This window comes from Homo sapiens, chromosome 8 (assembly GCF_000001405.40).
Source record: "Homo sapiens chromosome 8, GRCh38.p14 Primary Assembly".
NCBI lineage: Eukaryota > Metazoa > Chordata > Mammalia > Primates > Hominidae > Homo > Homo sapiens.
This window is the reverse complement of record NC_000008.11, coordinates 122,741,115-122,987,248: the sequence shown is the minus strand read 5'-3', so window position 1 is coordinate 122,987,248 and position 246,134 is coordinate 122,741,115. Positions and strand designations below refer to the sequence as shown.

The window sequence follows — 246,134 nt, the reverse complement described above, 5'->3', positions numbered from 1 at the left end:
TCAATGAGGACATTTTCCTACACAACTCCAGTGCCATCAACACACCTAATAGTTAATAATAATTTCCTAATATTATCTAAGATTCATCTGTATTCAAATTTCTCCATTGACCTCCAAATGTCCAACTGTCTTTTTTTTTGTTTTTGTTTTTTGAGATGCAGTCTCTCTCTGTCGCCCAGGCTGAAGTGCAGTGGTGCGATCTCAGCTCACTGCGACCTCCACTTCCTAGGTTCAAGCTATTCTCCTGCGTCAGCCTTCTGAATAACTGGGACTACAGGCGCGTGCCACCATGCCTGGCTAAATTTTTGTATTTTTAGTAGAGATGAGGATTCACCATGTTGGCCAGGCTGGTCTTGAACTCCTGACCTTAGGCTTCCTGCCTGCCTTGGCCTCTCAGAGTGCTGGGTTTACAGGCGTGAGCCACTGTATCCGGCCTCTAAATGTCTTTTACAATTACAATTGGTCTGTTCAAACCAGGATCCATTCAAGACCACATATCACTCTTGGTTTTTATATAAGAAAAATCTTAAATTTATGTACTACTCTTGGTTGCTAACTTTATGTGAGTTATATAAATCCTTGTTTTATTTATATCCTTCCAGTCAAAATTTCCTTCTTTCCCACCTCTAATATTTATCAAGAGCCTTATGATGTGTTAGATGTTGAAGATATAAATATAAATAAGTTAAGATCTTTACCTTATGTCACATGGATGAATAACTATAAAACAGTGTGTGAGAATTCTGCCAGAGACAGAGACTGGGCATTCCATCACCTTTTTCAACTTTCTTCAAGTGATGAGGAGAAGAAATTGAAAAATTGGTTTAGGGAGGCAGTTGAATTAAGCAATCACATAAAGCAAAGTTTTACAGGTCATGATGTGGATTTCAAATTCCTTTAGTCTCCTGGTCCTTCATTCTTAGGAGTAAACCGGAGTTGATCTTTAAAGTCATTTGATACCCGCGTTGTTTAAAGTCTGTTTTTATTCCTCTTCAAGCCTCCTTGAAAGGCTGTCTCCAGCCCATGCCTCCCATTCCCACTCAGCCTTCCATGACCACAAACATGAAAGAAAGACTCCTACAAAGGAAGACTATCCACTCTCCTGGACTGGAAGTGTTTGAAGAAATCCTCAGGGGATATAACACCCGGGGCACATATGCCAATATGTCGGCCCGTTTTGAACGTATGTGCTCCCCTGTGCTGTTACCAATGTTGTAATTAGTTCTGAGCCATGACAACCACTTGATGAGTGGCTAGAATATTGTGGTTAAATGTCTGGGCTTTGGTTTCAGAGAAATCTGAAACCAATCAGTTTCAATCCTGGCTCTGACACTTACTAGATATGTGTCTTTGGGCAGATTCCTGAATCCAGTCTTGAAGAGTGCTGAAGTCCAAACTTTGTTCGTCTGATGTGGAAAATTATGCAGTTTCCCAAGGCAGGGGATCAAAGTTTTAAAGTTCTATGGGAGTGCGTCCTTCCTGGAGCCCTAGCCATTCTTACACAATATGCTGATGATCTGGCACACAAGGGGGGCAGAAGCACCATGTAAAACTTCCTCTGGAACACACATGGATTTAAAAATCCCTTGGAGAGAAATGTATCCTGCTAAGGCCAACCCAGCTCTCAGCCTGGTTCTCATGTTGACCCTGGAAGGTTCACCCACCTCTGTTGGGTGGAGATGGCGTCCTGGGAGCCTAGAAGACTGTCCAGGCACAGAGCAAGGGCAGCTGTCTTTCCAGAGCAGGTGGAAACTTAAATGACCCCAAACAAAGCGTGTGTGTGTGTGTGTGTGTGTGTGTGTGTGTGTGTGTGTGTGTTGAAACAGATGGCATTGTGGATGTAGCTTGTCTGAGGAGAGATACAGAGTGGTATGTTCTGGGTTTGGAGAAATATTCCTCCACAGCCTACTTTTCAGTTTTCCATTCTGTTGTACATTGCTTTTTAATTAAACACTGTTTATGGACACAGATGCTTCTTCAAAGTTCCCCAGGGGGGCTTGCTGACAATCTTTGCTCAAAAGATTTAGTGCTATTGCCCAGAAGCTTACTTAACTCCCTGCTGTCCTAAAAACTCCCCCAAAGGCTTTGGTTGAGGATAAAGGGAGGAAACTGAAGCCTGGATACTTTGCAGAGGTGTGTTGGTCCAGGCTCCTACACAGGAGAGTCTCGGAGTCAGAACGAACTGTTCATGGTCATCTGGTCTAAACCCTCTCATTTTTCAAATGAGGAAACTGAGACTCAATGAGGGGAAGTGACTGATTTGTCCAGAGTCATGGAACCCATGAATGGTAAAACAGAGGCCAGAATTCAGAGCCCATGAATCCTGGGGTGGCCTTACCATGGATAGTTCATGGGATGATGGAAAGTCACATGTCCTCTACTGTTTAACTGTGTTTCTGACTACTCCAGGGTTCAGAAGAATTTCTACCAGACAGAGGACAGTATGGGCAAAAGTGGGGATGATTATGGGCCATGGAAATGGGTGATGAGGTGTATCCTATTGATAGCAGGATATGTTTTCAGCTGGTTTTCCAGTTGCATTTCACGTGTACTGCGATGACTTTCTTGTGTAGCACTATTGAAGCTGTGACCCCCGTGATCCAGTCCTAGAAGCAGTTATAGAGGCACAGTTCAAATAAGCCAAAACTTCATTAAAAGAGAATTTATTTTTTTCCCTCATCTTTCTGAAAGGACATTCAACGGGCTTCCATGTTTAATCCATGGCATGTCTTCATCCTCTTTGGATTCTTGCCGGGTTTTCTCATATCCCGCACTCTGAAGGACTTTATTAACCAAAACTTTGAAGAATTATTTCTTTTGCCAGCAGCCCCAGTGACTTCTACTTCCTGAACATCCTCTCTTTTCTCTCTCCATTTTTTATTAGGTAGATTGATTAACCTTTTTCTCAGTGTCCTTCTACTTCTCATCCCACCTCTCTGGTGCTGTCCTTCTTTGCTTACTCTGACTCTGCACTCCAAAAATCCAGGCAGTGCTATGTTGGTGAGATGGGGGAGAAAGGGGAATCGGGCTGTCAGTGAGAGGTTCTCTTGGGCAGGTGAGGTGAAGGGAGGAAGTTTATGAACATTAATCTATTTTATCCTATCATGGGTATTTTCCCACAAGTTATTTTTTTTTTCAAATACCTTACTATCATTCCCTAGTCTAATTAAACTCCTAGTATTGCTGGTACAGATGTATGTATACAACTCACGATTGAATGTATGCTTGCTTTAAATGTTAGCGTACAAAGACAAAGACCTGGTCCTTGGCTCATATGGTGGACAGACACACAGACAATCATAATTGCCACACCAGCAGTGTTTAGTTGAAACAGGGAAAGAACAGGGCCTTAGAAGACTTCTCCAATGGGGAGGGGTATGTGTATTGCTACTAAAAGAGAGAGGGAAGGGACGCTGGAGAGATGAAAACTGATGTTCAGCACACCTTCTGACCAGGAGGATCCTCACAGAGAGAGAAGATTAAACAACTAAACCCATATATGATTAGAACTAAATAAATCCTATCAGTGGTAATTGCTCCAGGAATTCAGAGGAACAGAGTTCCCTGAGAGCCAGTTGGAATATATATGTCTTTCTTAAATCTAGTTTCTCTGTCACCCCGTATTCACCTTTATTTGGTCTGGTAGAACTGGAAGAATTAGGTAGAATTTAGGCAAGAAAAGGGGAAGGCATGAGCATTCTAAGAAGAGAAACTGCATCAACCTAAGGGATGTTCGTTGATAAATGAGCAGACCAGTGAGAAGGAGAGGTTGAGTAAGGAGGAGCTGGAGAATAAATTTGGAGAGAAGAATCCGATTCCAAGGTTTGTGACACAAACTTAGCTATGGGAAGCAAAGTCCAAGTTAAAGAACCTCAAATGTATGTTTTTTCACTTTACATCTTTTTTTTTAAATGATATTTTACTTATTTTGAGAAATCTCAGGCCGAACACGGTGGCTCACGCCTGTAATCCCAGCACTTTGGGAGGTCGAGGAGGGCGGATCACTTGAGGTCAGGAGTTTGAGACCAGCCTGGCCAACATGGTGAAACCCTGTCTCTACTAAAAATACAAAAAAAATTAGCCAGGCGTGGTGGTGTGTGTCTATAGTCCCAGCTACTCAGGAGGCTGAGACAGGAGAATCGCTTGAACCTGGGAGGTGGAGGTTGCAGTGAGCCGAGATCATGCCACTGGGCAACAGAGCGAGACTCCATCTCAAAACAAAACAAAACAAAACAAAACAAAACAAACAAAAAAAGAGAAATCTCAAATCACTTTCTGATTTCCCATCATAAAAACTCATAGCATAATTCTTTGGCTATTTTTCAGGTTCTTTCCAAGTAGATAAGCACTTCTGTTTTTTTCTTACCAGATTTGAGTCAGGGTGACTTGATTGTTTTCCAAAACTCGTTGCTCAAAATTGATGGTTTCTTCTTTTGTTACACATTATAGACTGCTTGTTGGATTCCTATTATTTAAAATTCTGAAATTGTATATACCCTTATTTATACTTCTTGTGCCTTCCTCTGATTTATCCACTTGTCAAACTCATCCCTCAAACATAGATCAAATTTCCTTGTGTAGGCAATGTATATGCCTGACTTATCTTACCATGGCAGTTAGTATAGGGATAAATGAATGCATGTATGAGAGAAAGGATTTATATCTATCTAGCCCAGGGATGGCAGATAGATTTGTGTTAATTATGAGTGCATCTGATTGCATGTGTTAAACAAATTCACTGAGTGATGGGTTAAACAAATAGGGGTTTACTTTTCTCACATATCAAGAAGTTTGGAAACAGGAAGCTGCAGCACTTGGTCATGGACTCTAAAGTCAAAAAGAACTCAGTCTCGAGATCACAAAATGCATACAAGACAAGAAAAAGTAAAGAAGGAGAGTAGCACCAACTATTCAGTGGCCTTCTGGTGATGTCTCACTAACTACACCTAGCTGAAAGGGAAGCTGGGAAACTGAGTTTCTCACCTGGGCATGGGTATGCTACTGTCTGCTATAGTTTGGTTTGTTTGACCCCTCCAAATCTCATGTTTAAATGTGATCCCTAATGTTGGAGGTGGGGCCTAATGGGAGATGTTTTGGTCATGGAGGTGGACTCGCCATTAATGGCTTGGTGCTATCTCTGTGGTGAGTTCTGGCTCTATTAGTTCCTCTGAGAGCTGGTTAAAGAGCTGACATCCCTCCCCACTTTACTTCCTCTCTCTTCATGTGATCTCTGCACAGTCAGCTCCCCTTCACTTTTTACCATGAGTGGAAGCAACCTGAGACCCCCACCAGAAGCCAAGCAAATGGTAGCACCACGTTTCTTGTACAGTCTACAGAACCATGAGCCAAATAAACCTCTTTTCTTTATAAATTACCCAGCCTCAACTATTCCTTTATAGCAGCACAAGTAGATGAAGACACTGCCTGAGGAATATCTTGGTTCTGTTGGCAAGGAAGGATAGGGGGATGGATATTAGTTGGGCAACCAATGGCATCCATCACATATTTCATCTCATGTTCCAAGGTTAATAGATTTGTGGTGGAGCATTGTGTTAAGTATCATGAAGACCTGACCAAGTCCAGCAGGCGAAGGTAGTTTGATTGATCATTAATATCTGCTGTGGGTGTGGAGTGGGGTATGACGGCAAGCTTAGTGTGCATTTGGCATCTTTTGTCCATCCCTTGTCCCTTCAAGCCAGGCTTTCTGCATCTTCCCTTGTTAGTTTTTCTAAACCCTGTTCACACCTTTATAAAAATCCTTTTTAATAAACCACTCCCAGTTTACCCATTGTAAGTGTTCAATTTCTTTCCTGCAAGGATCCAGATTAAGGCAGTCTGTAGTGCTTTGGGGGCTTGTTATGGATGAAGGTTTCAGAATTACTGGTGAACATTTTGGTCTCCCTCTGATTTTAAGTTTCTCAAAGTCAAGATCAGGATGCCTCCTACACTCTACAGGATACTCAACTTGCAGCATGTCATGGGATGTGCTCATGAAGTGTTTTTTATTCATTTTTATCGATCAACCCCCTTCCCCTGCCCAGGGCAATGATAATTTTTCTGCTGTGCTTTATACGTATGTCCAGCTGTGAGATGTTGGAGACAGGAGCTTTCAGCGATTAGAAGGAGGGAGCTGACATCTTTCCTGGTTCTCTCTGGGTTGCATTGTGACAGGTCAGTGAGAGCTATCCTTTCCAAGCACTGTTGGTTGGAAGTGGCTGTGCACCAGGTGGCCTAGAAGGACAAGTGTGTCATCAGCTGGTGGACCATGCTCTTTCTGCCCTGTTCTTCCTCTGCCTCCCTGTTCCCAGGCCCTAGGGTCTACCCTCTGCAGACAGGCCAGTGATGTATTATTAGACTTGCCACCCATCCCTTAGTGTGCTGGAGGAGGTTGGGGAGGAGCCATTTAGTGTCTTCAGAGCTGGGTTTCTTCAACTTTACTGAACATACGAATCATCTGGGGATCCTGTCAAATTACAGAATCTGATTCAACAGGTCTGGCATAGGGGCCAAAGATACTGCATTTCTAACAAGCTCCCGGTGATACCTATGCTGCTGATTCAGGAGCACATTTGAATGGCAAGGACTAAGAACCGCACCATCCAATACTGAAGCCACTAGCCAACATGGCTATTTACAATTGCTGTCTTTCCTTTCATTTTTATCTCATAATTTCATTAACCCACCAGAACTCTTTGAGTTTCTGGTGACAGAAACCCAACTCAAAAGATTTGAAGCTTAAGCTAAAAAGGAAAATATGTTGGTTTTTATGAAACTGGAAAGACAAGGAGTTGGCCTTAGGAATGGCAGGCTCCAGGGATTCACATGATTATCAACATTGTCATCACCACTGCCGTCATCACCGCCACCATCATCATCCCTTGCTCCATCCTTTATTGCTCCCTTGCCTCTTGAGTTTGTGGCCCCATTCTCTCTACTTAAGGACTGGCTTCCTCTCCCTGGCAGGGGCTTTGGCCACTGGTGGTTCCAAGCTAACATGATTGCACTTACCATCTAAATGGGAAAGGAAGCTCTTCCTCCCAGTATCTGACTTGGTGCTGTTTGGGTCTTATGCGTGGTACTGTACCTGTCCCTGAATAGGGTACTAGAGTGCCGTGGGTCACTGCTGTAGATCGGAGAGTGGGTCACCATGATGGGAAGCCCCAAGAATGAGATGAGTGGAGGGAGATATGAGTACATCCTCAAGGAAGAGAAGGAGTTCAAGAGGTATAGGGCAGACAGAAGCAGCAGCAGATGGTCGCTCCACCCCACCACTCTCTTCCACCTCACCAAGAATCCTGCCCCTCTATTCCCCCTAAGAACCTCCTTCCTAGTTTCTGCCACTCTTTAATCATTTCCAGTGGAGGAAGATATCTTGACATATTTTGCTGGGTGTTTAAAAGAGCACACCCATCTTCCCATTGTATTTTCATCCCCATCAATTATCAAGGCTTTCTCTTTGGGTCCTTCAAGCATTTGATAGCATCTCATACCATCTTGCTCGAAAGATTTATTTAAATTGCCTTGGAGTGGCAAGCTTAAGCACAAGGGTGGTAAATGGCAGGAGGGGAAGGCAGCCACCTGTCAAGGGAGAGAGTGTTGGAAATGTTCATTAATGGGAGGGAGGACAAGACAGTATGTGGGTGATGAGGTCTGGGGAAGGTTCAGGTGCTGGGGGCACAGGCAGGGAAGGCAGTGCAGGCAGGAACTGGGAGATGAGTTAGCCACAGCAACTTTAACTTTTTTTAAAGAAAAGTGCAGGTTGGAATTTTGGAATGTTTGTGGGTTAGGGAAGAGTTTGGGGGTAGAGGGTGCTAAAGACAGCGTTGGCTACATATGGCAAAGTCTCCAATGCCAGAAGCACATGTCTGGAATATCATTTCCTAGACCTGGATCCGACTTCCTCCTGGCTGCCCTTCTCACACAAACTTCCTATCCAGGGATGGAAAGGCACAGGTATCACACTGCTTGGGTTGATGTCACTCCCTGCATAGAGCGGTGGGAGGGGAATGGACATTTGTAGAGCTCTTATTGTGTGTTGAGTATTTTGCTCCCATGCACTCAGTTAAACCTCACACCAAACCTATTACGTGAGTATAATCATCTCCAGGTCTCAGATGAGGAACCAGGGCTCCAACAAAAGCTAAGTAACTCCCACAAGATCACCTAACTGGTCAGCAGTAGAGCTGTGATTCAAACTCAGGCTGTTTGACTGCAGAGCTGGCAGTCTTCATCCATCCATCCATCATCCGTCTATTCATAATCTATCCATCATCTACCCATCTATTATCCATCCATTCACCCATCCATCCATTAACAAATATTTATGGAGCATCTACTTTGTGCCAGATGCAGTGCTAGGCACAGGGGATACAGTGAGGAAACAAGATAGATACAGTCCTTACTCTCATGGAGCTTGCAATATAGTGGGATGAAGAAGGCAAAAAACAAACAGATACATGACGATATGTTGTGAAAAGCAAGACGGAAGATAATGAAGCATGGTTAGAGAAAAGCATGAAGGGTAGGCAGGGTCAGGGCTAGAGTGAGGCACATGAGGCACCTAGGATGAGAAATCTTGGCAGGCACCCACTTTCAGGCTTCTGCAAGTGCAGGGTTTGTCACCTGCATGACCTTTCTGCCTTAAACTTTGCACCCTTAGGTGCGTTCCTTGACTCACCCTAGTCCTACCTCTGCAGACAGGGGGTCACGGAGGGCAGGTGACACTTGAGCAGAGATCATAACAGAGAGATCAGGTGCTCTTAGAATGGACCAGGTGGAGTGTGGCATCTGGAGTGTGAGCTTTGAGAGGGACTGAGAAGAGTTCATTAGGGAGAAGACATCCTTGCATCCTGCCTATGCCACAGACTGGAGGAGTGCAGGGGACTGAGAAAGAATGAGGAAGTGGTGAGGGAGGTCTGAGGATAGACGTTGATGGAAGGTATCTCCAAGGCAACTGGAGCTCACAGTCAATGGCTGCTGCAGGATTGCAAGGCTTCTAGTCAAGGACAAGAACTCTCCAACAACACAAATGTGCTAGATGCTGATATTCATAAAAAGGGGGAGGGAGTCTGTCCAATCCCTATAATTTTAATTTGGGTCAATCCATCCATGCATTATGCACCCAGGAATAACAATGGCAACCCTGAGAATTTAATAGATACGAGGAACTATTCTAAATGCTTTCCCTATACTGACTCATGGTACCTGCCACGATATGAATAGACACAATCATTATCTCATTTTACAGGTGAGTGAACTGAGACACAGAGCGAATAAGTGACTTGCCCAAGGTCATACAGCTAGTAAGTGGCAGAGCTGAGATTTGACCTCAGGCAGCGTGACTCGAGCCTGTGCACTTAGTTGCCTTACCTTCTGCTTCTTGATGTCACTGGAACTCAAGAGGAATAAAGACATACCTGGGCCCACTTCGCTCATGGCAGAAGGCTGAAACTCACCTGTTGTCATCCTTTTGACTCAATGTGGACTTGGGGCCCTTTGCTCAAGACCTCTTTCTTTGTCTCCCATTTCTCATCTAGTGGGTCTGACACTCCAAATAAGCCCTCTTTAGATGTGATCTTGCACTCACCTGCCAGTCCTTCCATTCTATCTACTCCAGGACCCTCTCCTCTGTGATTCAGCCCCTGCAGCCCCTGAGAGCACCAGTCAGGGAGACTGAGGCTTCAAGACTATATTGATCATGATTTTTGGTTTTAAGTTCCAAAAACCCTAGTAAACCAGCTGAAAACATAAATAGTTCATTCTGGGCTCATGTAACTGGGGAGGGTGGAGGTAAACTTGACCTGAGATTGCTCTATCCTTGATATCCACTCTCCCCTTCTTCCTTTCAGATACAGAGCCCCTTCTCTGTTGGTTCTTGGCCACCTATCCAGAGCCTACATCCCCAACTTTCTTTCCATTGAGGTGTCACCATGTCTAGGTTTTGGCCAATAGGATAGGAACTGAAGTGACCAGTTTCTGTTTCATGACCTTAAAACTGAAGTTCTTGCTCTCCTGTTTCTCAAGGGCTGGAATGTAGAAGTGGACTTTTGGCCACGTGGATGAGGAATTGAAGCAGTCAGTTCTGATCTAGAGATGGAAGGCGCCTGCTGAGGACAGCAGGGCTGCTTGGCACCCTGGGTCCCTGAATGGCTCTGTGGAGCACTGCCTGATGGCCCACCCTGGACTGTTGCCTGAGACAGAAATAAACTTTTATCTTGTTTCAAACACTGCATTTTGGTGTTTCCTTGTTCAAGCAACTTATCTACTATGCCATATTCCAACAACTGTAATACTAGCAAATATTTGCTTTTCTCACTGAGTTTTTATGTTTTGTAGAGAGACATCCTCCCCATGGCAGAGAAAATAGCTGCAGTCAGCCCCAGGCCCACATCTTTCTTTTTTTTTGAGATGGAGTCTCACTCTGTTGCCCAGGTTGGAGTGCAGTGGCGCGATCTTGGCTCACTGCAAGCTCCACCTCCCGTGTTCACACCATTCTCCTGCCTCAGCCTCCTGAGTAGCTGGGACTAAGGTGCCCGCCACCCCGCCCAGCTAATTTTGTATTTGTGTTTTTTAGTAGAGACGGGGTTTCACCATGTTAGCCAGGATGGTCTTGATCTCCTGACCTTGTGATCCACCCGTCTCAGCCTCCCAAAGTGTTGGGATTACAGGCATGAGCCACTGCACCTGGCCTGGCCCACATCTTCTTAATTTAGCTACCTAAGCAGAAAGAATGAGCTTTTTTTCTCTTTACAGCCATCTCTCAAGAAGAGGCTTGGTTGGCCCTGCTTGACCCACATGCCATCACTAGGGCCAGGGGACGGGAACTATGATTGGCTAGGCTTGGATCATGTTGCTTGAGCAGGTCTGTCAATAGTCACAGCACAGCCTCATGGAATGGGGAGGGCAGTTCCCATAGAAAAGAGGCTGCTTTTACCAGAAGCAGCAGGTAAGGGACACATAATAGGCAAAATTAGTAGGCTCCCATGACAACCGCTTAGTATCTGCATGTTCTTGGGCTTGTTACAAAACCTAAGCCTCAGTTTCCTCATTTGCAAAATGGGGGCACCTATCTCACAGGGTTGTAAAGATAAAATAAGAAAATGTATGTAAGGCACTCAGCGCAAAGCCCAACCCATAATAAGTGCTCAATAAAAAAGATAGCTATGATTTTTACTTTTATTTATTTATTTTTGAGATGGAGTCTTGCTCTGTTGCCCAGGCTGAAGTGCAGTGGAGTGATCTTGGGTCACTGCAACCTCCACCTCCTGGGTTCAAGTGATTCTTGTGCCTCAGCCCCAGTAGCTGGGATTATAGGCACATACCACCACACCCAACTAATTTTTGTATTTTTAGTAGAGACAGGGTTTCACCATGTTGGTTAGCCTGGTCTCGAACTCCTGGCCTCAAGTGATCCGCCCGCCTCGGCCTCCCAAATTGCTGGGATTACAGGTGTGAGCCACTGTACCTGGCCTATTTTTATTTTTGAATCGCTGTCTACATTCAACTTTGCTGAGTGGTAAAGAGAATTAGCGGAATTTTGGAGAGGTGTAAAGTTATGGAAAATCTATGGCCCCTGCTCTCAGCTTGGGGGAATCGACAAGCTGACCAAATGAATCCGAGAGCTGTGTGGTGAGGGCTATGTGCAGAGAGGGTGTCATGGGAGCCCACAGGATGGGGGACTGAGGGAATCCCCCAGAGAAGGCCAGGCCCTTTTGAATCTTGAATTTTTCAGTGTTTCCTGTATTTTGGGAAGTGGGTCTTTCCCGTTATCTGTAGAATAAACACATGCTAAGTTTAGATAAACTGGCCAAAAGTCTGTAAGTTCCCGTAAAAATGAACCATCTAGACCAGAGGTTCCCAAGGTGAGGAACTTGTTAGCAATGCACATTCTCGGTTCCCACCCCAGACATGCCGATCAGACAGTCTAACCAACCTTCCAGGTGATGCTGGTGCCCACTCATGTTTGAGAACCACTGGTCTAGACGAGTGTCAGGTGTGAAGAGTGAGGGACTCTTTAAACCTCACCAGGGCAGAGATACTTAAAAGCCACCTTCTCAGAGAAATGGCAGTGCCCCAGCTACCACTCGCCAGCAGCCCAGGGAGGGGGAGCGACTTAGCTCAGGTCATCCAAGGGCGAGCCTGTGCACAGAGGGGCTTCTCATTCCCACTCTGAAGCTCTTCTCTTGACTATTTTATGAATCTATTTGTGAGACCCGGGAGAAGGAAGGGCCTATACCTTCCTTCTCTGTGTCGATGAGATCTGCTGAAGATTCCTACAACACTTACATCCAGTTTTTTTTCGGTGGGGGGAGGGAGGGGACAAAGTTTCACTCTCGCTGCCCAGGCTGGAGTGCAGTGGCGCCATCTTGGCTCACCGCAACCTCCGCCTCCTAGGTTCAAGCGATTCTCCAGCCTCCTGAGTAGCTGGGACTACAGGTGCACACCACCACACTCAGCTAATCTTTGTATTTTTAGTAGAAATGGGGTTTCACTATGTTGGCCAGGCTGGTCTTGAACTCCTGACCTCAGGTGATCCACCCGCCTTGGCCTCCCAAAGTGCTGGGATTACAGCGTGAGCCACTGCGCTGGGCCTACGTCCCATTTTTAAAGTCCAGTTTGCGATGTCAGATCCCTCCAGGATGGAAAATGAATTTGAAACGGGAGGTATCCAAGTCAGAACCCTTACACCAAGCCCTCGGGAGCCAGACGACAATAAAGAAGGCGAAGTAGAGGAAAAGGTTATAAAAATGTTTAGTCTTTGCTTTATTGAGTTACAACAAATGAGCAACAAGTTAGAAAAATTGGTTTTATTCAAACTTCCTAGCGTTTGACTTGTGCGGTGTACTCAAATGGGGGGCAGTGTGGGACGGGGAGGGATTGCAACCAGAGTTCATACTGCAACACGTACACCAGATATGTCTCTTGGTTTTCCTTCTTTTAAAAGTTAGGACTAACTGAAAAAGTGCACTCAGGTATCTAAAATTGTCCCAAAACAAACACACACACAAACAAAAAAAATCAATTCATGGTGAGGCTTTGAGCTAAAATCTTGTCAAATACCACACCGAGAAAAGGCAGTGAAGAAGAGAAATGAAAACCAAAGCCATTCACCTCTGTACCCTCCAGATAGGAAGATCTTATTGTTGTTGTTTTAATGTCACAATAGTACTGATCATGCTAACAGAGGCGGGAGCCTCTTCTGCTGGTATTTAGAAAGGTGCTTAAAGAAGTCAGCCACCTGCTACCCAGTTCTCCCAGGGCTGGCTGGGCACAGCCTGGCCCAAGAGGCCGAGCAGTTGAGAAGCCAGATCCCCTCTTGGCAGTTCAGAAAGCCTTGTGTGGGGCTAAGGCAGGGACCCCCAAAAAGGCAGCCAGGGGAAGAACTGGAAAGGAATTTGATTTGGAAGATCTGCCGTCTGTCACCTCTCTCCAAGTTGAGACAGGGGCCTGGATTTCAGCCCTTCCTGCCGAGAAATCTCCCAAATTTCAACCTACCTTTAAAAATAAAGTCTCCCTACTTAAAATCCAGTAGATATCATGGCACTAATGCTAACACCCCTTTCCCCAAATTAATAAAACAAAAATAAAAAAAAGAAAAAGAGAAAAGAGAAAAGCAAGGTGGTTAGCCCTCCCTCCTGAAAAAAACCTTACAATGGTAGTGCTGGAAAAGGAAGTTGCCCTTGATTAAAAAGGTAACAAAATTCCCACATTGTACAAATCGGTTCCAGTATAGCAAGAGGTGAGGGCTAGGGCAGAGGAGCAAACTATGTACAAGGACCCATTGAAAACGCAGTAGTAGGACTTTGGCACTATGAACAATTCCCACCGGTCCTCTGGGAGGTGCGTCTGAGAGTCGCTGGACTTCCCGCACCCTCCAGGCACACGCGAGCTAAGTAGTTCCACTTGGAGTCACTGGCAAGGGTGGCCCATGGCTGGGGAGAGACCATCTCTTCTTTCTTCAAAGACGGAGCGTCCCGTTGATCAGCACAGCAGTTCTAACAGACTTCCCTAGAAGACACAAAACCACAGAGTCAAGATGTCAGGCAAATGACCATTGTTCCCTGGGGGGAAGGCATCATGGTTTGCTTCTTCCTGGCTCTCCTGGGTTGGGGTGGGGGCCTTCCAAAGTCATCCTGGGGCTTGGAAGAGAGACACATGCCCTTCATGTACGGGGCCTGTTGTAAAGAAACGAGTGTGTTTTCTGAGCACAGTCCGCCATAATAGGAAAAGCCTCCAGAATCAGGCCTTTGAAAACAGAGTGACTTTCTGGGCAAGTGAAGGTGGTGGCCTGTGATTCTTTTCATCCTTACAAGACCCTTTTATTATTCCTAGAAAGTCAACCAGTCCCAGTGGCTCCTAAAAGGCCCTGGAGTCAGACAAATCTGGATTTGGGTCCTAACTTCTCCCCTTAGTGGCTGCAGGGCTGTACCTATAGGACTTGATCACTCTAGGGCTTAGTTTTTGCTTCTGTATAACAGGGATGACACTAGCACCCACCTTAGAAAGTTGCTGCGATGATGCCATGCGTTGATGTACACAACAGTATTTGGACTAGTGCCTGGCACATGGTAAGTATTGTAGATACTTCTGCTGTTTTTATTAGATGGAGCCTTTTCCAAACGTGGTAGGATATAGAAGAGTGATAAGATGAGGCATTGTAAATGTGTTTTTATTTAATGTTTATATGAATTCTAAGAGGTGTAAATATTATTATTATTCTTATTTTACAGTTGAGGAAACTGAACATATAGGGGCCTAATAAGTTTCCCAAGATCACACAGCTAGTAAGTGGCAGAGCCAAGATTCAAACCCAGGTAATCTCTAGAGTCCGTGCACTTAATAAACAGAATTATTAAGAATCAGTAGGAAGAAATGTTTAATTCTTATACCCTTGGAAGTAATGAAAATAGTCCAAGGACCTTATTATAGGTGGAATGGTGTCCCCCCAAAAGTATATATTGAAGTCCTGATTCTCAGTACTTCAGAATGTTACCCTATTAGAAATGCCTTTAGAGAGGTAACACAGTTAAATCAAGTGAGAATGAGGCCATCAGGGTGGACTCTAATCCAACATGACTAGTGTCCTTACAGAAGGGGGAAATTTGGACACAGAGACAGATGTGCATAGAGGGAAGATGTGAAGACTCACACACAGGGAAGAGACCATGCGATGATTGAGGCAGATATTGGGCTGATGCATCCACAAGCTAAGGAATGCAAAAGACTGTCGGCAGACACCAGAAGCTGGGAGATGGGCACAGAACAGACTCCTGCACAGCCTTCAGAAGGAAGCAACCATCACAGACTCCCTGATTTTTGTCTTCTGGCCTGCAGAACTGTGAAACAATAAACTTCTATTGTTTTGAGCCATCCAGTTTGCAATACTTTGTGGTAGGTAGAGGAAATGGGGGCAGGTCTCCATCATTACTTTTGTCTCCTCCCAAGATCTAGAGATCCTGGGAAAGGGATCCAAGCAAGGCTCAGGTCTCTAGAGGACACAGCCAGTATTCCATGACAGGCTAGAAGTTTTTCAGATCTGTAGGTTCTCGGAGCCACTGGCCTTTTCTTTGCCTCCCTCCTGGTAAGGCTGTTTGGCTGAGAAAGCCCTGAGAAGGAATTTTTTTTTTTTTTTTTTTTTGTACAGGGGCCAACAGCAAGGAGAGTGGACTTCTCAGCCAGAGGCATCAGCTGATCATCGATAATGCCATTCATGCCTAACATCTGGATGTTAAACGCACCCACATTCCCTAGATGCTCCTGGGAGTAAGATTGAATATTGGAGTTAAGAAACCAATTTATAAAAGAAAAGTCTGCAGATAAAACCAGATTCCAGGGGTGACCTTAGAATCTGGACTACCTAAAAGTCATCCAGCCAGAGTCACCAAGTTGTAAACACTGCAGGGATCCTTATAGGTGATGTTGTCAAGATCACTCATTTCACCAGGAAAAAAAAAAAAAAAAGGAAGCTCAGGAGGAAAAGTGCTTTCTCTTAGGCCAGGACCTGCTCAGTGGCATGGTCAAAAACAAGAATGATCATGACTCTCCCTCCAACAGTGAGAGTAGCTAGTTTCTCACACCAGGCCCCATGCTAAGTGGTAATACGGCTCATCTCATCTACTCCTTACAGTGACTGGCAGGTGATTGGCAGACCCACTTCATAGCGAAGAAATGGAGGCTTAGAGAGATTAAATGTTGTGCTTAACATTAGGTAACCAGTGAGTGGTGAAGCCCGACTCCACCTTGGCCAGTCCAACTTCAGAGCCTCCTGATTCTTAATTGCTCCTCCCTGTACCTATTTTGGGTCCAGGTCATGCACAGCCTCTCCATGCACAGAGCTAGGTAGCAATTGAAGAGAGCATGGTGGCTTCAAAGGTAGGGGGCTGGGGCACCCAGTGAGGACCACGAGCCTTATTGCTGATCCCAGGCAGAGCCACATGCACTCCCTGGGTTGGCACAGTAGCCCACGGCCAGCCTCTGCCGGTGCTTTCCAAGAAACAGGGTTTTCCCCAGCAAATGGGGACTTCCACCACCTTTGGGAGGGAGGCTGCCACTGATTGGATGTCCCCCTGAACACTTCCAGATCCTAGGAGACAAGGCCCAAGGCGGGAAGACAGCTACCGATGTTCTTTCTCCCAACCCGGCTAAAGAACGTTGGGTCAGCACAGGACTGCAGGATGGGGTGGAAAGAGCTGTGGAGTTGGAGAAAGCTGGGATCCAGGATCTGCCACTTCCTGGCTACGTGCTGAGGTTGGTTACTTAACCTCCCAGAGTCTCACTTCCATTGCACAGAGCCCACGGGCTGCTGGCAGGGTTACAGACAGGGTGCAAAGCAAGCAGGCTGACCCCCCCATCCGCTCCCTGTGGAGTCTGGCCCATGCAGCATACTCAACAGGCATTTGTCAATGAATGGAAAATGGAAAGTGAGCATAGTGCTGTCAGAGGAGTGGCTGTGACCCAAGGGTGGTGACAAAGTCCACATTTCAGGATTGCTGTTCTATAGAGCATTGCAGTGCTTTGGGCTGTGTGGCTCTTGCTAACTCCCCTGGGCTTCTCTCAGAGTCCTATTACCTGGTCAGAGACAGTCACCCAGCAAAGGGCCAGTGCCTCATCCTAGAGTACCTCTCAGAGCCCTGGAGGATGCTGCAAGGCCATCGGACAGGCATTTCCTTATGGCCTCTGGGACATTTCTACCACGTGATGTCCAGGCTCTCGGTGAACACGTCCCAGGACAGGAACCCACTGCCTCCCACCCTCCCTTTCTGTCTTGGGGAAAACCTGGAATGTTAAGAAGTACTAATTCTTTAGCAAAATCTGCTTCTCTGTTACTTTCCTCATTGGAGAAACAAAAACATTAGAATTGTTTTCCCATGTGACAGCTTTCTGTTTCTGTCTCTCTTTAATTTTCCCAGGAGAACTTTCTCTAGGGCCCTAGGGACTTGGGAGTGAGTAACACTGCACTCCAGGAGAAAGGAAAACAAACACTGAGAGAGTGATTGATTATCTCTCCATAACATTTTTTTTGAGAGGTGTAGCAAGGTTTATTGCTCATTTGCCGAGTGCCTGTTATCTGCTAAACATTTTGTTCCATTGTCATCTGGCTTCTATTTTTGATACGGACAAACCTGTCAGTTTAACTGTAGTTTCTCTGTAGGCAACGTCTTTTCTTTCTGGTTGCATTTTTTCCCTCTTTGCCCTAGCTTTATTGACGTATAACTCGTTTGCAGAAAGCCGCACATAATGGATGTAATTTAGTGAGTTTGGGCATATGCATACACTCATGTTACTGTCACTACAATCCAGTAACAAACATAAAGTTTGCTTGTGTCTATTTTTGGGGGGGGCAGTGGGGAGGTAAGGATATAACATGAGATCTGCCCTCTGAACACATTTTGAAGTAAATATCTTCCTATTAACTACAGGCACTATGTTGTACAACATACCTCCAGAAGTTACTCATCTGTATAACTGCAACTTTACACCCATTGTATGAAAATTCCCCACATCCCCCTGCCCCATCCCCTGGTCAACATCACTCCACTGTCTATTTCTGTACTGCTCCATAATATTTCTCTCTCTCTCTTTTTTTTTTGAGACAGAGTCTTGCTCTGTCACCCAGGCTGGAGTGCAGTGGCATGATCTTGGCTCACTGCAATCCCCACCTCCTGGGCTCAAGCAATTCTCATGCCTCAGCCTCCCGAATGGCTGGAACTACAGGTGTGTGCCACCACACCCGGCTCTAATTTTTGTATTTTTAGTACAGGTGGGATTTCACTATGTTCGCCAGGCTGGTCTCGAACTCTTGGCCTCAAGTGATCCACCTGGCTTTGCCTCCCAAAATGCTGAGATTACATGCGTGAGCCACTGTGTCTGGTCTGCTTCATAATATTTCTTTTTCTTTTTTTTTTTTTCCAAGATGGAGTCTTGCTCTTGCTGCCCAGGCTGGAGTTCACTGGTGCAATCTCAGCTCACTGCAACCTCTGCCTCCCAGGTTCAAGTGATTCTCCTGCCTCAGCCTCCCAAGTAGCTGGGATTATAGGCGCTCACTACCATGCCTGGCTAATTTTTGTATTTTTAGTAGAGATGAGGTTTCACCATGTTGGCCAGGCTGGTCTTGAACTTGTGACCTCAGGTAACCCACCCGCCTTGGCCTCCCAAAGTGCTGCGATTACAGGCATGAGCCACCGTGCCTGGCCTGCCTCATAATATTTGAGTTCAAACTTTCATTTCTTTTATTGAGGGTAGGGGGCACAGTCTGATTTTTAACTAGAATTTAAAAAGGGGAAATGTGTTGGACTGGAGGAAGATTAAGCAACTTCCCAGTGGATGACAAAAACTCCGTGCCATCCCAAATTGTCTGTACACCAGGCTTGAGTCAGTTTTGGCCACATCCCGCCAAAGCTCTCCTTCCCTGCGTGGTTTGAAGGGCCTCTAGGGTTGGGGAACTTGCTGAGACCCACAGGCCAGGTATATATTCCTCAAGCTGCTTGCAGGGAGGCTCAGAGACAGTAGGAATGCCTTTCCTGCTCCTGGCCTATCAGTGCATATTGGCCAGGGGAATTTAATAGAACCAGAGCAAATGGAATTGTATTTTAAACTCACTGGGCAGATTCCCCAAAGTGCTTACATGTGTGGGTGTAGGGGTGGATTTGAATTCCAGCTCCACCACTTTTTACCTCAAAGACTTGCACGAGCTACCTTTCTGCACCGCCTTCTCATCAGCCCTAAATAAAGAAACTAACATGAAGCCCTGCCCAAGGAGAGTCTGAGCTCAGACTCGCCTAACCCTGCCCCCACCTGATGGTTTGTCTCTACCTGCCCTGGTAGCTGAAGAAAAAAGACATAATCTTTTGGAAGTTCTGTGGTCCTGTCCATTGCCTAAGAAACCCGAGTACTCATCCTGGCCAATGTAGGGCAGAATTATATCCCCTTCTACTACTGCAGCTGGCGCTTTCCTGAAAGCACCACCTCCCGGCTGGAGGCCAACCAACTCAAGCCATTACAGCAACTCATAACAGAACAACCTTGCTTCAAAGGAGCAAACAACAGCTAATGCCACTGCCTGCAACATCCTGGCTAACCAGAGGTCCTGAGTCTGTCCATGTGGCAATTTTACTGCTGGTGTAACCAGCATTTGAGAAAACCACTGCACTAAACAAAACTACAACCAAGGACTCCCAGAGTCCACTTCACTCCCATGCCACCTCCACTGGAGCAGGTGCTGGTATCCAAGACTGGGAGACCTGAAGATGGATCATATCACAGGACTCTTTACAGACATTCCCCAGCACCAGCCTGGAGCCCAGCAGCCCCACTGGGTGGCTAGACCCAGAAGGGCAATAATTACCACTGCAGTCTGGCTCTCAGGAAGCCCCATCCCTAGAGAAAGGGGGAGAGCAACACATCAAGGGATCACCCCATGGGACAAAAGAACCTGAACAGCAGCCCTTGAGTTCCAGATGTTTCCACTGAAACAGTCTACCTAAATGAGAAGGAAACAGAAAAGTAATTCTGGTAATATGATAAAACAAGGTTCTAAAACACTCCCATAAGATCACACTGGCTCTCTAGCAACGGACTCAAACCAAGATGAAATCTGAATTGCCAGAAAAAGAATTCAGAAGGTTCATTATTCAGCTACTCAAGGAGGCACCAGGAAAAGGTGAAAACCAATTTAAAGACATTGAAACAACAATACAGGATATGGATGAAGTCTCTAGAGAAACAGATATCATAAAGAAAAGACAGTCACAACTTCTGGAAATGAAAGACACATTTAGAGAAATGCAAAATACACTGGAAAGTTTTAACAACAGGATCAAACAAGTAGAAGAAATAGCTTTAGAGCTTGAAGACAAGGCTTTTGAATTAACCCAACTTGACAGAGACAAAAACTAATTAAAAAAAATGAACAAAGCCTCCAAGAAATTTGGGATTACGTGAAATGACCAAACATGAGAATAATGGTGCTTCTGAGGAAGAAGAGAAATCTTAAAGTCTAGAAAATTTATTTGAGGGAATAATCAAGGAAAACTTCCCTGGTCTTGCTAGAGATCTAGATATCCAAATACAAAAAGCTCAAAGAACACCCAGGAAATTGATCACAAAAAGATCATCACCTAGGCACATGGTCATCAGGTTATCTAAAGTCAAGATGAAGGAAAGAATCTTAAGACCTGTGAGGCAAAAGCATCAGGTAACCTATAAAGGAAAACCTATCAGATTCACAGCAGATTTCTCAGTAGAAACCCTGCAAGCCAGAAGTGACTGGGATCCCATCTTTAGCCTCCTTAAACAAAATAATTACCAGTCAAGAATTTTGTATCCAGTGAAACTAAGTTTGATAAATGAAGGAGATATAAAGTCTTTTTCAGACAAACAAATACTGAGAGAATTCACCACTACCAAAGCAGTGCTACAAGAAATGCTAAAAGGAGTCCTAAACCTTAAAACAAAACCCCAAAATACACTAAAATAGAACCTTCTTAAAGCATAAATCTCATTGGACCTATGAAACAGTAACACAGTGAAAAAAAAACCAAGGTATTCATGCAACAACTAGAATGTGAATAGAACAGTACCTCACATCTCAATGCTAACACTGAATGTAAATGGCCTAAAGGCTCCGTTTAAAATATACTGAATTGCAGAATGGATAAAAATCTACCAACCAAGTATCTGCTGTCTTCAAGAGACTCACCTAACACATAAGGATTCACATAAACTTAAGGTAAAGGAGTGGAAAAAGATATTCCATGCAAATGGAAACCAAAAGTGGGCAGGACTAGCTATTCTTATAGCAGACAAAACAGACTTTAAAGCAACAACAGTTAAAAAAGACAAAGAGGGACATTATATAATGATAAAAGAAGTAGTTCAATACAAAAATATTACAATCCTAAATGTATGTGCACATAGTACTAGAGCTCCCAAATTTATAAAACAATTACTACTAGACCTAAGAAATGAGATAGACAGCAACTCAATAATAGTGGGGACTTCAACACTACACTGACAGCACTAGACAGGTCATCAAGATGGAAAGCCAACAAAGAAACAACAGACGCAAACTACACCGTAGAACAAATGGGCTTAACAGATATTTTCCGAATGTTCTACTCAACAACTGCAGAATATACATTATTTTCATCAGCACATGGAACATTCTCCAAGACAGACCATATGATAGGCCACAAAACAAGTCTTAATAAATTTAAGAAAATTGAAATTATATCAAGTACTCTCTCAGACTACAGTGGAATAACATTGGAAATTAACTCCGAAAGGAACAGTCAAAATTATACAAATACGTGGAAGTTAAATGATACGCTCTTGAATGATCCTTGGGTCAACAATGAAATCAAGATGGAAATTAAAAAATTATTTGAACTGAACAATAATAGTGATGCAACTGATCAAAACCTCTGGGATACAGCAAAAGCAGTGCCAAGAGGAAAGTTCATAGCATTAAGTGTCTACAATCAAAAAGTCTAAGAGCACAAATAAACAGCCTAAACTCACACCTCAAGAAACTAGAGAAACAAGAACAAACCAAACCCAAACCCAGCAGAAGAAAAGAAATAACAAAGATTAGAGCAGAACCAAATGAAATTAAAAGAAAAAAACAACTCAAAAGATAAATGAAACAAAAAGCTGGTTCTTTGAAAAGATAAACAAAATTGATAGACCACTTGTGAGATTAACCAAAAAAAAAAAAAACAGAAGAGAGAAGATCCAAATAAACTCAATTAGAAACAAAATAGGAGATATTACAACCAATACCATAGAAATACAAAAGATATTCAAGGTTTCTATGAACACCTTTATGAGCATAAACTAGAAAACCTAGAGGAGATAAATAATCCTGGAAATATACAACCTTCCTAGATTAAACCCAGAAGAAACAGAAACTCTTAACAGACAAATAACAAGTAGCAAGACTGAAAGAGTAATAAAAAAATTGCCAACAAAAAAAAGTCCAGGACCAGGTGGATTCACAGCTGAATTCTATCAGACATTCAAAAAAAAGAATTGATACCAATCCTACTGAAACTATTGCAAAAGATAAAAAAGGAATCCTCCCTAAATCCTTCTACGAAGCCAGTATCACCTAATACCAAAATCAGGAAAGGATGTAACAAAAGAAAAATAAAACTACAGACCAATATCCCTGATGGACATAGATGCAAAAATCCTTAACAAAATACTAGCTAACTGAATTCAAAAGCATACCAAAGAGATAATCCACCATGATCAAGCGGGTTTTATACCAGGGATGCAGGGCTGGTTTAACATACACAAGTCAAATGTGATACACCACATTAAAAAAAAGTGAAAACAAAAATCATATGATCATCTCAATAGATGCAGAAAAAGCATTTGACAAAATCCAGCATCCCTATATGATTAAAACCCTCAGCAAAATTGGCATAGAAGGGACACACCTTGAGGTAATAAAAGCCATCTATGACAAACCCACAGCCAACATTACATTAAATGGGGAAAAGTTGAAAGTAGTTCCCCTGAAAACCGGAACAAGACAAAGATGTCCACTTTCCCCACTTTTATTCAACACAATACCAGAAGTCCTAGCCAGAGCAATCAGACAAGAGAAAGAAATAAAGGGCATACAAGTTAAGGAAGTCAGACTGTTGCTGTTTGCTGACTATGTTGATTATATACCTAGAAAACCCTAAAGACTCATCCAAAAAGCTCCTAGATCTGATAAATGAATTCAGTGTTTCAGAATACAAAATCAATGTACACAAATCAGTGGCACTACCATACACCAATAGCAACCAAGCTGAGAGTCAAATCAAGAACTCAACTATTTTTATAACAGGTGCAAAAAAACAAACAAACAAAGAAACAACAACAAAAAAAACCCAACTTAGGAATATACCTAACAAAAGAAGTGAAAGATCTCTACAAGGAAAATTATAAAACACAGCTGAAATAAACCATAGATGACACAAACAAATGGAAACACATCCCATGCTCATGGATGGGTAGAATTAATATTGTGAAAATGACCATACTACCAAAAGCAATCTATAAATTCAATGCAATTCCCACCAAAATACCATCATCATTCTTCATAGAACTAGAAAAAACAATCTTAAAAGTCATATGAAACCAAAAAAGAGCCCGTATAGCCAAAAGCAAGACTAAGCAAAAAGAACAAATCTGGGGGCATCACATTACCTTACTTCAAACTATATTACAAGGCTATAGTTACCAAAACAGCATAGTACTGGTATAAAAACAGGCACATAGACCAATGGAACAGGATAGAGAAAATATATATAAAGCCAGATACTTACAGCCAATTGATCTTTGACAAAGCAAACAAAAACATAAAGTGGGGAAAGGACACCCTATTCAATAAATGGTGCTGGGATAATTGGCTAGCCTCATGTAGAAGAATGAAACTGGGTCCACATCTCTCACCTTATACAAAAATCAACTCAAGATGAATAAAAGACTTAAATCTAAGACGTGAAGTCATAAAAATTCTCCAAGATAACATCAGAAAAACTCTTCTAGACATTGGCCTAGGCAAAGAGTTCATGACCAAGAACCCAAAAGCAAATGCAGCAAAAACAAAGATAAATAGATGGGACTTAATTAAACTAAAAAGCTTCTGCACAGAAAAAGAAATAATCAGCAGAGTAAACAGACAACCCACAGAGTGGGAGAAAATATTCACAAACTACGCATCTGACAAAGGACTAATATCCAGAATCTACAAGGAACTCAAACAAATCACCAAGAAAAAACAATCCCGCATAAAGTGGGCTAAAGACATGAATAGACAATTCTCAAAAGAAGATATATGAATGGCCAAAAAAAACATGAAAAAAATGCTCAACATCACTCATTATCAGGGAAATGCAAATCAAAATCATAATGCAATACTACCTAACTCCTGCAAGAATGGCCATAATTAAATAACCAAAAAATAATAGATGTTGGCATGGATGTGATAAAAAGGGAACACTTTTACAATGCTGGTGGAAATGTAAACTAGTACAACCACTATGAAAAACAGTATGGAGAGTCCTTAAAGAACTAAAAGTAGAACTACCATTTGATCCAGCAATCCCACTACTGGGTACCTACCCAGAGACAAAGAAGTCATTATATGAAGAAGACACTTGCACACGCATGTTTATAGCAGCAAAATTCACAGTTGCAAAAATATGTAACGAGCCTAGATGCCCATCAACCAACAAGTGGATAAAGAAAATGTGGTATGTATATACCATGGAATACTACTCAGCCATAAAAAGGAATGAAATAATGGCATTCACAGCAACCTGGATGGAGTTGGAGACCATTATTCTAAGTGAAGTAACTCAGGAATGGAAAACCAAACATCATATGTTCTCACTCACAAGTGGGAGCTAAGCTATGAGGAAGCAAAGGCATAAGAATGACATAATAGACTCTGGGGACTTCAGGGGAAGGATGAGAGGGGGGTCAGGGATAAAAGAGCACACATTGGGTGCAGTGTACACTGCTCGGGTGATAGGTGCACCGAAAGCTCAGAAATCACACCTAAAGAACTTATCCATGTAACCCAACACCACATGTTCCCCCAAAACTATTAAAATAGTTTGGAGTGTGACTGTGAGAATGAGATGAGTCAGCACATGCACAGTGCCTGAGCAGGCCTGGAACAGTGAGTGCTCAGCAGTGCTACCCTGTGTCACAGCCCCAGACACCCCCAGCCCAACCCCTCCTGAGATGCAATTAACACCCACTGGCATGAACATGTGGGGCCCCAACAGAAAAGGTCAACTTGGAAAGGCAAGAAGCAGGGGGCCAAGTTCTTCTCCATATAGAGAGCAGTAAGCAAGTTGAGATGCAGTATCTATTGGTACTAATGCTAGAACCCTGCTCTAGGGGTGATATTGTTAGGCTTTGTGTCCCCACCCAAATCTCATCTTGAATTGTAATCCCCATAATCCCCATGTGTCAAGGGAGAGACCAGGTGGAGGTAATTGAATCATGGGGGTGGTTTCCCCCAAGCTGTTCTCCTGATAGTGAGTGAGTTCTCATGAGATCTGATGGTTTTATAAGGGGCTCTTCCCTCTTTCCTCAGCACTTCTTCCTGCCACCTTGTGAAGAAGGTGCCTTGCTTCCCCTTCGCCTTCCGCCATGATCGTAAGTTTCCTGAGGCCTCCCCAGCCATGCTGAACTGTGAGTCAATTAAACCTCTTTCCTTTATAAATTACCTAGTCTTGGGCAGTTCTTTATAGCAGTATGAAAACAGCCTAATACAAGGGGCTTTCATTTATATTATCTCACTTAATCCTGACAAATACAGACAACTGTTTGTAAGCATTATGAACAGAATTATATCCCCCCTAAATTCATATGTTGAAGCCGTAATCTCTAAGGTGACTGTATTTGGAGATAGTGCCTTTAAGGAGGTAACTAAGGGTGGGGTAATTAAGTCCTAATCTCATAGGACTGGTGTCCTTACAAGAAAAAGAAGAGACACCAGCCATGTGAACACACAGAGCAAAGACTATGTGAGGACACAGTGAGAAGGTGGGTGTTGGCAAGCTACGAAGAGAGGCCTCACCAGAAACTAACCCTGCTGGTGTCCTGAGCTTGAACATCTAGTCTCCAGAACTGTGAGAAAATAAATTTCTGTTGTTTAAGTGACCCAGCCTGTGACATTCTGTTCTGGCAGCCTTAGCTGACTAATACAGTAAGTATTAAGGTTATAGAAAGAATAAAGTAAAATGTATAGGCATGTGGGTGCTCTAGAATTTTCCACCATCCAGCCTCCATTTTCCACTAGGGCAGATGGGTCTGAATGCCCAGGACATTTGCAAGTTGGTTTTCCTTTTGCTCCTTCCTTGAGTAGCTCAGAGGGCATCAAACTTTCTCTAGGGTTATGGACAATGAACCATGTCATCTCCTTTACTGGTGAGACAGAGGAATTTCAAGGGAAATTTTGATTATATGTGAGTCCACCTAACGCTCTGGCTTTTAACCTCTGCACTTCTGTGAAGTGTGAACCCAGGCAAGTCATGCCCACCATGGCCACCTTTCAGTTCCCCTTGAGTATGTTGTTTCTTCTGTCTGGAATATTCTTCCCCTCCTCTCTGCCCAGCATGCTCCTGCATGTTGGTCTAACCCTTTGGTTTTCAATCCATCCATTACTTCTTCTTCTTATTTACTTATTTATTATTATTTTTGAGATGGAGTCTTGCTCTGTGCCCCAAGTTGGAGTGCTGTTGTGCGATCTCGGCTCACTGTAACCTCCACCTCCTGGGTTCAAGCGATTCTCCTGCCTCAGCCCCACAAGTGGCAGGGACTACAGGCATGCACCACTATACCAAGCTAATTTTTGTATTTGTAGTAGAGACAGGGTTTCACCATGTTGGCCAGGTTTGTGCGAAGTCCTGACCTCAGGTGATCTGTGTGACTCAGCCTCCCAAAGTGCTGGGATTACAGGTATGAGCCACTGTGCCTGGCCCCATTACCTCTTTAGGGAGTGTCCCCTAAACCTTAAATCTGCTATTTAAACCCTCAAATTCCCATATTCTATACTCTAACGGCACCAAAGAACATGTCAGTGTAGCAACTTTCATTTTTGTTTGATTAAAGATTGGTTAAAACTTCATTTCCCATTAGACCAAGGGCTCCATGAGGGCAGGGACATGCTGGGCACACTGCCTTCCAGAGCCCGGCACACTGCAGACATTCCACAAATACTTGATGGATGAATGAACCAAATCACTTATTAGGAATGTCTCTGGGCTAGTGACTTCATCTCCCTGGGACCTACATCCTTCCTCTGAAAATGAGGGGGCTGGATTTCATGGTGGCTAAGCCTCCACAAGTCACCCAAAGCACAGTGAGAATTCCTAGGGTGAGAAGCTCCAGAATTAAGTAAGTGGAAGTGGTATCAGTTAACTCCCTGTTAGGCATGAGGGAAGTCAGACTAACGGGCAGTCCCTGAGAAGCATCACCAGTAAATATCTGGTGACAGATTCTCCAACAGGCCTTTCTCTTGAGCTTTTCATACACAGGAAGCAAACTGTATCCAATCCCTCTCCTCTCGCTGCTGTCAACCATTGGAGCTAATGAGTGATGGGAAAAAAATGAGGACAAGCAAAAGGATTGAAATACCAGATCCCAACTATCTTTTAAAATTCTCTGGTTCGTTCAATAAACCGTTATTCAGCATCTGCTCTGAATCTAAACTAGGGATTCAGAGATTAATGATATATGGTCCCTGCCGGTAAGGGTCTGGTACAGGAGAGAGGGAAACAGTCGACAACAATATTTTCATTCATTCACTCATTAATTAATTAGTTAATTAATTCGTTCGTTCATTCATTCATTCAAATATCTGCATTTGGACAGCTAATCTGAACAGAGTGTGAGGGCATACCTCTTCTGGATCTTAAATTGTAACCAGAATGCAATGCTTAGCAGCCTTAAAAATTTTAACCAAGCCGAACCATGGAAAATACCTTTCTGACATTTCACAATTTTTTCCTCTTCTCCAAAGTCATCCCTAATCATCAGGAGTTGGAAACTGTTGACAGAAATCAGGAGGCAGCGAAGGTGGTGGCTGGAGCTTTGGAGTCAATTTTAGACACTGGCTGAGTGAACTCTGGCAGGTTCCTGAGCCTCAGAATTCTTTGTTTAAAATAAATGGGAAGGTGGCTTGCACATGTAGGTTGGTGGGAAGGTTCTGAATCAGACAACATGTTGGAAAAGCCACCTCTCCCCCTCCTAGCTCCTCTGGTTTCTGTGTGCACTACTCTCATGAAACAGGTGTTTCTATGTCCATTTCTCACCTTTATTAACTGAGATTAGGTAGGGGCTGTGTCTTGGACATTCTGGCAAATCTACACAGACTAGCACAGGGCCTAGCACAAAGAGGGCTCTCTAAAGTTCTTGCTGAATGAATACATTGTGGATTAGTTTCCACTCCCACACAAAATCAAGAAATGACCACACTCTGTTTGTTCTGGGCTATGCTGGTGGTGCCACTGTTGGAGAGGGCAGGGCCATAGTGGCTGGGGTCAGGCACTGGCCTGACAGTTGAGAGGTGGCCTCCAAGGTCTTCCAGCTGTTGGCTGAGGAACATAAGGCAAGTTACTCATTTTCTCTGGCCCTCAGTTTTGCCCTCTATAAAATGGGGACAAGGCTGTACCTACCTCACAGGGTGGGCATGAAGTTGAAGTGACTTAGTAGACGTGCTTAGAAGGCAGCTGAGCACACAGTGGGTGTCAATTAATGGGAACCCTCACTAGCAATAGTAACGGAATATTCCATTTGACCAAACATCAAGGCTGATGTCTGACAATGTCTTGCTCAAGTACGTTGACTCATTTTTCTGAAAAAATAAGTCTAATTTTCAGCCTTTTCCTAGGACAGGTCCCTCAATGGAATGGCTCAAACATTGTTCAGACACAGGGACTGAATCAAGACAACACAATTCAAAGGCTGGGAAGTATTCCTTATCTTTGTGTCTAACCTCAGGGCCGAGGTGAGCCTGGACTGAGTCAAATGCTGTCCTAAGCTTTGCAGAGGTTAGAGAGATTTGGTTGCAGGAGATGCTTAACGCCTACAGAGGAAATCTAGTCCTAGAGCCAGCTCTCAGCTGCTTGCTCAAGTTCCTCCCCCTTCACCCTCTTGTGCATCACATAACACTTTTTATAAAGTCAAAACCATGAATTATTTCAGGATTATTATGTGTCATAACTGAACTGAACTGCAGGTTCCTAAATAAATAAGTATTTAAATAGGGACATCACTGAATATTTATGAATTCAAGAGACTCATGTGTTTGGTTCATGAAAACTGTGAAGCAATTTGGAGAGATTTTTTTTCCCTTTAAATTGAAAGATTCCTTTAAGGAGTGCCTCTGTCCAGGATGTGGGAGAACTTTCAATGCCACCCCTAGTGCAGAAGGCAGCCCCTTTCTCAATACCATGGAACTCCAATGGTGGGGCGCGGTGGCTCCTGCCTGTCATCCCAGCACTTTGGGAGGCTGAGGCAGATGGATCACCTGAGGTCAGGAGTTTGAGACCAGCATGGCCAACATGGTGAAACCCCACCTCTACTAAAAAAAATAGAAAAATTAGCTGGGTATGGTGGCACGTGCCTGTAGTTCCAGCTACTTGGAAGGCTGAGGCAGGAGAATCGCTTGAACCTGGGAGGCGGAGGTTGGGGTGAGTTGAGATGGCACCACTGTACTCCAGCCTGGGCCACAGAGGAAGACTCCATCTCAAAACAAAACAAAACAAAACAAAACAATGGACCTCCAAAATATCAGGGAGCCATCAGAGATATCTGATGTTGCCACACGTGGAACAGATCTTAGCATCCTGTTTAGGGATGTTTTCTAGCTCACAGGTGGGGCATTTACCATAATTAAACATAAAGTGGGGTTCCTGCATGTTTTTTTTTTTTTTTTTTGTGAACACAGCTAGTCCCTGTCCTGAGAACGGGGGTATACTAGAAATGGAGAATTTCTGTCAGAAATAATGAGGTAAAGATGGCAGGAGGAAGAGTGAGGACTCTGGAGACAAACTCATGTGTTGGCTGGGTGAATGTGGGTAAGTTCTTTGGTTTCTGAGTCTGTTTCTGGGTTTATAGAGAAGCTACCTCCCTAGGAGAATTAAGTAAGACCATGTATAGTCAGAGAACCTACCTCGACCTCTGCTATTCAGGCGACCTTCGTTCATCATTCCATCCTTCCTCCCCAAAGGTTTTCTGTATGGTTTTAACATTCCCTCCCTCATTACTGTCTTCTTTGGGCCACTGGGGCATCAGGCAGGATAACATCCCACCCCCATGTGCATTTTCAACTGGTGGTGGTGGTATTAGCTTGGGAGAGAAGAGATGGGGACCGGGGCCTCTGGAGAACCGCCGCCCCTAGACAACCTCCCACTCAGCCATGGGGACTGGAAGTGCCATCTGAGCTTACCTTGGGATACAGAGACACTAAGCATCTTTCTATTCAAATTCAGCAAACATAACTCGTTCAGAATAGCTTGTCTGTTATGGAAAACCATTGAGTTTGCTTTCAGTTTGCCTCCTCTTATCCTTTACCGAACCCAAACTCTACCTTTTGGCTATGCCCAACCTCTTTTGGTTTCTCACCAGTGGCATTCCTTTTCTTGTCTCTGGACTTTGGCCTGTGCTGCTTCTTCCATGTGGACCCCTCTTTCCCTTGTCTGTGCACTTGGCTAACTCCTTCTCATCCCCTGAGTCAGATGTCCCTTCCTCCAAGAAGCTCCCTAACCCCCTACCTAGGTGTTCCTCCTCTGAGCCCTGACCCAGAGCCGTGCCCTTCCCCATCGTAACACATATCACACTGATGAGTAAAGGAAAATGCGATTTCCTCTCTCCTTGGCCTGCCCGAGCTCCACAGTGAATGGGTACTGTGTTGTCTGTCTCTCTCATGGCACTGTTTCTAGCTCCTGGAGTAGCAGCAGGCATACAGTAGGTGCTCAGAAGGTACTGTTGAATGGAACTGAACCCTATTGTCCTCTCTGGGGTGGGAGGAAAAAGCAACCATGTAGACACGTGTCATGGATGGGAAAAGATCAAGGATAGAAGATGGGAGGTCGGGCGTGGTGGCTCACGCCTGTAATCCCAGCACTTTGGGAGGCCAAGGTGGGTGGATCATCTGAGGTCAGGAGTTTGAGATCAGCCTGGCCAACACGGCAAAACCCCGTCTCTACTAAAAATATGAAAATTAGCCGGGTGGGGTGGCGCATGCCTGTAATCCCAGCTACTCGGGAGGCTGATGCAGGAGAACTGCTTGAACCCAAGAGGTGGAGGTTGCAGTGAGTTGAGATCGTGCCATTGCATTCCAGCCTGGGCAACAGAGTGAGACTCTGTCTCAAAAAAAAAAAAAAAAAAAAAAATCACTCCCTCATTTTAATGAGGGAGGTATGGGCTAGACTGGTAGGTTCTTCTAAGGTGGGAGAATGGCCAGAGGTGGCCAGGTAGAGGTGGGAAGTTGCTGTCATTGTGACCTCAGTACACTTCTATCCCCTTCCTTTCACTCACGCCCTCCCCTTTGGGTTGTGCCCACACCCTTGACACACAGGCATTTCCTCCTGCAAGTGGGAGGAGAAAGGAGAATGGAACATGATGGCATTCTGGGATTGGCTGCTCGTTAAAGTGCTCTTTTAATAGCGGATGGAACTGGCTAAAACAAGGTTTCTAGAGAATTTCATTTATTTGTCAGCTGCCTCATTTTATTAGTGAATCAATGAGTTAATGAGCGACGTGGTCAGCCAAAGTTGTCCAAGTTCATTAAGACAGAGGTGTGGTAATTTCCAGGGCTGCCTTTGGGACCTTATCAATCATTCTGGAGGTTCTTACCTTTATTTTATATTTTGTAAAGATAACTTGGGAGGCCCATTCCGTGGTATTTTAAGTGACCTCTGGAGAAGCCTACCTGGGCAAATCGTGCATCTTCCTCCTTGTAATATTTGCTTTCCCTCCCACCAGCCCTCCCCCTGCCACTGCCCCCATTTCTCAACTCACCACCAAGCTGCTGTGCTTCAGGCCTCGATTTGCACTGACCTCTTAGGAAGCAGAATACCAAGGGCTTCAGTGGCATGTCCCATTATGGGGATGACATGGCCATTAGTAACCATGGAAACCGCCCTGCCACCCCCCCCCCCCCGGCTTATGTGACTCTACAGGCCTAATTTACACCCGGCTCTTCCAGATTTGAAGGGGTTATGGGGACCCAAGCACAGTGGCACCTTCCTTTTGCCCTGACAAGGCAAATATCAAGCACTTTCAAAGCCTTTTCAGATTAGAAGAAATAAGCTCAGGTCTTTGATTCAGTAAACTTGGATATGTATTCTTAAAAAATCCAAAAAGAAAAGGGGGGAAAAAAAAAAAGAAACAACCTCTTCATGTTTGGTGTTTTTACAGCAACAAACACAAAACACACAGAGGGAGGATGTGTTTTCTAACAGTCAAAACTAACCTTCAGAATGGACAGGCCTGAAGGCTGGAGCCCAAACAGGCCACAGCCAGCGGTGCTGCCCCCTGGGCACAGCCTTACAAATGAGGACGTAGGTTCCATCAGCCCCCATTTTTCTTCTTTTTTCAAAGAACCTTTACAAATAACTCATCAGCCGGGCTCAGTGGCTCATGCCTGTAATCCCAGCACTTTGGGAGGCAGATGCAAAGGAATTCCTTGAGTCCAGGAGTTTGAGACCAGCCTGGGCAACAAAGTGAGACCCCGTCTCTACCAAAATATTAAAATATTAGTTGGGTGTGGTGGCAGATGCCTGAAGTCCCAGCTACTTGATAAGCTGAGGGGGGAGGATCGCTTGGGCCCAGGAGTTTGAGGCTACAATGACCTATGATCGAGCCACTGCACTGCAGCCTGGGTGGCAGAGCAAGACTCTGTCACTAAAAACAAAACAAAACAAAACACCAAAACCAAAACCAGACCCTTCCACTACAAGAATAAGTATGTGAGGTAATGCATACGGGAATCAGCTTAACTGAGCCATCCCACTAGGTAAACATATTTCAAAACATCATATTGTATGTGATCAATATACATCATTCTTATTTGTTAATTACAAGAAAAAGACGCCACCATCTGTGTCAACATCTCTGTACCCTACAATCTATATTAACCCTGGCAACGAAAAGAAAGCAAGCTGCGTTCTCCCCTGCTGCCTGGGTGAGCAGGTGGAATTACCTGTCTAGGCCTGGCCAGCCTCTGCAGGGACGCAGTCGGAGTCTGATTCAGCCAGTTCCGACACACCTTCTGCCGCAGCCTGACTCCAGCTATCTGATCTATCTGAGATCGCATCCTCCTCCCCGACCGTCACCTCCACGTAATCCACAACGCTCGACTCCTCGTTCTCGTCGCTACCCTGGCCGTCCCGGCTGCTGCCCTCTGACCGGTCTGAGGTGGCCTCTGAGGGCTTTGCTGGCAAACAGTCTTTTGCTGGCTCGCTGCCTACTTTTACCCTGGTCACCAACTTCTCCAAGTCCTCTTCGCAGAGCTTTTTGGGGTCCTTGTAATATTGTGGAACCACATCACCCCCGTTCTTTGGGCTCTCGGCCATGGGTTTTGTTGCTTTCCTTGCTACGGCATCGTAGCCGTGATCATCTGCCATGGGCTGGTGCTGGTACTGCTCCATCCACTTCACGGTTCCCGTTTTCAGCAAGCATCTGTTCTCCTTGAACCAACGCACAATCTCAGTTCGGACCAGGCCAGTCTTGGCCGCTAACTGGTCGTACTCCTGGGGAGTAGGCCACTGGGTTCTTGCAAACGTGCTCCTCAGGAGATGAACCTGTTCTTGACTTTTTGCAATTGCTGGCGAAGGGCTGGGCAGAGAACTTGTTAACTGGGCACCGGAGAGCTGGTCGAGTCGAGACAGAGCACCATTGGGGGCTCCCACATCTTGGCCTTTTTTGCCAGACCCCATGGAATCCAAGACAGCTTGTTCCATGCTGTCTCGAAGCTTCCGCCTCTCCGAGAACCAGGAGTCGATCTCTCTCCTGCTCAGCTTGGTCTCCACCCTTAGCCGATCCAGTTCTGCTTGGGTAGGAAAAGAACTTTTCAAAAAGCTGTCTTCCAAGATTTTAACCTGACCCTGTGTTTTCTCTTTGAACTTCTGGGGGGCAAAGTCTGGGTACGCATGATACGTGCGACCGTGTCGGGAGGCCGCGATGGCCAACTGGTCTTTGGCAAGGGATTCGCTGGTGATGTGGACGATGCCCCTTTGACACCGATATCGGTGGTCACTGAACCACTTCTTGATCTCGCTCCTGGCAAGGCCAGTCACCTCGATGAGCCGGTAAACCTCGGCATCGTCAGGGAACTGGCTCTGGAGAAAGCTGGCCTTGAGATGTGCTATCTGCTCCTTTGTCTTCTTGCGGTCACTGGCTGGTGTGAGCGGGGGGTTGGCCACCTTGGGTGGGGGCTCTGGCACCTGAGCGATGTGTGGACGCTTGGGTTCGGGGGCAGCTTGGGGAGTCACCAAGGGTCTCTTCTGGCCATGGTTGGTGACTCCTGCCACGGCAAGTGTGATGGGGGAGCAAGAGACGGTTGTTGACCCGCTGGTCACCTGAGTCAGCACCAGGCTAGTCTGGCCGAGGATCTGGCACGGTAGAGCCGTCTGGAGGATGGGCTGCGTCACCTTTGTGGGGGCCAACTGGGCGGGCAGCACAGTGATGGTCGGGGGTACTGACTGGATGGTGCCGTTGAACATCTTCTTCCGGGCCTCCTCCACCTCTTCTGGGGACCAGCTGATGCCATGCTTTAAGCGCTGGGTGGCAAACCAGATTCTGATGTGCTCCTCTGGGTGTTTGGAGGCAGCTGTCAGCCAGGACAACTCAGCCTGGGTCGGGTAAGGAAACTTGTTGAAAGAGTTGATCATCGTGGCATTTGTATCCAGGGCAGAGTTGTATTTGGTAGTATTTAGTGGGACAGGGACCTTGGGCACAAGGTTGATATTTGGTGGCAGCTGTACAGAAGGCATGACGTGTCCTAATGTGTCTTGGAGGAGCTCCACCCCGCCGAGTCTCGAGAGGATCTCAGCTGTGTCTGTCACCAGGCGGGCGGTCCCTTCCACGTGGTTCTCGGGGGTGATCTCCTCGGGCTTCTTGGGCACCTTCTTGGCATCCGCTTTTGGTTTTCCAGGCTTCATGATGGGGGTTTTACTCACCGAGATCCCAGAATCACTGTCACCAGTTCCAGGGCCACTGGTGGTGATGGACACGACATGGTTGGTGGTTTCGATGGACTGTTCCAAGACAGTTTGATTATTGCGTTTAATTAACTTCAGCTTGAAGTTGGCCTCCCCGGGATGGAACTTGGAGTTGTGGTCGGATAGGGAGTCGTACTTTTTGGTTGTGAAGTTACATTCTGCACACACGTAGAGGGGGTTGAGAATCACGTTGGGATGCTGCATGTCGACATGCTCCGTGAACTCGTTCAGGTTTTGCGTGGAGTAGGGGCAGTATTTGCACTCATAACCACCTTGGAGTTTTTTGGACTGGCTTTCCCCCATAGATTTCACCTCTATCACTTCGTTTTCTTTGGAAGAGTTTTCAAGTTCTGCTGCCCAACTGTCCTTGGCCACGTCAGGCTGTGGTGTGCCGATTCCTTTCTCTTTGGCCCTGTCTACTTCCTCGGGCACATCTTGTTCTACTACTTGTGATGTCCGAACCATGCATGGAGTTGTAGATTTTCGTTTGCTAGCCATGCTGCCTGTCTGTGTGCAATGGCTTATTTTTGGAGGGGGATAAGGAGGGGGCGGTGAGATTCTTGGAACGAATAAGGTGAAAGGCTTTTGGCTTTATTCCCCCTCAAATGGCTTTGGCTTTCCTTGTGTGCTGAAGTCTACTGTTTGAGTTTTCAGAATGATTTCAGCACAGAAAATTGGAATGGCACCAACCACTAAACACACCAGGAAGCATCATATCTGTGGACAAGAACAAAGACAGGGTCAGTGTCTCTTCACAACGCAAAAGAAACTGGCACTTCTTTATGAGTTTTCCCATGACCCAGCCCAACAGGCACCCAAATCGAACATCTATGGATGCACAGACGGCGTGAAAGTGCTTAGAAACACGAAAAATCACATTCTTCTTCTCTTCCTTTTTTTGGAAGGAGGTGAAAACAGGCCCAAACCAAACAAACATGGATGAGGGTCACCATTTCATGTTTGGAGACAAAGGAATACAGGAAAGGTAGACAGGTCCTAAAATCCTCTGAAGCGGTGAGAGGGAGTCGCAGATGGTGTGCTTGCAAGCCACTTTTAGATATGGTACCTCGGAAGCGAGATGTGTCCCCAGGGGTTGGCAAGTGAAATTTACTCAGGCGCTAGAAAACAGATATGAACATTTTGCTTATCATAAAAGCAAAATCATGATAGAAAATCCAGAAAATGCAGAAAAGTATAAAAGAAAAAAAAAGCAATCACCCCCCCAATATTGCAGTTTTATAGTTCATCTCACTTAAACAGTTTCCCATTTCCATAAATAGTGAGCAAAATAATGATTTTAAAAATCATTATTTCATCACGTGATGAAATCATCACGTGTGGTATATCCCTATAATGCATGTTAGTACATTGTAGGGATAGACCACACATGATACGTTCAGCCATTGGACTTTTTTAAAATTTTATTTTAAGTTCTGGGATACATGTGCAGAATGTGCAGGTTTGTTACATAGGTATGCATGTGCCATGGTGGTTTGCTGCACCCATCAACCCGTCATCTAGGTTTTAAGCCCTGCATTCATTAGGTATTTGTCCGAATGCTCTCCCTCTCCTTGTCCCCCATCCCCCAACAGGCCCCGGTGTGTGACGTTCCCCTCCCTGTGTCCATGTGTTTTCATTGTTCAACTCCCACTTATGAGTGAGAACATGTGGTGTTTGGTTTTCTGTTCCTGTGTTAGTTTGCTGAGAATGATGGCTTCCAGCTTCATCCATGTCCCTGCAAAGGACATAAACTCATTCTTTTTTTTACAGCAATTGGACTTTTGTTGGAAATTTATTTCGTTTTTGGCTCTTATCAACAAAACTGCAGTGAATACCCTTAATCCTTATTTTTGATAACTACCTTTGGATGGATGCCTAGAAGTGGTTCTCTTGACCCATATGTATGGCAGAGTTTTGGCCTCAACTGGCCTTTTCTTTGGTAGTGTATGAGAGGGCTTGACTTACAATCCAGCCTATACAGCTGGATCCAGCCTATTTACAGTAGTAAATACTACTCACAATCCAGCCTATTTAACAGTAGTAAAATACTACTGTTAAAAAGCCTTGCTGATTAGATAGGGAAAAACAGTTTTTTGGATTTTTGTTTGTTTCTGAGACAGGGTCTGGCTCTGTCACCCAGGTTGCAGTGCAGTGGCACAATTCTAGCTCACTGCAGCCTCTATCTCCTGGGCTTAAGCAATCCTCCATCTCCTGGGCTCAAGTAATCCTCCTGCCTCAGCCTCCTGAGCAGCTGGAACTACAGGCACACACCACCATGCCCAGCTAATCATTTAATTTTTATTTTTAGTAGAGACAGGGTTTTGCCATGTTGTCCAGGGGTTTTGCCATGTTGTCCAGGCTGGTCTCCAACACCTGGGCTCAAGTTATCCACGTGCTGCTGTCTCCCAAAGTGCTGGGATCATGGGTGTGAGCCATGCCTGGCCAAGAAGACTGTTTTAATATGCTTGTATGCTTTTCTTGATTGACAATAAGGTTGGATTGTTTTCAAAGATTTGCCCACTATTTATATTCTTTTATGAATTGTCTGCTTATGTCATTTTTATTTAGACATTCAGTGGTTTTTATTATGAATTTGCAAGAATTCTCTTTACATAAATAATACTAATGCTTTACTAAGTTTGTTGCAAAACTTTTCCCAGTCTATCATTTTCCTTTTTTTCTTTTCAGATAGAGTTTTGCTCTTGTGGCCCAGGCTGGAGTATAACGGCGCGGTCTTGGCTTACCGCAATCTCTGCCTCCCAGGTTCAAACGATTCTCCTGCCTCAGCCTCCTGCATAGTTGGATTACAGGCATGCGCCACCACGCCAGGCTAATTTTGTATTTTTAGTAGAGATGGGGTTTCTCCATGTTGGTCAGGCTGGGCTCAAACTCCTAACCTCAGGTGATCTGCCTGCCTTGGCCTCCCAAAGTGCTGGGATTACAGGTTTGAGCCACTGCGTCTGGCCCTATCACTTACCTTTTAGTTGTGCATATTATATATTTTTTAACGTTTAACATGTAGAAATTTTAATTTTTAGCTAATAGATTTACCAATTTTTTTCTCTTGTAGCCTCTTTCATTGTGATTTTATATTTAGAAAGTGATTCCCTGTCTTGATAGCTGAAATATATTAATCTACATTTTCTTAAGAATATTTTAACCTTATTTTTTGCATTTAACTCATCTGGTATTGAATTTATCTTGGGTTAAGCTGTAAGACACAATTCTAACCATTTTTCTTCAGAGTTACCAACCATCTCAGCAGCATGCATTATTATTTTCTAACTAATTTTTGAGAAACCTCCTTTATCATACACAAACTTTATATCTACTAGGGTTGGTTCTGGGTTATCTAATCTGTGTATCGATCTAGCTGTTGAGTACTGCACTTATGCCTTGCTTCTAAAAGAACTTTTGTATGTTTAGAGTACATTTTTATATCTAGTAGAGTTCTCCTCATTACTCTTTCTTTTCGCAAAACAGTTCTTGGTTATTTTGATAATCTAGTCTCATGAATCAATATCACCTGTGAAATAAAATTCTATTAGAATTTTGATTGGAACTGCATTAAACAAATGATGATTTGGAAGTACAGGAACAATTTGCTTATTAGGTTAACAGAACCCAGAACCGAGAATAGAGAGCTGATGGGCTAAAGGAGGTGGGAGACATGTTTTGAAGCAAAGATCCCCGACTTCCAGGAAAAGGAAGGAAAGGGAAGGGAAGGCAGGAGATGGCATATCATCTCTGGCCTCTCCCATGGGCCTGGGTTTGAGTCCCACTGAAGAGAGGGCATAAAGGCCAAAGCGAAGAACTTATTTTCACAAACAACTCTGAGAGTCTAGGCCCACGCCCACCTGCTTAGGGGCTCGGTGACACACTTGGCCAGGGCTGGGGAAAGGGCCATTCCCCGGCTAGTGAACCCAGAACCTGGCCCCTCGAAGATGAAAGCACTGGCATGTGTAGGCTGGTCAAATTCATCAGCAGTGGGGTGGAGAGGACAGGGGCAAACCAGAGAAGAGGGCAGCCGTTTCTTTTTATTGACCATGCCCAAACCGCCACCTCCAGCCTCCGCCTGCCATGATCTTCAGAGTCTTGATCTCACCTCTCAAATACTTTTCACGCCTCCAGAGTTCATCTCCAGCAATGGCACCACCAAGACCTGGCAGGCTCCGGCCCCGGCTCCCCTCTCCCGCCGCCCTTCACACTCCAGTGGCTCTGTCAGGACCTCACTCCCCTCACAGCACCTCTGCCAGAACATCCCACCCCGAGAACCGCCTGGTTTTTAGGTCTCCATTGAAAAGTCAGCCTCCCACAGAGAGGCTTTTGCTGACAGCTGCCCCTCTGCAAAACAATGCCTCCTTAGCACTCTCTATTTCCTCACCCTGCGTGGCTTTCTGCACAGCACTCTTCAACAGCTGACATCATACTTCGATGTTTTGTGGTTAAAAGAGGAGCAAGTGTCTATCCACTTGTTTATCATTTGTATCTCTGTGCAGAACCATTCTGCCCAATATGGTAGCCACTGGCCACATGTGGCCTTTTGAGTTTAGTTAAAATTAAATAGGATTAAAAATTCAGTACCACAGTCATACTAGCCACATTCCCAGTGCTCAAGAAGCAATTGTGGCTGGTGGCTATTGTCTAATACAATGAAGGACATTTCTATCATAGGAAGTCCTATTGGACAGCACCATTCAAGAACAGAAACTCCATCAAGGCAGAAAGGTTTTTTTTTTTTTTAGAGATGGGGTCTTGCTCTGTTGCCCAGGCTGGAGTGCAATGGCACGATCTCAGCTCACTGCAACCTCTGCCTCCCAGTTCAAGCAATTTTCCTGCCTTAGCCTCCCAAGAAGTTGGGACCACACGCATAAGCCACCATGCCTGACTAATTTTTTTTTTTTTTTTTTTTTTTTGCAAAGACAGGATTTCACCCTGTTGCCCAGGCTGGTCTCGAACTCCTGGGCTCAAGCCATCCACTTGCCTCTGTCTCCCAAAGTGCTGGGATTACAGGTGTGAGCCACCACACCCAGCATCACAAATTAACTGTAGGGAGGCTATCTCTTGGGAACTGCAGCTCAGTGATGAGGTATGCTAAAATCTCCTGTGAATGCTCAGTAGTGTGTGTGTGTGCATGCGTGTGCACACGTGTGAACATGTGTGTTGGGGTTACATGAGTGGAAGAACTCTGTAAGGGAAGGGAGACTCTACAATTCTGTGGGGAGTACTATTAACACAGCAGAATGTGGCTAAATTCTAAATTTGCACCCATTGGCCAAAGGGCTTGGGACATTTGAGTTAAATTTTTCAAAAGAGAGGAGGAAAGACACTTTCCTCCTGCAGAAAAAAGACATCAGGCAGGAGTAGACCCAGGGGAGGAAATACCTTTTTTTACCGAAACTTCCCATATCCCGCATTATTTAAATCTGTTAACAAGTGAGCCCCCGAAATGAGGTGAATAGTGGTAAAATGGCCTGGAAGCTTCTCAGTGTTCCAAAAATTGTGGTTCAAAATAAAAGCATCTTCTAAAACTCATTCAGCAACCAGGAATCCAAACCAAAGCAGATGAAAAAGAAGAAAAGAGGAAGGAAGAAAAGAAAGAAGGAGGAGAGCTCAGAAAACACAGAGCCTTTTGAGAATCTATTAGGGTTCTCTTGGTGGATCTGCAAGAAATATGGCCTTTAGAAGGATGATCCTGGCACCAGGGATTGGGTGTCTAAAGGATAGTAGCATGTTGGTATCTGTCATTTTGAAAGCCCGTGAACCACCAGCAAGGTGAGGACCAGCACCATGAAGTCTGGTACTTGCAGTTTTGAGCAAAGTCTTCGGGTCTGATATGCCTGGGTCAAAGTTGGCAAAAATAAAAAATAAGTGAATGAATGAATACACAAAATACATGTTAAGAATAAACTCTAACACAGTCCCTTCCATAGCGAGTGGTGCGTGTCCCAGCAGACCTGTTGCAAGTCGTGGTTCTTGCCCTGGGCCAGTGTCTCAGCGGGTCTGAACTGGGCACAGTCACATCCTGTGCCAACCTGAAAACACTTAAAGGGAGCAGGGAGTTCTCCCTTGGGCTGCACCATCCAGGGCCCAGCAGTGGGGAGACTCCAGCCAGTCATCACACCATCCCCTGTCTGACGAGACCGGGCGCATTCAGGGTGGTATGGCTGTAGACAGACCATCCCTTATCTGGAGCAAGAAACATCCCTGCCCTCAGGAGGTTGCCTGAACAAGTCAGAACTAAGCAAACTTGTTTAAGATTCTGGTTCCCAAGAGAAGGGAGGGGAGGTAAGACAGCTATTCTCTGTGTTGCCCCTCTCTGTCTGAAGTCCTGCTCCTCGTGGGATAACTAAGAGTGTGACAAGTGCATGTTACATGGAAACGATCCTGGAGCTCCAAATACACCCTTGCTGCCTTTACATGTTTTTGATCTCGACTCAGTTTTCCTTTTATCCACTGCAGCATTTGCTATGCCCCTCAAAGAAACCCTAACCATAATGAGACCATAACAATGCCTTGGAATAAATTGCCTCGGAATACATGCCTTTTTTTTTTTTTTTTTTTTTTTTTTTGCAGAGACAGGGTTTATATAAAAGAGAAATGATCAGTCTACATAGACAATGACAAAAAGGCCATTTCTGGTGTCTGTGCAAGGCTCTTCCCTTCGCCACAAGGTGCTTCTTCCATCATTACCCTCCCTGTTGCAAGTGGAATGCAACTCAATTAGACCCTTGCTTACTGAGTATGAGTATGAGCCAGAACCCTGTGGACAGCTGGGGGTGCACAGATGAAGACACCACAGCTCTGTCCTCAAGGAGTTCGTAGCTGGTACATTAGTTCGCTAGGGCTGCCATGACAAAATGCCACAGACTGGGTGGCTTTAGACAACAGGAATTTATTCTCTCACAGTTTTGCGGGCTGGAAGTCTGAGATCAAGGTGCCAGCAGGGTTGGGTTCTTCAGGTGCCTCTCTCCTTAGCTTGGAGATGACCGTCTTCCTCCTGTGTCTTTCTGAGGTCTTCCCTCTGTGGGAGTCTGTTTCCTAAACTCCTCTTGTTATAATGACATCAGTTATATTGGATTAGGGCCCACCCTCATGACCTCATGTAACCTTGGAGTTAGGGTAATTAATTACCTTAATTACCTATCTCCAAATACAGTCACATTCGGAGGCATAGGGGGTTAGGACCTCAACATATGGATTTTAGGGGAGCATAATGCATCCTACAACTGTTGGGCAGGGCACTGCCATCTAGACACCCTTCAATGGCACACAAAGTGATTGGTTCCTGCAGTCGACAAACACTGACAGAGCACCTAGTGGTGCCAGATGCTGTTCTAGTTGCCGAAGATACAGCGGTGGATGGACAGAAATTGCGGCTCGTGGAGAGCTCACCATGGAGGAGAGTAAGGCAGGGAACACATTAAAAGTGTAGAGCGGGGCCACTTGAGGTTTTAAGCAGTGTGGTCAGCGACTTCCTTTTTGAGAAGGTGACAGTGGAACGTGTGGATGTTGCAAATACAAGAAGGAGAAAGAGTTTACGAAACAGAGAGGAGGCTATACTTAATTTTGTAGGGCAGGGTTGGGGGAGGGTAGATAAAGGCTTTCCAGGGGAGGCAACTTTCCTCTTCTTAGAAATAAAATGGTAATAGCTACTATTAATGCAAATTCTCCATGCTTTCTTGGTGAGTCTTCACAACAACTCTGCAAAGCAGCTGTGACTACCCTCAATCTGCAGATGAAAGAACCAAGACCAGAGAGGGTAAATGTCTCACCTAAGGTCACACAGCTAGTTCATGGCAGAGCTGGGATTTGACCAGTCTGTCCAAACCCTGTGTTCTTGGCACACCACCACACAGTCTCTCCTGGATAAGCAGGGCTTCAAAGGGGGAGTAGAATTCTGGGAGGTAGAGGAAAGTGAGAGTGACTCCTATCAAAGGAACCTAGTCTTCCCAGGCAGAGCAGACAGCATGAGCAAGTCAGAAGGCAAGAAAACATTTGAGGAATGACAAGGACTGGGGGTAAGGGGCAGGGGTGTGAGGGCAGAGGTAGAGAGGAGGCTGAACAACTTAGGTTGGGGCTAGATGGCGAAGAGCCTGGAATGCCACGCCAGGGAGTTGGGATTTTGGTCTGCAGGCAAGGGAGGGTCAAAGCCTTTTGGGCAGGGTCCTGGAAACAGAGGGGTCTTGGATTCAAGGTGTGGGGTGGGGCTGGCGGGAAAAGAGGCACATCAATGAAGAACAAACCCTCAAACCAGACAGCTAAACAATAATCTCAGCTAACCCCAAATTAAACAGTCAAGGCCCAGGCTGCTGAGAGATATCCTTCCCACCCACCTCCAAGTTTCTCCTTTAAGTAGATGCTGGGAGCTCTTCACTTTTCATCTGGAACTTTCGCCCGTTGGGTTTGGCCTCTCTTCCCTACCATGGAATGGCTGAACAATTGGGGTTTGAATGTGACAGCTGATTCTCCCTTAATCAATTCCCCAACAATAATGACAGCCAACATTCACCAAAGCCTTAGTGTATGCCAAGTGCTAAGTTTCACTTCTCAGAAACCCTACGTGGACACTAAGGCTCAGAGAGGTTAAGGAGCTTGGTCAAGGTCACACAGCCTGGAGCAGTAAAACTGGGATACGAACTTTACGTGTAGACCTAGGGATTGTGTTAAAATACAGATGCTGATTCAGTGTGTCTGGCGTAGGGCCTATGACTGTGCATTTTATTTTTTATTTTTATTTTTTTTTTGAGATGGAGTTTCCCTCTTTTGCCCAGGCTGGAGTGCAGTGGTGCGATCTTGGCTCACCGCAACCTCCACACTCCGGGCTCAAACGATTCTCCTGCCTCAGCCTCCTGAGTAGCTGGGATTATAAGCATGTGCCACCACGCCTGGCTAATTTTTGTACTTTTAGTAAAGATGGGGTTTCGCCATGTTGGCCAGGCTGGTCTCGAACTCCTGACCTCAGGTGATCCACCCACCTCAGCCTCCCAAAATGCTGGGATTACAGGCATGAGCCACCGTGCCTGGCCATGACTGTGCATTCCTAACAGGCTCCCAGGTGAGGATGCTACTACGCAGGTGCAGCAAGCTTTAAGGTACAGGGCTCTGTAAGGCTCCCCAAGAAGCACTCTCCTCTGCATCCTTTGTTCTTTTTCCTTACCACCGTCAGTTCCAGAGACAGGTGGTGGCATTTCCTGACCTTTCCCTACAAGTGGCCTGCAGCCCCTGGGAGAAGGAAAAAATGGATCAAACTGCCAGAGCAGCCCCTGGAAACTTCTCAAGGTGGCTGGCTCACAGTCTGGCTGTCAGGATGGTACATGGCTCCGCTCTTGACCTCTCTAGGGATGCATCTGGGGGAGGTGAGGAGTCAGACTGCAGAGGCCTCCTGCAGTGGAGGATCTCAAGCCCTCGGGGGTTCAGAGGCCAGAGGGAGCTGCAGAGCCGGGATCCCAGGGGTCTACCCAGAGGGCAGCAGTGCTCTGAGCCCAGGGAATGCTCAAGAGCTGCTCGCTCTCAGGGAATCACACCTCCGGGCTTTGACAGGGATGCCACGTCTCATCGCAGAGCTTTTCACTAGGGCTGTCAGGAGAAATAACAGGGCTGTCTGGGAGCTTTCAAAGGAAGCATCTTGACAAGACATCAAAACCAAAAAGGATGCTTTTAGCTTTGTGGGGTCTTCTGACAGGGCTGTTAACAGATTCTGCCTCAGTTCATCAAGGGTAGATCTTTTTTGAGGGGGTGGGAGCAGGAATTGCTCCTTTGTGTTTTAAAATCACAACATGACACCCCCCGAGAAGGCATTCTCCTGGGTAGATATGTTGTGGCAATGGTGACGGGTGGGGGCAGGGCAGGAGGAATTAGATGCTGCAAAGCAGAAGGCCTGGGCTTTACTCTGAGCTCCAGCAACCCAGCTCTCTTCTCATCTGTTTCCATCCTTGCCTCCATTTTTCTCTTCTGTTAAACAGAATTGCCTTTGAAAGGTCACTGGTGACTGAGAGTTAATTCCTGAGTTTTCTGATTTTTCTCCATTTTATCTTAATCCAAATTTGAATTTTGGAGTTGGGCTTATAATGTGGCTCCCAAACCATCACACGTCACCTGGAGTGCTTTGTAAAAATACCAATTCATGAACCTCAGTCCAGAGTTACTACACCCAAGCCTCCAGGTGCAGAGCCTGGGAATGTATATTTTTAATCAGAAGTCACGCAACTGCGGCACAGCCTTGTTTGCTACCTTTGGAATCAAGACATCACTTGGCTTCTTCTAATTCAGAACTGGTTGGGCTGAAACACACTGTCCCATGAAGACACAGAGATGTTCACAGCTACATTTTTTTTTTTTTTTTGCTGCAACTAAAACTACAAACAGCCAAAGCTCCCTGCCATGCCGAAGAGTAGAATAACTGTATTAATACTCCCAAAGGGAATGACAGACAATTTGGAGGACGAGGTAGAAACGGGGGAAGAACTGTACAAAATTATAATCCTGGAAAAGAAAGGAAAACAGAATGCTGGCTGCTTGATAACATAGCATAAAACATCTTTATAAACACGATCCACAGAAACAGAGTTGGTGATTTGGGAAAGTTGAGACGTAAGAAGCAATTTCCTGTTATCTGTGTTTGTGATTTAACCTTTTGTATTGCTTAGTTGCTCAAACGGACACATTTTTAAAAAGAAAAGAAGGGGTTTGTTGACCAAGGAAACCTGATAGTACTAAAATGTTGTTTACATGCACAATCTTTTACAATTGTATTCTATTTAGAGACAGGTTCTCACTCTGTCACTCAGGTTGGAGTGGAGTGGCATGATCATAGCTCACTGCAACCTCAACTCCTGGGTTCAAGTGATCCTCCCACCTCAGCCTCCTGAGTAGCTGGGACTACAGGCACATGCCACCATGCCCAGCTTCTTAAAACAATCTTTTTTTTTTTTTTTTTTAATAGAGATAGGGGTCTCATTATATTACCCAGCCTGGTTTTGAACTCCTGAGCTCAAGTGATCCCCCTGCCTCAGCCTCCCAAGGTGCTGGGATTAAAGGTGGGAGCCACCATACCTGGTTTACATGCACAATCTCTATTATTCCCAGAACACCAACTGATGGCTGTGATCTCCATTTTACAGATGAGGAAACTGAGGCTCAGAGAGGTTCGATGGCTTGCTGAAGAGGGTAGAACCTAGATAATCCTGGCTCCATGCCTGCTGCTTGATCCCTATGACACACAGTTGTTCATTGTTAACAATTCTATTTCCTGATACTGTGTCTATAAATTAGATTTCTCACAAATTCCAAGTGGCCTTGCCCCTCTGGGAGTGTTCAAAGGAGGAAGATTTTAATTGAATTGTGATGTCTTTTTCAACATGCTGCTCTGAGAAGCTCTTGTTAGGAAGAAAGCTGACATGATCCTTTCTAACCAAAAAAGCTTCATGAGTGGCCCATGGAAGTTTGAAGTGAGGTCTGTGGCTGCTTCACGCCGCCTGCTGTGTGAGCATCACCACACATTTGGGTGACACGGGGCCCTGAGAGGAGGCTGGGTGTCCTGCCAGAGGTGGGATGGGGTGGTGGCTTCAGACAGGGCAGTCAGAACTCAGGGGCAGAGGAAGCCACTGATGCCTGAGAAGGTAGACCGGGTCTGGACCCATGTGAACCGGGAGCCCCGAATTTACTCATTTACTCCAAACCAATGAATTCCAAAGCTCAGACCCTTCCTACCCTTCAATAGGTAAAGCCTTGGCCTCCAGGGGCCTTGTTCTCCATCAGTGCTCAGCATTAGTGCTCACCAGGTCAGTAGAAGTGGGGCACAGGCTGAAGCCAGCACCCCCAGTTTGAATCCTGGCTTCATTACTTACTAGGAGTCCACTTTTCTCTGGCCACAGCCTTAGTGCCCATCTCACAACCCCCAAACCCACATGCAAGCCAGAGAATACCAAATGCTGCATGTTAATTCACCATGGCTAACCTCAGTTCCTGCAGCTGTAAAATAGGGTGAACCTTCACCTGCAGAACTGGCCCGAATGAGGACCTTTGACACTGATGTGTTCTGGGACTAATCACAGGATAACTTTGATTAGTAAGCTAGCGTGAGTGGTGAGGGGATTGGCAAACTGATGTTCAGAAGGACTGCTCCACCCCTCCTCCCCATCAGACCCCGTTTTCCTCTACAGCGCCTTTCAGTGGCCAGGCACTGTATCAGGTGCTGCGTACTTCTGCTAGCTCATCTCACCTGGTCATGCCGCTCTGAGATTTTTTTCTTACTCATCTTTTGTTCCTACCTCTTAAATTTCCTGTGTAACTGTTCCAATATGAATTTCCCAACTTCGCCTCTCTGTTTTAGTAGATTTTGCCCTGTATCTTGCTGAGATGCAGCTCACCTTTTCCATCTCCAAGCATCTCTTTGCTTTCCAGTTGGTTAGGAGGAGGTAGTTGGTCTCCCTGTTAAAAGGCTAATCCCTCCACCAGGCCTCCAGCTCAGCACTCATGGGTTCTGTCAACTCCTGTCTCCCTCCACTGGGTCCCCTTCCCTTTGGGTTACAAACACCTCAGGTTGCTGTTTCCATAAAAAGGCAAACAAAGCAAAGCAAAGCAAACATGAAAAGCAAGGCTAAATCTCTCATGACGGCTCGATTCCACCACCATCTACACATCATTATATCAGATCCTTCATCCTATGGCAGAGGTGAAGAGCTCAGTCAGGCTCCTGAGTGGGAGACGTGCCTTCGAGGTCTGGTTCCACGCCACGGGTGAGAGACCCTGGACATGTTCCACCAATCCTTTGAAGCCTCAGCCTTTCCATTTGTAACATGGGGATGAAAATGGTAGCCACATCAAAGGGCAGCTGAGAGTATCCAGTGAGCTAATTTGAGTATATTTGGTTCTGTGCCTGATCCTTGATGAGCTTGGAGCTCACAACAGAGGGTACCTGTTGTTAAAATGATTTTACCATCAAAATTCTCAAAGGAAGTTTATGATTACACCTGCTCACCGCTTCTCTTACTGCATGCTTCACCCCTCACCTCTGTGGATTCTGCCCTCCCAGCTCTGTTGACAATTTTATCTTAAACTGCCAAATATATCCCCCATCACTGACTCTGCAGTGCCATCCTCAAAACACCTCTACTGGCTGCTGCTTCTTGATCTCGATTCTTCTTCTTCTCCTTCTTTTTCTTTTTTTTTGACAGAGTCTTGCTCTGTTGCCCAGGCTGGAGTGCAGTGGTGTGATTTCAGCTCACTGTAGCCTTGGCCTCCTCGGCTCAAGCAATTTTCATGCCTCAGCCTCCCGAGTAGCTTGGACAACAGGTACATCCCCCCATGCCTAGCTACTTTTTTTGTATTTTAGTAGAGACAGTGTTTCACCATGTTGCCCAGGCTGGTGTTAAATTCTCAAACTCAGGCAATCTGCCTGCCTCAGCCTCCCAAAGTGCTGGGATTACAGGTGTGAGCCACTGTGCCCGGCCCCTCAGCTTCCTCTTCTGTTTTTCTGTTCTCAGTAGGTGCCTCGCCATGCCCTTGGCTCTTCTCATCCGTCTCCTCTCCATCCTTCTTGGTGAACTCATCCATCCCAAAGATCTGAGCTCGTCCTTGCAGATATCTACCAAACCAACATTCCTAGCCCTGGCCCTTCCACTCCAGAGCCCCAGACTTTCCTTCCCAGCTGCAGGTGGCTGGCAAGAAGACAGGAGGGACTAGATGGATTCATAACTGGACAAAGGCTGGAGTGGCCACTCTCCACTGAAAGCTTAACAAAGTCAGAATAATTCATGAAAACCAGGAAACATAAACTGGGCATGGTGGCTCATGCCTGTAATCCCGGCACTTTGGGAGGCCGAGGTGGGCGGATCACGAGGTCAGGAGATCGAGACCAGCCAGGCCAACATGATGAAACCCTGTCTCTACTAAAAATGAAAAATTAGCTGGACATGGTGGCACACACCTGTAGTCCCAGCTACTTGGGAGGCTGAGGCAGAAGAATCTCTTGAACCCGGGAGGCGGAGGTTGCAGTGAGCCGGGATCTCGCCACTGCACTCCAGCCTGGTGACAGAGCCAGACTCCGTCTCAAAAAAAAAAAAAAAAAAAAACCAAAAAGAAAACCAGGAAACATAATACATGAATAAAAAAAATAGATGATCCGGCTGGGCGCGGTGGCTCATGCCTGTAATCCCAGCACTTTGGGAGGCTGAGGCGGGTGGATTGCTTGAGTTCAGGAGGAGCTCGAGACTGGCCTAGCCAACATGGTGAAACGCTGTCTCTACTAAAATTACAAAAATTAGCCAGGTGTGGTAGTGGGCACCGTAATCCCAGCTACTCAGGAGGCTGAGGCGGGAGAATTGCTTGAGCCCGGGAGGCAGAGGTTGCAGTAAGCCGAGACAGCGCCACAGCACTCCAGCCTGGGTGACAGAGTGAGACTGAGTCTAAAAAAAAAAAAAAGATAATAGACGATCCAATTTCACTTGGAGAACAAGGTCTACTCACTTATCCCCACCAGGAGAACTTGGCAGCAGCTGAGCTGGATGATTTTTGGAGTCTCTTCCAAGTGCATGCCGTGTGCATCTATGATCACCACTGGGGGAAGGAGTGGGGGTTCTCACATAGACCTCAGATTTAACATATCTAGAATCAAGTTCACCTGCTTGCCAAACCTGATCTTTCTGTAATGTTCCTTATTCCAAACAAATGCACCAGCATCGACTCAGTCATTCAGGCTGGAAACCGGGATAGCACTGGTTCTTCCACTTCTTCCCCATCCTGGAGTCTGCTATGCCCCAGGCCTTCCTGACTCTGCTTCCATGAGGTCTCCTAATTCTTCATTGCTCTGCCCCAGGTCCTCCTCGGGGCTTTCCTCCACAACTGCAGTGAGTGCTGCACCTGGCCTGAGCCCTGGGCCTCCCCGGTTGGATGCAGGCATTGCCTACCTAGTGCCCTTTTCCTCCTCTTCTGGCAATGGCCATCCAGTTTTTCTAGAGAAAGACCCCTACCCATGCCTGGCCCAGGTGGAACCTCTGGCACTGCACATGTGACTTGGTCCTGCCCAGTGAGAACATCACTGTCTCCAGGAACAGTGAGTGATTAAGGAACAGCCTGATCCAAGTACAGCAGTCAGAATTAGTGGGATTCCATTCTGGGGCTTTTATTGGAACCCTTGGGAGAACGAATGTGCTCCTTTCTGGTGGAGTTGCTGAGGGCACTGGATAGAAGCCAAGAGGCACCAGTGGCTATCTCGCCACGACGGAGGAGAGCATGCCTGGGCGCTGAGCTGAAGGCTGAGTTGAGAGATGCAGAGAACCAGTCCTGATGATGTCCCACTGAATTCCACTGTGTCCCAGTCCAACAGACTCACAGATTTTTCCACAGTGTCAATTTGTTTAAACCAGTTTGATGGGGTTTTCTGTCACTTGTAACTGAAAACATCCCGACAGACAGAGTTTCAGGCCAGCCTCCTCGCTGCCACCATTCCTTTCTAAAACAGCAGTTCTCAGCCTTTTCCTGCCACGACAGCATGGTTGCTGGGATGCCTATTTGTAACATTCTCTCAGGGTTACCTGTCATTCTTGGGTTGGTTCTAACCCCACACCATTCCCTCTTCCTTAAGAATCTCAGGACATGAGTGGGATTGCATTTTAACAGGAATAACCTTGCCAATCAAGAAAAGTAAGCCACTCACAAACTTCAAGGCTTTATTTTTAGCCGCAGATTGCTTGCTGCCCCATACCTCGCAACTGATGCCATGGCTGAACATCATGTTTCTAAACACGAATCTGATCACGTCATCCCTGTCTTCAACACCTCCCTGCAAAAACTGGGAGTGAACTGTGAGAGGCACTCATCGCCAGCAATCTGCATCTTACCACTCTGTTCCCTTCTTCAAACATTCCTGGTGTTTTAAAAGGGATCTACAGCAGATCTATCGTTGTTTTTTTCTTTTCGGACATAGAAATATAAACATAGCTCAGGCATTCACTCGTTCATTTGTCCATTCATTCATTCATTCTTGAATGCCTGCTATGTGCCAGACACTGCCTTAGATACTCAGGGAATAAGGTATAAGATTCTTGCCTTCAAGGAGTCTACCATCTAGGAGGGGAGACAGAAAGTAACCAGAAAACAAAGAACTTAGAGTGGTAAGTGCTATGCAGAGAGGTTTTCAAAATGATGTGATGGTGACTAAAGAGTGACTCTCGGCCGGGCGTGGTGGCTCACACCTGTAATCCCAGCACTTTGGGAGGCTGAGGTGGGCGGATCACGAGGTCAGGAGATCGAGACAATCCTGGCTAACATGGTGAAACCCCGTCTCTACTAAAAATACAAATAATTAGCTGGGCATGGTGGTGGGTGCCTGGAGTCCCAGCTACTTGGGAGGCTGAGGCAGGAGAATGGCATGAACTTGGGAGGCGGAGCTTGCAGTGAGCCGAGATTGCACCACTGCACTCCAGCCTGGGTGACAGAGTGAGACTCCGTCTCAAAAAAAAAAAAAAAAAGTTACTCTCAATGGTATAATCAGGGAAAGCCTGTCTGAGGAGAGGGTATCTCAGCTGAGATCTACATGTGAGGAACAGCCTTGACACACTCATGAGTGTCAGTGAAAACGGGGAGGCTCACTGACGACCCGTGACAATTTTATGTTCATTGCAAATAATTTTCAAATTATTCAGTTATTATTAAAAATTCATATTCTCCCCAAAGATACTTTTTTGAAAGGTCTTAAAAAGCTCCACTGAAATGTACTTTTCCCTTTTCAGCATGAAAACAAAGCTCCTCAGTGGTTTTATAATGGAAATAAGTTTTTCTTTCTCTTACTTAAGACAATTCAGGAATAGATAAATATGAGATAAGAGCTTCAAATAGATAAAAAAAAAAGACACAGAGAGAGGAAAAAAAGTCATCTGTGAGTCCAGATCAAATATTAGAAGAAATTTTAATCCCAAATAATAGTTTTTATAAAGTGGATAAAAAAAACTATATAGCACACGGCTTTTTGAAGTAGTCAAAATGATGCACTGTCTTGACAGCTTATAAAAAGAACTTTGAGGCTGGGCCGGTGGCTCACGCCTGTAATCCCAGAACTTTGGGAGGCCAAGGAGGGTGGATTACCTGAGGTCAGGAGTTCAAGACTAGCCTGGCCAATGTGCTGAAACCTCATCTCTACTAAAAATACAAAATTAGCCAGGCATGGTGGTGCATGCCTGCAATCCCAGGTACTTGGGAGGCTGAGACAGGAGAATTGCTTGAACACGGGAGGCAGAGGTTGCAGTGAGCTAAGATTGTGCCATTGCACCCAGCCTGGGCAACAAAAGCGAAACTTCATCAGAAAGAAAGAAAGAAACGAAGGAGGGAAGGAAGGCAGGAAGGAAGGAAGGTAATAAAGAAGGAAGGAAGGAAGGAAGGAAGGAAAGAAGGAAGGAAGGAAGGAAGGAACTTTGCACCCAAATGCCATGAAGGGAGAAGCTAATGGAGAAAAGCCAGAATCAAGAAGGTCCATAGGGCACTGGAGTGGGAAGACTTTTAGAGGTAACCTGCGCTATTCATTAGTCAAGGTCAACCACAAGATTTGGGGAGGAACAGAATATAATTATGGTGAGAGGAGCTTCACCACTGTTACAAGGCGTTTGTGGCCTGCCTGGGCAGGTGAGTGAAGTGTCTTCCAGAGGTGGTGGCTGTCTGTTCTCAATGTCAAGGTCAGGATATTTTGAACTGAACTGATTCTTGAGAAGTCAGTTGAGTGGGTAAGTCCATTAGCTTTAGAATCAGTACAGAACGGTTTGAATTGCAGCTGTATCCGACACTTCCAGTTGTAGGAGGTTGGCAAGATACATGGCTTCTAGATTTGGTTTATTTATAATAAATAAATTTATCTGGAGCTAATGACCACCTCATAGGGGTGTGAGGATTAAATGGTACAATGCTTGTGAAGACTCCATCATAATGCCAGGTACCTGCAAACGTGCAATAAATGGTAGCAATGTTTATGATGACTTGAGGGCAGCCCCAATAGATGATTAATTAATTAATGTAGACAAAGTCTCACTATGTTGCTCAGGCTCGTCTTGAACTCCTGAGCTCAAGTGATCCTCCCACCTTGGCTTCCCAAAGTGCTGGGATTACAGACGTGGGCCATTGTGCCCAGACCTAGATGTATTGTAAAGCTGAAATTAGTGTGTAAGAAAGAGTATGATAATGAGGCTAATTTGATCCATTTGAGGAGATTGAGGTAACTCATGACTCTACACCCTGAGCCAGGAAAGTCAGGAAATTGTCTTTGTATGTGTATCTACCTAAGTTTCAAATCATAAACCGATCACATTGTAACACCTTTAATCTCCCTCTTTCTCTGAGCAATAATCTTGTTTTATTTTTTTTTAAAGCAATAAGATTAAGACATATTTTGAAGCATAGCGGCTTTCTTATTTTTTCTGTTAATTCCTGATGTTATAATCTTCTCCCAGGCAAAGTATTCTTTCTCCGTGTGGAAAGAATCGTAACAGCTGCCACCATGTACAAGCACACACACCTACACGCCCACAAACACGGAAAACCAGGGCTTAGAGAAGAGTGATGTGTTTCTGAAAGCAGAAAAAAAAATCTTGCTAAGACAGAAAGAAGAAACAATCATGGTTTTATGTGTCACATACATAAATAAATAAGGCACTATCAAATGTTTAAGATAAGCCTGCTCTGATTTACAATCCATCAAATTCTGCTATCAAAACATTTAGAGAGGCTGCGAGACTACAGGGATTTATAATATCGACAATTCTTGGTGTAACCTTTTCATTTCCTTCCTTGTGGGTGATTCGTGCACACTCCATCTTCCTGGAGCTGGGAGAGGAATGAGATTTCTCTGCTCCCCAGGCACAGATCAGGGCGAGACAGGGCTTTTCAGCAGTTCTTAGATTCTGTCTGTCAGATCTTTCTCCATTCTACCCTCCATCCCCGCCTCCAGGCCACCCTTTGCAGCTTTCCCTTGAACGCCTTTCATCTCTACCTCGAAGAGACTTCCCTTTATCTCAAAGCCTTGGATAAATGGTGAAGGTTTACTCTTATTCTCTGATAGAATGTCCTCCACAAAGCCATTCACTGAAGCCAGTTAAATCCCAGACAAAAACCACTCAGATTCAAACCACACCGAGAGGCTGTGTTTCGGCATCTCTTTACACAGGACCCAGGGTGTGGTAGGCTGAAAAATGGTCCTCAAAGATATCCAGGTCCTAATTCCTGGAATCTGGGAATCTTACTTTGTACGGCAAAGGGATTTGGATGACGTGAAAAGGGAATTTGACAGTGTGATTAAGGATCTTGAGATGGAGAGATTATCCTGGATTCCCCAAGTGGGACCTAAATGTAACCACAAGTATCCTTATGAGAGGGAGACAGGAGGTTTCTTTTTGAGATGGAGTTTCACTCTTGTCACACAGGCTGGAGTACAATGGCGCGATCTCAGCTCACTGCAACCTTCGCCTCCTGGGTTCAAGCGATTCTGGAGGCAGGAGTTTTGACTACGAAGGAGAAGGCAATGTGATTATGGAAGCAGACATTGGTGTGATGTGCTTTGAAGATGGAGAAGGAACACAGGTGGACACCAGAGGCCGGAGAAGGCAAGGAAACAGATTCTCCCTGAAGCCTCCAGAAGGAGCCGGCCCGCCAATACCTTGACTTTAGCTCAGTGCATCTGATTTTTGACATCTGACCTCCAGAAATTAAAGAGAATAAACTTGTGGTGCTTTAGGCCACTAAGTTTGTGGTAATTTCTAACAGCAGCCATTGGAAACTAATACAGTGGGCAAGCTGAGCTTGGTTTGCAGCCTGTGCCATTCATCTCACTCCACTCCACCTCTTAGGAAGCTCCTCCAGCAGCCCTGGAGAAGCTGAGCTGCTCTTTCTTGGGAATGGGCAGTGAGCTAGAACTCTCAGCCCTGACCCATAAGATTCACAAGGCCAAGATCTGCTGTTGTCTTCAGTTTCCACAAAATTGCCACAGTTAGGATGATGACTGCCTCTGCTCCACATTTGAAAATGCTAGTCTTTAGAGAGTCACGCACCAGCTCGTACTGTCTGTGCCACCTCCAAATCAGGTCTACGGTTCATCTAGCGCTCTCATTTTCCACTATGACCACCCCGATCCAAGGCACCATCATCTCTCATCTAGGCCTCCTGCCTGGTTTCTCTTGGGCCCCCACTCATTTCCTTCTCCCATTCATTAATGCTCCAGAAAGATATTTTAAAATCAGAAATCATGTCTGCTTAAATATCCTGGTGCTCAGGCCACATCCTAGACCAGTTACATCAGAATCTTGGGGTAGGGCCAGGTATTGGTAGGTTTTGAAGTTCCCTAGGTGATCTTGATGGGCAGCTGGGGTGAGAACCTCCTGAAGACTCTGATGCTGCAGCGCGTAATGACTGGGTACATATGTGACTTACATCCTCGGCTACACACCCCTGTATAGAACCTCTGCTTTGGGAGGTGAAAGATCTTACTTTGAAGCTGCTGGAGCTAAATCTGTCTTTAAGCTGAACTAATAAATATTTTTCTTTTTATTTCCTAGGGCTGTATTGAGGATCAGATGACATAAGGCGTGCAACATTATCTACCTGCTCTCTCCTCTCTCTCTCTCTTCTTTCCGTCCTGTCTTCAGTCTTATAAGAGATGAATGTCTTGTGGCAGGTTCTTCTGCAGGCCCAAGGCTAATAGGGAGAAACATGAGGCCTACCGCACAAACTCTGGCCCTTCTCACGCAGGCAGCAGTGTACGAGCCCTGCATAATACTCGTGGCTCCTGGAGGCGCCAGGCGTGGAGCCTCATGCACGACTGTGTCCTAACACAACAAAACAGCTTCAGTCAGGCAGGGTGAAGGCCAGGGAAATTATGGCTGCAAGTCTGGACCTGATGGTGTTCAGCTCCACTCATTTTATAAGGATCAGAGAGGTATCAAGGCCCATGCAAAGGTACATAGGCTGGGGGGTTATTGGCAGGTGACCTTTGACAGCCTAGTGGAAGACGTGCCCTATCTGGACCTGGAACAGCCCTCAGGCCAGGGAGGCCTCCCATGATAACACCAGGACCAGCTTTGGGCCGAAAAAGGGATGGTTCTGGTTGACCTTCCTGGTGTGACATCTTGGTGGATGGACCAACAACTGCTGGGTGCCAGTGTGCCAGCCGGTCCCCCTACTTCCCATGGGTCTGACAATATTCCCAGCACCCCCGTCCTCCATCTTTTAGATGGTCTCTCAGGCTGAACACAGTGGCTCACACCTGTATTCCCAGCACTTTGGGAGACCGAGGCAGTCAGATCACCTGAGGTCAGGAGTTCGAGGCCAACCTGGCCAACATGGTGAAACCCCATCTCTACTGAAAAAAATAAAAAAAAAAAAAAAACAAAAATTAGCCAGGCGTGGTGGCTGGTGCCTGTAACCCCATCTATTTGGGTGACAGAGCAAGACTCCGTCTCAAAAAAAAAAAAAAATTCTCTCAGGACACGTGTGGGATGCACCAAAAGGTGGGAAGAGAAGGTCCTTTGTAGGATCACCTTCACCACGGAGGCAAAATTCTTACCAAGTCTGTCCCATGTGGAAGGGTTCTAAAAAGGCATGATTTTTAATTTACACTTCAGAAAGAACCTGTGGGGGCTGTCCATTCTTCCGCAATCCCTCTTTCACATTTCTAAGCAATTCTGTAAAGTGTTGCTTTTTTGTAGAAAGTCACCAGGCTGCTTGTTCCTTTTTGCCAATAGTCCTTTCCATCACCTCTGCACCAGTAATGACCGCGGTGATGCTGCTGATGGTAATAAGTATCCCTTGGGTCTTGAGTGTGCATTGCAGCCCACAAAACATTTCTACATGCATCCTCTTGCAGGAGCTTCTTAGCCCTGAGGAGGCAGAGCAGGAAATGCTAGGACCTCTATTTTCCCCTGAGGCTGCTGAGGCTGAAGAGAGGTTTCTTCAGTGATCTGTCTCAGAGCCTTCATTACACCCGCTCTGTGCTGTTACCTTCTGGGTTTTAGAAGCAGGTAACGGGAAGACTGTTACCTTCCTGTTGTACAAACAAGAGCTACAGCATGGAGCCGGCCTGCTGAATTAAGATGGGGACCAAAACTAGATCCTTCTTTGGCCCCTGTGGCTCCCCATTAGGTGCAAGAACACATTAGTCAATTTCAAAAGCTATGTAGCAGCCATAGCTTCCCATAGCGCCATAGAGTTGGATTTATACTGGTAACCTGTGTACTCCATAGATTTTGAGACTGAGTGTGAGCTACGGGTATATAAGAACAAGAAACAAAATAATGCTCAGTGGAGTTTTTCAGACACGAAAACCATGTCTTTGAGATTTGCTTTAGCCTTTTCCAGGGGAATTCCCAACAACTGTCTTTTTTTTTTTTTTTTAAGACATGGTCTCGCTGTCACCCAGGCTGGAGCACAGTTGCACAATCTTGGCTCACTGCAACCTCTGCTTCCTGGAGTCAAGCTTTTCTCATGCCTCAGCCTCTCGAGTAGCTGGCATTACAGGTGTGCACCACCATGCTTGGCTAATTTTTGTATGTTTAGTAGACACAGGGTTTTACCATGTTGGTCAGCCAGGTCTCGAACTCCTGACCTCAAGTGATCTGCCCGCCTTGGCCTCCCAAAGTGCTGGGATCCAACTGTCAGTCCTAATGTTCCAAGATGTAATGACCCTGGGTAAGGAAGCTTGGCCAAAATATAAAGATATGAAGAAGCAAAACCCTACACACAAATGAGAAGTGGGGTTACTTCTTGGCTGATGGAATGAGCAAGTCTGATCAAGGAGCTCTGGCTGATCAAAGCAGGCAAACAGGGAAAGAAATGAAAAAGTAAGTGCGCCTGGTGTTACACGGGTGGTGTTAGAAAAACGTTATAACAACTAGCTTGTTTGAGGGAAAGTGCATTTCAGAAGTAAAAGAAAATCTCAGTTTTCTCATCTGTATCATGGAAATAATAGAAACTAACACAAGATTGCTGTGGAATCAAATAATATTGATTGAAGAAAAGTGCACAACACAACTTGGTATATAGGAAATATTCAATAATGTTAACCAATAAGATAATAATGATAGTAATTGTAACAACCACAGTAAAAATAATAGGATGTCCTATCTTTATGGAAAACTCACCTTGTCCCAAGTCAAGATGATCACCTGGCTTCCTCATTTCCTTTCCCACACCTGAGGGGGCACCAAGCTCTGTCACTCAGGTTGGCAAACACAAGAGTCATCTTGGATACCCCCGTTGGCCCAGGGTGTGAGGCCTTAGCTCATGAGTTGGTTTCTCTCCTATAATCTGAATCCATGCTCTGTTGTCATTTGTTCGTAACATTCCAGATGGCTCCACACTAGTCCCAGCCATCCTGACAGCTTGCCTATATTACGGGAATCGAATGACTTTCCTTCCTTCCCAAGTCTCTTTATCCCAATTTGCCCTGTGCCTGCCGCCAGGCAAATCTCCCCTAAATCTCTGATCTTACCCATCTCTTCTTTCAGTAATAATCCATGCTGGTTCCCCATTTTCATTGAATTCTATCCCAACTCATCTCCCAAGACATAATTCCAAGGTACCCCCCAAACCTCACACACTCTTCTCCCTGAACATTCTGCCCCCTAAGCCACAGGATCTTTGAATGTCCCCTACTTCTCCTTGCCAAATATTTTCTGATGATTTGCCAGACAGACCCCTGGTGTAGGCACTGGGGACACAGTAGTGAACAAAACAATCCAGTTTCCCCGATAAGCCAATATTCTCAAAAGCAAGGTTGTCGGGTTCTTATCCACTCATTAGTAGTTCCTCTATTCATTTAACAGATATTTGAGCAGCCACTAAGTGCCACCTTCTGTCCTGGTGGGAGTGGGGGAGATAAATGAGATGGAGGAGATGGAGCCTGGCTTAGGGCTGTCCTCTTGGAGCTTAAGTCTAGTGGAGAAAAAGAAAACAGAAGTACTGATAGTGCAAGCGTCCTAGGGCCAATTTTAGGGGTAGTATGGGACTTTACGAAAGCGGGGAGAGGAGAGGGGAAGCAGGACCTCAGTAGTGTTTATCCTGAGGGCAATGGAGAGTGGTGCAACTTGATGTGTATTTCAGAAGCCACCAAGTTAAATCCCCCTGTGCCTGGTGTTCCCAAGCTTGCCTCCAGTACTCTTTCTGGATTCCTGTGAGTTTGATTTCTAACGCAATGGGATCTTGATCTGCCAATATGGTTTGGCTCTGTCCCCACCCAAATCTCATCTTGAATTGTAGCTCCCATAATTCCCACATTGTGTCATGGGAGGGACCCAGCGGGAGGTAACTGAATCACAGGGGTGGGTCTTTCCTGTTCTATTCTTGTGATAGTGAATGAGTCTCATGAGATCTGATGGTTTTATAAAGGGGAGTTCCCCTGCACAAGCTTTCTTGCCTGCCGCCATGTAAGATGTCCCTTGCTCTTTCGCCATGATTGTGAGGTCTCCCCAGCCATGTGGAACTGTGAGTCAACTAAACCTCTTTCCTTTATAAATTACCCAGTTTTGGGTATTTTTTTTTTAAGATGGAATCTCACTCTGTTGCCCAGGCTGGAGTGCAGTGGCACGATCTTAGCTCACTGCAACCTCTGCCTCCCGGGTTCAAGTGATTCTCCTGCCTCGGCCTCCCAAGTATCTGGGATTATAGGCATATGCCACCATGCCTGGCTAATTTTTGTATTTTTAGTAGAGACGGCGTTTCACCATGTTGGCCAGGCTGGTCTCGAATGCCTGACCTCAAGTGATCTGCCTGCATCAACCTCCCAAAGGGCTGGGATTACAGGCATGAGTCACTGTGCCTGGCCTGGGGTATATCTTTATTAGCAGCATGAGAACAGACTAATACAACACTATTTATTGATTCATTCGCTATGTCACTGGCTTACCCAGTCCCAGGTGCTGTACTAGCTTGTGAGGCTACAAAGAAAACACATAATCCCTGTGATGGGCAGCATTGTGGTCCTCCAAAAGATACCCAGGTCCTAACCCCTGGAACCTGTGAATGCTATCTTATATGCCAAAAAAAGATGTTATCTTATACTGCAGATGTGATGAAGTTAAGGATCTTGAGGTGGGGAGATCATTCTGGATGATCTGGGTGGGCCCTAAACGCCATCCTCAGTGTCATTCTAAGAGAGAGGCAGAGGGAGATTCCAGACAGAAGAGCAGAAGGCCACGTGACAGCAGCAGGGGGAAGCGGAGTCAGAGAGAAGATGCTACACACTAGCACTGAAGATAGAGGAAGGTGCTGTGAGCCAAGGAATGCAGGGAATGTAGCCCTAGATGCTGGAAAGGCAAGGAAACAGATGTTCACCCAGAGCTTCCAAGTGAGTGTGGCCCCTGCTGATGCCTATGCCTCGTAAGGAGTTCCCTAGGACCAGCCGAACGAGGAAGAAAACACACTGGGTCCTGGCTTCCAGATGGTTCATATCTGCACTCGCCACCTGACAGCGAACAACTGCAACTACAGCACAGCGATGGGCCGTGGAACTATCTGGTCTTCCCACGTTCCCCATCGTCCTGAAGCGGCTGGCTTGACAGAACGGTGAAATGGCCTTTTAAAGGCTCAGTTACAGCAGTCACAGGAAAGTATTACAATCCCTATACTCAGAGAGTTTACTACCTAGTGCAGGACATAGCCTTTAATTAAGGAACCACACAAATTAATGGCAAACTGACAGCAGCCAGACAGCCTGCCTTTACACGGGAAGACATTTCTCCAGGCAGGGCCCTCAACCCTTGTTCCGCACCGGCATCAACAGAGGAGCTTTTAAATACCCCAGTGCTCAGGCCTCACCCCATACCAATTAAGACAGTTTCTCTGTAGGTAGGGCCCAGGCATTTATATATATTTTTAAAGCTATTGGACAGTTCCAGGGAGCAGCCCAGCTTAAGCAGCACTGGTTTCAGGCTGGCCACTTCCCAGGAGATCTGAGCTGGGGCGCATGCGTGTGGCTTCTGTGAAGGACACTAATAGGAGAGGTTATTCCCATTCAGTTCCTCTGTTAGGTGGGTTTGTAAATCTGGGCTGTCATCTCACTTAAGCCGTCACCAGAAAGTCCATTTCTGTGTGTGCCCCCCCACTCTGTCCCATGTCCTCTTCTCCACTTGCAGTCACAATGGCCTCCCAATCACCCTTCCACTCTGTCCCTGTGATCTGCTGAAACACACCACTCCCTTCTCTTAACCGTTCCCTGGCTCCCTAGCATTCCTGAAATATTGTCCAAGTTCCTCCATGTCGTCTTCAAAGCCCTGCTTAGAGAGCCTGGGCTTCTGATTCACCCAGTGTGTGTCAGCTATTTCGGAACCTGCTCTGCCCTCCTCCACCTCTAGGCTTTGCTCGAGCTGTTCTCTCTGCCTGAACCAGCCCTCTCTCCAAAATCTTCCTATCAAAGGCCAACCTCTTGCGTATCTTCAAAGCCTTGCTTATATCCCTCCTCCTACAAGAGTGTGTCTGGATTCCCTCTGTCAGATTGTTTACTCCCTCCTCTACTCAAAGAGAACACGGTTTGAACTTGTTACTCTGTAACATCTATTAGAGTTACCTGTGTGGGTATTTCTCGCCCCTAGTGGGTCAAGAGCTCATTTTGGGCAAGAACCTGGTGCTGTTCATCACTGTGTTTTCCATAGCACTAAGAACTGGGGCCTGCTCAGCAGGTGCTCAGTTAGCAGTTACGGAAGATCAATCACACACCATCACGTCCTCCTCTACGCTGCCTATCTCTTGACGTCTAGTGCAATTTGCACAAGACACTACTAAGAACCTCACTTGGCAATTGTTTGATTTCAAGGGGAACAATCAACTAGTAATTCATGCCACAACTGTGTAACAAGTTCCATCCAAATCAGTTTAACTTACTCCAAAGTTATCTTGGGGTGAAGATACAAATCTCAAATGCTGAGAAGTCAGGCTGATGCTGGGACTGCTTTTGTATAGCCAACTAGTAAGCTTTTCAGTGGGGTCCCCCTTTTCCTCTCTAGGAGTTCTTCTAACAGCTGACAGCAGAGTAAGGTATGTAGTCGCTCCTGTATTTTTCTTAATAGCAAGATGTCACTGACTCAACTTCAAAGGAGGAGGAGAGACCTGTGAATTCTCCCATATTATTAGCAGCAGAAGTAACTACAGCAATAACTGCAAACCTCAACACAACTGAGACCGCGACTCAGATACCCTCAAATACCTGGCCACTTAAAGATCAGAAGCTACAATACATGGGGTATGGTGGACCATTTTTTCTCTGTCTGGTCACCAGATATTCACCGATGGGCCAATCGGTTCATTCAATCATTCATTCAGTAAAGTATGTACTGAGGGCCTAATATACACTAGCATTGTTCTGGGCACTGAGACTATTGCCCTCTGGATCTTCTATTCTAGAAGACCCCTTGCTCTGACCCAGGCCTGGGTTATGACCTGTGGAGATCAAGAGAGACTGGAAGTGAGATTGTGCGAGGCCAGGCTTTGGCCCCAGTCCATCTCTGCTCACCACCTTTAATGGATTGAATTTTGTCCCCCTAAAAAGATATGTCAAAGTCTTAACCCCTAGTACCTTAGATTTTGAGTCTATTTGGAAATAGGGTCTTTACAGAGGTAATCAAGTTAACATGAGGTCACTGGCATGAGCCCAAATACAATATGACTAGTGTCTTTATGAAAAGGGGAAACTCGGGTGCAGAGGCAGACAGGCACTGAGGGAAGATGATGTGAAGAGCCACTGAGAGAAGATGGCCGTATGCAAGCCAAGGAAGCCTGAGGTGCCCAGCAGCTAGGAGATGGGTCTGGAACAGATCTTCCCCTAGAGGCTTCAGAGGGAGCACGGCCCTGTTGACCTCAGCGTTGGAGTTCTAGCCTCCAGAACTAGAAGACAATGAATCTCTCCCAAGCTACCCAGTTTGTGGTGCTTTGTTACAGCAGTCCTAGGAAACTGATACACCACGCAAAGCAGGAATCTTTCTTTCCAGGTAATCACGGCCTGGACAACCTGCTGGGGAAGGCCCACCTAACTGATTCTGCCAATTTTGACAATGTGGACCCATCTTTCATCAGGACAGAGCACAATGACTTGGGATGGAAATGCCTTATATTTTAGCAAATTTGATGTATAAATGCTTGGAATTTACACTTGAGAAGCTGAGGGGTGGTGGTTATCGACAGGAATCTGTCAGAGAGCATACCCATGGAGCATTTATAATTGGGAGCCATTCCAGAATTCTGGTTTGCATACAACTCTTTAAAAAGCCAGCTACCCTGAAATGTACACTATCTGAGCTCTGCCTTTGCCTGTGATGAGTGATGTTGGTCCTGCCTCTTAGTTCTGCTCTCAGTCTCCACCATCGGCTTCTCAGATTTTCCTTCCAGGACCAGCAGGCAGGTGGGTGTGGTGACTTTGTGGCAGACACTGTGGCAGATTAAAGGTGGTTGCAAATTGTGTGACACTTTTTTCATTGAGAGATGGGGTCCATGTTCCCATCCCTACCTCCCTTGAATCTGTGCTGACCTGTGACTGCTTTGACCAGTATAATATGGTGGAAGTGAATCTATGACAGTTCTGGACATATTTAAGAACCTACGACAGTTTAAGAGGACATGCAGTTTCCACTTCTTTCCTCTTGGAGGAGTCAGAAGTTTGACTACTTTGAGGCCACCATGCTGTGAGGAAGCTCAGCCTACCCAAGCAGGGAGACAGACGCTCAGCCAGTCTCCAGCTGCTCTAGGCCCATCTCACTTGAGGCCCCCAGGCCTCCTGGAGTACAGACAAGCCATAACTGCTACAGTCTGTCTAAACTTCTCACTCACAGAACTGTGAGATATAATAATCGTAAACTTCTGTCTGCAACTCCTGGTTTTGCTGTGGTTTGCTGTGCAGCAATAGTTCACCAGAACAGAGGCCGACCCAAGATATCAACCAGGAATGTGAGAAGATTCCCTCTATCTAGACTTTGACACTGACAAGTAATTTTAGGAAGACATGAAGGATGCTGAGGAAGGTCTCAGGTTGAGGTGGAGTCCACACCTGATAGGGCCACCTGGTTGGCTCTGTCAGCTGGAAGACAGAGGCTGAACTGCCCCCTTTGCAGTCCCCAGCAGCCCACCGGGCAGATGGAAAATGTGACTAGAAGGGAAAAGAATCTCTATTACACAATATTACTAACAGCTCTATGCTGGCCACTCTGCTAGGTGGTTCATGTGTTACTGTTAAACTTTACAACCCCTTGACAGTAAGTGTTTCATGCATATGGAAACTGGAAGCTCAGAGATGTTGAGCAATACACCCAAGTACCATAGCCAATGCAAGGCAAAGCTGGGATTCAAACCCAGGCTCTAAAGCTGTGCTTCTTGAAGGGACCCAAAAAGGTCAAAGTTGGGGTGATCTGACACAGGAAATGGAGGAGAAGGAACAGGAGGAAGGTCCTAAAACAAAGTGGAGCCTAGTTATTCAAAGGTCCCCCAGGTCATGGCTGCCACATGATCCATTTGGCAAACATTGAAGGTTCCAGCCACCAGCCCTGAGACCTAACAGTTTCTCAGAGTCTCACAGGAGCAATGGCTATGAAAATGCTCTGCTATGAGTTTTCTGCAGGGCAGAGGGACTGACTCTGTCCGAGCCCTTCCCTAACATCTGCTGATTTTGTAAGTGGATATATTTAGTGGTGGAACAGTTTTTCTTCCAGTTTCATAACACTTAAAAAAAATCCCGCTTGTCCTATTTTTTTCTTTTTTTCCTTTTCTTTTTTTTTTTTTCATGAACTCACAAGTGATGTTGCCATTCTTTCCATAGCAACACACTAGGATACGGACTCTGCTTTGCTGGGAGAAGTCTAAGAAAGACCCAGGAGGAGGGATAAGAAGGTGTTGGTGGGGGTGGGGAAAACAGTTCTAAAACTTCAGCACCCAAAATGAATGCAGGAGCTGCCTGAGTCATTTTAGCACAAAGAGCTACAAGTGTCATCCCAGCTCCTCTCCTGTCCTCGAGGGATTCCTTCTTCATCAAGAGGCACAGCTTCTAGAGGCCCCTGTGTATTTGTTTCCAGCCTATCATTTGTTCTTCCTGAAGTGCTCTTTTTCTTCAATTCTCTTTTAATCCTTTTGATGACATAGGGAAGCAGCTTCAACTAGGTGACATCTGTTTTTAACAGTTTGGGTTAACATCGACTCATCTCTTTTTTTTGCCCCTGAGCTTTACTGAGGTATACTTCACAAGAAAAATTGTATATATTTTAGGTGTACAACTTGTTTTGATATAGGTATACATTGTGAAGCACTCACCACAATTGAGTTGATATATCTATCACCTCACATAGTTGCCATTTTCTCCTTCCTTCCTCCCTCCCTCCCTCCCTTCCTCACTTTCTCTCTCTCTCTCTCTCTTTCTTGATGGGGTCTCCCTGTGTTGCTCAGCCTGGTCTCAAAATCCTGGGCTCCAGCAATCCTCCCACCTTGGCCTCCCAAAGTGTTGGGATTACAGGCGTGAATCACCACGCCCACGCTTCTTTTTTGTGGCGAGAGCACTTAAGATCTGCGGATCCAAACCCCCAGGGGAGGGGCAGCAGCGGTGGTGGGGATGGGAAAGAAGAGAAAACAGCCGGAGTGCTCATCCCTGTGGTCAGCACTTGGGCACAAATCATCTCCTTCAAGCCGGGCACGGTAGGTCATGCCTGTAATCCTAGCACTTTGGGAGGCCGAGGTGGGTGGGTCACCTGAGGTCAGGAGTTCAAGAACAGCCTGGCCAACATGGTGAAACCCCATCTCTACTAAAAATACAAAAAAATTAGCCAGGTGTGGTTGTGGGTGCCTGTAATCTCATCTACTCAGGAGGCTGAGGCAGGAGAATCACTTGAACCTGGGAGGCAGAGGTTGCAGAGTGAGCAGAGATCACGCCAACGCACTCCAGCCTGGGCGACAGAGTGAGACTCCTCCATCTCAAAAAAACAAAAACAAAAACAAAACCAAAAAAAAACATGTCCTTCCATCCTCACAATGGCCCTATAAGATGAACATTCTTATCTCCACTTGCTTGAGGAAACTCAATCTGAAACCGAGAATCCAGAAGGTGCCACATACGAGCAAGGGATCTAAAAGCACAAAGCAGGACGCAAACGTAGGTGCTGTGCATTGTGGTGTGGTACTGTCCAGCCCGCCCATATGGAGCTCAGCCCCTTCGGCCTGAAAGCAGAAGAGCCAGCACCTCCTCTCGTGGGTGACTTGTGCTCATCACATCGATCCTGCCCTTGTGCTTCCCAATGCAGCTCTCTACCTCTCATTTCTATTCTCTGAGAGGCTGCGGCTGTGAACTGGAGGGCACGTGGCCTGCCGGGTGGCAGGTAGTCATTAAAAAACAATGCTTCTGAAGAGTATATAACCTCATGTGGACACATGCCTCCAATGCTAAGTGAAAACTGAAGCTACACCACACCGCATGAGTCCATTTATGTGTCATCCAGAGAAGGCAAATCATACAGACAAATCCATTGCTTTCCAGGGTCTGAAGGTGGGCGTTGAGTTTTTGGGGTGATAGAACAGTTCTATATCTTGATGTTGGTAGTGGTTATTCAACAGCATGGGTGTGTCAAAACTCATAGAATTGTACACTAAAAGTGTAATTTCATTGTATGTAAATTATATCTTAATTTAAAAAGGCAGTTGGTACCAAAGGTATCAAAAGAAAAAAAAAAGCAGAAAAATGCAGCTACACACAAGTATATACAACAGGATTCAATTTGAATTTTTTTTTTGTTTGTTTTTGAGACAGAGTTTCACTCTTGTTGCTCAGGCTGGAGTGCAACGGCACGATCTCGGCTCACTGCAACCTCCGCCTCCCAGGTTCAAGCGATTCTCCTGCCTCAGTCTCTCAAGTAGCTGGAATTATAGGCATGTACTACCACACCTGGCTAATTTTTGTAGTTTTAGTAGAGACGGAGTTTTGCCATGTTGACCATGCTGGTCTTGAACTCCTGACCTCAGATGACCCGCCTGCCTCAGCCTCCCAAAGTGCTGGGATTACAGGTGTGAGCCACTGCGCCCAGCCTCAATTCAAATTTCTGTAAAAACATGCAAATTGTAAGAATATGCAGATACTGTTAATGTCAGCTATCTATGGGTGTAGGAATTACCCATGATTTTTATTTTCTGCGTGATATATTTTCAACAATTTCTACGGTAACCTGGATTATTCTCTTTAGAATCAGAAAAGTGGTTTTATTTTGTTTTCAGAGAGCAAGCATGGTGGCACAGTTTTGAAGTGAAGCTCCATTTCTCAGAAGCTGTGTGACCTCGGGCAGGCCACATACTTTTGGGCCCTGTATCTTCATCTGCAAAACGGGATGCTACCATTCACCTCTGACGGTTGTCATGATTCAATGAGACAATAGATGCAGAAGTACTTTATACATTTGCAGATACAGCTTGACTAGTAATTACCACAGCCCTGTCATCTTTGAAAATTTCCTTTATATCTTAATCCATTGGTTTGCAAGAGTGGTACCATCACACATTTGTGCTGGTAACAGCTTGAAGCTAGCACATGATTGATTAAAAAACAAGCAAACAAAAGGAGTACTTAGTATGTAGTGAGTACGCAATAAATACATGAGGAATGAATGACGGTCACGCTCCCCACCATGTGTTGGAGCAGAAAAAATAGACTGAGAACCACTCCCTTCCCCAGACGTTGCAATCAAACAAATCTTCAAAACTGTCTGTCATCTACTGTGCACCGATTATGAATCCAGCACATGGCTACAGCTAATGTACATAAGAAAAAACTTAAGCTGCACACCTCAAGGAGCTAACCATTGAAGGAGGAAGAGATGAGTAAGAGATGCAAAATGAAAGTGAAAGAAGAACTGGATGAAGCGAGAGATTAGCAAGTGCTGTGCTGATGGTGGGGTTGGGGAGGAAGGCTTGCCTGGCTAAGTGAGACTACCGCTGAGCCTCAAAGGCCAGGAAGCAACAGATGTTACAAAATGAGAGTGGAGGAAGCATATTCCAGGTGGGAGAACAGTTTGGGACAGGGGTTGGCAAACTATGGCCTGTCTCCTGTTTTTGTAAATAAAGTTTTTTTTTTTTTTTTTGAGGTGGAGTCTTGCTCGGTCACCAGTCTGGAGTGTAGTGGCGTGATCTCGGCTCACTGCAACCTCCATCTCCCAGGTTCAAGCAATTCTCCTGCCTCAGCCTCCTGAGTAGCTGGGACTACAGGTGCATGCTGCCACCATGCCCAGCTCATTTTTGTATTTTTAGTAGAGATGGGGTTTCACCATTTTGGCCAGGATGGTCTTGATCTCCTGACCTTGTGATCCACATGCCTCGGCCTCCCAAAGTGCTGGGATTACAGGTGTGAGCCACCGCGCCCGGACGTAAAGAAAGTTTTATTGAGACACAGCCATGCCCATGAATGCTTTCATGCTTCAACAGCAGAATTAAGTAGTTGCCACAAAGACCTGGCCTGCACAGCCTAAAATATGTCTTGGCCAAGAAGTCTGAATCAACCATGGTCTCCTCCAAAGACGAGGTGAGAAGTGCAACAGAAGTGGGATGAGGGGCAAGGCAAAGGCGAGATGGGTAAGGCACTGAGGGTGGTGGCTGTGGCAAGGAGGCAGACACCCTGGGACTTGGAAGCCAGGATTAAAGTTCTCGTTTTCTGGGAAGCAAAACAGCTTTGCCCAATTTGCTGGGGAGGCAGAGGTTCTGGGGATCTGGATTTCGTCCTCAAGGCCTATTGCAGTGCCTGGCACACATGGGTGCCTAATAAAAATGTTGAACGATTGGAATGACAAAGGCGGTCGGGACACAGTCTCTGACTTGGAACAGTGTAATTCCTGTGTCTCAGTTTTTTCATCTGTCACATGGGATTGGTACTTAGTTCACATGACTGTGAGGATTAAATAAGTTTAATAAGAGGCACTTAGAATGGTGCCTGGGTCAAAGTGAGAGCTCAGTAAAGATTAGCCATTAGTCTTATTACTACAATCTAGATGAGCCCAGACAAGAGTAGCAGAGTCTTGAGGGCTATGAAAGGTAAGAAAAGAGTGGAATCATTTCTATCAAGAGGATCCAGAAAGCCTTCAGAGTAGAGGTGAGGTCTGCAGTGTGTTGAGAAGAATCCTGATGGCCTTACTAGGAGAACCTATGCTGTGATTGACTGGTGATGTCTGCTGTGGGTGAGGAATGCACAGTGGTGGTGTGTGTGCCTCTGTAGCCTATATTCTGTTTGTTTTAGGATCCAGACATGTCACGGCACATTTGGAATTTTGGCAACACAGGCTTGATAGTGATTTTTTAAATTCCAAGGCCCAAGGGGTTTTGGGGGAAGTAACTCATCCTTAGGAAGGCACATACCCTGACTTAAGAAGACCATGTTAGTCATCAGACAGAAATGCAGTTCTGACTGCGGCCTTATGCCTGATCTTCATCAGGTCATCCTTTGGCCTAGGTTTCAAAGATCTATGTCTGATTTCAAGAGGATGGGACAAGTATAATTGGACAGGGTTGTCTCAATAAAAATCACTGTGTGAGGCAGCACTGCTAGGGCTCCATGGTAGAAAGTAACATGGGGTGGGGAGAGATGAGGGTTTGGGGAGAGGGATTCTCATGGTTGCAGAATCCACTGTGGGCTTGGGTGTGGTGGGGATGGAGGACATTGTGGTGGGTCAGGGGTTCTGGCAGATCATAATGTAGATGCTGTGTGGTCTCATGGGGACAGGGCCAGGACTCCCAACTCTGGCAGGGGCAGGAAATGGTTTCTCGGTGCCTTTTTAGAGTGAAGAACACCTGCAATGCTCCCTGAGGACTCCCAGAAATAGTTAGGGGGCTGACTGTGATCCGCTTGGAGGCCACGCCACAGTAGGTGGAGACAAAACCTCCTGCACAGTGACCCAACTTGGAGCCCAAGGCTGGGAGCCCTGAGAAACGCAGGTCATAATTATAACACTGCGTGGGATGAATGCGCTGGATGACAGGGAGGACGTCACTGGCTGCCTGGTGGGGGGGACTGGGGACAGAGGTGCTGGAGGGTTTCACAGAGATAAGAGTTGAGCCAGGCACAGTTGTGAATGTGGGTCTTGAAAATCAGGAGAAATGCATGAGCAAAAGAACAGAGGCATGAAAAGGAAGGCTGGGTCAGGGAAGGGTGTGGATTTGGGGTGGATGGAGGTCAGGAGACAGTGGCAGGAGACGAAGCCAGAAGGGGTGGGGAGTGTGGAGACAGATCTGGAAGGGATGTGGATGTTAGGAGCAGACACAAAGTCCTGGCTCTGGAAGAAAAGGTTAAACGATAGGATGGATGGAAGGAAGGAATTAGGATTTAGGAGAGAAGAGACGCTCCTTTTTCTTTCACTGAGAACAATATGGGAAGGAAACTACTTGGGCTTTTAAAGAAAAGGAAACCTGAAGAGCAAGACGGTGAGCAAGTACAGCAAAGAACTGAGGGTGTGTGTGTACACATACACATAAAGCAAAAGTGCAAGAGATGTGTTACGTTCTCAGTCTCGAGCCTCAAAAAAGTACCTCTAGGTAGAAAAAAAGAAAAAGAAAAAGAAAAAGAAAGGCACCGAAGCCCCTCTCCACTGGATTGAAGTGAAAGGCACAAAGCAAAGGGGATGATCAGAGCGTTCCCAGGATGCAATGCAACTTCCTCCAGGCGCCAAGGGGAAGGGCCCCTCTTAACCTGGTCCTCTGTGCTCCCTTCTCAGCCTCGATGGCTCAAAAGGATGCGGCTGGAAGATGTGCAGGCCGGGTCACCCTGCCCAGCAGGGATGCAGCCAGGAATGAGCCTCCTCTTCTTGTTCTCGCCTCGTTGCCAGTCTTTGGAGCCTTGCTGGGAAGGAGGAAATCCGGGCCAAAGCTGAGATGAAAGCGTCTGTAATCTCATAAAAGAGCCAGGCGGATGCTCTGAAAGGCACGGAGGAGCCAACACCTGCCATTTGCACTTCAAGGCAGGCCGTTGAAACCCACTGAGGCAAGAGGCCCATCTGCCCTTCCCCCAGGTGCCTGGACTTGGGTGAGAGATGGCCCGGGAACTAGAGTCTGCTGGCTCTGTGTTCCTTGGGCTGCAGGAAGGGGGAGGAAGACAGCCACCAAAGCCCTGGGCCTGGAATGCGCCTTTAGGAAGAGCTGGAGAGCTAAAGCACCATCACCCTCTTTCCTTGCCTGCAAAACATTATTTATCACTTTCTTTGGTCTTCAGACCACTGTGCGGTGGGGAAGAGTTCCCAGCACCACAAACAAATCCTTTCCCATTGCCATCACAAAATAAGACTCCACCAGAAATGAGCAAAGAACAAGTCTGTTGCAAATGAGACACGCAACATGGAGCCTTTTCTGCTTTTTCTTGCTCTCCTGAGAAATTTCACAATGCTGCTAGAACCCAAAGCCTGGATGTGGTCCTATTAATCACCCATAACTGAAGGAGGAAATGTTTTCTTGCAGCGTGAAGCCAAGGAATCAAAAGCAGAAAGAGATGAACGATTTTCCACATGAAATCCCCAAAGGATCAGGACAGGACCTCTAACAAATTTCTTACTATTTATTTACTATTTCCCATAAATGATCTAGAAGAGGTACTCAGAGAGATCTCCCAGTTTAAAGGGAACACACTGTCCATTGGGGTTGTGAGACACCAAGATGGTGGGAGAGTCCACAGGCAGCAGAGTTAAGTGGGAGGGAGCAGCTGCAGGATGGGATAAAGGGACATCCACTCTTATAGCATGACAGGGCCATGTTCATAAGATCTCAGGCCCTTCTATCCATTCTAACTCTGGGAAGGCATCCACATGGTAAAGGCCTTTGAAGGGGCATCAGGAGCCTCAGATACTCCTTCTAGTGTTGTCACTCACAGCTGTATGGCCCCTTCCTGCTCTGGGTCTTCACTGCATTACCTGTAAAGCTCAGGGATTGGATGGGATGATCTCTCAGGTCCCTCAGCTCCAGCCCCCTAGAACTCCAAGATGATAACAGCTATCCCAAGAAAGGAGAGTGCACCATTGCTGCTGAAAGTCACCAGGAGGGGTGGAGGGCCACAGCATGCCTTGTAATGGCTGTAGGAACTAGACGTAACAGATGCAGCCTAGACTGAGGTTTGGTGATGGCAAAGAAGGAAGGCAAGATGCTCCCATTTGGGAATAACATTAAAATATTGAATGCAGCAGGAACAATCTTAAAGAGTGAGACATGCCACCCCAAGCAGTTTAAACCTCTAGGAACGACTCAATTACAGATACAGACCCTGAACATCAGAAAAGTCCAAGAAGGAGATGAAAAAGCTCAGATAACAAAGTAATAAAGAGAAAAGCACGTTTCCAGGAACTGATGGAAGTGTCTGAATGAGCGCATGAGATTTATTAGCAAATAGAAGTCCACTGTTGAATAAAGAAAGAAAATTGGTTGCGAGTTTTAATTAGTTTGGGTTTTGATAAGTGGCGAATCTGGGAAGTGGTAAAATGCCAAGTGATGGGCCTGAAGGGGCAGGTCTTGGGAACCAGGGACAGGGCGAGCATTTTGTTCTGGCAGCACCGGGTAATGAGATTGAAACTAGGCCAGGGCTGAAATGGGGCCTGGAGGCGTGGCTGAGAAATAACCGAAAGGGCCCTTGTGCTTTGTCAGTCGAAGGCAAATGCCATCTGCTCTGGCTCCTGCCCACTGTGCCCCTTTCTCCCCCCACTTCACCATTTGTGGTTACGGTGACCTGGGCTTATGGGACTCAAGTGCCTTCAGTGCTTCTCTGTCCCTTCTGGCTTAGTACACATGGCCATCTCCACTCAGGCTGCCTGGCAGAGCATGGGCTGCCAGGATCAGGCAGCAGGATGAGAGCAGCTGCTCCCTAGCATAGCTTGCTGGCTTGCCTGCTTCCTTCTACAGACTTCTCTGAGCACCTCCCCAGTGCCAAGGACTGTGCTAGGTACTTGGAATATGACGACAGGCGATCTTTTCTCTTGGGGTTCCAGGAGGAGGGAGGTAGATAAAAACTCAGACAGAGATGAGACAATGGCTTAAGTTCTGTGAACAAAGGGAGTGGAAAATTACTAGAGAAGAGAGCATATAGAGTCTATGGGGGTGGAGATCAGAAAAGGCTTGCCCCAGGAGCTAGCTGCTCTCATGAAGGCCATTGTTATAGGATGGATTCACCCATGACTTGGTGGCTTGGGCTATGGGTACACATCCCCCTCTCTATCAACAATTGATGGTGTCATAACCCTTCCTTTGTCATAAGAGAGGACCAAGTAAGGGGGTCACTGGCTCAGGAAAGAGCCATAAGTAACGTGAAACATGTGCTCTGTGGTCAAGGAGGGTGTCATATTTAAACTCCATTGCTGATGGTGCCCAAACTTCTAAATGAGCCCCTGAATCCCCTGAGTTTAGGGTTGCTCAAGACAGAAGGCCTCAGCCTTTGTTCTTTGCCTGTCCCTGTCATGAGGAGCAACACAAATGCTGGAGAACTTCCCTACTGCCCCATTCCACAGGCCTCAGAGGGAGAGTCCCACCTGCCAATAAGTTTACCAGGCTCGACTAAGGCCATGGCATGTGATCATGGCTTCTTTCCTTCCAAACATGGCTAGGTTCAAGGTTGGCAGGCTCCTTGGAAGAAATTATTTTTAGGGGCATGGAAGCTGCTGAGGAGTAGAGTGGTTAGGCTTTGGAGTAGGGTAAAATTGAGTTGAAATCTGGGTTCCTACCATGCGAAAACCTGTACATAAGTGTTCATAGCAGCACTATTTATGATAGTCGAAAAGTGGAAATGTTCATTAACAGATGCATGGCTAAACTAAATGTGGTCTTACCCATACAATGGAATCTTCTTTGGCATCAAAAAAGAATGAAGTATTGATGATACATGCTTACAACATGTATAAACCTTAAAACCACTACGCTAAGTGAAATAAGCCAGTCATGAAAGACCACTTATTCTATGATTCCCTTCATATGAAGTCTATAGAGGCAGAAATAGATGAGTGGTCGCCTAGAGCTGACTGGAGGCAGGGCAGTTTGGAGGGAACAAACTAGTAACTGCCAATGGGTATAGGGTTTCTTTTTGGGGTGATAAGAATGTTCTAAAATTATGGTGATGGTCGCATGACTCTGAATATATTAAAAACCACTGAACGGTAAACCTTCAATGGATGAATTATATGGTATGTGAATTATGCCCCAATAAAGCTGTTTTTCTTTTTCTTAAATCTAAATTCCTACCTCTTCTTGGTTGCTCCTAGGGTTACCACAGCAAAGAACCCTTTGCTTTGCCCCTCAGTGTATTCTGAGTACCTGGGACATAGTAGGTGCTTAAGTATTTGCTAACAAATCAGTATGTGGCCTTGAGAAAGCCACTTAGGTTCTTTAAGCCTCAGTTTTAGCATCTGTAAAATGGAGATTAAAATGCCTTCTGCAAAGGGCTGCTGATTAGGAGACCAGGCATTTAAGGTGCTCGGCAGGGTCTCAGAATATAAGTGCTGTCTAAAGGGCAGTTTTCTGGATGTGTGGCTCAGTGCCATAGACGAGGCTTCTGAAGGAGGATCTGTGCTACTAGGGGTTCTGTTCCTTAGTCACCCACCTCCCACCTCCCACCTCCTATTACATGTCCATCTTGGAGGGAATGGCCAAGGCGTCACATAGAGCAGCCTACATGATGCCATTGGTGGGGCTGTGAGGAGCTGCTTTGAAAGGCCATGCTCGTGCTGCCCAGAGCACCCAGTGCCCAGGCCAGCCTGTGGCTGGTGGACATGACAGATGGTATTTTCTTTTTGTCTGGAGAGGCATTGAAAAGGCTCTCCCAGGCCGTTTCTGCCACTGCCCTTCAGGGTTGACTCTCTCTCTGAGTCTGTGCTATGTGTTAGCAGCAACACACTGGAAAAGCATGACATTGGCAAAACATCCAGTGGGGTAAGGGTCAAGGTTATGACCACTGGAAGCCCCGCCACCATCTTCATGAACCCAGTTTGCAAAAATGTGGGGAAAGTCTTTCAGGCCACCAGAAACTTAGAACCCTGAGTGCCTGTCTCTTTCTCCTTTTCTTATCTGGGCCCCCAGAGCCTTAGCCAGGGATTCCAGGGGGCAGCTGCTCAAGCGCGTGTGTCCCCTCCAGGCCTCAGAGCCTTAGGGGAGCCATTCCCCGCCTCTAAAAGGTGGCTCACTCCCACCCTCCAGCCCACCCCAAAGCTTACCTGCAACCCCTCTCATCTCTCAGGAGTCAGCTGAAATGTACCATCTTCATGGAAGCCTGCTCTGATCATTCCAGATGAGGGTAAGTCCCACCACATAGGCTCGTAGCTCTGTGTGTTTTTCCTGCCATGGTCTATTTATGATTATTTGCTTAGGCCTGTCTCCCCCACTATCCTGTGAGTGCTATGAGGATGAAACCTCGGTCCTTCTTGTACACTGCTGTGTCCCCAGGGCTCAGCACATAGCTTGGCACAGAGGAGACCCTCAATAAACATTTGTTTAGGAAAATAGTCCCACTAATATTTCTTTGTCTCTTCCCTTTATGCTTCCACTCTGGCTGGTGGCAGCTCTTCCCTTCCCATGAAACCAGGGTCTCTGTGCCTCTCTTTGTAGAGCAGTCTCCCCTCCTGCCCCGGCCCCAGGTGGAAAGTAGAGGGGAGGAGAGAAGGGGAAGCAGGGGGCAGGCACACTTGATGATGGGGGAAGAGGGTGTGAAGGCCTCTGCAGGACAGGGAGGGGCTGAGAAGACAGGAGGCTGCCTGCTGGCCCCACGCAACTCCACCCACTTCACTTTCACTCCCACCCCCACCCTCATCTTGGCAAAGCCCCCTTCCACCCCCGGGAACCACCAGGGAAGACGAACAGCTATAAAGTGGCAGAGATCCTACCAGTGGCCCAACAGGACTACGGGGCTGCCCTGCTGGTTTTCAGAGGTTTCTGAGACCCACAGTGAGAAGTATGTTTTATGAGGCCATCCTGCGTGTGTGTAGACCGATGTACAAACCCCCAAGTGGACAAAGTCATACTTGCTTTCACTATGCAGGGTGTATTACAACACCTCCTATTGTTTTCTATTCCAGTTTGAAACCACTTCTTGTCATGACTTATAACAGGAACATGTAGCCGATACAGTGGGCAGGAGTGATGTTCTGGAAGGGGCCCCATGCCTGGGGTTTAATGCTTTGTGGTCACCATCTTGAAATTCTTAATCGTTTTTTGTTTGAATTTGTGCTTCGTAAGTGAGGTCTTGACGGGATGCATGGCCCCACTTCCTGGGTTCTGGGCCACTGATCCCATTCCCTTGCCCCTGGTTAGTGTCAGTGGCTGTATTCCTCACCCCCCACCCCCCACCCCCCAGCAGGGGCCTGCACACTGGCTGGGGAAGGGTCTCGATTGGGCAAGCCTCCAGGGTGAGGGTTGGTCCGTACTGCCCCACCAGTAACCCCGTGCCTGAGGGAGTATGACATTAAAGTACGCATAAAAAATGCCACAACAAGCTGAGAGACTGCCAAAGAAAGGAAGAAGCCTTTTGCCTGCCTTTTGAACAGGGGTCCTGCATCTTCATTTTGCACTGAGCCCCACACATCATGCAGCCAGCCCTGCCTGCTAAACCGATTTCACAACTCACGGATACATCATGACTGGCAGTTTGAGAAACACTGCATTAGCCAGCAGGATGTTGCAGCTGACAAAAATGCAAACCTCCATCAGGTGAACTTAAGCTTCCATCACAATTCTACAATGAATTGGCTGTGTTTTGGGGCATGTCACTGAACTCTCAAGTCCTGTGTCCTCATCTGCAAAACCAAGATAATGCCGAGACCTACTTTTAGAGTCATAGTGGGGACTGAATAAGGTAATGCGATGTGCCCGGGGCAGTGCCCTGAATCTAAGAAAGTCATTATGATTATTACTAGGTCCCTCTAGTCTTTTGTCCAGCTCTGATTTTTTTTTTTTCCCTACTTTGATTTCTCGGAGGAAGAGATTCCTGAGCTGGGCTCTGAGAAGCAAGCAGAGGTTTACTGGGTGGACAAGAGAGGGAAGGAGGATGTCTGAGTAGACAGAACAGCAGAGGCTCAGGGGCATGGTGTGTTTAAGGGAAGTGAGAGCAAATCTTTTCTGAGAGGCTGCCCTTCCAGTGAGAGGTAAGCTGGTGGGAGGGGCAACTGGGCAACCTGGGCTCCTGGGGCAGCCAATGAAGGCAGGGTTTTAGGCGGGCAAGAAGCATGGGGAGACCCCTGCCTTCCAGGATTGCCCTGGCTGCAGGCTGCAAGATGGATGGGAGGGAGTGAAGCCCAAGACTTCCGGAAGAGGCCAGGTGTGAGATGCAGCCCACAGGACAGCAGCAGTGGGGATGGAGTGCAGAAGATCAGGATCACTCCGGAGGCTGGAGTGAATGTGGAAGCCAGTGTGAATACCACGCCCTGGCACCTCCCAGGTTTCTGCTTGAGTGAGAGAGAATCAGGAGGAACAGGTTGTGGGGGGGAGAGGAGGAGGAGGGGATTATCTGTCCAGCCCCAAGGCGAGTGAATAAGAGTGTTGGGTGTTTTGTCTATTTTTAGGAACCTCCAGGGATGCAAACTCTAAAAATTAAAGAGCAACGAGTATTCACAAAGTTGTCCCCTAACGCCTGCCCCACTTTTTTTTTTTTTTCTTTTTGAGACAGATTCTTGCTCTGTCACCCAGGCTGGAGTGCAGTGGCACGATCTTTATTCACTGCAACCTCCACCTCCTGGGTTCAAGCCATTCTCCTGCCTCAGCCTCCTTAGTAGCTGGGACTACAGGCATGCACCACCATGCCTGGCTAATTTTTTGTATTTTTAGTAGAGACGGGGGTTTCACCCTGTGGGCCAAGCTGGTCTTGAACTCCTGACCTCAAGTGATCCACCCACCTCGATCTCCCAAACTGCTGGGATTACAGGCATGAGCCAACGCGCCTGGCCCACTTTTTAAAACCAAAGCTAACTCTTCTTAGCTACTACACCCAAATCAGATGATCTTTATTTAAGCCACCATGTGTTTGAGTTCTAACCTCCATTGTCTCAGTGCCTCACCACAGATTTCTGGAACCTGGTAGAAGTTCTAAATTATAGAACAAGTTAGAACTAACTGGTGGTGATGGAAGGGAGGAAATCACAAGGGAAACTTGAAAAGGTAATGTATCCACCAGCCCCTGGGGCAGGGCAAGTTTCCAGCTGCCCATGGAGCTCAGGTAGCCTGGGAAGTGTGCTCAGAGCCGAAGCCAACATCTACTTTTGAAAAAGAACCACCTTCTTTTTTGGAAGGTGCAAGCAAGTCTTCCCTTTGCCTTCTCACTTCATCATTCTTACCCTAGCCACAGTCGTTCACTGGCAAGTGTTTTTTCAGTACGCTGAAAAATTAATTGTGGAGCCTGTCTCTGATGCCTGGATGCTGAGTGGGCATGAGAAAGATATTTGTTACAGTTTCAGGTCAAACTAAAGGGGAGACAGTGATAACAAGGGTTTTCTATGCTATGGAAACAAGGACCACTATAGGCTCGGATGAGGTTAAGCAACTTGATGATCAACCACCACCGTGGTCCATGTAAAACAAGGACTTTAGGCCAGGCACAGTGGCTCATGCCTGTAATCCCAGCATTTTGGGAGGCCGAGGTGGGTGGAACATCTGAGGTCAGGAGTTCCAGACCAGCCTGGCCAACATGGTGAAACCCCGTCTCTACTAAAAATAAAAAATAAAAAACAAATTGGCCAGGCATGGTGGCACACGCCTGTAATCCCAGCTACTTGTAAGGCTGAGGCAGGAGAATCTCTTGAACTCGGGAGGCGGAGGTTGCAGTGAGCTGAGATCACACATTGCACTCCAGTTTGGGCAACAAGAACGAAACTCCATTTCAAAACAAACAAACAAACAAACCAAGGACTTTACAGTTGACACAATGCTCCAACTCTCACCCTTCCATTTGTGCTCACAACAGCCTTGTGAGATTTTGGGTTGGGCGGGGCGAGGATTGTCATTCCAATTTCATCCACGGAGAACACACAGCCCTGTGAACTGACTTAGAGGCACAGGGCAAGGATGTACGCAGGTCTTCTGTCTTTTGCTGGTTACCCTCTCATTATATTATGTTATCCAAGGCAAACCTCTAAACTGTCTGGAGATCACATATTTGGAAAATGCAGCAATAGGCATTGGAATCAGTTCAGTTCAGATTAACAAAAAAACCCCTACTGTAGTGCCTAACATGAACCTGGTGCTGGGCTGGGAGTGGCCTAAAGACACTAATATCACTACCACTTCTGAGAGATCCAGGTACTTGGTGCATCTTTGATCTCATTTAATCCTCACAATGCTCTGATGAGGCAGTGTCATTAGCCATTTTATAGATGGGAAAACATCCTCTGACCTAACTCAGGAGCTCTGGACATTCAAACAGAGGCTAGGGCAGCACTGACTTCATGCTGATTGGGCACTTTGGAAGCAGCTTTACCAGTTTCATTTGTCCAATACCTCTGGGAGGTTTCTCATTTTGAATGTGAAGGGAAAATATTTTGGGCCCCCCAAATCACTAAGGAAAACTCAAGCTGGAAACTGCTTAGGGCAAACCTGCCTCCCATTCTATTCAAAGTCACCCCTCCGCTCACTGAGATAGATGCATATCTGATTGCCTCCTTTGGAAAGGCTAATCAGAGACTCAAAAGGATGTAACCATTTGTGTCTCACCTATCTGTGGCCTGGATGCTCCCTCCCGCTTGGAGTCTTCCTGCCCTTGCTTCAAGATGTCCCGCCTTTCTAGACCGAACCAATGTACTTCTTACATATGCTGATTGATGTCTCATGTCTCCCTAAAATGTATAAAATCAAGCTGTGCCCCAACCACCTTAGGCACATGTCATCAGGACTTCCTGAGGCTGTCAAAAGGTTGAGGAAAGTTTTGCCTCAACCTTGGCAAAATTAACTTTCTAAATTAACAGAACTCAGATTTTCTAGGTTCACATGAGGAAACTAAGGCTCAGGTGGGTTTATGCAACTTGATGATTGACCACTGCGATCGAATAGGCCTTTCTGCTCTGTCACCTTTAAGTCGAAACCACTTAAATTTTTTAATTTCACAAGCTGCATATGACTTTTATGAAAATTATAGCCGAGTATGGCGGCTCATGCCTGTAATCCCAGCACTTTGGGAGGCTGAGGTGGGCAGATCACTTGAGGTGAGGAGTTCAAGACCAGCCTGGCCAACATGGTGAAACCCTGTCTCTACTAAAAATACAAAAATTACCCGGGCGTGGTGGTGTGCGCCTGTAATCCCAGCTACTCAGGAGGCTGAGGCAGTAGAATCACTTAAACCCTGGAGGAGGAAGTTGCAGTGAGCTGAGATAGCCCTACTGTACTCCAGCCTGGGTGACAGAGCAAGACTCTGTCTCAAAAAAAAAAAAAAAAAAAAAAGGAAATTATGTGATACAGAAGTGTTTAAAGTAAAAGTATCTCCCATCTCTGCTTCTCTATTTCCAATCCCCAGAAGTAACTGCTTTTAACAGTTTAATGTATAAGCTTTTCCCATGCATAAACACACCTACATATGCAGTTTATTTTTCACAAAGGGATGGCACTAGATGCATTATTCATGACTTGCTTTATTCACTCAACCATGTGTCGCAGCTACGATTCCCCATCAACACATACAGAGTTGCTTATCCTCTTGAACAGATTTCATTGTCTCAATGTAGCATAAGCCATTCCCCTACTGATGGACTCACAGGTTATCTCCGATTTCTCATAGATTCGTACCAAATGTCATTTTAAATGTAATAGATCCTTGAGATGTAAACTCTCATAAACATCAGCTATTACTTTTAGCCTTATTTTATAGTTTTGTTTAATTGACAGCCTCAATTCAATTTCTATAGCAAATATTCATTTCAAAAAAATAGCTATTAGAGTTAAGTATGTCTCAATCTTTGACCATTATGAAAACAAATTATTTTCCATAGTTTGGGGTTTATAATAATTGCTTAATCCAATATTGAAATTGGGTTTAGATAGGTACTTTTGAACTGATTGATATTACTTTTCCACATTTTCTAACTCATTCCCTAATTGAGGCTCTGTTCTTGCAGGAAACTACATGGCATAAAGTAAATAAAACTATCTAAGAGAAGCTGTGCAAATGTAGCTTGATATAAAAAAGGGAGGAAGCTGGGTGGCCTAGCATTTCTGTTCTAGCTCAAATGATTTTATTCTATTAGGTTAGTGCAAAAGCAATCGCAGTTTTTGCCTTACTTTCAATGGCAAAAATACAATCATGTTTGCGCCAACCCAATACTAATTCAAAGGACAAGAATTCTAGTGTATCATCTACATATTGTATTCTCTCATTACATCCCTAAGCCACTTTTCTGTCATGGGCATGACCAAGTCATTCCTCTCTTCCTTCTCATAGGCTTCTTGAGACTCAGACTGTTTTCCTTTTTCAAAATTCTCATCCTCTGCTTTTGTTTTGGCAACAGAATAGGAAACAGCCTCATATTCTTCTTTCCTTCCTGATGTTCTAAGAATCCTTCTATCATTTCCTTTCTGTTTAGAGAATTTTCTTAGCCATTGTTTTATAGCAGAGCTGTTGGCTAAAAATCCTCTTAGCTTTGCTTCATCTGATAATGTCTTGACTACCCCTTCATTCCTGAAATATAGTTTTTGATGGATATAGGATTCTGGGTTGACAGTTTTTAAAAAAAATGTTGTGCCATTTCCTTCTGGCCTTCATGGTTTCTGATTAGAAATCTGGTGCTGTGCATACTGCATTTCTCATTAGTGGCTGTTTCTGTCTCAGTGATTTTAAAGGCTGTCTTTGGTTTTCAAACATTTGAGTATGATGTGTCTTATTGTAAATTTATTTGGATTCATCCTGTATGGGGTTCACCCAGCTTCTTGAATCTGTAGGTTTATGGCAAATTTGGAAAGTTTTAAGCCATTATTTCTTCGAGTGGTTCTTGTTTTTCCAGTCTATTTTCTCTCTGTTGTTCAGACTGGGTTATTTCTAATATTCTATCTTGAAGTTCACTGATTCTTTCCTCTGGCCCACTGGCTCTGATGTTGAGGTCATCCAGTGAGTTTTTAATTTCAGTTACTGTATTTTTCAATTCTAAAATTTCCATATGGTTATGTCGTTTATTTGCTGAGAATTTCTATTTTTTATTGTTTGAAGCATGTTTATATTTGCTTATTGAAACATTTTTATGATGGCTGCTTTATAATCTGTAAAATTTTAACTTCTGTAGCATCTCAGTTTTATCATCTATTGTCTTTAATCGTTCATTTTGAGATCTTCCTTGTTCTTGGTATGAGTGATTTTGAAAACTGAAACCTGGTTATAAGATTTTGGATCTTATCTAAACTTTCTGTTTTAGCTAGCTTTCTCTGACACTGCTCCAACATGGGTAGGGGGTTTATGCCACCTCATTATTACTAAGTAGGGGTCCAGGTTCTCCATTTGGCCTTGACACTTGAGGGGGAGCCTTCTCATTACTGTGCAGTGATGGGAGTTCCAGCTCCTGACAAGGCCTCCATTGATACCTCTCTCTGACTGGGAGGAGTCAGGAGTGTCTTGCTACGGCTCCCACACGATCTTAACTGACACTAAGGGAGTGGATAAGGCCAGGTTACCATTTCGTGGGGTCATGAAAGTCTACTCCCCACTTGGCCTTCTCTGACACCACCCTGCTGTAAAGAAGGGGGAGACTGGGGAGGCTTGCTATAACGTGGTGAGGGTGGAATTCTAGGCTCTGCATTTGGCTTTTGCTGGTGGAGCAGGGGCTGGACCACAGTTTTTTCTGTGACCTTTGGCTACAGCAGAGCAGTTACTGTCTAAAAGTTTTTGGCTTTGCCAGGCTGCCCCTTTCCTGATTCTTTGGCTAGAGACAGCAGACTTTTTTGGGGGGGCTTTTGTTGGGAGGGTTCTGGGCCCCTTAGCATTTGTGGTTGATGGCCTCTTCAGCTCTAAGTCTAGGATATATAAGGCAAAACGAACCAAGCCAAACAAAGAAAAGAAACAAAAACCCAGAGAACTCACCACCACGTCATTCCTGGGGCTATGAGGTCCCTAGTTAGTCTGCCTTCTTCCTTCCACTTTTCAGGGTCTTATGCTTGTTTTATAAATAATGCCCAAGGTTTTTAGTTGTACTCAGTGGGAGAAATAGAGAAAATGTGTTTACTCCATTTTCTTGGAAGTGGTGGTTCATCAATATTAGCAATATTCATTCCCCTCTCTTTCCAGTCCTACTGAAGCCCCATTTCTAACCATTCCCATTTTCTCTCTATCCCTGTATACATCTATCTACCTGCCCCGTGTCAACACCAGTTTCATCTTTCTAGTCTTGGAGGAAAGCCAACATCAGGAGATACCAGAACAACACGCCACTCCCCTTTCAAAGTCTTTTATGAATCTACACTGTCTGTAGACCAAAGCCCAAACTTGTTAGCCTAGCAATGGACACTTCAGAGTTCTAGCCTCTGTGTTCTTTTCACCCAGAGGTCCCTTTCATTTGTAGGCAGATGCTTATTTTCTGCCTGACATGTCTGCTCCCCGCTCACTCCATCCCTGCACACAAGACCCATTTCTCAATGCCCACGTTCTCCAATAATACCTTCCAGCTGAAATGGACACCCAGTTCAGGATTTGGTCCTTTTACTGGTAATTACTGAAGGTCAGTTAGATTTATTTTAAACTCATTAAAGGACTGGGTCATGCTTGATACTTCTTTGTCTCACAGCATACAGGAGCACCTGATAAATACTCTTTTGGAAAGAATAACTAAAGGCCCCTGCCTGTCAGTGTGAATCTCTTGGCAGAACTCTGAGAATTAAACAGAAATCCAGTGCCAAGAAGATAAGATTAGCTATGGGCAAAGTTATCTTAAACACCAGTAAGAAAGAAGCAGGAGAGTAGGCAGAATTTGGAGAATCTAATCAAAGTTATAAATATATCTAAAAAAGGAATAAGTTTAGAAGAGGACTAGGAGAAGCAGTCACCCAGCTAGGAGGAGTGTCCTGACTTGGGGAAAGGCCCATGGGTCCTAGAGATGGAAAGAGCCCCACTCTGGTAATGGATGCCCAGTTTGAGGCCCTGTGCACATGAGTCTCACCAGCTCCCGAGTGGATTCTGTGCTCACCCAGGAGGCCTTGGGAATCCAGCTTCCCATTACCATCTCTGTACAGTTAGGGAACTGACCCAAAGATGCAACTGTTTGGGCTCATGGCAGACTTGTTTTTCATTTCAAATAGACAGGCCTCTGGTATGAGTTTGGTTGGTTGGCATAAAGCTATTTACAATAGCAATAACAATAATTAAACATTATTCAGTACTATGTATCAGACTGGGCTAGGCATTTCCTAGATCATCTCATTTTATCATCCTATGGGGTAAATACTATGATCATCCCATCTCATGGATGAAGGACTTGAAGCTCAAAGAGATTACATTGCTTACCCAAGCTCAGAAGAGGCAGAGCTGGGATTTGAACCCAAGTCTCCTGACTCAAGGTCTGATTTTCAGCACTGGACTTTGTAAGATAGCCCTTTCTATGTGCCAGTCATTGTCCTCAGGTCCTTATGTATATAAATTTGTACAACTCTCCAAGCAACTCCTTGAGGTAGGTACTATTTCCATCCCCAATGTACAGCTGAGGAAACAGGCACAGAGAGGTCATGCAACTTGCTCAAAGTCACACAGCTGTTTTTGAACCCAGGATTTGAACCCAGGCAATGTCACTAAAAACCATTATGTCATGCTGTCTCTTTTGGGGCACTTGCCTGACTTTTTCTAATAGATCTCAGCCTCTTGAGGGAGAAGACTCAATCTTACTCATTTTTGTATCCTCAACAGCTTCTGCAGTACCTAGCACAGAGTAAGGCTGTAATACATGTTGGTTCAGTTGAATGGTCCCCTAGGAGGAGGACCCATTAGCCACCTGATCTGTTCCAGTTACTTTCCGATTCCATGAAGACAAATGTGCAAGCTCATCTAAAGTAGGTTTATGCTAGGCTGCAGGCTACTTATTCTGTTTTACTAACTTCATAAAACATTCTTTTTTTTTTTCACGTAGCATAGGACTGGGGCTTCTGAAAAAAAGGCAGAATACAAATTCAAGGGCTACAGTGCTATGAATAATTTCTACTGGAGCATATTTTTCACATCTGGAGACTTGAGTTTTCAAAGTTAATCCAGCTTAGCCTAGTGGTTCTCAATGTTGGGTGATTTTTTTTCCCCCTTACAAGGGATATTTGGCAATGTCTGGAGATATTTTTGATTGTCACAAGATGGGGGTTGGGATATGAGTGCTACTAGTATCTAGGAGGTGGAGGCCAGGGACACTTCTAAACATTGTACAATGCAAGGATAATCTATCATGACAAAGAACTAACCGGCCCCAAATGTCAGTAATGTTGAGGCTGAGAGATCTGGATTGGCCAAGCAGCCCCCAGATCTGCACGTACAAGTGGTTTTAAAGAGGAAGCATTGCCCAACAATTAAATTAGGTTTTATGAGATTTGATTCCCAGAGAACAAAGATCACCAGGGGAAAAATGAAAGTGAGCATTCCATGCCAAAGAACCATCTTAGTTTGGGAGCACATTCTGAAACAGTGCTTTGAGAAGTAAGGTCTTAGAACCTCCTCCTAGAAACCCAGCTTGGGAGCTTATTAAAATGCAGATTTCTGGGCCTCACCTCAAAACCACTGAAGCAGATTCTCTTGGGGAGAGTAGGAGGGATCTGCATTTTTAGGACACCCCCAGGTGATCCAGATGCACAATGACATTTTCTTCCAGAAGCAGGGGAGGTAGGTTGGGTAGTGGTAGACAGACCATATGCATAGTGGTTTTTAAAAAGTTAACTAAAAATTCTCACATTCTAGCATGATTTCTTCAACTTCCATCATTTATACAGCACCATTATGAGTTGCGCTCTAGACAAATACCACGTGTATTACTCTTTGCTTAATAATTTAAAAAAATCAAATCACTTTGTAAATTCTAACGTATTTCTAAGCAACAATACCCAATAAATCATAGTTGTATTTATTGGGTATCAGCTAATTATATTTTTTCTTCATACTCCTGAGAATATATTACCATGAGAATAAAAAGTATCTGCCCACGCCACACAAAATTGATATGCAACACATGGGAAGCAGGATATTATGGCAAAGCAACTGCAGTGTGCCAGGAGAGTGCTACTAATGGTAAGTGCAAGCTCTGTAAGGCAGACATACATGGCTTTGCATTTGAATCTCACAGCTTCTTGTTCAGGAATGGATGGCAATCCTGCTGCTTCCTGGAGGAGGAATAATATAGTTAGCAAATGCTCACATGCTTGAGCATACTCAGTGGTACTATGTGACCTCATTGACAGCCCCACCAACTCCCATTTATGAACTTTGGAAAACAACCATCTTAAATCTAGCACCAGGACAAAATTAAGGGCCAACGTATATTGAATGTCACTGAGCCTCAGATATCAGAACCCACGTGTGAGGAGCAGAAGTCACTGCAACTAGAAACTGGTTTCCATTTGCCATGGTTTAGATATTTGACCCCTCCAAACCTCATGTTGAAATCTGATCCCTGGGGTTGGAGGAGGGGCCTAGGGGGAGGTGTTTGGGTCATGGGGTCAGATCTTTCATAAATAGATTAATGTCCTCCCTCGTGGGCGAGTCTCACTCTATTAATTCTCAAAAAGCTGGTTGTTAAACAGAACCTGGCATCTCCCTGACTCTCTTGCTTTCTCCCTCACCATGTGATCTCTGCCCACAACATGAGTCTTCCCTTGGCCTTCACCATGAGTGTAAGTAGCCTGAGGTCCACACCAGAAGCAGATGCTGGCACCACGCTTCTTGTACAGCCTGCAGAACTGTGAGCAAATAAACCTCTTTTCTTTATAAATTACCTAACCTCAGATACTCCTTTATAGCAACACAAAATGGACTAAGCCACCATTATCATCCTCCTGTTCCCAGAGTGCCCTATATAGGTTGGGGATGGGGAGTATTAATAGAGGGAGAAGCGTGATAAAATGAAAGCTACAAAAAAATTAATGCCTCTGCTGAAAATCAGGATAAATGTGAGCAGTTCATCTTTCCATTTACATCCTTTCCCAAAACGCCTAAACTCAACATAATGTGAGTTTTAACTGGGCTCTGCACACAGCCCACCTTGCTACAAAGCCAGTGAGGAAAGCAGTAGCATGAGATTATGAGCATGCTTGTATTAGCTAACACCACTTTATTTTTGGCTTTTCCCTCCAATTTGCATTAAACTGCCTGCATAATTTCCACCTCAGGTGAAACCTCTCTGTATTAGTTGTTTCCTACTTGAAATACATTGATTTTCCATGTAAGACAGGAGATCAGCAAGTGAGATGTGAGGTGTGACTGTGGAATTGGGTTAGGAGGAGGGTAAGACACAATACCCTTAGACTCAGGTAAGACAAATGCAGCAAAAAACTCATGACGGCATTTCTCTTTGGGGTAAAGATCTGGGAAAGGGGGTGTATTGAGTGTAGCCATCAATGGATACACCTTTTTCTATTGCCTCAAAGGGCTTGTTATTTAAAATATTTCTCTTTTTGTGCAATTGTAAATCAATCCCGTTTGGCTCCAACTGAAAAGATAGTATGAGGTCTGAGCTTCGACCACTAATATGCATTTATTGAGCACCTACTATGAGCCACGCAGGATCTGTGTTGAGAACAAAGCCCTGCTCTGACTGAGTAGGAGTGGGGAAGAAAGGCAGATAAAATACATGTCTGGGAGAGGAAATGTTCCCAGTGCTGTGAAGAAAAATTAAGTGGGAGAGCTAGAGAGGGTGTAAGAGGATCTTTGTAGGAGTTAGAGGGGGTTGTAGCTCTGAGGAGGGAGATTAGAAAAAAAATAGAAAATGCATTCCAGCCCTCAGGAAACTTGGAATTTCACGAGTACCTGTATGAGGCCTTGGATTTACAGTGTCCAGCTCAGTGCCTTGGGCCAGGAGGGATTTAATACACATTTGCTGCATAGGTGTTCCATGGCTGTTGACTGAATCCCTAACCCTAGACCAGGACTTCTAAAAGTTGTGAGAAGCTCCAGTGAGTGAGTATTGGGCAAGTCTGTGCAAAACCACTGCTACAACCAGAAGAACAAGGCCGGGAGTGGGTTCTGCTGAATAACAGCAGGAGCCCACAGGTGAAGTGGGGAAGGGCAGACTTGGGGGCTGGCCTGCCTGGGCATGCATCCCAGCACGCCACTCTCCAGCAGAGTGACCTCAGCAACTGGCTTAGCATCTCTGCACCTCAGTTTCCCTATCTATTAAATGGTTATGATAATGGAATCTATCTCAGAGGATTATTGTGAAGCTTTAATGAGTTAACACAGGTAAGTGCTTAGAGCAATTCTGGTCACAAAGAGTGCTTAATAAGTATCAGCTGCTAGTGTTTTTCTGTGGCCGAGACATATTAGGATCACTAGCTCCTATTTGGACTTGAAGCAAAATAATCCTAAAATGTGGAGCTTGTGATGGATGAAGGGGAGACGGGAAGACAATTAGAAGTGGGGGAACTAGGCTTAGTTCTGCCTCTGACTTTGGAAATTTAGGCATGCAAACTTCACTCCTTTTTTTCATTTCTTTAAACAGAGTTGAATATGTACCTATTAAGTGGTTGTCAGATCCTTTTCTGAAAATGGATAGTTAATGATACCACCACTATCAGGATGAACAGCAATTTCCCACTGATGAATCGCACCACCACCACCTCTACCACCATCATCACCGTCAACTTTCCCTGAGGCTTTTCTACTCTTTCCTCATCCCCAATTTCTTTCCGGTGATTTAACAAAATGACAAGAGCTTTGGAACAAAGAAGACCCCACTCAATAACTTCATAGCTGTGTGACCCTGGGCAAGTCACTTCACCTCTATGAGGTTAAGTTTCCTCATCTGTTAGATGGGTTTTTTGTAAAAACTACAAGGCACCTAGGCAAGGATTGTCACATGTGTGGAGATCTGAATAAATGGTGGCTTATTTTCACGGTGTGGACAAATCAGTCAGCATACCTTGCTGATTTCCATTTTAATGTCCTGAAGTGTTTCATTCACTCGAATGGAGCGGACCACCATGATTTCTCTTCATGAATTTTGGTTTCCCAGTTGAACAATACTGCTTGAGGCCTCTAAGCCAAAAATGTGGGCTTTCAGCGATCTAGGCCACCACATCTGGCAAGAAGAACAAAGCTGTCCTGACACGCTGGGTGGGGATTTGTCCCTGTGTGACCCTCTTAGCCCCACTTCCAACCATCTGGTTACCCAGAGAGTTGACTGGGCATGAGGCAAGAGGCAAGAGGCTTTGCCATGAACCAGCTTAAGGAAATAGAAACTCTCATTCTTTTTTTTTTTTTGTCAGGAAAACATGAAAAATCACATCATATGTGAGGCAATACTCTGGGATGCTAACCTAGTCTTTAGTGTTCCTGTTTCCTTTGATAATCTACTTCAGTAAATGGAAACTAAATTGCTCCATTAAATTTCTAAACACTACATTAAGAAGATAAACAGACAAAACAAAAACCTCTCAGTCTGCAAGGGATAAATCCAAAACCAAACAGTGGGACACAATGTTCTCCAGAAACAATTAGACTTGACTTTCACACCAAAAAAAATGTAATCATCAGTGATGTCTTAGAATTGCAGGGTTTTGAATGAAACTTAAGAATGAAACTATGGTGCTCAAAAGCACTAACTCATGGTGGTTACTGTTATCCCCCAAAGATCATTTCATTCTGGTAACCCAATGAGGTAGGTACTATTTTTCTTTCCATTTAATAGGTGACAAAACTGAGGCACAGTGAGGTTAGTAACATAACTAGCAAGTGTGAGACACCGGAATTTTAACATGGTTCATAGCTACCATGCTGTTTTGCCTCTCATGATCTGGAAGTGACTCCAGTGCTCAGTGCCAGGGGAAGCCCAGGCTCCTATTTGAGCAGGCTCCCAAGACACCAAGGGTCTATCAAGTTGCCAAGGAAAAACTCATTCAGGCTCAGGACATCAGTTTCTAAAGTGCATTCCCATACCCTAGGTATCTGGAAATCCATCATAACCTTAAGTATTAATAGTATATTTATCCCCATTTCACGGCCACAGGAACTAAGGCTGTTGAAAGTTAAACAACTTTTCTGAGTTTGGACACATCATCTACATTTCTCATCTAATTCCCAGACACTGTTCTTTCCCTGATGACATATATCCAAGTTTAAGCACAACCAAGCAAGGGTTGAGAAAGCTTCAGACATTTACAAAGCTCCCTTCATACCTAGTACTGTGCTTAGACCAGGAACACAGGGAGGTAGAGGGCAGCAGAGCAGGGACTGGCTTCAGAGCCAGACAGGTGGCTATGTGACTTAATGTGTCTGAACCCTGGTATCCTAGTCTATTAAATGGTATAACAGCAGCTTCTAGTATGTAAGTTCCTTGTCAGGAGAAAAACTGTTTTGCTCATGGCTGGAGCCTTAGCATGTTGCATCATATTGAACATGTAATAGATGCTCAATAAATATATTTTTAAGAATAAATAAATGTAAATGAAAATTACTTCACAGTGTTTCTGTAGAGATTTTATAAGATATGGTATACACAATGCATAACATAGAACTGACGCTCAAAAATGCCAGTTACTTCCATCATTGTGTCATAGGCTTTTATGTTCATTATCCTGCTGCATCATCCCAAGAATTCCATGAAATACGTATTGCTTTGCTCATTTTTCTGCAGGAGCAAACTGGAGAAGAGGGCAGGGAGTAAAATAATTCCTAGAGAAGAGCTCATCCCTTTTAAAAACAATATGCCCTTAAGAAAAAAAAAAAAAAGAGTCCTAGTAAGGAACTATAGGAAGGTCTAGAGTCAGCCCAGGGAGAACAGAAGAGCAATGGGACTTGGGACTTTGGATCTAGACTGTTGGTTCCTTTGGCCTCTTTTAGTCCTCCACCTCTGAGGCATTCCAGCTTCAGGCAGGATGGACTCCCCACCTCTGCATTTGCCATCAGCCCCTCCTGTCAGCAGAGAGCTCCTAGCTGAGACAGAGTGCCCAGCTGTGCTATTATCAACAATAATGGTAATCCTAATGAATTGCAGGCTGATGAATCACTGATTGCAAGAAAGAAAAAAAATAAGAGTGAGCTGATTGAAACTCTTAATAAAGCTTATTCTTTGGGAAGGGTCTGGGTTGGCAGGTGGGAGGGCTGGGGGTACTAGAATCTAATGGGAGATTTTTTGCATGGTTCTGATGGTTCAATAGCAGAATATGCCTCTCTTCTATGCTTATCTTGGCGAGAGCTTTTTTTTTTTTTTTCCCCACACCATATCCAAATTGCCTGGGTCTTAGACTGCAGATGTCTAAAGAGCAAGGATGACATCTACCTTGTTGTCCTGCATCTTAACACAGCATCTAGAATATAATGGGTGTGAAAATATCTGGTCCACTTCCATGACACCAGGATGCTAGCTAGGTAGCAGTGAGAAGAACAATGAAACAACAAAAAGAGCAGAAAAAAGTGCCACAGGGTGAGAGCACAGAGACTTGTTTATGAATTCCAATTTTAAAAGGGCTTATAGAAATTCATTGCTAAAACTTCAGCCATGCAAAGCCAATTATGCTGGAAATAATCCTAGTGGTCACACGTTCTTCCTGTGCCATGCAGTAGCATCTCCTGGCAGCTCATCTGAAGAGAAGCCAGCTTGCCTTAAGCCAGTAACACCCACTTGGTGTTCCTTTCTCAGAAAGTGCATTTCTCCACTGGCAAAAGTGTCACCTAATTTAATTGCAAATGCCCTTGCCAATGCTCACACCTCCCCTATGATGTGATTACTATTGGCTCTTCAATTTTCTACCACCCGTGTGCCCCCTTTAAAGAAGGGAGAGAGCAAGAGGAAAACAAATGTCAACATTAATTGCAATTTAATACAGTTCACTGGAGATGACCCTGGGGAGAGGGATGAGGGAAATCAATTCTGGTGATTGAAAAACAATATGAGAATTACAAGAGGCTACAGCTGAAATCTGGAATAGAGAGAAAAAATGCCTCTGCATTTTCTGCCTGGGGGTCAGTCAGACTGTTACTGATTCAATGTACTGTGATTCAAACATTTCTTGAGAACATGCTGTGTGTCAGTCACTATACCAGACACTGAGGGGGACAGAGATGTCCAAGACATAACCTGTTTCCTCATGTGGGCTTCTCTGTGAGTGGGTGAAGGGTGGGGGTCAAGATACTAAGATGGATTTTTTTTAAATTTTTTATTGTACTTTAAGTTTTAGGGTACATGTGCACAATGTACAGGTTTGTTACATATATATACATGTGCCATGTTGGTGTGCTGCAACCATTAACTCGTCATTTAACATTAGGTATATCTCCTAATGCTATCCCTCCCCGCTCCCCGCACCCCATAACAGGCTCTGGTGTATGATGTTCCCTTTCCTGTGTCCATGTGTTCTCATTGTTCAATTCCCACCTGTGAGTGAGAACATGCAGTGTTTGGTTTTTTGTCCTTGTGATAGTTTGCTGAGAATGATGGTTTCCAGCTTCATCCATGTCCCTACAAAGGACATGAACTCATAAGATGGATTTTTTTAAATGACAAAGCAGAATCAGAAAAATGGCTAAAGAGAGGATGAATGGCTGCCTTCTTTTCCATGCATGGTGTCACCTTATAAAGGATGTGAAAATGTCAGGCAGGGCAGCTGGATCTTTATTTCATGGTTTCATACAGAGTGACCTGGCCAGAAGCCCTTGGGAAACTGGGTGGTACAGGGTAATTTATTCTAGCACCTTCAAAGGAGAAAAGGCCAGTGTCCTCCCTTCTCAACTGGCATTGCCTAGCACCTAGTGCATAACCGCCACAGCCCAAGCATCAGCCTGCCTGGCATCCCCTGCCCCCAGAAGGGCCATGCCACTGTCTCCACAAAAACCTGCAGCCTAGGCCACTAAAGCACTTGTAGGCACTTCTTACACTGATTACAGCCAAAGAAATCACATGGAGACTACACTGCTGCATCCACCTACCACCAAAGCCAAAGCACCTACCCAGCCAACGCTATAGGACACATCTACAGGAAAAAGTCTTTGCCTATGAATATAAAATTGGAAGAGGCAACTGTCCCACCAGATGCACAGATATCAATATAGGGACACAGAAATAAGAAAAAACAAGGAAACACAACACCTTTAAAGGAAAACAATAATTTTCCAGTAACAGATCCCAAAGAAGAGGAAATCTACAAAATGTCTGAAGAGAAATACAAAATAATGATCTTAAAGAAATTCAGCAAGATACAAAGAATACAGATAGACAATTCAGTGAAATCAGGAAAATAATTCATGATCTCAATGAGAAAGTCAACAAAGAGATATAAAAAGAGCCAAACAGAAATCTTGGGGCTAAAGGATTCAATGAAGAAAGTAAAAATTACAATTGAAAGCCTCAACAATAGACTAGATCAAGTAGAAAAAAGAATTTCTAAACTTAAAACAGGTCTTTGAAATAACCCAGTCAAACTTTTCGTTTTTTTAAAAAATAAAGAATAAAAAAAGTATGAAAAAAGCCTACAGGGCCTATAGGATACTATAAAGTGAAATATTCACAGTATAGGGTTCCAGAGGGAGAAGAGATGGAAAAAGGCACAGAAAACCTATTTAATGAAATAATAGATGAAAACTTCCCAAGTCTTGGGAGAGATTTAGACATCCAGATCTAGGAATTTCAAAGGTTCTCTAGTACATTCAGCCTAACAGGTACTTTCAGAGGCACACTATAGTCAAACTGTCAAATGTCAAAGACAAAGAATTATAAAAAAGCATCAACTCACATATAAGAGAATTCGCATTAGACTAACACCATATTTTTCAGCCAAAACCTCACAGAGCAGGAGAGAATGAGATTATGTAATCAAAGTGCTGAAAGAAAAAAAACAAAACAAAAACCAACTACTCAAGAATATCATAGCCAGCAAAGCTATCCTTCAGAAATAAAGGAGAAATAAAGTTTTCCCCAGATAAGCAAAAAATGAGGGAAATCATCATCACTAGACTGGCCTTATAAGACATGCTTGGGCTGGGCATGGTGGCTCATGCCTGTAATCCCAGCACTTTGGGAGACTAAGGCAGGCAGATCATAAGGTCTGAAGTTTGATACCAGTCTGGCCAACATAGTGAAACCCCATCTCTACTAAAAATACAAAAAATTAGCCAAATGTGGTGGTGTACACCTGTAATCCCAGCTACTCGGGAGGCTGAGGCAGGAGAATCACATGAACCTGGGAGACAGAGGTTGCAGTGAGCCAAGATTGTGCCTTTGCACTCCAGCCCAGGCGACAGTGCGAGACTCTGTCTCAAAAAAATAAATAAATAAAAAATAAAAAAAGACATGCTTAATGGAGTCCTATATCTAGAAGCAAAAGGATGATTAACTACCACGATGAAAACACACAAAAGTGTAAAAGTCACTGGTAAAGCAGATACACAAATGAGAAAGAGAAAGGAATCAAACCTTAAACTACAAAACCACAAAGATAAACAATAAGAGAGGAAGAAAGGAACAAAAAAATTACAAAACAACCAGAAAACAGTTAACAAAATGATGGGAGTCAGACCTCACTTATCAATAATAACCTTGAATGTAAATGGATTAAAATTTCCAATTTAAAAAAATACACTGGCTTAATGAGTTAAACACAAGACCCAACTATATGCTGCCTATAAGAAACTCACTTACTTTGTAAAGACGCACATAGACAGAAAATAGAGGACTAGAAAAAGATATTCCATGCAAACAGAATCTGAAACAAGCAGCAGTAGCTATACTTATATTAGATAAAATAGACTTTAAGCCAAAAAGTAAAAAAAGAGACAAAGAAGGTCATTATATAGTGATAAATGGATCAATTCAGCAAAGTGATACAATGATTGTAAATATATATGCACTCAGCACAGGAACACCCGGATATAAAAAGCATACATTGCTAGACCTAAAGGGAGAGAGAGAGACCCCAATATAATAATAGCTGAGGACTGCAACACCACACTGTCAGCATTGGACAGACCATCTAGGCAGAAAATCACCAAACCAGTATCCTATTTAAACTACACTATAGACTAAATAGACCTAGCGGACATTTACGGAACATTTCATCCAACAGCTGCAGAATACACTTTCTTTTCATTAGCACATGGAACATTCTCCAGGATAGACCATACATTAGGCCACAAAACAACTCTCGATAAGTTTAAAAATCAAAATCATATCAAGTATGTTCTCACACCACAATGGAATAAAACTAGAAATCAACCACAAAAACTTTGGAAACTGAACAAATACATGGAAATTAAACTACATGTTCCTAAATGACCACTGGTTCAATGAAGAGGTTAAGAAAGAAATTGACACATTTCTTGAGCCAAATGAAAACATAAACACAACATACCAAAACCTATGGGATACAGCAAAAGCAGTACTAGGAGGGAAGTTTACAGCAATAAACACCTACATCTAAAAAGTAGAACAATTTCAAATAAACAATCTAATGATACACCTCAAGGATCTAGAAAATCAAGAACAAATCAAACCCAAAATTAGTAGAAGGAAAGAAATAATAAAGATCAGAGCAGAAATAAACAAAACAGAGATTAGAAAACAATACAAAAGATGAAAAGTTGGCTTTTTGCAAAGGTAAACAAAATCAACAAACCATTAGCTAGACTAAAAGACACTACACACACACACACACACACACACACACACACACACACACACACACACACACACAATCTACCAAGATTGAACCAGGAAGAAATAGAAAACTTGAATAGATCAATAATGAAGATTAAATCAAAAATAAAAAGTCTCCCAACAAAGAAAAGCCTAGGACCAATGGTTTCATTGCTGAATTCTACAAAACTGTTAAAGAAGAACTAACACCAATTCTTCTCAAACTAGTCCAAAAAATTAAAGCAGAGAGAATTCTTCTAAACTCATTCTATGAGGCCAGCATTACCCTGATACCAAAACCAGACAAGGATACAACAACAAGAAAACTACAGGCCAATATACCTGGTGAACATGGATGCAAAAATTCTCAACAAAATACAAGCATATGATTTGCATATGGGAAAGGAGGATGTAAAATCATCAGTGTTTGAAGATGACATGATCTTATCATATAGAAAAAGCTAGGCTCCACTAAAAAACTCTTAGAAATGACAAATGAATTTAGTAAAGTTGAAGGATGCAAAATCAACATATAAAATAAAAAGTAGTGTTTCCATATACCAATAACGAACTGGCTGAAAAAGAACTCAAGAAGCAATTCCATTTACAATAGCTACAAGAATAAAATACCTAGGAATAAATTTAACCAAGGATGTGAAAGATCTGTACAATGAAAACAATAGAACACTAATGAAAGAAATTGAAGAAGACATACACAACAAAGGAAAGAGATTTCATATTCATGGATTAGAAGAATTAGTATTGTTAAAATGACCATACTATATAAAGACATCTACAGATTCAATTCAACCTCTTTCAAAATACCAATGACACTCTTCACAGAAATAGAAAAAAATCCTAAAATTCATATGGAATCACAAAAGACCCCATGTAGCAAAAGCAATCCTAAAGCAAAAAGAACAAAACTGGAGATAACACACTACTTGACTTCAAAATATGCCACAAAGCTATAGTTAACAAAACAGTATGGTATGGGCATTATAAAAGACATATAGACCAATGAAACAGAATACAGAACCCAGAAATAAATCCATGTATTTATAGCCAGCTTATTTTCGACAAAGGCACCAAGAACCTACATCAGGAAAATGATAGTCTCTTCAATAAATGGCGCTGGGAAAACTGAATATCCACGCACAGAAGAATGAAACTAGATCCCTATCTCTCACTGTATATAAAAATCAACTCAAAGTGGATTTAAGATACAAATGTAAGACCCCAAACTATAAAACTACTAGAAAAAATCAGAGGAGAAATGTTTCAGGATTGGTCTAGCCAAAAAGTTTATGGATAAGACCTCAAAAGCACAGACATCAAAAGCAAAACAAGCAGGATTATATCAAACTAAAAAGTTTCTGCATAGTAAAGGAAACCATCAGAGTGAAGTAACAGCCTTCAGAATGGGAGGAAATACAGTCCTCTCATGGTATATGCAGGTGATTGATTCCAGGATCCCCCCATCCCCCAACCTCCATCATCTATACCAAAATCTGCATATATTTGAGTCCTGCAAACCCTACTATATGAAAAGTTGGCCCTTGGAATATGCAGGTTTTGCATCCTGTGAATACTGTATTTTCTGTTTTTATTTGGTTGAAAGAAAAATCCGTGAATAGGTAGACCCACACAGTTCAAACCCGTGTTGTTCAAGGGTCAACTATGTTTGCAAACTATTCATCCAACAAGGGATTTATATTGAGCATATACAAGAAATTCAACAGCAAAAAATAAAAATCCAATTAAAAAATGGGCAGTTGATCTGAATCAACATTTCACAAAAGAAGATATTCATATGGCCAAGAAGTATATGGAAAAAATGCTCAACATCGTGAATCATTAGGGAAATGCAAATCGAAACCATAATGAGAAATCACCTCACCCTAGTTAGAATGGCTATTATCAAAAAGACAAAAAATAACAAATGCTGGTGAGGATGCAGGGAAATGGGAACCCTTGTACACTGTTGGTAGGAATGTAAATTAGTACAGCCTCTATGGAAAATAGTATAGAAGTTCCTCAAAAAGCTAAAAATAGAACTACCATATAATCTAGCAATCCCACTACTGGGTATATATCCAAAGGAAACAAAATCAGTATGTTGAAGAGATATCTGCACTCCCATGTTTATTGCAGCACTATTCACAATAGCTGAGATATGAAATCAAACTAAATGTCCATCAACAGATAAAGAAAAAAATGTGTATCAAAAATACTATTCAGTCGTGAAAAAGAATGAAATCTTGTCATTTGTAGCAACATGGATGAAACTGGGAACATTATGTTAAGTGAAATAAGTCAGACACAGAAAGATAAATACTGCATGTTTTTGTTCATATGTGGGAGCTAATAAAGTTCATCTCATACAAGTAGAGAGTAGAAGAGTGGTTACTATAGGTTGGGAAGGGTAGAAAAGAGGGGATAGGGAGAGGCTGGTAAATGGAGACAAAATCATAGCTAGATAGGAGGACTAAGTTCTAGTGTTCTACAGCACTGTAGAGTGATTACCGTTAACAATAATTCTTTGTGGCTGTGCGCGGTGGCTCACGCCTATAATCCCAGCACTTTGGGAGGCCGAGGAGGGCAGATTACCTGAGGTCAGGAGTTCGAGACCAGACTGACCAACATGGTGAAACCCTGTCTCTATTAAGAATACAAAAATTAGCCAGATGTGGCAGCGTATACCTGTAATCCCAGCTACTCAGGAGACTGAGGCAGGAGAATCGTTTTGAACCCGGGAGGCGGAGGTTGCAGTGAGCCAAGATCGCACCACTGCACTCCAGCCTGGGCAATGGGAGTGAAACTCCATCGCCAAAAAAACAAAAAAACAAAAAACAAAGAAACCCCAATAATTGTTTGTATATTTTTGAATAGCTAGCAGAGAGGATTTTGAATCTTCCTAACGGAAAGAAATGTACATGTTTGAAGTGATGAATATGCTAATTACCCTGACTTGATTCTTACATATTGTATACATATATAGAAATATCACTCTGTGCCCCATAAATATGTACAATAATTATGTGTCCATTAAAATAATTTTAAAAAAAGAAAAACAAAAAAAAAAATCAAGGGCCGTTTCTGTGTTTCTGGACTCTGAACTCTGCAGGCTCTGTCTGCATTTTCAGAGGCAGAGGCAGCTCTGTGGATCCCGAGTTGCTTGGCCCCACTGAAGAATGAGATGACTGCTGCCTGGTCCTCTTAGTCCCTTTTAAAAAGGGAATACCCCTGGAGAAGGGGTAGAGAGGGGGCTCCTGCTGTGTGGCTTGGAACCCTCGGAACAACCTGGGGTGAGAGAAGTAATCCAGGACCACCCACGGCAGGAGGCTGGCTGCAGTACAGCTCTCCGACTGGCCAGAGCCCAACGCAAACACTGGTCAGCCTGGGTCATGCTGCACACTGTCCCCTGATGAGCCCTGGCCGGCAAGCGCGGCAGAGGGTGGCAACACCAACAGGAAGAGACTCAGACATGGGGGTGGTGGGGGCGGCGCGAGGGTGGGAGAAGCAAGACAGGGACCACCTGGAAAAACCTTTCTCAGCCCAAGGCCCAGGACTGCAATTCCAGGCAGCTCCAGGCCACACGGCTCCTTGCCCTTTTCCGGGGGCTCCTTCTACTACCTCCGGTTTTCCATTTTCTTTTCTTTGCTTTGGTTATTTCTAATTTTTAGCACACTTTTGCAATGAAAAGTAATTGCAAAAACCGCTTTACCTTTGCACCAACATATCTATGTTATGTACATATACACTTGTATATATGTATATATATTTTTTCATTTTTGATGTTTCTTTTTTTGAAATGGAGTCTCGCTCTGTCACCCAGGCTGGAGTGCAGTGGCGCAATCTCGGCTCACTGCAACCTCTGCCTCCCAGGTTCAAGCTATTCTCTTGCCTCAGCCTCCCAAGTAGCTGGGATTACAGGCGCCTGCCACCACACCCGGCTACTTTTTTTTTTGTATTTTTAGAAGGATGGGGTTTTACCATGTTGGCCAGGCTGGTCTTGAACTCCTGACCTCAAGTGATCCACCCACCTCGGCCTCCCAAAGCGCTGGGATTACAGGCGTGAGCCACCACGCCCGGCTGAAGTTTATTTCTTTTCACCCACACTCATGAATCACCACTCCATCTCCATCTGTGTCACACACTCACACGTGCTCACATCCCCACACTCCCACTCATGCACTTCACACCCACTTCCACACTCCTAACTCACTCATGTACACACACACACACACACACACACACACACACACACACACACACGGTGGCAGAGCACCGTGTCAGGTACATAAGCCCTGCAGTCAATTAGATCTGATTCAAATTCTGCCTCTGATGCTCTGTGACCCTGGGCACATGCCTTAACCTATCTGAGCCTCCATTTCCTTGTCTTATAAAATAAAGATACTAATAGGGCCTTGCTTGTAGGGCAGTGGTGTGGACCAAATACAAAAGGCTCAAATATTTGTCTGCTTGGACCTCAGGAAGTGCTCATTAGGGAACAGCTGTTCCTTCCTCTTAGTTCTTCTGTTATATCCTCTCCAGCAATAATTTCTATTATGTGTTTGTCTCTTTGGAAGTACTCAGTTAAGTGTTCACTATTATGATTACAATAATTTTGTTAATTCTGTTATATCACATTGCTTAACTTTAAACAAAAATTAATACGCTTTGATTTTTAGAGTGGTTTTAGGTCTACAGAAAAAAATAGACACGAAGTACAGAGGGGTTCCGTATAATCCCTCTCCCCTTCTTTTCCTGGTTTCCTTTATTATGAATATCCGGCATGGTGGGGTACGTTTGTTACAAGTGATGAACCAATATGAATACATTATTATTAACTTAAGTCCATGGTTTACATGAGCGTTCACCCCTGTGCTGTCCAGTTCTATGGGTTTTGACAAATGCATAGTGTCCTGTATCTACCATGACAGTATCACATAGAAGTTTCACCGCCCTAAAAATCTTTTGTGCTGTCTATTCATACCTCCCCCTGAACTCCTGGCAACACTGATCTTTTTACTGTCTGCATATTTTTGCCTGTGCCAGAATGTTATATAGTTAGAATCATACAGTATCTAGCCTTTTTAGATTGGCTTCTTTCACTTAGCAATATGCATTGAAGGTTTCTCCGTGTCTTTTCTTGGCTTGATAGCTCATTTCTTTTTATGGCTGAATAACACCCCACTGGATGGATGTATCACAGTTTGTTTATCCATTCACCTACTGAAGGGCATTCTGGTTGTTTCTAATTTTTAGCACATATTACCTAACTTGTATTGGCATTTTGGTATAATTTTCTCTTTTTTTTCCTGAATTGGCAGCCTTTCAAACACCCTGACCCATATATATGTGTACTCAATTCTTCATGAATGCCTCCCAAACATATAGAGGAAGAAAGGTCTGGATCAGGCTTAGACACTAGCAGAGCCCACTAGGCCACACAGCCAGGGCTACAGACTATGGGCTTTTGCAGGAGGCTTCAAAAGAATTACCTATTCCTCCAATGTTGAATGTTTATGATATTCTCAAGGGTCTCTCAACCTTGGCAGAACTGATATTTTGGGCCAGATAACTCTTAGTTGGGGGGTCTGTCATGTGTGGTGTAGAAGGCTTAGTGCATGCTAAAATCCTTCACCCACTAGATGCCACTAGCAACGCTGCCTCAAATTGTGACAAAAAAAGATGTCTCTAGACGTTGCCCAATGTCCCCTTGGAGGTAAAATTGATTCCTCACTGTCACCCAACCCACTACTGAGAACCACTGTTAAATATTTTGTTATTGTCAGTGCTGTTATGATGAGAACTTTCCATGCCACCCAAAAACTCCAAGAAAACTCCTACGCTCTAGGAGGGCCTTTTCTTTACAAGGCAGAGTGAAGGTGTCCACCGTCCCGATGGCTCCCTGCATTTCACTCTTGCTGGATGAGTTTGCTTTGATCACAACCAAATGCTGATGCATGCAGACTGGCCTCTGGCTGGTCCCTCAGAAGATGACAAATGCAACATCTTGATGAGTTTAAGCTTTTACTGACTTGCCAAAGATCATTCTGCTAGCTGAGGTCAGGCCTGTCTCCTGACTGCAATCCAGTGACTTCCATGAGCCAGAAAGGTCTCGCCAGTGAAGTTCTGACAGGCCACAACTGGCTCTTCCAGTCGACCTGGTTTACTCATCAGCAGCTCCTGTTGGCTCTTCCTGAAAAATATATCCTGGATCTGACTGTGTCTCACCAGCCCTGCTTGTCTAACCCTGGTCCAAGCCATCGTCACCTCTTGCCTGGCCTTCTGCTTTGACCTTAGTTCTCCAACAATCCATCTTTTTACACTGACCCAGCACAATATCTAAAAAATGTAAATCAGATCACATCACTCCCCGGCTCCAATGGCTTCCCATTTTTTTGAAATTCCAAAGCCCCATGGATGAGTTCTGCAGTGTTGTTACCACCTTGTTTATGGCGCTTGCCTCCATCTTCTGAAGGGGTGTTCTTAAGTAGAATTGTGAAGGACTGGAAGCTGGATGTGTAAGGCTCCTGAAAGGGCAGGTCTGGACCGGGCTCACATGCTCCCACAGGTCTGCTTGGCCCACTGCACCCTGCATTTCCACCACATGTTCCTGATTCTACCAGTTTCCTCCATCACCCCTCCTCCTCGGTGAAGACCAGGCTTCCATGGCCAGCGGACGCCCACGATACTTGCGGGAGTTGCTGCAGCTTTTGCACTCAGGTTCTACCTGATTGACCCAAGAGCTCTGGCTCCTGAATGTGAAGGCAAGGTAGTGCTGGTGGGGGGGATTTGTGACACCAGCAAGAGGCACAAAATGGAAGAGCTGACAAATTCCTCCCTCTTTCCACCCCAATGAACTTTCTTCTGAGACACAGCACTGTCAGTTCTGCTGTAATGCTTGAAAAATCTGTTCCAATGTGACTGACAAATTAGAAAACAAGTTGAATATACCATGAATCTTGCATTTGCTTGTGCCCAGCTTTATCAGTGAGAAACAGTAGGTGAGCACAGAAAACTTTATCCGACTGAACGGAGCCATATAGGAAAACAGTCATGCCCCACATAACAGCACTTCAGTCAATGACAGACCACGTGTACTGTGGTGGTCTCCTACAATTAGGATACTGTATTTTGACTGTACTTTTAAAATATTTAGATATGTTTAGACACACAAATAGTTATCATTGTGTTACAGTTGCCTGCAGTGTTTAGTACAGTAACATGCTGTACAGGTCTATAGCCTAGGAGCAATAGGCTCTACCGCCCAGCCTAGGTGTGTAGTTGGCTATACCATCTAGGTTTGTGTGAGTTCACTCTATGAGGTTCACAAATGACAAAATGGCCTAATAATGCATTTCTTAGAGCGTATTCCCGTCATTACATGGCACATGACTACACACAAAATACACACATGCATTTATCTCAAATGTCTGCCAGCTACCTCAATTTACGTCATGCATTAAGAGCCAAACCCGTCCACACCTGGTGTTACAACTTTCATCTGATTTCAACTACTTTCCACAACTTCACAGAAACTCACAAGCTGAAACCCTTCTGACATTTGGTTCCACCAACAAACGGGTCTTTCTTTCTGCAAGGTAAAGTACCACATTGACTGTACTATTTGTGTATTTCTAAACCATATGTGACATGTAAAACTATGCTACTGCTTTTATTATCTCTTTTTTTTTCCAGTGTTGAGTCCCTAACAACATTTTCCCCATAAGCCCTGTGATTTGTAAAGTGCAATTCTGCATAGTGTGGTGGTTTGGGGGAACACATATGTTGCATTATGGTATAAGTGTGTTCCATATTGCCACTCCAAAGAATCCCATGTGTCAGAGCAACTGGCTAGAGTTTCTCAAGAAGTGATGGGTCAGCTCAGTAATGCATTTGCAGCCTTTGTTTTCTCTCTCTTGCTTCCCTTCTCCCTTACTCTTGCTGCTGTCTGGGATTACACATTCTTCCGCCCACCTCCATCTCCTCCATCCCATCAGGTGTTATGAGTGTGGTGTCAGCCTCTGTTCCCTGAGCCAGGGAACCCGGGCTCAGGTCGAGCATTGCACACATAGGGAACAGCAAATGCAAAACCATAAGGTGGAACCAGGCTTGGTGTATCTGAAGAACAAGAGAAAGCCTGCATGGTTGCTGCACGGCAGATGAGGGGATGTGGGAAGAAACGAGGGTGGGGAGGAAGGGAAGGGCGAGATCTTGGGGGGTTTGGATCACCAGAGAAAAGAGTCTGGACATCAGGCCAAATGCAATGAGAAGCTCTCAGGTGGTTACAATCTCTGGGAGTGATGTGATTTTTTGTTTGTTTGTTTGTTTTTTGGGGACAGAGTCTCACTCTGCCACCCAGGCTGGAGTATAGTGGTGCCATCTCAGCTCACTGCAACCTCCACCTGTCAGGTTCAAGCGATTCTCCTACCTCAGCCTCCTGAGTAGCTGGGATTACAGGTGTGCACCACCACACCTGGGTAATTTTTGTATTTTTAGTAGAGATGGGGTTTCATCATGTTGGCTAGGCTGGTCTCGAACTCCTGGCCTCAAGTGATCCTCCCACCTCAGCCTCCCAAAGTGTTGGGATTACAGGCATGAGCCACTGTGCCCAGCCTCTTGGTTTGTATTTTTAAAAGATAACCCTGGCTGGGGTGTGATGGAAAGATTGCAAGCAGCAAGGCTGGGAGTGAGCAGACCACTCAGGCGGGGTGGCTGAGGAGCGCTCAGGAAGTGGTCAGCACTGCTGTTGTTTCTGGGAATTTGGGAGGGAAGGGAGAAAGTCTAGGGGACCCAAAGTCCAATTCTGTATATTTCGTTATTGTCCAATTTGGGGTGGGTCATGATTCTTTAGAGAGAGGAAGAAAAAACTTGCAAAAAATTCATGAAGATTCTTGAGAGTAGAGGCAAAGAACCACATTCACGGTGGTTGCAGAAGGGCAAAGCTTATCTACTGGCTTGGGAAATAAGAGAGCTGTCTCTCTCTCTCTCTCTCTCTCTCTGTGTGTGTGTGTTTGAAGAACAATGCAAGTAGAGGCTATTGTTTCCATTCAGGAACAATAACCACAACATGATAAACTGCAGTGCAAAGCTTGCCTAAGTTTGAAATGTGGCCAAAAAAAGAGGGGGAGATTAATCACACAGGGAGGGCTGGTATCTCAGGGGCAGATTAAGACAAGGAGCTGGCAATTTTGAGTCTGATTAGAAACTCCTAAAATCAGAACTTCCAGTTAGGGACTATACTTAAAGCAGCCCTCTTTTTCGAGGAGGGGGGACATGGGAGCAGGGAGAGAGGTTGATTTAAGTTAATTAAACCTAGTGCTTAATTAAGTGTTCTTGGAAACAAACTGTATCCTTCTTCCATGGTTAATGCAAATCTGGGTGCACAGTGCCACTAAATTTGCCGGTTGAAAGTTTTAAGGAAATGGGGGTTTCCAAATGAATGCAGGTACTTTTGGATAGTGAGAGTCGCGCAGTGGCTTGATTTAGGGATGGAACAGAAGCCCCTTCTCAGAAAGTCAAGTAGCTTGGAAAAGCAGAAAGGGTATGGATCTTGGAATCAGGGAAGCTGGCTTCTAGTCCCTACGTGGCCTGTCACCTGCAGGGTGGCCTTGGGCAAGTCATCTATTCCAATGGACCCGTAAATGTTGTCATCATGAGATGCCTTTTGCGGTTTCACCCCCATGCCCCAAACTAAATTTATCAAATTCTACTTCATCTCTACCTATGATTAAAATGCACACATTAATGTTAAATAGGTAATATTTACCAAACGGTTCCTATGTTTACTCCAGATATTGTTCTAAGCGCAACAATATGGATTAACACATTTAATTCTCAAAACAACTCTGAGAGGTAAATACAATTATCCCCATTTTACAGAGGATAAAATGGAGGCACAGAGAAGTCAATAACTTGGCCCAAAGTCTCACAGATGGTAAATGGTGGGCCACAAATATGAACCTAAGATTTTGATCAAAGGCAAAGAAACAGAGCTTTAATTAGTATCAGACTTTACCTCCTTAGTTTGGTTATCTGTAAAATACAGACTCTCATCTTCACTATGACCTCCCTCCAGGAGTTAAAAGGCTCCAATGTCAAGGTGCTTAGAGGGGTTTTATAGGTACTGATGCCTCAGGATGAGGGAGGAGGGCCCGAGTGCTCCCGCACGGATCCTGCAGCCACGCTCACATTCCCAGCAAATGATCTGTCAGCAATATCACATCCGCATCAGGCACTCAGTCACGTAGGTCAATGGGCGTTAATCAAGTGTTGGGACTTGGAGAGATGATGCCACTGCTTTCTCAGTCACTCAGGTTTACTGCACTGAAACCCTGGGTGGGTTTCTTTTCTCCTGTGGTTTCTTGGGACATGAAATCAGGGTTCTCTAACTTGACTTCCTATTGTCAAAGTGATCGGGCGATTGGGCAGCATCTGTTTTAGCTGCTCTTTAGGGTAATGTCCAGGGTGTTACCTGGACTTCCACTGTGGCATGTTCTCACTCATGAGCATCTCTCACTCTCTCTATTTTTTTTTTTTTTTGAGGTGGAGTCTCACTCTGTTGCCCAAGCTGGAGTGTAGTGGCATGATCTTGGCTCACTGCAACCTCAGCCTCCTGGGTTCAAGTGATTTTCCTGCCTCTGCCTCCTGAATAGCTGGGATTACAGGTGTGCACAACTGTGCCTGGCTAATTTTTGTATTTTTAGTAGAAATGGGATTTCACCATGTTGCCCAGGCTGGTCTCGAACTCCTGACCTCAGGTGATCTACCTGTCTTGGCCTCCTGAAGTGTTGGGATTACAGGCATGAACCACTGTGCCCAGCCCCTCATGAGCATCTCTATCTCAAGGTTCCAAAGGGACAAGGGTAGGGAGTATTTCCAGTGTTCTTGCTGGGCCTTTTCACAGGAAAGAGGGGAGAGGGCAGAGTGCACAGGGTCTGGACCAGACAGCTTGCCTCTGAGTCCCAGCCCCACCATGGTGGGTCCTCTGGGAGTCACTCCGTGTCACCAGCCTCAGGTTCCTACCTATAAAAATGAGATAACAGCTGGGTGCAGTGGCTCATGCCTGTAATCCCAGCACTTTGGGAGGCTGAGGCGGGTGAATCCCCTGAGGTCACAAGTTTGAGACCAGCCTGGCCAACATGGTGAAACCCCATCTCTACGAAAAATACAAAAAAATTAGCCAGGTTTGGTGGCGGCACCTGTAATCCCAGGTACTCGGGAGGCTGAGGTAGACGAATCACTTGAACCCGGGAGGTGGAGGTTGCAGTGAGCTGAGATTGCACCACTGTACTCTAGCCTGGACAACAGAGCGAGGCTCCATCTAAAAAAAAAAAAAAAAAAAGGTAACAATAGAACCTCTCTCAGTGTTGGTTTAAGGATTAAATGAGAGAGTTCTAGGTACATTCTGAACCACAGGGCAGCACTCAAGAATCCTAGTCCTTAAATTTAGTCCTCATAACAACACTATCATGAAGGCAAGATGTTCTCCAGAAGCTCAGAAAGGGCAAGTGATATATCCAAGGCCACATGTTGGCAGGAAACAGAATTAGGATTTGAACACAGTCTTAAGAGTGTGTGGGAACGTGGCCCGAGGGCTGAGTTAGAGATTGGTGGTGGCAGAGGTAGAAATAGGGCTGGGGTAACATCTGCCTTTGCCACTCTGAGAAAGTCACATAACTGGGCCTCACTTACTTCATCTGTGAAATGGGAATAATGCTAGTCCTTGTTGTGGAAGATATCAAGTATGAAATAAACTCAAAGTATTGAGTTATATGAAAAAAATGACGCAGAATTAAAAAAAAAAAAAACCAGCCCGGTGCAGTGGCTCATACCTATAATCCCAGCACTTTGGGAGGCCAAGGTGGGTGGATCACGAGGTCAAGAGATTGAGACCATCCTGGCCAACATGGTGAAACCCCATCTCTACTAAAAATACAAAAGTTAGCTGGGCGTGGTGGCATGTGTCTGTTATCCTAGCTACTCGGGAGGCTGAGGCAGGAGAATCGCTTGAACCTGGGAGGCAGAGGTTGCAGTGAGCCAAGATCGTGCCACTGCACTCCAGCCTGGTGACAGAGCGAGACTCTGTCTCAAAAAAAACCCAAAACAAAACAAGACAAAAAAAACCCTTAGGCCTTTCTTTCATTTGACCTCCATTTCTAGGCAGACTGCCTTTCAGGAATCCTTGAGTAACAGATTCTGCCGAGAGGCACGAGGCTAACCTTGAGTTCCGAGGCAGTGCTGTGCTGCCCTGCAGGGAAACAGCTTAGGAGAAGCAACACATCCAACCCTGGCACTACGAAGAGTGCAGTAGGTCCCCATTCCTCTAATGATGGGTTCTATTAGTCTCTGTGGACACTTTGGGTCAGGGATCAGGTGTGGGGTGGAAGACACAGATACTGACTTAAATGCCCCAATGTCAAGGTCTCACTTTGAGGTCAAGTTCACCTCATGGTTCTTAGAGCAGAAGAAATTATATGAATATCTCAAGCACATCTTTGAGGACTCCTCCATGTGGCTTGAAGGTTTCATCAAGCAGACTTCTAGAAACAAGTTACTGGTTGTAATAACAGTCCCAGTGCTTTACTGTTCCCTGTATTCCTGCCTTTTGACATGTCACCTTGTAGAGTCCCCACACTCCCTGCACCTCCTACAGGGACTCTCAGCCATGTCACTTGCTTTGGTTCATTGGATAAGGATGTGATGCAAGCCAAGACCTGAAAAAGCTCTTGTACCTTTCTGCAAAAGCACCCTCGCTCCTCTGCCACTCCCATGAAATCATGCCTGGGTGAGACTGCTGGAGGATGAATGATGTGCGAAGCTTTGTCAACTCACCCCTGTCATCCCAGTAGAGGTCATCTTAGATCAGCCAGCATCCAGAAAACCCCCTAAGATATGGCTGACTCCAGCTGAGATTAGCAGGACCCCCTCACTGACCTAGGTATGTGAGCAGGCCCAACCCAAACTGAGATCAACTGAACCCTGTAGACTTTCATGCTAAATAAGTGTTTCTTCTTGTTCACCACTGAGGTTTGTGGGCAGTTGTCATGAAGCACTATTGTGGCAATAAATAGCTGATATACATACACACACAAACACACACATGTATTTTTAAATGTAACATACCATGGCTTTGATTGTATTTTGCTACACTGTTCAAGCCTTCCTTTCTTTGCCTCTATCTTTGCTTTTGGAGGTACTGGCAAGAAATGTTTTTATTTTATACACACACACACACACACACAGAACTTTTACCGACATTCTCATATTAGTCCACCCAGTGAAATCCTGATAGGAGGGAACAGAAATCTCTACAAGCTTTGCTCTCCCCCTTATGTCTCACTCTTCCTCTTCCAATCTATTTATTTTAAATAAAAATCCAACGTATATTTTAAATAAATAGGTCATATTTGTTTAAGACAAGCTCCCACTTGGTACCAAGAATCTGCCTATTGTAGAGTCAATCAAACCAGATCGTGCTTCCTTCTCCAAATGCAGTCCATAGTTCCCCTCCTCCAGGTCTTAGCTCCCCCAAGTCCTCCTTCTTAGAATTCCTCTTCCACTTTCCAGTCCCATCCTCTCAGTCCATGAAAATGCATCAGCCTTCAAGTCACCTGCAGCCACTTCCCCGGGACAGGCCTCCCCAGCGAGGTTCCCGTGTTCCTGGAGTACCACCATTTGTGTGCTTTTTGTGATACTGTAGTTCGTGTTTTGATGAGGCAGCAAATCCAGATGAAGCTGGATTCAAATCCCCTCTTCCCAGCCTCAGGACCTAGGACAAGTTCCGCAAACCCACAGAGCCTCAGTTTCCTCATTTGCAAGGTGAGGATAACAATGATGACATAGTACCTATCTCACAGGGTTGCCTATGAAGATTAAATGATGTAGTACAACTCCAACACTTCACATAGTGCCTGGGATGGAGTAAGCACTTACTACATGTTAGCCATTATTATAATTGTATGCATGGTACCATGGGAACTTGCAGTCCTAGCTAGCATTTATTTACTGCTTACCATGTGCCCACTGTTTTAAGTATTTTAAGTACTGTTCTAGTGCTTCTTATGTGTTTATTTCATTTTAAACCTCATGGCAATGGTTAAGGTAGATAGTGTTATTATCCCCAATTTGTGGATGAGAAAATTGAGGCACAGAGAGGTTAAGTAAGTTACCCAAGGTCACACAGCTAATAGGTCACCCACTGCCATTGCCATCCTCTCTCCACTTTACTATAGTTATTCACTCATCTTTGCCATTGGGGATCTCGGATGTGTCCTTAATTTTTGCTTTCAAGTGCTTAGCACAGTGCCTGGCACATAAACCCACCAACATACTGATGGAGGTTACCATAGAGTAGCCTGTATGTCCTTCGTCTTTTCTCTCTTGACATTCACCCCCATTGAGGGCAGAGGCTTGGGTCCCCCAATCCCTGCAACTGCTTGTTGCTGAATTGACTGGGTGGGACAGATGGCTCCTTGCAGAGGAAAGATGGGCTTCTTCTCACCCTGGTGCACACAGGCAAGGGCTCTCTACACTCAGTCTTACAATCCAACTCGATTCAAGACGGGAAGCAAACAAGGCTTTCAGCAGCCTCAGGCGAGCAGGGGTGAAATTAGCCGATCGGTGTACAAAGGAGTGTTTAATAATGCTATCACGCTACCCCGTCCTCGTGGAGCCGTTGTGACATTCTGCATTAAAAAAGTGACAACCCTCAATTGCTGCTTGTAACCAAGGCCTGGCATCACGTTGGCTCCCAGCCTCCAGAACACTTGCATTTTCTGGCAACAAATGGCATCCAGGGATCAGGGGAAACTGATGGCTTCATGCAAAAATGTCCTGGCGGACCCTCTAAGCCCTTTGTAGTTCAGCTGCTCTTCTGCTCGTCTGTCAGGAGCATAATTTTCATTTAATATTAAGGAGCTGTTTGTTAAAATAATATTGTCATGGTAACGGGGTAAGGGGAGGGGGTGCTGAAATAGTCTGGTGCTGCCCGAATTGCAGCATATTAATCAAGTACTTGGTACTATTTAATGAGCTTCCCTCTGTGCTTCCTGGCAACAATGAATTTGGAGGACCCAGGCACTTGGGGTTTGCCCCAGTTGTCAGTGTCGAAGATGTGGGCTCTTATGAGTTCCTGGTGCTGTGTTGTGATGGATGGAGGGAGGGAGGGAGGGATCAAGGGAGGGGTGAATGGATGGGATGGATGGATGAGTGAGTAGGTGGGTGGAGGGATGGAGGGATGGGTGGGTGGATGGGTAGGTGGATGGATGGATGGGTGGGTGGAGGGATGGATGGATGAATGGGATGGATGGATGGATGCCAAAACCCAAATTATAGATGTCTGTGTCAGAGCTGTTTTGAAAGCTCTTCTATTTTTCAGTTGCCCTTTTACAGTGGAAATGAATTTTGTCAGAGAATTAGGGAAAAGGGGTCAGGGAAGAAAACAAGGGAAGGCAAAGATTTATCTTGCCTGAAGGGAGAGCTGATGGCAATGATAGGGAGGCAATGTAGAAAAATTCAGAGTCAGGCTGCCTACGTTCCAATCCTGGTTCTGTCCCATCTCACTGTGTAACCACGGGCGGGGGACCCGCACCCCCAGGCAGCTTCTGTTTCCACATGTGTAAAAGGGGGCTCATAGTCATGCTTATCGCAGAGGATTGTTGAGGAGATTAAAGCAGATTATGCTCAGTAAATTCCAACTACCACGTCTACTACTACCGCACCTGCTGTTGCTACCGGCGCTGCTGCTGTTGCTACAAATCTTATGAAAGTCACCACTGTGGGAAGGCCCCAAGGTGCTTTCATGACCCAAAGGTCCAATTGAGTCCTGATCATCTAGTACAGCACCCAACCCCAGGTGTGGTTGACACTACTGCCTGTGTTCTTTCTGAGGTCAGCAAACTTTTTCAGTCAAGGGCCAGACAGTAAATATCTTAGGCTTTGTGGGCCACATGCAACCTCGGTTGCATATTGTTCTTCTTTGTTTTGTTTGTTTTTTACAACCCTTTAAAAATACAATACCATTCTTAGCCCACAGGCCACACAGAGCCAGGCATAGTTAGCTGGTCCCTGCCCTGCTGCCTTCTGAGAAAAGACAAGAGAAAAGGAAGGCAAAGTAAAAGGATATATATATATATATATATATATATATATATATATATATATATATATATATATATATATATATAACAGAGTTTTCCTTCCTCTAAAAGCAGGTTGAAGACAAGCATAAAAAAGAGAAATCTGGATCCAGGAATTTGTTTGACTTTAAAAATAAAAATAAAACCAGCCATGGTGATTCACTATAGCCTTGTCTGCTCATTTTACAGTCAAGGAAAGGGAGGCATACAGAGGTGGGGTGACCTGCCCAAGGTCACGTTGCTAGTAAGGGATAGAGCTGGGACATAAACCCAGGTGGTCTGGCACCTGAGAACGTCCCCACTGCCCCATGCCCTGCTGCTGATGTAGAAAAGTATCTCCATTTTCTTCTATTCTGAATCTCCTGACACCCTCTATCAGCTGACTGTCTAGAAGCTCAGACTTTATGGTCTGGCAGAACTATGATCTACTGTTTACTGGGTCTGTGGATATTATCTTGGAGATAACTGACTTTTAGGTGCCTCTGTTTTCTCAGTGGTAAAATGGGGATGTTTACTGTACCTCTTGATGGTTATGGAGATTCAATGGCCGGGCATGGTGGCTCACTCCTGTAATCCCAGCACTTTGGGAGGCCGAGGTAGGCGGATCACTTGAGGTCAGCAGTTCGAGACCAGCCTGGCCATCGTGGTGAAACCCCATCTCTACTAAAAATACAAAATTAGCTGGGCGTGGTGGTGCATGCCTGTAATCCCAGTTACTCAGGAAGCTGAGGCAGGAGAATTGCTTGAACCCCAGGAGGCGGAAGTTGCAGTAAGCTGAGATTGTGCACTCCAGCTGAGATTGGCACTCCAGTCTGGGTGCCAAGAGCAAAACTCTTGTCAAGGACTTAGCAAATGGTATTGAGTGAGTGCTGGATGAATATTAGAACTGATGATTGTAACAATGCTGTGGTAGGCAGAGTAATGGACCCCCAAAGATGCCTGTGCCCTAATCCCTGGAACCTGTGAATATTTTATGTTAAATGGCAAAGAGGAATGAATATTGCAGATGGAGGTAGTCAGTGATCTCAACGCATGGTTCACAGGCAGTCACAGATTCAACTCCTTGTCTACTCTTTCCCCCTTCTCAGAACTGCACTTGACTAGTCTAAAACAGACAAGATTGCAGATGGAATTAAGGTTGCTAATCATCTGACCTTAGGATAAACAGATTATTCTGGATTATCAGGGTAGGCACAAGGTAATCATAAGAGTCCTTTAAAGATGTAGGAAGCCAATGAACGTCAGAGTCTGAGAAACTGCATGTTCTCATGTTCTGCAGCATAAGAAAAACTCAAGCATCCATTGCTGGCTTTGAAGATGGAAGGGGGCCCTGAGCTAAGCAATTCGGGAGGCCTCTAGAAGCTGGGAAGCAAGAAGATGGATTCTCCCTGAGAGCTTCCAGGAAGGAGTACACTTTGTCAATACTTTGTTTGTCACCTTCAGCTCAGTGAGACCCATTTCGGACTATGACCTCTAGTACCATAAGATAATAAACTGGTGTTAAGCCTAAGTTTGTGGGAATATGTTATAGCAGCCATTAGATCAAATACATTGTTGTCTGCAATATAAACCAGAGAACTCACCAGAGTGGGAGCATCACCTGAAGCAAAGATGGCGTCCTGCACCGGCCGCAGGACGAGGGGCCCTTCTCTGCATGCCCGCTCTGATGCTGCTCAACCAGTGACCATCTACTGAGTGCTGCACAGGGGCCAAGTACGGACAGGCACCAGCTCAGGGGCTGCAGGGGAGTGGAGAGAAGTGGAAGCATACAGAGGATACTGCCCAAGCCCCCGGGGGAGATGACACTTCTGCACGTGGGGTTAGCATGCTACAGAGGGGGACCCGCATGTGGAATATCACTTCTGTGGAAATATTCCACTGCCTAGCCTTCACTCTCACATGTGTTCTGGGCCACAAAGGCCAGCTCCAGGTTCAGTGCTCCCCACTGAGTCTGCTCTGAGAATTACCGCCACGGTCACTCCTTTTTCTTAACGACTAGGCTTTTAAGGCAGTGCAGGACTTACATATGGTAATTTGGCTTTGGTTTATTCCCTCTCCCCAATTTCCTCACCACCCATTCTTGGTCCATGTGGTCCCACAATGCCCGGTGGGAGTGCGTGACACAGGCCTGGCCAGTTGGCACCGTGCACCCTTTGGCTCCAGCAGTTGGCTTGGGGATAGACAGGTGACCTGAGTTTCTCAATTCCAGGGCATTTGCTGGGAGCACTGTGGAAGCACAGCCTTCTTTCTACGGGGGTTGCTGAGAAAAGCTGCTGGCTGTCGGTGGGGGAAACCTGTCTGAGTAAATCCCACACAGAAGAAAGCTGAGCCGAGAGATGGAGAGACACGACGCCTGCAGACATTGCTTAGATCCAGCTGGGCGCAAAGCCAGGCCAGCTCAGACTTTTCAATTACACGAACGAACCGCCTTTTTGTTTTACACTTATGTCAATTTGAATTGGATTTCCATCTTGTAACCAAAAGTCTGACTAATATAATCAAATACCAACTTAAGTATTGGTATCTACGAGTTATAGGTGTTTTCATTTCCTTGGCCAAGAAACTTTGAGCTCTGAAATATCACGGAACGGGGGGTTAGGCCAGGGCACTTAGGGCAAAGTTTTAGCTGGACTATAGAGAAGGATGAAGTGGCCTCTCTCACTTCTTTCTTCATCTCTTTGGTTTAGCTTAGCCACACTGAGTCCACTCCTAATAGTGGAGGAAGAGGCAAAGGAAGCCTCTTATGCTATTGAATGGGGCCTGGTTGGAACTTGCCCCTGAATCTGTAGATGGACCAAATGCCTACAACAGGGTTTTCATATCTAGTCCATGAGGGCAAAGTGAATTTCATACGAGTGGCACATGGGGCAGTTGTAGCTCTGTGAACTGATGGAGCTACCGCTTTGGATCCTGCATCTTAAATGCTGATGCTGCCTCAGGGTTCTGTCTTCAGCCCAGCAGTCTTCTATCTCTGAGCTGTCCCTGAGTGAGTTCAGTCACCCCATAGGTTCACCTGTCACCTCCATCAGCTGTCTGTGCATCTTTTTTCTTCGCCTGCAGACCTGAAGGATGCGGCACATTCCCATTGGTCATGGTGATACCTGCCTATGCTGATTTTTCATAGGACAGCAGGACTGCAGGGGCCAGGGTCAGGGTTATAGTGCAGTTGGGTAGGATGATACGCTTTGAAAAGAACCCGGGTGATGCCCATTTCTTCCTCCTTAGGAACACATCTATAGGTTGGTAATCACCAGCCTGTATGTACTATTGATTCCCAATACATCTATCCCTTCCTGAGCTTGTTTCTGTGCTCCAGGCCCATGTTGGACATCTCTAGGATGATAAACACTAATCCTAAAATCAGTTTCAATGCTAGTACTAATGTAATGGAAACTCACACTTAGGAGCACTCCCTCTGTACCAGACATAGTTTTTTTTTTTTTTTTTTTGCCCTGAGAAAGGAATTTATTTATTATATGTAAAGGGTTTATATATATATATATATACTTTAAGTTCTAGGGTACATGTGCACAACGTGCAGGTTTGTTACATATGTATACATGTGCCATATTGGTGTGCTGTACCCATTAACTCGTCATTTACATTAGGTATATCTCCTAATGCTATCCCTCCCCCCTCCCCCCACCCCACAACAGGCCCCGGTGTGTGATGTTCCCCTTCCTGTGTCCATGTGCTCTCATTGTTCAATTCCCACCTATGAATGAGAACATGCAGTGTTTGGTTTTTTGTCCTTGCGATAGTTTGCTGAGAATGATGGTTTCCAGCTTCATCCATGTCCCTACAAAGGACATGAACTCATCATTTTTTATGGCTGCTTAGTATTCCATGGTGTATATGTGCCACGTTTTCTTAATCCAGTCTATCATTGATGGACATTTGGGTTGGTTCCAAGTACCAGACATAGTTCTTAACACTGTACATGTGCTGATCCTAAAAGCCTTCTCAGGTAGGTAATAATCACTACACAATCCTCATTATGCAGATAAGGAAACTGAGGCTCAGGAAAGTTAAACGATCTCTCCAAGGTTACACAGCTAGCACTTGGCTGGGCCAGGATGTGAATTGAAGCCACGTGGACTCCTGAGCCTACCTGTTAACTGCTACTCCATGCTGCTCCCCGTCCTGCCCGCTCCACCGGTTCATCAAATGCAACGCTTCCAGAGCCTTCAACACCACCTGCCACTTTTTCTGCTTTTGTCCACTACTTGGTTAACAAGATCAGTCTCTTAGATTCTCAAGCCAGGAACCTGAGGCTCACTCTGGACCTGTCCTTTCTCACTTTCTATCTTCACATGCAGTCCATTCTTTCTCTGAATTGGTGCTCTGGAGTGAGTTCCCCACTCCATTTCTGCTGTGACTGCTCAGTTGAGAGGGTCACTCCTTCTCTCTGGGGCCATCGGAACAGCCACCATCTCCTCACTGCTTCCTTGTCTTTGACTTCTCCTACCTGCAGTGCCATCTGCACTCTGACCAGTTCATCTTTCTCTTTCTTTTTTTTTTTTTTTTTTTTTTTTTTTTGAGACAGAGACTTGCTCTGTCACCCAGGCTGGAGTGCAGTGGTACGATCTTGGCTCACTGCAACCTCTGCTTCCTGAGTTCAAGCAATTCTCATGTCTCAGCCTCTCAAGTAGCTGGGATTACAGGCACCTGTCACTACGCCCAGCTATTTTTTTTTTATTTTTAATTTTTAGTGGAGATGGGGTTTCACCTTGTTGGCCAGGCTGGTCTTGAACTCCTGACCTCAGATGATCCACCCCCCTTGGCCTCCCAAAGTGCTGGGATTACAGGCGTGAGCTACCGTGCCTGGCACCAGCTCACCTTTCTAAGCCCAAGGTTGCATCATATCACTCCCTTGGTTAAAAACCTCTGAAAGCCGCTCATTGCTCCCTGCAAACAGCTCCATCCTGAGCACGGCACCTGAGAGCCTCTGCAGTCTGCCTCATTGACCTTGCCCATCTCAATTGCCATGTGCTCCCCCATGAGGCTCTACCTGCTCCAGCAACCTCAGACTCCCCAAAGCCTCCAAATGTCCAAGCTTTGTCCACCTCTGCCACCTCTGCCCAGGTTTCCCCTCCTTCAGGGTCTAATTGAAAGCCTCCCTGAACCCACAGGCAGAATGAAAGACTTTGAATCTGTGGGTAGGAAACTTACCATCTTGCTGAGGTGAATCCAGTAATCAATGACATACTGACTTCTGTGTTCATTTACTTATTAATTTTGTTTTTACTAACACTTTTACTCTGTGGTGGACACTACCCCAAGCACCTTCCACAGACTCATTTAGTCATCCTAACTACCCTATGAGGGAACCCATTTTATAGATGAGGAAGGCACAGCACATGGAAGTTAGATAACTCATCCAGAATCACAGAACTAGCAAAGGTGGAGCTGAGATTCTAACTGAGGAGCAGTCTGGCTCCAAAGTGCACACTCTCGATGGCTCTGCAATATTGCCTCACATTGGATGTGTCAACTGTAAGATCCACGGATGCTCAGAGAGGAGACCAGAGCCTCAGAGGAGGCTGCAGGACCTGCATGGAGTTCTGATGCCCCTGCCTGGGCCTCCCGGCGACAGCTCCCTGAGGGAGCCTGTGTTGGCCATGCACTCTCATCTCAAGGCCTTCTCTCCAGCCCCACGGTGTCCCCCAGCTCCATCCTCAGGCGGGAAGAGTCTGAGGCTGGATAAGAATGAAGAGAGGTACTTGGGAAGCTGAGGCAGGAGAATCGTTTGAATCCAGGAGGCGGAGGTTGCAGTGAGCCGAGATCGCAGCACTGCACTCCAGCCTGGGCGACAAAAGCGAAACTTTGTCTCAAAAAACAAAAAAAAAAAACAAAAAAGGATGAGGAGAGGGATACACCACAGGGCAGCCACACTACGGAGAATGGGAGGGTGGGATAGGATTATATTCCTCCTTCTGCCCTGCGCATGGAGCCTTGGAAGACCACTGGCCACCCTTTCTCCTGGGAAGGAGGCAGGTAGCTCCTCAGGTAAGGGCAGAGCACAGGCTGTGGAGAAGTTCTGCTCTAGGCCTCAGGGGAGAGGACAAGAGAGAAGAGGAGGGTTGTGCAGCCCAGCTCACCAGGTTGCAGGCCAGAGAGGACTGGAGGCTGATGCTCAGGGTGGCTAGAATAAAGGTGCACTTGTCTGTTGTCTGCCTTAGAGCCCCAGCTCTCACTCAATAACCCAGGAGTCCTAATGAGTCTCGGCTTCTGTGATCAGGGGTGCTGCTCCTCCAGCCATGCAGGTCCCTCTCCCTGCTTCGCATAGATTTCATTAGTCTTGATTTTTCTTCTTTTCCAATATAGGGTCTCACTGTTGCCCAGGCTGAAGTGCAGTGGTGTGATCGTAGCTCAGGGCAACCTTGATCTTCTTGTCTCATGCAATCCTCCTGCCTCAGCCTCTTGACCATAGGTGAGCCCCGCCATGTCTGGCTATTTTTTTTTTTTTTTTTTTTTTTGACGGAGTCTTGCTCTGCCACCCAGGCTGGAGTGCAGTGGCGCGATCTCGGCTCACTGTAAGCTCCGCCTCCCGGGTTCTCGCCATTCTCCTGCCTCAGCCTCCCAAGTAGCTGGGACTACAGGTGCCTGCCACCATGCCCGGCTAATTTTTTGTATTTTTAGTAGAGACGGGGTTTCACCGTGTTTGTCTGGCTATTTTTTAAAGCATATTTTGTAGAGACAGGGTCTCCCTATGCTGCCCAGGCTGGTCTCAAACTCTTGGGTTCAGGTGATCTTCCCGCCTCAGCCTCCCAAAGTGCTGAGATTATAGGTGTGAGCCTCTGTGCCCGGCCTTGATTTTTCTTTTTTTAAGTGTTAACTTAATCTTTCTCCTGAAGATTCTCAGAGACTAAAGATGAAAGAAGATTTTCATTGCAAACTTCTTACCCGTTATTAACAAGTAAAGCCCATCCTTCTGACACATGGTTGGTGTCAGTTTGGCATTAGATCACCCTTCCTGTCCTGAATCTCCCGACAATGGAATTCAGGTGTGGACACTTGCTGTGTTGAAGGAAAGATGTGGAATAGCCGAATCACCGTATGACTCAGTCTGTACTAGAGAAACCCGCTAAAAGGCTCAATCGTGTCACAAAGACATTCGTCCACATGCATGTCAGGACCCTTGGAGCTATTCCACCCAGAAGACCAGAGCAGAGGAACTCAGGCTGAAGAATTAAGTGGACATTTCCCACTGAAGGATCATCAGCAATAAAAAGGAAGAGCCTCTGAAAAACTAACAGGAGTCATTTGAAAAGTATGATGCTATTTTAAAAAATCTATCTGTAACATCATTTCTTGAACATATTGCAAGAAAAAAGCTATGCTTTCAGTGTGAAGATAGATGGGAGGTGGTACGGGGGAAAAGAAATAGCATTTCTTGACCATCTTTTGTGAGCGAGTTTGCACGCTACGTCTCTTCCACATTTTATCTCATTTACTCTCCCAAATAACCCTGTGAGATGTATTATTTCCCCATTTTACAGATCAGGAAACTCAGGGGAAACCTAGTTCTGAACTATTTTGTCTCATTTTCTGCATATAACTCTGGAAAAACAGCTTATTCCCAGCTAGTACAAAGTTTCTCTAATTCAAATTCCCTGGCAATTTGAAATAGAAGCAAAGCTGCCCATTGAATGATTTTCTATTCAAAAAACACACTGCTTCTGTTAGAGTTTCAGTGGTATTTATTCCTAAGCATGCAAAGAGAGTAAATGGCTTAAAAGTACAGGTCAGGTGCATTCAGCCATGTGGTCAGACCTGCTAAGCACAGGTCCTGTGGCTCCTCCGTTAGCACCAGTTGGTGAGCTGGGCTGAGCTGAGTCTGTGGACTGAATGGTAAGAAGGCTCAACTGCCTGCAGGAAACACCCTGGGCTGAAGACTTTTCACTCACTTGGGTTGCTCCTAAAGTGGTCCAGATTAATGAGGTTTGACTACTCCTTGTCCCTCTGATATAAAACAAGATTGCTGATATAAGACCACAAAGTAGGATGCAGGAAGGTAGACTTAGAAATTGTTTTGTCTAGGGGCTGGGTGCAGTAGCTCATGCCTGTAACCCCAGCACCTTGGGAGGCTGAGGTGGGCGGATCACTTGAGGTCCAGGGGTTCGAGACCCGCCTGGCCAACATGGTGAAACCCTGTCTCTACTAAAAATACAAAAAAAAAAAAAAATAGCTGGCATGGTGGCAGGCACCTGTAATCCCAGCTACTTGGGAAGCTGAGGCAAGAGAATTGTTCAAGCCCAGGAGATGGAGGTTGCAGTGAGCTGCGATCGTGCCACCGCACTCCAGCCTGGGTGGCAGAGCGAGACTCTGTCTCAAAAATAAAAAATAAAAAATAAAGAAATTATTTTGTCTAGAGATGCCAAAAAGTGGCAGGAATGCTACAGTTCTTCTTGCCTCCTCAGCAGACATCAGTAATCCACTGCAGCATACTCTTTCCTGGATATGCCTCGACACACTTCTCAGCATAGTGCCCCTGGCAGCCATGACCAATTGATCCCCTCATGCCATCTGTCTTCCCACCCAAATTGGAAGTGAGGCTGTGGCCACCTGGCAGATGTCAGGGGGGTTGATGGGAAAAGGAATCTAGAATAGTTTTAGATCCCCTAGGCACAGGCGCTGTGTTTGTGTCATATACAATTTTGGCTTACATTACAATCCTGCTATCCACTAAGGTCTGGGTGAGATGGGGTGAGGGAGCCAAAGGCAGGGCACTAAGCAAGCTCATTCTGTAACTCCAGGTCTACCACTCACGTAAGAAATGTAAACCTGACAAGTGTTTCAGGCGAATGCAATTTTTATCTGAAATATGCTCCAAATCCTGGGGTGGGGGGGAGTGCCTTTTGCAAAGTGAATCATCACTATGGGAATCTGGCGACACGCTGTTTGTCTTCCAGCCATGGAGACAGCCAGACCTCACTGGGGAAGGAACAGGGAACTGTGTGGCTTGAGACCACACTACCTAAGCTGGGGTCCTAAATGATTCTCCATCTGTATCAATGGAATATTTCTTTTGTGCTGGTGTTTCTCAGTCTTCACGACTACTTCCCGGAGGGAAGGAGGATAGTAAGGGTGTCCCCATTCACTGGGAAAAAGGGGTGTTCTGAGAGGTCACACCACTCTCCAGGAGGCCCACAGCTAGGAATAAATAGCAGGGCCACCTCCGCTTTCAACCAGGAGGGACCAGAGGGAGCCAGGAGGAAAAACAGTGCCACCTTGACAGCCTTCCACAGCATCTCCAGCTTAGAGGATGTGCTAACCGGTGGGGATTGCTTCCTTGACCCTGCCCTGCAGCTATGCCAGGGCTTCTGACTCCCAGCCCAGTGCTCTGTCCTCCAACCTACACTACTTTTTCCTGTCCCATCATTGGGCCTTAACCTGGGTTCATGTCTCACATCCAGAATAAGAATAAGGATTAATATTTATTGAGCACTTACTATATCCCAGCAGCTTCATGTGAATTAACTCATTAAATTGAACTATCACTATCTCTATCTTAGGAGGAGACTGATGCTTGAGGCCCCACAGCTAGTGGAAGGGCTGGGATGGGAATCCGGCATTCTGACTCCAGGGACCATGCTCTGAACCACAGACATTGCCTCCCTGGGCTGCCTCCTCATCACTATATTTGACAATCATTTACTGAGCACCTACTACGTGCCAGGTTCTATGAATGCAAGCACACAGTACCTGTCCTCAAAGCTCAAGTCCTGCTTAAAGACTTGCCAAGTCGGCCGGGCGTGGTGGCTCACGCCTGTAATCCCAGCACTTTGGAAGGCTGAGGCGGGCGGATCATGAGGTCAGGAGATCGAGACCATCCTGGCTAACATGGTGAAACCCCATCTCTACTAAAAATACAAAAAATTAGCTGGGCGTGGTGGTGGGCACCTGTAGTCCCAGCTACTCGGGAGGCTGAGGCAGGAGAATGGCATGAACCTGGGAGGCGGAACTTGCAGTGAGCAGAGATCGTGCCACTGCACTCCAGCCTGGGCGACAGAGTGAGACTCTGTCTCCAAAAAAAAAAAAAAGACTTGCCAAGTCACAGTTCAGTCCTCTCCTCTCCCTCCTTTCCCCAGCCCCTGACAGCAAACAGGGCTCAGCTGAATATACAGCCTGTGCACAACCACTGTCAAACTCGATTCTCATCCAGGCTGTCAGTTTCTTAAAGAAAAACACCGTCTCTGGCCTCCCACAGAGCCCTGCCCTCAGGGGCCCTTGGTAAATATTTACTGTTGCAGCTGACCCAGACCCCAGGGGAAGAAGACCCAGTTACAAAGCACAAAGGAACCCGTGTGCTCATTATTCAGACCCTCCCAAGCGCAATGGGTGTCCCTCCTGCGTAACTTCCCCATTTGTGTCTGGAGTGCAATTTTTCTCACGCTCAGTGGGCCAGGTTTTGGCCACTGGAGTATGTGATACTGCCCCTGCCCAAGAGCCCACGATTCCAGGTGAAGCTGAAGCCAAGCCACCTGCCTGGACCACACCCGCTTTTGCCTTCTCTGGGGCCCTGGGGAGTGGGGGGGTGGGTGAGTCTTGCCACCTGTTCCCCCATGCCTTTTCCTCTTGTCTATGTGGTCTGGATCTTGGGCCGAGTCCCTTGATGACATGACTAGCCAGTAACTCTTTTGGTGGTTCTGGCATGAGATAGGCTCCCCAGAGCCTCTGAGCAAAACTCTCATTATGCTTTGAGAGTTGCCCCCTGGACCACATACAGCAGGTGTTTGGGCTCATGTCTATGATATGTGCATTGTCTGGCATTAGCTCAGGTACAGCCAGCCAATGGGCAACAACGTAGGAGAGACATGAGGGTCATTTCATCTGGTGGCTTCCAAACAGTTTTACAGGAGAACCTGCACCTAAAACGGAGGCAATGCTGAGCATTTGCAGGCACGAGTTCAAAAGCTTCCTTCATTCAGACTTTCCCTACACTACCTCCCTCCTCCCACTGCCTGTCCCTCACAGCATTCTAGATCACCAGGGAACAGGGTCTGTAAAACATTGCACTCTCCCCTTCGACGTGTCCCACAGACATTTCTCCAACCTCTGCTTGAATTCTGCCAGCAACAGGGAACTCACTCTACTTCCCAAGTTTCCTATTGCACTCTTGCATAGCTCTTCTGTTAGGAATGTTTCCTTAGGTGGAGTCAACAGCTGCCCACCTCTGCCCTGCTCATGACAGTTTTTCAAATGTGCAAAGGTGGCTTTCCTGCCTCACTTTAGCACTGTCTCCTCGGGGCCATGGTTTCCTAAATGGTGTGAGCCAGATAGCTCCCTCTCTGTTCTAAGAATATCTCCCTAGCCCTGGCTAGAGGTTTACTGGAAACACTTCTGAGCACATGCCCTCTGGATGGTGAGTCTGGGCTGCTATCATCAGAGCAGAGGGAGGACAGTCCAGCTACCTGCAGGCTCCAGTGCTCCTGGGGAGGGATTGGCAGGAACCCAGTGGATTCCAAGGGACTCACACCTAGATTCTGGGCCCTGTGCTGTTTCCAGGCACACGTGCATGGAAATACAGTTTCAGAGCTGCCAGAGCTCAGCTGCCCCTGCCCCTCCCATCCCTCTCCTTTCCCTTGTTGAAATCCAGCCTAGGCCCCACACTGCCAAACGCGACGGTACTCACCGGTCCCGTGTTGCTCACATCCTGGGAATCTTTTTATTCCAAAAGCAGTCGGTACATCCAGACCTACAGGGGACAGAAACTCAGTATCAAAAGCAGGGCAGAGCAATTGGGTGTCCATCTCTTTTCTAGCAGGATGGAGTCAATGGGGGACTGGGATGGAGGTGGGGAAGATGAATGAGAAGGAAATGGTGAGGACTGAGCCGCTCATTAAACCAACCTCAAAATCTCTGGGCTTTGTGGCGATTCTGAGAAAGAAAAAAAGAAAAAAAAAAAAAAAGACCCTAGCCCTGGATGAGTCAGCAGCTTGTGGAAAAGCAGGCTTTCTAGAAGAGCGAAATGAAAGGCAAAATCGGCGGATGTAGGGGTGCGGGAGGCCTCTCTTTAACCTCAGTCAGAGTCCCCTTGAGTCTTCCTGGCAGCGGCCCTTCATGGTTGCATTTTGGTGAGGGCGAAGGGGGAAAGCTCTGTGCTCAGGCCTCAAGTCGAAAAGATACTGCAGTCCTTAAAACAAAAGCCCCCAAAGCGTATTTATATCCTGGGAGACTCCTGCCAAGCGAACCCCGTGTGCTTTGAAAATTCCTCGGGAGAGCTGTAGCCGCAAGAAAAAGGCATGTGCCCGGTTCTGAGGATGTGTTCACAGCACGGCAAGTTGGGGCCTGAGCCCTAGAGGTTTAACCACGCAGGGCAGAGGCCACCTGCGGCGCACATGTGCACGGAGCAGCCACCGAGCCAGGGAGCTGCCGCGGAGGGCACACCGTTCTCACTCCCCACGCCCAGCCCGCCTTGAAAGCCAAACTTGTTTTTTCTTGTTTCCCTGAGAATTCTGAGGTGGGCAGAGCTTTCTCTTTTCATCCATTCCTGTTTTCAAAGGAGAACCTTTTGGCTGGGGGAAAGAAAACTTTCAGGTGGCAGATCTGTTGACTGAGTACTTACCACGCGCCAGGCCCCTCGCACACCTGACCTGGGGTATTACTATTCAAGGGTGCAATCGTACCGGCTGGGAGCTTGCTGCACACACAGAGTCCCAGGCCCCACCAAGCCCTACGGTATGGGAGCAGCCTGTATTTTAACAAGACCTTCAGGTGATTCCTGGGCAGGTTAAAAGTTTGCAAAGCGCTGGTGTATCATTCTCTTAATCACGGAAGGAAGGAAGTTGCAGCCCATTCTCCACGTGGGGAAACCGGCTCCAAAAATGACAACTTGCCACCATGGCTGTGGACCTGGTGAGTGGTCGGGCTGATCCAAAGCCACGTTCACGTGGTTCCAAAGCCTGTGTTGCCTTCCACTGCACTATCTGGGGGAAGGTGCAGTCAGACCTGGCTTTGTGGGAGTGGCTGAGGGAGGGGTCCTAGCCACGGGTGGTGGGTGACTGGAGTCCTGGAAGTGAGTGGTGGCCTCGGGTATCGGGCAGAGCACTCCGGGAGGGAGGCACTGAATACTGGCCACAGGCTTCCCTCCTCCTCAGTTTTGTCAAAGGCCAGCAAAATTCCCCAGTTGAAGGTTCTGGGCCTCCTTCCTGAAGGGGAATTCGAGCTTCTGCAGTTAATCCCAGTGATTAATTTATTTTGATTCCAGTAAGTTGAGCGCTTTTGTCCACTGCCCTTTAGAACTAACCATCCGGCGGGAGGAGGCGCCCCAGGAGACAAGCTAACCTGAGCATTCCAGGCACTGACCTGCGAGAAGAACAATACTCTCCAAAGTCCTTCATAGCTTAGAAAGAGCTTTTTATCCACCAGCTAATCAGCTCCTTACTTTTTAAGGGGCATGTCACTAGCTCTATTTTGCAGTTGGGAAAACAGAGAGGTTAATTGACTTTCCTGAGGTCACACAGTTATCACACAGGCTGGGGTGACTATCCTCTGACTCCAAGCCCAGAGGTACAACCAGTATAGTCTAGCTGCTCCTGATGAGGAGGGGGACATCACAGCATAGATTTACGATACTCTAAATTAGCATCTCCCAACTCCATATGCTCTTGCTCCACACTCTGCTTGTAAGGTGAATTTACTAAATAGACTCACAGACCAAGAGGAAAACAGTCCACAACCCATGCAGGGTGCATGACCAGTACTTTTCTCAATGTAAACTAGACAACTGGCATTCTTGACTTATCAGTGAGTCATTATGTTATATCAGACATCATTCGTTCTACTGCACTTGCTTCCATAAGACAGTTCAGCTAAGTTAAGATATACAGTGGAATGATGTCCATAAAATGTGGAAGTAGTATTGGCTCTTAGGCAAATGTTCCCAGCACATTAATGTTTTGCTTCACCAAGTAAAAGCAGCTGGATGCAAAGATCCCTGACACAGCTGAGTGTAGTAAGCCACAGATGACTCCATGCTGTCCATGACACCCGCTCACTCCACGTTCTTCCTCTTGGCTCAGTGTGGCCATGTGCTGTCTTAGAAGAGTTTGTTGCTCACTTCTCCCTGATATTTGTGCAAAGGCCATGTTAGACCACTCCTCTCTGATAGTGCTTTTTTTTTTTTTTTTTTTTTTTGAGACGAAGTCTTGCTCTGTCTCCAGGCTGGAGTGCATGCAGTGGCATGATCTCGGCTCACTGCAACCTCCGCCTCCTGGGTTCAAGCAATTTTCCTGCTTCAGCCTCCCGAGTAGCTGGGACTACAGGCATGCACTGCCATGCCCGGCTAATTTTTGTATTTTTAGTAGAGATCGGGTTTCACCATGTTGACCAGGATGGCCTCGATCTCTGACCTCATGATCCACTTGCCTCAGCCTCCCAAAGTGCTGGGATTACAGGTGTGAGCCACCACGCCCGACCCTCTCTGATATATTTCAGCAAAGCCTGCAACTGCTCTTGTACCTGTAACTTCTGATGAAGATCTGTCCGCTCCTGCCTCCATAACTCGGCTGCCTCAAACTTTCTCTAGCCACTTGCCTTCAAGTTCCCCTTTTGGTTTGTAAAATATAGCCCTATGGTTACTCAGGTCCTAAAGTTACTAATGTATTTTTAATTCAAAATTTAGCATGCCATTTTAACTGTGCTATAATCATCACTAGGATTGTGGTTTGTTAAAGAGTTGCATGAATTGTGAATTGTGTGCTGCAATCTTATTGTCTCCCAAATCTCTGTGATTTTTGAATTTTTCAGAATGCAAGGATTTACAGAAATGCATATATCATTTAATAGCAGAAATGCTTGCATAATGCAAGTTACATTCTAGGTACTGATATGGTTAGGCTTTCTGTCCCCACCCAAATCTCATCTTGAATTGTAATCTCCACAATCCCCATGTGTCAAGGGAGAGACCAGGTGGAGGTAATTGAATCATGAGCGTGGTTTTCCCCATGCTGTTCTCATGATAGTGAGTGAGTTCTCACGAGATCTGATGGTTTTATAAGGAGCTCTTCCCCCTTCGCTCACTGCGTCTCCTTCCTGCTGCCTTGTGAAGAAGGTGCCTTGCTTCCCCTTCCACCATGATTGTAAATTTCCTGAGGCCTCCCCAGCCATGCTGAACTGTGAGTCAATTAAACCTCTTTCCTTTATAAATGACCCAGTCTTAGGCAGTTCTTTATAGCAGTGTGAAAATGGACTGATACAGGTACTAATGTCAATATAGAACTTAAATATACATATAGTTATTAGACATTGAACATGTTAATATTAAATGTTGAGCATATTAAATATCTAACAATAATTCATTGGGTACCCATATATATCTGATTCTGTGCTATGCACCAGATAGACATAAATAAATAAAACCCAGTCCCTACCATTAAGAAACTCATGGCATAAAAAAGGGGAAAGACAAATAATAGACTGAGTGGGAGAAGGTACAATGTATAAAGAAGGGGTGCAAGACAGGGACAGCTAACAGGCTCCTCACCTGTGTCAGGGCAAAGACCACGCTCCCCACCCCATGGCCTCTGTAGCTCTGTGAGGCTGGTGCCTGCTCATCTCTCCCCACTCCCCTCCCCTCCTTCAATCCCCCCACTGTTCCTGGCTCACTGCCTTCTTCTCCTTTCTTGAACCCATCATGCTCCACAGCCACATAGCCACGCTAGTCCCTCTCTCAAATGATCTGCCTCACTCTTACCCTAATTAATGCCGCCTTCCCCTCCAGGATTGAGGGAGGTGATACATATAAAGTGCTTAGAAGAGTGTGAGCAGGTGTTAGCTGTTCTTGTTATTGACAATACCCATTATTATCCTCAACTGACTAGGCAGCAACTGGAGTACACAAGGGCAGAGTGACTTGGCTGGGGCTGCACAGTGAATTATTCTCAGAGCTGGGACTCTCACTTAATCAGTTCTGTTTTCTCCATTTATCCTTGAACCCAGTACTGCACCATCACCCCGCTAGACCCCAGGAGATACTAAGCAGCATGCTGGAAGGAGCGCTAGTCTTGCAGGGCCAAGTCTGGTCCCGTTTCTCTCTCACACGTGTTCTGTGTCCTTATGCCAATCACTTCTCTTCCGGGACCTTGGTTTCCTCCTCAGCTGGGCAGGGCTCTAACCAGAGCTGCCTCCTTGGGTTGTGGAGGGGAATCCAAGGCCACAGTGCATGCCGAGTGGAGCCTTCTGTTCCTGCACGTGGAAGGCAGTGGCTCTCATTAGGAGTTAACCTGAATTGGGCTGGGCGTGGTGGCTCATGCCTGTAATCCCAGCACTTTGGGAGGCCAAGGTGGGCAGATTACCTGAGGTCAGGAGTTTGAGACCAGCCTGGCCAACATGGTGAAATCCTGTCTCTACTAAAAATACAAAAATTAGCTGGGTATAGTGGCACATGCCTGTAATCCCAGCTACTGGGGAGGCTGAGGCAGGAGAATTGCTTGAGCCTGGGAGATGGAGGTTGCAGTGAGCCAAGATCGTGCCACTGCACTCCAGCCTAGCCAACAGAGTGAGATTCTGTCTCAAAAAAAAAAAAAAAAAAAAGAAAGAAAGAAAAAAAAAGGAGTTAACCTGAATCACAGGGCTTTTTAGTGCCCTCTGAGCTCCACAGGCACACACATTTCCAACCTTACTGGCTCAGGACTCCTTTTGCCAGAAATTACTGGTCATATGGAGAAAATCACAATAAGGAAAAATAAGCCAGTGGCATTTTCCCCATGAGTCCCCGCATATTCCCTTTTGGCCTAGTTTAAGCCTGTGCCAGGCACCAGAAGGGGGCGAACCAGGGAAGCAACTTTAAAGGCCTGTAGAAGAGAAATGCCCTCCCCGAGGGTCACTCCCTCTTACGAAGTTTATCCCATTCCACTTCTTATTCAGCAAACATTTAGCAGACGAGTAAGAAGCTCCAGGTCTAGTAAAAAGGCCATGATGTCCTAAGGTGATAGCATCAAACTGAGGGAGAGGCGTGAGTGCAGCCAGGGAGCACACGAGAGAGACAGAGAAGCCAACCCTGGCTGGAGCCAGCCCAGACCAGAAATAAGAGCAAGGTCAAGCTCAAAAAAGGTGGAAAGCTACAAGCGGCTTCCGTGGGGCCCGAGCTCGGCCCTCACTCCACAAGCCAGAAGTGCAGTCTTCAGTGACCTGTCTTTGTTCCAGGCAATATTTCACCTTGGTCCCTAACAGTAGCCTTTCACTCAGAAGGGCAGAAAATGCTGGTCATATGGAATAAAACGCATATGTCATTTGCTCATCTGCAAAATTGCTCACATAACAGCCACCACTTCCGGAGCACATGGCTCTGTTCCAGGAGGCCCTGGGGTGGGTCTTAAGCCTTATCTCCCTTTTTTACAGCAACTGTGAAGTGCAGGCATTCACATACCCATTCTACAGATGGTAAACCTGAACCTGCGAGATTAAAAAAGTTGCCCAGAGTCATAAGAGTAGAAAGTTCAACATGGAGGTTTGAACTCAGGCCTGACTGAATCATCATTCCATTTCTTCCCCACAATGACTCTTCAATGTTGGCTATGTAACTGGAGTTGTGGAAAACTGGGCCATCTCTCCCTCCAGCCACAACCTAACTTCAACTGAGATTCCCCAAGAGTACAGAAGAGCCTGTGTTCCCAGCTGCCCTGGGGTGTGTAGATGCAGCTTGATATCTTGGACATTTACGAGAATACTGAATTCAACTCTAGAATTGACCCATATTTGTTTCAAAATATTTCTCCCTCAAAGTTGTCAAGTACAATTTGACAACTGACACTCTAGGAAGATGTATGTGTCTGGCATTGGGAAGGGCAGCATCTATTTTTTTTTTTTTTTCTGTTTGTGACAGTGTCACTTGCCAAGGGCAGCATCTATTTTGCTCACTGATGTCTCTTCATTCTTTCAACAACTCTTTATGGGGCTTTGACTAGGGGCCAGGCTATGGGGAGATTAGGTGAACCCTGGCCTTAGAGTCAGGCTAGAGTTAAAGACTTCAATGACATTATTGCGCTAACTCAAGCACTGTGCAATGTGGCAAGATTGCACAGAGAGGCATAGGAGGATAAAGCAGATTGCAGCGAGACCTGGAGGACAGGCAGCGCACACCAGGCAGGGAGAGGAAGAAAAGCTGAATGAGCGGCGAAGGGCATGTGTGGGCTGTGGCGGGAGGGGCACGGTGGACCCCAGAGACTGGCAGCTGTCAGGGTGGCTGGAGCCGAGAAGGCCAGAGAAAGAGCAGAGCCAGATCTTCCCAGGGTTTGGAGTCCTTTCAAGAAGTTCTGCCTTTACCTGTGTGTGTTGGGAAGCCACTGAAGAGTTGGATTCTGTGTCTGCGGTTCCTGGAACATGGTGGCCCTCAAAAGTATTTATAAGATGGAAAGATGTGTCCTTTTCACCTCCGGGCCCCTTTCAGATCCCCCAGCAATCTGAGAAGCACCACCAGGCACCCTGCGATCTTTAGAAGGGCCACCATAGGGCGATCTGATTCGTTGAGGGAAACATTCTCCCAGGTACCTGGCCTGTGCTCCTCCTGCCAGGCCTCAGGGAACTCTGGCTCCAACACGGCTGCTGGCAGATGTGAGAGAGATGAATACACCTTTGATTACGGCTCCTGTTTCTGAGAGAAATACACAGCTCCCTTAAGATTGGGAGTCTATGAAAGTGAGCCCTCACAGAAGAGATATGAGTGAACTGGAAAACAGAAGCCCTTTGGGTGGGTGGTGGTTTCCTTCTTTAAAATAAACAACAGTAAGGAGATCAACCTGGGGGAACTGGGTTCTCCATAATCCCTAAAAGGCAAGTGTCAGAAAGTGGCTGAGGACACCGGTCTCCCAGAAAGCTGTGCCTGGTTAGGATCTGCAGACATCATCTTTGACAATGGGTGTGTCTGCCTCCCTCCTTGGTATGGAAACTCCACTCCGAGGAACAATAATTTGAAACCACTTTCTTTAGCATAGGGAGATAGCATATTCTTGGTTAGAGACTGACAGACTCAGTTTAGAATGCAATTTCTACCACACAAGAGCTTTGAGTCCAGAAACAAAATACTTGATCTTCTCTGACCCTCAGTTTTGTCATCCATAAAATGGAATATGATGGAGACTAAATAATATTATAAAAGTGACGTGCTGTGATTTGAACCCAAGCCTGTCTGAATCAAACTGTTTCATTTCCCCCCATATAGCCTCTTGAACTTGGGATATGTTCCCTGCTCATGGGGTACATCTAGGTGCTTAATAGATGCCAGTTCAGCTTCCCTGCTTTTACACATCTCTTATTTCCTGACCTTGTTTAGCAAAAATCTGAGTATTCAAGAGGTATGAGATTAAACTCATGTAATTTGGATCTTCCTGTGTACAACATGGTAGCTGGGAATACAGAAGGAGAAGGCAGCTAGCTGTGTTTTCTCCCAATTCTATCTTGTTTCAAACCCTTTATTAAATGTTTTAAATATTACTTGCCTTCTGGGTCTAAATAAAATTTCCAGAGGTTTCCACTTTATACTCATAAATGATTCTCGCTAAACTTCTTTTTTTAAAGAAAAAAATGTGTGTGTGAGCGCATAAATGTACTGACTCATAGCTGGAAAAACTCTCTCTCCCTAACACATTCCAAATTTGTCAAGTCACATGAATTGAGTAAGAGCACTTAATGTGGCCACGAGCCCCAAACTGGCGCGCAGTTAAGACAGGGATTTGGAAGTCCATCTCTCCCTTCCCTGCCCCCTTGCTCCAAGAAAGAGTGTAGCTAGGGGCACACTCTGACCCGGCCAGTGCCTATGTGAGGCAGTTGCAGAAAATGCAAGGATGGGAAGGGCTTGGCAGCTAGCTAAAGCCAAACTTGAAATGCAAGGTGGTATAATATATTTTCAAAAAATCACATACAAACTTGTATGTAGAATTGCAAAAATGTTACAACTTCACTTATGGAGTCAACTTTATGCTGGCCTCTATTAAACACGTCATTTACATGCATCACCCATTTAATCCAGAGCCACCCAGTTAGCCAAGCACTATGATTATCCCTGTTTTACAAATGAGGAAATGGAGGCAGTAAAGTGTTAAATAACTTGACTAAGGTCCCACAGTGCACAGAGGCCAGAGCTAAGATTCCACCCAGTCTGACCCTGGAATGTATGGATGCTTATATACCTTACTGTTTATTCTGAATGAAGATAACATTTATTCCGGAAATATGTATCCAACACTTAGAATACTGTATCAGGTGTTGAAGCAGAGGCTAGTGGTAGACATCGGAAAATGGAGGCTATTTGGCTACTGCTTTCAATGAGCTTGAAATCATGTAGAGGAGCTATGATGTACACACAAGTATTTAAAAGTAAGTAAAAACGCCCACAGGGGGACTATACAGTGTCATGGGTGGGAGGGCTTATTAAGATGATGTCTCTTATGGGGTGCCTTGGAAGGGCAGCCTGGTTGGAGGTGCCATGGGAGCTGGATTGAAAGATGCATAGGATTCAAACAGGAGGTAGCTAGAGGATGTCTTGCCTGCTTAATGACAGTGAGTTCACTCAGGTGGCCAGTGCCTCGGGACTTGCCATCTTAGTTCTGATTCAAGACTAACTCTTGGCATGGCTGACCTTCATGTCCCACAGGTGAGGAGCACAGTCAGGGTGGAAGGAGGGAAAGAGGCGTCGAGGGACTGGAAGGCTGGGGAGAAGAGGCAGGACATGGGAGCAAGGTGGAGGGCTGCAGATCTGGCCAGAGTGGGAGCTCCAGTCCCACCACCAACTAGGTTGGCTCTGAGCAAGTCCCCTGCTCCTGGGCCTCAGTTTCTCCTATCTACAAGGAGGGAAATAAAGGAAGTGCCTGAATGCTCCCACTGGGTGGAACCCTGGAGCACTCCCAATTTATCCCATCATGTTGTAGATGATGGAACCAAGGGCCAGAAAAGCTGCATTCGTACAAGTCCTTGGATTTGAATCCAAGTGTGGGGTGAGGACTCAGGGTTCCACATCACAGTGCAGACCTTTTCCCCACTCCTCAAGAGGTATGTGGCCCTGCATTGGAAGTCCAGGAGACACCAGGCATGCTGTGAGAGGAGGGGAGACCAAGGGCCACCTAGCACGCCTCAGCTGGTCCAGTAGCCACTCCCAGTCCTCAGGGGCCCGGGAGGCTCGGCCTGACCATGTAGATCACTGACTATGTAGAGAGGTATACCATTCACTGAGGCGCTCTCAGGAGCCTCAGGCTGGTGGCCCGTGGTTCAAATCCATGCCACAAAGACGTTTTGTTGTGCTGGAGTGATGTGTTAAAAAAAGAGTCATCAGATGCCCTTAGGTGGGGCAGACGTTCCCTGTTCCTCACTGTTCAACATTCCAAGGAGTATGGGCTGTGTTAGGTGTCTGTAACTTTGTTGGAGAGTGGTGCAGGTGCCCTGGGAGGGGTGACAGTGGGGTGGGGAAAAGGGCATGGGGAGATAGTGGGTGGGAGGAGGTTGCATGGAGAAGGCGGTGTTTGTCCTCGTCCATGAAGAATGGGTGGAAATTGCCAGCCAGAGAAGGGTGGGAGAGTATGAATTCCAAGGAGGGGAGCGGAGGGGTGAGGTCCAGAGCAAGGGCACGGCTGAAAGGAGCAGCCTGGCTGAGCGTGGCTGAGACGAGGGAAGGTGGAGCCAACTCGAGGGGCAGGGCAGTGGCTGCAGGGGTGCATGCACACCACACTGAGGAATTTGGACATTGTCTTACATGACCGGGAGTTCCAGAAGGTTTTATCCAGGGAGGGGACCCTCTGTGCTAACACATTCAGATGCTGGATTCGCATTTCCTAGCTATGTGATGTCTGCATGTGTTGGCTGGGGCTGTGTGGCCTAAAGCACCTCACCTCATCTGTACAATGGGCATCATAACACTGTGTATCTCAAAGGAGAGTTGTGGGGATCAGAAGGAAATACGATGTGAAAAGCCCCCAGAAAAATTCCTGGCACATAGAATGCTCCCAATCATGGAGAGTATCATGATGATGAGTCTTTATAACTCACCTAGTGATGGCACCAGTGTGGCAGGTAGCTGAGAGTGATCAAAGGCTGTATTTGTTAAAATCAGTAAAGTACAAAAAAACCCTGGGATAGGACCCAGGAAGCACTTGTGGGAGGCAGGAAGAGGTAAATGTGACTGGAAGATCAGTTTTCTCAACCTTTTTCTCCATTTCCTTGTCTATAAAATGGGAATATCCTTGGCTCTGCACACAGGATTTCTGTGTGAATTAAATAAGAGATATGAGGCTGTTTTAAAGTTAGAAACACCAGGTGACCATAAGGGCTTCATTTTCCTTTGCCCACACAGAGTGAATGAGGGGACACATGCACCCGGGGCTCTTATTTTTTACAAACCACCGAGGCAAGAAAAGTAGCAAATGATAGCATGGCAAGATGCAAGCAAGAACCAGACAGAAAGGAAGCCCATAGCTTAGCCCTTCTTTGTAATATTCTCGGCTCTGCCCCGTCTCGTCCCATTCTCTTACTCTCCTTTTGCATTCACGCCCATGACTCAAAACTCCTCCCAGATTCTCGGTCTCAAAAGCATGGATTTTTTCGAGCTGGAAACTATGACAGAGTACATTCCCTGAAATTTACAGATAAAGAAGCTGAGAGTCACAATAGGGAATCAGTTTGGTTAGGAACTGTCCCCAGGAAAGACTGCCTGAGTTCACATCCTGGGCCTGCCGATGATTAGCTGTGTCACTTTGGCTAAGTGATTTAACATCTCTGTGTCTCGGTGACTACTATTACACGGTGTTAGTAAGAGTATTTACTTCCAAGAGTGGTTTGGGGAATTAAATGAGTTAATAAGTGTAAAGCACTTTGAATGTGCCTTGCACCTTCTAGGATTCAGAAATAAGAGTCACTATTATTTAAAGCCGCAAGGTATTTTAGTGATAGAGCTGGGAATAAATGAATCTTGACTCAGATGAATGCTCTCTGCACACCCTCCATACTGAAATATTTGATTCTAATCAGTATGCCATGTTTATTAAAGGCAGAGAAGTAAACTGATTTGTTTTTGGAATAATGGACACATTCACGCACCTGTATGCCCCATTTCTAGAGCATTCCGGGCCATCAAAGTCTGACAGTCACTGAACGATGCTTTGCAGACACCTTTCTTACCACCTCAAGTCGTATCATCCAGGAGGCAGCAAAAATAGTACTCAAAATTTAAAAAATTAAACAGGAAGGAGAACCAAATCAATTCGGAGGGATCTGCTCAGACGTTGCAAGCACGGCCGCTGTCCTTCTGGTACTTTCACGCAATGCGTTTCCATTTCCAAATGTCTTTCACTTACAGTCTTTCATTTCTGCCTCATGACAGATGGTGATTCAGAGAGTGGGTTCTGGAGTAAGACGAGTTGGTTCAGATCCTGCTGCTAACACTGACTTAGTTGGGTAGCCAGGGAACATTTATTTACTCTTTCTGAGCCCCCAAGCCCCGGGCAAATAAGGATATTACAGTACTGACCTCATAGGCTGCTGGGAGATATGAGGTCATGCATACAAAGCCAGTTCCTGGCCCAGAATAATGCCCTCATCCAGGAAATGTTGATGATGTGGCTCACATGTGCCAGGTACTGAGGATCCTGGAGGAATCAAAACAAAGTCCTTCACCTCATGGAGCTTGGGTGTAATGGGGAAAGCAGACAATCTGACCTTGCACTAAATGTTTTGAAGAAAAACCAGAATAAAGGGATGGAGATTGATGGGGTGCTGTTTGAGCTATGATTGTCAGGGAAGGGCCTCCTGCAGGGGGTATCTTTTAAGCAGGACCACAGCTTCATAATCACCACAGTCATCATCACCATCATCATAGCCAACTTTCATTGAGAGACTTCCCAAACTTAACACGTCTAAAATTAACTCTTGACTCTTTCCCAGTTTTCCACAGCTTAGTAAATAGTACCTCTGTTAACCCCAATGAACAGGCCAACATCCTACAAATTATCCACCTTTCTTCTTTTTCTCTCACACTTCATTTTATCCATAAATCTTGGCCGTTCTGTCTGCAAAATAGATCTCCAGCCTAATCACAGCCTTCCAGGACCCCCGTCTCGCACCCCCCAGGCATCCTTCACGTTTTGGTGGGTGTGAATGGCACCCTTGGAGTTCCATGCGAAACATGTGAGCAGCTAGTGCAGTGAGGGAGAAGACCACAATGATAGCTGGGAAAAGAGTGTTCTAGGCTGAGAACACAGCCAGCGCAAATGCCAAAACAGGTGGCCTGTGTCCCAGGGCGAGCCCCAGGTCCAGGGGCTGCAGCACAGTGACAGAGGGGCAGGTGAGGATGTGGGGCCTCAGGGGCTACTGGGAGGACTTGGCTTTTGCTCTGAGTGAGATAGGGGAATGAGTGGAGGCCTGGGGCAGAGGAGAAACAAAATCTGACCCATGTTTTTAAAAAGTAGCTCCAAGGAGAGTAGACAGTCACGGGTATGTGCAGGACATGAGGGGGTGTTGGGGGGCAAGAGATGAAGGTGAGAGGACAGCCAACAGCTACTGCAGTGATCCATGTGGGAGGTAGTGGTGGCATTTTTTTTTTTTTTTTTTTGAGACAGAGTCTCGCTTTCTTGCCCAGGCTGGAGTGCAGTGGTGCAATCTCGGCTCACTGCAACCTCTGCCTCCTAGGCTCAAGCGATTCTTCTGCCTCAGCCTCCCGAGTAGCTGGGATTACAGGTGTGCACCACCATGCCTGGCTAATTTTTTTGTACTTTTCATAGATACAGGGTTTCGCCATGTTGGCCAGGCTGGTCTCGAACTCCTGACCTCAGGTGATCTGCCCGTCTTGGCCTCCTAAAGTGCTGGGATTACAGGCATGAGCCACTGCGCCCGGCCGGTAGTGGTGTCTTGAATGGGGGACAGTGGTAGAGGCAGTGAGAAGCAGCATCACTGACGTAGCTGCTCACGTGTGTCCTATATAAATCCAGGAGCGTCACTCACACCCATCAAAACATGAAGGGCACCTGAGGGGGGGTGCGACACGGGGCTCTTGCGAGGATGTGGTTGGGTTGGAGATCTATTTTGGAGACAGAACAGCCAAGATTTATGGATGGAATGAAGTGTGAGAGAAAAAGAAGAAATGTGGATAATTTGCAGGATGTTGGCCTGTGCATTGGGGTTAATAGAGGTACTATTTACTGAGCTATTGAAGACTGGGAAAGAGTCAAGAGTTAATTTTAGACGTGTTAAGTTTGGGAAGCCTCTCAATGAAAGTTGGCTATGATGATGGTGATGATGATCGTAGTAATTATAAAATTGTGGCTCAGTACAGATTATGAAAAGAACAAACGTTTGCTCTGTGCGGGGCATGAGACACATTAGCTCATGTAAACTCCATAACATGGTAGGCACCGATATCATCCTCATTTGATAGATGAGTGTAATGGGTTGATCGTGGCTCCCCAAAGGATATGTCCATGTCCTAGTCCTCAGAACCCATGAATGCGAGCTTATTTGAAAAGAATCTTTGTAGATGTAATTAAGTTAAGGATCTCAAGATAAGATCATCTTGGATTATCCTGATGGGCCCTAAATCCAATGGCAAGTGTCCACCTGAGACATCCAGAGGAGAAACCACAGAACAGGAGAAGGTGACGTGAAGACAGAGGCAGAGATGGGAGAAATGCAGCCACAAGGAATGCCAGCAGCACCCGAAGCCAGAAGAGGCAAAAAAAAGATGTTCCCTAGAGCCTTCAGAGGGAATAGGGCTTTGCATGCACTTGATTCCAGACTCTCAGCCTCCAGAACTGTGACAGAATAAATTTCTATTGCTTTAACCCACCCAGTTTGTACTAATTTGTCCCAGCAACCCCAGGAAACTAATACAATGAGGAAGACCAGGCATAGAGAGGTAAGCAACTTGCCCAAAGCCACACAGCAAGTGAGTAGCAGAGCTGGGAATGTCTAGCTCCGGAGCCACTCACCCACAGGTAGGCAGCATCAACTTCACATCTCCAATGGGGAAACGGAGACTCAGAGCCACAAGGAACAGAGCTGGTGAATGGCAGTGCCAGGCTCTCTTGGGCCTCCAACAGGGAGGCCAGAGGCCCACCCCACTATCGATTCTCACCTTCCCACCTTGAAAAACCCAGAAAGGTCCCTGCCTGGCCATCCCATGTTTCTTGGTAGCCACCAGTGGATTCAGGGCTTTGCTGAGAATTCTATCCAACCTGGCGGTTTTAGTTCACAGGCAAGCAGCCGCGAAGAGACCCTAGTGGGTAGCAGCCTCGGTAAACAGGTTTCAGTGGCACCTCAGCACTCATCACAATCACTCAGGACTGCGTAGAGTCTGGATTCCGAAACAGCCTCCTCTTTCCATGATACCCATGCTGAAAATCTCTTGGCTTCAGCCCCACCCTGGCCATGAGGACCGAGATCGGAGGAATGCCAGGGGCAGGGCACGCTGCCGGCCTCAGAACCGCTGCCAGCCAACTAGAAATTGCTCTCTGAAGAAACAGCGATTGTCCATTCCCTCTCCCACCAATGCCCGGGAAAATATTTTACTGGATGAAAAGCAAATATGGGAATCCAGGCAAAACATCCTCCCTGACCCCCTGCCTGGTCAAATCTTCATTATTTGAACAGAGATGGACAGTGGGACCTGCAAACAAGGCCTGTGAATGGGACCCAAACGTCTTCCCACACAAAACCGACTTCTCAGAACCCTTAATGAGGGGTGGTCAGTTAATCTGGGGAGTGGTGGGGGGCTGAGAATAGGGGATGGGGGAAGTGTTCCGTTTATAAAGAATAAAATAATTAAATTCAGGTCAGTGGAGGGAGCCACTGGGCTGAAACTAATTTGCAGGCCATGGGGGAGAGCAAGAAGCAAAGGAATGAGCGTTGTGGCTGACTCTGGCTGCCTTCTTCGCCTTCTTCAGTGACAACTGAAAAGAGGTGTTGTGGCCTGGGGGCTGCCTCCAAAAAGAGACCGTCTCTGGTTCGGAGACCCTTCTCTCTTTCAGGCGCACACACACACAGAGACGCAACAACACACTCGCTGTCTCTCAAACCCACACTTTGGCTATGAGATGATGAGGTTTCACCGCTATACTCACTCATTCATTCCTCAAAATATATTTTGAGGGCAAAATGTAAACATGCTCACTCAACTGAGCCGACCAAAGGAGAGCCATTGTTTGAAAGAGCTCCCTGCGGCGGACTTTCTACCTTTATTTACCTCAGTGATGTGGCCCTTGTCCAAGATGAGTTTGGAAGGCCATGTTTGGAGCCATCTTCAGAGTTGTACTATGATGTGAAGAGTAAAGCTCGGTTCATTACTGTCTAAGGGCCTCCTGTGCTGCCTGTCTCCCCTCAACTGTTTCTGAAGGGAAGTCACACTCCTGGTTCCTCAGGCGTGACTGCAGCCACCTTCAGAGGGCGGAGACTGGTCAACACCAGAGAGGAGAGTGTGGTGCTGGGTGCTGGTGGTGAGGTACTCTCAGGCGTTCCAGGAACTTGGGATGCCCTGGGCCCTGGCGCCAGCTTTGGAATAAAGGGCATGTTCCCCAAGGGGACAGTCATCATGAGCACATCCCCCATGTGCGAAGGTGGGTTCTGGTGATGACCACCTTTGTTGTTTTTTAGAAGCCAGCTGTACAGTGTGTCAGGGCACCTGCTCTGGGCTTGGCACTGGGCCTGGCACATAGGGATGGAGAGTGACAAGGTACAAGGCAAGGCCTCTGTTGCCAAGACCCACCCTTGAGGAGGGACCTGGACTCAATGACATGACGTGCCTGTCATCAGGGCCCGGGGTGCTCCCAATTGGAGAAACCTGTTGGAGAAGGTCACTGGGTGGAGGACTGGAAGGTGACAGGCAGAGGGAAGGCCACCTGGGGCAGGAGGCAGGGCGGGGAGGACAGGGTAGAGTGGTCCTGGACAGTGGGCTCAACCCCCCTCAGTGGGGAGGCAGACTTGACGGGAGAAGTGCAGAGATTTCTGGCTGGGGGAGAGGTGGGGAAGCTCACACAGAGGACGGAAGAATTTCACAAGGACCCAGCCCTGGCAGGAGGCTTCCTGTGCAAATGTAAGTCCCTTTGGAACATAGATTCCTTCTGAGGGTGGCATCTGGGAACACAACTTGAAATTGATTCCACTACTGAGCGTGGGGACATCACAGCCTCATCATGCCTCAGTTTCTCTATCTGGAGGCTAATCGCAATAACAACAACATCAGCTAACATTCATATTGCAGGCCCTGTTCTGAGTACCTTATCCAGCTCAACTCTTTTAATGTTTTAATGCTATTATTGTAGTTCACATGCTCGTGGCTGCTACGTTCCTTGGCCTCTCAAATAGAGCTAAACACACCATTTATCTTACCTTAGATTTTCATGAGGCTAAAATCATGGAATGTATATAAGAGAGGTCTTTTAACGGAATGACACTCTACAAATGCCTATTGTTGGTGTTGATCTTATAATTCTATAGGTTGGTGCAAAAGTAATTGCAGTTTTGCCATTACTTTCAATGGCAAAAGCTGCAGTTACTTTTGCACTAACTTAGGCTTCATCCTTTCAGAAGCCATCATAGGACAAAGGTTATTTAAGGCCTGAGTAACAACATTTAAAAAAAAAAGAGAATCACTTTCAAACATGAGCAGAGGAAAGATCCCATGGAGACTGGCAAAAAAAAAAAAAAAAAAATACACAAAGTCTGAAACATTAGAAGGTAGGACATCGGGGGTTTTTGTTTGTTTCTTGTATCAGACCCAACATTCTGAGAAGGGTCATTACTTGCTCCCTGGTTCCCTGGTGGCAGAAGGAATACAGGGCTTCTCAGAGCCAGCGGCAGCATTCTAGCTCACTCAGTTCACAGAAAGCATTTAGTCAATGCCCAGGAGCAAGAGAATAAGACCTGCTCTCCGCCAGAGAAGGACGCATGTTTGGGGAACCTGACTCTTTGCAAAAGTGCGTGCCTAGGTCACTGTAACCTGACAAGTTTGCAAGGATCCCCTAACTCCCCTCCCCACAACCTCCAACAGGTTCCTCCTGAAGATGTCCTAAATCAACCACCCAGCAACCCACAGGGAAACCATGCCTCCTCCCCTCTCTGCCAACATCTACATCCAATCCTCAGTAAGGCTGTCTTTAGATGCTCTACGTATCTCTGAATCTGTCTACTTTACCTCCACGGGCACTGCCCTCATCTCTTACTGGAACTTCCAAAGCAGCCTCACAAGTGGCCTCCCTGTCTCCACTTTTGCCTTCTCCACTCTGGGCAGTGATCTAAAAATGTGGATCAGGTCGCAGCGCTCTCCCGCTTAAACTTTTGAAGGCTTTCCACTGAACCCTAAACAAAATCCAAATTGCTCTACCAAGTCCTCCAGGCCCTATGTGTTGTGGCTCTTTCCTGTCTTTTCTGACTCAGCATCTACCACTGTTCTCCGGATGCTGGTCCTGCCACTTGGCTGAAACTCGGTTTCCTTACCTGTGAAATGGGCAGAGTAATGTCTACCTTCTAGGCTGGCTGTGGGGCCACCAGGAGTGGGGACATAAAAAGCACTTTGTAGACTGCAAAGTGCAGCACCTTTAACTTTTACCCCACTTATAATTGGGCTTTTGTGTTCACACTCTTGTTTCCATGCCTTCTAGTTCCATTTCATCTGTACATCTTATTGTTTGTAATTTTATATGCTTTTCAGATATAAGGATATTTATATACACAAGGTATTATTGGAGACCACGTGACAACATCTCAGTATTCCAGAGATAACAGCCCAGCTAGAGTGTGCTTAAAACCTGGACAATATTAGTTCTTTCCTGGGTAGAAAACCAGAATTTTAATTATGCAGTCAGATTGTTAGAAGCCTAGTGAGATCTCATTAAAATTATAAACAAGTTAATTTTCTTATGAAAATGACAATAATGTGATCTTCAATATCATCTCCAACATTTTCAATAGCGGCAGTTAACATTTATTAACCTTACTTTGTGCCAACCCTTGTATTTCAGCACTTTTTAGGCTTTACCTTTGCTAATCCTCACGACAACATTAGGAAGTATTATTATTGTCCAGATGAGGAAGCTGAAGTTCAGAGACATTAAGTAATTTGCCCAAGGTCACAGTGCTGGTGAGAAATAAAATTCCAATTCTCTTTGTCTGTCTGTGTTTGTAGCCCATGTTCTTTGGTTCTGCCCTATGTGTGTTTGGGCACAGGGAGACCAGGAATGTGTTTATTTGTGGAAAATCATAGGGATGATACGGTTGGGCAGGGGGTATTAGGCAACTGTAAGGCCACCAAGCCCCACACATGCAAGCTAGTTTGGGCAGTAGATTCTCTTCAGCGTTTTCCTTTACTACTTCATGTCTTATGTTCTAACTTGCAAAGTTGAATGATGCCCAGTAGGTTTCCTTGCAGTCAGTGCAAAAGAGTGTGATTCTCTCCTGTAAAGAGCAGTCATTGCCTTTCTGCTATTTAAACCAAAAAGTGTGTGTGTGAGACAGACAGACAGACACAGAGAGAGAGAGAGAAAGAGAGAGAGAGACTCAGTGAGAAATAGTAGTCATAAAGTGCTCTGTTTTAGAAGCTGATGGGGGTGCTCTGTCTAGAAAGATTCCCAGAAGTCTTCCCTCACCCTGACCTCCTTCTACCTCCCTCGTCACTTCACTCATCTGTGACCTCCAGCAAGTTACCTCCTCTCTCCGGACCCCAGTTCTCTCATTAGTAAACCAGAACCTCTAGATTCCCAGAGTTCTTTCCAGATCCCAGACTGCAGGGATACTTTTATATCCATGATCTCTTTTGCCTTCACAATCTCTCTTGGGAGAAGAGCAGGTCAGATTCGCAATGCGAAGCTCAGAGAAGGTGGCATGGTTAATAAGTGGACCCTGGACTAGCGTCGTCAAGTTTCAACACCAATTGCAATGTCAGCTGATTCTTCCGAGCTGCCAGCTGCCTTCGAGGGTGTGGATGGAGCCTGTCTAAGACCTATGTGTCTACCCTTTCAAAACCAAAAGAATTAGCACTCTGAAGCCTCTGAGCATCTCCAAGCTCTGCGTGGAGGCCTTTGGCCACCCCAAGAGATCAATTCCTGCAGGGCAGTTCCCTTTTTCCTTCCCGCCTCCTGGCTTCCTTGTCCTTGCATAGGGAGGAACACAGGCAGACGTGGTAGGAGATGCCCCAAGAAAGGCATAGGTGGCTTGAAGGACTTCCTGAGGTCCTTGCGGATGTAAAATTAACTGCAGAAAATCAGAAGCATGATGTGTGTGTGTGTGTGTGTGTGTGTGTGTGTGAAGGGTGAGAACAAAAAGCGAAGTGTAGAAAAAGCTCTCACAGCCACCTGTATTTCCTCTCTAATTACTGTGTTTTATACTTCTTTACAAATCTATCAGCTTCCTATTATACACCAGACAAATCTTTAGAAATTAGGGAGAAAGAAGCTCCCTGACTAAGACCCACCAGCTGGAAGTGTTTCAGTCATGACATAAGCTCCTTCACGTCTAGCTGGTGAACATTCTCTGCGATCCGGTGCCAACAGTTCTTTCCCAAGGTCCTTACAGCCAAACAGAACATCAGCCAGCCCAGAACCGAGGCAGAAACCCACTAAAGTGGGGTCTCCCCAGATCCGGCAGCAGTTCACCGTTTCCACCCAAATGGCTCAGAATGCTATAGATGCAACAATCCCTGTTTACACGAGGGGTCCCTTAAAAGTGAGCACTCAGCAGTGCTGTCTCACGGTGGGGGCCAAAGGCCACTACCAGTAGGATACAATTTGTGGGGAACTAATGAAAGGCTCCTCTAACCAGAAAGTCCTGGGTAATGACCCCTGTCTGAACCTGGTTTGAAATTCCCATAATAGAGCCACTCATGGCTCGGATGACAAGGAGAGGCCTAGTGAGCTAAAGAAAATAGCCCACGTTTTGCTCTAGAAAGTCCTGATCACATTTGTAACAAGTATACTCTTAGATGATGACTTAATCTCATTGATCCTTGATTTTTGAATCACCAAGCTCCGTAAAATAATGAGAAATACTGATTTAGGACATCTAACACAGAGTCTGGCATGTAACAGATCTGAGTAAATAGCAGTTGTTGCTGTAATTATCTCAATCATTTCGAGGGTCTCTGTTTAAAAAGTTACCATGCTGTCAGGGATGCTCCACTGCAACCATGGCCCACGAGTAAAGGTTCCTTTGATGGTTTGCTAGTTGGGCTCTCAGAAAATGAGCTGGGGCAATGGTTCTCCAAGTGTCACGCCTGCATCACCTGGGAATTTGTTAGAAATGCAGGTTTGGGGGCCTCACCTGCCCCAACCTGTTGAATCAGAGATTCTGGGGGTGAGGCCCAGCCATTTCACATGCTCCCAGGTGATTCAGTGCCCACTGAGTTTGAGAACCCCAAAGCGCAGGCAAAGACTGCCAAATCTGGCTGATCATCAGAACTTCTGGGAGTGTTCAGGGGAGAAAAGTCTTGGGCCTTGACTCTCAGGGATTTGGAGGCTTTAGGTTCTGGGGTGAACCCCGGGAGACAGCTTGTTTTTTTTTTGAGATGGAGTCTCGCTCTGTCACCCAGGCTGGAGTGCAGTGGTGCAATCTCGGCTCACTTGCCAGCTCCGCCTCCCGGGTTCACACCATTCTCCTGCCTCAGCCTCCCGAGTAGCTGGGACTACAGGTGCCTGCCACCATGCCCCTGGCTATTTTTTTGTGTTTTTAGTAGAGATGGGGTTTCACTGTGTTAGCCAGGATGGTCTCGATCTCCTGACCTCCTGATCTGCCCGCCTAGGCCTCCCAAAGTGCTGGGATTACAGGCGTGAGCCACCAAGCCCAGCCAGGAGTCAGCTTTTTAACAAGCTCCCTGATGTTCCCACTGAACTAGCGGTTCAGTTTGTTGGGAGAATTTGCTCCTGGAAAGAACTCAGGGATGGATGTGGTAGGAAGTAGGCTGGGGAAGCAGGCCTGGTAGGACTGGGGGCCCTGAGAGAAGAAGGTGCTGAAGACCAATGTTCTCAATCCCAGGCCTATAGATTTATGAGATGAATTTCCTACAACCTTCTCATTTTCCAACTAGGGAAACCGAGTCCCACATAAAGAGACATGACTGTCCTAAGTCCATGCAACTCATGCCTGGAAGAGCTGGAACTTGAGCTATAGGTCTCGCTTCCAAAGCCAGTGCCCTTCTCACTGTGCCCCAGGAGCTCGTGCTCATTTGTTTGTTCCTTCTTCGTGTCTCTAAGAGTGGGCTCTACAGTCAAGCACTATGTCTGCGCACATTTCCCCAGAGCTGACCATAAGGGAGAGAGCTAGGGAGGACTTGGAGTCTTCATATCTCATACTGAGACTTCATATCTCAGTACAAGTTTAGGTTGTCACTGGGTAGCTAAGCCACTGAGTTACCATCTAAGGGCTTCAGTTTCCTCATCTGTAAAATGGGGGATAACATCTGATCTCACACAGACGCTTAGCGGCTCAAATACAATCACATACATGAAGAGGCTTTCCGAGCTGTCAATCAGCTCCACAAAAGCAGGGGCTTGGGAGGAAAGGGAGGCTTCATCACCATGTCTAGCCAGAACCACTCTCTCTAGCTGGAGGGCTGAAACACCCTCAAAGCAATCAGAGAACAATTAAGCATTCAGCTGCCTGCTAAATGTGAACTCACACTGTGCCTCTCTGCTCAGGCTGCCCCTCTGCCTGGATTGCCCCCCAACCCCCGACCCTCCAAGTGCCCTGTATGTACAAGAACTCTGTGTAGTTCACGGTCTGTTCCTGACTCCCTACTGTGAGGCAGGAGGTGGGTTTTGCAACCCCAAAATGTCTGGCACCTGCAAGGTGTGCTCAGGAAGTGGTGGATAGGGAGATCTCTAGGCCTTAGAGAAGGCCTTTCAGGTGGCTAAATGCTTCAGGGAATTCTTATGATGCGCCACTGGATTGAATACAGGAAAGACACGGGCTTTAAACCAGGCGGAAGTCACCGGCTGACTTCCCGCTATCCCCAGGCCTCTAGCGCCTTTGTCATCTGCTCCACCGTTTGAGAGTTCTCATTAGGGCTAGTGGTTTCCTGCAGGGAAGTGTCAGGGGAAGACAGGCAGGGAGGAAGGGGAAGCAGGAACCAGCAACGCTCCACCTGGCAGCAGTACGTAATGCTGCTGCTAAAACGAAAGAAAGACAAGAACCAAGGGCCAGGTAAACAGTCAATGCTCAGTGTTCGAAACAAGAGTTTTCATGTATCTGGCTGATTCTCCTGCTTCTCTGTGTTTTCCGGGTGTGGAGGATGAACGGAGGCATGCAGAGGAAACATGGCACCATGGTGCAAAGAGCTGTTGGCAGGTGAACAGGAGATTCGGGCTTTTCCTCCCACTCTGCCCTGACAAGCTGAGTGACCTTGAGCAAGTCACACTGGATTTCAGGGTCTTGCTCTTTAAAATGGGTACTGACAATGGGGAGAGGTTTAATTGTTCTCTAAAGGATAAAGCAAACAACACAGAAAAGGAAGTAATGGCCACAGGTCCAGCAAAGCAAAATAAGTTTAAGCTGACACTGTTCTGGCCAGGGTCCTTCCATGAAAACCCAACAGTAATGACAATGACAGTGACGATGGTGACTACTCTTATTTATTGAGTATGCACTGAGCATGAGGCATGGGACAAGTACTTTCTGTGCTTGTAATGAATTTTCTGTGCAATGTAATGACAAGTGTAATGTAAGCCACTTTTAACGTAAAGCACTTTTTCTATGCAATGTAATGACAAGCACTCATCACAATGGTTAATCTTCACAACGGCCCTTTAAGGTAGATACTATCATTATTCCCATTTTGCAGTTGGGCAAATTGATGCACAGAGAAGTTAAACCTGGGATCAGGGACTGGCGAGTGGGAGAGCTAGGATTTGAACCTAGGGTGTCTGATTCCAGAACCTACCTTCTTTCCCACGACACTCTACCAAACTTGGAAGTCTGTATTTCCACAGTTAGGAAAGAGTAACTGTGGGAAGAGTAAAGGACTTAGGCAATTACAATAATTAATCATTTTCTAAACAGAAGACTCAGTCTGGAAAGACCACACTTGGAGCATGCACAAATTCAAAATCTACTAAATTATTCCTAGTGCAGGAAGCACGTCTCAGGAAGTTGGTTTAAACAAAGGTAGAATAGGTGCCCTGGAGCTAGCCTGGCACTTAGAGTCAGACAATCTGGATTCTAGTCCAGTGGCCCCATGTACCAGCCTCTTCTGCTGGGGTCAGGGAGCCACTTCAGAGCCCATTTTCTCACCCTTCAGGCAGTGAAGTGCCAGAATATATATTTCTCAACCTTCAGGCAGTGACCTCTCCACTCACAGATCTAGCTCAGAATAGAGGGTCCCATCAATGTCCACCTTCTCCACAACACAAAGTTTAAAAGATTCTGTCTCTCATACATTAATTATCTATTAACAAAATAACCAGGCATATGTATAACTGCTGGAGTTTCTGAACAAAACGAGGTAACCATTGTTATCCAATTGCAGCCCGAAGCAAAAACAAAACCAAACCCCCCACGATCCCATGCCACCCCGTGCCACCATATCCTGGGGACTGTACAACTTGCAGTGATTTCTGGAAATACTCCCTGTATTGTGGACTTTTAGGAAAACACTGGCCTAAACTGTTCCTAAGGCCTCTTCCAATACCAAGTTCTATAGTTCTACAAAATTATGTCCATAAGTGTGCTTTGCTAATTGCAAACATATCATTGAGGTTCTTATTTTGTTCCCTTAATGCTGGAAAGGTAAAAAACAGGGAGGACCCCTTGGAGTCCAAAGGAGGTCATCTGAGGATACGAGCCGGGCAGGCCTCTGCCACTTCACACCGAGGGTGGAAAACACATGGAAGTCACTGGGCCCGAGAGGCTGTACCAGCTAAAAATATAAACAAGTGGAAGAAGGGTTTAGATGAACTCATGGGTGAGTGAATGATGGGGTGAGGGAAGTTGGAAATGTTCAGATTTTGTCCATTGCTTGTGCAACCTGCTCTGTTCTCTGTTAGCAATAGAATACTTGGCTGAATGGAGTGCGGATGGGCCCACAGAGAGCAATGCCACATTCTAGTGTGTGCCCAAGATAAAAAAAGAAGGAAGGGAAAAAAAAAGTAATGAGGGTATAGTGGGGTTCCCTGCTCCAACATATAACTTCTATAATCATACACGAAAAACCCTTTGGAATACATGTAGAAATGAAAGAAAGAAAAATAATAATTTCTGATTTGATCTCTAAAGATCTCAACTTTGTTAACATTTTGCTGTAATTTCATCATGCATTATGTGTTTTTCTTAAATAAAAACTATATATACAGTATGAATCCTGCATTTTTCATTTAACATTTACCACTTTAAAAAAATCACATTGGCCAGGCATGGTGGCTCACGCTTGTAATTCCAGCACTCTGGGAGGGCAAGGCGGGCAGATCATGCGGTCAGGAGTTCCAGACCAGCCTGGCCAACAGGTGAAACCCCGTCTCTACTAAAAATACAAAAATTAGCTGGGTGTAGTGGCACGTGCTTGTAGTCCCAGCTACTCGGGAGGCTGAGGCAGGAATGAATCGCTTGAACCTGGGAGATGGAAGTTGCAGTGAGCCGAGATCGAGCCACTGCACTCCAGCCTGGGTGACAGAGTGAACTCTGTCTCAAAAAAAAAAAAAAAAAAAAATCACATTACTAAATACTGTAGACTTCATATATGATCGAAAGGTTTCTACCACGTATTTAACCATTTATTTATTTAATTGTTTAATTATCGTACTATTCACCTCTTGTTGAACCTTGTTTTCTTTTCCCAGTTTTCTGCTGTATAAACACGCTGGGACTGACATGCCTCGTTACTTCTTTTTGGAGAAATAACAATAAATCTCCAAATCTCAGAGTAGAACATGTAATGAGTTTCTCTTACATAGACAAAGGGCATGTGAGGGATGGGCACACGAGGAATATTCGCCAGGGTGTCTGTGGTGACTTGATGTAATACCATTTTTAAACGTTCCTTGATACCCAGGAAGTGCCCCTGGCACCCCACTGTGCTGTGCTTTCTGCTCTCTTCCCACAGCTATTTGTTTTTGTAGAAGATTCTTCCCTTGCTCTGCAAACTGAGAGCACTTGGAGAGCTACAGAGATGTGCAGCCACTGGGCTAAAGCACACCCAGACGGGGCTCTTATTAGAAATGCAAATCTCCTCTCTGCTGACAAATCCCAAACACAAAGCTCAACGGGCTCTTCCACCCTCCTCTCCCCTAAGCGGGTGGCCTCTGTCTTCCATGTTACCTGAATGAGCTGAAAGGGAGTTGGCTGGGTTGTGGATCAGTAATCTGAGAAGGAAAGGGTCTGTCTGAAATGGAATTGTCTCCCCAGTGTTTCCATTTTACCCAATAAGAGGAAGTCAGTCTCTTTCTTCTCAGCCTTAACTCTACTAAAAGCCATTAAGCACCGACAAAGACAGGAGACATTATCTGTTGGCAAGTGTGAATGCTGCATTCTGTACCTCCAGCAGGGATGGAAATTGAGCTGTTTACTTGGTGGCCACCCCAAGGGACTGAAATGAAGCTCTAATGTGACAGCATTTCTGAAATGCCAGTTTTAAATCCCAAATTCTCACCCTCTATTCCCCACCTGTAAAACGCACTAGGAATTTGCACTATTAGCACTATTAATTTAGCCGAATTACACCCTGACTAGATCTGACCACCAGATGCAAATGAAGTCACCAGTAGGTGACCACAGTAACCTGGGTCTGGTTTTGGAAAGGAGGGTGGGTGTTTGAAACCTGTAGGGGTAGTGGCAGGACCAGCTTATGGAATAACTTTCCTTATTACAAGTGACTTCCAGGATGGGGCTCACGATTAGAGATGGGGGTCTGGAACCCATTGCTCAGATGGGGTTTCCTTTGATGGTCAGTAATACAGTTACTGGAAAGGGGTCCAGATCTAGATCCCAAGAGAGGGTTCTTGGATCCTGCACAAGAAAGAATTCAGGGCGAGTCCATAAAGTGAAAGCAAGTTTATTAAGAAAGTAAAGGAATAAAATAATGGCTACTCCATAGGGGTTGCCCATTTTTATGGTTATTTCTTGATGATATGCTAAACAAGGGGTGGATTCTTCATGCCTCCCCTTTTTAGACCATATAGGGTACCTTCCTGACGTTGCCATGGTGTTTGTAAACTGTCATGATGCTGGTGGGAGTGTAGCAGTGAGGATGACCAGAGGGTCACTCTGGTCAAAATCTTGATTTTCGTGGGTTTGGGCCAGCTTATTTACTGCAAGCTGTTTTATCTGCAAGGTCTTTATGACCTGTATCTTGTGCGGACCTCCTACCTCATCCTGTGCCTTAGAATGCCCTAATTGTCTGGAAATGCAGCCCAGTAGTGTAAGATTCTCCCTGGGGCCTGAAAGCTTAAGGGGATGAATAACTCCTCCCTTCTCAGGCCCAGTACCAAGGCGCAAGCCTTGCGCCAGCAGTGTGGGCCAGCAAAATAGCAGAAGCAGGAAGAAAGCCGGCCGGAAGACACCTACCCTGGCTGGAAGACACGTACCCGTGAAGATCAAGAAAGAGGCCATCCAGGTACAACGTAGCAGTTACGTCAGACTAGGACACTTCCTGTTTACAGGAGACTATAAAATCTTTGCCCTGTCCTCACTTGGTGCTGATGCCATTTTAGGCCTCAGCCCGCCTGCACCCAGGAACTCATTAAAACAGCATGTTGCTCCACACCGCCTCGTGTTGTCTGTTGGTTCGAACGCGCGCTCTCCGGGTTCGAACCGATACAAGAACCTTAAGTCAGGTGCCAAAACCGGGGAGGGGCTCAGGTCTGCATCCCCTGTGGACCTACCCCTCCACCCCGGAGAGCAAGCCACAGCAGCCGGACAAAGGAAGCTCCTCAGCCTCCAGTTGCCTCTCTGTGCATGCACATCGGTCACTGATCTCGCCTACTGGTAAGTTTTCCCGGGAGCCCTGTTAACAGGGGAAAATCCACATGGCCTCTCTTGATTTCTCTGGTCCAAAAATCCAACGTTGGTCCAAGAAGGTTCCGGTGTGTGTCAGGCACTTGCTGATCATCTGGCCTTAGGGGGGTGCCTCTAAGCCATTAGATCCTGTTCTGGGAACGAAAATGGCAGCAGTGACAATTGCTCCTTTTATTGTCCCCCTCTTGCTGTCCAGGATGTTCTCCTCTTCCTTGTTCTCTCAGCCTACCCTCTGTTGTGGGAAATTCCCAGTCTTCCACTCCAAAGGACAGCCCTCTAGGCTGCCTCATAAAAAAAAACCCTAAAAACCTTAGGCCTCAGGCAAGATATCTGCCCTAAGTGCTGTGTCTTTTTCGCAATTCAGTCTGGCCACAATACGAATTAAATAATGGGTCCAAATGGCCCGCAAATGAAACATTCAACTTTACAATTTTAACTGACTTAAGCAATTATTGCTGACAACTGAAGAAATGAGAAGTTCCTTATGTCCAGGCCTTTTTATTCTCAAATCACAACCCAACCTCTGCAATTCTTTCTTACCTGTTCAAATCCTTCTCCATTCTTGCCACCCTGATCGCCTTTCTCTTCCCGACCCTACCTCTTTTTCCTCATTAAATCCAGCAGACTGCTGTCCACCCCTCCCAGCCCTTACCTCTTCCTCTCAACCATCTTCTTTAACCCCTGCAAGCCTCCTCGTTGTCTTCTCAGCTGCCATCTTCCCAGTCGCCATCTTCTCAGTAAGCAGTATCCACTTCTTTTCCTACACCGTCCCCTACTCAGGACAATTCTAGTATTGCCTGTACCCATTCTCCTCCCCCACCGCCCTCTCCTGAGGCTTGTAAACCCATCCCACCACCTTACGCCCCTATCCTCCACTGCTTATCAACTCAACCACCCTTCCCCCTTCAAACCCTCAGCAGAAACCACTTCCAGCTTCTTCCTTCTCTCCTGCCCTTACTCGCTCGGGCGCCATCTTTGGCCCATGCCCCGCCCTTACTTCAGCGCCGGTGCTAGAATACCCCCTTCAGAAAGTAGTAGAAAATGAAGGTATTGTTAGAGTTCATGTTTCCTTCTGCCTCACTGATCTCTCTCAAATTAACAAAAGATTCGGTTCATTTCCAGAAGATGCTACCTCTTATATTAGAAAATTTCAGTACCTCACCCAGTCTTATGAACTGACCCGGCATGACCTCTAGGTTATCCTCTCTTCCACCCTCACCCCAGAAGACCAAGACCGTATCTGGACTGTAGCTCAGGCACATGCTGATACCATTCATCACCAAGCTCCTGCCCAGCCTACTGGTGCGGAGGCAGTCCCCAACCAGGACCCCCACTGGGATTATCAAGACAGGGCCTCTGGATGCCACCGTTGAAACCACATAATTGTGTGTCTCCTTGCAGGACTCAAAAAGGGTGCCCATAAAGCGGTAAACTATGAAAAACTTTCAGAAATCACCCAAGGTCCTAATGAAAACCCAGCCCTTTTTCTCTCTCATTTAACTGAAGCCATTAAAAAATATACCAACCTAGACCCAGCTAGCCCAGAAGGAACCACTATCTTAAACCTTCGGTTCATCTCCCAATCCACCACCGATATTCGGCACAAGCTTCAGAAGCTTGATGACGGCCCTCAAACCCCACAATGAGACCTTCTAAATTTAGCCTTCAAAGTCTTTAACAATCGTGATGAGGAAAGTAAAAGGCAAAAACAGGCAGAGTTTCGAATGCTTACCTCTGCCATCAGGGGCCCTGCAGGCCCACGGGGCCATAGCTCCACACGGAAGCCTCCTAGCAATCCACCTCCACCTGGCGCCTGTTTCAAGTGCGGCAATGAAGGTCACAGGTCCAGACAATGCCCAAACCCAGGTAAGCGCACCAGGCCGTGCCCCCTCTGCGGAGGACCCCACTGGAAGTCGGACTATGAGCAGCCCCAGCAAGGACCGCCCCCATCCCTTCCGGAGCCGGCCAAAACCTCCTACTTGGATCTCATCGGCCCTGCCGCTGAAGACTGAGGGTGCCCTGGAACAGACGCCCTGGCAACTACCATCACTTCATCCAAGCCAAGGGTAACCCTGATGGTGGCAGGTGGGCCGGTATGTTATTTTTGAATTAATACCGGGCAACCTACTCTGCTTTACCTAATTTTTCAGGACCCACCCAGTCCTCCCAAGTCTCCGTTGTGGGAATTGAGGGACAAGTCTCCAAACCCTGAGCCAGCCCTCCACTTTTCTGCTCCCTGCACACCTTTTCCTTCACTCACTCTTTTTTTTTTTTGAGACGGAGTCTTGCTCTGTCGCCCAGGCTGGAGTGCAGTGGCGCGATCTCAGCTCACTGCAAGCTCCGCCTCCCGGGTTCACGCCATTCTCCTGCCTCAGCCTCCCGAGTAGCTGGGACTACAGGCGCCCACCACCACGCCCGGCTAATTTTTTGTATTTTTTAGTAGAGATGAGGTTTCACCGTGTTAGCCAGGATGGTCTCGATCTCCTGACCTCGTGATCCACCCGCCTCGGCCTCCCACAGTGCTGGGATTACAGGCGTGAGCCACCGCGCCCGGCCCGCTCACTCTTTCTTAGTCCTGCCCTCATGCCCAACTCCGCTCCTAGGCAGAGACATCCTTTCAAAACGCCACACTACTCTCCACATCCACATTCCCCATAGTACCCAACGCATCAACCCAGACTCCTCTGGGCCATCTAACTTTCTTCTACTCCTCCAACCTCCCACCTTAAAACATGCAACTTCTCCTTATCCGCCGCCCGTAGTTAACTCCGCAGTTTAGGATACTTCCACACCTTCAGTCACAGAACACCACACCCCCGTCCGCATTACTGTTAAAGAGCCCACCCAGTTCCTATCACAGAAGCAGTATCCCATTCCTCAGCAGCTCTCATAGGCCTAAAGCCTATCATTTCTCACCTCCTCACCAGTCGCCTACTCCGCCCAACAAACTCCCCTTTTAACACACCAATTCTACCTGTTAAAAAGCCACATGGAACTTAATGCTTAGTCCAGGACCCCAGGCTCATTAACCAAGCTGTACTCCCGGTATGTCCAGCAGTTCCTAACCCATATACTTTACTTTTCACGATTCCCTCCAATACCACTCATTTTTCTGTTCTAAACCTTAAACAATGCCTTTTTCACAATTCCTTTACACTCGAATTCCCAAAACCTCTTTGCCTTTATGTGGGAAAATCCTGACACCCACATTTCACGTCGGCTCACCTGGTGTGTACTACCTCAAGGTTTCAGAGACAGCCCCCACCTCTTCGTACAGGCCCTTGCTTGCGACCTTTTTACCTTATCCCTAAAACCGTCCACTCTCCTTCAATGTGTTAATGATCTGCTCCTGTGTAGCCCCTCTCAAAGGGACTGCAACGCCCATACTATCTCTTTTAAACTTCTTGGCAGAACGGGAGTATTAGGTCTCCCCTAAGAAAGCACAAATATGCACCTCCTCGGTCACCTATCTAGGCCTAGCTCTTACCCTGCAAACCCGAGGGCTCACAACCGACCGCATATCCCTCCTCCAGTCCCTCCCGCCTCCGCAAACTAAGCAAGAAATTCTCTCTTTTCTAGGACTAGCAGGATATTTTAGGCTCTGGGTTCCCTCCTTCGCTCTACTTGCCAAACCGTTATACTAAGCTGCTAAAGGCCCTCTCCATAAGACTTCAAACCCTGCACAGCCTATTCCCCAACCTTTCTGTCTGCTCCAGAAGGCTCTCACCTCAGCCCCCGTGCTCACTCTCTCAGACTTCACCAAATCTTTCTCCCTCTATACCGACGAACGGCGTGGAGTTGTACTGGTGTTCTAACCCAGTCTAAGGGACCCACCCTCCAGGTTGTTGCCTACCTCTCCAAACAGCTTGAAGCCACAGTTCTCAGACGGCCTGCCTGCCTCTGAGCATTGGCGGCAGCTGCTGTCCTCACCCTTGAAAGCCTAAAACTATCTCTCCAAGCCAAACTAACAGTTTATTCAACCCATAACATCAAAGACAAGCTAGCTCACCGCAGTGTACTAAGTCTCATCTCTGCCCCACGGCTCCTCCAACTGTATGCTCTATTCGTAGAAACTCCCCACATCACCGTCTAACCATCTCCCATCTAAACCCGGCCACGCTCTTACCTGAAGCTGCAACTGCCCAAGACCCTACACATTTCTGTGTAAACACTGTTCAAACCTTCCTTATACCTTTTCCAAACCTAACAGACCAACCCCTTCCAGATGCCTCCTTTACTTGGTTTTGAATGGCAGCTCCTTCCTACATCAAGGACACCAGAATGCTGGCTATGCTGTAGTGTCACCACCCCACATGCACACTATTGAAGCCAATCTCCTCCCGCTAGGCACCACCTCCCAAGAAGCTGAACTCATCGCCCTCACTCGAGCTCTCACTCTAGCAGCAGGACAACAGATCAACATATATTCAAATTCTCATTATGTGTTCCACATAGTGCACTCACACTCATCCATCTGGAAAGAACGGGGTATCCTAACTGCAAAAAACACTCCTGCCATAAATGGCTCTCTCATCAACAAGCTCCTTAAAGCTGCCAGGCTCCCGCAAAAAGTTGCCATCATTCATTGCAGGGGCCACCAAACCCCAGACAATCCTATATTGGCTGGAAATGTGCTAGCAGATCAGGTAGCCAAACAAGTGGCCCTACAACCCGTGCAAGGCCAGTTTCTGTCCCTGTCCTTGTTCTCTCCGCTTTACTCCTCAGAAGAAAAGGAGGACTTCCGAGCCCAAAACCTTCAAAAGCAAGGACCATGGTATGTCAAAGAAGGGCGCTTCGTTCTTCTTCACTCTCAAAGCCTTCCTCACCTCCAAAGCCTCCACAAGTCTTTCCATGTTGGTTACAAACCTCTCCTGTAACGTCTCCGCCCTAGCCTCACTTGTCCTCACCTTTCCAGCCATGTTTGATAAATTACCCAGTCCTGCTCTATCTGCCACTCAGTGTCATCCCAGGGCTCCCTCTGGCCGCCGCCTTTTCCTACCCACCAAGCCCGAGGCCAGGTACCTGGGCAAGATTGGCAGGTAGACTTCGCTCACATGCCGCCCGATAAACGGCTCTGCTATCTTCTAGTCTTTGTCTGTACTTTCTCCAGATAAGTAGAAGCATTCCCGACAACTTCAGAAGCTGCAAATATTGTCACACAAACTCTTATGCATATAATTCCCTGTTTTGGACTCCTAACATCCATCCACTCTGGTAACGGGCCCGCCTTCATCAGCTAAATTACCCAAGGCGACTCTACATCCTTAAGAATAAAGTAAGTTCTCCACACACCCTACAGGCCTCAATCGTTAGGCAAAGTTGAAAAAATTAACCCTGTCCTTAAAGCCCAACTCACCAAGCTGGCTCTAGAAACCCGCCAGTTGTGGACAAAACATCTCCCTTTTGCCCTCATGAAACTGTGCAACACCAAAAGCACCCTCTTTTTATAGTCCCTTTAAAATCATGTATGGCCAAACTTTTGTCTTAGGGCCTCCATCCTTACCAGACTCTGAGCCACGCAGTAATTACCTCCCCTCCTTAATCCAGACACGGTGTTTCATTCATAAAGCAGCAGATGAGGCCATGCTTCTCCCTGTCGACACCTCCTTGTCCTCTCAACATAACTGTCTTGCAGGCACAGACATATTTCCAGACAATGCAGGCGATGCTCCTGCTACAACGACATGGTGAATACCAACCCATCTCTCAAGAATACCTAAAAATTAAGGTTTTCTTTTTCCAACGTGCCCACACCACCCCCTATGTCCCGCCTGAAGTAGTTATTAAGAAAGTTGTCCCTTTTCCCTTTTCTATAACCAAATAGACAGGAATGTAAGATTCTCCCCGGGGCCTGAAAGCTTAAGGGGATGAATAACTCCTCCCTTCTCAGGCCCAGTCCCAAGGTGCAAGGCTACTTGTGCCAGCAGTGTGCGCCAGCAAAATAGCAGAAGCAGGAAGAAGGCCAGCTGGAAGACACGTACCCCTGAAGATCAAGAAACAGGCCATCTGGGTACAACGTAGCAGTTACATCAGACTAGGACACTTCCTGTTTACAGGACACTATAAATCCTTTGCCCCGTCCTCACTTGGTGCTGACGCCATTTTAGGCCTCAGCCCGTGTGCACCCAGGCTCTCATTAAAACAGCAAGTTGCTCCACACCGCCTCCTGTTGTCTGTCGGCACACGCTCAGGGTTTGAACTGATACAAGAACCTTACAAGTAGGTCTCAGCCTCATTTTACCCAGCCTCCATTCAAGATGGAGTTGCTCTGGTTCAAATAGCTCTGACAATATTGAAAACTTAACATGCTTCCGTCCCTCAATGTGGCACATTCAGACTCTCCCTAGTGTCAAACCCACTTCTTCATCACCAACAGGGCTCCACTTCACAATCTGCCTATGCCATTCCTTCCACCAGTTGAGGGAAGGCCATTGCTACTTGTAAATGTCTCTCCAAACTCACCTTATATGTGCAGAAAGCTTGTCAAGATGAATTCTGGCTGGGGTCATTTATTTTATATCCTTTTGGCACTCTGAAAATTCAGAACACTCAACTCTTACAGCTATAGCTTTTCAACTGTTGTCACAGAAACTTGCTTGTGTATTTGGTCTCTACCCTGTTCCTCAGCACTTGAAGGTGGGACCAATCTTTCATGTGTGGTTCCTAACAGTGCTCAAATAGAAATATGTTTTTCCCCAACTCTTACAATGAGGTGGGAGAGTTTTCATATTGTTCTTATTCTCATTTTCTCCCTGATTTGTATGGATGTAGGTACGTCCATGTCATTATAAAGAGAATATAAGCACATTAAATAAACTTTGAAAAGTAAAGAAAAAACTAGCATAGTTCATTACCCAACTCTAAGCATTGTTATAAGTTCTTGAAGCTTCTGTGACAGTAAAAGTTAACAAGCCTTGTTTGATGCAACTTTTGCAGAGTTGAACAAATGATTTTGGATTTGCAGATTTGAAGTTGGAATGTACCATAAGATAGCCTTGGTAGTTTAGTTTAGCTGTGATTAAGAAAACACATCCTTCCTAGGTTGATGAATCCTGGCTCAGCCATTTACCAGCGGTGTGGCTTTAGGCAAGCTGCTTGATCTGTCCATCTTTGGGCATATCTGTATGCCTTCAGAAAATGTTATTCCACTACACATATGTTACATATAGTCCTCATTTTACATAATGTCCCATGCAAGCAGCTACCCTTACTATTACAGAGTCTTCATAACCTAACTTCAAATTGTTCTATAATATTCTATTTAATAAATGGCTCAGAGTTAAGTAAATGTTTTCTTTTTGGTGAAATGTAGTGTTTTAATAACTGAAAAAAAGATCAATTTCTTCAATTTGTAGTGGATAAATAAATGAATTATTATCTGCCATCTCCTGGGTACTCTGTGTAAAATAAAATAAAATAAAATAAAAACCTACAACACCCTGGGTAGAGCCCAAACCGGTTGTACTTCATTTATATTCCCAATGAGAACAACCTAGAATGAGCCTTCCAAGAACCCCTTTGCAGGCACGATCCATCAGCCCTGCGAAGCGTGGGAACACACCTGCGATTAAATGAACCACTCATTCCCTCAGAGCAGTCCCTTCTCAGTGCCCATGGCCACCAGGGCTGCCGCCAGCACATCCCCCACAGCCCATGGCCCCGCCTAGTTATTACACAGAGCATGAGGAGCTCTCTGGTCAACAAGGTATGTCACAAGGACAGCGTCTCCTGCCATGGGTTTAGCTGCACACTGGTAGATGCATTCGTGGGCCGCAGCTCTCCCTGTCTTCCTGGGTTTTGGTTTCTCTTCTGTTACTCTTATCCACATAGTGACCACGTAATGACCCTTATGCTCAGCCAGCATAAGAATGCACCCTCCCTCCAGTCTCCTGGTGTGTGAGTGAGATCCTCTTCCTCCATATCACTAACACACACACGCACATGCACTGTACAGATACTTTCTCTATCTTCAGCTCCTGAAGAAACAGGAATTTTTGTTTCATTCCTCTCCTAAGCCCTAGGTCTGTGCTTCTGTCCACTCCACAGGGGTGCTTTTGTTCCATATACGCTGCACTCGCCTCTGCTCTCCTGGCCAGTGCTGTCTAGGTGCCCTTAGGTCTCTCCTGCGAGCCAGCTTTTCTCTTTTATTTATTTATTTAGAGACAGGGTCTCACTGTCGCCCAGGCTGGAGTGCAGTGGAGAGATCATGGCTCACTCCAACCTCAACCTTCTGGGCTCAAGTGATCCTCCCATCTCAGCCTCCCGAGTAGCTGGGACTACAGTTGTGCACCAACATGTCCAACTAATTTTTAAATTTTTTTGTAGAGGCAGGGTCTCGCCATGTTGCCCATGCTGGTCTTGAACTCCTGGGCTCAAAGGGATCCTCCTGCCTTGGCCTCCCAAAGTGTTGGGCTTACAGCCATGAGCCACTGCATCCAGCTCTTCTCTATTTCATCTTGTCTCTGTATTTAATATTAGGTTGGTGCAAATGTAATTGTGGTTTTTTCACTGCAACTACTTTTGCACCAACCTAAATACTTTAAAGAGGGCTGCCGACCTTGAGAATCCCATTTCTTAATTATTTATGTACAGATTCTCTCCTTTTTCACCCCCTAAAGATTCTGATTCTGAAGTCAGATTCTCTTTTTTTCCCCTAAAGATTCTGATTCTGAAGTCAGACAGATCTGGGTAACCTTGGGTCTGTTACTTAATTTTTTGAGCCTCAGTTTTCTCATCTGTAAAACAGGGCTCTATTAGTACCAACTTTCTTCACAGAGTTGTTGCAACAATTAAGTGATCTAATACATGTCCTGCACTTGGCACAGTGCTTGGCACTGAGAAAGCACACAAATGTTAGCAAGTATTACTATTGTTATCATCATTAATTATATTAATGAATAACAATCCTCGGTAGTTAAAAAAAAGCTTACGTAGGCTGGGTGTGGTGGCTTACACCTGTAATCCCAGCACTTTGGGAAGCCAAAGCAGGCAGATCACCTGAGTCCAAGAGTTTGAGACCAGCCTGCACAACATGGCGAAACCCTGTTTCTACAGGGGAGAAAACAAACAAATAAATCCCCAAAATTAGCTAGGCATGGTGGCGCAAACTTGTAGTCACAGCTACTTGGGTGGCTGAGGTGGGAGGATCAATTGAGCCTGGATTCGAAGGTTGCAGTGAGCCGAGATAGAGCCACTGCCCTCCAGCCTGGGAGCGAGATCCTGCCTGAAAATAAAATAAAAATAAAAATGCCTAAGGTGCCTTCAGAGCTTGTCATTTTCTAAATTCATCCATCCTAGGCTTTCTCACCTCCGCCTAGGAACCCTGTTCAACCTAAAACTCTTAACTCTTGGTTAATTTTTCTTTTCCATGGACTTATAAAATTAACAAACCTATATTAAGAGTCAGAAGACTCTGAATTCTACTCTCACAGAAGAGTAAAAATGGCTGTGACCCTGCACATGTAACAGTCTCTCTGGGTTCTCTCTCTCTTGCCTGAAAAATGAAGAAGTTGGATCTGAACACATTTTTCCGAACACATTCTAGAAGCTTCCACCTTTCCAAAGACAATCGCCCCTTACACACAGACCTTTTGGCTAGAGCAGTGCCGTGCGCTGTGAACAAGCACACTCCCTAGCACCGCCCCTAAGCTGCACCTCTGTTAGCTCCGTGTCAGGATTTGGATGGTGTCTACACTGCCCGGCGCTTCAGCAACCTCAAAGGGCTGACCCAGACCCTTTCATAAAAAGAAGATTCTAATTGGTATAAATCTCAGCTCTGTAAGGAAGGAAAATGAACTGCAAGCTCTGCTGAAAAACTAGGACAAGGTTCTCTTTAGCAAGTCTGCAGGTACTGTTCTGACAATCACTGGGTATCATGAGCCTTAAAATATGCCCCCGCCTGGTACAGTGTCTCCTGATTAAGCTGGCTGCCAGGCTGAGGGCATGGCAGGCAGAAATGGCAAATTTCAAAACCACACAATTACTAGTAGTTTGGGAAAAACCGTTGGGAACACCATGCCAATCATTTAATTCATTTTCCAAGCCCTTTTTAAATGCAAAATATGCTAATATGTTGTTGGAGTGTCCAGCATGGAACCTGCTAAACCCAGGGCTGGTGGGAATGGAGCAAGGCGAGAATAATGGCCCATTTTCCCTCTAGTGAAGAAAATAGGGCTGATGCCACTAGGCTCAAGTGTTTCTTTGTACTCCCTTCAGCTGCAGAAGGTGTGATCACCCTTAGAGTCACAGATTCGGGAATAATGGGCTTCTTTTCTGAGCAGAGCCCAAGTCCTGCCCCTGGTAAGTGAGATGTATCCTTGAGTTGTCTGTTAACTCCTCCTGGAGAGCAGGGGATAATGAAGGAGGAAATAAAGAGAGGGGGAGAGGGGAATTTATGGCTTGATGGAATACATTAATTTAGGTCCAAAGGGGTTGGTGCAGCGTGGTTTCTGACAAATGACATTGTCCTGCTTTTTGTAGCCCTCCATTTCACTTACCTGCATATGGAGAAGGATAAATTACAGACCAGGAGTCTCTCTTTGAGGTTGCAGGTGAATCAGCTTCTTTACCAAATATTATAGCCATTTTGCCAAAAACCATGCACTTCTTGTTGGTAAGAAGGGAACTTAGAGGTCATGGACTCTGAGCCCCTGGTTGACAGAGGCATATCTTCATATGTCAGGAGACTAAAAACATGGACTAAAATATGGTGGCCAGGATCTCTCTTGACCTCAGAGAGGCCTGATCCCATGGCAGAGCTCGAAAACTAGGACTTGGAGGGAGGCGGTTTAAGATCATTGAACAAGAACAGGGATGGGGTGTAGGAAGACAGCTCAGCCAAGGCAGCCAGAACAACCCACATGCTTACCAAGTACCAGAGATGTGCCAGTGGTTGAGTATAACGACCATGCCCCGGCCATAAGGGAGTCATGACCCAGCCAGGCAGCCAGGCACTAAGCCAGCTATAAAGCAATGTGACAAGTACTGTGACAATGGGGCACAGAAGGTGTGGGGGTCATCAGGGGAGAATGTGCATGTGCAAGAGGATATACCAACAGGCAGATGGTGTGACTGGAGGTGCAGCAGGCAGAATAGTGCCATCACCCTCAAAAGATGTCCACATTCCAATCTCCAGAACTTGCAGTTATGTTCCCTCACATGGCAGAAAGGACTCTGCAGATGCGATTAGGTTCAGGATCTTGAGATGGGGAGATTATCCTGGCTTAACCAGGTAGGCTCAATGTGATCACAAGGGTCTTTATGAATGAAGGAGCCAGGCAGGAGAGTCAATGTTGGAATGATGCGGCTGGAGAAAGACTCAACTGACCACTGCTGGCTTTGAAGATGGACGGGGGCTGTTAAGTCAAAGAACATGGGCAGCCTCTGGAAACTGGAAAAGGCAAGAAAATGATTCTCCTCCAGAGCCTCCAGAAGGAACAGCCCTGCCAACACTCTAATTTTAGCTCAGTGAGGTCCACTTTGGACTTTCAAACTCCAGAACTGTCAAATAACAAATTTCTGTTGTTTTCTATCATCAGTTTTTGGTCATTTGTTACAGCAGCCATAGAAAACTAATACAGGAGGACAATCAGACCAAGAGATGGGGGACCCAGGGGACCGGCCCTATATTGGTACCAGTGATCCTCTTGGACCCTCTGTTTCTTTCTCCGAAAAACATAAGCACTGGGCTGGATGATATCTAAGGTACATTCCAGTTCTGACACTTTGTATTTTGATGGAAGAGGGGAACAGGCACTGTACAATGGCTGACAACTTGTTGCGAGGGTTGACAGAGAACAGCACGTCCCCGAGCATGTTCGGTAGAATTTCAGTTCTATGGGCTGTGGGTGAGGGTTCATTGGACAATATCTCTCCATGCAGCAAATCACTACTGAGCATTTCCTAGGCCCTGTTTGTTCTAGGCACTTAGAGTCAGTGGTGCATGGGACAGGCTCTGTCCTCTGTCCTCATGGAGCTGAGATCAGCGAGTGAGCCAATGCACAGGTGAACTTATAAGTACACAAGTACACAAGCTAATTTCTGCCAGTCATTAATGCCATAAAGAAAATGCATCCTAGTGATGAGAAAGAGCAGGTTTCCACAGGGTGGACAAGGCCGGCCTCCCAGGGTCAGCTTTGACTCAGGACTAAGTGATGAGATGAGACAGGCATGAAAGAAAAGGGGAAAGAAGTCTGAAAAAATATTGAGCTCAACAAAATTAAACAGAATTATATATGGAGGAGTTCTGAGGGTTTGAATGTCTGAATTGATTCATGTGTTCATTCGACACAGTGTTTTATTAAGTTAGACAGTGTTCTAGGTGCCAGGGATACAGTCTTCAACAAAACAGACAAGTGCCCTACAGCATGGAGCTTCACTACTGTGTGGAAGACAGACAACGCAAAAGTCAACAGGTAAATATGAAATCAGGAGGTAAAAGTACTCTGAAGAAGAACTGAGCAGGATGAGTGGATAGAAGGTGTCAACAGCAGCCGTAACTGGTCTGGGAAGACCCCTCAGAGCTGTCCATATCTGAGCAGAGATCTAATATGCATTAGATCAGTATGCATTTCCCAAACTGAAATGACAAGGGAACCTCTTTGTCACAGAGCATCTTGCAGGACTGCTTCTGAGAACCTGCTTTGAGAAAGTGGGCATGGAGACAGTCGGAGTAGAAAGTGGGATCTTCAGAGTCCCAAGACCTGGGTGCTCATGTTAGAATGGGGACTCTGAATCTCATAAATGCAAAGTAAGACCTTTCATGTAGGAGTCTTATCACCCACCCCCAACTGGGAGGTCTCTGCTTCGACTTCAGGGTTGGAAAAGCACTGCACATACTCTCCCCAGCTGCCCTGGATTCACGCTGATTCTGCAGGGTTCATGAAGATGGAGAGTACATTTAACCCATGGTTAGACGAGATGGCCTTTGCAGGCCTGAGCAGATGCTAGTTTTTCACATGTCAGAGAGAGCTGAGTATAAGAACAGGAATCCTTCTTCTAGGATGTTACTTGTTGTAAAGAACATGTTATTCATTTTAAAGTGTGGCCAAGAGACAATGATCAAGGTCCCCAATTCCAGGGACCTTTGCCCAAGATTTCCTTCTGTCTTGATAAAGGAATAAATAAATTTGGCACCCAAAGACCAGACACAGGATCTGGGACCCAGACCAGGACACACGCTGTATTCATGGGAAGGACACATCCTGAGAGGGTTACTAACATTCTCCCCAAGGAGCTCATAGGGAATTTTACAGAAAACATACCACCTGTCCCTGCAACGTCCTTTCCTGTCTAGAGGAGGCTGTCTGGACTTTCTCACAGCTGAAATCGGATGAGGTACATTATGTATTCAAGTCCTATTGCAGCAAGCCTTCCAGCCTGCCACACTGAGCCACCACCTGCCCAGCTCCAGCAGAAACGCCTCTCTCGGGAGCAGTCTCCACTCACCATCCGCCGGGCTCCGCGCCCACCGGAGGACCACTCCGATAGCCCAGGCACAGGCCTTACCTGGCAGGTGGTGATGTCGCTGGCTTCCCACATTCACCCGGCAAGAAGTCAATGCAGAGACAGATGGGAAGAGTCTACCCAGAGAGCTGTCATCTTTTCCGGACCTCTGCTTCCCAGGAGTGGGGAGATGAGCACTGGACCAAACCCAGGAGCAGTCCCTCTGCTTGGGAGGCTCTCGTCACCTTCTTTTCACCAGTCATCTTTTCAGCTCAGTTACCACTTCCTCCGGGAAGCTGTCTCCATCAGGGTAAATCCTGCCATTTGCAGTTTTTATAGCACATCAGGCCTCCTTTTACGAGCATGCCTCCTATGAGATGGCTTCAAGTCTGAGGTCTGCTACTCGCTGGTCCTTGAGCAAATCCCACTGTTCCCTGGGCCTCAGTTTTGAAGGAAGGGGGTTGATAAAATGCTCTCTCAGGTCCCTTTTGGTTCCAACCTCTGGGATTTCCCTTCCCAAAACAAGAGCCGCCATCACAGCAGCAACCCAAGTGGAGGTCTTGACCTTCAGAAAATCCCCTTCACTCGCTGGGCCTTCGTTCACTTAGCACTAAAATCGTGGGGTAAGTTATGATACTGGTTTCCAAGCATTTTAAGGCATGAAATTCATTTTTTCAAAATGCAATCTAATACCTAATAGCAGTAAGAGTAGAGCTGCTTTGCTTGACATAGGAGCCAGGGTCTGGAAGTCCCCTTACTGTTGGGCCTCCGAGGCATCCTCTCTCAATAGGGCTCCTAGAAGCACACTTTTAAAGTCACACTAGGCTGGGCACGGTGGCTCATACCTGTAATCCCAGCACTTTGGGAGACCAAGGAGGGTGGATCACCTGAAGTTAGGAGTTCAAGACCAGCCTGGCCAACCTGGGGAAACTCTGTCTCTACTAAAAATACAAAAATTAGCCAGGCGTGGTGGCACATGCCTGTAATCCCAGCTACTCGGGAGGCTGAGGCATGAGAATCACTTGAAACCAGGAGTTGGAGGTTGCAGTGAGCCGAGATCGCGCCACCGCACTCCAGCCTGGGTGAGACTGAGACTCTGTCTCTAAATAAATAAATAAATAAATAAATAAATAAATAAAGTCATGCCTGTAGCATCACTGTGTGTCAAGTTCTAATGTCTACCCGCTCTCACCTCACATCTCTGTGTTGCCTGCATCCTATGGGGTCCAGGGATCTTCTTTTGAGAAGTGTCCAAAAGATAACAAAGGCATGAGTGCTCCTTTTTTTTTTTTTTTAAGTGTTTGATTTCAAATGAGGCTCCAAAGGATGTAAGATATGAGATTTATCAAGGCAGGAGGAGAGAAGCCAATAAATTACCCTATTTGCAAATCATTGCTATGGAAGCCAAAGCCCCAACTGTTAAAACAAAGGAGATAAGCCCTTACTATAGCTTAGCCTGCTCACAGAGGAGGCACAGATGCCCACGGAGCTGGCCCAGCCCCCAACAAGCCCCTAGGCACCTCCATTGTATCCCATCCCAGCGCCCAGCAGAACTCTAGTTCCCGTCCATGCAGGGCTGGGCAGCAAGTCAGGAAGCCTGGCAGCTGGTTCCCAGGAGTTGCCAGCAGATCCAAGGACACAAAGAGGGACTCCTGGTCCCTGCAGAACCAGCGCACCCCTCCTCCAGAATCTAGAATTCGCGAGAACATTGCCCACCCCTCACTGCTACCCAGATGTGAACGGCTGTGTGGCTTTCCATGGCGAGGGCTGCACACTCCTTCCTTTCTTTATTTCTGACTCCTCCTGAATCATCACCCTCTGCTGGGTGAGCACAATGTGCAGAGGTTTTAGGGGCTGGGGAAACATCCCTGCTGCTTCCATGTCAGGGAGACATAAAAACACACTAAGAAACCTTTTGGCAGGAGGCTCAAGGCACGGGCCTGTGTGGGCACCTGGCCGTTGGCTTTGATTTGGAAGCCAGGGTGGCTGACCTTTCGGAACCAGAGAGACACCTTTAATATTCGGAGACAGCTGATTTTTATTCTTATTATTTTTAAAGGCTCTAAAGCACCCATAAAACCATCTCGTGGAGTTGAAGCTTCCTTTAGTTTTCCTTCCATTCTTATTCAGCTTATAAAAATGCATAAAATCAGGAGTCATTCTGCCACCCCAAATGCATCCCTCTCTCAGCCCCGTCGTCTGGTGACTATTCTCCGTATCAATCCCAAGACAGCAGCTGAGCTTCCTGCACAATCCGGCATCTCCCCCATCCCCCGCTCCCGCTCCCTTGTCCTGTTCAGTCCTCTTGAATTTTAACTGTCAACTCTCCAGTGACAGACACAGCAAGCTTGAAGGGGAGGGAGGCGGGTGCTATTTATAATTCGGCGGCGTTCACCCTCAGAACACGGCCATTTTTTCCAGGCCGCCTGCCAGAGGCCCACATTCCCCAGGCTCTATATATGGGCTTCTCCACAGGCCCCTGTGGCCATCTCCTCGCCTCTGAGGGGCCCAAGGCAGCCTGGCCAGTCAGAAAGGCAGGGCCAGCTCTGCTCCTCCCTGGCCTGCGAGGAGGCCACAGCCAGCCCCACAGCCTGGACTTCCTCTGGGACAGAGGACAAGAGTCAGGGACCCTGGGGGTACTGATCTGACAGGGACTGGAGAGCAGCCGGCTTTTCCCCCTGGGTTTGAGTAAGAATGGCAAGGAAAAAAAAATGTATTCTTGCTATCAAACATTAGATCACCCCTTCTTTTTGCCAAGTGGTTTTCAATTGTTTCCATCGTGATGTGACTGAGGTCCATGGCAGTCTCGCCAACCCCTGAGAGCTCTGAAAGCTGGATTTATGGACGCCTTTAGCTAGGCAGATGGGAGGGGAGGCCTGGGGAGGGTGGGCAGCCCAGCCAAGGCGAGGGTGTGGGGCTTTGGCCAAGCAGATATTTTCTGCAGGCTCTCAGCTTTGATTAGCATATATTAAGGATACGGGAGAGAAAGGTGTCCGGCCTCTTGTGGGTATTTGGATGTAACCACTTCACTGCCTTCTGGAAGCCAAGCCTGGAGGCAAAGGAAGGGCCTGACCCAGTGGAGTGCCCAGTCTGGGCTCTCGTCAACTTTGTCCTTTCTATGCCGATGCCTGTGGGGCCAGGCTGAGGCCAAAAATGAGCTGGGGTCCCCATGGAGCAGGACACCCCCTCCAATTTCATGCGGGCAATTCTACTTTGGTTTCTTGGATAGTGCCTGGAAAACCTCCTTAGGAACTGACTGCAGTGGAAGCAGATGTGTCCCAGTCTGGCCACTTGAACATCAGGAACACTCTTGTTCCCAGGTAATCTTTTTCTCCTCCTTTCAAACCAAGTTCAAGTCCTTCTTCTAAAAAGCCTTCTATGGCCATCTTTGTATCTCCTCCTGAGGATGGAGAGCATCTACTGTGAGCACGCATGCTGGGAATAACGGTCTGGACTGCTGGCATGCTTACTCTATGCCATGCATTTAGCATGGAGCATCTCATAAGGCTCTGGTGGGAGAGTGCCATTCTGTAGGTGAGGAAACAGAGGTGCAGAGTGGTCAGGCAGCCTGCTCAAGGTGACCTCGTGGGTAGGTGGCAGATCCCGGTCTCACTCCCAGCCTTCCCACTGCAGGCACTGGCTCTTCTCAGTTGCCTGGGGTCTTCATTGTTACTTTGGGTCTAACCACTGTCTTCTCATGCACTGGCCTCCCATCTGGCCTTCAAGAAGGCCTTCAGCTCCTTGCAGATGGAGGCTGAGTCTTAATGCCTTCTCTCTTCGTTCTCTTCTCCCCTGAGCATCTAGAACAAACTAGACCCACAAAAAATCTTCACTCTTGCTGTGGTCCTATGGCTAAGGACGCGGTCTATCTGCGAGCTTGCTGCTGCCTGAGATGGGTTCCTGATTCTCTCCTTTGGCTCCATGGCCTCTGCATACCCCTGAGCAGCCACCATCCTCTATCTGTGGAGGTCCCAACCATCCCTACAGTTACTGGTTTGCCTGTGACAAATATGGGACTGGCACTTCAGCAGGGAAAAGCAGCAGCAGGAGTTGATCAATTCCTAAGCAACGAAGATCCTGTTTTCATGCAAACGTCCTCGGCATTAAAACAAAAACAAATTCCTCACGGGGCGCGTCCTGGATGCCAAGTTTCATCGTAAGACACATTTTTAAAGCAAGGTTTTGTGCCTGTGTGAGAGACTAACAGGGAATGTGGGAGAGCCCCAGGCCAAGTGCTGTCTCCATATAGATACGCCCTCATTTAGGCCTCATGGCCACCCCTCAAGCTAGCCACAGACAGAGCCTAATCTGAGGGGCGAGAAACTAGGCAGAGAGGGAGGAGGGAGCGGGTCCAGCATCGATCAGCTCTCAAATGGCAGCAAAGGGAGGTGACCGGGTCTGATTGAGACTACGCTGTGTCCAACACAGACATGGGGATGAAACATGGTCATATTCGCCTTGCAGACACGAGGGGTATGAATGTGAAGATTTCAGATGACTATAGGCAAAATGGTTGTTTTTTTTTTTTTAATTTTCCTTAGTGTGCTTTTCTCAACCCCAAATAAAGAGAAGGATGTTGCCTGGGCGCCAACTCTCTCTTTACAAAAACCCAGTCCGACTGTAAATCTGGATGAAATGTTAGAATTGACCCAATGCCCTGCAGCATTTGACGCTTACAGAGTGCTCAGGAGAGTCCCTGACTCACTTGGCTCTAAACATAGTCCTGGATTCCTTGCCTCCGAAGCCAAGAGCAAATAAAAAGGGGGTGATGATGAGAAATCTTATGAGGCAAGCCAGGACCTTTAGGTTGAATGATAACAAGTGCCCTGAGCTTTGAAGAGGTGGGAACACTGAGGGCTGAGCAATCTGGGAAGGCCTCCTGGAGGAGGGAGACATGCTGATTCCACTCAAGGATCTCATAATAGACAGCTTTGGCCTGATCCTAGAGGAGTGGGGTGCCCACCAACACCAGCATCACCAGGCCATTGCCAGGGTCACCAGGCCTGCCCAGCAGTTACAGGAAAGTGTCCACAGGCCATCTAGCCTCCAGCTGGCTCCTGTAGCTTTGTCTTGTAGGATAATGGGTGTCCAAAGGCAGCACAATGATGGGTCAGGGGCAGGGCCACACAGTTCACTTCTGGCAAGAGGCAGTAATCACAGAACTGTGGTATTTTAGTGTGCAGGATCATCTGGCACTGTCCCCTTACTGCTGATGCCTTGCCCAAGGTTCATAGTGCAGCCAAGACTTCAGTTCAAACCTTTTTCTTCCTGGCCCTCTGAAACCCTCTTTGCAGCCCCCTTTTCCCATGCTGAGGAGGTAGTGTGCCCAGCAGTGCCTTGTGGGCCTGGGGTTGGGCAATACAGAGAGCATAACATCTGGTTGCAGCCTCTTCAAGTTGGCCTGGTAAGCTCCCCAATGCATTCCTCTTCCTAGTGCCTCATACGGCAACTGATCCTGAGTGGGCAAAGGTCTGGTGCTGGGCACAGTGAGTGGGCAGGTGGGGCAGGATAAAAGGGCCTGTAAAGGGGACTTGTGGGAGCTAAGAGTGATAAGAATCGCTAAGGAGGGTGTGGAAAGCACGCGGGCATTGTGTGCAGAAGACCTGGACTGGAATCTAACACTGTGAGTACTCCCCAGGATCCGTGTTCCTCTCTTTAGCCCAGGCATGCAGTTACATTACATTTTCCAACCTTCCTTGCAGTTAGCTACGATCACGTGACTGCATTCTGGCCAGTGGAATGTGTGTGGAAGTGATGTGGGCCAATTCCAGGCCTGGCCTATAAAAATCCCCCACTTTTTGTTCTCTTTCTCCATCCACCATCTGCATGGAGAGCTCCCAGCACTAGAGGGAGAAAAAGCCACCAGAGGGAAGGAGCCTGGGTCCCTGAATCACTGTGTAGACTACCTGCCAAACATACACCCTGAATTGTTATGGCAATAACAAATAAACTCCTAATGTGTTAAGCCATTTAAATTCTGGGGTTGTTACAGCTGTTAGCCCAGTCTGACTAACATAGCCTCTTAAGAGGCTTTGGATAAGTTTCCTAGCCTCCCTGAGCTTCAGTTTCCTCATCTCTAAAATGATAATTGGAAAAACCTTTCTGAAAATGACTGAGCTAATATTTGTAAAGGCTGCATATGACTTTTGTAAGCCCTAGGCACTTTCGTTTTGTAGGTGCCTTCCTCTATTAAAAAAAAAAGAATAACTAAATAAAAATGAGGCTTTACAACTGTATCAGTATAAAGATGGACATAAGACAGATTCATTATTGAGAATCACTTGAACCCAGGAGGCGGAGGTTGCAGTGAGCCAAGATTGCTCCACTGCACTCCAGCCTGGCGACAGAGCAAGACTCTGTCTCAAAAAAAAAAAAAAAAAAGATAGATTCATTATTATGTTTATTATTACAGGCATACTTTGGAGCTATTGAGACTTCAGTTCCAGACCACTGCAATAAAGCAAGTATCACAATAAAGTGAGTCACATGAATTTTTTGATTTCCTAGTGCAGTAAGTTATGTTTACACTGTACTATAGTCTAATAAGCAACAGCAGTACACATAAAAAAAATGCACACCCTTCATTTGAAATACTTCACTGTTAAAAAATGCTAATAATCATCTGCCCCTTTAGCCTTTTGATGGTGGAAGGTCTTGCCTTATTGGTGATGGTTGCTAACTGATCAGAGTGGTGGTTGCTGAAGGCTGGAGTGGCTATGGCAATCTCCCTTTTTTTTTTTTTTTTTTTGAGACGGAGTCTTGCTCTGTCGCCCAGGCTGGAGTGTGGTGGCGTGATCTTGGCTCACTGCAACCTCCGCCTCCTGGGTTCAAGTGATTTTCCTGCCTCAGCCTCCCTAGTAGCTGGGACTGCAGGTGTGCGCCACCACACCTGGCTAATTTTTGTATTTTCAGTAGAGACGAGGTTTCACCAGGCTGGTCTTGAACACCTAACCTCAGGTGTTCCGTCCACCTCAGCTTCCTGAAGCGCTGGGATTACAGGGCATGAGCCACCACGCCCGGCCGGCAATTTTTAAAAATAAGACAACAACAAAGTTTGCTGCATCGATTGACTCTTTAACAAAAGCTTTCTCTGTAGCATGCGATGCTGTTTGATAGCATCTTACCCACAGTAGAACTTCTTTCAAAATTGGAGTCAATCCTCTTAAACCCTGCGGCAGCTTTATCAACTAAGTTTAAGTCATAGTCTAAATCCTTTGTTGTCATTTCAATAATGTTCACAGCATCTTCACCAGGAGTGGATTCCATCTCAAGAAACCACTTTCTTTGCTTATTCATAAGAAGCAAATCTTCATTTGTTCAACTTTATCATGAGATTGCAGCAGTTCATTCACATCTTCAGGCTCCACTTCTAATTCTAGTTCTCTTGCTATAAAACACAGTTATCTGTGAAGCGTGATACAGTGAAGTGCAATAAAATGAGGTATGCCTGTATTTATTATTTTTATATTTGATTTTATATTCATTATTCTTATATTCACTTTTTTCCTTCTGATTTTAAGAGCAATAAAAATGAGCATTTTCTGGGCCCATCAAAGTATCACAGACTCTAGGCACTGTGCCTATTGTACCTAACGGAGAAGCCGACCCTGCCCACTGCAGTGCCTGGCCCGTGGTACGTACAATAAATGGGAACTATTAAGATTTGTATAAAAATAATAACAGAAAGACAGGTCTGAAACAGCAACAAATGATTATGAACCCCTTTCATATACCTCATTTCCTCCAACCCTCACATCCACTGTTAAGATGCTCATCATCTATATTTTCTGATGGAAAAACGAGACTCAAGGAGATTAAGTTGTGGGCTCAAGAAAGGCAGGAACATCTAACACTCAGTGCCTATGTTGGGCACAATGCTCCACACCTGTCTTACTTTATCACTGCTAATTTTCCCAGACCTAGGATGAGGTAGGGATTATGTTTTTATCCCCATTTATGATTAAAAAAACAAACCGATGCCAGGGACCAGTGGCTGAGCTGAGAACTAAACCCACTTCTACTGGGTACCCCAACTAATGCTAACTCTACCACCTGGTCTTTCCATTTATCAATAGCTGTGTCAGGAGAATTGAGAGATGGCAGTGTCTACAGAGGGTGCCAGACACCCCAATACCTCCTTTCATGAGCTAGAGAAGAACCTGCTCAGGGCTGAAATCCAAACACATCATGCCAGATTAAACTTGTGCTTTCTCATTCTCCACCCAAATGTACTCCTTGGAAGGTTTAATTATAGTGACTTCTATTTTCTTGTAAATAATCACATCTGTCATAACTGATCTAACTAATCCAAGGCTCCAAGTTGGCAGTCTTGGTGGCCTGAGCCAATGTGTCAATTATGCCAAGTAGGCTGTGAGCAAAAGTTGCGTGAAATGGAAGAGAGAAAAATAATCACAGTCATATAGATGGTGAGGACCAATATGTGCTTTTTCACAACAGTAATATCAACATGAACTCCTAAATGTGGCCAGTGGGTGTCAACCCTTCAGCAATCCAACAGTGAAACAGATGCAGCCAGCCAGTTCCCGGAGAATAAAAACAATCTTTTTAGTAGAGAGCCAATCCTAGCAACTGGCTTACTTAATATTTTTTGAGTCTAAGTAGATACCCCAGGAAGCTGCCTTGGCTCTTTATGCATGTGGGCTTTCATGATCTGTTGCCTCTGGGAGTTGCAAAGGCTATATTCAGAGTGCAGCTGTTCAGCCAGTGTAGATTAGTAGTGCGAACTTTGGGTCTGGATTGGGGTTCCAGTCTTCTCTCTCTGTGAAATTTATCAGTAGTATGACTAAGCAAATCATTTAGGCTTCACCAATTCATCTCAGCTTTCTCATCTATAAAATGGGGACAAGAATGTCTACCACCCAGAATCCTTGGAGGACTGAATGATGTAATGACCGTATGTGATAGTCTGTTGGAGAGAATAAGCACTACATAAATGCCAGTCATCATCATAATTAGCAGATTAGCATATACAGGTTAAGCATCCCTAATAAAAAATCTGACATTCAAAATGCTTTAAAATCCAAAACTTTTGAGCCCTGACATGATGCTCAAAGGAAATCCTGAGTGGAGCATTCCATTTTTTGGATCTTTGCATTAGAAATGCTCAACAGGGATGTATTCAGCAAATATCCCAAAATTAAAAAAAAATCAAAATCTGAAACACTTCTGGTCCCAACCATGTTGGATAAGAGATATTCAACCTGTACTGAGTCCTGTTTTCAATCCATGGGATGACTTCTTTCTCTACTCAAATAACAGCAAGTGGAAACACTCATGCTCTGTGTCAGAGAGGGGATAAGACATGGCATCTACTTGGCGACTTCTTTCATGGGAGATGTCTGAAAGTCATCATGCCAGTCAAGCTCTGAAAGTCTTTGTGTCTGATGGGAAGCTATAAGGGAGGTGCGTCTTTCAGGTCACAACATAGGAAACTGAAAGGCGGCTCTGATGCATTCCCCAGACACCCATGGGAAATGGACACATGCTCTTGGCTATGACTTTCAGAGTAACCTTGGGCATGTTAGATCATCTTTCTTGCTTCAGTTTCCTCAACTGTAAAATGAGGGTAGCAACAGTACCTACTTCTTTTTTTTCTTTTTTTTTTTTTTTTGAGACAGAGTTTCACTCTTGTTGCCCAGGCTGGAGTACAGTGGCGTGATCTTGGCTCACCACAACCTCCGCCTCCCAGGTTCAAGTGATTCTCCTGCCTCAGCCTCCCGAGTAGCTGGAATTACAGGCATGTGCCGCCACGTCCGGCTAACTTTTGTATTTTTAGTAGAGATGGGGTTTCTCCATGTTGGTCAGGCTGGTCATGAACTCTTGACCTCAGGTGAACCGCCTGCCTTGGCCTCCCAAAGTGCTGGGATTACAGGCGGGAGCCACTGCGCCTGGCCCAGTACCTACTTCTTAGAGTAGTGGTAAAGAATACTTAAACTATCACACTTCACCAGCTTACAACAGGGCCAGGCACATGGGAAGCAATCAGTTGGTATCAGTATTTACTATGACTGATGCCACCGCCATGTCACCAGTCAATGGCCTTCCTTCCCTCCTCCAGGATTTACTAACATACATGTTTAATGTGTTAGCCTTTCTCAGGTTTTCCATGTTAAACCTCTTCCTAGGAAGGAAATACTGTAGTTAACATAGAAGATCTGGGCAGCAAAGCACAGTGTTAAGAGCTCCAGGATCTAATCTGAATCTTCAAGAGAGGCCCAGAGTCACCTCCTTCAAAAGAAGTTCATTTCTGGAGCAGAGACATGAGAGAAAGGGTTCTGGACCAAGAATCAGGGAACCCGAACCCTAGCTCCGTGCCATTTTTCCCACTCTGTGGCCTTGGGCAAGTTGCTTCCCTACTCTGGGTATGAATTTTCTCAGCTGTAAAATAAAGGGGGCTTTTGGCAATGTATCTCAGTGCATTCACGTAAAGAAAGGGATAATAAGAACAACAACTATCACAGAGTTGCTACGGGGTGTGAACCACATAACACATCACTCTGAAAGGCATGAGGTCTTGACCGTGGCCCATAAGGCTCTTTTCCATCTGGCTCCCACATCTCCAGAATGCATGGCCTTTTCTGCTGCACACATCGGACTCCTCGCTTTTCTCACACCCCTCAGGCACGCTCCTGCCTTAGGGTCTTTGCACCAGCTGTCGCTCTGCCTGGAATGCTCTTTCCCCAGAAAGCCCCATGGCTCACTCCTCCACTTCCCTCGAGTCTAAGGTTACTATTGTTTTTCTATAACAATGACCGCTTTCTAGCATAGTCTATGATTTCCTTACTTATCATGATTATTGCTTACTGTCTGTCTCTCCTCAGTCCAAAAATGTAAGTTCCATGAGAGAAGGAATCTCTTTCTGTTTTGAACCCAAGAGCCTGAGAAGAGAACCAGGTACAAAACAGGTGATCAATAGATAGTTGGTGATTTATTGAATGAATGCATGAAGAGCACTGATACACAAAGTGAGTGCTTATTAAATTCTTGGCAACTTTCTTAAATGTGAAAGGGGGATTCTTACCTCTCACACATTTTCCTTCCACGAGAAAGGGTCTTTACGTAAACGCTCTGGACCTATTACCATCCCACCTTCCTTCTCTTCCCCCCTGAAAGTGGACTAAAGGCCTGATTGGCAGGTGACAGCCACTCACGGACCATTTCTCAACTCAGTTACTCTCCTGCAAACATCACAGATGGGATTTCTCTTTCTGTTCTGTCTGCCCCTATCAGAGGGCGGCAGTGGCCTTGGCCCTGGGTAAGTGTGTCTGGTTTCCAGGCTCCCAGTTCCCCTTGTCTGGTTCTTCCATGGCGTGGATGCAGGGCAGGGAGCATTAGAAAGACCATAAAGCCAGTGAACCTGCATCATATTCTCTAGTCTGGTTCTATCAGTAACAAAGTAGATATTTTATTTTATTTTATTATTTTTTGAGACAGGGTCTCGCTCTGTCACCCAGGCTGGAGTGCAGTGGTGCAGTCTCAGCTCACTGCAGCCTCGACCTCCTGGGCTCACGCAATTTTCCCACCTCAGCCTCCCTAGTAGCTGGGACCACAGGCCATGTGCCACTACGCCCAGCTATTTTTGTATTTTTTTGTAGTGATAGGGTTTCGCCATGTTGCCCAGGCTGGTCTCGAACTCCTGAGCTCAGGCAATCCACCCACCTCAGCCTCCCAAAGTGCCGGGATTACAGGTATAAGCCACTGCACTCAGCCCAAAGTGGATATTTTGATTTCCACCTGTTCAACATCTCTGTCTGTCTCCACTGATTCTGAACCTGGTCAGGTAACAGGGCTCTGCCATTTACTGACCCCTAAAACTCTAACATCAAACATTCCCAATTTTAAAAAGTAAAACTTTCGGTACCCTGGGTCCAGGTTGTCTATAATCCCAGCCACTCCCTTTTGACATGCTAGTCTAGTGGGTGCAGCGCACCAGCATGGCACATGTATACATATGTAACTAACCTGCACAATGTGCACACGTACCCTAAAACTTAAAGTATAATAATAAAAAAAAAAAAGACATGCTAGTCTGTGGATATTCCATTTCACATACAACACTCCTTGGAGTGCCCATTTTGATGGGCACGACTCTGCAGTGAGGTTTGTGACACCAGGGGAGAGGAGCTGCTACTGGCTGGACACCATTCTGCTACCGATGCTGTTAATAAAAAATGTATACACATCCTGCCCCTCACTGCTGGCCCTTCCAGGACCTGCCGTCCACAGAGACTCACCCACGCAGGACGTGACACCTCAGGGCCGCGTTTCCTGCTCATGTGGGACTTGATGCTGTTCTCTGAATTGCTGCATTTGCTCCATTCTTCTTGTCTGCTGAGATCTTTCAGGAAGCTGTATCTATCATCCAACATGTTCACTATTGTTCCCAGCTTCACGTTATCTCTGACCACAGTGAAATGATAGTGACCACTTGCTGAATGTGTACAAGATCTCAGGTACTGGGCCAAGCATTCTCCCTACATTGTTGCATTTAATACTCAAAACAAGCCAAGGAAGCAGGTGTTACTACCCCCCATTTTACAGAAAAGGAAACTGACGTTTATAGAGATGAAGGGCATTTATGTGTCACTGCAGCTCATAAGTGGCTGTGCCAGTTCTTAAGCCTGCACACTGGACGGCCTCTAGGGCTGGCACTTAGGTCTTCATTTATGCCATTTATTAAGCTCTTACTCTTTGCCAAACATTGTGCACAATGCTGGATTTACATGATTTCTTAAGAGGCTTTAAAAATATATATATATTTTTAGCAGACAGATACATGCCCATGGTCAAGAAATCAAGCACTATAGGGGCTTATAATGAAAACCATCATCTTCTAATGAAAAGTAGCCCTCCACCCCCCCTACCCAATCCCCAGAGTCACCCTTTTCTAACTCCTTCTGAAAACTCATAGAGACCTCTCTAACTACAGGATTTCTTGTAAGCTTCAAACAATTTGAATGATATAGATACAATGATAATCTCCCTTTACAGATGAAGAAATGGCAGCAGAGTGGCCTAACGTCACATAGCTGGCATGGGGCAAAGCCATGATTCGAACTCACTTCTGCCTCTGTCGAGGTCCTGCTCTTACACTTCAGGCCCCACGCGTGACAAGTGGGGCAAGGGTGTGGTTCGGGTCCCCTCAGGCACATTGGTTTCTCGGTTGCTTGTTGTCTAAAAGCACTCACAGTGGGCATAACTAAATACCAGCGTGGGATTATGCAGAAGTGAGTTTTCTTTCCCCTGTGAGGTTAGTTTCCAATTCCTCTTTCTTTTTTTTTCCTTTCTCTCTTTTTTTTTGTTCTTTTGAGATGGAGTTTCACTCTGTTGCCCAGGCTGGAGTGCAGTGGTGCAACCTCAGCTCACTGCAACCTCCGCCTCCCAGGTTCAAGCGACTCTCCTGCCTCAGCCTCCCCAGTAGCTGGGATTACAGGCGCCTACCACCACGCCTGGCTAATTTTTTTGTATTTTTAGTAGAGATGGCATTTTGCCATTTTGGCCAGGCTGGTCTTGAACTCCTGTCCTCACGTGATCCACCCACCTCGGCCTCCCAAAGTGCTGGGATTACAGGCATGAGCCACTGTACCTGGACCCAACTCCTCTTTCTAGTGTCTTCAGGTTTGTCCTTCTCCAGCCACTGCAGACATCTCCCATCTCTCTGTTATGATGTAACTGCCAACATCACTTCAGGGGCTGAGTCTCCCGGGCCCTTCCATTCCTTTCCAAGAACCTCACAGCTTCTGGTCTCTCTTCCTGTTAGATGGAACTGATGGCATTTATCACCATCTCTGTTAGGAGGTTGCAAAAAAGACCAATCCCTTCCAGCTTCAGCTTTTATAAAAAAATGAGTCTCCCTTTGTTTTGTGACTATAGCTATTACTGGAGAAAAACTGCATGCAGCACAAAATGAAACAACATTGACAATATTTGTTAATTGTCTAGCTAGCGCTTTGGAGCTCCAACTCAAACTAGTCAGGTTCAAATCTTGGTAAGGGCATTCACTTACTATTTTTGGTAATCTGACAGGTCACTCTCCTCTCTGTAATGGATTCCTCAGCTGTAAATCTGGAAGGAGTGTGGTGAGAATTATGGATTATAAATAATGAATTACATGGGTTAACCATTGTGCTTTGAACGCTCCTGACCACAGCCAGTGCTCTATATGCTATTATTACTTACTATTTGATATGGTTTGACTGTGTCCCCACCCAAATCTCAACTTGAATTGTAGTTTCCATAATTCCCACATCACGGGAGGGACCTGGTGGGAGGTAACTGAATCATGGGAGCGGTTACCCCCATGCTGCTATTCTAGTGATAATGAGTGAATTCTCATGAGATCTGATGGTTTTATAAGGGGCTTTTCCCCCTTTTGCTTGGCACTTCTTCCTGCCATCATGTGAAGAAGGATGTGTTTGCTTCCCCTTCCACCCATGATTGTACGTTTCCTGAGGCCTCCCAAGCCATGCTAAACTGTGAGTCAATTAAACCTCTTTCCTTTATAAATTACCCAGTCTTGGATATGTCTTTATTAGCAGCATGAGAATGGGCTAAGACACTAGTATTGCTGTTGTTTAAAACCCTGAAGTTGACCTGAGGCATACATATATATAAATCTGGTGCTCACATCTAAGTGGAGTCAAGACTGAAATGATCACTAATCTCTTAAAAGTATTTAAAGGCGTAATTATTAGCCCCATCTTATATATGAGGAGATAAACTGAAAAAAGGTAAGTGACCTGCCCAAGGTGACGGGATGGTTCAGAGTTAGAAGCAGGCACTAAGGCCATTTGAACTCTCCCAATAACAAGGCTGGGTGACCTTGGACAAGTTGCAATATCTCTCTCTGAGCCTCATTTGTAAAATAAAAGGGGTAAAGCTGAGATCTCACCTCTACCATTCTCTAATAAAGAGGGAGTAAGCACAGCAGTTAAGAGACAGTGTCTAGAGTTAGGGGTCTTCCACTTACCACCTGGGTGGCCTTGAGCAAATTACTTCTTCTCCCAGTGCCTCGGTTTGCTTATCTGCAAAATGGGTCTAATGGCAGTATCCACCCGAGAAGGTGGTTACATATCTCAGGAGAAGGCCTGGCACATAAAAGCACACAGTAAGCGTCAGTTCCTATTCCTGATTTGTATGCGGCCAGCCTGGCCTCCAACACCCTTGGTCAGTCCTAAGCCCTTTGCTCACCACCCACCACAGTCTCACTCCTGACCCAGTGCTCAGGGCATAACACGTGTTTTCCACAAATCCCTGGTTAGGTGGGTCGCAGGCAGAGTGTTAAATTCTCCATCTAAAGTAAAAGGCTATTTCCAAGTGCCTAACACTTCAATTTGAAAGGAAAACTCTATTTTTCTATTTCTACCTGTAACGCTGATGACACTGTTTTTGCTTTTCTTCCCATGCAGTCTGGAAATCCTGAATAAATGTCAAAAAGAGTTCCCTGAGTCAACAAATATGTAATATTATTAAAACTGTTAGGAATGAACCATTTCCTCCATTACCAGAAGCTTAAAAGGATAATATTTTCAATTTCATTTTTCAATAAATACATTATTCAGGGCCCAAGTGATGTTGATATAATTTGTGGTTAATAGGTCAATGGTTCATTCATTCAATTGGAAAATACCTGCGCCTGCCCAGTAGGAGCCAGGCATTGTCCCAGGCTTCGATGATCCAACAACGACAACAGCAGCAGCAGCTGCAGCAAAAATAGCAGCTCCCACTCACCAAGGGCCCCTTCCACTGTCCACCCTTCTCCACACTGTGGACTGTCTGAGTGCACATCCTCGCCCTCCACCCTCTACCAGTGAGCTCTACCAGTGGGACGAACTGGCATGAGATCAGAGGGTCTAAGGATGGGAGGTCTGGTTATCTATCCCCACTCCCCTTCCCCTATCATCAGACCTAGAGAAAATTACTTAATCTTTCTGTGCCTCAGGCTTCCCATCTGTGAAATGGGGCAAACAGTTTTACTCCATAAATGAGGGTGATGTGGGTTACCATGCTTAGAACAATGCCTGGCCATAATTGGCACAAGGTAAATGTCAGCCATGTAAAATGACTATTCTTCAGTGTCAAATGGGACAGTCACTCTCCTACAACTACACCTCACTTGAGTTCCAATGGCCACCCTTCGTCTTGACCTTAAGGCCTAGGGGAGGTCGGACTTTCAGCTGTTGTGAGCCCGGTGCTTCCCTTTCCGTTGTTGGCTTTGCTTAACCCTGTACTCTTCTCTGTAATCAGGCCCTCCATTTACTCAGTCCTTGCTACTCTGTGTGTACCATCTCTTTGCTACGACCCTAACTCTGGTGCCTGCACACACCGTGTTCTGGGCAGCGTTCATGAGTTTTCTGTAATGCATACAAACTGACCCGGGCAGATGCATCCCTTTTCTGGATTATAAAACTTGTGATGACTTTCTCAGCTCTCAGGTTTCTTCTTGCTTTTCTAGTGGCTCTATTGGGTAGGGGCCAAGAAACTCCACAAATGCCCCTGTAAAGGAAGTCTTATTGGGTCCATTTCTACAGATAGAAAAACTGAGGCACACAGTTCAACCTAAGCCCCACAATTAGGAAGTAGTTAAGCTGAGTTTCAGATTCAGGCTGAGCTTTCATTCCCAGGCCTTACTTTAATGCCATCGAAAGTGACTCATTCATCCTTGATTTCCTGAAAGCTTGCAGGTAAGTAAAAAGGCAATTATAGTCATGTGTGTGCGTGATGATTAATCTGATAGGAATAAGAACAGGAAACTGTGCAAAGGCCAAGCTCACCTGGGAACTAGTGATGAGAATGGGAGTTAGAGAAGGCTTCCCAGAGGAGGTGATATTAACCAGACTCAAGAAAGATGGGGCACTATTCTGGCAACAAGGTAGAGGAACTGGAATATGCAAAGGTTTAGAGGGAAGAGGGAAAGAGAGAAGGACTTTTTTTTCCAGGACCTACAAGCAGTTCAAAAATCCCAGAGCAGAGAACTCGAGGCAGGGGACAGGGAGGAGTAATGACAGAGTTGAGTCTGGGTCCTAGTGATGAGGAGCCACAACTGCTGGGCTGAGGAGACACAACTTAGAAATTTCGATGTCAATGTTTGTAGAGATGATGCCTATACAGGGCTGCTCTGGCAATCTACCCACGACAGCCAGCTCTATTAGGACAGAAGCTCTTATGTTTCATTTTGAACTTTTAAACCTGGCATGGAGCTTGTATACAACAGGTGCTCCATAAGTGGGACTGACGACTTTTAAAAAAGAAAGATCTTCATGAGGTGTTCCTTTGAGTCCGTAGTAGATGCTGTGGGGCTGGCCCATGTCCCCCTGTTCTTCCCACCTCAGTGCACATTGGCCTTACTTCTAACTGTCGGTACCTGTGTTTCCTTGCTGGGGTGGGGGGTCACTCAGATTTCGAGTGGCCACTTTGTTCCCTACATGCCAGGCCTGAAGTATGGGAGAATGACGCCCCTTCAGGGAGCAGCCCATGGCCAGTGACTGATGGGAGTTGGTGGATAGGTTCCATGCCCGTCTCAATACTCAGGTGGAACAGCACTGAGGCGTGTGATTTGTGCTGGCACCCAGAGCTCCCCACCTGCTTGACAATGCTCTATTTCCTGGCTTCCTTCTCTCCAGGTCCCACTTGCTGCCCCACCCCCACCCCCACCCAGCGCTTCCTTTGCTTCTCACATAAACTATTTGCACTTGAAGCTTTGCCTTGGGGTGTGCATCTGGGGGACCCAAACTAAGACAGCCTGATTCTTAGTGTCACAGAATGAAAGAGTTTAGATGAAGGGACTTCAGAGGTAACCTTCCAGGGGCAGGAACACACACTGAGTCTACAGCTGGGGGATGGCTGGGGCTGGTTTTATGCTATGCACGTATTCAGGCAACAGAGTGGCCGCTGTGTGCACAAGGGAATCCATGGCCCTGTGTTCTAGTTTCAGCTCCAGACACGGCATTGTATGTTGGAAAGAAAACAGGCTTTTGAGTGAGACAGACCTGGGTTTGAGTCCCGGCTGGGCTACAGATGGGCAGGTAACCCCAAGGGAGTTAGGTGACCTCCCAGAACCTCAGTTGCCTCAGCTGGGAAATGGTGCAGGGTTGTGATGATGTTCAAGTGTGAAAATGCAAGTAAAACACCTCACTGGGAGACACTGGGCTCCTTTCTTGTGTCTTTTCAGGCACTGCTTATTCTATGTCCTAGCTGCTTTTTGCATACCTCCGGCCTAGCAATTCTTTCACTACATGGGCCACCTTGTGCACCTGCCTATGTGCCTCCCAGGAGACTGGAGACTCCCAGAAGATAGGAGCCAGGTTTTCCTTATCCTTGCCTCCCCAGCATTCAGCACCACACCAGGCATTTACCAAGCACTTAATGAATGTTTGTTGAATGAATGACTGAATAAATGGGGCCGGGCGTGGTGGCTTACGTCTGTAATCCGGGCACTTTGGGATGCCGAGGTGGGTGGATCATTTGAGGCCAGGAGTTGGAAACCAGCCTAACCAACAAGGTGAAACCCCATTTCTACTAAAAATACAAAAATTAGCCAGGCACAGTGGTGCACGCCTGTGGTCCCAGCTGCTTGGGAGGCTGAGGCAGGAGAATCACTTGAACCCAGGAGGCGGAGGTTGCAGCAAGCCGAGATGGTGCCACTGCACTGCAGCCTGGGTGACAGCAAGCCTCTGTCTCAAAAAATAAATAAATATATAAATAAATGGACAAATAAATGACAAAAATGAAAGAATCCCTACAAACTTCTACCAGTGATGATGGGTTTTCTGCAGTATTTGTTCATTCATTGAATCTTATAGTACTGAGTCCTTGCCAGGCACCAGGCACTATTCTACGTACTGATCAAAGCCCGCCCTGGCCCTCCATCTAATGGCTTCTCCTCTGTGGGGAGACAGCAGTGAGTCTCAAACAGGCCGCCCAGCAGGCTCACCTGGGAAAACATCTCTAATGTGCACCCATATTCCAGAGATTCTGATTTCATCATGTGGGGTGGGGCTGGGCATTGGGAGTTTCAAAAGCTCAGGTGAGGATAATGAGCTGCCAGGGGGAGCACTACTGGGACCAAGACAGAAAAAAACACGACCATTTCAGAGAGTGAAGAAGGCTGTGAAGAACGCAAAACAGAGGGTGTGATTTAGTCCACGGGTTCTCCATGGGGGAAGAGGAGATTGGGACCGTTTCGTCCCCGAGGGCACATTTGACAAAATCTGGAGACAGTTTCGGTTGTCACAGCTGGAGGAGAGGTGCTGCTGGCATGGAGTTGGCAGAGGCCAGGGATGCCGCCAAATACCCTATGATGCACAGGACAGCCCTTCACGAAAGAATGATCCAGGCCAGAACGGGCTGAGATAGAGTAATCCTGGTCTAGAGATGGGGCAGGGTGTGCTTCAGAGAAGGCGTCTTGGTGGAGATGACAGGAGACCTGATACCGAAGAGGCAAGACATGGCCTCCACCAGTGAAAGCCTGCAGGAGGAGCAACGGGGAGTGGCACCTCTGAGGCGGGGCCGGGGCCACCATCACGGTCCTTAACGAAAAGGCACCACATAGTGACACTGCCAAGCCTGGCTCACACCACTACTACCTCAGTGGGGGCTGTTTTTTAGGGGTAGAGTGGGGAGAGGGAGGGAGAAATCTGGCTGCGTTTGCTTTGCTGCTTTCACTTGAGTCCCCACCCTCGTTCCAGGCTCAGAATAGGAACAGGGGATGGGGAGGGAGTTTCAATTCAGGTTGACCACTCAGACCACGCCACCAACACCACCTGTAGGGGCACTTCTTCCTTATTTCCAAAGACATCTCGTGCTGCCGCCCGCTGGTCCCCTAGAGCGCTAACTGGGGGCGGGGTGGGGTGGGGTGGGAGTGGGGGCAGTGGGATGCAGGGGAGCATTCTCGGGTGACAGCCTGTCAGCCTCCTCTGGCCCTGGAAAAAGTGACTTCCCAAGAGAAACAGGGATGCCCAGAGCAGTAAATAAACACAGTATCCCAGAGAAGCGTGGAAGGGCAGCCCCCTGCCAGCCTTGCCCCCATGACGGACACAACCCATTCACTTTACCAGCCAGGCGTTGGGACCCAGAACACATCTCCTGCCCTGCTCCTCTGCCCCCTTTCTCTTTCCCTTTCCTGAACCTTCCCTGTAAATCAGTTGCAGACCCACTGCCTTGGTATCCCCTAGCTTGGACTAGCAGGGGCCATGCAGGCAGCCTGCTTGCTCAACACCATGCGGGCTTTCCACGGAAACGTCATGACAGTTCTGTGGGGGCAATCTGGGTGGAAAGGCAAGTCCTTACATACAAGGTCCAGAAAGGCCTGAATCAACAGGCTATACAAGGGAGCTAGGGCAGCCACGGGCCTCTGACAGCAACAGGTCTTACCTGCAGGAACCCTGCTACCTGGGGATGGGCAGAGTGAACCCAGCTGCAGACTGCTGAGAAGAAAAGTGACTTGAAGCCGGGCATGGTGGCTCACGCCTCTAACCCCCGCACTTTGGGAGGCCGAGGTGGGTGGATCACTGGAGGCCAGGAGTTCGAGACCAGCTTGGCCAATATGGTGAAAACCCATTTCTATTAAAAAAATAAAAATTAGCTGGGGTGGTGGTACACACCTGTAATCCCAGCTACTCGGGAGGCTGAGGCAGGAAAATCGCTGGAACCGGGGAGGTGGAGGCTGTAGTGAGCTGAGATTGTGCCACTGCACTCCAGCGTGGATGACAGAGTCAGACTCTGTCAAAAAAGAAAAAAGATGACTCCAGGAACTGTACAGCCACCTCCACTTTCTAAGTGGGGAAACTGAGGCCAGAGAGGGGATAAATGACCCACCCAAAGTCAGCAGCCGTGGGTGGCTGGGCAGGGTGATCCCAGGTCTCCTGACCCCTGTCTGCATATGGAATTTCTCTCAGGCCTCATACTTATTCCAGAATCGTAGAAAAGTTCCAAGTCAACGCATCCAAACAGAAAGCCAGAGTGTCCGGAACTGGCAGTCATCTTCCTCCAGATGTGCGTTTAGGGCAAGGGAGGATATTACGAAACGTCTCTGCCTCTTTAATCTCTTTTTGTTTTGGAGATGAGGTCTCACTCTGTGGCCTGGGCTGGAGCTGCAGCGGTGCAATCATGGTTCACTGCAGCCTTTACCTCCCAGGCTCAAGTGATCCTCCCACCTCAGCCTCCCAAGTAGCTGGGACCATATGTGTGTGCTACCAAGCCTGGCAATTTTTTTTTTTTTTTTTGTAGAGATGGCATTTCACTATGTTGCCCAGGCTAGTCTCAAACTGCTGGGCACTCAAGCAGTCCCTCCACCTCGGCCTCCCAAAATGCTGAGATTACAGATGTAAGCCACCGTGTCGGGCCCCTTAATCTCTTGACTCATCTTCTGAAAGGAAAACATCTCCCTGTTTATAAGGTCCTCAGATATAAGCCCCATGTCAAAATCCTGTTCGTGAGGACAGTTGTCAAGTCCTAACTTATGAAACTCCATGTCACAGAAAGAGTCATTATGGGAAATTTGCAGGAATATGTTTACTTAAGTAATTATTTTATTAAAATGATAATTTGCCCAATATGCCCTGAGAATTTTATTACAGATACTTATAATGAAGTAGGTAATTAGCAACAAATGGTCTCTTTCTGTGAACCTAGAATTACGAATTTTTTCATGGGTTGTTATTTTGAACCGCCAAACACTACAGAAAATGTATAGCCTCTTCACTCATTGAAAGCCTTGATTTGCAGAGTTGAGTATCTGCAACTTGGAACTTACAAAACTGATCACCAGCTTTCATGCACCTTTTATGCTGTTAAAGTTATACACAAACACCTATACACTGTCAAGCAAAAGGCTAACAAATATTTAACTTTTGAGCTGTGCTGTGTTTTGGCTCTGTGTGTTTGTATGTTTTTGTGCACGCGCACCTGTCTACACAAGCCATAACTCCAGTTGTAGGTTCTGTTTTGACAACTCTTTCAGGCAAGCTCCCCCACATGGTTTTGAAAGAGGAAAAACGTTCTCAGTTCTTTAGCTTCTGCTTCTGCATCCTCTCTCTCTCTCTCTCTCTCTGCCCCCCGCCTTGGGAAAATACATGGCTTTTCAGTGACCACAGCTATTCTCATGATTAAATCAAGCACTCACTGTTAACCTGAATTTAGGGTTACTGATAACACATGTTGCAAAGATGTTTCATCAGTTGCCAGGACAAATTCCCAATGTGCCAAGTCTCTAAGTGCTTGCATCCTGGATAAGTGTCACTGTGGGTCCATCAACACTGCCTGGCTCAGAAATTCCACAGATATTTATTGAGCACCTACTCTGCACAAGGGGTGGCCGCTACAGCTCGGGGGCTCCACTATGCTGTCCAGGACACAGATACTCCCTTCCAGTCTTTGCAGAAGCCAGGGTTTGCAGGCACCGCACCAGCTTCCTTGCCGGGGCGCCTCACAGCAGAAACACTAGGGACAACCATTACTCTGACTATAGCTACTACGTGAACCCAGGACAGGGGAAGAGGGCAGGATGGGATGCGGGCTGGGATGAAAGGGACATAATGGTGACTGGTGTCTTCTGCCATCAAGACCATCTGAACTGCAGGACAAGCTGACTCCTGCTGTACCAGATGAGCTAGGAGGGAGCAAAAAGCATTTTCTTCTCTCAAAAATAAATTTAGGCCAGGCGCGGTGGCTCACGCCTATAATCCTAGCACTTTGGGAGGCTGAGGCAGGCAGATCACTTGAGGTCAGGAGTCTGAGACCAGCCTGACCAACATGTGAAACCCAGTCTCTACTAAAAATACAAAATCAGCCGGGTGTGGTGGCACATGCCTGTAATCCCAGCTACTCGGGAGGCTGAGGCAGGAGAATCGTTTGGGAGGTGGAGGTTGCAGTGAGCTAAGGTCACACCACTGCCCTCCAGCCTGGGCAACAAGAGTGAAACTCCATCTCAAAAAAAAAGAAAAGCAAAAAGAAAAAGAAAAGAAAAGCAAATGTAAATGTAAATGCCCATTACTCCTACAAAGCAAAGGCTGAGGGCTGAGAGTCAGGTGGACAGGACTCTCCTCGAGAATCTGGGGAAAAAGGATGCTTCCTGGACATCAGGATGCTGCCAGGTCACCTAGCCCAGGAGCTCCTCAGTCACAGAGGCTGAGCCCTCAGCCTTCCTCCATGGATTATCAGCAGGCTAAGAGCTAAAACCAAGTCCTCTATGCCATGGAGATAATCAAGTCACAGTATTATTTTCTGGGAACAAAATTCCAGATTTAAAACATAAGCTAAAAAAGAAAGTTGAAGTTCACCAAAAAGATATTTAATAGACGACTTCTCTGGATTCTTATCTCCCCCATTTTCATTTCACCAATTTTGAATGATTAGCTTTGTCAGAGAACTTTGGATGAAATTCTAATACTAAAAAACAAACAAAAAAAAAAATTGTGGCGCACAAGCCAAAAACAAAGGGTGTTAGCCCAGGTTCCATGGCTACTTAGCATTTGATCTTGTATGTGTCATTTTCTTTCTCTGTGACGGAGGAAAGAGCTGCCACTGCCTAACCCACTTCCCTCAAACCTTGCAGCTGCGTGGGGAGATGAGGCTTGGCTGACTCTCTTGCCCTGCACACCATAGGTGGTGATCAGGATCAAAAGAAGAGGCTTATGATCAAAAGGGCTGGGAGTGGTGAAACATTCTGTCATGCTCGCTCCTTCATGTAAGTGTAAAGGAGGGGGCAGTGCTGTTTGTGTCACGGGTATGGTTTGTTGTTCTGGAGCGAGCTTTAACATGGGCACATTTTAAAGTAGCAGAGGAATCCTGGGCAATTCACAGCCTAGAGAGGGCCTCCATTGCCTCTCTTATAAAGCCCCAGGGGATTGGACTAGGTGATTCAAATGTTGGCTTTCACAGTGGTTGGCTGACTGTTCAACACAGGAACTAGTGCAAAATTGGTAACTAACAAATGCTTGGATGGTTAATCACAGGGTCAGTTGGTTGAAGAGAGTCCTTACTTTTCTTTCTTTCTTTTTTTTTTTTTTGAGACAGTCTCGCTCTCGCTCTGTCCCCAGGCTGGAGTGCAGTGGCACCATCTCAGCTCACTGCAACCTCCACTCACTGCAACCTCTGCCTCCTGGGTTCAAGTGATTCTCCTGCCACAGCCTCCCGAGTAGCTGGGACTAGAGGTGCATACTACCACGCCCAGCTAATTTTTGTATTTTTAGTAGAGACAAGTTTGGCCAGGATGGTCTTGAACTCTTGACCTCCAGTGATCTGTCGGCCTCACCCTCCCAAAGTGCTGAGATTACAAGTGTGAGCCACCGTGCTCAGCCGGGTCCTTACTTTTTGAGCTGAGTCCATCTGCCCCATGCAATGTATTCAGAGCCAAAATTCCAACGCACCACCATTCCCTGGCAGGATGTGAGATCAACATTCTGCAGCTACCTTTAAATGATATTTTTAAAAATCAGGGAACTTCAATGGAGAATAAACAAGTCTAAACTGAACCCACTCTCTCCCTCAGCACTGTAGGGTCCCTCCTGATCAGCATGGTGCCTGACACATAGTAGGGGCTCGAATATTTCCTGCAAGAATGAACAAAGTGTCCAGCATCCCTAACACTTCTGATATTCCTCGAATGCATAGGCGTAGCAGAATATCCAGAAAGCTTTCAAGAGCTGGCATTTTCTGTATCCCCCAACATACTCCCACCCTCCAGTGCTGGGTTTAGAATCAGCTAGACCGGTCTGGCTCTGCCCCTTCCTCGCTGCGTTGCTTCACCTCTCTGAGCCTCAGTTTCCTTTTCTATTCCATACAGATAATCAGGACTCTCTGAGGAAGAGAACAACAGGGACGCCCTCCCGGAGGAGTTGGGTGGAGTATACAGATTAATTAATCTGTGCAGTTCTGAGAATCGGCCTGGCACGCTGAACCCTCCTGGTAACTGTCAGCCATTAGCGTGACTATTGTTATGCTCAGTATCATTAGTGCTGGCAGTAATTAGAGGCTCATTAAATGTTAATTTTCTTTACGCCAGACTGGATGCTCAATGTAAAACCAAATTGTAATGGTATCCTACAAAATGTAAGAAAGGCAAATAGGCTGCAAAAGAAATTTTTTTTTTGAATGTCTGGGTGGCCGTTCAGAGTCCAGGACTGCTCCTCCACATCCTGTTGGGAGGGACAATTGAGCGTGGTCCTTAGCGTCAAAGACGGCGCTGACTAAGTGTCAGGAAGCTTCTGTTCAGGTCTGGACTTTGCCCCGAAACTTTGTCGGCCTGGATTCAGGAATCCTGTTCAAGGTAAAAGGGAAATTGGTTGCCTTGCTGAGCGGAAGAGAAAAGGCACAATGCTTGCTGAAGCAGCACAGCCAGCCCAGGGTTCTCTGTGCAGAAACAGGCACTACTGGCCCGACGGTCATGTGCTTCCCCCACAGTCTCCAGGCTCCTTGCGGCTTTGCGAGGTTGTGTGAGCAGAAGTGGCAACTTTAGAAAGTGGGTACATACCCCTTTCCTTTTCTCTTCCTCTCCTCCAGCAGCCTGAAAGCCAGTTGTTTCAAATGAAGTGGCTACAAAATTTTAGCAGCGTGGATCCCCAAGTCACAGCTTGGAGGAAAGCTGCCTTACAGAGCTGTAGTCCTTCAGTGGACTTCATGAAAGGAAGAAATAAACTCTGCCTTATGAAGCCACTGGGATATTGGGGTTTACCTGTCACTGTATCATAGCTTAGCCTAACCTGATTACTCACATATCTCATCCAATGCCTATCCCAGAGGTTTCCTGCACCTGAAGGAAACCAAAATACTTTTCTCCAAACTATTGAGGATCGTTAAGTGAAAGACATTGACAATGCCAAGGAACCCCCTGGCCGGCCTGCATCTGCCTGATGGGAGGACACAAATCTTTCCTTACTGGAGACAGCACGGACTTAGGAGACCAAAGGAGGCACCAGCAGGCACCCGAGGAATCTGGGAACAGATTTTACTGTCTTCCCACATTTTCCCGCTTTTTCAAAGACTGGAACTGCTCTCTTCTTTGTCTTGTCACTATATAGGATTTATGGCCCTTTGTTAAAATACTATTTAAGCAAGGTCCCTAAGCCACCACCTTGAGAAAGAAATACTTTTAAACTAAGGCCTCTCCCATGTGATGGGCAGAGCACGCATTAATAAACGTTTGGTTGTTTGTCTTCTGTTAATCTGACTTTTATTTTCAGGACAGCGTTTCCACAAAGAACCTAAAAAGGGAAAAAAAGGAAACTAGATTTTCTCCCCTACACACAGTTGTTACAGAATGGTCTGCTATTCTATTACTTAAGCATGGGCATGTGCACACACAAATATCAGACTGGAATCCCAAGCCCATTTTCCTATTACACAAGATGGCACACTAAGATAAATCTTAGTAAGTACTAAGTAAGTACTTAGCACACTAAGTAAATCTTAATAATCCCACCATCCCACTGGTGACAAAACTGCAAGAGGACAGTGTCTTGAGGATGAGAGGCTGTGTTAGTGACAAGACGTGCCTCCAAAGGGAAAGGTAAAAGATGCTGCTGTTACTAGTTCCCGTTGTGTGGTCTCTCATAAGCAAAATCTTAAACTCTAGTGGGGAAGACAGGGCCAGTGTCTACATATCCTACTTGCTAAGGATTTAATCTTTTTTTTTTTTTTTTGAGATGGAGTCTCGCTCCATTGTGCAGGCTGGAGTGCAGTGGTATGATCTCAGCTCACTGCAGCCTCTGCCTCCTGGGTTCAAGCGATTCTCCTGCCTCAGCCTCCCAAGTAGCTGGCATTACAGGCGCCTGCCACCATGCCCAGCTAATTTTTGTATTTTTTGTAGAGACAGGGTTTCATCATGTTGGCCACGCTGGTCCCGAACTCCTGACCTCAGGTGATCTGCCTCCTCCGGCCTCCCAAAGTGCTGGGATTACAGGCGTGAGCCATCGCGCCTGGCCTTAACACAGAATCTTTATGTCCTTTACATAACAGTCCAGCACTGTGACAGGGCAAGTATATGGGATCAGATGTCACTCAGACCTGGCTTCAAATCCCAGCCTTGCCTTTTACTGTGTAACTCAGGCAAGTTAATTTCTTTGAAGCCTTAATTTCCTCATATGTAAAATGAGTATAAAAATTTCTACCAATGGGGGTAGTTGGGATTAAATAATATAAAACAAGGTATAGTATACAACATGCTTGGTTCAATGGCTGACACTTAACACATTTACATCCTGCCTTCCTACCACCATTAAATAGCATTTGATCTCAAGTTCAGACTCTATTAAAAAAAAAAAGTTTACTATTGGAAGTACCAGAAAGATCCTGCAAGGACAGTTGTGATATTGCTCTATGTGCCACAAAGGAAGGTGGAGATGGTGCTCCCAAGAGGAAACAAGGGATAAGGCCAGGCCCAAGGGAGGAAGTGGACCCAGCTTGCGCCCAGAGGCCAGATGTCCAGACAAGGGAGCAGGGCTAGGCCAGGGAGGCAGGCAGGTTGGCCAAGATAGGCCAAAAGCACCTGAACTTGGGACAAAGCTGGCCTGGGATAGACACTGCCTTGACTGCTTCCTGTTACAAAATAGTCCAGTGACAGTCCTTCCAGGCTGTGGCAATGACCTGCCACCAGGGGCAGCAGCGAGCAGCAACTCATTCTGCACCTGTGCCAACCCAGGAGCATAGAACTTCCTATAGGCTGTAGTGACAGAGCCACTTCCTCATTCATATAACCATCCAGTCATTCCACAGACATTAATTTTGAGCCTATGAAGTGGGCCAGCCCTGTGCTGGTGCTGGGAACACGGAGACAAACAGGAAGATTTCCCTTGGGGTGGAGAAGTGGCTCATAGTATTTCAGGGATGCAGATGTACAAACAGATCAAAATCCACCAGCTTAGATTTCTAACAGGTTATTTCCATGGTACACTGGCCTGTTAGAGAAGAGAACAAATATCTCCAGAGTAGAAAAAAGTAGGTTTTGCTAAGCTTGGGGATAGTCTTTCTGGGAAGAAGGAACTACAGGAGTCTTTCTTAAGAGAAAGAATGAAAGGGGAGAGAGGACAGTGCATTTGGGGTTCAGGGGTCAGTCTGATATGACTGAAGTGTGGGGTATGTGGAAGAGGTGGAAGGCTTTAGAGCAAAACATGCCTGGTGGGTAGAGCTCAGCTCTCAAAGAGCCACCATGTCAGGGTCAGGAATTTGGACTTGATCCTATGGGTCAGAAATTACAACTGGCAGTCTGTAGTGGACTGGAGAGTCCATTAAAAAATCTAAATATCTTTAGACTGGAGATATGCTCTCTAGTCTGACCCACTCCCACTGCTTCCTACTATTCTACCCTTGACCCCTTCACTCTTTTATGCTACCTGCAAAGCTCTTGAAAGCATTTGGGTTTCTGACCCCTAGGAAAGCAGTGACCAGGAGAGGTTTTTAGGCGGTTAGTGAAACATGAACAAATTTGGTATTTTAGAACCTCAGTGGCATGGAGGAGGGGAGAGATTGGTGACAGATGACACAACATGTATTCCTTCCAATAAGACTTCTTCCTTCCCTCTTGTTAGAAAAAAAAAAAAGATGGAAAAAAAAGTCAACTCTGGAAGAGTTTCCATTCACTTTTGTGCAGTTAGGACCAACATGAAGTCACACTCCTATTTCAACACACCCAGACTCTCTTTTCTTGAATTCTATGTATCAATATAACAACTATTAATTGAGCAACCACCCAGTGAAAGCTGGGTACTCAGGTGCTCAGGTGGCAGGGGGTTGGGGTAGAGAGCTGAGAATCAAAGCATAAAGCTCCAGGTTCAGCAAACTCAAGGACTCATCATGGCACCAACCCACATGTACGATGACTGGTGGATAGCATAAGACAAAAGGTATCTCCCAACAGAGGACCCTATAGCACAGATGGCCCACACTCAGGGTGTGCCAGCAGGTGGGTGCCAAGACATGGTGTGTGCACAGGGCTGGGGAGAGTGGCAGTAGGAGGTCTGATGCCATTGGTCCCATGGCCCTGCCAGCAAGCAGTCTTTCCCAGAGGCAGGGCCCCCCAAGCTTCTGCGATTAAGAGGGGTGAGTCCATTTGAGCCATGTGCGGAATCTACGTAGGCTTTGACCAAACTGGAAAGAAGGCTCTCATCATTTCTATCATTTTTGTAACCAACACATCTGTTATTCATCTAGAATTCTCAAAATTGATTTCCCAAATCTCCTATGACAGATCAGTTAGTGCTCCCTTCCCTGAACTGAACCCTTGAAGACCAGCAGACAAAGCTGGTTACAAAAAAGGCCATGATAGGGCCCCTACTTGGCTCACTATGGCTGCCCCAAGTATCATCCAGCAGGTGTTTTCTCATGTATGGGGAGCACGGCAATGCACTCTGGCTTTGGAGATAACAGAGCCAGGCATGGAGTGTCTACAGCCCAGAGAAGAACCCCTAAGCTCAACTGGAGCCAGTGCTGGGCTCTGTGGCTGGGACTTATGATGCCCAGGTCAGGATCAGTGGGGCTGAAGAGGGCCTGGATGTCCAGTTTCCTTCATCCCAGGCCACTTCCTGGTCCCTGGGTGATGGCCTCTCCTTTCATAGCTGTCCCTCAACCTATAGGGACTTAGAGGTATCCTCACAGGAGGTAAGGTCAGACATATGCCAATGACAACATGACACCAGCCAGAACTTCTAGGGCATGCCTAGGTGCCAGGCACTGTGCTAAATGCTTCACAGGTATGATCCCCTGTAATTCTCACAGCAACCCTGTGAGCAGCGATTCAGGCTCTGCAAGTCCAGCCAGGCTAACTGTGGGGACTGCAGATGCATGGGTTCTCCAGCCACACTGAGTACCTCCAGGGAAGGGGCAGCGGTATGGCCATCTCTGTGTTCACCCCCACAACAGTGAGCACAGTGCCCTATACACTAGGAGCTGGGTGGTGGCAGGGCCTGGACCGGGGTGAGGTACGCTGCGAATCAGGTACCCAGGAAGCAAAATTTAAGGACACACTCTCGGGTGCCACCCTGCACTTGTAGGAACCTGAGAGTGGGTGTCACCTTAAATTTTGCACGCTGGGTACCTCATTTGCTTTCCTCTAGTCCTGGCCCTGGGTAGTCCAATGACCAGGCATGTGTGTGTGTCTTGCTCCTCCTCCCTAGCCATGGGACCCTCCCTTCTCTGTGCCTCAGTTCCCCCACCTGTAAAATGGGACTAATGACAATACCAAGGGTGGACAGAGATGCAGCAAAATCAGAACTCTCTCATACTCTGCTGATGGGAACATAAAAATGATGCATCCACTTTGGGGAACTGTTTGGCAGTTTCTCAAAAAGTTAAACATAGAGTTACTATACAACCCAGCAATTCCACTCCTGGGTATCTACCCGAGAGAAATGAAAACACATCTCTAAACAAAGACTTGTATACGAATGTTCACAGCAGCAGCATCATAATCACCATAAAGCAGAAACAACCCGATTGTCTATCAACTGATGAATGGCTAACAAAATGTGGTATATCCACACAACAGGATATAAAAGGAAACAAAATACTAATACATGCTACAACGCGGATGAACCTCAAAAGGGAAAGAAGAGAAGCCAGACAAAAGACCACATGGTGTATGATTTCACCTATATAAAATGTGCAGAAAAGGCAAACCTACAGAGACAGCAAGTAGATTAGTGGCTGTGTAGGGCTTGGGCTAAGGTGGGCGGGGAGTGGAAGAAGGGAATGGAGAGTAACTGCTAATGGGTACACAGGATCTCTTTCTGGGGTGATAAAAATGTTCTAAAGTCACATTGTGGTAATGGTTGCATAATTTTGTAAATACACTAAAAGTCAATAAATTGTACACTTAAAGTGGGTGACACTTGGGTATGTAAGTTATATCTCCATAATGCTATTTTAGAAAATAGGGCTAATGATAATACCTATGGCACAGCATTGCACAATGCCTGAGAGTATCCTATACATCATCTTTTTTTTTTTTTTTATGAGATGGAGTCTCACTCTGTTGCCCAGGCTGGAGTGCAGTGGCATGATCTCGGCTCATTGCAACCTCCACCTCCCAGGTTCAAGCAATTCTCCTGCCTCAGCCTCCCAAGTAGCTGGGATTAGAGGCATGTGCCACCACGCCCAGCTAATTTTTGTATTTTTGGTAGAGACGGGGTTTCACCACATTGGTCAGGCTGGTCTTGAACTCTTGACCTCAGGTGATCTACCGGCCTCGGCCTCCCAAAGTGCTAGGATTACAGGCGTGAGCCACCGCACCCGGCCCCTATACATCATCTTCACACTTATTATTATGATCAGATAAGTATCTGTTGCTCACTTAAAGGACTTAAAGGTTGTCTAAATTCCCTTGAAGTGCCTTTATTTTTAGGGGGACTTTGGGGAACTAAAGTGGGCAGTCACCCGAGATCCTGTGTCTCTAAGTGACCTGCCCGTGCCCAGGCAGGGCTCCCAATCAGCTACTTGGGCTGCAGCGGCTGCTGCAGGCACCAGCCTGACGTGGGTGAAACTCTTCAAGTCTTGGATTCCAAAGATCTGTGTCGAGTTCTGGCTCTGACCTTCATATTATCTACTCTGTAGGGTTGCTGTGCAAATGACATGGGCTACGGTGTGAGGATATTTGGAGCATCCAATAAATTGGGGAAAATCGTGGGTGAGGAAGACCGTAGGCAGAGGAAGACCCTGAATGCACACCCATCCTTGCTGTTATCCTCCGTGCTGGATTGTGGCTCAGCCACAGGTTCTAATCCATGGAGGAGGGGCCACAGCCCTTTTGCTGGAGCCACAGGTGCATGGAGGGCAGGAGGGGTTAAATGTGCCCAGGCTTGATGAACATCAGTGTGGCACAAGCCTGCCTGGCTTCCAGAATTCTTGGATAAAGGACTTCCCCACTTTGTACTTTCTTGTCTGTTAAATGGGGATAACAGAATCACAACATCGGGATAGGCATGGTGGCTCATGCCTGTAATCCCAGCACTTTGTGAGGCTGAGATGGGAGGATCGCTTGAGGTCAGGAGCTCGAGACCAGCCTGGCCAACATGGTGAAACCCCGTCTCTACTAAAAATACAAAAATTAGCCAGGCATGGTGGCGTGCACCTGTAGTCCCAGCTACTCGGGAGACTGAGGCAGGAGAATTGCTTGAACCCAGGAGGCGGAGGTTGCAATGAGCTGAGATCACGCCATTGCACTCCAGCCTGGGCAACAGAGTGAGACTCCATCTCAAAAATAACAACAACAACAAAAAACAAAACAGAATCCCAACCTCTCTTAGGATTGTCCGAGCACACCCACAAAAGGCATGTAGATTTGTGCCTGTGATGTCAGTGAGGGCTAGCATGACAATGGGCAGCAGATGTTGTAGCTAAGTGCCAATGACTATGACCTTCCTGAAGGCAGGAGTATTGTTTTCTTCCTCTGGCAGGTGCTCAGTGAGTGCTGACTGGAAAGAGGAATCAAAGCGGGGAGGGAAGGTGCTGTGATGAGCTGGCTAGCTGGCCGAGGAAACAAAAGGGCCTTAGTTAGACTGTAGAGAAGAAGAAAAATAATACATGGCCATAGGACTGTATAACCTTGGGCCAATTATCTTACCTTTCCGGGCCTCAGTTTCCTCAAGCTGGGCTATTTGATCCCTAAATTTTTTTTCAGCTAGAGCATTCCTGGATCCTACCAATGTACCATGTTGCTACTAGACTCATCCTCTCAAAATCTTCTTTCAGTGATTCCAGAGGACATTATATATCCTGTACCAGGAAATCCATAAATCCTATTCTAAAAGTGCCAAAGTCAGGCACTGTCCAAGTTCACACTCTCGAATGCAAGTTCTCCGTTCTTTGGAATGTTTACCATTAACTGTGAAGTGATCAAGACCGTTTCCGTTCTGTGGCTCTTTCTGCCCAAGAGCCCTGGTTCTTGGAAACAACGTGAAGTCTTCGGGCTCTCCTGGACTATGGGTCTCTGGCAGAAATTCACCACATACTCAGAATCAATTCTCTAACACAAAGTTCCCCAGAAGAAAGTAACAGGCAGTTCTACAAGATAATGAAATCGCAGAGTTCTCTATTAGGAGAGCTTAGAGGAGAGCTGGCGCTTCAATCCTCTCCTGCCTGGAACCCATCTTTTCCCCTTAATGTCTTGGCCAGAGGGCAGTCTCTTTCTCCAGCTTCTATCTGTCAGTTCACATCCCTGCATTATCTACCTCTTTACCTCCCCTACACAAAAGCAAAGGCACACCCCATCACCGCCAGTGCTGGCCTCCTGGCCTCCTGGCCTCTCCCTACTCCCTCCGGACCACCACTGCCACAAAAAACTTCACCATGACATCCAGCTCTGACCAGGCTGTGTGCAAATATCTTAATCTATCTTCAAAAAGACAGGGTGCCATGCAAATGAAAATAAGTTCTAAACTTCCTCCTCCACAGGCTATGGAGATCCCTGGGGGGTTCTGGGTACACCCAGGGGCTGGTGGGGTGGCGCCTGAGATGGCTTTGTCCTTAGAGCAATTCAGCCCAGTCTCATATTTTAAGAACAGCGGGAACGTAATATCAGCTGAAAGGAGTTTTCTGTGTGCTATTTAACTAAATGGCTCTGCAGCTGGGGAGAGCCATAGGCAGACGTGTTATGATTCAAAGGCTCCCAATTACAATGATCCTCTTTTATTGTATAAAAACAGCAACACAGCCATTCTCCACCCTCCCTCCGCCTGCTTCCTCCACCCCCTTCCCCCATTGGCTGGCGAGGCCACTCTGCATCCTGAAAGGAGCACCCAGATTCTCCTCCGGCTCCAACTTTGCAGCTTTCAGCCCACGGGGATTCCTTCTCTCCAGATCCGAGGAGGAGAGGGCGGAGGGCGCAATGCCCCTGGAGAATGTTCTCTTGGAGACACTGATAGAGGCTTTACAATGGCCTCTTTTTGAGGAGGGGTGGTTTGGGGGAGCTGTAGATAACAGAGGCGGATTTGTAATTCTCTCCTGTTTTGACTAAACTCTCATACGCACACGTGCACACACACTCATGCAGGAAGGCATGCACCCCTATGCCCCTTATCAGAAAAGCAATCAGACTATCCCAAAGCACGATCTAAAACCGTCCCTTCTCCTCACACCTCTTCCAGGCTGATGTGGGCCAGGCTTCCAGAAGACTTACGTACAATAACAGAAAGCTCTGGAATCAGACTGAGCTGAGTTTGAATTCTGTCTTTGCTACCTTCTTTCTGTGACCTTGAATAAGTACTTAACCCCTCTGAGCTTTCGTTTCCTATCTTTTTTTATTTTTTATTATTTTGAGACAGAGTCTTGCTCTCTCACTCAGGCTGGAGTGCAGTGACGTGATCATGGCTTACTGCAGCCTTGACCTCCCGGGCTCAAGCGATCCTCCTGCCTTAGCCTCCCAAGTAGCTGGGACTACAGGTGTGTGTCACCACGCCCAGTTCATTTTTTAGTTTTTTAAATTTTTTGTAGAGATGGGGTTTCACCATGTTGTCCAGGCTGGCCTTGAATTCCTGAGCTCAAGCGATCCACCTGCCTCGGCCTCCCAAAGTGCTGGGATTACAGGCGTGAGCCATCAAGCTAGCCCATTTTTCCTACCTTTTAAGTGGAATTACACTGCCACTCTCAATTTACTCCTCAGGGTCAGATTAAATGACATTGTGAAGGGAAAGTGTTTAGCAGAGTGCCTAGCACATAGTAGGTGCTTACTTTTTCTGTGGCTATTGCTGTTCTTAACATGGTGAACACCATGTGCTTGTGCTGTGTCTGGGTATGTGGGGAGCTTTGTGCATCTGGTTGTGTAGGGAGCTTTGTATTTGCTCAGTTTCACCAGCCAGAGTGAACCAGGCTGTGGGGGATGAGATGGCTGTGGGGGCATAAATGTCAGGCCTGCTGAGGAGTGTTTTTCTTGAGTGTTTCTGCAACACTGGTTTAAACGGTCACCTCTGCACAGCATATGCAGGCATGCATGAGTGCCTGCCACTTCCTCCTTAACTTAGACTTGTGGTCCTTCCTCAGTTTTCTGCAGATGTTTTTGAGCCCAGCAGCTGCAGTTGCAGGCATCCAACCAGGACAAGGAGGGGCTGTAGCCCAGGAACTCTCATTCATAACCCTCTTCCTCTCTGCCTCAATAGCAGGCTCCTTCTCTGTCTCTCACAAGTGGCCCCTGGGCCCCCAACAGGGAAGATTTCCTCCCAAAGAAAGAGCTAACTCAATTTGGCTACTCCCCGAAGCCCCAGAGATCCATGAATCTATTCCCTGACCCTGAACTTGACAGGAAATGGTCCCCAGGATTTTGCTGATTTCTCTCTGAAAGATAAACTCAGCGTGGGCTTCCCGCTATTCCATCCCAAACTAGACATGTGCACCCCTAAAATATATCACAAATCTCTTACACCACAGTGAATGCCTGGCTCACATTCCTTCATATTGACCCCTCATGGATCAATAGCACAAGAATTTCATTCACTGCAGATTCTGTTATGTGTTAAATACCATTGCAGTGAAACAATGTGTAACAAGATTAATCTCCACTAAGTGTTTCTAATGTTAGGGAGTAAGGGGGAGAGAAAGAGGAAGAAAGGGTGTGAACTGTGACTTTTAACAGGTAAATATTGTCTACCAGGGGGGAAAGAGAGGTATCAGCAAGAAGACAGGTTCTGGCCCTGGTGTCTCTATTCCATTTTAAAGTTTGGGTGGAAATTGATATACTGTTGTCAGGACTGTTTTTCTGCATGGGGTCTGTTTTACACACACACACACACACACACACACCACTGCCAATCAACCCCTCTTAACTGCATGATTACAAGTGTAAGAACAGGAAGCAGACTGTGGGTGGATGTTCTTAAAATCACAACCTGCTCAATGTAGGGTGGGGGCATTAGAGAAGGGTGGGGGAGGGGAATCACGAGTTTTTTCAGTTCAAAATGAAATAATCTTGTCAATACAGAAAATAATGTCTACCTTATTGTCTACCAAAGGGGCATGTGCACAGCCAAGCATCCTTCCTGAGATGTGCTGTCTGGATGTGGCTATGACACAGCACATTACGGTACCTCATGTGCTGGTACCGTACGTGTGGTACCTGATGTGTGGTACGGACTTGCCACAAAATGAGTGCATGTGTGTACTGGGGGTGGGGGGAGGCAGAAGGGGAATGGCAATGAGATGGGACAGTCAGGGTCCTGGGATTGATGATGAAATCCACACATGCTAATTACTTGGCACCTCAAATTTACAATAAAGTCACTTTCTTGAGGTGGTTGCAGTGATGACGGTGATTTGTTGAGCACAGTTCACATGTGAGGTGTGTGCTAAGCCTTTTTACAACTTTCTTAAGTTTCCTAACAACTCATACAGCAGCTACTAAAGTGATCTCCATTTCAGAGATAAGAAAATTGAGGTAAGTAACAGCTCAAAGTCATAAAGGTAATACCCTGAGCAAAGAGAATCAGAGAGGCTGGCCCTTGCTGGAGGAATCTAGCCTGGGGAATCTGGTGCTGGGAAGGCCTCTGACATGCTCTGATATCATCTCCTTGATTTAAAGCAATGGTGAAGGTCATGGCCAAAGGTATCCTGCTGATGAGTGGTGGAGCTGCAGCTAGGGCCCAGGAGACCCAAAGGTCAGGAAAAAGGCAAGTGTAGTGTTTGGAGAGTAAATGGCACCCCCTTCCAGCTTTTCCAGTCCCACTAACTGAATTATCCAGAAAGGAGAGCTGATTGCCTCCCTGTAACAGCTGACTCACATCAGGTTAAGTTTGGATTCTTATTGACAGGACCTAAAAGCAAATCATCCCTCACTTCTTTATTGTACATGGTCTTCTCTTTGCCCTGAGGCAAAACTGTTCCCTGGCCTGAAACTTTGCAGAACTCGTTTTATTGCAAATAAGAACTAAGCTCGTTTGTCTGCACAAGGTACTCTGCTGTCAGTCTTAGTCTTCCCTTCCCCAAACACGTGACCTTCAGAAACCTGCCATAGCTCCCTAGTACCTAGAGATTAAAAGCCAGCCTCCTCCATGTGCACCCCCAAGCCTGGCATCATCTCTTTGCACAGCCTTCCCTGCATCCCCCTCTCCACCTCCCCAGGGTACCTGTCCACTGCTCCCAGGGCCCTTCTTTCTCAGGCGGCACATGCCCTCCCTGCCAACTCAACAACCATTCCTCCTTTCACCCCGTCTGCCTTACAAGTTGAACCCCAATTTGCTCATGACAGCAATGGGTCCAACTAAAAATACTTGACTGCTCTTCCCTGGCAGTAGTCACCATGTGGCACAGCTCTGGTCAATGAGCTAAAGACAGAAGTCCCTGAGAGGGGTGCCCCTTCCCAGATATAGCAGTGAAGCTGTACTGGGTAAAAGCTCTTTGAGACTCATTCATCCTTTTTTCTCTTTCTTGGAATGCAAACCTGAGGCCTAGAGACGTAGCAGCCACTTTCCTACCATGAGATGATAAACCTAAGGCCAAAGGCCTCCACTCTAAGCATGGCAGTGTAGAAAGAAGTAGTCTGGGTTCCCAATGGTACAGCTGAGGCATCATCTCCCTTTACCCCTCACCCCGTTGTTGTCTGACACAAAAAAGTCCCTATCTGGTTAAGTCACTGGTAGTCAAGAGTCTGCTGCTAGCAGCCGAATGCAGTGATATTGGCTACACCTCTGGACATTGTTCCTCTTCATTCATGGGGCAGTTCAGCTGCTCCCACCTCTAGGAGATCCTCTGTGATCCCCTCAGAGCAGAAGAATCATGCCTTTCCTTGTGCTTCCACAGTGGTTAGTTTTCTCAATCATAGCACTTATCTAAGCCTGCTTGATTTGGTTTAATGAGTGCTTCCCCGCAGTCGGCTCAAACTCCTAGAGGGCAGGGGGTGTGTATCCCACCAGCATCTCCATAATGTCTGGAGCATGCAGTGCTTTGCGTTTCTGCCAGGGGGGCTCTGTCTCCCCAGCATTTCCATACATCTGGTTATGCGCTCTGCATTGCAACAGCAGAGTGTGTGTGTTCTGGGGGCTGCCACTCCGCTTACTAGCTGTTTGGACTTGGGCAAGTTAGCTAACTTACCTGGGCTTGTGCCTCCTCATCTAGAAAAAGGAGAGAATGAGAGTACTTACATCAGAGTTGTCATGAAGACAAAATAGTCTAGTCATAAGCACTTGGGATAGTGCCTGGCATACAAAAATGCTTAATGGCTATGGGTTCTTATTAGTATAATGAACATTATAGTTGCTGAATGAATAAATAAATCAACACACAGTTGCTAAATAAATGAATAAAGGAATAAAATCCAGGTAAATTCTGAAGTTCGGACCTCAGGACAGTGGCTACTGTTCCCTCTTTTCTGCTGGACCTGACCCTTTACTTTTTTATTCTAACTGTGACGTCGTGTATCTGAATGCTGCTACAATGGACTGGTTAAGGCTATGAAGTTAGGCCTGGATTTGCTTTTTGCTGTGTCGCTCAGGCAAGTTTCTTCACCTCTTGGAGCCTCTGTTTCCTCAACCATAAACGGAGGATAATAGTAGTACTTAGCTCACAGGATTGTGGTGAGAATTAAATGATAAAGCACGTAAAATATACAGCATTGTGCCTCACACACCATAACAGTGTTAGAAACTGTTATCAAACATTGCCATGATTATTTTTGATAAGTGTACAGCATCCCACCAAATCACATGGTCCTGATGTGGATGAGAAACGCCGGGTGGGGCCACCTTTCAGCATGTCAAGATACACTGCACTTACATCACAGGAATACCCTTTCTTCAGTGCCAACAAACAGTGGTGTTTTCCCCCTTCAAATGGACATTAGTTGAGATAGCTGATGTGCCCCAGAATCTTGGTTTCTTGCATTTTCCCCTGAAGCACAATCTTCAGGTGCATCCTTTAGCTGACAGCAAACCTGGCTAGAAGGAAAGGTACAAGTGCGCAAGAGAACAATCGCGGAGCAGAGCATTTAAACAGCGATGATATTTCCACACATCACCAGTCCAATTATTGTCAGTGACACATTTCAGCCTTACTTGTAGATTTTTTCCCTTCTGGCCTTAAAAGAAGCTGTGTATACAGCTTTACATAACTTTCCCTTTAAACTTAAACCTTTATGGTAGTCCCATTCAACCACTTGACAGCTCCATTAATCTATTTTTACTATTAAACATGCCATTTTACAAGATATTTATTCCACTTGGTCGTCATCCAAACGCTTTTTGACATTACTGCCCTGGGAGTGAACTGCTTAAACTCGCTGCCCTCATAAACAGAAAATCACCTTTTGACTCAAATCTTGAAGAGCTCTCAGAACCTCACCCCCTTCACTTCTACAGGCATTAATTTCTGCCATATATAAAGGAGAGAGTGAGTAAGTGTGTGTGTGTGTGGTTTTAAGAGGGTAATTGTGGGAGGTCTGGGCAATTCAAGAAGTGCTGGGGGAAGGAATCCTCTCCTCTAACTCCATTCTGCTCATCGGGGCCTGCCTGAGACCTGGAGATCTGGTAACTTAACAGAGAGAAAGTGATCAGAGAGCAGGTTGGGGAAGAACTCCAGGGCCTAAAAGGCAGTGTCCCAGGGGGCCAAGCTGAGCAACCACTCTTTAAAAGGGGAGGGGTCGAGGGAAAGTCCTTATTCATCGACTTCTCTCCTTCTCCACGCCCCAGACAAACAAAAGGCCACCGCGAAACAGTTGAAGGTAGAGACCTACTGGCTTTGAAGACTATCAATCAGGTGGAAACCTGAACAAATCACAATTTGGCTTCCTCATCAAGTTTTCTCCCCAGCCTGACAAACCCTCCTCCGCCGCCGCCTCCACCTCCTCCTCCGCCTCCCAGGCTCAGCACAGCTACGAGGCCAAAGGGACCGTCCTGTGATGCCTGCTGGTTTCCAACTTTCCGCTCATCTTCGTCTCCGCAGCCTCCTGCAAAGCGGCTGGGAAAAGGGCAAGTTTGCAAAGCCGAGGATACAAGTCCTGGGGAAGCCACAAAGAAGCTGCAACACCAACAAAGATTAACCTCTTGTGGGGCAGACGAAAAGCGCCAGCTGCCGTTCAGGGGGGCGAACGTGGGCTCGGGCTGGCAGAGGCTCCGGCCAGCTGGCAGCGGACAGCAGGGCCGGGGGTCCCGCGGCCGCCCTCGGCCCCCCGCCCCGCGCGGACTCCCCCTGCACCTGAGCGGGGGTGAGGACAGCGCCGCGCTCCGGCCCTGCCCCCGCCAGGTAGCTCGGCTGCCGCCCGCGCTGCGCGCCCGCTGCCTGCAGCCGCCGGGAGCGACGAGAGCAGAGGCAGCCTCGGCCCACGGCGTCATGCTTCCTGCCACCACATTACGGCGAATCGTCACCGGGAGAGGGGAGCGAGGGGAGAGGGGGAGGGAGGGGAGCAGACACACGCAGCCCCCCGCCTGCCAAAACGCGCGGAGACGGGGCCACGTCCCGGTGGAGTCCCCGCGGGACCTGCCCCGTTTGCACAAAGCGCCGCAGTTTGGCCAAGAAGGGAGGGAGACGGCCACGAAATAAATAAATAAAAACAGTCGGGTCTACGTAACGCCCTGTCGAAAGCGGACGCCATATTTTTTTGTGGCTTATGTCGACATAGGGAAACGTAGACATGTTTTTCCTCCTCCTCCTCCTCCTCCTCGCTCTGGCTCCCATTTATCCAAACTTGTAATCAAAACTCTTAAAAAAAAAATCTTCTTCCCTCTCTGTATCCGCTCATTTCCTCCCACCCGCAAAAAGAGCCTGCACACCCCCCCCCTTCCGTACCCCCCTTCCAATCACAAACCCGGCCAAGTCCCATTAACAACACATTTTCGGGAGCCGCGGCGGCGACGGCGGCGGTGGGAAAGTTGGGCTGGAGTGGCCGGCGCCCGGCGTGCGGGGTTTGGGGCCGGCGGCGCCGGCTGGGGGGCTCCGCGCCGAGGCGAAGTTTCTTACCTGCGCTGGGGCTGTGAACGCGGGGACCCGGGCTGGGAACGCGGAGACGCGGCACGGGCGTTCCAAAATGGAACTCTGCTGGCTCCCCCCACCCACTCCCCACTCCCCACCGGGCGCCCGGCTCGGGCTCCGTGGGAAAGAGGGGGAAAGCCAGCCTGCCAGCCAGACAGACAGACAGAAAAAGCCCCCGTACGGAGAACGATGGCCAAAATTTTTAAAAGAAAAAAAAAAAGGAAAAAAAAAGGGAAAAAAAATGCCTCGATCAGTGGGGAATCTACGCCAAAACCCACATGATCTGTAACGTCAGCATGCGTATTTGCATACGATACCACCACCCGAGCTGCCACCCGGGCTCGGGTTCCGCAGAAAGTTACAAAGTGAAATTCAGCCCCCTCCGGAGACACCGGCGAAATGTCATTTTTCAGGCAGGAGCTGGGGGGGAGGCTAGCCCTAAAGGCGCTGGTTACTGGCCAAGGTAGGGGGGCAGTAAATTAACTTAAAAGTCTGAGCCCAGTAACGGACTCGGTGGAATTTCTGCGAGAAGAGGAGGGGGAGGCGCGAGCGAGATCATTGAATATTAAGCACGACCCCGCGCGGCGGCCGCGGCCAAACCGTCTCCGTGCAATACCCATTTTCTTTATGAAAAGTTCAAGGTGTCACTGATGAGCTCAACAAACTGTTGATCTTGACCACGTGGAGTGGCGGACCGTGGGACCGAAGGGCGCGCTTGCAGGCCCGGCTCTGGCGGTACCCGGGCCCCGGGACCCTTTGCGTGGGACTGTGCGCGGGTGGGGCCACCACGCACCCTGGGCGCTGCCTGCGCCTTGGCCCGGCTTCAGGCTCAGGAAAATAATAATAACGATTTTAAAACTATGTTGAGCGAGACACATTTTACTCCCGGAATGATAATGAGAAGGCTCGGCGTAGGGAGGGGAAGAAGGAGCCCCCCACTTATATAACGACTTGAAGTTATATCACTTTTGCTTGGGGAGATTCCGGGATTTCCGCCCGCGCCAGGTCTGAGGCTGGTTAAAGATCTTCAAACTTTTTTCCCTTAAGAGCCAATAAACAAACAGACGCCCCAGGGGCCGACTTAAACTCTGGTAGAGCCCGAGTTCGCTGGAATTCTCAGATTCGAAGAAATGCACACGCCTGCGGTGCTCGCAGAGAAGTCCCTCGGAAGCTAGGCGGGTCGCTTTCGCAACTGGGACTCCAATGTTCCCAGTGGGAGCGGAGCTCTCACCGCGGCAGCCCCCAGGTTCCCCTAGGCGCCTTAGAGCAAAGGTGGCGGGGGATCGCGCTGCCCTTCGCCCGCCGGCTCGGAACCATGAACTTGTATTCCGGGCGCCGCGCTCCTGCCACAGTGCTCGGCTAAAGAGCTCTAAGGAATTCGGGATCTGGGTACACTTCGGGATCTCAGGCGGCAACCTGTCTGCGCCGCGCATTCCTGCCCAGATGTACCTTGTTTCCCCCTGGGCTGGCCTGTGGACTCTTGGGCAGCTCCCGGGCGGGGACGAGGGGATGCGGTCTGGGGGCTAGTTTAGAAGCTTCGAGCGCAGCGAGAAAACAAAGGGAGCCTGGGGCTGGGAGGCTCTGCGGAGTCCCCGCCCGCCCTGCAGATTAGCAGGCGCGTCGCGTCGGGGCTTCCCGGGCAGCTCTGCTCTGGGGAATTAGAACGAACTCTAGCGGCCGTTTGCAACTCGGCTGTGGGCGCGAGGGCATCAACAGGTGGCCGTGTGCAGCGGAGAGGCCAATGGCGAGGACCCGGACTGGGGTGAGGACGGCTGGCCTTGGGGCTGACTGGGTGGCGGATGCGCTGGGTGACCTTTTGGCTTTTTCATTTCCGAGGCCGGGGAGAAGGAAGTAGCTAAAAGGTTTTTGTAAGTTCTGCCCTAGGGCTCTAATTTCTGACATACCCCTTGACTCCCCAGAAATCCTTTGCAACAAAAATTAAAACAGCTCATATGCAAAACTTTCTTAATGGCCTGCACCTGTTTGTTCGGTTATTGCTGATGTAGGGTCTGTTTGTTTGCATTTTAACCGCCCATAAAACAAGATTCTATCCTGGGAAGGAGTCTCTTGCGTGATGCTCGCGGACCTGAAAGGCGACCTGGAGGGGCTCTTACAGGATTCTGTTAACTTCTTGATGACTGTAATCCAGCTTGGGCCACATCTTTCTCAGCCTCATTTGGTACCGGCTAAGAACCTAATTTACTTGCCATCAACATCAGAATTTACCGCTGCCTGATCTCCTCCCAACCTCTGCCTCACCCAGGGTGAACCAAAATTGTAAAAAGAAAAGAAAAAAATATGGGACCCTCCCCCCATTCCCCCGCCTTGTCCCGTCCCGCCGGCCACACCAACTTCAACATTTTTACATCGCTTACCTTATTATGCCCCTTGCAGGCTATTCCACGCCCTGCCCCCCCCCCCTTTAAAATAAGTCTAGTTCTGTCTGTTTCCATGGAAATTACCCAAACCTTAACGAAGCTATTCCTATTTTGAGGCTGCACCTCCTCTGGATGATCAATCACTTAGGAGGGTTTTCTATAAGCCAAGTTTCCCTTGCTGCCACCTCACTGCCACCTGCTTCTGGCTGGGTGACAGATTGTATGTAGGGTGGAATGGGCCAGGTGGGAGGGAAGCCAGGTAACCCTCTAAACAGTCTGCTGGGTTCTCATATCTTCAGAGCACTTGGATCTCATGGACACTAGCAAGGATGAGGGGCTTCTGATGTGTTGCAGTGTTTTAAAATTGTTCAGAGTTTAGCATGGACTGAACTTGCACCATATAAAGAGAAAACAATGAGGAATAAGACAAAGGTGGCTTTTGCTTTATGTGGTATGATCCCTGTTTGCTTGAAGTATACTCATGGAGTAGACAGACCGTTATCTGACAGTATTTAGGAGCTTCAGAATCAATAATGTTGGACAAGTAAATGTTCAGCCAGGAAGTAACGTATGCCACTTTCACTTACAACTCATTGGTCAGAACTAAACACAAAGTTAACTGTAAAGATCCATGGAAGTATTGTGTGCCTGGAAATGGAGAGAATGGGAAAGATTTGCACTAATATGATAGCACTAAGGACTATCATAAATAATAATAGCAGTTCACAATTATTGATCATTTACCATGTGCTGAGCCTTTTATATGTATCATCTCATTGAATCATCACAAAAATCTATATTTTGTCTTTATTTTACCGATATAGAAACTGAGACTTAAAGAGCTTAAGTACTGTACCTTGCTCGACATCACACAGATGCTAAGTAATGGAGTTGGAATTTAAGCTTAATTTTACCTGCTTCCCAGAGAATAGACTTTTAAAACACTGTCCTCAACCACCTTTGGACTTAATTGGTCCCCTGTTGTTGGGCATTGGGTAGTTTCAATTTTATTCCAATGAACAACCTTGTGTCAGATCTTTTGAATCATCTGCGATTACTTCCTTAGGATAAATTCCTAGGTACATATTTGCTTAGTTGAAATATACACACATTTCAAGAATAAAAACCTTTTGCAAAAAGTGAAAGCTTTAGGAGGTGTGGTAGTCTTCTAAGATGGCTTTTTTCAATCCTTTCCTTCCTTTTTTGAAAAATACATCACCATTAAGAGGTGGAGTTTACTTCCCCTCCCTTGGAATCTGGACTGGTCCTGTGATTGCTTTGGATGCAATGAAAGTGATATTCTGAGACATCTAAATCCAAGTCTTAAGAGACTGGCAGTTTCTGTTTCCTTCCTTTTAGGGTCCTGCTGCCATGCTGTGAGAAGCCGAAGTTTCATGGAGAGGCCACATGGAGTGAAAACAAAGGTGATAGGGACAATAGCTCCACCTGAGATCCTGATTAATACACAGACTTTAGCCATCTTGGATGCTCCAGCCTAATCGATCTCCCACTTGACTCTAGTCTCACCTGACATTATGTAGAGGAAAACCATCCAGCTCCACCTAGTCAACCCACAGAATAATGAGATGATCATAAGACTGTAGTTGTTTAACATTATTAACTTTTGGGGTGGTTTATTACACAGTGATAGATAAATAAAATGGGAGTTATTATCCGTGTCTTTATTTGCACATATATCTGAATATTTCAGATCTACTTCCCCCTGAACTCTGCAGGGTATAGGTAGCATTGTGAAATATTGGAGGCCAGGACAAGGGGTAGAGAGGCCTCTTGGTCCATGATGCCTGAGCTGGCCCACTCTCCAAATCAAAGCTTTTCTTGATTTTAGTTGTTGCTCATGAAGGATCCCGCGCCACAGGTCCCAGATCCTAAGCAAATAAGAACTCATTTATCAAGCATAGATACTCAGTAGGTACTGGAGTTAAGTTCCTGTTTGGTGTTGCCAAAAACAGAGGTTTCCATTATTTAAGGATATACACTGTGATAGGGAGTGCAAGTGCCCACCATGTACATGGCTGCCTGGGAGGTGCTTCTTATACTTTATGTAATTTAATCTTTTAAACAACCTTCTGAATAGTATATTGTCTCCTTAATTTGTGGGAGAAAACAAGTTTATAGAAGCTTATGAATTATCCATGGGCCATACAGCTGATAAGTTAGAAGCAGGTCTTGAGCCCACATTTGATTGATTACAAATCCTGCCTGCTTCCCACTATACTTGTGACTTGCAAATTAACTCATGTGCAAACCCCCTTCACCAATTTTGTCCCAGTAGCAAAGGAACTACCTATAGTATTTTTAATTTAACATTTTATTTGGCCAGGGTCATGGCTCACACCTGCAATCCCAGCACTTTGGGAGGCTGAGGCAGGTGGATCATTTGAGGTCAGGAGTTTGAGACCAGCCTGGCCAACATGGTGAAACCCCATCTCTACTAAAAACAAAAAAAAATTAGCCAGGTGTGGTGGTGAGTGCCTGTAATCCCAGCTACTCAGGAGGCTGAGGCAGGAGAATCGCTTGAACCGGGGAGGCAGAGGTTACAGTGAGCCAAGATTGTACCACTTCCAGCCTGGTGACAAAGCTAGACTCTGTCTCAAAAAAAAAAAAAAAAAAAAAAAAAAAGAAAACATTTTATTTACATTGATTCACATTTTTAAAACTTAAATGCACTTATTTCATACTAATACTAAAGAAGCCTTTTGTCACAATAGAAACAAGAAAATCCAATATTGAATTTTCAAATGAACCAATGAAAGGTAACAGTGAAAATAACCATGGGAAAAAAAAAACAGCACTATTGAGCTAGCTAGATACTCTTATTTGCAGAAGGTAGAGATGGAGGGGAAAGGTGTTAGAAGGTTATTAGAGACAGGGTAGCACCAAACTGAGAATTTTTTCTTGAGCTAATTAAAAGGATGGGAAGAGAATTGAAAGTTGTAACTTTCTCTGAGTCAGAGCTATTTTGTGCTGTACCTGGACATCATTTAAAACCATCTCATGGCCACACATGCTACTTAAGCGGTACATGTTTCACACTGCTGACACCTGGCTGCCTGTCACAGTTCTTCATGTATGAATCTATTACAATGTTGCTCCCTCTGAGAGCATAAGAATCAGTGCCACGGGTTGAAGGGCTGAATGTTTGTGCTCCCTTGCCCCCCAATTCATATGTTGAAATCCTAATCCTCAATGTGATCATATTAGGAAGTGGGCGGGGCCTTTGGGAGGTGATTAGATCATGAAGGTGGGGCCTTCCTGATAGTGATACTGGAGTGCTGGGTAGAGAAATGTGGGTCCCTGGCCAGGGCTCCACCCCTACAGACCTAGGTGAGGACAGGCTTTTGTGAGGACTAGGCTAGGTGAGGACTCCTGCTTTTGTGTCTAAACGTTGCATTTTCCAAGACCACCCTGGCCCGCCACACCCTCATCCTGGTCCTATAAAAACCCCAGACTCCAGCAGGTAGACACAGGCAGCCAGATGAGAGGGGCAGTTGGAGAAGATTTGGGCCGCTAAGCAGCCTGACTCCAGGGGAAAACCATCTCCCTTCTGGCTCCCCCATCTGCTGAGAGCTACTTACACTCAATAAAACCTTGCACTCATTCTCCAAGCCCACGTGTGATCAGATTCTTCTGGTACACCAAGGCAAGAAACCCTGGAATAAAGAAATCCCTCTGTCCTTGTGATAAGGAAGGGGGTCTAACTGAGCTGGTTAACACAAGCCGCCTATAGACAGCTAAACTAAAAGAGCACCCTGTAACACACACCCACTGGGGCTTCAGGAGCTACAAACATTCACCCCTAGGCACTGCCGTGGGATCGAAGCCTCATGGCCTGCCTGTCTGTACACTCCTGTAGAAGTTTGAGTAGCGGGGCACTGAAGAAGCGAACCACACCCTCATTGCATGCCCTGCGAGGGGGACAAGGGAACTTTTCCCATTTTAACGGGATTGGTGCCCTTATAAAGGGATACACCGGAGAGCTCACTTTCTCTCTCCCTGCTTCCCTCTAAGTGAGGACACAGCAAGAAGATGGCCAGGAAGAGAGCTGTCACCCAAACCTGATCATGCTGGCACCCTGATCTTAGACTTGCAAGCCTCCAAAACTGTGAGAAATAAATTTCTCTTGTTTAAGCCACCCAGTCTCTGGTTATTTGTTCTATAGCAGCCTTACTTAAGACAGTTCAAGGAACTTGAAATTCTGTAAACACCAACTAACTGATTTCCCTGGCTCCAATTTCTATGTCTACTATCCATGCTGTCACCAAAACACATATCTTGCTTGGTCACCTCCTTGCTTACAATCTTTTATTGCTTTCTACTTCTTTGGGGTAGCAGAAGTGATCTTGCATAAACTTGTCCAAATCAGCATTTCCAGCCTAGTCTTCTGCCTCTTCTAATCTTGTCTTCTACAATTTAGCATCACTGGGTTCCTTGTCACTCCCTACATTTTCCATGATCTTTTCCATCTTTGTAAATGGTGCACCCTGTACCTGGAATGGCTTCCCTCTTCCTCGGTCCTTCAAGACACAGATCAAATGTCACTTTCTTTAGGAAGCCTTCCTGTACTCTCCCAAAGAGTTAATCCTGCCACCTCTGAAGTCCTACAGAACCTTGCACTTAACCTTGAGTTAGCAATTATTGCCCAATAATCTAGTTACTTCTCTGTATTTGTTGTATCCATTTTACTATAAGTCCCTTGTGGATGAGTATTTCGCCATAGTCATCTCTGTGTCCTTGTTTCTTGCCTCACATGGGATATATAGCAGGCAGAATTCAAAGATGGCCCCCAAGATTCCCAGTCCCTGGTTATTCAATCAACCATGGATGTAGGCATTGCTGTGAAAAGATTTTGCAGATGTTGTTAAAGTGCCAAATCACTTGCCCTTGAAATATGGAGATTATGAAGATTATTTGGATAGGCCTGATCTAATCATATGAGTCCTTTAAAAGCAGATAGGTTTCTCTGGCTGGTGGCAGAAGGGAAAGTCAGAGACATTCAAAGAATGAGAAGGATTTTACACGAGGGAGGTTTTCTGTTGCTAAGATGGACCTGAGAGCCACTTCTAGAAACTGAGAGCAGACCCTGGCTGACAGTTAACAAGACACTTGGGACCTCAGTCCTAAAAGCACAAGGAAATGAATTCTGCCAATAGCCAACAAGCTTGAAAGAATACCCTGAGACCTAGATGAGAAGCGCAGCTCTGATTGACACCTTGATTTCAGTCCAGTGAGACCCGGAGCAGAGAATCCAGTGAGGCCATGACTAGATTTCCGACCTACAGAAATTGTGAGATAGTGAATTTGTGTTGTTTTATGCTGCTAAGATTTTGGCAGGTGTTTTTTCCATAGAAATAAACAATTGATAAAGGGTAGATGCTGAGTGAATGTTTGCTGAATGAGTAAGTGAATGAAAACATGCATCATTCAGCAGCCATAGATGACATTTAAGGGGAACGCCTTTCCCCACTCCTGGTTTCCAGGAGGAGGGGTTTTCTCCAGAGGATGTTTCTGCTTCTCTCTGACTCTGGAAGTGTCTGGCTCAGCTGCACCCTTCCTCCTCGGGGCACTCCCCTGAGACCCTGAGACTCCTTTGTTCTGCGTCTTAGCGTTGGTTGGGGCACTCCCAGCCAGCAGCACTGCCTGCACCTGTGTGGGTATGCCAGTCTCATTCTGGGTTGTGTATTTGCAGCCCACATGGCTAACAGATGATATTAGTCAGCTCAGGCTGCCATAAAAAATGCCCAGCTGGGTAGCTTAAACAACACTTTTAGGCAGCTGCCATCTTGCTACGTGCTCTCATGACTACTTTGTGTGTATGGAGAGAGAGAGAGAGAGAGAGAGAGAGAGAGAGAGAGAGAGAGAAAGAGAGAGAGAGAGAGAAGGAAAGCCAGACAGAAACAGAGCAAGCAAGCAAGCTCTCTAGCTCTCTGGTATCTTTTCTAATAAGGTCACTAATCCCATCATGAGGACCCCAACCTTACGGCCTCATCTAATGCTAATTACCTCCCAAAGATCCCATCTCCAAATACCAAAACGTTGGGGAGTAGGGCCTCAACATATGTATTTTGAGGGGACCCAAACATTTAGTCCATAGTACAGACCTATGACCCCCTCCTTCAGCGTGGCTACTAACGGTGATGAAGATAGATGATTTATTGGGCCCCATATGTACTCCTTATTTTATTTGCATTGGATTGGGAAAATGGGTATTATTTATTCAGAGGAGAGTCCCTTGGAGACCTCAACAGAAGACACAAGCTGTTGTGGGAATTGTACCTGTGGCAAGACAACATTTTTGGAAATGTTTAGTGATGGTATCACCTCCATCCACATCCTTATACCCCTTGAACTTCTTCTTCACCTCATCCAAGTAGAGATAAGAATTTTTGATGCTTTTCCCCTCAGAGAAGGAATGAGGTAAAAATTGCATTTTTGAGCAAACTCCTGGCTTTCTAGTTTTAAAAATGTGGATCCCTAGGGGGATGGAAAGAACTTAGGGCATGGACAATAAATTTTAGAGAGAACAGAAAAAAGAGAAGCCTCACTGCTGCCTCTCCCACACCTGGAATGGATGCCTTCATTTGGGAGAAGAGAGAGAGTCGGAGGGAAAGTAATGAGGGTGGTGCAGATTCCTTCTCTCTGGATGAACCCCAAGGATGTGGCAACATCCACCCCCAAAGACTGTGGGATCAGATCAGAAGACCTGAGCCATTTCCAGGTAGAGTTCTGGGGGTGGGTAGAGAGACACCAGAGAAAAAGTGGTTGCTTAGTGAGGCAGGTAGAGAAAACCCTGCCTTCCCTCTCCTTGGCTGTTCCATAAAGTGACTTTACCACCTTCCATCAGGACATAGGGTCTATTTCCCCTGTCCTTGAATCTGGTTGGGTTTGTGAGTGCTTTGAACAATAGGGTGCAGCAGAAATGAATGATTCTATGTGATTTTTGAGGCTGGGTTGCGAAAGGCAATGCAGCTTCTGCTGCACCTGCTGGGACACTTAAGTTTTGGAAACTTGAACCGCTGTGTAAGAAGTCCGTTTCCCTAGAGGCTGCTGTGCTGTAAGTTGACCTCAGCACGTTAGGAGAGGCCTCGAGTCAGCAGCCCCATCTGAGGTCCTAGCCAACAGCTGGCATCCCCCACCAGACAAGGGAACGATGAACCCTCCAGATGATTCCAGCCTCCAGCTGTTGAGTCACTCCCAGGGATCTGGTCTTACCAGCTGTTGCCCTAGACATCATTGGAGCAGAGACAAGCCATTCCCATTGTGTCCTGTCTGAATTCCTGAGCCACAAAATAGTGTGCATAATAAAATGGTTGTCTCACACTCCTAAGGGGTGGTGTGTGATGCAGCAAGAGTAACCAGTGTGGGGGATGAGCGTGGTATGAGCCCAAGTGCCCAGGGTTGTGTAGTCCGTAGAATAATGGCCCCAGGCTGGGTGCAGTGGCTCACACCTGTAATCCCAGCACTTTGGGAGGTCAAGGTGGGCGGATCATGAGGTCAGGAGTTTGAGACCAGCCTGGCCAACATGGTGGCCAGTGCCTAGGTTGCCTAGGTGCACATCAGTTGTCCTAAAAATACAAAAATTAGCCAGGCGTGGTGGCACATGCCTGTAATCGCAGCTACTCCGGAGGCTGAGGCAGGAGAATCGCTTGCACCCAGGAGGCAAAGGTTGCAGTGAGCTGAAATCGTGCCATTGCGCTCCAGCCTGGGTGACAGAGCAAGATTCCGTCTCAAAAAAACAAAAAAACAAAAAAACCAGAATAACGGCCCCAAAGAGGTCCACGTCCTAGTCCCTGGAACCTGTGCATCTGTCCTCTTACACGGCAAAGGGATTTCACAGATATAATTAAGTTAAGGATCTTGAGATGGAAGATTATCCTGGATTATCCGGTGGTTCTAACATGAACACCAGGCTCTTTATAAGAGGGAGGCAAAAGGTCAGAGTTAGAGAAAAAGACATGACCATGAAAGCAAGAGGTCACTGTGATGCAGCCACAAGTGAGGAATGTAGGCAGCCTTTAAACTTTTTTTTTTTTGAGACAGGGTCTCACTCTGTCTCCCAGCCTGGAGTGAAGTGGTATGATCTCAGCTTGCTGTAACCTCCATCTCCTAGGCTCAAGTGTTCCTCCCATCTCAGCCTCCCGAGTAGCTGGGACCACAGGCGCACGCCACCACACCCTGTTAAAGTACGCAGCCTCTAGAAAGAGGAAAAGGCAAGACAATGGACTCTCCTCTGGAGCTTCCTAAAAGGAAGCAGCCCTGTGGACACCTTGGTTTTCATCCCATGAGACCCATTTTAGACCTCTGACCTCTGGAACTATAAGAGCATACATTTGTGTCATTTTCAACCATGACGTTTGTGGTAATCTCTCACAGCAGGCATAGGACATTAATCCAAATGGTGTGGATGAGGAATGATGGGGTGATGGATCCTCAAGATTGCAGGGTGCACAGATGACACTCTGAGCATAGGAGGGTGCTTGCCCCCTCTCTCTCCCTACTGCCCACCCCCATGTTGATATCAGGCTCTGTCTGTGTCCTGGAACCTGAACCATCTCCCTGGGGAAATGAGCAAGGGATAGGAGTTGAACTGTCTGCCATCATTTTCACGACATTGGCTGAATAGGACCTTAACATACAAATGAAGTTGCGTCATAGAAAGTAAAGAAAGTGGTAAGCCTTGCACATGTGAGTTGAGGATTTTGATTGACAACTGATGTGCACTTAGCAGAAAGTGTGCTTCCCAGGGCAGTGGGTGTATCTACACAGTGGCCACATGGAAACCTAGGCACTGGCACAAGGATTTGCCTGTGGTCTTTTAAGAGTTGATCAAAGGTAACAAAATAAGAATATTAAATTCCGTGTGTGTGTGTGTGTGTGTGTGTGTGTGTGTGTGTGTGTGTGGGAAAGGAGCCAATTTATGAAATTAAATAAAGTTGCCTGGGCGCAGTGGCTCATGCCTGTAATCCCAGCACTTTGGGAGGCTGAGGTGGGTGGATCACGAGGTCAGGAGATCGAGACCATCCTGGCTAATATGGTGAAACCCTGTCTCTACTAAAAATACAAAAAATTAGCCGAGTGTGATGCCTGTAGTCCCAGCTACTCTGGAGGCTAAGGCAGGAGAATGGCATGAACCCAGGAGTCGGAGCTTGCAGTGAGCCCAGATTGCACCACTGCACTCCAGCCTGGGCAACAGAGCAAGACTCCATCTCAAAAAAAAAAAGAAATTAAAGTCCACAAAGGAAGTGAGAAACTTGGGCTCAGGCATCCCATCCTGGCTGGGCCCAGCACAGCTGGAGCTCAGCACACTGGGCACCCCCACTGTCCCACCCCTCCTAAGGCTTAAATAGGCCAGGCCCCAGCCTGGTGGCTGGGGGTCCCTGGGCCCAGGGCGGACAGAAGTCGGAAAAGTAGGGGTACTGCAGGGCCTCTTCTGCTGAGATACATTGGCAGGGGTTACACTTCAGAAGATTCTGCAGCAGATCCCTCCCTGTGGCACTGAGTTTGGGCACGATGTTCACCAGGGATGTTGTGGCCGGGTACAATGGGTACAGCTTATAGTCTGGCAGCTTGGTCATGGAGGGCCACTGCTCCTTGGTGAGCATCCCTAGCAGCCAGAAGATCCTCTTCAACTGGTCATCGACGTCATTGCCTGGAAAAAGAGGCCATCCAGCATTGGCCAGCTCTGCAAAGATGCAGCCAGCTGACCACAAGTCAATGGACGTGGAGTACAGCTTGGCCCCAAAGAAGACATCTGGTGGGTGGTACCACAGTGTGACCACTCCAGCTCAGTAACAGCAGATGGGGATCCCAAAGGCTCGAGACAGGCCAAAGTCAGCCAATTTCAGCTCCCCATTCCTGTTTATTAGCAGGTTCTGGGGCTTCAGGTCCCTGCGTAGCACATTGCGGCTGTGACAGAATCCGAGGCCTTTTAGCAGCTGGAAGAGAAATGACTTTACAATCTCAGGATCGAGATCACCATTGCAACTGTCAAAATACTTTTTCAGGTGCTGGTGACAGAATTTGAAAACCAAAGTCAGCTTCTTGTCGCTGTGCAGGAGGTCATGAAGCCTGACGATGTTCTTGTGCTTCAGCTCCTTGAGTAGGCAGATCTCCCGGAGGGCAGAACTCGGCACACCGTCATCATTGTCATCCAGCCTCACCCATTTCAGAGCCACAATCTCATGAGTCTCCCAGTTTTTGGCCTTGAACACTGTCCCATAGGTGCCTTCCCCAATCTTCTCCAGTTTCTTTTATTTCTGCATTGCGGTGGCCGCAGGGGCCCCTGTGGGCTCTCGGTTTTAAGACTCAAGAATATTAAATGTTTTTAAATTTTTATTTCATTTGTTCTTTTCTTTAAAGACGGGGTCTCACTGTGTTGTCCTGGCTGGAGTGCAGTGGCATGATCATAGCTCCCTGCAGCTTCAAACTCCTGGGCTCAAGCAATCCTCCTGCCTCAGCCTCCTGGGTAGCTGGGACTACAGCTGTACACCACCATGCTCAGCTAATTTTAAATGTGTTTTTTTTTAAGTGACAACTTTTCATTTTGAAATAGTTTGACTCATAAGAAGCTGCAAAAATAGTACATAGAGATCGTATGTACCCTTCACCCAGTTTTCCTAAACGATAACATCTTATATAGCCACAGTACAGTTTTCAAAAGGAGGAAGTTGACATTGGTGAAGACTAGTACAGGCTTTATTTAGATTTCACTGGTTTTTGACGCATTCTTTAAAAAAATTTTTTTTTGCTTCTTCGAAATTTGAGCTTTTTGTAGTTTTTATTTTTTATTTTTTTGAGATGGAGTCTTGCTCTGTCACCAGGATGGAGTGCAGTGGTGTGATCTTGGCTCGCTGCAACGTCCGCCTCCTGGGTTCAAGCAATTCTTCTGCCTCAGCCTCCTGAGTAGCTGGGACTACAGGCTCCCGCCACCACACCCAGCTAGTTTTTGTATTTTTAGTAGAGATGGAGTTTCACCATGTTGGCCAGGATGGTCTCCATCTCTTGACCTCATGAGCCACCCGCCTCGGGCTCCCAAAGTGCTGGAATTACAGGCGTGAGCCACTGAGCTGGGCCTGTAGTTAGGTTTTTAATTAAGATTTTTATTTTGAGATAATGACATATTCACAAGCAGAGCATACCTCTTGTTGCCCTTTTATAGCCACTCCTACTTCTTCATCCCTGTTCCCTTCAAAACTACTGGCAACCATTAATCTGTTCACCATTCCTATAATTTTGTCATTTCAGACATCTTTTTTTTTTTTTTTTAATTTACTTTAAGTTCTGGGATATATGTGCAGAATGTGCAGGTTTATTACATAGGTATACGTGTGCCATGATGGTTTGCTGCACCCATCTACTCGTCATTTGCATTAAGTATTTATCCTAATGCTCTCCCTCCCCTACCTCCCCACCCCCTGACAGGCCCTGGTATGTGATGTTCCCCTCCCTGTGTCCATGTGTTCTCATTGTTCAACTCCCACTTATGGGTGACAACATGCCGTGTTTGGTTTTCTGTTCCTGTATTAGTTTGCTGAGAATGATGGTTTCCAGCTTCATCCATGTCCCTGCAAAGGACATGAACTCATCCTTTTTTATGGCTGCATAGTATTCCATGGTGTGTATGTGCCACATTTTTTTTATCCAGTCTATCATTGGTGGGCATTTGGGTTGGTTCCAAGTCTTTGCTATTGTGAACAGCGCTGCAACAAACATACATGTGCATGTGTCTTTATAGTAGAATGATTTATAATCCTTTGGGTATATACCCAGTAATGGGATTGCTGGGTCAAATGGTATTTCTGGTTCTAGATCCTTGAGGAATTGCCACACTGACTTCCACAATGGTTAAACTAATTTTATATAAATGGGAATTATATAGTATGTGATCTTTTAGGACTGGGTTTTTTTCAATCCGATTATTCTCTGGAGATAAATCCAGGTTGTTGCGTATTTCAATAATTTGTTCCTGGTTCTTTGTTTTGGGTGTATTACAGTTTGTTTGACCATTTATGTGTTGAATGACATCTGAATTATTTCCATTTGGGGTTTACTACAAATAAAGATGTGATAAACATTTGTGTACAGGTTTTTGTATGAACTTATGGTTTCATTTATCTGGGATAAATGCCTAGGAGTGTGATTGTTGGGTCACATGGTAAGGGCATGTTTAATTCTGCAAGCGACTGCCAAACTGTTTTCCAGAGTGGTTGTATCATTTTACTTTTCCACCAGTAATGTATGAGTCACCCAGCTTGCCTGCATTTTGTTGTAATTATTTTTTATTTTGGCCTTTCTCATAGGTATGTAGTGATATCTCATTGTGGTTTTAATTCGCATTTCCCTAATGGCTAATGATGTTGAACATTTTTCATGTGTTTATTTGCCATCTGTGTCTCTCTGAAACTGAAAAATAATGTCTCCTGCCCATTATCTAATTGAATTATTTGTTTTTATGCTGTTGAGTTTTGAGAAGTCTTTATTTATTCTAGATACTAGTCCTTTCTTGAACAAGTGATTGCAAATATTTTCTCTACTCTGTAGGTTGCTTTTTCATACTATTGACATGCCCTTTCACAGAGCAAGATTTTTAATTTTGGTGAAGTCTGATTTTCAATATTTTCCTTTTACATATCATACTTTTGGTATCATGTCGAAAAACTCTTTGCCTAGCCCTAGATCCTAAACCGTAGATCCTAAAGATTTTCTTATTTTTTATACACTCTTTTTTTAGGTTTTTTTTTTTTTTTTTTGAGACAGAGTCTTGCTCTGTTCCCCAGGCTGGAGTGCAGTGGCACAATTTTAGCTCACTGCAACCTCGTGCCTCAGCCTCCTGCGTAGCTGGGACTACAGGCATGCATCACGATGTCCAGCTACTTTTTGTATTTTTAGTAGAGATGGGGTTTTGCCATGTTGGCCAGGCTAGTCTTCAACTCTTGGCCTCACATGATCCACCCACCTCAGCCTCCCAAAGTGCTGGAATTACAGTTATGAGCCACCGAGTCTGGCCAAGATTTTCTCTTATGTTTCATTCTGAAAGTGTTATAGTTTTTATGTTTTACATTTAAGTCTGTGATCCATTTTGAGTTAATTTTTATATGATTTAGGTTGATGTTCCTTTTTCACCTATGGATGTCCAATTGCTCCAGACATTTATTGAGAAAACTCTTTTCTTCATTGAATTGATTTTGCACTTTTGTCAAAAATCAGTTAGGGATACAGGTGTGGGTCTATTTCTGAATTCTCTGTTCTGTTCCATTATTCTATGTGTGTATCCCTATACCAGTACCATACAGTTTGGATTACCATAGCTCTATATAAGTCTTGAAACTGAATAAGTCTTGTAACTTATTGCTCCCACTTTATTCTTCTTTTTCAAGATTATTTTAGATAGTCTATTTTTTGGTCTGTCTCTATACATTTTAGAATAATATAGTCTAGGTCTATAACAATCCTTGCTGGGATTAAGATATGAGCTGCATTTAACCTCTATGTCAATTTGGGGACAACTGACACTTTTACTAGGTTAAGTCTTCTAATCCATGAATACAATATGTCTCTACATTATTTACATATTCTTTGACTTTTTTCATTAGCATTGTGTAGTTTCTAGCATACAAGTCCTTACATGCTTTGCTATTTTTATACCTAAGTATTAGTTTTGAGTGATTGTAAATAGTATTTGTATTTTTTATTTTGGTATCCATTTGCTCATTGCTAGTATTAATATATAAAAATATAATTGATTCTATGTTTATATTGTATCCTGCAACTTTATTGAACTCATTTATTAGTTTTAGGATTTTTTTTGGTAGATTCCTTGGGGTTTTTTTATATAGACAATCATGTCTTCTGCAGGAACAGTATTATTTCTTTCTTTTCAATATATTAATATATACCACTTATTGCCTTCTTGCACTAGCTACGACTTCTAGCACTATGTTGAATAAGAGTGGTGAGAGCGGACACTTTCCTTGCTCCCAATCATAGAGGGAAAGCTTTCAGTCTTTCATTATTAAGCATAATATTCATTATAGGATTTTTGCAAATCCTACTGATCAAGATGAGGAAATCCTCCACTATTCTTATTTCCTGAGAGTTTTTTTTTTTAACTATGAACGGCTGTTGAATTTTGTCAAATGCTGTGTCTATGTTTATTGATTTAATCATATGATTACCTTCCTTTAGCCTGTTACTGTGGTGGGTTATGTTTACTATGTCATGATTGTACATTGATTCTCAAATATCAAGCATCGGTGGAATAAAACTCCCTTGATCATGTATACACCATACACTTTTCATATATTGATTAATTCTATCTGCTAATATTTTATTAAGGATTTCTATGACTATGTCTAATATTATGTCCATATTCATAAGGGATATTGGTCTGCAGTTTTCTTTTTTGTGTTGTCCTTGGGTTCGAGATGATGGTAATACTAGCTTCATAAAACAAATTGAGAAGTGTCCCCACTTCTACTTTTCAGGGAGTCATTGTACAGAATTTAGTTAATCCTTCTTCAAACATTTGGTAGATTCTTTCATGAGACAATCTGGGCCTGTAGATTTCTGTTTTTGGAGTTTAAAAATTATTGATTCAATTTTCTTAATATTATAGGGCTATTCAAATTATCTGTTTCATATTGAGTGAGCTGTGGTGGTTTGTGTTTTTAGATGAACTGGACCATTTTGTCTAAGTTATTAAATTTATGTGGTGTAGAGTTATTCATACTATTACTTTATTATCCCTTTGATGTTTTCAGGATCTGTAATGACATCCTCTGTTTCATTCCTGATATTGGTAATTTGTGTCTTCTCTGTTTTTCCTTTGTCAGTCTTGTGAGAGGTTTTACAGTTGTATAGCTCTTTCTTTCTTTTTTTTAACTTTTATTTTAGGTCAGGGGTACATGTGCAGGTTTGTTATGTAGGTAAACTTTTGTCATGGATTGTTGTACAGATTATTTCATCACCCAGGTATTACACCTAGTACCCATTAGTTATTTTTCCTGATCCTCTCCCTCCTCCAGCCCTCCACCTTTTGGTAGGTCCCAGTGTATGTTCCCCTCTATGTGTCCATGTGTTCTCATCATTTAGCTCTCACTTATAAGTTAGAACATGTAGTATTTGGTTTTCTGTTCCTGTGTTAGTTTGCTAAGGATGATGGCCTCCAGCTCCATCCACATTCCTGCAAAAGACATGATCTCATCCGTTTTTATTGCTGCATAGTATTCCCTGGTGTATATGTACCATATTTTCTTTATCCAGTCTACCAGTGATGGGCATTCAGGTTGATTCCATGTCTTTGCTATTGTGAATAGTGCTGCAATGAACATACGTGTGAATATGTCTTTATGATAGGGACATTTATATTCCTTTGGGTATCCAGTAATGGTATTGCTGGGTTGAATGGTATTTCTGGTTTTAGGTCTTTGAGGAATTGCCACACTGTTTTCTACAATGGCTGAACTAATTTACACTCCCACCAACAGTGTATAAGTGTTCCTTTTTCTCTGCAACCTTGCCAGCACCTGTTATTTTTTGACTTTTTAGTGATGGCCATTCTGACTTGTGCAAGATGGTATCTCATTGTGGTTTTGATTTGCATTTCTCTAATGATTAGTGATTTGCATTTCTCTAATGGTCAGCTTTTTGTTTTCATGTTTGTTGGTTGCATGTATGTCTTTTTTTGAGAAGTGTCTGTTTATGTCCTTTGCCCACTTTTTGATTGGGTTGTTTGTTTTTTTCATGTACATTTGTTTGAGCTCTTTATAGATGCTGGATATTAGACCTTTGTCAGATGTATAATTTGCAAACATTTTCTCCTATTCTGTAGGTTGTCTGTTTACTTGGTTGATAGTTTATTTTGCTGTGCAGAACCTCTTCAGTGTATAGTTCTTTCTAAAGAACTAGCTCCTTATTTCATTGAATTTTTCTTTGTTGGTTTTCTCTTTTCAATTTTATTATATTGGTTTCTGGTTTTATATTAGTGTATTAGTTCATTGTCATGCTGCTGATAAAGACATACCTGAGTCTGGGTAATTTACAAAGAAAAAAAGGTTTAATGGACTCACAGTTCCACGTAGCTAGGAAGGCCTCATAGTCATGGCGGAAGATGAAGAAAGAGCAAAGGGACTTCTTACATGGTTGTGGGCAAGAGAGAATGAGAACCAAGTGAAAGGGATTTCCCCTTATAAAACCATCAGATCCTGTGAGATTTATTCCTATCCTGAGAGCGATATGAAGGAAACCGCCCCCATGATTCAATTATCTCCCACCAGGTCCCTCTCACAACATGTGGGAATTATGAGAGCTACAATTTAAGATGAAATTGGGGAGGGGACATAACCAAACCATATCAATTAGTATTTGATTTCTTCTTGCTTCGAATTTATTTTTCTTTTCTTTTTCCAGGTTCTCATGAGGGAAGCTTAGGTTATTAATTTGAGACTTTTCTTTCTTTCTTTTCTAATGTATGCATTTAATGCTATAAATTTCTCTCAGCACTGCTTTAGCTGTGACTCACAAATTTTCATGTTTGATTTTAATTTTTATTCAATTCAATGTAATTTTAAAAATTTCCTTTGAAACCTTCTGTTTGACCCATGGATTATCTAGAAGTGTGTTGCTTAGTTTTTAAGCATTTAGAGATTATTCTATTATCTTACCATAATTGATTTCTAGTTTGACTTCACTGAGGTTGGAAAATACGCTATTTATGATTTCCATTCTTTTAACTTTGTTAAAGTTTTTTTTGTAGCCTAGTATATGGTTTATCCTGGTATATATTCCATGGACACTCAAATAAATGTGTGTTCTGCTGTTATTTGAGAAGAGTGTTCCAGCTATGTCTATTAGATTTTATTGGTTGATAGTGTTTTGAGTTCCATATCCTTGATTTTTGTCTAATTGTTTTTATTAATCATTGAGAGGACAGTGTTGAAGTCTCCAACTGTAATTGTGGATTTATCTAGTTCTCCTTTTCATTCTATTAATTTTTACTTCACAGGTTTTGCAGTTCTGTTGCTTGGTGCATACACAATGATCTTATTTGGGGTTCACTCAGCATTTTGAATCGCTAGTTTTATGTCTCTTCACAAACTTGGGATGTTTTCAGCCATTATTTCTTTGGGTAATCTTTCATCCCTGTTCTCTTTCTCATTTCTTTCTAGAACCCCAATGACACAAATGTTAGATCTTTTGCTGTGGTCCGGCAGGTCCCTGAATTTTTTTTTATTATTATAATTTTTTTCAGTCTATTTTTTCTCTTGTTCAGATTGTTCTGTGTTTAAATTCACTGATTCTTTCCTCTGCTCTTTCACTGTACTGTTGAGTCCAGCCACTGAGGTTTTATCTTCAGGTCTAAAATTTCCACTGGGTTTCCCTTTATATTCTTTACAGATCTTTGTGGAGACTTTTTATTTCTTTCCTGAGGCTTTCTATTTTTTATTTGTTTGCAACAAGCTCATATTTGTTCTATGAAGCATTTTTATCATGGGTGTTTTAAAATCATTGCCAAGGAATTCTAACATAATTTCATCGTCTCTGTGTTGTCATCTAGTGATTGTTTTTTCATTCAATTTGACATCTTCCTGGTACTTGGTATGACAAGTGATTTTTGAAACATGGGAATTTTAAGATTAGGTTATGATACTCTGATCTTATTGAAACCTTCTGTTTTAACTGGCTTTCTCTGACATCACTCTGGCAGAAGAAAGAAGAGGGACTCTGCCTTGTTACTGCCAGGTGATGATGGAAGTCCAGGTTCTCCACTTGGCCTCTGTTACTTCTGCGCAGGGGTAGATGTTCCAGTGACACCATGATGGGGATGACCTTGTTACTGATGGATTATGCTGAAACTCTCACCTCTCTACCACTTTAGGGGGAAGAGGAGGGACACCTCATTACTGCAGGATGAAGCTGAAAGTCCAGGCTCTCCACATGGTCTCCACTGAGATGAATGGTGATAAAATTCCTGATCTTTTCTTCGTCTTTTCTGATACTATCCTTAGTACAGCCCCGCAAGGATGGAAGTCTCAGTTCCTTAGTCTGCCTTTGTTGGCTTGGGTGGGGGCAGGACCACAGTGTTTTTTTGTGGTGATTGGCTGGAGAGGAGTGATTATTATCTAAAAGTTTTTTGTTTTGCTAGGCTGCCCCTTTCTTGGTCCTTTGGCTGGAGAGAGTGGGTTTTGGTTGAGTTTTGCTGGGACTTTTTTTTGTCTGTGCCTGTTAGTGTTTGCAGGTAGTTGGCTTCAACTCCAAGTCCAGGGTGTATCAGGCAAGAGAATACCCGGGGAAATCACTGCCCGGTTGGTCGTCGTTCCTCAGGTCCTACACTTCCTTCTCTCCACGCTTGAGTCTTTTAACATTTGTTTTGCATATAATAGTCAGGGTTTTTAGTTGTATCTTGCAGGCAGAAGCTCTAAACAATGGGATTTTAAAGCCATTTTTCTAGGATTACCATAAGCACTTTGAGCCTCTCTGATGGTGATTATGCTATAGCAGTGCCTTATAAAGGATGTTCATTTGCTCTTAGGGAGGGAACTGGGCACTTCAGGGACATCCTGGCTGGAAGGCCTGCTTTTGGCATAATCTGGATCTTTAAAGGGTCATAATTCACATCCCTTTTAGAGCAATCAAGGAAACATGCCAATCAGCATTGACACAGGGTGTCCAAGCTTGTCGTTTGAGCTTGGAAAGTTCCATGAAAGTTTGAAACTTTGAGTAGGACATGTGAAAAGAGCCCCAAGAAGGATTCAGCAGATGTGGCCTGCTGTGTGTCCTCAAGCAATCCATTTCAACTTCCTGGGCTTCCGTTTTTCCACCTCATACTCAGGAAAGACAAGGATGGACCAGCTCGGGGTTTCTACACTTCCACCATTTACAGAGCACCAGCTTGAGTTTGCTGTGGCAGTACCTCCTGTTTCTCCATTTACTGAAGACTTTGATCCAAATGGACTCACTCGAAAGAGGAAACTTCATGTTGCCTTGGGACGTGTGCCCCTTGGCAGGAGGATGGCTGAGCTGACTCAGCACACACAGGACCAGCGCTTAGTCATGGGGCCCTCTGAGGTTTCAAGCCCAGCCTGAAAGAAATGTTCACTGGGGCTTATCAGTTCAGGTTGACCCCTTGACCCTAACTCAGATGCTGAGGAAGCATGTCCCGCTCACAGCAGGTGGTTATGAAGCTTTCCAAACACAGATGCCACGCGCTCCACGTAGCCTCCGTGGTAGTTCACACTCCCCGGACTGTAGACAGAACATCTGTTGTTGGTTCATGTGAAAACTTCCAACCATGCCCCTCCTCCCTCCCTCCAGTTCTAAGGCACTTAATTTAAAAAAAGCTTCCCTTATTCCTAAACATTGTGGAGCAAACATTTAACATCATCCTGTTGCCTTTAACACACCTTCTGCTCATCCTCCCGTGACAAAATGTTGCTTGCCAACACAGTTACTCTTGAAAGGAAAGTGAATTAAAATTCATCTCCTTGGGAGCACTTGTGAGGAGAAGAACTTCATGGCCCCGTGTGTTAATTGGAGAGTTTCTGAGGACCCAGCGCAACTGGGGATTAGCTACATAGCACCATACTCCAGTCAGCCCCTCTCAATCCCCTCCCAGGATGGAACTCAGGAGCTGCCAGGGTGGGTGACTACTCCTCGGCAGGCCAGGTTTTCAGCTGGGAGATGGCTCCCCGGAGGGCTGGAAAGGCAGTTAGCACATCCCAGCTGGGGCTGAGTGTAGGGCTCTTGTTTCTTTTTTCAACTCATTCACTACCTGTCGAAAATGCTCAATTCCATTGTTTTGAAATGTCCTAACCTATGAAGGCAGCATCCCTGCCTTTTTTGTTCCCTGTCGCATCTTCTAACATTTAGAATTGTGTCTGGCTCTGGCATATAGTAGATGCTCAATAAGTATTTGTTGGATGAGTAAATTCCATAGTTGTCTTCACTGAACTCTATTTGTCAAGGACCATTTCTGTCTTATTTAATCTCTAAGGCTTAATATGGTATGGGGCATGTCGTATATGATCGATAAATATCTACTGAACTGAGCTGCTTCTGGGACGTTCTTATTACTCCTTAGGAGAATCTCTGTGGCTTCACTGTTAGGAGCAGGGCTTTGGAGTTAAGCAGTCCTGAATGAGAATACTTACTCAGCTACTTTTTCTCTGGGGATCTTGAGGCATGTATTTTCAGCTCCTTGACTCTCTGCTTCCTATGGGAAAGACAGGGATAATAATACCTACTAACTTTTTTCAACACATGGGGTTTTTGGAGAGTTAAATTGCAGGGGCATAACACTTAATAAATGATAATTATAACTGTTGTTGTTGACATTATGTCTCACTTCTATTTCTCAGGCAGATAATCATGCCCACACTACTTGGTTGGGTTTTAAGTGGAAAAGGTGACCTGGTAGTGTGTCAGGGAGAGCTGGACAGTACCTGAGCTCTGCTTCTAGGCCAGTGACTCTCAGTTTGGAGCCCAAAGCGTGATCTGGGTGCTTTGAGAATTACTCACAGGTTGTTAAAGAGCCCAGTGAAAATCCCAATTGTCCTTGATGAAAATGCATTGTGTTGGGGGGTAAGGGGAGCGGGGAGGGGCGGTGCATGCTGATGGGCATGGATCAAAGCCACAGAAGACTTAAAGAAAACAATGAGTCCATTATTACATAATAAGTGCTGTCTTGTAGACAAAAGATTTCTATGGCTGGAGGTTTTGAGGGGAAATAACAAAGTGGCCTAAACATTGTTATTTAATGACTCGCAGTCTTCGCTTCTCCCTGAGGGCTAGAACACAGATAGAGTAAAGCCCGGTGGTTAAATTTAGGAGCTCTTGATTCACCTCCTGGAATGGAAGCCTGACTCTTCAGTGTACTGCCTTGGGCAAATTACTACCCCCCTTCTTTGTCCTCATCTATAAAATGGAGATAATAGTAGCCATGCTGATTATGAGAGTTAAATGAAGCAATTAATATAAAGAGCTTAAAGCAACACCTGGCCCACAGTACATAGTTGCCTGCCATTTTTGAATCATCCTGCTGGCTTTTCCTTTTTCCCAGGTGATATTCTCCAGTCAACTTGCTGGCTTCCCGCTCACCACCTATCATGTTCTCCTGACTCAGGCTGGTTGTGGGGAGCAGATGTGGACCCAACACTCGCCTGGGGCCTGCCATGATGGTGTCAGGGGAGGATGACCTCAGCCCCGGCATGCTTCCTGATGACCTCGGCCTTCTATTTATACACCGAACACTGGGCTTGCCTGGAGAGTGCCAACATTGCATCTGCAACACCATCAGCTTGTCTGTTACCTGGAGTCTGAAATCATCCTTTGCTGTTATTATCATAAAGAGTCCCAGAATGGTAGAATGGCAGAGCTGATGGCAAGATCACAACAGCCTCTTAAATCTTACCAATATCAGTTGTCATGACCATGTCCAATGCAGGAAACTTTGGTCCCAGTGCTTGAATTTGCTCCCTTTTTACTGTTATCTCTTGCTCAGTTTCTACAAAAGCCTCTTAGAAGTGGAACTTAGAAGTGGAACTACTGGAACTAAGCATGTGCTGCAATATTTTTTTTTTAAATCTGTTTTATGAGCAAGCAAGTTTTAGAACGTGGAGCTGACACACCATTTCTAAGATTCATAGTAACCACGAGAGTTGGACAATGACAATGCCTGGACAGGGCCTGGAGAAAAGCGAGTGGTGGAGAGCTCCTTTCTAGAAGGATTTGAGAGTCAGCCAAATGCATTATTCCCCCAACAGCTTCTTCTTCATCCTATGTGTTCAATACTCTCAGTCCTGTGGGTTAAGCCTTTGCTTAAGGCAGGCAGCATCATATGGTAGAATGAACCTGGGCTCCAAAATCAAACACATCTCAAGTCAGGTATCAGTTCTGCAATTTATAAGCTGTGTGACGAAGAAAAGTTACTTACCATTTCTGAGCCTCAGCATCTTCACCTGTAAAATGAGGCTAATACCTTCACTCAACTTATAGAGTGGTTGTGAGGATTACATAAACCTATCAATGTAAGCACACAATATACATTAGCTATTATATTAATATGTTAGCTATTATTATTATTAACTTCAAGGCCATAGAACCCCAAATGGCAAATGCTGACTGGACACAGAAGGATAAAAGCAATGCTCTGGGAAGGAGAAGGAGATGTGGTAAGGCTGGGACTCTAGTCCCAGCAGACTAGGGGTTGGTGTAAGGTCCCAGGAAGCCAGGGCAAGGGGTGAGAAGGTGATGCAATAATGCCAGAGATAACCTTTGTCGGTTTCCCAGTGTGGCCAGGGCCAGCTTGGTTAATGGTTAAGTGAGTGGCGCCTGCAACGGCATGGAAGGCCTTCTTGTGTACTTGGGACTAAACGTGGCTTGTGAAAAACATTCTCCCAATTAGCCGGGCATGGTGGCGGGCACCTGTAGTCCCAGCTACTCGGGAGGCTGAGACAGGAGAACCTCTTGAACCCAGGAGGCAGAGGTTGCAGTGAGCTGAGATCGTGCCGCTGCACTCCAGCCTGGGCAACAAGAGCGAAACTCCGTCTCAAAACAAAACAAACAAACAAACAAACAAACACACACAAACAAAAAAACATTCCCCCAGAGAGGAGGCTCCTCAGGTTGTCTCTGCTGGAAGGGCTGTGTAGAGTGTGATCAGGAACTCCCCTTCCACTGTGGAGAAGCTCTGACATCGTTGCCATTGTTGCTGCAGGCATTGTTGCCACTGTCCTCTCTCCACAGCAGCCACTAGCGTATGAAGTACCAGGTACTGTGCTAAGACATGCATTGACATGCATTTTCTCTTCCCAAGAATACCATGAGAGACATATTATTATCTTACTGTTAAGGAAACTGAGACTCAAAGAATTGAATTGCTTAAGGTCACACAATGACTAAGTGGTAGAGCTGGGATTTGAACCAGGTCTTGGTGTAACTCCAAATCAATATCTTTACTCACTACACTATAATGCATGTTACCATCACTATCACCTTCGTTACTGCCATCATCGCCACTGCCACCACCATTACTAGCACCACTACCGTGATCATCCTTATCATCAATTTCACAAAAAGCAAAATCACACACTGTGTGTCATCTCTTTTAATATTCACAACATGATAAATATGATTACATCATCTCGATCTTGTATGTGGATTAAATGAGTTATTACATGCAAGTGTTTAGAGCAGTAACTGGTACATACTAAGCTCTTAATGAGTCTTGTTTATTATTATTATTAACAACTTGATACTACCCAGTTCAGATCCACTGATGAAGTCACTGGGGCCTTAACCTGGGCCAAAGCTCCCCTCTGGGGCTCTACGACAAGGAGGAGTGTGATCCTTGAATGTCTCACCACTGCCCACCTGTAATGTGACCCACGTGGCCTCTGACTCCTGGGCTGCTGAAGAGGTGTGCAGGAGTTGGCCCCAATGACACTGCACCCATGAGACTAATGTTTGAGATGAACAACCTCTCTGCCTGTATAAGAAGCCTTTGCACAGGGCCCTAAGGTGAGGCTAGGAAGGTGGAACCCCATAAAGTCCTGCTCCCAGGTGCCACTTTGGGCAGGTTTTGTGTTCCTGGCTGGTTCTCCTTTAGGTTGTTTTTGTCATACCTGGGGTGCCCCAGTTCTGCTTCTGGGAGTGCGTGGCTCATGCACCTGGGGCTTCTCTTCTCCCATCAGTTTCTTTCTCTATTCCTCTCCCCTTCGGGTCATCCATACTTTACTTACCCCACGGCTGCTCTTCTAGGAGTTTTATTTTTTTACAAATAATACCTGCGGCTTTTATTTCAGTGATGCTTTGCCTCACTTGTTCAGAGTCCAGATTTTTCAAAACTTGCTAGGTATCTGACTGGAAAACCTGGCAAATTTTTGGTCTTGAGTACTGTGACTGTAACTTTCCCAGTACCATACAGCTGCAAAGATGTGTGTGTGGCAGTGGGGTGGGGTGGGGAGGCCAGGGCAAGTCCCAGGTCTGGCTGGACTTAGATCCCTCCGTGAACACTTACCCATTCTGGGGGTGACCCTGCCCCAGAATTCATGGGGTACTACCTGGTGGCTTAGATGGGCTGTGTGTCTCACATTCCACAGCCAGCGATTCTTCTCATATAAAGTCACATGGAGGAAGCCCTGAGACCCCAACTCTGGGTTTTTCTGATTCCTGGACATGCAGCCTCAAAGAAGACATTGTAAAGACACACACACAAAAGGTAGACATTAAAGCAAGATGGAAGTATGTTGGAGGCAGAGATGGGGTACATGCTCATTGCCTGCATGCTATTTTGCACACGTGTGTGTGTGTTTGTGTCACTCCAAGAAACCATGGGTATACAGTGTTTTGAGTAGGCCAGAGTTTTACAGCTGGACAGACCTAGAGTCTAGTTCTGCCCACGCCAACCCCCATCCCTTCCCATCGTTAACTGTGTGGGAAACAGAATAAGGGTAGTTATAAGTGTGGGTTCAGGAATTTAGTTTGCCTGGGTTCAAATTGTGCTTGCATTGCTTATATCAATGAAATCTTAGGCAAATTGTTTGGTCTCTCTCATCCTCAGTTTCCTCACCTGTAAAATGGAGATGATAATTATACTGACCTATATGGCTGTTGTGACAATCCAGTGAGATAAATATGTTTCAAGTACTTATCTCAGGGCCTGCAGTGTAAACTTGAATGAATCACAGTTGCTAGTTTCTATGCACATCTTATGAGGCCGTTAACTGTTCATAGTCCCTCTCTTTCTTCTGTAACTGTGTCTGAGAAGGGAGACTGAGAGGCCTCTGACCTGCTTAACTTCACCTTGCCACTCCGCTGATCTGATCCGAAGATATGTCACTTGCCTGTCAGAGTCCTGTGAACAGAGGACAAAATTCTTGGCACTATTTGTCCAGCCTCTTAGTGGAGATGTCAGCCACATTGCTGCTGCTTTTCCTCGCTTTCTTGGCTTCATAATTTCTGATCTAATAACTTGGCCCATTGACCTCAAATTTTGCTGTGAGAGTGGGTTTAGCAGGCTTTTCCCAGCTGCATCCTTTGCTGGAGATGTTCTCGGGCCAGGAAAGTTCTTTATTCTCTTCTCTAATGCAAGGCAGATGCCATCCACCTAAAGGATGTGAGAAAGAGACTTCGCAGTTGGGTTTCTCTTGTTCTATTGTGTGTTCAATAGTTGCTGAGGACATTGGCCATCCCTTGAGGGTCTCAGTTTAACTTATGGCACCTGAAAAGGTTTGGCTCTGTGTCCCCAACCAAATCTCGTTGTAGCTCCCATAATCCCCACGTGTTGTGGGAGGGACCCAGTGGGAGATGATTGAATCATGGGGGTGGATCTTTCCCATGTTGTTCTCTGACAGTGAATGAGTCTCACGAGATCTGATGGTTTTAAAAATGGCAGTCTCCCTGCATAAGCTCTCTCTTTTTGCCTGCTGCCATCCACGTAAGACGTGAATTGCTCCTCCTTGCCTTCAGCCACAATTGTGAGGCTTCCCCAGCCACATGGAACTGTTAGTCCAATTAAACCTCTTTCTTTTGTAAATTGCCCAGTCTTGGGGATATCTGCATCAGTAGTGTGAAAATGGACTAATACAGTGCCTAATGCTCCTGCATCCACAGGCGAGTTGGTGCAGGTGGGAGTGGGGTGGTTGGGGGTGCATTAGATCCATAGGACCTGAAGGAGCTCTCTGAAAAAGGGGCTCAGCACATGGCTCCAGGTGTGGATGGCAGGATTCCTCTCTTCTTCACTCAGACCTTCAAGGAAGAGAGGGAAAGGTGGAAGAAACTGAGAGACTCCTTGCTTCTCCAACACCAGGGGTGGATGGAACACAGGGAATACTCAGATGCCATTCTCTGCCCACCTTACCAATGGGACTGTGAGTGTAGTCATCAGGTGGTTCCACCCCGCTCAGGTGACCCTGTCACTTTGGCTACCCTTGACTGTCTCATCCCACAAGAGGCAGCATAGCGTGGTGGAATGACACAGGTTTGGCATTGGAGTGATTTGGGCTTGCATCCTGGTCTTACCCCTTATTGTCCGTGTGACATTGGGTAAGTTACTTAACCTGTCTGGATCTCAGTTTTCTCATATGAAAAATGAGGATAATGATATACACTTTGTAAGTTCATGTGAGGATTGAAGTGAAATGACACATGAATGGTGTAGATACGTAACATTCAATAAAACCGTGGTTATTAAAGATACCTGATAAGATTATTTTAACTTGCGACACTAAAGAGAAAATAAACTGAGTGGTTGAGAATGACAAGAGTCACCATATAGAATAAGCTAATTGTGTTTATAGCTGTACTATGATGTGGGCTTGGTGTTTGCTTCTAATTCTCTCCTTTCCTGAACATTGATGAAACTGATAGACAGGGGATGTCTTTGTCCTCCTTCCTGATCTCCTTTGCTGTCTTTGAGCTGGTTCTGAGGCATGCACTGATCCATTTCCACATGCTACATCTCTCCCTGCTGCTTCATGCCGGAACAGTTTCTTTCTTGCATCAGAGCTAATAAAAGAGTTACAGAGAATTCTTGGCCTCTCTGTCTTGTAATTCCAAACTTCAAAGAACAGGGTCTTCCCCAACATCATGTCTACAGCAACAGCAATCTATGTTTCTATTAGCAACTGTACGGATCCAAGCAAATACTGGCTGCACAAATCTCCTTAGGTCTGCAAAGTCCTGATCCAGCACTCAGTGAATGCTGCTGGAGCTGTTTTTTCTTTTTTTAAAATAAGCCCTTTAAATAATTATAGATTCACAGGAGTTGCAAAGATAGTACAAAGAAGATACATGTACCATTCACCCAGTTTCCCCCAGTGATTACATTTGACATACCTAGGGTACAACATCAAAACCGGAAAACTGACATGGGAACAATGTGTGTGCATTGTTCTATGTCATCGATCACATGTGCAGATTTATGTAATCTAGATACAGAATTATTCCATCACTTAGGCAATGATCTCCCTCTTGCTACCTAGCCCTTTATGGTCATGTCTACCCACTCTTCCCCCACCATTCCTAACTCTTGGCAACCACTAGTCTACTTTCCAAACTGGGATACTTTTGGGAGTAGAAGGGGATGACACCAGCCATCAATTATTATGCTAGGACAACAGGTGTAAACTGGGATATTTGGTCTCCTAATCAAATGTTTTATTTCTGGGTGTGTGGTTGGGAATGGAGTGGGGAATGAAGCTTGCAGTGAAGTTCTATAGCTTGGGATGAAACATTTTTCAAGAGCTGTCTGAGAGATTTTCCCCTTTGGGTGGAGGGAGCTTCCATTGTCCTGCTGTGTAGTATGTGCCCCAGCATCTAATCATTCTGCACTCTTGCTTGCAAGACAGTAGAATAGCTTCTGCCTTCTATAGAAGTAGCTGGAGTACAGGTTTAAGGATAATTCCTTGTTTTGCACCTACCTCAACCCACTGTGTCCTGCCCTGCACTCCCATTGCACCATGAAATTGTAATCACTCAAGTTACCACTGACTCTTCATTGCTACACCCTGTCCTTGAAAGGTTGGAATTTTCCAGAATATTGGCTCAAGCTCCTCTCTCACCCTGCACTCTCTTGCTGTGTCGTCTCACCACCCCATGTCTTTAATAATCACTTAGGGTGATGACATCCATGTTGGTTAATTTCTCAGACTACTGTTTCTGCACTGACCTGGCTTCCTGTGATGAGGCTTAGCATTTCCAGTCTGCACAGTGGCATTTATTCTAGCCTCTATACATTTGGGACTCTGGTTTAAAATTGCTTTTCTTTCTTCTCTTATCTAATCTCCCCTGCCTTGCTCCAAGTGAAGTATGGATCTAGTCTATATTTTGTACATGTAAGAAGGTTAGTGCACCAATAATCATCTGTTGAATAATCCTACTGACTTGTTTTAACTTTGTAGCATGATCAGGGAATACTCACTCTTTGATTTGCTTTTTGCATTTTAATTGATGCTATATACAAGCAGGTGCGCTGTGTTTTCTTCTAAGGATGTTCCCTTTCATTCTCAAGGCGACTGCTTTCTACTTGTCCTTTCCCACTTGTATTTCTTCTCAGTTTCCTTTTGTGCCCTAATCTTTTTTGGGGCTGGTATTTTGCTGTGGTTTTCCAAGAGGGGTACCCTGAGACAGCGGGTGACAATGAAAAATATCCCAGTATAGGAGCTACGTGTATAGAACTACATGACCTGGATCCTTCTATCCTTAATACCCAGCTCAGAAGCTAGTTCTTTGTGAAACTCTTTCTAGTTTCCCAATCAGAAATTATTTTCAGTTCTTTCAGGGTTCTTAAGCACTTCTTTTTAGCTCTGATTTTATCCTGCCTTGTGTCATAGGACACTTACATGCTGCTTTATTAGACTAACAACTCTTTGAGTACAGAGGTTTTTTTTTTTTTTTTTTTGACAGAGTTTCTCTCTTGTTGCCCAGGCTGGAGTGCAATGGCGTGATCTCAGCTTACTGCAACCATCACCTCCCAGGTTCAAGTGATTCTCCTGCCTCAGCCTCCTGAGTAGCTGAAATTGAAAGTGCCTGCCACCATGCCCAGCTAAGTTTTTGTATTTTTAGTAGAGTAGGGTTTTCACCTTGTTGGCCAGGCTGGTTTCGAACTCCTGACCTCAGGTGATCCACCTGCCTCAGCCTCCCAAAGTCCTGGGATTACAGGCATGAACCATGGTGCCTGGCTGAGACTGTGCTTTATTTTTCTTGGAGCCACCTCAATAGAATATTGTCTTGCATATGGTAGATGCTTAGGAAAGGCTTGTAAAAATAATAGTTGTGTGATCTTAGGTAAGTCACTCTTCCTCTCTGGTCATTTTTTATTTCCTTATCTATAAAATGAGGAAATACACAGGGTTGGAAAAGATGATCTTTAAAACTCCTTTCTGCTCAAGAATACTTCAAAAAAAGGTAGCTATCTCCCTTGCTAGCTCTGTGAATTCTAGAATTGTCATCTGGAACCAGTCTATGTCCCCTGGAGCCCCTAGTCTAACTTCAGAGAGAATTGTGAAGCAGAGTTCTTGTAGTACTGACAGTCTTTCTAGGCTTTATGCATGTACTACATTGTCAAAAATAAAATTTACTTCCACCCCAGACAAACCAACCAATCAAGCAAAGACTAGAAGAAAAAAGCACTCATATAAACATTCACATGCATCTACATATGCACTGCATGTATGTGAACACGCATCCCTTGTTTGTTGAAAAGAAAAGATTGCCTTATACCCAGAGAGATGATGAACAAGGAAGTAAGAGAATCAAACACATTAGTTCCCTTGCTTACTCTCTTTAGTTATTCTTTCCTCTTAGTTATTATTTATAATTTAAATATAACTATTGTTTAGGTGCAAGATATTTTTATTACAGTTTGTATGGAAGAACCTTAGCAAGAAAAAGCAATTTGCATATTTTTTCCTTAAAAAGAAAAAAAAGAAAGAAAAGAAAAAAAATGCTCTTCCTCTAACAACATCCTACAGTCCTTCTAAAATAAACCTTTCTTCTTAATTATTCCTGAATGGACATCTCAATCTGTTTCATATGAATGTAAAACTGTTGATACTAATTAAGAAAAAGAAAAACATGAGTAATTAGGAAAAATATTAAAAGTCTTTCTTACATTTGTAGAGGGCTTTGGAGTTAAATAAAATATGCTTTGTTATGAGTTATTTTATTTAATGATTAAAACAACCTATTGGAGGAAGTGAGTGAAGTGTTATAATCCCCATTTTATAGATGAGAAAACTGAGGCTCAGAGAGATTATCTTTCACAAAGTTATGCATTTAGAAAACTGCGGAGTTCATTTATAGTTCAGGTTTTTTGGACTCTAAACCTAATGCTCCATGTTGTAGGATTCCTAATATTTGATGATATCAACAACAATTTATGTGTTCAATATAGAGCTTTACCCAAGTTTGCAGTTTCCTGGCAGAAATAATAAGCTTCATTTCATCTGATGAAAGCTTTTGTTATTATCTTCTCATGTTGTTGGTATTAATTTTAGATGAGTGATTTTTGAAAATCCATTCACATAAATATTAAGTCCTACCATGCCCTTAGCCAGGTTGTCTGGTGGGGAGCTGTGTTTCTGGTTTTAGTTAACTCAGCTATGCTGTGGTTTGCTCTATACAAAGTCAGGTTTGAACACAGGGGCAATCGATGTCTCAGGTGTGATATGGAGGATGATGTGATGGTGTCTTATTGATGAGGCAGTGGGGACAGAAGGAGAAAGAGATCATTGTATCCTTGGAAAGAATTGGGGCAGACAACCTAGAGAAAGGGGTGCTTGAACTGAGGTCTTAATTAGAAGTAATTTTTTCCCATGTGGTAGGGAGCATGGAGCAGTCATTCTAGGGAAAGGAGGTGGTGTGAGCAAATGTATGAAGGAAACACAGAGCATGGTGCATTTCAGGAGATGCAGCCTGTTGTAGCTGGGTGAAGGAGCCTGTTTCAAGTGGGGATAGGCTGATAACTATGGTTTGGCTGTGTCCCCATCCAAATCTCACCTTAAACTGTAGCTCTCGTAATTCCCACGTGTTGTGGGAGGGACTCGGTGGGAGATTCAATCATGGTGTCAGATTCCCCCATACTGTTCTCATGGTAGGGAATAAGTCTTATGAGATCTGGTGCTTTTATAATGGGAAGTTCCTTTCGCTTGGCTTTCATTCTCTCTCTTGCCTGTGGCCATGTAAGCTGTGCTTTTCACCTTCTGCCATGATTGTGAGGCCTCCCCAGCCATGTGGAACTGCGATTCCATGAAACCTCTTTTTCTTATAACTTAACCAGTCTTGGGTATGTCTTCATCAGCAGAATGAAAATGGACTACTACACTGATAATAGGGAAGGAATGAAGGCCAACCTAGTTGGTAAGAATTTACAGGGTCGTCCAGTCTGAAAGTCAGCCCAGCTCTCAGATTCTCCATCACAAAGGAGATTTATGCCAAATGTCTGGGCCAGTGGCTCTCAACCCTGGGTCCACATTAGAACTATCCCCAAGATTCTGATTCTATTGGTCTTAGGTGGGGTCTGGGCCTCCTCATTCCAAAAAAGAAAAAAGAAAAAAAAGCCCAGTTGATATAAATTAACTGTTAAGGAAAAAAATTATTTTGTCCCCTTGTTAAAACAGTAAGGAAGACTTTATTCAAGACTATTGCAATAGGGGAGAAAGATGGGGCTCAACTGTGAATACAGGAAGGACAAATGAGGATTTATAGCAAGGAGCAGCGTGCAGGGCCAGTGGATGGAAAATTATTGAAAGGAGACATCAAAGATATGGCTAAAGACAGGCCAAGGACTTAGACATCATGGGTCTGGGATGAGGAACTTGATGAGATAGCAGCCTGGGGGGCAAGAGTGAGACTCTGTCTCAGAAAAAAAAAAAAAAAAGAAGTAGCTGACTTAAAAAGAGTGCTCAGAAGTCATAATTTCCTACTCTGTACTTATGCCTTGCTCCCACTCCAGTAATAATAATAGTAATATATAATATAAAACATTATTTATAATGTAAAATATAAATAATACTTTGGATTCAAATGAAAAACCTGCCAAAGAACACAGCTGGCTTTCACTGCCATTGTTTCATCCATTCCGAGCACTGTAAGAACAGAGGCACAGCCTGTGGTGAGGCACTAGGTTTCTGAGCTTGACTGTCTTGGTTTAAAGTCTGGATTTGCCATTTACTGAACTCTTACAAGTTATGAAGACTTTCTGTGCCTCAGTTTCCTCATCTGTAAAATTAAGATAATAGTATCATTGCCCTCATAGAGTTGTATGGATCAAATGAGTTAAAACATGCAGAACCCTTAGAGAAGTACCCAGAAAATGGTCAGTATTTATTGGCTACCATTTAGACTTATAAATATGTATTATTTTCTATCACTACCATAAGCAGTTTCCACAAGCTTAATGGTAACACAGATTTAATATATTATAGTTCCGTAGAAGCCTGATATGGTCTTGCTGGGATAAAATCGAGGTGTTGACAGGGCCTCCTTTGTGGAGGCTCTGGGGAGAATCTTCTGTTGCTGTTGTCATGCCTTTTCTAGCTTCCAGAGGCTGCCTACATTCTTTGGCTCAGTGGCATTCCTCCATCTTCAGAGCCAGCCACATTGCTTTTCATTGTCCATTCTTCCATAGTCACAGTTCCTCTGATCACAGCTCAGAAAGGGTTCTCTAGCTTTTAAGAATTTATATAATTTCACTGGGCTCACCCAAAAAATTCAGGATAATGTCTCCATCTCAATGTCCTTAACTTAATCCAATCTACAAAGTCTCTTTTGCCATAAAAAGTAACATATTTATAAGGCCCAGGGAGTAGGATGTGGCTATTTAGTGGCCCATAATTCTTCCTAACGCAGGATACGTCCATAATAGAAAGTTTAACATTGTCCACTGTGATGGTTAATGGTCAACTTGACTGGGTCACAGGGTGCCCAGATATTTGTTTAAACATTATCCTTGGTGTGTCTGTGACGGTGGTTTTGGAGGAACTTAACATTTACATTGGTAGACTGAGTAAAGCAGGTCATCCTCCCTAATGTGGGCGGGCCTCATCCAATCAGTTAAAAGCCTGAGTGGAACAAAAAGGCTGACCCTCCCCTAGGTAAGAAAGAATTCCTCCTTCCTGACTGCTTGAGCTGTGACTTCGATCTTCTCCTGCCCTTGGACTGGAACTTACATCATCGGCTCTTTTGGATCTCTGGCTTATCAGCTGCAGATCTTGGGATTTTTCAGCTTACATAGTCACATAGGTCAATTCCTTGCAATCTCCTCTCTCTCTCGCTCTCTTGTTTTTCTGGAGAACCCTAACTAATACATTCATAGACACTGCAGCAATATCATTGATGTATATATTTTAACCTGTCAATCAAGGTTTTAGGAGGGCTCATTTAGTGTCAGTGCTGGGTCTGAGGAGCAAACAACACAGACCTGGTCCTTGCCCTCGTGGAGATCACAGCCTAATGGACAAGCGGACACTGAACAATTGAACATAAACTGACCTGAAATTACAGAGGGTGACCAGCAGAATGCAGGTCAGTGCTGTTAGAGAGAGTAGCAGAGTGGGAGTCGTAGAGTGGGAGTCTGAAGTCCCAGCACATATCATGAAATCTATGAGTGGAGTTGACCTGAATATAAAAAAAAGCAAAATGAAATAAAATAGAAAACCTTAGAGCACAATGGATATAATAATGGTAAACTGTGTGTTTTGGAAACTTTAGTCTGATGACACTTTCAGACCTACATCTGTGTGTGGATTGCAACGCCTGCTGTGGATCCCGTGTAACTCAGCAACAACTTTGCAAGCCAGGGTCACAGAGCCTCCACTGGTCTGGAACAGCACCATCTGGAACGCTTAGCCTCTCTGTAGATATTCTCTGGGAAAGAGGATTTTGGAGGGGTTTGTATGGTCAATTAAGTGTATGGGAATGACACACAGCATCTCACTCACTCAAGTGCAAGGGGACTGGGAACTGGATCCTGGTGTATCTTAGTGTCTATCACACACTTAGTCACACTTTGTCACCTAGGCTCCAAAGCAGTGCTATGAGGGCCCCCATGCCTCAGAAAATCCCTCATCAAGGCAGTCTTCTCATCTTCTCTTGAAGCACTTCTCTTCTTAGGGATTAGATAAGGCTTCCAGGGCAAGATCCCATGAACCTATTCCTCTTCCTGGTCATGTGTGCAATGTGCAAACAAAACCTCACATTGTGTTTTAGCCATAAAAAGCTCTGAGCTATGGTCCTGTTGGAAAAGAGTAAAAGGATGATCGAGCTCAGGGAGAGCCCTGCTGGGGCTGGCTAACATGGATCAGTTTTATGATTTGATGCCAGCAAGCTGGGTGGCTCAGAGTTGGAGACAGTGGAATAATAAATCTCTACAGTTAGAGCTTAACAAAGCATGCCTTTTAATGTAGTTAGGAGGACACTATTAAAATGGCTCACCTTGGGAACACAGACAATAGGAGGAGAGAGACTAGGGCAAGTTTGAGGGACTGGTACAATTACATAGGCAGGGAGCCATTGACTCTACCCAATGACCTTGTTAGATGGGTAATATTATCCCCAATTAACAACTGAGGAAACTGAGGCTCAGAGAGGTTTTATGATTTGCTCCAGCTCATAAAGCTTGAGAGAGACAGCGGCAGGACCAGGACTCAAGTTTGTTAAACACTAAGAACAGTGTTGTTTTCACAGAGAGGGAAGAGCCAAGTCATATGAGAAGATTAGCATAAGCCAACAAGGCCATGTGCCCATCTAGGTAGCCATGTGGCTTGCCACATTCCCAGCCCAGCCTGCCCAATGGGAGCCTCATGCTCCCTGTCCAAAGCCTCCGGAGAATGACACTTGGGAGAATAATAATCATGTCTTCTTGCATGTGGTCCTGTGAACCAGCATGACAGGTAAAGGTCATGGCTGCAGCAAGGGATTTCCCATCTGTTGATACTCAAATTCTTCAGCCAACCACTCCAAAATTGAAATGCATATTTAATAAGCTGACTCTCTGCAACAAAGCAATTTAATTCACTGATAATTATGCAGATCCACCTCTCCCTCTCAGGGTGCCAGCTTCACTCTCGGTGTCCTCAATTTGGCATATTGCAAACCCCTACATCTGTCTCAGGCATTTACATTCCCAGAGTTATGATTATTATTTTGGAAATGTCAAGAATTCAGAGTCCTGCAAAAGTATGGCCTTTCCACTAGGGCTGGCAGATAAAATGCAGGATGCCCAATTAAATTTTAATTTCATATAAACAATGAAGAATTTTTTAGTATGTCTCGAATATTGCATAGAGCATACTTTTACTAAGCGCTTGTAGGTTAAGTATTCAAATTTTATGGGGCATCTGGTATTTTTATTTGCTGATTCTGGCAACTCTATTTTGCACGCCAAATTAAGGTTTCTAATTGGTCATAGGTTTCAGCTGCATCTTTAGCTCCAGGACAGAAGGAACCTCAAGGATGTATTCTCTCTCCTCCTGAAAGAACTGAATTTGGTTACAGTGAATTTGCTTATGCTGACTTTTTTTTTTTTTTTTTTTTTGCCCCAAGCAGCAAGGTTGATTCCATGAGATGCAGACCTTAAGCAAGAGTTGACTGGCTGGGATTGAACCTGTGACTCCAGGTGGGCCAATCAGATCTGTTTCTGAGAACTAGGATTGAAAGAGGGAGACCTTGAGCAGAGTCTTTGCAAGTGGTTGGAACTGAGGTGACAGTTTGTGAGACACCCATTATCTCTCCCACACTTCCTCCTCTTTTCACTGAGCTAGACTCACTTGATTTTTGTTAATTTGAAACCAAAAACAACTTATCTAAGAAAGGGTGCTAAGCCAAGACAGTGGTTAGTAGAAGCATGAAGGAATCTTTTCTTGGGATTGCTGTGCTCATCTCTTCCCCATGCACCCAAATCCTACCTTCTTCAAGACCAAATTCAATCTCATCTTCTTCATGAAGCCCTTGTTAATGGTCCAGCACATAATAAAACATTAACTAATTTTCTCATTACCAAGGGCTTTCTCAACTGAAATTTGAGTAAGTGGAATTCCACCAGAAGAGTAGGGCTTTATGGAAATGATGAAGGAGATATTTATTTTCGAAATGTCCATATCTCTCCCCTAAAAACTCCACAGGCAGCCAATCCTTTCATTGCCTGAGGCCCCTTCTAGGCTGCACCCTGTGTGAGGTAGAACAAAGAACACTCCACTAGGATGCAGCAGATTCTCCTTCTGGTTTGACGTCCACTCTTGCCCCTTCACTTGGCATGCACCCTTGTTCCCTACCTGCTCCGGTTCTACATTGCTTCCGAGAGGACCAACAGCCTTCTCTCCAGGCTTTCCCCACTGTAACCTCCTCCATACACTACTGCAGATAAAGTCTCTGATTAACAACACCAATATACAAAGGAATGACTGCTTCAATTTATAAAGAGCTTATACAGATTAATAAAATAAGAAAATCACTACGACCCCAGTAGTCTATGCCTTACCCTCCTATAAAGTGCGCACAGAGCTCTGCCTCTCCCCCTCCTTTTTTTTTTTTTGCACATACTGTCTCTTCTGCTTGGAATCTCCTGGTCTTGCTTCTCTCTTGTTTAATCTTTAAGATGGAGCTTAAATGTCACTTCCTCTTTGAAGTCTTCCCAGGCTCTTTTCCAATCCCTCTGTTGCAGCTGAATGAGTTTTCTCCTTCTCTGTGCTCTCCTGGCACTTTGTACATTGTTGTATTATAGTATTTATCACACCATATTGTACCTATTGTCACACTTATTTGCTTACATTTCTGCCTCCTCCCACAGGCTATGAGCCCCTCAAGGGCAAGGGCAGTGTCTTTCTTGTGTATTCAGCACCCACACAATGCCAGCCATGTAGCAGATGTCCAGATTTAAAGGCTGGTCAGGATGACAGTAAATCCTCCCACTCATCCCTGCTACCCCATGGGTTCCTGGCCAAGTTGTATATAAGGAACAGCAGTCAAATGAAGAACAAAGTACGAGCTTTCACGATGATTTGCCAGTACTATAAAACCCCCAAATGAAGGTGTTTTTGGATAAAAGCTGGATAATAGATCAGAGCCTTAGATCTGAAGAAAATGTGGCCACCTTTTCTCTGTTCCTCAAGTCTAGACTGCCTGGCCATGCAGTGCCATCTCTAAGTCCACTTACCCAACCAGCTTCATGGGTAGGGATGGCCAGGTTGCATGACAAACCCAGTAATGGGCAGAGAATCAGGTACAGAGAGAAGGCTTCCTTTGGGAAGAGGTCTGTGTGTGCCGATGCAGAAAGTGAAGGGGTGCGCCAGCTCCACCCGCCAGTAAAACACAGTCTGATGATCATTCCAGGCTCTGGTCAGTTACAGGAGCTTGCCTCCTTCTCTTAGGGGGCAGCTGTCAAGAGAGTAGACAGAGGTACTAGAAATGATGAAAGTTCCTCTAATGCTATTGTAGGAGAGAAAAATCAGAGAAGGGCAGGAGGCCCTCCTCCTCCTCCTCTCCTCAAACCAGAGAAAAAATTCCCAGTGAATGGAAAGATTCTCCATGCAGTCTCCTCCTTTCCTTATGCATATCCTGTATTCCCTCCTTAAAGGATAGTCACTCCTCAAAGGAGAACTGAAATAAGATCTCCAAAGGGCCTGAGGACCAGAAATTAGAAAGACTAGTTTTTTTGCAGTTTTTTCCTTTTAAAATCTACTGGTAACTTCATAGAATCAAATCGTTTTAATCAGCCTTTAAGCAACATAAACCAGCAGGTTGCCCTAGTTCAATGATTAAAATTTGGAGATAGAGAAATTTACTGAGAAAAAAAAACCCAGAAAATATTTGACATCCTTTTCTGATTGTGGGCTCTTGGGAAGAGCCCGTGTGTTTTCAGAGATCCACATGTCCCAGATGGGCTCCTTTATGACTGGAGGCAAGCCAGGCTCCTGGAGTTGCTTGATCTATGACCTTTCCTATTAGGGAACAATACAAACCCGTTTGCACAGGCAGCAATTTGGGTGATGCTCAACCTTCTCATCGCCTCTCTCAGTAGGCAGCTTGTGTGCTGTCAGAGTATCCCCATAACACATGAATACTGTAGAACGTTTTGAAATTACAGATAAGAAAAAAAAAACAAGAAAATTAAAATGTAATTCAACCACTGAATTAGTACCACTGGCATCATTTTTAGTCATTATCTTTCTAGGACTTTGTGCGTGTACACATACATGCCTGCATGCGTGTGCGTCTAAGTATTACATTAAACTATTATTGAAACTCTTATTAGGTCATGTCATATACATTAGTTTGTGTGTGTATGTACCTGCTTTTAAAAATGACTTCACAATACGTTACAATCAGTTTTCTGTGACATTAAATATTCTTAAAATCATTTTCAGTGGCTGCTGAGTATTCCACCGTGGAGATGAAAGATGATTTAATTATCTACTCTTCTGTTGTTGGGCCTTTAGATTGTGTCCAGTTTTTCACTATTATAGAAAATTCTGGAAAGAGAAATTCTTTAGTGGTATTTTTGTGTACATCTATGATTATTCACCTAGGATAAATTCTTCCAAGTGGAATTGCTAAGTCAAAGCATTTGCAAACTCTGGAGGTTTTGTAACAGATATTTGACATCCAGCTGTGCAGTAGTTCCCTTCAGCAGTGGCCCATTTCCTTGAAATATGCCATGTCTGGGCAGTAGTGGGTCTTCAGCATTTCATTGCCTAATTGATAAGTGAAATGCCTCCTGAAAGGGTGCCCAGTTGTTTGAGCTTCAGTTACCCACAGAGATAATTCTCTCATCAGCACACCCTTGCTTGGTGTTTTTACCTCCCTGTCTCACTTCTTGCATTTCCTCATTTGTCTTCCTGGGATGACTTCCCAAATAAACTCTTTGCATCCAAATCCTTATTACAGAGTCTGATTTTGAGGGAATCAACACCAAGTTTATGGAACTCA

General features: G+C 45.7%; 1 protein-coding gene, 2 long non-coding RNA genes and 1 pseudogene across 28 annotated transcripts, besides 43 other annotated features; 2 read left to right on the top strand and 2 right to left on the bottom strand.

The window, feature by feature from the left end:
* On the bottom strand, window positions 12,739-206,870 carry ZHX2 (zinc fingers and homeoboxes 2). Of its 26 annotated transcripts, none has more exons than NM_001412808.1 (7): window positions 205,303-205,594; window positions 179,411-179,528; window positions 178,448-178,506; window positions 164,485-164,861; window positions 123,710-123,772; window positions 33,221-36,358; window positions 12,739-14,007 (listed from the first exon to the last, which is right to left on the bottom strand). In NM_001412808.1, the coding sequence occupies exon 6, from the start codon at window positions 35,736-35,738 to the stop codon at window positions 33,225-33,227; it is 2,514 nt and encodes an 837-aa protein (NP_001399737.1). In that variant the 5' UTR covers window positions 35,739-36,358; window positions 123,710-123,772; window positions 164,485-164,861; window positions 178,448-178,506; window positions 179,411-179,528; window positions 205,303-205,594; the 3' UTR covers window positions 12,739-14,007; window positions 33,221-33,224. The 26 variants fall into 26 exon arrangements, 25 of the variants coding, with proteins under 25 accessions (NP_001399737.1, XP_047277546.1, NP_001399739.1 ...); XM_047421590.1 differs by lacking the exon at window positions 164,485-164,861 and adding an exon at window positions 113,655-113,809 and having other exon boundaries at window positions 33,221-35,957; NM_001412810.1 differs by lacking the exon at window positions 164,485-164,861 and having other exon boundaries at window positions 33,221-35,957.
* Window positions 16,076-16,125: a silencer, noted in NCBI's record as "silent region_19492". NCBI's record gives its function as "represses an Ori minimal core promoter by ATAC-STARR-seq in GM12878 lymphoblastoid cells {active_cell/tissue: GM12878}" and the evidence as "EXISTENCE:reporter gene assay evidence [ECO:0000049][PMID:35858748]".
* Window positions 16,396-16,805: an enhancer, noted in NCBI's record as "active region_27864". NCBI's record gives its function as "activates an Ori minimal core promoter by ATAC-STARR-seq in GM12878 lymphoblastoid cells {active_cell/tissue: GM12878}" and the evidence as "EXISTENCE:reporter gene assay evidence [ECO:0000049][PMID:35858748]".
* Window positions 17,046-17,145: a silencer, noted in NCBI's record as "silent region_19491". NCBI's record gives its function as "represses an Ori minimal core promoter by ATAC-STARR-seq in GM12878 lymphoblastoid cells {active_cell/tissue: GM12878}" and the evidence as "EXISTENCE:reporter gene assay evidence [ECO:0000049][PMID:35858748]".
* Window positions 38,843-39,342: an enhancer, noted in NCBI's record as "H3K4me1 hESC enhancer chr8:123960147-123960646 (GRCh37/hg19 assembly coordinates)". NCBI's record gives its function as "activates a minimal SCP1, AML or CMV promoter by ChIP-STARR-seq in naive H9 embryonic stem cells {active_cell/tissue: H9 hESC(naive)}" and the evidence as "EXISTENCE:reporter gene assay evidence [ECO:0000049][PMID:30033119]".
* Window positions 65,922-66,021: an enhancer, noted in NCBI's record as "active region_27863". NCBI's record gives its function as "activates an Ori minimal core promoter by ATAC-STARR-seq in GM12878 lymphoblastoid cells {active_cell/tissue: GM12878}" and the evidence as "EXISTENCE:reporter gene assay evidence [ECO:0000049][PMID:35858748]".
* Window positions 66,132-66,201: an enhancer, noted in NCBI's record as "active region_27862". NCBI's record gives its function as "activates an Ori minimal core promoter by ATAC-STARR-seq in GM12878 lymphoblastoid cells {active_cell/tissue: GM12878}" and the evidence as "EXISTENCE:reporter gene assay evidence [ECO:0000049][PMID:35858748]".
* Window positions 66,402-66,501: an enhancer, noted in NCBI's record as "active region_27861". NCBI's record gives its function as "activates an Ori minimal core promoter by ATAC-STARR-seq in GM12878 lymphoblastoid cells {active_cell/tissue: GM12878}" and the evidence as "EXISTENCE:reporter gene assay evidence [ECO:0000049][PMID:35858748]".
* Window positions 67,746-68,145: an enhancer, noted in NCBI's record as "active region_27860". NCBI's record gives its function as "activates an Ori minimal core promoter by ATAC-STARR-seq in GM12878 lymphoblastoid cells {active_cell/tissue: GM12878}" and the evidence as "EXISTENCE:reporter gene assay evidence [ECO:0000049][PMID:35858748]".
* LOC124902011 (uncharacterized) lies at window positions 68,107-90,748 on the top strand. The gene is made up of 2 exons (XR_007061081.1): window positions 68,107-87,040; window positions 88,796-90,748. It is a non-coding gene; the product is annotated as an uncharacterized LOC124902011 (long non-coding RNA).
* Window positions 71,145-71,701: an enhancer, noted in NCBI's record as "OCT4-NANOG-H3K4me1 hESC enhancer chr8:123927788-123928344 (GRCh37/hg19 assembly coordinates)". NCBI's record gives its function as "activates a minimal SCP1, AML or CMV promoter by ChIP-STARR-seq in naive H9 embryonic stem cells {active_cell/tissue: H9 hESC(naive)}" and the evidence as "EXISTENCE:reporter gene assay evidence [ECO:0000049][PMID:30033119]".
* Window positions 123,782-124,981: an enhancer, noted in NCBI's record as "CDK7 strongly-dependent group 2 enhancer chr8:123874507-123875706 (GRCh37/hg19 assembly coordinates)". NCBI's record gives its function as "activates an origin of replication core promoter dependent on BRD2, BRD4, P300/CBP, MED14 and CDK7 cofactors, with strong dependence on CDK7, by STARR-seq in HCT116 cells {active_cell/tissue: HCT116}" and the evidence as "EXISTENCE:reporter gene assay evidence [ECO:0000049][PMID:35650434]".
* Window positions 123,782-125,534: a biological region, named in NCBI's record as "CDK7 strongly-dependent group 2 enhancer GRCh37_chr8:123874507-123875706".
* Window positions 124,285-124,909: an enhancer, noted in NCBI's record as "H3K27ac-H3K4me1 hESC enhancer chr8:123874579-123875203 (GRCh37/hg19 assembly coordinates)". NCBI's record gives its function as "activates a minimal SCP1, AML or CMV promoter by ChIP-STARR-seq in naive and primed H9 embryonic stem cells {active_cell/tissue: H9 hESC(naive and primed)}" and the evidence as "EXISTENCE:reporter gene assay evidence [ECO:0000049][PMID:30033119]".
* Window positions 124,910-125,534: an enhancer, noted in NCBI's record as "H3K27ac-H3K4me1 hESC enhancer chr8:123873954-123874578 (GRCh37/hg19 assembly coordinates)". NCBI's record gives its function as "activates a minimal SCP1, AML or CMV promoter by ChIP-STARR-seq in naive and primed H9 embryonic stem cells {active_cell/tissue: H9 hESC(naive and primed)}" and the evidence as "EXISTENCE:reporter gene assay evidence [ECO:0000049][PMID:30033119]".
* Window positions 125,105-125,302: a silencer, noted in NCBI's record as "fragment chr8:123874186-123874383 (GRCh37/hg19 assembly coordinates)". NCBI's record gives its function as "represses an EF-1alpha promoter that drives an FKBP-Casp9 reporter gene in an ReSE screen in K562 erythroleukemia cells {active_cell/tissue: K562}" and the evidence as "EXISTENCE:reporter gene assay evidence [ECO:0000049][PMID:32094911]".
* Window positions 129,771-130,271: an enhancer, noted in NCBI's record as "H3K4me1 hESC enhancer chr8:123869217-123869717 (GRCh37/hg19 assembly coordinates)". NCBI's record gives its function as "activates a minimal SCP1, AML or CMV promoter by ChIP-STARR-seq in primed H9 embryonic stem cells {active_cell/tissue: H9 hESC(primed)}" and the evidence as "EXISTENCE:reporter gene assay evidence [ECO:0000049][PMID:30033119]".
* Window positions 139,137-139,226: an enhancer, noted in NCBI's record as "active region_27859". NCBI's record gives its function as "activates an Ori minimal core promoter by ATAC-STARR-seq in GM12878 lymphoblastoid cells {active_cell/tissue: GM12878}" and the evidence as "EXISTENCE:reporter gene assay evidence [ECO:0000049][PMID:35858748]".
* Window positions 148,800-149,631: an enhancer, noted in NCBI's record as "OCT4-NANOG-H3K27ac hESC enhancer chr8:123849857-123850688 (GRCh37/hg19 assembly coordinates)". NCBI's record gives its function as "activates a minimal SCP1, AML or CMV promoter by ChIP-STARR-seq in primed H9 embryonic stem cells {active_cell/tissue: H9 hESC(primed)}" and the evidence as "EXISTENCE:reporter gene assay evidence [ECO:0000049][PMID:30033119]".
* Window positions 150,279-151,478: an enhancer, noted in NCBI's record as "CDK7 strongly-dependent group 2 enhancer chr8:123848010-123849209 (GRCh37/hg19 assembly coordinates)". NCBI's record gives its function as "activates an origin of replication core promoter dependent on BRD2, BRD4, P300/CBP, MED14 and CDK7 cofactors, with strong dependence on CDK7, by STARR-seq in HCT116 cells {active_cell/tissue: HCT116}" and the evidence as "EXISTENCE:reporter gene assay evidence [ECO:0000049][PMID:35650434]".
* Window positions 180,487-181,686: an enhancer, noted in NCBI's record as "P300/CBP strongly-dependent group 1 enhancer chr8:123817802-123819001 (GRCh37/hg19 assembly coordinates)". NCBI's record gives its function as "activates an origin of replication core promoter dependent on BRD2, BRD4, P300/CBP, MED14 and CDK7 cofactors, with strong dependence on P300/CBP, by STARR-seq in HCT116 cells {active_cell/tissue: HCT116}" and the evidence as "EXISTENCE:reporter gene assay evidence [ECO:0000049][PMID:35650434]".
* Window positions 183,338-184,295: an enhancer, noted in NCBI's record as "H3K4me1 hESC enhancer chr8:123815193-123816150 (GRCh37/hg19 assembly coordinates)". NCBI's record gives its function as "activates a minimal SCP1, AML or CMV promoter by ChIP-STARR-seq in primed H9 embryonic stem cells {active_cell/tissue: H9 hESC(primed)}" and the evidence as "EXISTENCE:reporter gene assay evidence [ECO:0000049][PMID:30033119]".
* Window positions 184,296-185,255: an enhancer, noted in NCBI's record as "H3K4me1 hESC enhancer chr8:123814233-123815192 (GRCh37/hg19 assembly coordinates)". NCBI's record gives its function as "activates a minimal SCP1, AML or CMV promoter by ChIP-STARR-seq in primed H9 embryonic stem cells {active_cell/tissue: H9 hESC(primed)}" and the evidence as "EXISTENCE:reporter gene assay evidence [ECO:0000049][PMID:30033119]".
* Window positions 186,310-186,459: a silencer, noted in NCBI's record as "silent region_19490". NCBI's record gives its function as "represses an Ori minimal core promoter by ATAC-STARR-seq in GM12878 lymphoblastoid cells {active_cell/tissue: GM12878}" and the evidence as "EXISTENCE:reporter gene assay evidence [ECO:0000049][PMID:35858748]".
* Window positions 188,889-190,088: an enhancer, noted in NCBI's record as "BRD4-independent group 4 enhancer chr8:123809400-123810599 (GRCh37/hg19 assembly coordinates)". NCBI's record gives its function as "activates an origin of replication core promoter dependent on BRD2, P300/CBP, MED14 and CDK7 cofactors, and independent of BRD4, by STARR-seq in HCT116 cells {active_cell/tissue: HCT116}" and the evidence as "EXISTENCE:reporter gene assay evidence [ECO:0000049][PMID:35650434]".
* Window positions 189,919-190,008: an enhancer, noted in NCBI's record as "active region_27858". NCBI's record gives its function as "activates an Ori minimal core promoter by ATAC-STARR-seq in GM12878 lymphoblastoid cells {active_cell/tissue: GM12878}" and the evidence as "EXISTENCE:reporter gene assay evidence [ECO:0000049][PMID:35858748]".
* Window positions 191,769-191,888: an enhancer, noted in NCBI's record as "active region_27857". NCBI's record gives its function as "activates an Ori minimal core promoter by ATAC-STARR-seq in GM12878 lymphoblastoid cells {active_cell/tissue: GM12878}" and the evidence as "EXISTENCE:reporter gene assay evidence [ECO:0000049][PMID:35858748]".
* Window positions 191,979-192,078: a silencer, noted in NCBI's record as "silent region_19489". NCBI's record gives its function as "represses an Ori minimal core promoter by ATAC-STARR-seq in GM12878 lymphoblastoid cells {active_cell/tissue: GM12878}" and the evidence as "EXISTENCE:reporter gene assay evidence [ECO:0000049][PMID:35858748]".
* Window positions 192,199-192,318: an enhancer, noted in NCBI's record as "active region_27856". NCBI's record gives its function as "activates an Ori minimal core promoter by ATAC-STARR-seq in GM12878 lymphoblastoid cells {active_cell/tissue: GM12878}" and the evidence as "EXISTENCE:reporter gene assay evidence [ECO:0000049][PMID:35858748]".
* Window positions 199,062-199,819: an enhancer, noted in NCBI's record as "OCT4-NANOG-H3K27ac hESC enhancer chr8:123799669-123800426 (GRCh37/hg19 assembly coordinates)". NCBI's record gives its function as "activates a minimal SCP1, AML or CMV promoter by ChIP-STARR-seq in primed H9 embryonic stem cells {active_cell/tissue: H9 hESC(primed)}" and the evidence as "EXISTENCE:reporter gene assay evidence [ECO:0000049][PMID:30033119]".
* Window positions 199,286-199,605: an enhancer, noted in NCBI's record as "active region_27855". NCBI's record gives its function as "activates an Ori minimal core promoter by ATAC-STARR-seq in GM12878 lymphoblastoid cells {active_cell/tissue: GM12878}" and the evidence as "EXISTENCE:reporter gene assay evidence [ECO:0000049][PMID:35858748]".
* Window positions 200,274-200,373: an enhancer, noted in NCBI's record as "active region_27854". NCBI's record gives its function as "activates an Ori minimal core promoter by ATAC-STARR-seq in GM12878 lymphoblastoid cells {active_cell/tissue: GM12878}" and the evidence as "EXISTENCE:reporter gene assay evidence [ECO:0000049][PMID:35858748]".
* Window positions 203,603-203,682: a silencer, noted in NCBI's record as "silent region_19488". NCBI's record gives its function as "represses an Ori minimal core promoter by ATAC-STARR-seq in GM12878 lymphoblastoid cells {active_cell/tissue: GM12878}" and the evidence as "EXISTENCE:reporter gene assay evidence [ECO:0000049][PMID:35858748]".
* Window positions 203,743-204,277: an enhancer, noted in NCBI's record as "NANOG hESC enhancer chr8:123795211-123795745 (GRCh37/hg19 assembly coordinates)". NCBI's record gives its function as "activates a minimal SCP1, AML or CMV promoter by ChIP-STARR-seq in naive H9 embryonic stem cells {active_cell/tissue: H9 hESC(naive)}" and the evidence as "EXISTENCE:reporter gene assay evidence [ECO:0000049][PMID:30033119]".
* Window positions 204,463-204,592: a silencer, noted in NCBI's record as "silent region_19487". NCBI's record gives its function as "represses an Ori minimal core promoter by ATAC-STARR-seq in GM12878 lymphoblastoid cells {active_cell/tissue: GM12878}" and the evidence as "EXISTENCE:reporter gene assay evidence [ECO:0000049][PMID:35858748]".
* Window positions 204,813-204,882: a silencer, noted in NCBI's record as "silent region_19486". NCBI's record gives its function as "represses an Ori minimal core promoter by ATAC-STARR-seq in GM12878 lymphoblastoid cells {active_cell/tissue: GM12878}" and the evidence as "EXISTENCE:reporter gene assay evidence [ECO:0000049][PMID:35858748]".
* Window positions 204,933-204,982: an enhancer, noted in NCBI's record as "active region_27853". NCBI's record gives its function as "activates an Ori minimal core promoter by ATAC-STARR-seq in GM12878 lymphoblastoid cells {active_cell/tissue: GM12878}" and the evidence as "EXISTENCE:reporter gene assay evidence [ECO:0000049][PMID:35858748]".
* ZHX2-AS1 (ZHX2 antisense RNA 2) lies at window positions 205,645-209,365 on the top strand. The gene is made up of 2 exons (XR_007061082.1): window positions 205,645-207,076; window positions 209,052-209,365. It is a non-coding gene; the product is annotated as a ZHX2 antisense RNA 2 (long non-coding RNA).
* Window positions 206,150-206,649: an enhancer, noted in NCBI's record as "H3K27ac hESC enhancer chr8:123792839-123793338 (GRCh37/hg19 assembly coordinates)". NCBI's record gives its function as "activates a minimal SCP1, AML or CMV promoter by ChIP-STARR-seq in naive H9 embryonic stem cells {active_cell/tissue: H9 hESC(naive)}" and the evidence as "EXISTENCE:reporter gene assay evidence [ECO:0000049][PMID:30033119]".
* Window positions 206,650-207,151: an enhancer, noted in NCBI's record as "H3K27ac hESC enhancer chr8:123792337-123792838 (GRCh37/hg19 assembly coordinates)". NCBI's record gives its function as "activates a minimal SCP1, AML or CMV promoter by ChIP-STARR-seq in naive H9 embryonic stem cells {active_cell/tissue: H9 hESC(naive)}" and the evidence as "EXISTENCE:reporter gene assay evidence [ECO:0000049][PMID:30033119]".
* On the bottom strand, window positions 216,931-218,020 carry CDK5P1 (cyclin dependent kinase 5 pseudogene 1; annotated as a pseudogene).
* Window positions 227,770-228,325: an enhancer, noted in NCBI's record as "OCT4-NANOG-H3K27ac hESC enhancer chr8:123771163-123771718 (GRCh37/hg19 assembly coordinates)". NCBI's record gives its function as "activates a minimal SCP1, AML or CMV promoter by ChIP-STARR-seq in naive and primed H9 embryonic stem cells {active_cell/tissue: H9 hESC(naive and primed)}" and the evidence as "EXISTENCE:reporter gene assay evidence [ECO:0000049][PMID:30033119]".
* Window positions 227,770-229,019: a biological region, named in NCBI's record as "hESC enhancers GRCh37_chr8:123770608-123771162 and GRCh37_chr8:123771163-123771718".
* Window positions 228,145-228,439: a silencer, noted in NCBI's record as "tiled region #10718; HepG2 Repressive DNase matched - State 6:EnhF". NCBI's record gives its function as "represses a minimal TATA promoter and a strong SV40 promoter by Sharpr-MPRA in HepG2 cells {active_cell/tissue: HepG2}" and the evidence as "EXISTENCE:reporter gene assay evidence [ECO:0000049][PMID:27701403]".
* Window positions 228,326-228,880: an enhancer, noted in NCBI's record as "OCT4-NANOG-H3K27ac-H3K4me1 hESC enhancer chr8:123770608-123771162 (GRCh37/hg19 assembly coordinates)". NCBI's record gives its function as "activates a minimal SCP1, AML or CMV promoter by ChIP-STARR-seq in naive and primed H9 embryonic stem cells {active_cell/tissue: H9 hESC(naive and primed)}" and the evidence as "EXISTENCE:reporter gene assay evidence [ECO:0000049][PMID:30033119]".
* Window positions 228,725-229,019: an enhancer, noted in NCBI's record as "tiled region #2557; HepG2 Activating DNase matched - State 5:Enh". NCBI's record gives its function as "activates a minimal TATA promoter and a strong SV40 promoter by Sharpr-MPRA in HepG2 cells {active_cell/tissue: HepG2}" and the evidence as "EXISTENCE:reporter gene assay evidence [ECO:0000049][PMID:27701403]".
* Window positions 229,825-230,119: an enhancer, noted in NCBI's record as "tiled region #2746; HepG2 Activating DNase matched - State 5:Enh". NCBI's record gives its function as "activates a minimal TATA promoter and a strong SV40 promoter by Sharpr-MPRA in HepG2 cells {active_cell/tissue: HepG2}" and the evidence as "EXISTENCE:reporter gene assay evidence [ECO:0000049][PMID:27701403]".

Excerpts from the sequence above, each read along its gene's own strand:
- ZHX2 (NM_001412806.1), bottom strand. The coding sequence starts at position 35,738 with ATGGCTAGCAAACGAAAATCTACAACTCCATGCATGGTTCGGACATCA.